The 285,924-nt window shown below is 32.3% G+C and overlaps 29 protein-coding genes, 1 long non-coding RNA gene and 1 pseudogene across 46 annotated transcripts in view; 18 read left to right on the top strand and 13 right to left on the bottom strand.

The window, feature by feature from the left end:
• The first annotated feature begins 7,657 nt into the window (after positions 1 to 7,657).
• On the top strand, positions 7,658 to 8,722 carry LOC107906681 (F-box protein At2g27310). Its single transcript, XM_016833750.2, has one exon. The coding sequence runs from the start codon at positions 7,658 to 7,660 to the stop codon at positions 8,720 to 8,722; it is 1,065 nt and encodes a 354-aa protein (XP_016689239.1).
• Positions 8,723 to 12,344: 3,622 nt separating this feature from the next.
• On the top strand, positions 12,345 to 13,856 carry LOC107906680 (photosystem I subunit O). Its single transcript, XM_016833749.2, has 4 exons — positions 12,345 to 12,655; positions 12,787 to 12,859; positions 12,936 to 13,115; positions 13,608 to 13,856. The coding sequence occupies exons 1-4, from the start codon at positions 12,559 to 12,561 to the stop codon at positions 13,702 to 13,704; spliced, it is 447 nt and encodes a 148-aa protein (XP_016689238.1). The 5' UTR covers positions 12,345 to 12,558; the 3' UTR covers positions 13,705 to 13,856.
• Positions 13,857 to 18,374: 4,518 nt separating this feature from the next.
• On the top strand, positions 18,375 to 21,426 carry LOC107906679 (probable DNA double-strand break repair Rad50 ATPase). Of its 2 annotated transcripts, XM_016833747.2 has the most exons (3): positions 18,375 to 19,391; positions 19,479 to 19,586; positions 19,947 to 21,426. In XM_016833747.2, exons 1-3 carry the CDS (start codon positions 18,948 to 18,950, stop codon positions 21,279 to 21,281), a joined length of 1,887 nt encoding a protein of 628 aa, XP_016689236.1. In that variant the 5' UTR covers positions 18,375 to 18,947; the 3' UTR covers positions 21,282 to 21,426. The 2 variants fall into 2 exon arrangements, with proteins under 2 accessions (XP_016689236.1, XP_016689237.1); XM_016833748.2 differs by lacking the exon at positions 19,479 to 19,586 and having other exon boundaries at positions 18,403 to 19,391.
• Positions 21,427 to 23,955: 2,529 nt separating this feature from the next.
• Positions 23,956 to 27,219, top strand: LOC107906677 (NAC domain-containing protein 89). Its single transcript, NM_001326980.1, is given in 4 exon segments — positions 23,956 to 24,184; positions 25,419 to 25,672; positions 26,240 to 26,530; positions 26,649 to 27,219. Coding segments are annotated over 4 exon segments (1,233 nt in total). The 5' UTR covers positions 23,956 to 23,988; the 3' UTR covers positions 27,141 to 27,219.
• A 2,479-nt stretch (positions 27,220 to 29,698) lies between these two features.
• Positions 29,699 to 31,940, top strand: LOC107906678 (uncharacterized). The gene is made up of 3 exons (XM_041093403.1): positions 29,699 to 29,851; positions 30,432 to 30,610; positions 31,469 to 31,940. Exons 2-3 carry the CDS (start codon positions 30,449 to 30,451, stop codon positions 31,610 to 31,612), a joined length of 306 nt encoding a protein of 101 aa, XP_040949337.1. The 5' UTR covers positions 29,699 to 29,851; positions 30,432 to 30,448; the 3' UTR covers positions 31,613 to 31,940.
• A 1,949-nt stretch (positions 31,941 to 33,889) lies between these two features.
• On the top strand, positions 33,890 to 34,866 carry LOC121217650 (uncharacterized). Its single transcript, XR_005913791.1, has 2 exons — positions 33,890 to 34,222; positions 34,359 to 34,866. It is a non-coding gene; the product is annotated as an uncharacterized lncRNA (long non-coding RNA).
• A 4,452-nt stretch (positions 34,867 to 39,318) lies between these two features.
• On the top strand, positions 39,319 to 42,604 carry LOC107902778 (nuclear speckle splicing regulatory protein 1; the record flags this gene model as incomplete). The annotated part of the gene is given in 6 exon segments (XM_016828901.2): positions 39,319 to 39,441; positions 39,535 to 39,595; positions 39,598 to 39,656; positions 39,855 to 40,028; positions 41,768 to 41,818; positions 41,820 to 42,604. Coding segments are annotated over 6 exon segments (849 nt in total), but the record flags the coding sequence as incomplete, so codon positions are not given.
• A 96-nt stretch (positions 42,605 to 42,700) lies between these two features.
• LOC107906676 (probable aspartyl protease At4g16563) lies at positions 42,701 to 44,796 on the top strand. Its single transcript, XM_016833744.2, has one exon. The coding sequence runs from the start codon at positions 43,079 to 43,081 to the stop codon at positions 44,495 to 44,497; it is 1,419 nt and encodes a 472-aa protein (XP_016689233.1). The 5' UTR covers positions 42,701 to 43,078; the 3' UTR covers positions 44,498 to 44,796.
• Positions 44,797 to 52,125: 7,329 nt separating this feature from the next.
• LOC107906675 (uncharacterized) lies at positions 52,126 to 54,160 on the top strand. The gene is made up of 2 exons (XM_016833743.2): positions 52,126 to 53,579; positions 53,743 to 54,160. The coding sequence occupies exons 1-2, from the start codon at positions 53,334 to 53,336 to the stop codon at positions 53,917 to 53,919; spliced, it is 423 nt and encodes a 140-aa protein (XP_016689232.1). The 5' UTR covers positions 52,126 to 53,333; the 3' UTR covers positions 53,920 to 54,160.
• Positions 54,161 to 56,134: 1,974 nt separating this feature from the next.
• On the bottom strand, positions 56,135 to 57,116 carry LOC107906673 (NDR1/HIN1-like protein 12). Its single transcript, XM_016833742.2, has one exon. The coding sequence runs from the start codon at positions 56,908 to 56,910 to the stop codon at positions 56,278 to 56,280; it is 633 nt and encodes a 210-aa protein (XP_016689231.1). The 5' UTR covers positions 56,911 to 57,116; the 3' UTR covers positions 56,135 to 56,277.
• Positions 57,117 to 64,525: 7,409 nt separating this feature from the next.
• Positions 64,526 to 71,326, bottom strand: LOC107906670 (serine/threonine-protein kinase Nek3). Of its 2 annotated transcripts, XM_016833739.2 has the most exons (15): positions 70,808 to 71,248; positions 70,671 to 70,737; positions 70,513 to 70,578; positions 70,335 to 70,381; positions 70,178 to 70,223; positions 70,007 to 70,087; positions 69,888 to 69,930; positions 69,702 to 69,751; positions 68,460 to 68,541; positions 68,338 to 68,387; positions 67,768 to 67,841; positions 67,502 to 67,553; positions 66,724 to 67,389; positions 65,324 to 66,641; positions 64,526 to 65,215 (listed from the first exon to the last, which is right to left on the bottom strand). In XM_016833739.2, exons 1-15 carry the CDS (start codon positions 70,903 to 70,905, stop codon positions 64,899 to 64,901), a joined length of 3,057 nt encoding a protein of 1,018 aa, XP_016689228.1. In that variant the 5' UTR covers positions 70,906 to 71,248; the 3' UTR covers positions 64,526 to 64,898. The 2 variants fall into 2 exon arrangements, with proteins under 2 accessions (XP_016689228.1, XP_016689227.1); XM_016833738.2 differs by having other exon boundaries at positions 64,526 to 66,641; positions 70,808 to 71,326.
• A 5,641-nt stretch (positions 71,327 to 76,967) lies between these two features.
• Positions 76,968 to 82,531, bottom strand: LOC107906671 (transcription factor LHW). Its single transcript, XM_016833740.2, has 10 exons — positions 81,799 to 82,531; positions 80,662 to 80,853; positions 80,478 to 80,559; positions 80,239 to 80,280; positions 80,103 to 80,162; positions 78,512 to 80,017; positions 78,308 to 78,409; positions 77,964 to 78,077; positions 77,745 to 77,870; positions 76,968 to 77,527 (listed from the first exon to the last, which is right to left on the bottom strand). The coding sequence occupies exons 1-10, from the start codon at positions 81,891 to 81,893 to the stop codon at positions 77,348 to 77,350; spliced, it is 2,499 nt and encodes an 832-aa protein (XP_016689229.2). The 5' UTR covers positions 81,894 to 82,531; the 3' UTR covers positions 76,968 to 77,347.
• Positions 82,532 to 102,681: 20,150 nt separating this feature from the next.
• On the top strand, positions 102,682 to 106,839 carry LOC107906669 (BEL1-like homeodomain protein 1). Of its 2 annotated transcripts, none has more exons than XM_016833736.2 (5): positions 102,682 to 103,000; positions 103,420 to 104,520; positions 105,015 to 105,391; positions 105,487 to 105,547; positions 105,648 to 106,839. In XM_016833736.2, exons 2-5 carry the CDS (start codon positions 103,600 to 103,602, stop codon positions 106,452 to 106,454), a joined length of 2,166 nt encoding a protein of 721 aa, XP_016689225.1. In that variant the 5' UTR covers positions 102,682 to 103,000; positions 103,420 to 103,599; the 3' UTR covers positions 106,455 to 106,839. The 2 variants fall into 2 exon arrangements, with proteins under 2 accessions (XP_016689225.1, XP_016689226.1); XM_016833737.2 differs by having other exon boundaries at positions 102,720 to 103,050.
• Positions 106,840 to 108,459: 1,620 nt separating this feature from the next.
• Positions 108,460 to 110,332, bottom strand: LOC107906668 (E3 ubiquitin-protein ligase PUB23). Its single transcript, XM_016833735.2, has 2 exons — positions 110,122 to 110,332; positions 108,460 to 110,028 (listed from the first exon to the last, which is right to left on the bottom strand). The coding sequence occupies exon 2, from the start codon at positions 110,009 to 110,011 to the stop codon at positions 108,770 to 108,772; it is 1,242 nt and encodes a 413-aa protein (XP_016689224.1). The 5' UTR covers positions 110,012 to 110,028; positions 110,122 to 110,332; the 3' UTR covers positions 108,460 to 108,769.
• A 16,938-nt stretch (positions 110,333 to 127,270) lies between these two features.
• On the top strand, positions 127,271 to 129,191 carry LOC107906667 (protein FAF-like, chloroplastic). The gene is made up of 2 exons (XM_016833734.2): positions 127,271 to 127,385; positions 127,467 to 129,191. The coding sequence occupies exon 2, from the start codon at positions 127,501 to 127,503 to the stop codon at positions 128,956 to 128,958; it is 1,458 nt and encodes a 485-aa protein (XP_016689223.1). The 5' UTR covers positions 127,271 to 127,385; positions 127,467 to 127,500; the 3' UTR covers positions 128,959 to 129,191.
• Positions 129,192 to 130,578: 1,387 nt separating this feature from the next.
• On the top strand, positions 130,579 to 135,257 carry LOC107906666 (J domain-containing protein spf31). The gene is made up of 9 exons (XM_041093402.1): positions 130,579 to 130,960; positions 132,440 to 132,530; positions 132,619 to 132,679; positions 133,588 to 133,665; positions 134,049 to 134,122; positions 134,422 to 134,535; positions 134,640 to 134,747; positions 134,896 to 134,934; positions 135,033 to 135,257. Exons 1-9 carry the CDS (start codon positions 130,866 to 130,868, stop codon positions 135,117 to 135,119), a joined length of 747 nt encoding a protein of 248 aa, XP_040949336.1. The 5' UTR covers positions 130,579 to 130,865; the 3' UTR covers positions 135,120 to 135,257.
• Positions 135,258 to 136,335: 1,078 nt separating this feature from the next.
• Positions 136,336 to 147,130, bottom strand: LOC107906665 (serine/threonine-protein phosphatase BSL3). 5 transcript variants are annotated; one of them, XM_041093400.1, is made up of 23 exons: positions 146,870 to 147,026; positions 146,366 to 146,619; positions 145,828 to 146,297; positions 144,793 to 144,853; positions 144,633 to 144,711; positions 144,437 to 144,516; positions 144,258 to 144,352; positions 144,068 to 144,167; positions 143,608 to 143,677; positions 143,063 to 143,164; positions 142,885 to 142,966; positions 142,125 to 142,304; positions 140,785 to 141,049; positions 140,445 to 140,685; positions 140,206 to 140,376; positions 138,780 to 139,018; positions 138,498 to 138,582; positions 138,293 to 138,391; positions 138,010 to 138,209; positions 137,840 to 137,915; positions 137,353 to 137,488; positions 137,116 to 137,255; positions 136,336 to 137,000 (listed from the first exon to the last, which is right to left on the bottom strand). In XM_041093400.1, exons 3-23 carry the CDS (start codon positions 146,291 to 146,293, stop codon positions 136,917 to 136,919), a joined length of 3,051 nt encoding a protein of 1,016 aa, XP_040949334.1. In that variant the 5' UTR covers positions 146,294 to 146,297; positions 146,366 to 146,619; positions 146,870 to 147,026; the 3' UTR covers positions 136,336 to 136,916. The 5 variants fall into 5 exon arrangements, with proteins under 5 accessions (XP_040949334.1, XP_040949335.1, XP_016689221.1 ...); XM_041093401.1 differs by lacking the exon at positions 146,870 to 147,026 and adding an exon at positions 146,734 to 146,826; XM_016833732.2 differs by lacking the exon at positions 146,870 to 147,026 and adding an exon at positions 147,036 to 147,130 and having other exon boundaries at positions 145,828 to 146,619.
• Positions 147,131 to 152,684: 5,554 nt separating this feature from the next.
• LOC107906664 (glycosyltransferase BC10) lies at positions 152,685 to 155,713 on the bottom strand. The gene is made up of 2 exons (XM_016833729.2): positions 154,084 to 155,713; positions 152,685 to 152,980 (listed from the first exon to the last, which is right to left on the bottom strand). Exon 1 carries the CDS (start codon positions 155,166 to 155,168, stop codon positions 154,095 to 154,097), a length of 1,074 nt encoding a protein of 357 aa, XP_016689218.1. The 5' UTR covers positions 155,169 to 155,713; the 3' UTR covers positions 152,685 to 152,980; positions 154,084 to 154,094.
• LOC107906663 (protein IQ-DOMAIN 1) lies at positions 152,685 to 163,641 on the bottom strand. Of its 2 annotated transcripts, XR_005913790.1 has the most exons (9): positions 163,396 to 163,641; positions 162,930 to 163,042; positions 161,882 to 162,003; positions 160,793 to 161,035; positions 160,156 to 160,383; positions 158,911 to 159,024; positions 157,242 to 157,731; positions 156,568 to 156,928; positions 152,685 to 152,980 (listed from the first exon to the last, which is right to left on the bottom strand). XR_005913790.1 is itself a non-coding variant. In XM_016833728.2 (8 exons), exons 3-8 carry the CDS (start codon positions 161,963 to 161,965, stop codon positions 156,780 to 156,782), a joined length of 1,308 nt encoding a protein of 435 aa, XP_016689217.1. In that variant the 5' UTR covers positions 161,966 to 162,003; positions 162,930 to 163,042; positions 163,396 to 163,641; the 3' UTR covers positions 156,306 to 156,779. The 2 variants fall into 2 exon arrangements, 1 of the variants encoding a protein (XP_016689217.1); XM_016833728.2 differs by lacking the exon at positions 152,685 to 152,980 and having other exon boundaries at positions 156,306 to 156,928.
• Positions 163,642 to 170,940: 7,299 nt separating this feature from the next.
• LOC107906662 (putative phosphatidylglycerol/phosphatidylinositol transfer protein DDB_G0282179) lies at positions 170,941 to 174,423 on the top strand. Its single transcript, XM_016833727.2, has 4 exons — positions 170,941 to 171,243; positions 171,415 to 171,516; positions 172,313 to 172,473; positions 174,088 to 174,423. The coding sequence occupies exons 1-4, from the start codon at positions 171,141 to 171,143 to the stop codon at positions 174,202 to 174,204; spliced, it is 483 nt and encodes a 160-aa protein (XP_016689216.1). The 5' UTR covers positions 170,941 to 171,140; the 3' UTR covers positions 174,205 to 174,423.
• Positions 174,424 to 175,537: 1,114 nt separating this feature from the next.
• Positions 175,538 to 184,872, top strand: LOC107906661 (kinesin-like protein KIN-12E). The gene is given in 23 exon segments (XM_016833726.2): positions 175,538 to 176,102; positions 176,712 to 176,867; positions 176,951 to 177,034; positions 177,183 to 177,302; positions 177,757 to 177,870; positions 177,971 to 178,063; positions 178,262 to 178,351; positions 178,461 to 178,531; positions 178,618 to 178,692; positions 178,793 to 178,880; positions 179,028 to 179,086; positions 179,265 to 179,328; positions 179,701 to 179,766; positions 180,143 to 180,301; positions 180,396 to 180,500; positions 180,939 to 181,174; positions 181,638 to 181,707; positions 181,807 to 181,863; positions 181,958 to 182,017; positions 182,448 to 182,507; positions 182,596 to 182,675; positions 182,773 to 184,466; positions 184,469 to 184,872. Coding segments are annotated over 23 exon segments (4,110 nt in total). The 5' UTR covers positions 175,538 to 175,814; the 3' UTR covers positions 184,690 to 184,872.
• Positions 184,873 to 185,996: 1,124 nt separating this feature from the next.
• Positions 185,997 to 190,410, top strand: LOC107903252 (outer envelope protein 61-like; annotated as a pseudogene).
• Positions 190,411 to 191,912: 1,502 nt separating this feature from the next.
• LOC107902777 (uncharacterized) lies at positions 191,913 to 193,459 on the top strand. The gene has a single exon (XM_041093399.1). The coding sequence runs from the start codon at positions 192,224 to 192,226 to the stop codon at positions 192,704 to 192,706; it is 483 nt and encodes a 160-aa protein (XP_040949333.1). The 5' UTR covers positions 191,913 to 192,223; the 3' UTR covers positions 192,707 to 193,459.
• Positions 193,460 to 195,822: 2,363 nt separating this feature from the next.
• LOC107906660 (E3 ubiquitin-protein ligase RHF2A) lies at positions 195,823 to 200,592 on the top strand. The gene is made up of 9 exons (XM_016833725.2): positions 195,823 to 196,109; positions 196,543 to 196,674; positions 196,756 to 196,802; positions 198,240 to 198,302; positions 198,416 to 198,524; positions 198,639 to 199,033; positions 199,137 to 199,238; positions 199,338 to 199,693; positions 200,241 to 200,592. The coding sequence occupies exons 1-8, from the start codon at positions 196,104 to 196,106 to the stop codon at positions 199,645 to 199,647; spliced, it is 1,164 nt and encodes a 387-aa protein (XP_016689214.1). The 5' UTR covers positions 195,823 to 196,103; the 3' UTR covers positions 199,648 to 199,693; positions 200,241 to 200,592.
• A 576-nt stretch (positions 200,593 to 201,168) lies between these two features.
• Positions 201,169 to 205,604, bottom strand: LOC107906659 (uncharacterized). 5 transcript variants are annotated; one of them, XM_041093397.1, is made up of 5 exons: positions 205,329 to 205,604; positions 204,443 to 204,715; positions 202,520 to 202,764; positions 201,549 to 201,964; positions 201,169 to 201,445 (listed from the first exon to the last, which is right to left on the bottom strand). In XM_041093397.1, the coding sequence occupies exons 2-4, from the start codon at positions 204,678 to 204,680 to the stop codon at positions 201,587 to 201,589; spliced, it is 861 nt and encodes a 286-aa protein (XP_040949331.1). In that variant the 5' UTR covers positions 204,681 to 204,715; positions 205,329 to 205,604; the 3' UTR covers positions 201,169 to 201,445; positions 201,549 to 201,586. The 5 variants fall into 5 exon arrangements, with proteins under 5 accessions (XP_040949331.1, XP_016689211.1, XP_016689210.1 ...); XM_016833722.2 differs by having other exon boundaries at positions 201,169 to 201,477; positions 202,520 to 202,729; positions 204,405 to 204,715; positions 205,329 to 205,531; XM_016833721.2 differs by having other exon boundaries at positions 202,520 to 202,729; positions 204,405 to 204,715; positions 205,329 to 205,531.
• Positions 205,605 to 210,142: 4,538 nt separating this feature from the next.
• On the bottom strand, positions 210,143 to 229,572 carry LOC107906657 (ubiquitin C-terminal hydrolase 13). 2 transcript variants are annotated; one of them, XM_016833718.2, is made up of 32 exons: positions 229,353 to 229,572; positions 229,105 to 229,171; positions 228,788 to 228,938; positions 228,520 to 228,677; positions 226,927 to 227,192; positions 226,627 to 226,845; positions 226,432 to 226,540; positions 226,236 to 226,351; positions 225,798 to 225,896; positions 219,023 to 219,132; positions 218,672 to 218,746; positions 218,108 to 218,183; positions 217,849 to 217,995; positions 217,342 to 217,422; positions 217,143 to 217,262; positions 216,767 to 216,889; positions 216,358 to 216,435; positions 215,835 to 215,923; positions 215,641 to 215,749; positions 214,739 to 214,807; positions 214,554 to 214,664; positions 213,132 to 213,187; positions 212,811 to 212,988; positions 212,615 to 212,716; positions 212,457 to 212,528; positions 212,281 to 212,346; positions 211,851 to 211,916; positions 211,606 to 211,692; positions 211,386 to 211,502; positions 211,065 to 211,139; positions 210,891 to 210,977; positions 210,143 to 210,672 (listed from the first exon to the last, which is right to left on the bottom strand). In XM_016833718.2, the coding sequence occupies exons 1-32, from the start codon at positions 229,380 to 229,382 to the stop codon at positions 210,631 to 210,633; spliced, it is 3,351 nt and encodes a 1,116-aa protein (XP_016689207.1). In that variant the 5' UTR covers positions 229,383 to 229,572; the 3' UTR covers positions 210,143 to 210,630. The 2 variants fall into 2 exon arrangements, with proteins under 2 accessions (XP_016689207.1, XP_016689208.1); XM_016833719.2 differs by lacking the exon at positions 218,672 to 218,746.
• A 4,412-nt stretch (positions 229,573 to 233,984) lies between these two features.
• On the top strand, positions 233,985 to 252,438 carry LOC107902776 (structural maintenance of chromosomes protein 3). 2 transcript variants are annotated; one of them, XM_041093396.1, is made up of 30 exons: positions 234,100 to 234,227; positions 234,800 to 234,883; positions 235,148 to 235,187; positions 235,293 to 235,368; positions 236,030 to 236,068; positions 236,155 to 236,222; positions 236,301 to 236,372; positions 237,286 to 237,365; positions 237,479 to 237,557; positions 237,642 to 237,759; positions 237,876 to 238,051; positions 239,678 to 239,923; positions 240,012 to 240,133; positions 240,573 to 240,717; positions 241,503 to 241,669; positions 241,760 to 241,859; positions 245,713 to 245,849; positions 245,940 to 246,141; positions 247,260 to 247,347; positions 247,434 to 247,583; positions 248,685 to 248,836; positions 248,952 to 249,143; positions 249,230 to 249,413; positions 249,490 to 249,560; positions 249,640 to 249,791; positions 250,110 to 250,278; positions 250,382 to 250,528; positions 251,369 to 251,458; positions 251,905 to 252,079; positions 252,247 to 252,438. In XM_041093396.1, exons 3-30 carry the CDS (start codon positions 235,173 to 235,175, stop codon positions 252,435 to 252,437), a joined length of 3,603 nt encoding a protein of 1,200 aa, XP_040949330.1. In that variant the 5' UTR covers positions 234,100 to 234,227; positions 234,800 to 234,883; positions 235,148 to 235,172; the 3' UTR covers position 252,438. The 2 variants fall into 2 exon arrangements, with proteins under 2 accessions (XP_040949329.1, XP_040949330.1); XM_041093395.1 differs by lacking the exon at positions 234,800 to 234,883 and having other exon boundaries at positions 233,985 to 234,227.
• Positions 252,439 to 255,095: 2,657 nt separating this feature from the next.
• LOC121217647 (lysosomal beta glucosidase) lies at positions 255,096 to 258,146 on the bottom strand. The gene is made up of 9 exons (XM_041093394.1): positions 258,014 to 258,146; positions 257,425 to 257,875; positions 257,221 to 257,311; positions 256,990 to 257,135; positions 256,654 to 256,897; positions 256,449 to 256,553; positions 256,175 to 256,357; positions 255,889 to 256,093; positions 255,096 to 255,799 (listed from the first exon to the last, which is right to left on the bottom strand). The coding sequence occupies exons 2-9, from the start codon at positions 257,850 to 257,852 to the stop codon at positions 255,309 to 255,311; spliced, it is 1,893 nt and encodes a 630-aa protein (XP_040949328.1). The 5' UTR covers positions 257,853 to 257,875; positions 258,014 to 258,146; the 3' UTR covers positions 255,096 to 255,308.
• A 1,490-nt stretch (positions 258,147 to 259,636) lies between these two features.
• On the bottom strand, positions 259,637 to 272,884 carry LOC107959240 (indole-3-acetaldehyde oxidase). 2 transcript variants are annotated; one of them, XM_016895246.2, is made up of 10 exons: positions 272,661 to 272,880; positions 263,504 to 265,210; positions 263,161 to 263,414; positions 262,824 to 263,033; positions 262,446 to 262,664; positions 261,241 to 262,206; positions 260,796 to 260,891; positions 260,460 to 260,558; positions 260,096 to 260,285; positions 259,637 to 260,004 (listed from the first exon to the last, which is right to left on the bottom strand). In XM_016895246.2, the coding sequence occupies exons 1-10, from the start codon at positions 272,824 to 272,826 to the stop codon at positions 259,784 to 259,786; spliced, it is 4,128 nt and encodes a 1,375-aa protein (XP_016750735.2). In that variant the 5' UTR covers positions 272,827 to 272,880; the 3' UTR covers positions 259,637 to 259,783. The 2 variants fall into 2 exon arrangements, with proteins under 2 accessions (XP_016750735.2, XP_040949327.1); XM_041093393.1 differs by lacking the exon at positions 259,637 to 260,004 and having other exon boundaries at positions 260,460 to 260,568; positions 272,661 to 272,884.
• An 8,681-nt stretch (positions 272,885 to 281,565) lies between these two features.
• LOC107961380 (protein RADIALIS-like 4) lies at positions 281,566 to 283,025 on the bottom strand. Its single transcript, XM_041093392.1, has 2 exons — positions 282,370 to 283,025; positions 281,566 to 281,933 (listed from the first exon to the last, which is right to left on the bottom strand). Exons 1-2 carry the CDS (start codon positions 282,726 to 282,728, stop codon positions 281,930 to 281,932), a joined length of 363 nt encoding a protein of 120 aa, XP_040949326.1. The 5' UTR covers positions 282,729 to 283,025; the 3' UTR covers positions 281,566 to 281,929.
• Positions 283,026 to 284,432: 1,407 nt separating this feature from the next.
• LOC107944539 (abscisic-aldehyde oxidase) overlaps positions 284,433 to 285,924 on the bottom strand; it is an 8,546-nt gene continuing 7,054 nt past the window's right edge. For both annotated transcript variants that reach the window (XM_016878359.2, XM_041093381.1), the window contains exons 9-10: positions 285,578 to 285,767; positions 284,433 to 285,030 (exon numbers count right to left, since the gene is read on the bottom strand). In XM_016878359.2, coding sequence (XP_016733848.2) covers positions 284,786 to 285,030; positions 285,578 to 285,767 — 435 coding nt within the window. In that variant the 3' untranslated portion in view covers positions 284,433 to 284,785. The remainder of the gene's footprint in view (positions 285,031 to 285,577; positions 285,768 to 285,924) is intronic.

Here is a 285,924-nt window from a genome sequence, read left to right as displayed (position 1 = left end):
TGTTGGATACGGGTAAGGGGTGTTACATTTAGTGGTATCAGAGCTACGGTTTAGTCGGTTCTCGGACCAAACGTAGCATATGTGAGCCTAGCTATACATGCCACGTTATTACTCTTGATGATGTGATATCTCCGGGCTCTAACGAAATTGCTTTGTTAAGACAGAGATGATTTTCAATCGAGCTATTTTCGATAATGCTAAAAATGATATTGAGATAAATGAAATATGCTCACGTTATGTTGGAATTTGGAAAGGTAAGTATAAAAATTTGTGATATGGATGTGTTCATGTATGAAAAGAGATGACTATAAGTTAAAAAAAAAAAGTTTATGTTGTGACAAGCTCATCCAAGTATGTTGGTGATTATATAATGCTATGTGCTCAACATATTTGATTAAGTGAATATGATAAGCAAATTTACTTAAATAGATGGAACGTGTGTATGTACATCTGCTTGAATAAGTGAAATTAGTATGTTCATATGATAGAATCTTATGTTTAATTGTTAAATTAAAGATAATAAGATATTTTGTTTTATGTCTAAGCCATGAATATTATAATAGTATGAAAAATTGAATTGGAAGTCAAATTGAGTAGAACGCAGGAATGAGTACTTTCGTTCAGTGATATGTGATGAATTGACGGAAAAGACCATGGTTTGACCATGGCAACATGTGAACATGTGATTATGTGATTCCGTGTAAGACCATAGCTGGGCTATGGCATCGGTAAGTGATATGTGATTTCGTGTAAGACCATAGTTGGGCTATGGCATCGGTATGTGATTTGTGATTACGTGTAAGACCATAGTTGGACTATGGCATCGAGAAAACGAAGTACACAATTCCGTAAGACGTTCTCTAATTTGGCAAATGTCGGTAAGTAAAATAGAAGCCAAGTATTGGAATTTAAATAGATATTAACATTGAGCTTGAGTAAGTAAATTCGTTGTGTGAAATTGTGAGTGACAGAAAACATTTGTAATAAATAGATGTGTTAATTTGCTTGGAATGAATTACGTGGTTATGATGGTATTACATTGATGATGAATACAAAATCATATATATATATATGTATCTATGAGAGCAAGTTGAAAGATTTATGACTTCACCATCACCCCCTTATCAGTATTGTTCTATGACGAAAATTATCTTGATGAGACAGATATATTTTTCAACTGAGTTAATTCTAATAGTATAGAAATAAATACTAAAATGTTTGAGTGAAAATGTATTGATTATGAGTTGAAACTCATAAAGGTATGGATCAAAGAATAAAACATTTTTTTTATTGATGAATGTTATAATTATACAAGCATATGAGTTATGATATTTGGATTATGATGCTATATAGAAATTTTGATTGTGAATTAGTGATTTGAGTTAGAATTTTGTGTTGAGAACAAAAGTGATTAAAAGCAAATGTTTATTAAATGCTTTGAGAATGTGAACTTAGTAATGAATTGGCTATTTGTGATGGTATGTGTTATGCGCATTTATGTGTAAGATAAATTTGAGGCTTTACTACACTCACCCCCATATTAGTAAAATGTTACAATGAAATTTGTGAGATTTTGGTTGAATAAGCTTACGAGTGTAGTGTTACAGAAGTTCGTGTACGGGAGAATAATAATGTGGTCAGAAAAGTGAATGAATTAGAAATGAGGACAATATAAAAAGAGAGAAATATTTGATAGTTCTGAAAACTACTCAGGTTATCAAAATGGATATCATTCTATATGGATTGTAATTTTCGATACTTTGTGTAGCTTCAGATGCTGAAATATCGCTATCCTGATTTTCTTATGAATCTATGTGATTATCTGTAAAATATATGAAAATCCAAAATCATGTGTGAATTTGAAATATACTGTGGAAGTAAATCATTAACCTACCATCTGGTAAGATTTTCGGGGACGAAAATCCCTAAAGGGGGGAGAGTTGTAATAGCCCGATTTAGGCTTAGTCGGAACAGTGGTTTCGGGACCACAAATCCGACGAAAAAAAAATGTAATGGCTTGAATTTTCAGAGGTGTCGGAAAGGTGATTCGAGATCACTAAATTCGACAAATGGGTAGAAAATATTATTAATTTAGTAAGTATAAGTTAAATATGAAGTTAGGAAAATTTTTGAAATAGTGAATAGTGCACTAGAAATAAATATTAAAATAATTAGAATCGAAATGAGGTATCAAGACCTTGGGGATTTTAAACTGAGCCATAAATATTTTTATAAATATTTATGGAGTGTTAAAAAGTTAGTATTAAAGTTTCGTTAAGAAATTTTAAAGTTCCGATAATTAATTGAACTAAAAGGACTAAATTGTAACAAATGCAAAATTTTGGGAAATGATTAAATAGCTTAAATGATAAAAGGAAGAGGGCTTAAAAGGCAAATAGATCCAAGGTCTGTTTGGGCTGGACGGCAGAGGCATGAAATCAGCAAGAAAGTAAGGAGAATTAAGGGCAAAATTGGAAAATTGCAAAATTTGCTTAATAAAGTTAGGACCCAAGTGGAATTATCTAGATTTCTCTTCATTTTTCTGAATTCTTATCAGCTAAAACACCATGTAAGGGCTTCTTCAAGCTGGTTCTTCATATTTTTATTACAAGTAAGTTCAATTCTTGACTATTTCTTGAAATTTTTGTATTTTTATGACTTTTACAACTAGGCCCACTTGTTAAATCCATTAGTTTTTGATTTTATGAAAGAAGTTGAAAGTTGATATGAATATGTGCTGGAAGTATATGATGATTTAGCATGAAATTAGAGCTTTAAATTGTTCATATGCTGATTTTATTGAAAGAATTGAATAGAAAGTGAATGTTTGGGACCTAATAGTAAAAGAGTTTGAAGATAGAGTTATATGTGGAAATTCTGAATTTCAATAGTTGTGTAACAACTTATAATGTCTAGTAAAGTACTAATTGAGAAAATTAGATTAATTGAGGGGTTAATTGAGAAAGGACCGAATTGTATAAACTGTGAAATTTGGGGCAAAATGGAAGTCAACATTTTGCACTAAAGCAGTTTTGGACAGCAGCAGTAGTGTAACTTTGAAAAATCACCAAAAATTGTAGAGATTGAATTAGAGGATGAATAAAATATGAAACTAAAGCTTATTGAGTCTAGTTTCTTATAAAAGAAATGATGTGAGCAATGGAATTGTAAATCATGAGATATAATAGATTTTGTGAGACAAGGTCAGAATGAATTCGGGTTCCCCTGTTCTGACTTTGGAAAATCATTAAAAATTGTACAAAAATGATTATGAGTTATAGTTTATATGGTTAGAATCCTTAATGAGTCTATTTTTAGAAGAAACAAGCTAAAACATCATCCTAATTCTGTACAATGAGATAATTAATTTTTAGTGAAGAGTGGTCGGAACTGTCAGACAGTGAAACAGGGGAAACTTTAAAGAATAAACTGTACTATTTGGCTGAACCAAAAATTATGAAAATTTTATGGTATGAAGATATGTGAGTCTAGTTTCAGGGAAAATTAACGGATCTTAATTTGGAGCTCTGTAGCTCCGGATAAAAATAATTTAGTGACTCTGACTCGGATAAACAGCTTTGAATATACATGTTAGTGAATATTGAAATTATGGTTAATGTTGTTTAAGTGTGTTATACACATTAAGGATGTGGAATGGAGAGGAGGAGGAGGAAAATTGGGAAATATATGAATGATTCGTGTATAAATGGTCATATGTTTGATTATAACTCATAAACGATGAAATATGAATGATGCTTATTTTTGTGCATTATTGGTCATGGTTTAAGCTCATGTGTGAAAATAAAGTTTCATAGTATGTGTGTATGGTATATTCAATATATGATTTGGCATGAAATAATACCATGAATGGTTTATGAATTAACACATGTTGGTAAGCCTGATATATGAATAAATGATCAAATTGAGCGGAACGCCGGATTTGAGTACTTCTGATCAAGTGACAAAGTGATAAGTGGTAGCTTTAGCTACACTTATCTGATCAAGTGACAAGTGGAAAGTGATAAGTGATAGCTTCGGCTATACTTATCTGATCAAGTGACAAAGTGATAAGTGATAGCTTCGGCTACACTTATCTGATCAAGTGACAAGTGAAAAGTGATAAGTGATAGCTTCGGCTATACTTATCTGATCAAGAGACAAAGTGATAAGTGATAGCTTTAGCTACACTTATCTGATCAAGAGACAAAGTGATAAGTGGCTACACTTATCTGATCAAGAGACAAAGTGATAAGTGGCTACACTTATCTGATCAAGAAACAAAGTGATAAGTGGCTACACTTATCTGATCAAGAAACAAAGTGATAGGTGGCTACACTTATCTGATCAGGGACAAGTGATAAGTGATCATACGTAAGACCATAGTTATACTATGGCAAAGTGAAAGTGAAGTACTCAATTTTCCGTGACCGTTCCCTAATTTGATTAAGGATGGTAAGTGACAAATGGGCCCAAAAGAATTAAAGTAAATGGATAAGCGGTAGTGTATTTATATCAGGACGATGTTGTTATTCAAACTAAAGTGATATTTTCATTGCTAAATTGAGAATTTCATAAATGTGTTATTGAATGGTATAATCAATAAACATTGAGTTAAATGGTAAATACGTATTAGTTTTGAATTGATGTCATTGAATTGTACGTGAATTAAATGGAAATTGCTAGTGATATGATTTAAATTATGAGCATGAGAAATTGCGAATTGAATGAAATGGAAATGAAACATTAAATTGCATGAGTATGTATCGGGTCTCGCAGGCCCTAATTATTATGATTATAATATTTTGAGGATATATTGTGAAAAGTTATAGAAACATGTTAATTATTTTGAAAGTTTTAATTTTGATGAAATTTTATAACTCGGTTAAATACGTTTACAAGTGTATGTGTTTTGGTAATGCCTCGTACCCTATTCTGGTGTTGGATACGGGTAAGGGGTGTTACACTTTTCCCCTGTGTTGTAGTGTTAAGAGCTCGGAGGTTGGATTTGGTCGGAGACGTATCAAACTATCAACCTCAAGATCTCGGTATATAAAGAATTTATTTTGGAAATCAATGGCATGTATAAGCTAGTAAAGTAAATGTGAATGTGAAATGAATGTATGGTTAACCATTGGTATGGCTAACAAATTTTGGTTTTGGTATGTGATGAGGTTATCTTATGAATATGTTAAATCTATCTTGAAAATATGTTGAAATGGATTGGTTGTGTTGGATTGGTCTCGGTTTAAAATTGTAGGGAAGATTAGATATTTATAAAGTGGTTATATTGAATTCAAAAAAAAAACTTTGGGATTTTGCGAAAAATTTCTTATGGTTTCGATTTAATCCCAGTTTGGTCCCGATGTATGTTTTGAGCTTCGAAGGACCATCCAAGGGACGTCATGACATGTTTCGATAAATGAATAGTATTTAACTCGTAATAACGAAAAATTTATTCGGTAAAATCTGGTAATACCTCATATCCTATTTCGGCGACGAATACGAGTAGGGGGAATTACATAATTACTCCTATTAGATAAGTTGTCAATTTTAGTCACTCCCGTTAGACAAGTTGTCAACTTGTGTCACTCTACTGTTAAAATGGGTTTGATCATTAAACAAAATGTGGGCCCAACCTAGTATAACAACAAATTTATCCTTCAATGCTTATCGATTTTATTAATTTAATCATAATTGAAAAACAACAAGTTGAATCCTTAATATTTACATGTTATACCAAATTCTCAAATTGGATTATTTACTCGAATAAAAAAAATAACAATATTTCTAAATTTTTAGAATTTAAAAGGCAATTAATCAGATAATATTGTTAAAGATAAGATCAAATTCCATTGCAAATCACTTAAAACAAATACACATCCAACATTTGTTAAAATGACAAGGATTCAATTTTCCCAATCTAGTTAATAAAAGAATAATACTATCTTCTTTACCTTGCAATCTAACCATCTCACCCCACCATCTTTCTATTGTCATTTCTTGTTTTTACTTCCCATCTTTTCGCTCTGATAGTTCTCTCCAACCTCAAGCTAAACAGTTATAAATTATGGATTAGTTCAAATAAATTAGATAGGATATGAGACTTTATTGATTTTTGAAAATTAAGTAACCAACGCCGTTAGATTAAAATTATATGAAAGATTCAAGAGATAAATCAGTTATTTGAGGAACGAGGAAGAAAAATTAGCCTTGATTGAAGAAGATGAAAATGAAAAGTGTGGATTGAAGGTGCTAAAATATATTAAACTTTAATCATCTTTAAATAGAATTTAGGTTTTTTTTATATTTTATATATTTATAAAATTTAATAAGTTTGAATTTTTATATATTTTTTTTCTTTTTAGATTTTAAATTTTTAAATTTATATTTTCTTAATTTTTAGAATCATGAACAAATTGGTATATTGTGTAAATACTAAGGGTTAATTTTTTTCAAAATTAGGGTTAAACTATTAAAATAGATAAACATTGGAGGCTAAATTTATTATTATACCAGGCCACGTCAGCATTATTTTTGGTGATCAAATCCATTTTTGAGTAACTAAAATTGATAGCTTATCTAGCAGGAGTAACTAAAATAATAAAATTTTGAAATAAATAACCAAAATAAGAATACGAATAAACACGAGTGATTATACGTATAGTTTATCCAAATATTAAAAAAAAAAGATTTTACCTAATTTTTTGCTCGCCTACTATAATCTAATAATAAGTAATAAAAAGTTTTACAAGTGGGCAAATATAGAGCACGCCAATGAGAAATGATTATTTAGGTGGTAAAATTTCAGTAATGTAAGTACACGTTACATAACATGAAAACCATAAATTTTAAGATAAAATAAAAGATGCATTTTTGAAGTGCGGAGACGGAATTGCGTTAGATTCACCAAATTTGAAGTGGCCAATGGTAGATCCGCTAAGGGCATGTGCAAATGTAATACCAGACCATATGGCTAGGCTTGGGCTTGGCATTCATGCCCCAAATATGGTTCAAACTTTTTGCTCATCCCCAACACCTCAAATATATTAAAATTTTTTACTGTTGTCTGTTTTCTTAGCCTGGAAGTTAAATTTTAGGAATCTGTATTTTATATTTTTTTTAAAATACAAAATTTTGTTCTTCAGAAGAGAAGAAAAGAAACCTCCAACTTAGGTTTGTTAGATGTTAACCTCATGCAACTCATTTGTCTAATATTTATACACGTGTCAAATCTGTATTGATTAAGTGAGACAAGGTTGGGCTACTGAAGACTTGGAGTTGCTTGAAAGTTGGAAGTTTATTAAATAATTTTTGTTAGTTTAGGTACAATTTAGGCATTATAAAGGATATTGTTTTTTAATTAATGTAAAAGTAATAAATTTAATATATAACAATGGATTTAGTTGGTTGAAGCATGATTTTGATCCTTTTTATTTAAAGCATGTTAAGAGTGAATCGATTTTTTCTCCAATTTTAAAATGATAATGAATTATATACATATTGTAAAGTATTTTTAAATTAATTTGCTAGTTAGAGTCTACAGTTAGCATTTAGGACAAAGTTCGGCCGTTTGCCCATCTTGGGTCTTTTAAAGCACGGAATGTTTTTCGAAAGATAAGAGACCACAAAAGCTTCGCTCTGAAAGAGACCCAACCCAATGGCTTCGCCTCCGCCTTCATCTTCCATTGCTAAAGGCGGCGATGGAATAATCACCACCCTTCATCCAGATATAATCCGAGCTCTCATCCTCACGCGGCTGGATGGTCCCGACCTGGCTTCCACCGCCTGTGTTTCCTCTTATTTACGTTCCCTATCTACAGAAGAAAATCTCTGGCGTGACATTTGTTGTTCCACGTGGCCTTCTCTCGATCACCCACGTCTGAAACAAGTCATCTCCACGTTCCCTTACGGTCACCGCTCCTTCTTCTCCGAATCATTTCCGTTTCCTAATCCCCAACCACCGAAGCCTAACGTCAGGGGCTCTTTGGCTCTGGCAACAGAATTGATCTCAGCCGTTGATATTTACTATCATGGAAACCCCATTTATTCGAAAGTCGTAGAAATGGAGACGTCCAGCAGCTGGTTCTTGTCTACACCCTTTCGGCTGAATTTGCTCGGCGTGGACAATCCGGCTCCAAGGTCACCGATAAAATACGGTAGTTCTAACGATGACACGTGGCTGAAACATTTGGAGGAGAACTTGAGTTCGAGTTGGATCATTGTGGACCCGACCCGGGAAAAAGCGGTTAATATGTCTAGTAAGAGAGCGGTTTCGGTGGAACGACACTGGCTGACAGGTGATGTACAGGTGCGATATGGGAGGGTGATGGAGGGAGATGAAGGGTGGGGATCGTCGAGAGAGTTGGTGGCGTGTGGGGTAGTGGTCACGTGCGGGGAAAAAGGAGGAGAAGGAGAGAAGATGCACGTGAGGGAAGTGTGTATGAGGATGGAGGATATGGATGGGAAAGGATTGAGTGGGGAGGAGAGTTTGGTAATTTTGGAAAGGGCTATGGGGAGCGGCAGAAGTTGGAAGGGAAAGGGAAAGGGAGAGAAAGAGAAGTACGAAGAGTTCATGGCAAAGAAAAGGGAGAGGAAAGAAAGGAACTCGAAAAAGGATAGAGTTTGGGACTTAATTTGCATCTTCTCGATTTTCGCCGCCTGTGGAGCGTTTTGGTGGTTCGTTTTGCCCATTTTACCCTCACTCTTAATGAAATTTGTGTAAGGGCCAAATGGACATGGGCGGTAATTCCATCATTTTATTTTGATTTAATTTGTAAGTATCATATAAATAAGTAATAAAAATATTTGGAGTCTGATTGAATAGATAATTATTGTTCTGAGTAAGCGGCTGAAATAACCTTAATAAGCTAATCCAGTAGGAGAGTACTGTTACATTGTTCTTTGTGAAGAGCAAAATAACAAACAGTTTCAGGAGGGGCCATTTCGAGAATGCGGGTCTGGAAATTACCATCGAGTCCCATTTTGGCAAAGACATCGGCTGTATTGCTGCTTTCCCTATTAATGTGGAATAAATTGCTTTTATTTGAATTTTACTTGACTCGATCCTCATCAATTATCTTAGGTGGAATTTGACACTATGGTGCAATGGGAGCCTTATTCTTTTATTCCAAGTTTTTTTTTTAAAACAAAAATATTTTAACACTTTAATTATAAGAAAAACCAATGATATCATAAACTTTTTTTTTAAGTAACTACAGCTATCCACATATATGTTAAAAAATAGGATAAATTAATTAGTTGATCACTCAATTTTTTTACATCTTCATTTTAATAATTCAAATAAAAATATTTATAATTTGTTAAAAAAATTCATTTTAATCTCTCAACCGTTAACCCAAAACCAGAGTTTGACTTGGCACACCAAATCCTACTATAAAATAATTTTTTGACCAAGTCAAACTTCTCCACCAATCAAAATTTTCTTTCATTTTTCTTTTTGTTTTATTTTGGGTCATATTTCATCATTCATCTTCTTCTTCCCTAACCAATTCCCCCCTCCCTGCTTCTATCACCCAGAAAATTTCAAATCCCAAAAAATCTAAAACATAAAATTTTCAAATCCCAAAATAAAATACAATCAACATGCTAAATGATATATAATTCATGTGTTAAACAATAACAAGAAGCCTGAGGGAGATGAGTGCTTTCTTAATTCTCTCAAAAGCCGCTTAGGCAATATAAAGGAGAAAAAATAAAAAAGCCTCGAAGAACGGTGAAAGTAAATTTCGCAAACAAACCCCTATAATCGAGGATGTTAACGATGACGGTTCAAACGAGATGGATCAGACAATGAGAGTTACGGTGATAGCCTTAACGGTTTTATTGTTGAGGACTCCGACACTATCGATTCTGACGATAGTTGTAGCGAGTTGCAAGAACATTCCGATTGCAAAGATGCTCATAGCGGACAAGAAGATGTCTCAAGTGACTCAAATGACGAAGTGGACTTCGCAACTCAAAGGGAAAAGCAATCTTAAGTCGAATTGGAAATTGGAGGGGGAGCTGCTCGCGGCCTTCGGCAAATATCTGAAACTTTGCATGAAAGATGTATTTGCTCCCCACTGGCAGCAAACATCAGGGGAGAAACTGTCCAAGGCAGCCTTGTGCCAAAACCAACGAGGTTTTAATAAAATCGACACCTGCAGGTATGACTTCAAATGCTTATGATTTAGACAGCCATTGTTGTTGTACTTTGCGCAATAGCTGATATCTATATGTTAGAACCTATATTGTGTCTTATAAAAATAAAATAAAAAAGAAAATATCGATTCATAGAGAAGTTTGACTTGGTAAAAGAAGTATTTTATAGTGGGATTAGGTGTGCTAAGACTCTGTTTAATGGTTAAGTGACAAAAATGAAATAAAATTTTAAGATAGTGATGAAATTGTAAATATTTTTATTTAAATGACCAACATGAAAGTACTCAAAAAGTTGAGTGACCAATAAAATAATTTATCCTAAAAGATATGAAAATAAGTCCTTATATTTTAGTTTAATGTGTTTTGGGTAACTGAGAAATACGAGATAAGAGAGAAACATTTTATGCAATAGAAATTGAAATATTTCATAATAGAGTAAAATAATTATTAGGTTTGTCTCGAAAAAGTAATATTGAAAGAGTTCTAAATATATTTAATATTCATAATTGTTCAACAATAATTATTATTGTACAAAACATGGATAAATTTAATCTCATGCATTGTCCAAAAATATTTATTTACTTTTAAAATCAAAATTTATGAATTTAATTAAGTCTAAAATTTAATTTACTAAGTCCAACCATTAGTGTCTAGATTCGATTCATATGGGAAAAAATGTTTTAGTTTTGATTTTGCTTTTAAATGGTGCCTATAGAAGATTAGAATGTGTATTTACGAGTACTGATCAATTTAGTATCCATCCTCCATTTACCTAACCCATTTTAATTTTAAACAATTATCATAACTTCAATTTCATAATTATAAACTAAAATTTTCGTTACATTTAAAAGTAAAACTTTTAAGCAATTAATTATTATTTAACAAATTTAATTCAATATTGATATTATATATTTAATTAATTAAAACTTAATTGAAAGAAATTAGACACGGGGTTTTAAAGCTAGTGACTATTAATTGTATGTAATTATAAGTCGGCCTTCCTTACACCCCAAAAAAGAGTCGGCCGAATTAATTAGTTTTCTGCCCGCTATTTTGCCTGTGTTAGTCTACCTTCGCTGTTGCCATTCCCCAACCTTACACGGAATTATTTACCTTTATTTTTGTGTTGTTATTATAAATGGGCATTTGAATCATATATATTTTTTATTTATTTCGGTATCTAAATTTTTTTTTTGTCATATATGATACTTAAATTGTTTTTCTTTAAACTCATATTTCCGTTAGTCAAATAGTTAAGTCTATTTTTTTTCTATTTTAGTACCTAAATATTTTTTTTATCACAAGTAGTACTTAAACGATTGTTTTGTTATTCATTTTATTAAATTGGTTGAGATACTGATCTAGAGATAGTTGTTGAACCAGTTGACCCATAAATTGATACTGACTGACTGAACTAAGCTAAAAAAAGTAATTGAACTAATTTTTCTATTTTTAAATATATATTTTTTATTTTTATAAAATTTTAATGATTTATTTGATTGAATCGGAAGAACCATGGGTTCAAATGAGCTCTATTTAATAAGTTGACCTCTATGAAATGTTTTGCACGTAATAGTCACGAGTTTTAATCCACGGCCCGTGACACAAGCACGTTGAAATACATTTATCTTTCTGTTTAATGATTGAAAAAGGGTTATGAGTAGTCCTATATCTCATGTATCAAACTTTAATCCATAATAAAATTATATATGTAATTAAAACTAATAAATTACAATTTTTTAAGTTGAAAATTTAAATTTATTAAATAATAATTCTAGAAGAAAAAATAAACTAACATTTAGTTTTTAAATTTAGTAATTTTTTCACTTTAATTTTTAAATTTTTTGTGTTTTTTTTTTAAAAATTGGTCTTCGAATCTAGATTTCTAAAGGTAACATTTTGAAATTGTGTTGTATCATCACTGAAAAGGTTTAAAATTTTAAATGATTTATTGGTTTTTAAGATTTTATATATATTAAAAAAATTTCTGGTAATAACTTAAATGATTTTGGTGACACTTTTGAGGTAAAAAAATAAAAACTCTCAAATTTTAAAACTACTATAGACAAATTTAGAAATCAGAAAAAGCAGTAAAATCAATGAGTGAATGATAGATTATAGAAAAAAGAAAAGAAAAATCCGAAAGTCAATATATGGCATAAGAAAATTGATAGGAATATCAAAGCGAAATCCATTTCATGGTATTATCATGAGCCAACAAAGCAATGGCAGACCCCACTTTATCCACTCAACTCCAACGTGTCTCTAAACTATTGACCATTATCTCATCCACGCGATCTTCTTGCTTTCCATAAAGAAAAATCTCGCCTCTCATTTCAAGCACACAAGTCTAGCCACCCACCATTCTGTCATTAGCCCTCAACCATACGCCAAAATATGGCAGCCACTTTTGCAAGCCCATCAACCGTCGTTGGCCTCGGTGGCACCGCCACCTCTATGTCATCCCCGCCGATGAAAACCCGCCTCTCTTCAGGTTCGTACCCACCTTCGCTTAGGCTGTAAAACGCACATTACGAGTTAGCATGTTGAAATTAATTAACATTTTAACACTAAACATGCATATTTAGAGAAACCGTTTTGATTTAGTGAATAAGTACTTTGCAGGGTTTTTGAAATCTGGGGTGACGGCTAGGAACCCTTTGAGGCTGGCTGGTGCTTGTGGGGGCAAGTTTACTTGGTAAGTAATTTTGGTTAGTTTTGGATTATTTAATTAAAATTAATTGTGGTCATTTGATGTTTAAACATGGGGGAAGCTTCGAGAGAGACTGGCTACGAAGGGACTTTAACGTGATAGGATTTGGACTGATTGGGTGGATAGCACCATCTAGCATACCGGCCATCGATGGGAAGAGCTTGACTGGCCTTTTCTTTGAAAGCATTGGAACTGAGCTCGCTCACTTCCCTACACCTCCGCCTCTTACCTCTCAATTCTGGTAACCATCACTAATTACTTTATTATTATTTTATCTCCCTCACCTCGATAATATTAGACACGAAAAGAAATATAGTATAAAAATGACTAAAATGCCATATAACATTGCAAAAATATGTTAATATATATAAATTATTAGCTTGTAAAAGATTATATAAATAAGTGAATTCTTGCTACAAAATATTTTAATGGGCTTTCTACGGATGGGTTTCTATTAATAGTTAGATCTTATGTACGCCCAATTCTAACCCATAAGTAAAATGGTTAATACCCAAATGCATGCTGTTGGGTCCAATTTTGTCGAATTTTAAAGCCCAACCTGGTAGCTCAGTGTAGCAATATTATAAAATAAAATAAGTTTTGTTGGCACACGGATATGAACTTGGGTCACCAGGTTCAATACGCAATGATCTGTTTTTATATAATAATATGTTTTTACGAGTAAAAATTAACAAATGTTTTTTTGTTGTTGGGGTTTTGATAAAATGAGCAGGTTGTGGTTGGTATTATGGCACCTAGGACTGTTCATCACTCTTACTTTTGGACAAATTGGGTTCAAAGGAAGGAATGAGGATTACTTCAAATACTAATCTCCTTCTTCTTTATCTTTATTTGTAATATTTTCTTAAACCATATTTTGTGGGTTCCTTTTTCCTTTTGAATCTCCCCTTCCCCTCTCTTTCTTTAAAACAATTGTTCTCTTTGCCTTCCTTTCCATTATGTAAAATTATTTTAATCTCAACCCAAGTCTTAACTACCTTTCTTTTTTCCTTTTATGGTTGGATTTGATTTTACTTCCATCCTCCAAAACACATTTTAATGTCAATTTCGATATGATTTATTTTTTCATGTTCATCATTTTATTTCATCATCCACTGTTGCCTTTTGAAATTGATATTAAAATGTATTAATTAAGCAAGTGTTCTTTATAATATATATATATATATAAATTTTATTAATAGATATGTTTCTAAAATTATTTCGCATAATATACATTTATATCCAAAGTATTATTTAAAAGAAATAAAAACTTATCAATGATTTTATTTAATCTACTATTGTTGTTAGTATGATATTGGAATAAATATCAAATTTATACATCAATTTTATTTTATATGCAATTTGATTTATAAATTTTGATTTGGAGTAATTATACACATGATGCTTTAATTGTGGTTCATATATTGGTTTTGATCTAATTCTACACATTCAAATAAATAGATACATACATTTATTTTCATACTGGATTAATACAATAGTTTGTGTATGCAAAATGGTACTAATTTAATAATGCTGTTAATGATTCTTAAAAATTGAATCAAATAATAATTTTATATATATAATTGTATAAAATCAAAGTTCATATATAATCTTAATTTGTTGGTGATTTCAATTTATAGTCTTGATCTGACTACCCATCTACCAATTCACTAAGAAGATTTATTGTTAGTATGAAAATATTGTGACACTCGCTACAACTTTTTTAGTAGATATCAAAAATAGGTGGGTAGCTTTTTTTTTAGAGCACCTTCGAATAAGCCATCAATCTATACTTGAATAAAAGTTAACTAGATTTATTTTTATACCATTTAATGGAACACAAATTCAATTTAAAATATTTATTTTTAAAAAAATAAAACTATAAGAATATTTTTATTTTTAAATAAAAAACCATATAATAAATGTGTTTAAAAAATGATAATAATATTTAGCACGGCATCACAAGTCCATTAGAATTTGTTACACCACACCTTGGGTGGAAAAATAATATTTTTATATTTTGAAAATTAATAGAGCATTGAAAAATAGAAATGAATAAGGTGAACCTGTTTTTAATTACGAAAAGTTGTATAAGTAGCTTAATTAAAACTTTTAAATGGGTATTTTTTTAAAATATTTTTAGGTAGATTTTTTAGAAATTTATTTATAAAAATTAAGTTAGTTTATAAAAAGATAGATTAAAATTAAACGAAATTTTAGTTGAAGTGGTAAAATTAAATATTAGAAATATTATATTTTAAATTTAAATCTAGTAGATATTTTATATAAAAATGATTGTTACTAAAAAAAAAATTGGAGAACTGGATTGATGAATCATCAAAGCATATAAAGAAATAGATAAATAGCGCAGAATTGAAAAGGCTGGTTGTGATGTTATAAGGGTAGGCAAAATAATAAAGTTTCAGTTAAAAGTAGCCGTTGAATAGCCGATCCTGGAAACGTATCAGAGCAGACCTCGAGAACAGCGATGCTTGCGTCAAAAATAAACAGACACAACACAACGCCATCTTTCCTCCTTACCCACTTTGGATGGCATCCATACTCAACCCTCACTTTGTCTTTTACGCCATTATGGTTGTTCCATGAAAAGTTACTACCAACAAAAAAGAAAATAAAAGAAATCAAACGCAAAACATTTATTTCATTTCATGCAATTTAGTATTAAATTATCGGTCCAAAAGAGGTTTTGTTCCTTACTGAAAACCTTAATAAGAATTTAAACTCAAATTATATTTAAAACCATAAAGAGTTTCATATGTTCTTTGTTTCTGTGTTAGGAGAAAGAAAACTAAAATTAGAAACAATTTGAGCCGTTAGTAGGGTCCCTGCGGCCTCAGTCATGGCCCATACCTCTCCTTCCAATACATTTCACAGTTTTCATTTTTATTGACTCATTGATTGACTGGTAAAGGTAGGGATGTGTGGTCCACAATTATTACTCTCAAATTTTCTCTATTTCCAAACAGCCCCTTCTTCTATTTTATACTTTTCCAATGAACCCATTTATCCCAATTCTTTTCTCCTCAATGCCTCCAATTGCTTTCAAAAAAATTCCCTCCAATTGTTTCACTTTCCATTTTAGCATTTACCATTTGGGTTGTTTTAAATCTCCATTTTATACATATCAATGTAATTTAATACGAAATTTCACCTAATTTCATGTTTTTTTCCTTAAAATCCATTCTCACTCTTTTTTATATTGGGACAAACCTCAAAATTACACAAAATCTTGTTCCAATATAGAATTTTAGATACCAACTTTTATTTTAACACAAATATCAATATAGTATTATTTTAAGTTTACATATTTTATAGATAAATAATTGTATTTATCTAATATGATATAAATTGGTATATTTATTTTTTATAATTTATACAATTGAATCGAAATTAAAATATCATGTACATATTTGAAATATAATAAAAATTTTATATTAATAATTACACCAAAACTAAGTTTAAATATTAAATTATATATTAAATCAAAATTTAAATTTATCCTAAATTTAAACATTTTAGGAATGCAGTATATACTTGACAAGCATTACTACTTGATGCATACTAAAAAATCAAAATTTCAACATTCAACGCATACTTTGATCTTTATTTTTTTTGGGGGGGGGGATTAACATAGGTTAGTAGGCAGAATTGCAAAACGCACCCCCAATGTTTTAGGGTTTTTTCATATCAGCTCTTAATGTTTTTTTTGGATTTGGCAGTCAATTGAAGCTCAACATTTTCTCTGACATGGCATGACATGTCAATGTTGGTGTGGCTTTTTTGTTGTAATATTTTTAAATTTTCTTTTTATAAATTTAAGCTTTTTTTTAAATTTTGTAAATTTTATATAAGATTTTTAAAATTTTTTATTTTTTTAAATTTAATTTTTTGAATTTATATAAATATTTGTTGCTTTTTTAAAGTTTCTGTTTATTTTGATTTTTTTTAAATTTAACCTAAAATGCCACATAAACCTTTTGCAACGTTGCAGGTGACATTGCAGCAAAAAAAAAAATTAAGGGCTAATGTGAAAAAACCCCCGAAACATTGAGAGTGATTTTGCAATTATGCCTCTTAATTATAAAGAATTCTGCAAAAACTAACGACATTATTGTGAATTTGTGGTTGTTATAAATTCATACAACATTATTATTAATAAATGGGGTACTTTTAAATCATATTTTTAATTTGAAATACATTTACTCAAATAATTGAAAATTTGAATGTCTTCAAAAAATATAAATAAAAACTCATTTAAATTTCAAAAATCATGCATTGTGTAAAAAAAAAAATCAAAAATCATTTTGAAAACCACATGTTATCAGAAAAGAAACATGAAAATAAAATTATTTTTTAATTTTAATTTCCTTTTAAATAATATATTTTTTTATTCTATAAATAATCTTAAAAAATTGTCACGTGTCTTTTTAAATATTTATTTTTAAAATATTTTAAACACTTGTAAACCTCTAACCATATTTATGAAATCTAAAAACTCATATGATAGTATATCAAATATTCTCTCATAAATACAAGCTCACACAATTCAAAATTTCATTTCCCCTATCCATAGTGATCTTCGCTATATCTTTTTCCCGTTAGATATTATTTGATAAATTAAAAAATTAAACATTAAGTACTAAATTAAGTGTAAAATATAATTATATTATTTGATAAATCTTGAATTTTTTTTAAATTAATCGTGAAAAATATTCAAAATGATGTTGTAATGAACTTAAATTTAATAAAATAAATTTAATAGCCTTAACAATTGGACCTAAAATTTAAAATTTGAAAAGTAGATAGATCAAATTCCTAAAAATAAAAGTAAAGAGATTAAATTTCAATTTTGTTAAGAGTATAGGGACCTATCACATGATTTTCCTAATAAAAATTAAGGCTTAGTTAAGTTTGACACTTTTTTCTAATGCAATACATGTGTTATTTTTGGTCAAATGTGATACATGCATATGACAAAAGTTATACATATTGGTACCACCTCAAGCAAATAATATTAACTTTTTAGTGTTTAATTTGTGTTTTAAAGTTGAATTGGTGAAAAATTTATAATTAGCTAACAATATTCATTAAATTGACCCTAAAACTTAAATTCAAATAATTTCATCTAACTATAGTTGACAAATTAAATGAAAAATTAAATAAATTCACAATTAACACTAAAGTTATTATTTTAACAAAGTCATGAAAAAATCAAATATAATAATATCAACAATAACTTTCGTGAAATCAACTTTAAAATTTGAATTAAATGTTAAAAAATTAACACAATTACTTTGAAGTATTAAAATATATAACATTATCAAATACATCCGACCAAATAACAATTATTAAGCTAAAAATAATAATACTTAATAAAAAACATAAAAAAATGGAAAATAAATCGATAATAATGAATGAGCAAAAAGAAAAATTGGGGGTGATATTAAGGGAGTCGAAAATAAATAGAAAAAGTTGAGATTTTCAACGTTTATTTACTCAATGCACCCAACCCTTTCTCACCACGTCCTCCTTTTCTCACTATTTTCTCTTTCTTCCTTTCCCTCGTAAGTTTTCTGAACGAAAGCCAAAAAGACAAAAACAAATTTACTTGAAAAGCAAAGTCTTTCTCTCATTCAAATCTTTCAACAATCGCATTTTGTTTTTGTTCTTTTTTTCCCTGATGTTTGTGTCTTTTGATCTGTAAAAATCCTCAAGGAGAAGAAGAATCTTTGATTGTCCGCTTTCTTTGCTTTCTTTGATGAATTCAAGGCAATAAGCTGAGGACTTGCCACTAAAGCAAACCATGCTCATTGCTTTCTTTCATCATCTTTTTTCGCTCCCTCATACTTGTCATGTTTAAAACTTTCCATCGTTTTAAAAATCAAAACAAAGATCCTCAAATCTTTATTCTTTGCTCAAAATTCCTATGAGATCCTCTGCCATTATTTCTAGTATATTTGGTTTGCAAATACTTTAAAGTCTTTACATTGGGTCATCAAGTTTGAGATTTTGAGGCGAAATTCTTGCGAGAATCATATATATATAACTTACAATGTCATGGCAACCACACCACAACGTGGAGGGGAAAGGTAAAAGGGTGTGTAAGATTAGGAAACGAGGTTGCTCATCATCTTCATCGTCATCGTTGATCCAAAAATACAGATTCAAGCGTGCAATTTTGGTGCAAAAAAGAGCTGGATCAACCACCCCTGTTCCTACATGGATAACGGCTACAACCAAGTCACCGTCTTTAGCAATCCCAAGTGTTGAATTTCCCTCCAAAGGTTCACCAAAGAATGTTTCTAAAACCAAAGAAGGCTCAGTTTCCGCTAGAAAACTTGCCGCCACTTTGTGGGAGAGTAATAAAATCCCTTCCCCACAAGCTATGGAAGATTTGGAGAAGAAAGATAGGAGGAGAAAACCGCCCATAGTTGCCAAAATGCCTCATAGTTTGCCGCCCAGTTTGTCTGATCCCTCTTATACTCCTATTTCAGAGGTGGGATTCTTTTGCTTTTTCTAAATTTCAAGATTTCGATGACCTTTGCCCCCTAAAAATCCTTACTGAAAGTTTTGAATTTTACAGAAAATGGACCGACCCAGAATCAAAGCTCATAAGAGAAGATCTTCAGTTGTTTCTCCAAAGCTTCAATTAACTGATTTGGACTCTGTTGGCAATGCCAGTCTAATGGAGGTGATGGAACAATTTTGAAAATCTTTTTCCTTTGCTCTTAATTTTCAGTCCCCCTTTTCTCTTTCAGTAAGGGATTCTTAGGTGTCATTTTCAGCAACTACATGTCCTTTTTTTATTTTTCTTCCCCTCTAAATTGGTCTTTCTTCAATATTTGTTGCTGGGAATTCATATTTTAGAACTGGGTAAAATTTTAATAAAACCTTGATAATGACATCTGCAAAGAAATACCCACCATTTCATTTTCAATAAGGTATTTGTATTAGATGTGGTTCTTAAGGTTTTTGAATTGCTAACCAACAGTCAGTTTTTCACTTGAGAACTTACTGCTTTAAACGTGGAGTCGAATCCTTAATGTTGCAGATTGAAGCTCATTCTAGAGGTAATGATCATGACGGATGCATAACTGGGATCGGAAATCGTTTAAAGGATGTTCGAAATAGCCTTGCCACTTCGAAAGAACTCTTGAAAGTTTTGAATCATGTATGCGGACTCGAAGAGCGAAATTCATCCAGCGTGTCCCTTATATCTGCCCTACGTGTTGAACTTGATCGAGCTCGCGTCGAAGTTGATCAGTTGATCCGTGAGCGACGATCTAATTTTGATGAAACAGAGTACCTAATGAGGTGTTTTGCAGAAGAAAAAGCAGCCTGGAAGAGAAAGGAGCGCGAGAGAACCCGTGATGCCATAGCATGCGTAGCGGAAGAGCTCGAGGTGGAGAAGAAACTCCGGAGGCAAACAGAGAGATTGAACAAGAAGCTCGGAAAAGAATTGGCAGATACAAATGCATCTCTGTCAAAGGCAACGAAAGAGCTCAAGAGTGAGAAGAGGGCAAAGGAAATATTGGAGCAAGTCTGTGATGAGTTAGCTAAAGGTATGGGAGAAGATCGAGCCACAGCTGAAGAACTCAAAAGAGAGACAGCTAAAGTGAGGGAAGAAGTGGAGAAGGAACGGGAAATGCTTCATTTTGCCGATGTTTTACGAGAGGAACGAGTTCAGATGAAGCTTTCGGAGGCTAAACATCATTTCGAGGAGAAGAATGCTGTTGTCGAGAAGTTGAGAAATGAACTCGAGACATACCTAGGAACCAAAATCGATGGAGAAAACGGCAATGGTTCCCCGAATCTGCAGAGGATAAAAGAGCTCGAAGCTTATTTGAAGAACATCAATTTTGGGAACTGTCAAGCAGCCAAGAAAGATGTGGATAAAGGTGAAGTTATGGCGAATGGAGAAGAGTGTGAAGCTGATGATTCAGCTGATAGTGATCTTCACTCCATTGAATTAAACATGGACAACAATGACAAGAGCTACAACTGGAGTTATGCTAGCGGAAATCGTGTTGAAGGTGAATCAAAGAGGATTCCTACCATCAGAAAAGAAAATAAGGGTACGAAATCTCGATCAGAAAAACTTTCATGGGGAAGTATTTGCTTAGAAAGAGGAAGTTCAGACTCTGCAGACTGGGATTATGAAGATGAAATAAAAAGATATAAATCAGTGAAGAGTCTTAGAGATCACATATTATCTAGCAACAAAATAGCACCCATTGGAGGCTTTTCGAGTCCGACCCGGCAATGGAGCCAATCCATGCATTTCCAGGAGCCTTGCAGCAATGGTTTACCGGTGTTGAAGGGTGATGATTTGAAGCAACCTAAGGTAGTAAGCACCCGAGGTGAAGGCCGAACTTCAATAAGCTAAGAAAAGAGGCAGCTTTGTTATTATTATGCTTTGTTAACTACTTTGTTTATGTTCATCAATTGCCAAGCTTCCAGAAAACCAGACTGTAGATAGACTTTTAAGACTCTATGAATTTGATATAATTTATGGATACAAATTAGTGCTACGAGTTCACAGTTTGGCAAAATCTTAATTTTAATTTTGGTTCAAATTCCGACTCTCAAAGTCCAACAACGATGACCAAGCCACGACTCAATTATGAAATAATGACGACTCAAATGAGAACTTATTTAGACAGAATAAGTTAATGATTGAGACAGGATTAAGACTAACCATTATATAATACTCCAAGAAATTGACAGAAAAAGAAAAGAAAAGAAAGAATACTGTATGTTTTATTTGTCAATTATTTCCAACATGTTAGTTGGTATTCTATATAAAATACATACCAAGTCGACATCATCCATGTGAGTTAATCCCCATCAAATAGTGTTGATTTGAATGTCTTTTCAACATACATTTTGACAAGAAATCCAACAGCTCACATGGGTTGTATCATAACTCAAACATTGTCCTCTTCTTTCTCCAGGCCGGCCTCAGGGATGTTACTCTTGCAAGTCTCATCTTGAATTATTAGAACAACATGCATTTGCTGAACATCATTGAAGTGATGTTCATTCCATGCTAACCCATCCAAAGGTTGTTTAATAAACAAGGCTCAATTCTTGTATAACTATAACAGTCCATTGGTTGGAACTTAAAAAAAATGGTGCTTTTAATAAACAAATTTCTCAACGTTTCTCACTCCTCTCTTTCATCCACCATAACTCTTTTTTCATCTTTTTTTTCTTCGTTGACAACCGTACTGTTTCGTGTTCATTTCATTGTTGCCTGCCATTTGTTCGCTGCCATTCCTAACCCTTCACTTACGCTCCTGGGAACCAACATCTTTCGCATAATATGCAACATTACGATTTCTCATATCTAATTAGAACTTGTCTCACATTTTAATTAGTAAAACAGTTCAAAACCATAAATTCCAAGAACATCCTTCCTGGCAGTATATGGAAATTTAGCCTTAAAAGGTGCACTTTTTTTTCAGGGAAGGCAAATCTTCTCTCTCTTTTCAATTAATGACGGGCTCTAATCCGATGGAGGAAATTATCTCTTTTCTATCTTCCAATAACGACCATTGATTTAAATTGGATTCCATTAAAAAAAATTCATATTAATATATGAATAAAATAAAATCAATCAAATTACATATTTCTAAAATTAAGGAAAAAAGCATTATTATGTCCATTATTGTTTTAAAGGGAAATGTTGAAAATTTTAACTATGTAAATATTGACTTTGTTTTTTTTAGGAAATCTTTTACTTTCTTTATGCATTAAGAAGAATATGTAATATTTAAACTCATTTGACCAAATGTTATATGAATTCTAAATTATATTATTTATTTAAAATTTTAAAAATAAAATTAATATTACAATTTAATCCATACAAGTCACAAACCTATGGCACTAAAATTTCTAGACCCTCTAACTTTTTCATTTCAATCAAAATAAAAATTAAGACAACACCATCAATCTTGAAATTTCTTTTATTAATTTAGTTTAAGTTATTCAATAAAAATTAATAAAATTGATATTGAATAAAGTCACGTTTTACGAGGGTGGCAAGTAGGCAGGTTTTAGGAACCGAAATGTGACAGTTGACTAAATCAATGGCGAGTAATTTCTGCAAAACTGTTTTTGGGGACAGCTTGGATCCTGCCGATATCCAGCCTACGCACCCATTTCTAATTGTTGTTTTGCAAATGACTCCACTTTAGATATAACATCTGCTTCTTGCTTTCCCCAGTTTGAACCAACCCTTCTTAACTTACACTACGTTACGAAGAATCTTTTAACTTCGGGTATATAAAAAATACTTCAATCCTTTTCATCACACTACTTGCTACTTAATTGTTAAGGATTGTGTGAGCAGTAAAAAGAATCTCATTTACTGCTTTATTTCCTGTTATCCTTATTTTATATATATATTATTATTTAAAATTCGTAAATATTCTTTTCTTTAAATTTTTATATAAAAATTTCAATATATTATCTATTTTTTCCCATATAATTTCGTAACTTATATATATGATTCTTATATTAAAAATAATGGAATTTAGTAAAAATTAATCTTTTTTTATGGAGATTTAAAATAAAAGACATTATATAAAGGCGGAAAAAGTAATGGAAATTGAATGAGTCCAAAACCACGTGGGATGTCATGTGACGACCGCCGTCCGTACCAACTGTCGAACGTGGCTTTCACTTCGGCCCCAAGTTTCACATTTGCTACAATCAGACATCTCTCTCACTTCCATCCCACCACACTCAGACAGACCCTTAAACCCTCCAAACCCCGCAAAAAGGCAAAGGCAAAGGCAAAGCACAGACAGCACACCACCTCTCCGAACTTACCCTTTATTTTTCATTCAAAGCCGAAAGTTATCCAAACCAAAAGCAAAAATAAAAAAAAAAAGGCAAAAGAAACCCAAAAACAACAACGTCCTACTCAACTCAACAGGACTTACAAGAACAAGTCCAAGAAACAAGACCTTTTTAAAAAAAAAAATTGCTCCATTTAATGTTTTAACGTAAACGCCAAACACAGAAGTAAAAAAAGAAAGAACAAAAAAAGAAAGGGAGGAGAAGGATAAGTTAGTATAGGTAGGGTGATGGCAGGTGAAGGTGTTTCAAGAGAAACCCAGATGTCTATAGAAGCTTCTTCAATGTTTCCAGGGTTTAGATTTTCACCAACTGATGTTGAATTGATTTCTTACTACTTGACAAAGAAGCTGGAGGGCTATGAGAAGTGTGTTGAGGTCATTCCTGAGATTGAAATTTGTAGATATGAGCCTTGGGACTTACCAGGTTTGCTTCCTTACTTCACACAACTTTAGAATCACACACATATTGCAGTCTTACAGATTCCTGCTCTTCTTTGCCCCTTGCGGTGAAGCTTGTATGTCGATGAAGATGTTTGAAAACTGCAGTACTCTAATACTGTTAATTTTGCTTTTTAAAGCTATTTCCTTCTGTAGAAACCCAGACATGACTTGAGCTGATACTGAAAAAGTTATGCGGTTGTCATTTTGCTGCTTTTCTCTTTCTTTTAAAACATAATGCAAAACAAGGAAAAGTGTAGACCTATAATTTGTAGTTGAGTTAATTTGTCTTTTCAATTAGGAACAGAATAAAAACAAAAGAGAGACAGAGGGAGAGGTAGTGATGAATAGGAAATTGAACATTGATGCCAAATTAGCAATGCTACTGTTTCTGGTTTTTAAGTTTTTAGTTCTTTAGAAAATATGGCTTTGCATAAGTTTAATGAAACCTATAGGGTAGAAAGTAGTGTGGAAACAATTTAGCCCAGGCATTGAAACCTGTGTTTTGACTTTTGAGAGGTTTACCTAATGAATTGAGTGCTTTCCGTGACTATCACCTTATCTTCCTAGCAGTTGAAAATCACTGTTTCCAAAATTAGAATTCAAGGTGGCCCAAGTTGTCATCTAATTTAGATCATGTGTGGCCGTAAAATTTGAGAGAGTTTTATTGATGCCTCACCAATATTATGATGTATGAGTCTGTTGTAAACTTGTATTGTTTCTCATATCCTGTTTTACTTCACGTAGAGAAGTTCAAACTTTCCCTTTTAGTTATGCACAGTCTACTTTTTTTCTTCGTTAATGTTTGGATTGATTGATGTACTGAAATTTCTCAAATTACTTCCATTAATTGATTAAAACACAAATAAAATTGATGTAGCAGGAAGAATGGAACCTTAATTTGCGCTTCGATATAGAGATTGGTTAATTGCAAAGAAGGCTAGCAGCTGTTAAGTGTAGGATGTTTTCTACTTTTGCCTGGAGAATGGTATCTTAATTACCTAATTTTAGGTAAAATGTCTTCATTGGGTTACGTATTTGGATATCTAAGATGCCCACTATCCGGCTGTGTTTCTGTTGTGCAATTACACAATTAGCATCTGGATTGTCTTTTGCATGCTGCAGATAATTGTTTACATTCCGGTAGAGTTCTTTTATTTCCAGATTTCTTTTTTCCTTAGGTTGTTGTCACTAATTTCTGGTAGTTTTTCTCTATCCAGACAAATCTGTCATAAAGTCGGATAACGAGTGGTTCTTCTTCTGTGCTCGTGGGAGGAAGTATCCAAACGGTTCACAAAGTAGACGGGCAACCGAACAGGGTTACTGGAAAGCCACAGGGAAAGAACGTAATGTCAAGTCGGGTTCTAACGTGATTGGTACGAAAAGAACTCTAGTGTTCCACACAGGTCGTGCACCAAAAGGGGAAAGAACAGAATGGATCATGCATGAATATTGCATGAATGGGAAGTCCCAGGTGATTTGTCTTCATAATTATTAGATGTATGATGGTTCCAATCTAAGGGTATTTACTCAAGATGTTGCATTTTTGTTCTATCTTTTCATATATTTGAAAGACCGTACCTCTATGCTCATGTTTGGATTTGTCAGACATAGATGTGAGTACTTAAGAGAAAATGACGAGTTAAATGAACAAACATAGTTAGAAGGCATGAACAAAAATTGCTAGCATATGTTTTAGAAGCTGTAGAACCTATCCTACTGAAGCATTTTTTTCTTCCCGAATACAGCAAAATTTACTAGCTGTTTCGAATTGGAAACTGTGCGAATAGACTAGTCGGATAATCTAATAACAAGACAAGAAAGGGTAATTAACTCGAAGACAATGGTTGGCACTAGTATCAGGGAGAAATATGTCGCAAGTTCATATTTGTAGTCAAGCAATATGCTTATATCTACGCAGTTAATGATGCATGCAGTTCTTGGTTGATTTCGATTGCTATTATGGGGTTTTTGATGGGAAGATATTTAGTCAACAATTGATCTTGAAATTATTTGTGACATTTGCTTTGTGAATTTGTAGGATTCCCTAGTTGTTTGCCGCCTCAGGAAGAATAGTGAGTTTCGTCTGAATAACACATCAAGCCGGGCTCCTCGGAATGCACCGCAGTTGTCACCTATACATGACAGCAACTGTGCTACCTCAAATGGTGGTGCTGACCAGACTGGCACTTACAAAGGGGACAAAGCCTATTTGAAGAAGGGTACTAGTAGTTACGATTCTCATTCTATTGAGCAATTCGATTCTGCATCCGAATCCGAGCAAAAACTTTCCAATGAAGTCGGAGCAACAGACTCTTCTACACCTCAGAAGGTTTGTTCATAAGAAGTTATCCTGGTACCACATAGTATTCATGCATATGAACTCAATTTCGTACTTCTGATTGTGGAAACCCCCCGGGATTCTGATATGTTTTTGCTTAAAATTCCAGGATTCCGATGCTGAAGAAGATTACTTTGCTGAGATACTGAAAGATGATATAATCAAGCTTGATGAAACACCCTTGTCAGCTAGACCAGGTATCTCGCCTAGGATTGCGAGCAGTTCAGACGCGGATCAGAGGAGACGTGAGCAGCCAAGGAAAGAGAATGAACCCCATGTAGCCCATTTACAGGGCACGGCAAACCGGAGAATCAAATTGAGGAAGCCTAAAGCAGCAGACTATGTGGTGGCTGCAAAAGCATCGACAGAGTTAGAACGGGGTGTTGGGGAGATGTCAATTGACAAACTAACATCTCCCAAGTCTGGGGACTCACCAAAATGGTTGTTATCTTTGTTTGCGCCGTCGACTGCCAATCTCCGCTTCATTTATGCAACGTTTGTCATCCTTACTTTGGTGGCTTTGTTTCTTACAGTTTTATTAGGAGGGTTCCAAGCCTGTAAAAAGCTTCAGATATATGCCACTTTGTTGAACAACTTGTGACATTGAATCTTATGCATCATCTAATATTTCCTCCATCTTTTATGTTCTAAAAGGTTCAATTTTGACACATAATTCGATTACGGAGATTTAATTTTGCAGATACATATTTTTTTTTAAATATATATATATATAAACTGGAGAAAAATCCCCTGCCCCTATGTGTGCCCCTCCAATCATGATTCGACATGTGGATTATATTAATATTTTATTATAAGTTGCCTACAAATTTGAAGAGCAAAAGAGGATGGTGCGATTTCTTTCTCTTCGCCAAAAAAATTATTTTCAAACTTCTTTTTCTGGGTTTGATTCGTCATCCAAAAATCAAGAATCACTGTTCCCAACAATGTTCAAGTTTTGGTATTTTTCTTTTTTCTGTAATCTGATCTGTTTTGATAGAGAAATAATTGACTTGTTTTGGTATTGCTCATTTGAAAGCTCACCATGTTTGTTCATAGTTCAAAAAGATGGAGAACTGATTGACTTTTTAATTCATACTTGAAATTCATCAAGGCCTAAAAATAAAAAGGAAGACTATTCTCTATACGCAGATAGCTTCATTCTCAAATATTTCCAACAGTGTAGACAGAGTTATTGAGAGTAATACTCTGGACTTGTCCATCAATTTATACCACTATGTTTTAAGCATCTTCAGGATTTTGTAATATGAGATATTTATGAGCTCAAACAACAATGAGTTCTAGGTATGGTTGAAAGGAGAGCTCATGGCTTATTGAGGTGTTGAATGAAATGGATGGGGTGAGAAAGGTTTTTTGATTTGATGGTTGTAAACCTAATGTATTTAGTTACAATGGATTTTTACAAAAATTTATAGGACAAATGAAGTACTAAAACTCTAATGAAATGACTCAAAAAGGGACTCGTTCCTGACTCTCGAATGTACAACAACTCTTTGTTGTGGTCAAATTACAAATTCAACAATTTACTCAATTTTGTTAGATGGCTTACGCACACAGAGCTGGTATCCTGTCAAGATAAAGTTTACATTTTGCTTGTAGTAAATGTTATCTGCTATGATAGCAGAAAAACTCGGACACTTTTGTGAAGAACCTTGGGAAACGTTATTAGAGATGATGAACAAAGACAGGAAAAGCAAAGAATCAATGTAACAGAAACAGGTCTACTCATATTATTGAAAATAGAGTCATAAAAAGATGAGTCTGGTATTCATACAAGAAGACTTGTCAATCCTATTCGAAGCTCCAACAAACTCATGGTTTTATTTGCACCAAGAATCATTAATCTGCTTGACAGCCACCTTCAAATAAAATGGCATCATCAGCAAAACAGGAAGCAAGATACCAAAAGAAACTTTTATATTGAAGATCAATGCATTTCAAATATGTCTATTAGTTCTCCATCTTCTTGAAATATGAACAAACATCTGGAGCCTACAAATCAGTAATCCAAAAATTTAATGAAAAGAGATTTATACCTAACTATCTAAACAGTAATCAAAAGAGATCAGATTAAATATAAAAAAATACCCAAACTTGAACATAATGGGCAACAATGATGATTTTCTTAATCAATGAATTCAACCAATGAAACCTAAAAACTTTTTTGCCTACTAAATATTAATATAATCCACATGTAAAACCATGATTGGAGCGGCACACACAATGGCACAAATAAGGGGCAATGGATTTTCATCCAATATAGACATACTTCAATGGAATTCTTTTATATGATTTTTTTAAATAAAGTAATAAAAAATTAAATATCTATGGATTGATTTTGAATTTGAGACTTAATGAAAGTTTATTTATGTGTAGCTTGTAAATTCAATTGTTAGATTTTCTTCTATAAATATTATTTTGATATTAAAATTTTCTTTTCACCTCCATAATTAGTTTGCCGAAATCTAATAATTAATTAAAAGTATGTAAAGGTGGGCCTGAGAGATTTGGCCCAAATTTAGTGTTTTCTATTAGGTTAAAATTTGCTATTAGTCCTTATACTTTGACAAAATTAGAGATTTAGTCTTTATACTTAAAAAAGGTTAAAAATTAAGTTCAATTTTTAATTAAAAAATCTCATTTCAATTATTAAAATCATAAGTGTTTTTTGACAAAATTTTCCAACTTAGAATTTTGATTAAACTGTTCTCATATGGCGTAGCATAATATTGATAGAAAATAAAGATGTTAAATTAACAAATTGTAATAGAAACTACCACTACTAACACGATAATAATTGAACTAGGATTTTTAAATTAAAAATTTAACAGAATTAATTTTTTTAACTCTTTTTGAAGTATAGGACCAAATCTCAAATTCTTACAAGTACAGGGACTAACATTATATATTAACCTTTCTATTATTTTGTTTTGACTTTTGTATGGGTAAATCATATCATATTTCAGTTAAAGTTTTTAATCGGAGTAACAAAAAAACAACGAATTATGTAATTCAAGTGCTAAAATTACAAAAAAAAATTATTTTAAGTGCTTAAAATAAAATTTTGATAGTTGAATGGTTATATGTGTAGTTTACCCAATTTATCTTAATATAACACTAAAATTAACGGAAACTTTTTTCGTTCTTTATGGAACTCTAATTTTGCGCCATTAACAGTTGCTTTATTCTTTACTAGGAAAAAGGAAAATCAAACTCAAAAAGAAGGAAAAAAAAAACAAACAAAATATGTGTTGATCCTTCATATATCACTTAAACTTCCACAGGAGGAATCGGGTATGTGCTGATCCATCATGGATTTAGGGTTTTCTTATCCTCTTTAATTTGTAAGTTGTTCTCACTTCTTTTTTCTTTTTCAATTAGTCGCGTATTTTCATCGACGATACTAAAATTAGGTTTCTCTTTTTGTTGTTAAGGAAATTCAGGAAAAGCGAAATGCCGTTTACTGAGAAGGTTTCTTTTTTTATGCTACTTGGAGTTTCTTATAAATGATTAATTTTCACTTCCCTTAGCTAATATGGATGATAGAAAAAGTAGAAGTGGAATTTCTTCTTTTGCTTGAGTTGTCCTGTCCTTAAATTTCTCAGCAACCAAGCAGAAAGTTGAGGTTTTGAGCTGAAATTGACCGTTAAGAGTTGCTTTTAGGTAATTTTTAGGTGTTAGGGTTTAGTTTATTATGAAATTACTGCGTATTCTATATGAATATCCATCTCATGATTTATCAAGTGCTTAGATTGAACAAACTATAGATCGTTGAATTTTCGGTATTCCCACTGTCACTTAATTGAAGGGGTGTTTATGATATGGTTTTAACGAAATCTGAATGTGAGTTTTTCTTCTCCTTTAATTATTACAGGTTTTATAGGGAGTTACATGGCGATTTCAAGACCCATGTTACTTGTTTTCCTATTGCTTATACTCATAATGACCTCCCAGTTTGAGTGGAGACATCAAATTGTCGACTTTGACATTACCCCTAGTGTTACTCCGAAGCAGCAACAAATTTCCAGAAGGGAAGAAGCTGTGAAGGAAAAGGTAACAAGTTCTTACATTTTTCTGGTTCGTAAGTGAAATTTTGAACTTTGTGTTGTTGATAGAAAACAGTTGAATAATGACATTAGTTGCTTTCAAACGTACACATTTTATATTGGTGTAATATATGTGTAGTTTTTACTATATGCTTAATTCCAAAACCTTTTTTCTGTATTCATTTTCTTATCAGCTTGCTGATGTTGGTTTATTCTTGTGTAGGAGGTTAGTTCTTGTAAAATATAAAGTTTTTCCATCCCTATTTAGCAATTTCTTTTCTACAACATTGCACTTTGTTTCTTTGAGTTTTATCTTTATATTCAGGATTTATGTTCAAGATCATATGATCCATTATATCCAGACAGTTTACCGATACTTCTTGTTAATGGGCTTTAGCAGCTATTATAGTAAATAAATTGTTGGAAATATTGCTGATGCTTCTTGTTTTCCTGCTGAGGTTTACATCTTTTCCTCAAGAGAACCTGTTATGTTTAGTGATTAACCTGGCATTTTACACAGGTTTTACCTTCAAAGCTCGACATAGTTGTCGTGGGAAGCTTTTCATTGAGGAAAAGCCATAAATGTGATATAGCACGTTCCATTTCTGTTGATAAAATGATTCTTGCTTTTATCTGTTGTCGCATCTGTTGGATAGTCTTGATTTCATTTTGAAACTAATTATGGTGCCACATATTCACTTATCCATGAATGAGCATTGCTATTTCCTTTACAATATGCTACTGGGAAAAGGCAAATTATAATGAAGTTATGTTTTTGGTATGATACATATCTTTTGCCGGCTATTCTACTTGTGATTAACTTCTAATCTTTCATTTGTTGCTGATCATCTTATCACAAGAGAAGAACATTCAGAGACTTCAGGAACTTGTGCGGAGCCTTCAGCAGCAACTTTTGCAGTGCAAGGGCAATAACAAGACAAATGACACTATAAGCCATTTAACTGAACATGTTCTTGAGCTCGAGAGGCAGCAAATCTTGGAGGACTAGGCTATGATATCTCAAAAGATATGTTGCGATTGCGGTGTGTTGGTGTTCGTAAAATGCTTGTTTACTCATGCAAGTGCAAGTTTGAAGTTGTAAGTTATATGGCTTCTTTCAACCCCTCTTATCCTATCCACCTCTTTTAAAATGAAGCAGTGAAGCTTTGAACAATATAGATTGTCCATCATAATTTTTAAATGACTTAGCTGCTTTGACGCTAACTAATCATCTGGTGTTATTACATGTTGGAAATTAGGGGAATTTGCATAAGATGTAGTTCCAAACTTAGAACTCTGAACTTAACAGAGAATGGATGTGATTCTTTATGATGCTATGAGCAATTTTCTCATAAACTCTCATTCACCTACGTAACAATCTGGATGAAGATTAAGAGGACCAAAAATGGTGCATTAATTGAGTTCTCTATTGTCTACTTTAGGTCATTTTATTTTATTATATAAACGAAATAGATTAACAATGATGACCGGATTGCTATTGGTGTGAGTATGTTAGTGCATGATAGTAATGCTTGTGACTTTGTTAGCTAAAATTTAATACATTCACATGGAATTTAAACACTGTTTCTTCGTCATATTCAAATGGGGAGGCTTTCAAACACTGCTTATATTGGTAGACTAATCAACCCGTGGAAGGATAGCTATATATCAATTCATGATAGCAACTTATCTCAAACAAATCATCTCACATATCTACCCTCTTTTTTTCTTTTCTTTTTTTAAGAAAGAAAAATTGCATTCAGAGCTCAGGAAAATCATAAGCCACATTTTCATTCAATCAACCTACATTAATGATAATTAATTCCAAGTTTTGAACGTCCGAAGCTAGTCAAAATTCTTCTCTATTGAATAATGATTTAAAATCACATTGATTTTTCAGCTTTCGGATTGGGTTAGACCAAATTTTCTATATAATTTACAACCCTTTTTTTTAAAAAAAAAGGAAAAAGAAAAAGAAAAGAAAGAAAGAACGATGGTATTATTATTATTTAAAAGATCTAATCATGCAAAATTTAAAAGAAATTAAATATTAACATGGAAAATATGAATCTATAGCAGGCAATTGAAAATTAAAAGAATAAAGAAAAAAGAAAAATCCTTCAGATAAATTAATGGTAAGCTTTTTTTTTTTTTTGGATTAATTAAAGGGCTTTACATTGGTACGTAAATATATATAGAGGATCAAGTGTTCCAAAGTTTGAGTTCAATTAAATTTCATCACATTAAATTAATATGTAAAAAAATAAACTATATTTTGCTCTTTTCTATTATTATGAAGAATATTTGTACTTTTTTTTTTGCATATATATATTATTTTGGATAAATGCAAATAATTACAAGTTGAATTGACTTAGTTTGAAAATTAATACTATTTTAAAAGGGATCATCTGTAAAATTAAAGCATGAAATTATAGGAGTAGTAGGTTTGTTTAATCCTGCAGCTGAAATTGAAGTTGGAAATGGTGATATCCGGTCCTTATGTAAGGCAATATTGGGCGTCTCCCCACCAAACATCTCTGCCCTTTTCTATTTTTAAAATGTTTTTTTCTTTATTAATTTAATTCATGGAACCAATTCACAATCTTCGTCACCCAACTATTCTATATTTTTTTCACCTTTCAACTCTGTGTTACTTCGTATAATATTCTTTAGATTTAGTATTTTACTATTCAGTTTGCATTTATTGAAAATTTTTAATATAAAAAATATCTTCATAATAACATTTATTATTTTTTAAATAAATAATAATAATTTCATTGTACCAACTTAATCATAAACTTAAATTGGTATGTGATAAATTAGGACAAATTTTAAAATATTCATTTGAATTTTCTTGTTGCACCATTTAAGTTACAAATTTGTCTCTTAACTATTCAAAAGTTTTCAGTTAAATCATTAAATTATTTAAAATTTTTTATTTAAGCTATTGGATTATCAAGGTTTTTTTTTTCTTTTCTTTTAGCATAGGGTAGCGGACTTCAAGCGACGATTTGATGACAGGTACAATAGATCAATACCAATCAACGAGCAAAAGAACATACCTTAAATTCAAATCAATCTAACAGCAAATGTCAGAAATCAAAGAAGAAAATTGTTTGAGTTTTAATTTGTATATTCGTAAAATTCAAAGCTTTTTCATGAAAAAGAAAAAAGAGTTGTGGAAGATAAGGAGAAGAACAACTTTTGATTAACAACTCAATAACTTTAAAAAAAAATTAAATAATTCAATTACTTTATAATAAACTTACTTTTTATTTTTTATTTTGTAACATATTCATCTTATATTTAGGTTTTAAACTCTCATACCCACGATGAAAATAAGAAATAAAGAAAATCAAGTCTGATGTCTGGCTATCATCATCCCCGAAAATCATTGCATATGTAAAGGTCTAAACTCTATAACTAAAGAGCGGTCCCGAAATCAATCTGCTCGACAAACCCAAACTTCATTTAAAAAATTGATGTTATATTATTGGACTAGTTTCCAGGAATTCAAACCCCAACCTTCATTTTCTTTCACTTCCCCTATCCCATATTTTTAGCTGAATCCATCCCTGTTTCTAAACCCTTCAATTTGTTATCTACAATTTTCCAAAAGGTGATTTTATATTTATGCTTTGTTCCCTTTTTTCTCCATTTCCTTTTTCTTTCTAATTTTCAGACGACTGTTTCATTGATTTCTCAACTGATAGTGTTTCTTCTTTTTTTTTTGGATGCGAACAATTATCAAACAGGTAAAATTCACGATTATAATTGTAGGAGATTGAAAACATAATGAGTCGAAGAACCAACACTCCAAAAGTGGAATTAAAGCTCAAGTTATCACCAACTAGGTCGGCTAACCAACCAGTTATTGTGTCGCCAAACACATCAGTTTCTTCGTCACCCGGAAGCTCATGTGTGTCTTCGGAGCCGACCGATGACTCGACGACGATGATGCCATATCCCAGTAGCCCTGAAGGAATGTCGATGGTGCTGGTGGGATGTCCTCGATGTCTCATGTATGTTATGCTATCGGAAGTGGATCCTAAGTGCCCCAAATGCAAGAGCACCGTCTTGCTTGATCTTTTTAGCCAACTCAACGCCAAAAAGGCAAGCAACTGAAAGGAAAAAAAAAAAGGTAGGTCTACAATTCCTCTATATTTATCTAGGTTTTTCTTTCTTTCTTGCCATAGAACAGTTTGCTTAGTTTAATTTAAGGTTTTATAATAAAATCATATCTGTATTTTGTTTTGAGGACCATAATTTGTTGCATATTTTATTTTGATTCTGCCTTCCAGTTTTTTAGCCAAATGTCTCTAACTTTTACCATCTGAATTCAAATTCCACCAACAATTCTACTTATCTACTTGAATACTTAAAATTACTTTGACCAATGCAACTTATTAGCCATAAAACGGTGGGCAGTCCAGCTACATTTTACCAATCCTCTTCAAACTCAATGATTCCTTTTCTTCCAGTTTGCACAAGATATTCTCACTGTTATAATCTTAAAAATTACTGTTATTTCCATAGATGCTCATTCACCCCACCTCACTCCATTTCAATCTAATTTTTACTAGTTATTTTTAACTTTTTAATCTTTTTAAAATCAAATAAATATTTAAACATAATCCTTAAAAAAAAATTTAAAAATAAAATATATGATTTTTCTATATTACATTTTTTCCTTTTACTAGTTTATATATATATATAAAGGGATAATTTTATATAGTAGAATGGGGTAAGTCATTACCAAAATCATTCCATACCCAGTGTCCAAAAGAAAAAATCCACCCAACTCTACCTTGTATTTACTTTTCAAATAAAAAATTCGCTCCATCCAGAGTGGATTAGTTTGAAATCCACGGGAGATTTAGATTTTGTTATCCTTACGTGTGATATACATATTTCTTTAATTATGATAATAATATATATATATATCTAAAACATTTCATTCAGATGAGTTTGTGGTATAATGAAAAAAATCCTGTTGAAATGAAGTTTTAAATGACATCTAAAAATGTGAAAGTTTAGTTAAAATTGAATTAATCGATCAAATCAAATCAATTTAGTTAATCATTCGATCATTGAAATTAATTCAATTAGAAATCAATAGAAGAAATTTTAAAATTCCAATTATCAATTGATTTAGCTAAAAATAATTAATTAACTAAATTAGTCACTGAACCAAAATTGTTAATAATAAATATTATATATGTACAGAAGCTCAATGGAACAAAAAAGAAGAAGTTTAAATCCAATTTATATGTGAGAGTGCATATGACACTTAAAACTAAAAAAACCTTAACATTGTTAAATTAGTTTGGTTAAATTGAAAATCGACCCAACCGAACTTAATTCGATTAAGGGAATTATTTTTCTGAAGAAGTTGAATTTAAATACTCATATTAACATTAACCACAATCCCTCTCTTATTCAAAAATATATTTTAATTTAAATTTATATTTTCGTTACCAAGGGTTAAAAAAGTAAAATTATTTATTTTTAAATTTTAATTAAATAACTATTTTTATATTTCCCTCATCCTCTTTTTTTCTCTTGCAATTACTAACCTTCCTTATGTTTCTCTCTTAATTTCATCAATTAATCTGAGGAAATTCCTTTTAATTGCTCTATGTTGTTATTTAATATATTTAATGATTAGATTATTAATCGGGACTGTATTTTTTTATTTTAGTTATTTTATTTATAGTAAATAAATTCATATATTAGAGAAATAATAAATTATTTGAATGATTGTTTATTTGTATGTTAATTATCCATTTATTGTTTTATTACTTTTTATGTTAATTATTTGTACATTAGTATTTTAAATTTAACAAAAGTTGACGCTGCTACAATTTAACTATAAGAGCCACTATTGAAAATTGAAAACCAAAAGACATTAAAATTGGTGAATGACTACTCCCACAATCATGACCGTGGTATCATTTATCATTTTTAAGTCCATGTGTGAAGAAAGATGATATATTTTTTTGTTGAATAGCTTGAACAAGGAAGAAAACATCGTATGGGCATTCAAAACTGGTTCCACTAAAACAAAATTGTGCCTCAAATATTGAAGTACAAACAAAATCACGTTAGAGTGCCTCTAAAATATTTTGCTACAGTTGAGTGGCATGGCTGAATATATCGAATTGTGGGACCATAATATTTTTATACCTAGACGCTGTCTCCTCAGAAAGAATACAGCAGATTGCTGGTCCTAGGTAAAACATCCACTCATAAATAATAAAAAATCTGCAGCGAATGCATTTATCAACACCATGCCCGAATGCAAGGCCTACCATGGCGTACCCAATAAATATAAGCCACCTATTTCACTTTAAAATATTATTCACAATGTGATAAGAAAACAAAGCAATGGACCTCTGGTTCCAAGGTATCTCATATATTAACTATTTCTTGGTGTATGATTCTCTTTTAATTTAGAAAATACATTGAAATTTACTCCACTCGAGTTTTTAATATCTTGAAAGCAATTTTTGTTATCTTTAAAGGAAAATTTTCTGATAAAATCCAAACAACATCCATAACTTTTTATATTGATATATTGGAAAATCTGACATCACTACTACCTTATAATCTTCCTATTAAAAAACTTAATCTGAAAAAACACATTATTTACATGCTGAAAATTTAAATGATATTTGAATCTAACCTTCTATTTTCAGCATGAGATTCATCCAAACCAGCAACAATCTTGTTGATTATATTCCTTCTAATAAACCCAAACGAAGCATGGATTTAAGATTTCATCTCATCCCCAATGTGTCAAAAACACCGATGTCCCTTGGAATTTGATTCAAGTGGCTGCAAATAAACTAAAATTTCTTTTATGTTGGTCAACGGAATCTCGGGTGCTTGAACCGTTAATCTTTTTGGGTAAGGGTTGGAATTTTTCAACCGCCGACAACTAAACTCTCTCGACATATTACTCGATGGAATCAATAAATCTTTCAATGATGTGTACGAAACAAGTGGCTTTTTTCTCAGTGGAATCAATAAATCTTCCAACGATGTGTATGACGAAACGGATGGTTTTTTTCTAGATCGAATCAATGAATCTTTTGATAATTTGCATAAAATAAGTGACAACACTAAATCAGAAGGAAGACACATACTGTAATTTGATTTCTTCCTTAAAAAGCTAAGATTTTGCTTCTGTAGCTCTTTACTCCGAATTCTGTGAAACTTGATGATTATTATAGTGATAATTAAGAGAAAATTCAATAAAATCTTTTTATGATTTTAAGTATATTCGTAAGAGATTTTCTAGATGACGTCTATCGGTTAAAGACTTTGAATTCTAGTGTTTCAAATTTCCTTGTAATCTGATAAAATCTTTTAATTTAGGAATATAAAATATTTTAATTCATTCAGTGTATAAAAAAAGTTCAATTAATTAATTATGTATATCTATTGGGAGTACTGCAATTTTATGTAATTTAATTTCTTTAAATAGTAATTATTTATTAATGCTTATATATAAAAATAATTTCTTTTAATAAATTATTTTTCCAAATTACTTCCTCTAACAAATAAAAACGCATTTTACTAAATCGGTTTAACGAAATAAAAAACAGAATTATAGAATTTAACTTTTAAAATAATGTAACAAATTCATTAAAAAAAGCTTAAGTTAATTAACCAATTGGATCTCACTTTGTTAGTTGTAACAGTAAGAATCCAGTTTTTTTTTTCAAAAAGAGAAAAGTAATTACAAAATAATTCTTCATATAAATATATTTATTTTTTGATTAATAATATATTATGGTACAGTCAGCAAATCCCATAGCTTTATAGAAAAATACACTAATCCCTAAAAATACTTATGAGATTAATATTAAAAACAATCATTCCAAAATAATGCTTAAAATTGTCTTCAATTGTTGTAATATTAAATTATATTTTAATAAAATAAAAATTAAATATTTTAATCTTATATTTAATTTGATTATATATTAACTCTGAAGTGAATTTAATTAAGTTGTTTTTATCTAAAATAAAGTAATTCTAAATATTTAAAACTTCAATTAAACATTAAATGATATTTTTTAATGATATTTATTTAAACAATAAATGATAATTCTACTGAAATTTATTCTTATTTTATTTTTTAAAAAATACAAAAAAGATTAAATTGATATATTTAATAGTGAAGCGGTTAATTTAATCCGATAACTATAATAGAGTGACCTTTTAAATAGGTAAGAATATCTTGTCAATCCCTCTCAATTTTGATATCGAAATATTTAGTTTATGTTAAAAAAAATTGAAGCAATTTAATCCCTCTCAAATTAGAAAATGAGCAGCTATAGATAATTAATTACACATTAATGCTTTTTACCAATTGCTTTGATTGATATAATAACAACTTTCCCCTTAATATTTGTATATATTGTGTAAATGTTGCAAACTAAATTTATTAAATTAAAATTAAATTGATAGAATGTGTAAATTTTGAGGGCTAGAGAATAAAAGTTATGTACAATTGATGAAACATATTAACATTGTTGTGATTAATTGTCCTTACTTTCAAAATTGGTATGGATTAAATTGCTCTAACTTTTTTCTAGAGGGACTAATTTAGTCAATATCAGAATTGATAGGAGCAGGTTCTTTTACCCTTTTAAATATTATATAGGTATAGATTAAGAAATAAAACTCCCGCCTAACTTTAGGATCTAAAGTTACCCCGTCGCAGCAGAGAAAGCCGGCGGCAAGGCCGCTGCTCCCCCGCCCTCTCGGTTTCCGGCGACGACGTGGAGAGAGATTTCCCGGCAAGCTAGGAAGAACAAATCACTCAAGGATGTGAGATTCACCTGACTTCCTTTTTCCCCCTATTTCATTAGAGCTGTATCTATAACTTAACTGACTTTTGTATCTTTTACTTTCTCTTCAAAGATTGAGGAGCAACATAAGAAAGCGCTAGAGGAAGACCCGTTGGTGTTTGATTACGATGGAGTTTAAATGAGATGACAAAGAAGGTTGTTCGTCCCCGCATTCAAGATCGCGAGGAGCGAAAGGTAATTTTCCTAACAAATTTGAAATTTCCCTCTAGTTTCTAGGATTATTCTATTGTAATAACCTTAATTATTACTTTTATTTACTTGACTTTTTATGTAAATCTTTATACCAATATAACAGACATAAATTTGTACAAATAATTGCTTAAAATATAATGTAGGATTAATCACTGATGAGAACGCTTACTACTATTGCAGCCAAAATATTTTCATAATTTAGTTAAAAAAGTGGAGCAACGAAAGTGGGAGCAGGAGATAGTGTATGCAGACAAAGATAAGTTTGTGACCAGTGCCTACAAGAAAAAACTTGCTGAGCAGGCTAAATGGATGGAAGAGGAGCGCTTACCTCAACTTCGAGAGGAGAAAGATGATGTAAGTTGAGCCTTTCCTTCAGCTTCATCTAATGTTACTTGTCACTTCTAGGTCTGGGTACTGAATTGTTAACAAATTTGGCGGTGTGAAGCATAACTGTTGTAGTTCTAGATCTGTTGATTCATGTGTATTGCATTAATAAGTTGTTTTAGGTGCTTTTGCTAATTGGCGTATTTCTTTGAAACAGAAGCTTCAGGACTAGTTTTTTTCTTTTTTGGCATCTTATTTTCACAGTAGTTTCGAATGATCTAGAAAAGTTCTACCAGATGATATTTTGACACCAATTGATAAGCTAAATAATTGCTGAAGTGATAAACTGTTCTAAATCTCATTTTCCTCTTGTAAGTGATAAACTGTTTAAATCTCATTTTCCTCTTATAAGTGATAAACTGTTTAAATCTCATTTTCCTCTTATAAGTGATATACTGTTTTACATCCCAGTTTCCTCTCATAAGCATCCTGAGTAAGTGCCCGACTGTTCTGAGAGTTACAGGTTTGAAGCTTATTCCTTACTATGGAGCAGATATAACTTCAATTTGGTTTTTCTTTTCCAGATCATAGAATGGTGTTACTCTGACTTTGCTAGGGTAATATCATTTTTAGGAAATTGTTTTTCTCTTGTAGTTAGTGCAACTTGAATGTTAATTAATCAGACAGGTGTCCTACTGTCCACATGTTTAGTGAGTGTGAATTGCAATATTTACTGGAATTCATGGTTTAGATTCTTTGTTCTTCCTTTATGATCAAGAAAGGTGAATTCAGGTTTCTTTACAGGTCTAGTGTTCTTGAACAATTCTAGCTATGTGATGCTTTCCTTCTACTTCTCTGTCATATTGTTTCTCCATACATCCATGACTACGAAGAAAATAGATTCCCTCATGCCAGCATTTACCTCATTCTATCCTCGCATTTCAACTGTTCCTCTTTCAATGCATGTCAAAATCTGAAACCTTTTATAGTACTTACCACACTTTAGATGTTATTTTGTTTGCCTACGTGTGTGTTTAATTTTATCATTCATATATTTGTTACATCTTGCTAGTATCACTGTTTACCTTGGTTCAACTCCAACCTAACTGTTCTAATCTTCACCTTTTTCCCTCTTACATGCCAGTGCTGGTTTTCTATCATATATTACCATAAATTCATCTGGTAAAATATTAGAGCCTTTATTCATTCAAATTGCTTTCTTTGCTAGGGCCATCGAATTAGTTAGGTTGAAAAACTTTTTCCATTATTGGATATATTTTTATGCTGGTATATTTTATTGTAACATTGAACTCAAAAGGTGAAAACATTAATTGATGGTTAAAGAGTGAATTTCAGGACTTTCTTTAGACACGTTTAACTTATTTTGTTAATCTAGAACAAGCAAAAATGCAGTCAGCATTAGCTTAAAGGGTTAATGTCTTTTTTTTTTCTTTTTTTAATTTTTAACTTGAAGTTCATGAGTGAAAATGTTGTTCATGTGCTATAAAAGATGGATAATAAAGGATAATGAAGTTCGCAGTTTTCACAGTTAACTCAATGAAAGAAATCAAAGCTTGATCCACATGATTTACATTTTGGCCCTTGTGTCTGTGTATAAATAATAATTATTAAAAGAGTGTTTGTTCTTTGGCATCAATGATTTTTGTGATATTCATTTTTCTTGGTTCTAGTTGTGGTTGCTTTGGTACTGCTCCTCGATTACTGATGTTTTAACTTGCCTGATTGATGGTCATTTTGTTGTTTTAAAGGTTACCAGGAAGAGGGACTTGAGTGATTTTTACTTCAACCTTGGTAAAAATGGTTGCATTTGGGGCGAATGAGGCCGTGCAACGGAAACCAGAAATTAATACTGAATTAAGGAAGAGTGAGAAGAAAGATGAGGAGATAGATGTGTACAACAGTGTTGAGCCGTTGCCTGACTCAAATGCTCTGGAGTCTTCTAGGATGACTGATCGGAACCAGGATGAAACAAGTTGTCCACAAAACCATGAGTCCCGCTTCCAAGATTCTAGGCCAAATATTACCATTGATACACTTCCGGACACAGCAGTGCAAGAAAGCCCTTTGGAGAAACAAATATCAGTTGATCAACCCAAGCGTGACCATCATAAAAGAGGTGAACATGCAGTTACTGCAGGTAGAGAACGTTTTCTACCACGCAAGAGGGCTAAACAGCAATGATCTGGTTAGTTACCTCTCTCCAAAGATGGATTTACAAGCAGTCAATTTACATTGGGAAGAGACTAAAATCCCAAGACTTCAATCCTTGTTGCTGCTGTTTGTATATTACATATTTAGAAACAAGTTCAAGAAAACTTCCCATTTTATCTAATTCCTTCTTATACAAAGTGAAAATTGCTTTGTAAACGTCAAAGTTGGGATTTTGGCGTAATTTAAGGTGATTATAACGACTAATTGGGTCGGTGCCATCTTAATTTTAGTTAGGAAAAAAGAAGATTTTAATTTATGACAAGGCTCCAAGTTGAGGCTTATTTGGGGGATAGTGGCTAGATTTTGCGATGTGTGTATTTACAGGTGGTTTGTTAACGATTTAATTATGGTATTTAAAATTTAAAGTAATGGTATATATTATGATAACATAACATGTTCTGCTTAATTATAGTCATATTAGTGTCGTATAAATATTTCGTCTTATATTTAAGGAAGTGACAAATATAAGTTCCCAGTCTGGATTTCATTCTATAACCACGTGCTTGGGTTGAACACAATATGTGTACATGCATTTATATACACAGAGGTCGAGAGTGAATAAAAAGACAGCTAAAGCCAGCGTGACATTCTTCACAAGATTGTTCTGAGCTTTCAATTTCGCTATCACTTGCCGCAGCACATGCACCCATGATATTCAATGCACTGTTCTTCCACGGTTCCTATTTCATCAAACTCTCGCACATAGTTGAGCAAAAATTTAACACCCAAACCTAACGCCATCAAGCTTTCTTATATTATTAAAAGCCATCTCATCTCTCCCTCCAATAAAAGAATCTTCAACAATAATCTCTCTTTTTTGCTGCCAAAAAAGAAAAAACAAGTAAACCATGTCTTCTCGTGTCCTCTGCTTCGTATCTCTTTTGCTCTGTATTTTCCCCGCCATCGCCTTTGCTTTGCATTTACCACTAACGCTCACACATTTCGATGCCAATGGCCCATCTCGAGATCCGTACCAGATCCTCAGCTACCTTGCCTCTTCCTCTTTAGCCAGAGCCCATCACCTCAAAAACCCCCAAATCACCGCCACTGCCACCAGCGACGCCACCACCACCACCCCACTCTTTTCCCACAGCTATGGAGGCTACTCCATTTCTCTCAGCTTTGGCACTCCACCTCAAATCCTCCCTTTCGTCATGGACACCGGCAGTGACTTCGTTTGGTTCCCTTGTACCCATCGCTATGTCTGCAAAAACTGCTCCTTTTCTCCTTCCTCCGACCAAAACGTTACTATCCCCTCCTTCATCCCTAAACTATCTTCATCTTCTAGACTCGTCGGCTGCCGAAACCCCAAGTGTTCATGGGTCCACCACACCAACAAAACCCAATGCGATGAATGCCGAAACAGCTTCACCCCCCAAAACTGCACTCAAGCATGTCCCCCTTACTTCCTCCTCTATGGCCCGGGAACCACTGCCGGGGTTGCATTATCGGAAACCCTGAATCTCGGTGATAGAACTGTGTCCAATTTCTTAGTCGGATGCTCCATTTTCTCTTCCCGACAACCCGCCGGCATTGCCGGCTTCGGCCGTGGCCTTCCTTCTTTGCCCACTCAACTTAAGCTACACAAATTCTCTTACTGTCTCATCTCTCGCCGCTTCGATGACTCTCCTAGTAGCAGCACTTTGATACTTGATAGCACCTCCGATATGGATCGGAAAACCAATGGTTTAATCTACACACCGTTTATTAAAAACCCCATTGTCCGGGGCAAAGAAGCTTTCCAAGTTTATTACTACGTTGGTTTAAGGAAGATAACAGTAGGTGGGCGCCGCGTTAAGGTTCCCCGCAAGTTTCTCTCGCCTGGAAAAAATGGTAATGGTGGCACCATCGTGGATTCTGGTTCGACTTTCACGTTCATGGCTCATGAGATATTCGAGCCCCTAGCTGTAGAATTTGTGAAGCAAGTTAAGAACTACAGTAGAGCTCGTGATGTTGAGGTATTAACAGGGTTGAGGCCTTGTTTCGATGTGAAGGATATGGGGAAACCGGTGGAGTTACCCGAGTTGAGGTTGCATTTTAAAGGCGGCGCTGAGATAGCACTGCCGCTGGAGAATTATTTTGCGGTGGTTGGAGAAGGGGTGGCGTGCTTGACGGTGGTGACAGATGGCGATGTCGGTGGAGGAAAGGCTGTAGTGGGGCATAGCGGACCAGCTGTAGTATTGGGGAGTTTTCAGATGCAGAATTATTACGTGGAATATGATTTGAGGAACCAAAGATTAGGGTTAAAACCACAGTTATGTATATAGTAAAACAAATCATCTATGTGTTCCATATTTGATCTTAAAATGTATTTTCTTTTTCCTTTTTTCAATTTTTGGGAATGGCGGTGGTGGGAAGTAAGACTAAGAGAATAATTGTTTGTTTCTTGGGAAAATGGGGGAAGAAAATTAGAGTTGGGGAATATTTTACATTTCAACTATGTTCTTTTGTCCTTTTTTACTTATCTTCATATCATGATAATGTTGAGAGTGTAGGATACATGATAGCTAATTATTGTAAGTGGTTCATTTTTAAATAAAGGCACTTTGATGTTGAAATGATAAAAGATGGCTCATAGTCTGTGTTGGGTCCGATTCATCATTTTTCATTCATTACTTTTTCTAACATACTAATTATTACGGGTAAAATAAAAAAATTTTATTGGGTTAAGCCGATTTTTAGATAAATTACGGGATTAGACCAAAATAATCAAAAAGTTTCTACTTGAAAACGTTTCAGCGGATTTGCAAGAAAATATTTCCAGCTAGAAGTGTTATTCACAACAGCTTCTCCACTTAATCTCTACTAATGACTACTTTTTTTTCTTAGATAAACCCCTAATTTCATTCATTTTTCCATTCAATCTCAACTCATCTCTCTCTCTCTCATTCTCAAATCTCTTTCAAATTTCTTTCAATTCCCTCTTAATTTTTCACTCAATTTTTATTCCTCTCTCAACTCTTTTTTTTAATTAAAATTGTATTAAGATTTTTTAAATTATTTTTGATTACAAATTATTTCGTATTTATTGAAATTAATAATGACAAAATCTCTAATTCATTTGGATGACAAATACATTTCGGTTGATCAATTGCAAACAATAAGAATTTTTATTACATTTAATTTAATTGAATTTAAATATTTTCTTATTATACTAAAATTTAATATTTTGTTTTATATATATAGTTGGAAGATAAGATTTTAGAGACGTATATTTGTAATCTACCTGCTTCTTCATCGTCCTTAATTGAACCATACTTGAGAGATGCGGGATTTTTGCAGGTGACCTTTATGGGTAGGGGGTGTAAATTGGACCCCACACTTGTAAGCGCGTTGGTGGAAAGGTGAAGACCCGAGACACACATTCCATCTTCTATGTGGCGAGTGTACTATCACACTCGAGAACGTGCAGTTACAACTCGGGTTACCGGTGGATGGGTCTGTAGTGATTGGGTCAGTTGTCGCACCCGATTGGAGTGATGTATGTGAGCAACTTTTAGGGAGGGTTCCAGACACGATTTATGAAGCCAGGATAAATATGAATTGGTTGAAAGAAATTTTGGTGGGCTCAATGCGGAATTGAGTGAAATTGAAAAATAACAACATGCTCGGGCATACATCATTATAATAAATCATGAAATCTTGTCTATTTAAGGTGGTTGCTAAAACTAATCGGGGGTTTCCTTACCAATATTCTAAAAACGCTTCCAATTGGAAGCGCTTTTCTTTTTTCGGCCTAATCTCGTAAATTTTCAAAAAATCAGCCCAATCCTATCATTTTTCTTAAAATCGGTATTTTTGATAATTTTACTCAATTATTACATTGTATAAACATAATCTTAAAATTAATTAATTACAAAAATAACCTTAAAAAATTATATATGAAAATGACTCATTTGCTACTATGGAAGCCAGTGCCTGACCAATCGGTGGCACCACTCCCTTTCCCCTAATCATTACACAATTATCATTTTAAAAAAAAAGATTTTTTGGGTGTCACCTGTATAATTTTTTTAAAAAATCTATTAGTGATAAAAAAAGGAAAAAAACAATTGTGTCGCCGCCATGTCAAGTAGTATCAATGGTTGTCAGGGAATTTTTTTAATGGGTGTTGTTGATGCGTCAGGCGACACCAATGATTTTGTTTAAAAAATATAATTTTCTAGTTGTTACCTCCATGCTATCAAGCGACACAGTGGGAAAAATGTCAAGAAAAAATTAAAGGGTGTGGCGAGTGTGTCGGGCGACACCAGTGTTTTTTTGGGGAAAATAGTTGTGCAGAGACTCGAAAAAATTATTAGCGATGTCGCCGTTGTGTTATGCGGTACCGGTGGTCCCGCCACCCAAAATATATAAACCCACCCCAGCCAAAAGACTATATCTATTGATGTTTTGGATTTTGTTGAAGTTTTTGGTTTTATTTAAGAGAGAGACAAAAAAATGAAGAAGAAGGAAGATATGTGTTTAATAGGAAGGGAAAACACAAAGAAGAAGAAAATTTTGTGCAAGTTTTTTAAAAATCAAATTGGAGTCTATAATGTTAGTTTGTAAGTATTTGTATGTAATTATATTTGTTTTAGTAGGAGCTACTATTTTTAAAAATAAAAGCTATTGATGATAAAGTCGCGGATGAGGTGAAAATGTACACGCCCCTTCGATTGAGAACTCAAGTTGTAGCATTGTCATACGCAATGACCTTGGGACCCATATATTGAGTGTAGATCACGATGCGGCACATCCATCCAAGTTCCTTGAGTACCAAATATAATACCTTCTCATTGGTTGGTTATAGATTCTGAATTGGAAGAGTTGTATGTAGGCCAACAATTCGTGAAGGAGGAGGATTATGTATTTTCTATCAAGCGATATTGTAACACCCCTAACCCGTATCCATCGCCATAATAGGGTTATAGAGCATTACCGAAATTTACAAATTAATTTACAGACGTTTCATTTCTTCAAGCATTCAAATTTATAACCAATCAAAATCAAAACATTAATGAGCTAACGTTGGCCAATTTAACTTAAACATGCCATTATTACCAGAATCAAATCATCCAAAATTACCGATAGAATCAATGGATAGTGTGATATATCTCCAACAAGCCCCCAACCCAATTGAGTTTTCGATAATCATTTCAATGCATCTAATAATTATACATATTACCAATAATAATTCAATTCTAATAATAAAACACATATTTATATAATATTCATCACCAAATAATATTCACTTTAATTAAAATTATACAGAATGTAGTTCATACGAACTTACCAAGGCAAAATTGCAGAAATACCAAAATTTAGGGACATTTTGGTAAATTTCTATTTTCCTCAAATTTTCACCCAATCTTGATCTAAATTAATATTTCATTCAATTTATTAATTTAAATAATAAAACAATTCATTTCATGCAATTTGGTCACTTTTTGACCTTTTTACAAAATTTACCCTTAAAGTTTCACATTTGTTCAATTTAGTCCTTAAACTTAAAACATGCAAATTAGATATTTTTAAAATAATCTCATATTAGCTGAATATTCACATATAGTTTTCCTCTTCCTCCTCTCTATTCCACATCCTTGGTATATACATAATACCACTATTTACTTGTTTACTAACAAGCTGTTCACTTGAGTCATGGTCACTAAATTAATTATATCTTAAGCTACAGAACTTCGAATTGAGATACTTTAATTTTATCTGAAACTAGACTCACATATCTTCTTACCATCAAATTTTCAGAATTTTTGGTTCAGCCAATAAGTACATTTTATTCTTTAAAGTCATCCCTGTTCTGTTGTCTTACAGTTTCGACCCTTCTTCACTAAAAATTAATTATCTCATCGTACGAGATTCGGATGATGTTACTGTTTGTTTCTATTGAAAATGTATTTATTAAGGATTTAAAAATATAAATTTAAGCCCCTAATTATTTTTATCCAATTTTTTATGATTTTCCAAATTCAGAACACGGGAACCCGAAATCATTCTGACCTTGTTTCACAAAATTTATTATATCTCATGATTTACAATTCCATTATTTACACCATTTCTTCTATGAGAAACTATACTAAATAAGACCTAATATAAGAAAACTCTACTATAACATCATTTTCATGCTTTTTCAATAATATCAAACTTAAAAATATATTGAAATCTTGATGTTCTTACCTTTCTATTGGTTTCAAACTTTAACTTGATTTTCTCTCTCCTCCAGCTTCTATTTTTTGAATCTAACTTGATATTTTAGCTCCCCATACTCTCCTTGTTATCTTTCTCTCTTTTTCTCACATTGGTGCATTGGAAAAATGGTGGGATGGTGACTTTTTTTCTTTCTTTCCACATATATATATACTAAATAAAATAATAAAATATCATTAAAAAAATCAAATCAAATATTATAAACTAATATTTATTTATTTATCTAAAATATCTCCAACATCATCATTGCCTTCTAGATTTCTCTCTCCTTCTAATTGACTAATTTTCCCTTCATGATCTTTTAAAAGTCCATCATTGAGTCATCACTTAATTTGGTAAAATTACGATTTAGTCCCTCATAATTCTTCACTTATTCAATTTGGTCCTAATTCATCCATTTTTCTTAGATTTTAGATCATTCCACCTTTAAAATATTTTCACAATTAATCCTTTAACTTTTTCATATTTACACTTTAACCCCTCAAATTTTGAATATTTACTATTGAGCAACAAAACTTTTCTCACTTTTGCGAATTAGTCCTTTCTTGCATTAATATGTCATAATATACTTCCCAATGTTGACATAAATCAAAATTTTGCTTTTTGTCACTTTATTTCCTTATTTTACTATATCAAGTATGCCTACTTTCTTACTATAGTAATTTTCGGGATATTACATTTTGCTTTTTAACATTTATTTCCTTATTTTACTATATCAAATATACCTATTTTCTTACTATAGTAATTTTCGGGATATTACAGATATAGCATAAAGGTGTCGGTGGACTAAAAAGTTATTAAATCTACATCGACATTATATGTTGGAGAGTGTTGAAGGTTTGCAGAAGAGTGCAATTGGCAAGTACGAGCTGCATTTATTCAAAGGTCACAACTGTGGGAAATTCGAAGATTTGAAGGGTTTTATACCTTCACTACTGCACATATGATGCAAGACTATAACAAACTTGATGCGAAAACAATCTATAACTGCATCATGCCGCTGGTAAAAGACATGACAACCATTCCTGTATTGGTCCTCATTGTCGACATGCAAGGTTGGTTTCAGTATAGAGTGTCGTACAAAAAAGCATGATGGGCTAAACCAATGACCAATGAGTAGTTGTACGAAGATTGTGGTGCGTAGTACAATAAATTTTAAGGGTGGTTAGCCGCGATGTAGGATTACGTGCCAGGTACTGTGGTTAACTTGCAAACATTGCCTTCTTCCGGTCTAGACGACGAACTACAACCCGAAAGAAGAATTTTCCACCGTTTGTTGATGTTCCAATGCCTAATGATTGCTGCTAGGTGACACCGGACTGACACCATACTGTCGACGTGACCAAACGGTCACGAGCTCCCCCACCCTTTATTTTTTTTCTTTCAATTTTTTCAGTTCCTTTTTTTCAGTTTTCTTTTTTTTTCCCACTCTCAACGTTTTTCTTAAACCGATTTTTTCCCACCGTGAATACCCGTTAAAATATTTTTCACCTATTAATAAAATTTTAACTTGATAGTAGGGATAGTGTTATTTCACAGGAAAATCAGGACTGGTATTCCATATATTTTTATACGAAAATAATTTTTTTGTGCATAACAACGATCATTCTTTTTTTGAATGATCTGGAAAGTTTTTTTTTATAGTTATCGTAATTATAATTTCATAAATAATGAATCAAAATATGATGATCCCTATTATAATTTTAACTTGTATGATAGTAATACTAATTACACTTGAAATAATTACATAACAAAGTGGCGGCCATGGGCTCCCCATATTTTCTTTTTTCTTTTTTTTTTTAGTTTTTTTTTCTCAGTTTACCCTTCATTTCGTGCACCACTATAATAATTACAACTGTTGCCGCCTCAAGTCGCATTTCAGCTTGTTTCTATCGTCACTGTCATTTCCCTCGGCATCGATCTTCTTGCCCCCACCTCCACATAAGTTTTGGACAATAAGATTAAAAATACTACTTTAATGGAGAAAAAAAACTAATTAAACTCATTTTTTTTGCATGATTATGCTCTCAAGCTTATATGGAGTTTATAAGGCATCATCTTCTGGTGATATTAAACTTGATCACATAACCACTGTCAATTGGTGAGACTTTCCTTGCGCAAGTTTGAGTTGCAATGTGACAAAGTTTGAATACGTGATTGCATAACCACGATCAATTGGGAGTCTGAGTTGCAATGTGACATCTTCTAAGGTGATATGCACTTCCCACGCGGCAAATGAAATGTGTGGGTCTTTAAGCGCTACCACATCACCATGAATTTAAACATATATTAAAACTATCACAATTTCTCCCTAAAACACCAACATAAATAAATCTTTCTCCCTCAATTTTGAACACCAAATACAAAAAAAATCAATTTTTTTCTGTTTTCCCCACTTCTATTGAACACTGATTTTTTTTTTAGTTTTCTCTCCTACTACTAGCCACAAATCTTTCTTCCTTTTTTTTCTCATCTTCAACAAAAAACAACACTTCAAAATATACAGATTTTGCACCGGAGATGGGGTATATATAGTGGGTGGTGACGCTCGACAGCATGGCAACACAAAAAAAAATTATTTTTTCATTGACATAAATTTCTTTTTAAAAAAAAGAAATTTGACCAATGCCGCTTGACAAACCGACGACACCCATTAAAAATATTTTTTTCTTTTTTTTCTCCACCATGAATATCCATATTTTTTTACAGGTATTTAGAAAAATACATATAGGTGTTGTCTGACACAATGTCAACACCAAGAAAATTTAAAAAAAAAATGATGATTGAGTAATGATTAAAGGGAAAAAGGAAATGGTGCCGCCGATTGATCAGATAGTACTAACTTTTACTATAACAAACGAGTCATTTTCATATATAATTCTTTTTCCAAGTCATTTTCATAATTAATTAAAAATTTAAAGTTATTCATATAAAAAAAGGCCTCATTTTACATGGGTAAGATTTAGAGTTTTCATAATATTTTTAAAAAAGATTGAAATGTTGGAAAAAAAAATGATTGAAATTTGATTAAAGAACTCTTTATTGCATATTTGAATAAATAGTTGTCCATTTTGGGGTATTGCATTTTTGTTTTACTAAAAGAAACAAGGCATAAACTTTTATGTTTTATATATTTTGGCAAAATTGGATTCCTTTTTTCTTCAAAAACCTTTCGTTTTTTTGGGTTGTTTCTAAAAGCAAACAAAAACCAAAAAGGGACTTAACGTTCAATAATTGCTGCTGCACTCCAATTTTGCAAATCATAATAATATATTAATAACAATCACTTGTATCATAATTTGTTTCGAAATTTATAAGAGTCCTTGTCAATTTTTTTTAATTTTTAATCACCAAATATTAGTTAAATTAATTTTTTTCGAGAAATTGTTAAAAATTTTAAGGAAATTAGTAATTTGTGCTAAAACTTTAAAAATTCAATCAAATTTTTCATAAAAAAAATAATTGAATAAAATTGATAAAAAAAGAGAAAGAACTAAAGTTAAATTGATAAAAAAAAAACAAACAAAAAGAAGGGATAAAGTTGTGACTGTACCTTTATAATATTTAGAATTGATAGGATTTGTGGTTGTATATAACAAAAATATAAGTAATATTAACATATTATTTTTAAAAAAATTTAAAAACTGGGTCAGATAAAAGAGAAAAAGGATAGGATTCCAAACCTATACAATGTCAAATTTAAGAATGATTAGATTAAGCAAATAAAGTGAAGTTAGCTTAAACTATAAGCAGTTGAGGTGGGAGGAAACGTTAGCCATTGTATCTGTTGTTTGGTCTCCAGCATCCCTAATTATTTATGGTTTCTAGCTCATCACTTTCATATATAAAGGGAAAAGAAGTAGAGGATGAATTAGATTTTACTTCCTTATGATAATTGTTTTTTGGAACATAAGAGGATTAAAAACATGTTAATAGGATTAATAAATGGCATGTTGAAGTTCTTTATTTGCTTGAAACAAGGGTTAAGCAGACTATGCATTGGCTATCTTGGGGAAACATTTCAGTGGCTGGAATTATTTGGATTATTTCAAAGAATCATATTGTTTCCGGATGGATTTGTGACTACTAGTCAAAGTATTTAATGTAGATTGGAGTTTCAAAATTCTGACTTCTTTCTTACTGCTAGTAATGATAGTGTGGAAAGGAGGGTTTACTGCTGTGAATGCTCTTGTTTGGCTGGATAAGCCTTTCAAATTTTTGGGTTAAGCATAGTGATTTTATGAGTATTGTTGCTGAGTCTTGGCATGATGAGGTTGATGGTGATCCTATGATGAAATTATTTCTTAAGCTGAAGAGGTCTTAAAAAGGAGTTTAAAGGCTTTGAATTCTGAGGCTTTTGGAGATATTTCTGATCGGGTGCGAAAAAAGAGGGCTGAGCTTGAAGAGTTACAAATTGCTAGCTTAAGGTATAACCTTGACTGTCAGAGGCAAATTGAAAGAGTGCAAGCTGAGGTGAAAGGGTTGCAGGATGCTAAAGAGAGATTTTATCGGCAAAAGGCAAGAGTCGCTGTTGCAGTTAAAAAGAATAAGCATACTATTCGTGCTTTGGTTGATGATAAGGGCGCCAAGTTGGACACGCCGGAACAAATTGAGGTTGAGACTATTCAGTTTTATCAAAATCTGCTTGGTTGTGCTGATGCTAAGGTTGTGGGTTGTACCGATCTGCTTCTTAGTGATTTGTTCAGAGGAAGCACAAAATGATATGGTTCGGCCTGTTACGAGGGATGAAATTAAACAAGCTATCTTTGATCAAGGTAATGACGGGACCTGATGGTTACACAGGTTTTTTCTTCAAGGCAGCTTGGAATATCGTGGCAGATGATTTTGTTGATGCTGTGAAGTTTTTCTTTATTTCTTCAAAGCTGTTGGGAGCTTTTAATGCAACTACTGTTACCCTTATTCCTAACTGTGCTAATCCTAGCCATATCAAGGAATATAGGCCTATCTCCTGTTGTTCTCTTGTTTATAAATGCATCTCTAAGATTTTGGTTCGGAGGAAGGAACATGGGTTTTCCCGGTCAATTTGTTCAGTGGATTTCAGCTTGTAGTATTACTCCCAGGTTTTCTATTTCCGTAAATGGAGGCATTGTTGGGTTTTTTAGAGGTGCTAGGGGAATAAAACAGGTAGATCCTCTTTCTCCCTACCTTTTTGTTATCGTTATATATATTCTTTCAAAGCTGTTGAATAGGGCAGCGATGCAAGGAGTTTTCAAGTTCCATCCTAAATGTTTTAGAGTTCCATCTTACTCATCTTTAATTTGCTGATGATCTTCTTGTTTTTGCAAAGGGCACAGTTGATTCAGTTATTGGTATTTGGTGCATCCTTCAAGAGTTCTACTATTTTTCTAGTTTGCAACTTAACGTTTCTAAGACTGAGATCTTTGTTGCCGGTATGGCTAAGGATGATCTGGTAACTGTGCAAAGGGTCACTGGTTTTAAGTTGGGAAGGCTGCTCGTAAGGTAGTTGGGTGTGCCCCTGGTTTCTAGGAAGTTGTCTATTAATGATTGTGGTTCTCTTTTGGAGGAAATTCAGGCAAGAGTCAATGGATGGGCTACTCTACATCTTAGCTATGTCCGTCGGTAGCAGCTTATCTAACGGTCTTTGTAAATATATCATCTTACTTATCATTTTCTACTAATTCATCTTTTCAAGTAAGTTTTACTTTTTATATATACAAGAGAACGTAACGAGTAAGAAACTTAAATGGAAAATGAGAAAAATCCAACTATTTCCTGATTAAAGATTTCAACAGCCATCATGAAAGGGCATTATGATCCATTGAACAAAAGAATCATTTAATAATTATACTAAACAAAGGTACCTTGTAGAATATTTTATACCCTGCAGCGAAGGCACATTTGTTGATGATTTGATGGGAATACTACCATTACCATTATGGTAAAAAAGAATAGAATTATTAAATCAAGGGTGATCATATTATTCGAGAGTATATAGGATGTGATCAAGTGGAGGGTTAAATTTCTAATTAGGCCTTTTTAAGTGCTGGTGATGTCAAAATGGTCATAATTGCCAACCCTATACTGACAGATCCTGCAATTGCGCCGTTGCATTTGCTACACTGAAAGTTAAATCCAAAAATTTTATGTTGAAATAGAGGTGCTTAATTAACTTAATAATAAATTAAAAATGTTGGGGGATTTATTTATGGGGACCAGCCCAGCACCCTAGATTCGCCTAAGCCGCTAGGATTAGCTCATTTGTGAAATTGCATCTTTTATGACTCCTTTCTCATCATTTATTATATTTGGAGATTCTGCAAAAAATTCCTGCTTCTAATTTATCTTTTGCACTGCTCATGCCTCTTCTTCACAGTTTTGAACCAAATAATTCATCAAATAACCTCTGATTTATCCATCAATTTGATTCCTCAACGACACTGAAAACAGGCTTTGTTTGGACTGGGCTTTGCTTTGGTTATCATCGGTCAATTGTTTGGGCTTAGCTCAACTATGTCTAGTTTAAAACCAACCCACATCTCCAATTGCAAAACTCACTGCTTTAATTTACTTGTAATTTGGGTTAACCCAAATTCATATGAAAGTATCCAAAGTGGAAGTGGAAAATATAAAAGGATAAAGTGCATTGTGCTGTAGCATGGTGAGATTAAAGGCCATTTACGCTACTCACTTTCCAACCGAATTAGTTATGTCATGCATTTACTATTTCACCAATTTTGTTTTCCTTTTGGGAGGGCTCATTTTGGTTGAAACGTGATATCATACTTTCAAGAACTTACCATCAAACTTTAAAATACCATAATATTATTATTATTACCATTTGTGAGCACTAAACTTGAACAGTCATTTGAGGGAGTCTTACTTATAGCAGAGGTGTAGATGGGTTGGGATACAAGTTTATCTACAATCTACATCACTCTCTGCAAAGCAATTTGAACATAAAACCCATACATTTTCTTGTACATTAGTGCACAACGTAGCATCTGTTATGGGGATTTTCTTATTTTTTGCTACCATAATAGGGATTTGAATACCTAAACAAAGCTAATAATTGATTTATTGTTGGCCCAATTTTGGTGAATCATTCTTATGATATATATATTTTTTGGTCTCAAGAGAATCTTTGTTTCATTTCTAATAGTTTCATTTACGAAAAGAGTTAAATCCCATCATTGTATAAAACTGAACCTATATAAATAATTTTAGTTATTAAAATTTAATTTTGTTGAATTTATATGAAGCAAGGTAGATGTGGTAAAGACTAATTCCAATACCAAACTCCAATAATTCCAAAGACATGTAAGCAGGTGAAGTAATCGATCCCTTTTTTTACAAAGCAAAGCTCAACTTTATTAAAGTGTACGAAAAAGGAAACTACATTTATTTCTCCCTACTCAATCTCTCTTTTTCTCTTTTGTTTTTTTGAGGCTTAGATCTTTCCGGAAAAAACAATTCCCATGGTGACCCATCAGCTTTATTAATTGCATCTAACATGTGCATATATTGACAAAAATTTTACACAATATTTTCATGGAACCTCCAATTGGTCCTCAACTAATTACCCCCAAAGTGATTCTAAGTTACCCAATTCTTACTTGAGTTGATTTATGCGCTTGCATGGAACATGACAATAAAATAGTAATCTTGCAGTTTTTAAATTTTAAAAATGGATTGACATACAAGAATCAAAGAAAAGTAAAAGCACACAAATCTTCTCCTTCATAAATTTTCCAAGAAATTTCGTCTTAGCAAAACTACTGAATATATAATATAATTATTATATTTAAAAAAACCAAGTCATAAAGACACAAGTATTTTTTGGGGATGGAAAAATAATATAAACTTAGTTAAGAGAAACGTCAACAGTGCAGGTTTGCACAAGTTGATACTTCATAGCCGAACCAACTTGGATCGCCTTAGTTCGATCCGTAAAGGAAATATAAGCCGGACAATTGGCGTTGATTTGATACCGACCCGAAATCCAAGTCCCCACCTTCCATTTCAGTTGCCCGTAAACCTTGATGTTCAGCAACACCATGCCGGTATTCATGTCCTGGCTCAACCCTTCCTCCAGAAACGGAGCCACTGGCACTGCATTTCCGTACAAAAATGGGGACCAAACAGTGACGTCGAGATGCCCCTGGTATGTTCTGGGTACCAGTGTGGGTAAAGTTATCTGCTGGTTATGGTAAGATGCGAAGATGTCGAGTTTTTGGTAGTAAATGCCGATCCTGTCGTTGGGGTTTCGGGAAGATAATGTGATTTGCATGTTGGAAGTGAGCATGTTCGGAGTTGTGAGGTTGAAAGCGTAGATGGTGACATCTTGGAGGATGAAGCGAGGCTTGTCGGGGTGGAGAATGGCCCATACGAGGAAAATAATTATGCCCACAACGACGAGTACCCCAACAATGGCTACCGTTATGCGCTTGGCTAGTTGTTCCTCGTCATCATGGTGGCCGCAGTCCTTGGCCGACATGGTGGTGCACAGACGCTGCTTTTGGTGGAGATGACAAGCTCTCTAGCTCAGAAAGTACAAAGAGATGGGAAAGGTTTAGGGGGTGATAGCAAGAGAAAAAAATAATTGATACATGACTTAAGATATATAGAGATATGTACTGGTGTAAGGTTTCGATTTTTAGCTTGTAAATGAAAAATATATATATAAAGTACTAGAAATATTAATGATCATGGTTGACTATAATAACAATTTAATATTTATATGTAAAATCATATAATTGTATTATTAAAAAATAAATGCCAATAACTTTATTTTTATTAAAGTATTATCATCTAATTCATTCGGCACTTAAATTGATGTGGAAATGAAGTTGATGTATGCTTATGATTGGGAATTGGATGGTGCATAATGAGTGTTTGTTTGGTGCAACCTTGTCTTGGGGTGCATTCCTGCTGGGAAATTCCACTTTTTGTAAGCAAAAACAATATTAAATGGGATGCTTATTACATTTATCTTACTACACTATACTTGCATCCCAATTTTGGTCAAGTCTAACTCTTCTTTGAAACCAATAAGTGATGCTAAGAAAAGCAACAGTACAATTATGGAGAACCCACATGTGAAGCAAAGGTTGAGCCTAATTATTACATGAATTCCTTATACAGTTTCTTTTTAAAGAAATTCCCAGCAGACAAAGTTTGAAACCCTGAATTGAATTTCTTTTTCTACGAGGAGAATACAAGTGTCCATGGTTTGTATCATTTCTTTTTTTTCTTTTAAAATTCTTCTCCAAGAATTAGATTCTATTAAAATATATTTTATATATTTTTAATTATTCTCAACTTGAATAGTACTTTTAGTTTCTTTTTAAACTTTTCTTTATTTTATTTTTAGCCTCTAAACTTTCAAAAATTTTATTCTCGCCCCTCAATATCGTATTCTTGACTTCGTCCCTAATTTTTGAGTACGTAATCGTGATGTGTACATCTCCAACCTCACAATATGCACATGCCATGTATAAGTTCTGTCTCGTTCTTTATTTTTTGTGCTTTTGTACTATTTTTTTTTTTATATCTTTCATATTTATTTTACAATTTATGATCATCTTTCCTAACAATGTTGTCTCCTAAGTTCAAACCTACATTCTTTCCTTAGGAATTTGATTTTGTACCGATTATTTTATGTAGTAATTATTCATTTATATTTGTAATATACCGTTGGAGGAGGAAAAAAGCATGATGCACCAAACAGGGTTATCGGATAGGAGCAAATTAAATAAAAAGCTGAGTTTACCATTTACTTTTGTCTGTTACAATCTGAGTAATTAGGCACATGTGGTTGAAGTGAGATTGCAGGAAAAGCCTATTGTAATTGAATTAAATTGTTTGCCCTCTAAGGACTAAAACTGCAGGTGCAGGAATAGCTTGGTTTTTAATACACTCGTAATTGTATATGGACGTACAATAATAAAAATATTGGCTATATATACATCATATGATAAAATATTATTATAATATACATGAATTTATTATGTACTACATTAAAAAAAAAACCAAGACATAAAATATAATATGGACCTGCCATGCTACAGTAATAACATTAAATTCAATGCAATAATTGATAGCAATTTATTCATTATATATTGAATGAAGAAATTATTACGTATAGAGAATTTTAAAAGCTACTTTTAGGATATTCATAAGCAAAATATTGAGCATATGGAGAAAAAAGAAAAACATGAATGTATTTAAACTGTGAAATTTTAATAATAAATATGAAATTATTCTAAAAAAGCCTCTGAATTTATGAATAAATATTAAGGTAGTTTATATACTATAAATGTTAAAAAAGAATAGAGGATTAGGTTCAATTATTATATGTATATTCTTCTATTTTTTTATAAAATATAAAAATAATAAAATCACTCTCAAAATAATATAATTTATTTTGTAAATAAAAATATTTGACTCATGACACTAATCGACACCAACTTAATCAAGTGTTTAATATATAATGTAGATCATTTGATAATTTTATAAAATTAAATTAAGATTAATTATATTTGATGGCATTACTAACCAATTAGATATTATTACTTAGATAAAAAAAATTTAAAAATAAATATAAATAAGTTTAACCTTAAATGAGATTACACTGTTTATTTCATTTTTAATATATATAAATCAATTATTAATATGGGGAAAACCCCAAAATTGTTAGAATATGGTGGTTGAAAAGAAAAAAGAAAAGAAGGATAAATAGTTTTATAAGTTAAAAAAAAAAAGAAAAAAGAAACAAGTGGAAAATCTTTTGTTTTGCCTTGACGTCAAAGGCTAGGGAAACATGTAGGCCAATAGGTAACAATATGAAAATATGGTTCCCAAGTATCCTTTGTGCAAACAATATAATTAATCCATTAATCTTAATATAAATCTCTAACCTACTTGAAAAGCGAAAGTGTTTGGAGAAAATTATAAATTTGAAAATAGATTTGAGTAAAATATCGAGACCCATGTTCTAAATAAGTTCGGTCTTAGCCAAGTTTCTTTTGGTTCAGACTGAATTTGAAAAGAAAAATGTATTGCTTTTTGTTACTTTTTTGTCACTGCTATTATATCACTATTATTTTGTTGTTATTATTTGGATATTATATAACTATTGTTTTATTGTTAATTTTGCTACTATTTTAAATGTATTTACTTGCTATAAATTGCATAAAAAATATTTATTTTAATATTTTTAGTGTATATTCTTTAAATTTATTTTTATATAAAAATAATGTGGACCGAGTCAAGCTCGAATTTTAACATTTTTATTTAAGTTGAATTTAGACAAAATTTTAGAATCATTTTTTAGGTTGAATCGACGTGATGACCACTATCTTAAAATGATTTTCTTTTCCAATGCATTACTTTGCTTTATTCCCATCCGTGAAAAGTAGAAAAGAAAGTGCAATGCAATGCTCTTTCTTAAGCAATAAAATACAAGAATATGCCTTGGGTAGTATGTGTGGCTATCATCTCTTACTACGACAAAAGACTGAAAGTGTAGGTTCTTTCTTTTCCCTTTTGTCATCAATAATTTTATATGCGGATGATTTGCAAGTTTAGATCATAACAGAGAATGGAATCTAATAATAAAATTAACTAATTAATTGACTTAAAAAAGAATAAGCGATCCATGAAACAGAAAGAAAAGGCCGGAAAACTCACTCTAGATAATGGGAACTTAAAATGAAAAAAAGGGAAATAATAATATTAACATATTATATATTAAAAATTTGATAGTTTATTTTATTTAAGTTTTTAGAGGTGTCTTGTTATTTTGTTTGTATTTTATTAATTTTTCGTATAATATCAATAAAAATTGTTAGCATTAATATAAAAAAATGGAATATTAAAACAATGACTATTTGAAGAGGGAATATCAAATAAACAGTGGTTGAACATTATTTTATTTGATAACGAAATAAATATAATTTTATGATAAATGTTTTTATAAATTGCTAATACTATGGTTTTTTTATGTGCTCCTTGTCATGTGCTATTATTATAATTATTGCATATTATTTTACCTTATTTTTTTTATTTTTTTCAAATTAACAATGAACAATAATTAATTAAAAATTGCATGCGCAGAATTACATACAACACACGCAACATTAGAAACTAATAGTAAATAAATTGATCCACAATCCTTTGTAGACAATATTTATTATTTAAAATTTTCAAACTAACTAAAAAGCTATCTATTTAGATTGCTTTTTAACTAATTTAATTTAAAAAATACTTTTAGACATGATTGGTGCCCATGTGAATCTCGACGATCTTGATTGTTGGGTTTCATAGATTGAATTGTAGTCTTGGACTATGCTTGGGCTGCTTCATCGGCAAACCGTCTAGGCCCAATATATATCTTACTCATAATTATTTACCGGCTTTTTAAGTCCTTATACTCTTTATTTTAAGGAATTTAGTCTATTTATTATTCGATTTTAACGATGTAAGTCTAATTATTAACACTGTTAAATTTATTTTATTAAATTCATATTCATTATAATGCCTATTTCTTTATTACATGGTTATCGAATAATAAGTGTAAAGTAGAAGGGTTGAATGTGATTGGAGGTTGAAGGGTTTTATGGGTGATTTCATAACTTGGAATGAGATGTATGTTAAATGAGATTTGGTTGGCTAATAAAAGAGAGGAGAAAGGGTGTTGTAAGAGATGTGGTGAAGGTTAATAGTGATGGGGGCTGGGGACTAAATGAAAGAGCAGGAATTGGGGTTGTTGTGAGGAATGATTGTTGCAGGGTAGGCTGGTTTTAGACAAGTTGATACTCCAATTGAGGCTGAAGCTATTGCTGTGAGAGCAAAATGGTGTTGTTGAAACTGACTCAGAAATGTTGTACAATGGAAAGTGTCAAGGGACAGTTTGACGCAAACTCTTCATCTTTCTATTTTCTTATTCTTTAATTAATGGATATTTCCTTTTGTTTTGTATTAAATATAGTCAATATTGCTGTGTATATTTCAAATATTTTACTCCTTGTGTTGACGCAAATGGATAGTGATTTCGTTTAAATAGATGTTGAACATCAATATATTCAATTTCTTGAGATTTTTTTACTATCCTAATTTAGTACATGTGCTTGACCTTAATGGTCAATTCGAAAAGTACTTAATTTGGGCAATAAGAATTATTTGATAATGAAAAATTAAGGTAATATCGATTTTAAGATAGATTCAAATAAAATAATAGAAAAGAGATGTAGGAGTTGGACGTCGAAGTCGTGAGGAGCTATATTTGATTGAAGTAAACCTCAAACTCAAAAGAGAAATTTTAATTGACTAGAAAAGCATGGAAAGGAATAGGGTATATTAATAGAATGAAATTTGATTCAATTTTTACCAGGACATTTTTATATGTGTTAGGTAATATTCAAACTGAGAGTGATATTAAGTTTAAAAAATTGGTAAACAATAATATTTTTTATTCCAAAAGATAACATTCTATAATGAATAAGATTTGAAAACTGGGTGATTAAAAATGTTGTAGTCAAATGTGTGCGGTGACATGCAAATAGTTTTATGATTTGAGGACATAGGACTTTTGTGTTGAAACTCTGAATTTAGAACTGCCTATAAAATGGGGAGGGAAGAATGTTTTATTTACACAACTAGAGGAAGGAAATTAATGATGTCCAAAATGAAGGCATTTCTTATAGCTTGCATTCTCTTGCTTTTCAGTCTTGCTATTTTCACTGCACCTGCCTCAGCTCGACCACTAGTTGCCCTAAGTAAGATCAAATTGCTTACTAATTAATTTATAGAAAATTTTTATCTTTTTAAAATTGCATCTTCATCCTTGTGTTTTGTGATATTTTGTTAGTGAATTCCCTTAAAATTGCATCTTTAATATATTGCTTATGGTAATCTTTTTATATTAAGTATTTGGTTTTCGTGTTGATGCAAAAGGATATCTAAATATATTCAATCTGTAAGTTGTGGGTAAAGATTATATTTGAATAAGTGATTCATTTAAATGCTAGATTGAGTATTTTGATAGTAAGATATTAATGGTATATGTGTCTGAGTGTTAAAACAAAGTGGGGTTTGAGTGGTGCAGAAAAGGATAGCAGCCCAAAGCCAAGGCCAGGGCCGAGTCCTAAGTGTAGCATTGTAAATGGTAAACGCATATGCGTTTGACATCAATGATGATCCAACTACTCATGGGGAAAAGAAGGGAGTCCTCATCTCGATCGTTTGTCCAATGTATCCACTACATATGCATGGGGTTTTAATGAAATAATATGTTTGGAGTATTTTGTAATTTACAGCGATAATAATATTTGACGATGGGTTGCCTTTATTATTTTAGACATTAAAACAGCCTGGGTTTGATGTCTGATGCAGAAATTATTATTAGACCTAAACAGTGACCAAAAGTGGGGGTGAAATAGCAGAAATTCCCTGCGGCCCCTAAATTCTCCCTCATCCACAAGGAAACTACAACTATAAAAGCAGTCTCTTTCATATTTCTTTCATATTTTTAACAGAAACAGATTACCAATGGAATAAAAAAACATGATTAAATCCAAACTCATGTAGAGCTATACTTGAAGAGACGGCCATCACACGAACATCTTCAACAAAGGTGGGTAGGATGTTTTGCTAAAATCATTATTCTCGATTCTCTTCATTTTTGATATTTATCATAATTGATGTTTTATATTTGATTATAACCTATCTGTTTTTTCTTTTCATTGATGATCAGATTAATCAAATTTATAATTATAGAAGCTTAAAATTAGAATAAAATTTATAAATTCTCAAAATAAAATATTTTATTGTATAATTAAAAAAAATCACACTATCATCCCATTAATGATTTAATAGAGAATTATCAAAATATAACAATGAAATTGAAAGTTTATGTAATTTGATAATCAAAATAAAAACACCCTCGACCTAACTTATCCTACTCCTTGGTCTCTCCTTTCTACCCTTCAATAATGTTTATTTTTTTAAGATTTTTGTTTCAGAATATTACATCTCTTTTTTCTACCGTTGAATAAAATTTTACTGACAGTAATTGCGGATTGCGATCTCGTATCTAAGGGTAAGTATTTAATCGAGTTGAGTTGAATCGAGTCAAAAAATTTTGAGTTAGTCCAGTTGACGAATCATATTTTAACAACCGAACTCAGTTTGAATTTTTTTTAAATTGAGTCAAAAAATTTCGAGTCAAGTCGAATTAACGAATTTTATTATTTATACTTAATGTTCCGTTTACATAGATCGATTATTTTACTAGTAGACAAAGTACAAACTTTTAGATTAATTTTGAATGAAGGAAAAAAGGAGAGTGGGGCAATTCAGGAAGAAAAGTAACACTAATGGGTAAACATTTATCAAAACAACGTAGCTTTGTAACTTGATATTTTTTACTTTTAACTTTAGAAAATGTAAACATTTATCAAAACGACGTAGTTTTTTCTTTTGTTATTTGGATTTTCGGATAACTCGAATTAGGGGTGAGCGTTCGATCAAATCGAGTGAAACCTTTTGAGTTAAATTATAAAAATTAATAATATTAAATTAAAATATTGTACAATATAACTATTTCCATGTTAGAACACATAAATTTGAAATAATATATATTTGAAATTTTTTTAAAGCAAAATAATAATAAAAAATTTTAGTATGATAAACTTGAATAATTAGTCCCTTATTTTGATTTTATAATTATTATTTTATTAAATTTTTGATATATTTTTTTAAAATTTATATTTTTAAAATTTTTATAAATATTTTGAATTTTAAAAATTATTTTCAAATTTTGAAAATTATTTTGATTTTTCGTTAAGAGAGATCAATTTGCTCATTTTTAAAATTGACAAAGATCAAAACGGTATTTATACTAACCTGTTATTCGAATTATTCAAATAGTAAAAATTTAACTTGACTCGAACTCGAAATCCAAAATTTCTTATTCAAGTTGACTCGAATAATTCGAATAACTCGAATAACTTGATTCGATTAACTCGAAATTTAAATTTTTTTTTAATTTGTTCGAATCGAATCGAATCAAATTTTACCCACCCAAATCGTATGGGTTCAGATAACTAATAAAAACCATAACCAACAATTGCACTCTATATAGCATATCCATAACATGTGTCTAGGAAGAAGTTTACTTGGTTCGTATTTTCAACTATGTACAACAACAGCAGCAATAAAATGCACTCAAAGAATTACAGAATTGAAGTGAAAACACAGCATCTGATTTGTTCTTTCAGAAATACATGTGGGGAATGGTGAAAGGAGATATGAATGGTTAATTAAGAAGCCAACACTTACAATTTACGACATCAATGTGAATAAACCAGGCAATAAAAGCTTACCCAGGAACAGTAATTCATGAAACAGGCAATAAATGCGTTTAATTGTAATTGATCCGGCCGCCAACCTTGATATGTAAAAGGAAAAAAAAAAAAGAATGATTCATGAACTCCGTCGACAGTCCTCAATCATCATCCCTTTCATACTCTTGGCCAACCATATGGCTGTCTCCCTTGGGGACACCTTGTCTTTCCCAAATGGCTTCAAAACAACTGACAGCTCTTCCAGTCTTTTATTTTGCAGTAACTCTGCAGACAATTCTAGAAGTCCTTCAAGTGCCTCTGCCCTTTGCCTATCACACTTGACATCCAATGTTTCTTTTTCTGCTGTCTCCTCTTCCTTCACCACCTCTGTTGAACCAGATTCTAGAGATGAGGAATTGGAGTTCCTAATATCTTCTTCTTTAACACCGCCATAACCTGAAACAATTGATTTTGAACTTGGTGACTTAAGGGTCACTGGACTAGTCATGTTTCTCATGTTCAATTCATCTTTCACTACATTTATGAAATTCTCAACATCCACACCTGGTTCCGCTTTTTCCATCCCCGGTTGCTCACTGCCAACACGGAAGCTACTATGCCTTATAACATGTATAACATCATCGAAAACCGGAGGAGAGGTCACTGCTGGTTTTTCAATTGTTGGGTTGTGTTCATTTGTTCTTTTCTCTGGCTGTATGTTCTTTTGGGTAGAAGAAATCGGTTGGGAACTGCAAGGCATATTTCCTGCAACTGATGAGACAAGTTCCATCACAGTGAACTTGTCATCGCTGCTGGATGCAGAAGAAAGATTTGAATGGTGCATCATATCAAGTCTGCTACTAGGTCCGTTTGACACAGTTTCGTCCTTAATACTTGACCTGATAATGGGGAAATCTTCTTCAATAGTTGGCCCCCTTACAGGGGTATCCCTGCTACTTGACCTGCTTATTGGGGTATCATCCCAGCTGCTTAATACGCTTATAGGGGGATCATCACCGCTACTCGGCCTCCTTATTGAGGTGTTACCCCTACTACTTGTGTCGCTTATAAGGAGACCATCCCTTCTATTTACTCCGCTTAAAGGAGCATCGTTGATATAACTTGTCTGAATTAATGAAGCATCATGCCTGCTAATTGTCCAGCTTGAAGTGGAATCATCTTTATGAACATACATTTCTTCTGAAACCGTGCCTGGAAGGTCCACAGGGGCATTCAGACTCACTTTTGCATCAACTGAATTAAAATGAAAAAGATCCTTGGTTGGACCAGACTCTTCAGTTGAAGACATGATTGATTTATGGTCATACCCAAAGCTTTCTCTCAAAAGAACTTCAGGCTTGTCTGATTTCAGAGCAGGTGAGCTGTATGGTGGATATGATTCCAAGCTCTTCATGTCGGTGATTGTCTCGTGATCATGCACCTGTTCTGTCATGTCGATGAAAGGGGCTGTTGCATCATCACATACCTCAAATGCTTGAATTGAGATTGAAGATGAGGCAGAATTGCTGCTATCTGTTTGCGCCCCCTTGGTACCTGCCATTAGAGCTATCTCAGCCTCTGGTTTTACACCCCTAGAAGCATTTGCAATGCGACCATTAAGCATTTGACAAGGAATAACCTCACACTCCTGGTTTATCTCACTACATCCTAACTTTGGTCCGTTCCTTGCCCCATTTGAAACATCACTTTCAGCATGTTTTATTCTTCCAGTAATAGGTGATCTTCTTGCAACATTGGAAGGAGGAGTTGTTTGCCTAGGCTTAGAAGGTAGTCCATCTTCAGCAACATGCGTCCCAGGCGCAGGCTGAGGAATCCCTTCATGTCTAGGTTTGGCCTTTGGGGAGGATTCAATTAAAGGTAACTGGATAGCAGAATCTTGCAAAATAAGCGAGGATATTGATAACATAATAGATTTAAATAGGAACACTTACTGGAAGCCATACCTGGTGCTTCAAATGGTGTGATCCTGGTATCCTTTTTGCAGAATCTAATGGCAATTTTGTTGAAGCAACAGTTGGTGTATCTGCATTAGACTTTGAACTCGGACTGGGAGCAGGGGGTTTGAGAACTTTGGGTGATGCCTCTACATTATTTCTTTGAGTCAACCCACCTGCAGATTTTGTACGGCTGCCTCTCATTGGGGAACCACTTTCTCTTACTTTCCCTTCTTTCAAAGCCATCATTATATTTCTGATGGTTTTTGGTTGCTTTGATTGAACGTTAGATCCCTGTTCCATACAAGAAGGTTTCGTCATTCCTTTTTCATCAAGTTTGCCTGTGGAAACAATGGGGCCATTCTCTTCTTTACTTGGCAGGTGCTGCTCAGTGCTTCCTTCTTCATCATTAGAAATTGAATCTCTGTCAGTGGCCTTACTATTGCTATTTGAAACCATTGTGGCAGTGTTTCTGTCACTTGAAAGTAAACTATCTTTATCACTGCATGAGCTATTACTGCTCTGACTCTCGGCCATATTTTTCCTATTATCACGAGATTCACGACCAGTGGAAATATGCTTATCCAAGGAGCAATTCGTTGAAGGATAGCTGAAGGATGAACGATACTGATCAACATATGGCTGCAAATAAGGGTGCTTCAAAAGCTCTGATGCCTAATCAAGATTGAAATTCAAACTGTTACTTCGAAGTCTTGCAGATGTAGAATTCTTAGACCATTTTTTTTTTTGAAAAAGTATTCTTAGACTTTAAACAAAAAACTCTTACACTTGGTCGGTGCTCTGGATTCTTTCTTAGCATGCCCTTGATAAGTGTTTTCCTGTGTGTGTAACACTAAACAAATTAACTATCATGTACTGAGGATTTAGAGACCTTAACTTTGTCCAAACATGGTATATGAAAGAATAATTAAAAGCAAAAGAAAAACCGACAAGGATATAAGAGCATTAGTAGAGCATAAAAAATTATGCGGAATACTCAGGTCATCATGCACACAAACAATGGTGAGCTCTAAAATGCACATTAAGACTTACAAGGATGGAGAGTAACAAGAAGGCAAAGGGCCAATAGAGGAACGATTTATCTTGCTTATCAACCCTGCCATGTCCTAGAACAAGAAGTTTGATAAAAGTTATTCAAATTAAAATTGTATCATTTACGTGGTTAGTGGAAGCATAAAATTAGCAGTTGCAGAAAACCTCTCAAATGAGAGAAGGACATTACTTTAAACCAGTCAAGCAGACAACCATAAGCACTTTAAAGCGCTGTTTAAAAGAGACGAGCATTGAATTCATGAAAACTGTTTTTTTTTTTTGACTAATTCCTGGAAACTGTTATGAACCTAGAACAGGATTACTGCTTGTTCCTAATTAAGATAAACAACAGATACAAAGTTTTGCTACATTTGTTAATGGTGAATATTCCACAACAAGATAAAAGGGAGAAACTAGAACTCTTACAGTTTTCTTGTTTTAATATAATATCAAATGAAATACACGCTACTTGCCAAAATGGATATAATTACACCTAAAAGAAGGGTTAATGTAAACCCATTCCAGAATACAAGAAACAGATTCGACCAAAAGAAATGTGAGAACTCTTACAAATGCTTTAAAAGCAGGGCGATGAGCAGCCATCTCATACATACAGCACCCTGTTCAACAAGAAGCGGTTAAAAAAGAAAAAGATTTACCCATGTCAAACACATATTTAGGAAAAGACATACCCAGAGACCAAATATCAGACTTGAAACCATAAGGAATATCTGCGAGCAGTTCAGGACACATGTAATAGGGAGTTCCAACTACCTGAGCCATGTATAAAACAACTATTAAATTGCACTGAAACTACAAAGAATTAGCATATTCTTATATAAGGAAAAATAAATAAACAAATGAAAAAAAATGATATCAAAGGTATATAAATTTTGTCTTCACTGAAAATGGTCCAAGTATGGTTGGTCGTCAATAAAAGGGCTTAAGTACGCCTAGTTGTAAACTAGTGGTCATTGTCAAGCCCCCCACAATTGGAGGTTGAAGATGCAAGTTTCAACTCCCTCCTTCCCACTGGCTTTTGTCCAAACGTTCCGAGTATCAGGTATTGGGGGTTGAGGAGTACAAATCTAACTCTAAAGATACTGTTCATCTTCGTACACTTACTAATATGGCATATCCTTTTGCAGTTTTTAGCTTCTTTTTTTTTATGTTAAACTACTAATGCAAGGTGATGTCATCTAAGCTATCGATGTAGTGATGTCAAACCCTAGACATTCCTCCCCAACCCACTATCAATAATAATAATACTTGCCATTCAAAAGTACATCTATCCAACCGTCAGATATAAGCTTGGTAACTGGAAGTTGCATACATGTATGTATTCTCAATTTTTCAGCAACTGAAACATCAATCCCAGAATTAACAATTGATTTTTTTTTAATTTTTTATTTTTTAATAACTCTAAAAAGCAAGTGATTGAAACTCTGAGTTAGCACCTTAAGATCCAAAGTTTGAGACTTAATATTGACATCTCCTCCCCTTAAATTGTAATATAAGCTAAAAAGAATAATCAATTTTTTTTCATTTTAATTCTTTCCTTGAAGAAAAAAGTGATTATCTATGTTCATTTGGTTGTTCTGATTATAATGATCATCTTGCAAGCTGTGGCACACCGGATTATATTAATTTCCGATTCTATCAGTTCCTCAACAATTGGAGCATTTTATGAATTAGATAGTTTATTAGTACCATGGTTCGATGCAAGATTTTTGCTATAGAACGTATGGGAAAATTGAGGTATCAGCAAACAGAAAACAAGTATTAACAAAGCTCTACTTTTAAGCTTAGTAGCATAAGCTTAAATGCTTAATATAGAAAATTGAACCCAAAAATCTGTTCCATCCTTGGAGGTGGATGAAAAAGATTAAAAACAAAAAGCATATAAAAAATTTATTTTATTACATGGTACATACCGAGGAAGCCAAATCATCTGCCTTCAGAGTCTTGGCAAGTCCAAAATCCCCTAAACCAGTACAGACCAGGGATAAAATTGTTGATAACAATATGAAACTATGTAGGATATCTAATATAGCTCAAGGATGAAATGTGAGAGAAGGAACCTGTAAAAAACAATAAGGAAAGGGAAAAGACGAACTCACCAAGGCGGACATCTTGATCTTTGGTAAGAAAAATATTGGAACACTGAAAAATATAGTGCCAAAGTCAGTCCATACATCATTATGATACCAGAAAGGCTAGTCTAAATTTAAAACAATACCTTTAGGTCGCGATGCAAAACAAAATTTGAATGCAGATATTCAACAGCCAGAAGAAGCTGCGCAAACCACTTGCAGAGTTTCTGCACAACGTTTACAGTCATGGGTGTTAACTTGCAAGTCATAACTCACGAAGAAAATAACTTTGTAAAATCAACAAGGCATTAGATTACCTCCTCGGGGAAATAGACCCCATTAGATTTTTTCATCAATTCAGCACTGTTAAAAAGGAACAACAAAAGGAACAATATTGACACATTTCAAAAATTGCTGATGTTGAAGAACAAAAAGCTCTGAACCAAAGTTCACCATACAAGCTAGGAAACTCACATATCTCCACCTTCACAGTATCCAGTAACAATGCAAACATAGCAACCCTGCATTACAGTAAAAAAACTCAAAATCAACATAAAAAGGCCAGTCACAAATTAAAAAAACTATTAAGTAAAAGTAGATTTTGACTCGAGATTCCTAAAAAAAAAAGTAGTATCCTATGATCGTATCTTACTTTCTCAACCCAAGCTTCCTTAAATTCAACAATGTAAGGATGCTGGACCCGTGATATAAGTGCCATCTACATTCCACAAAAGTCAAACAAAGTTATAAACTGGAAAACATAAACTTTCTAACATTACAGATTGAATTAGTTAAACAAATTAAACTAACTTCTTGATGTGCCGATCTCCTGCAACGCTCCGTTTGCCGCGCCAATCTGATCTTCTTCAGTACATACCTGGAAATTATAGAAAAACAAAATTTAACGCATTATTAAAAATCCAGAAAGTGAGAAATTAGAAAATTACTTCTTATTCTCGGATTTGTGGTGAACGAGAATGGCAGCGCCGAAAGCACCACGGCCGATCTGTTCCATGATCTCGTAATGATCCATTCGAGACTCCATTGCTTTTAACTCTTTACTTTTTCTTTTTCTTTTTCCAAATCAAAATAACAAACAAAAAGAGCAATCAAGACGAAATAAAGAAACGAAAATCATGATTCTTCAAAGACATCGAAATCTTCTCCTCCATTTTCCAGTGCTATTTAGTTCTCTGAAGCTTTCTCCTTCACTTCACTTCTATTCTATAGCAGGAAACAAGAGGAGAACAAATTTGAAGCTGTTTTTTTCAGTTAGGAATTTTGTAGAGTAAGAGAAAGGCGGTTAAGTAACTAAGCAAGATAGTTAACCAAAGGAACAGCTTAATTAACTCTCTCATTAGTTAATTATTTATTTTGGGAAAGTGGGCTGAGAGGTGGAGCTTATGGGATTGATTTGGAATCCTTTGAATTTAATAAACATTAAAGTGTTGTAATATACCTAACCTAAATAAAAATAAGATAAACTATACATATACCCATCCAATTATGTTTTATTTTATTTTATTTTAGGCACTTTAAAATAAAAATTTTATAATTTAAGTACCTAGTTACATAATTCAGCTATTTTAGTCATTCCATTAGAATCATAATCATCAAGTTAACGTAACAGTTAAAAATTTTGATATAATAACAATTTTAACCCTTATTCTTTTACATATTATATCAATTTAATCATAATTTTAAAAATTAACTCTCAAAATTTATAAATATTTTCAATTTGATCTTAATTTTTAAAAATTCAAAAAATATATATAAATACATAAATACTTTCAAAAAATATAATAATAAATTTAAATTTTATATTAATATTAATATTAAATATTAAATAAAAATAAGTATATTATTATTAAAAAAAAAAAAAACTCCCCAATCCCTTCCCTCTCCCCCACCCCGGTCCCTCCACACACAGCTATTGCTTTCTCAATACATTCATCAATCTTCGTAGTGAAAGGTCTTCACCCTCAAAGTCATGTGGCGAGGAGTGGGGAAGAGTTTTTTTTGTTTTATTTAATATTAATATTAATTTATTATTATATTTTTTTAAAAAATATTTATGTACTTTTATACATTTCTTTCAATTTTTTAGAATTAGAATCAAATTGAGAATATTTATAAATTTTGAGAGTTAAATTTTTAAAATCATGACTAAATTGATATAATTTATAAAATTTGAGGTCTAAACTATATCGATTTTTTTAATTTTCATGTCAACTTGTCGTTTGTGATTTTAATGGGAGTGACTAAAATGACTATGTAACGTGGATACTTAAATTGAAATTTTTTATTTTGTATGCCTAAAATAAAAGTTTTTTATAGTTGAGTAATTATTTGTGAAATTTACCCATAGAATAACATTTTCTGTTTTGCTTATATATTATATTTATTTTATATTTTTAGTGGATTTTAATGGGAGGCGGGAGCAATTAATGTAGTTGGCAGTGCACAAAGTTTCAATGTTTTCGGCTTTTTCTTTTTTTCCTTACAGACAAAAATGGAAAAAAAAATTGTTGGGATTTCTTAAAGCAAGAAAAATGACGTTTACGTTTTTAAAATTATTTCTATTCAGTTTCATTGTTTTTTTATGGATATATAATTTATATGGCTCATAACAGATAATAGTGGGAAGTTTAAAAATGTGAATAGTGAGAGTTAAAATGAATTTAATTTTTATATTAAAATAAATAGTCTAAAATAAACACCTAATACTTAAATTGATTAATCTTAAAAACCCTAATCTTTTATTTTTCATTTTAATATTTTTTTAAATATATATAAAAGTAAAGATTATAAAAAAAATTATCCTAAGACTTCGACTACATGGTGAAATGAAGGGAAAGATGGAATATTGCTGGTTTTATTTTAATACGATATAAATACAAAATCTAAACTTTAAAACTATTTATTTTTTTATCTAATGATTAAAATCATTTTAATTTTCATGATTCTCATTTTAAAAATTATTACTATAATTGTTATCCCATAATATCGTATTATCAAATTGATGATAAACAATGCATGAAGACCATAAATTTAATTAATAAAGTGTATCATATTACATTTATGTTTACACTATAAAAAATTATCCTGAACTTAAATAATTAATCTTAAAATAAATATAAAAATAATTTAATTAAAAAAATAACAGCAAAAAGTTACATCATCCAAAATAGTTGAGAAATCCAAAGCAATGATTAGTGTATTATATAAGTTAGCAGGAGATAAGAGTGACTTGCAAAACCTTATTTTAAATAAATAAAAGAATAATGGTAAGCTTTTAATGTTATATATCATTATGGAAAGATGGAGCGTTGTTTTGTTTGAGCAGGATGCAGCTTTTCCCCTCCCTCTTTGTAAGAGTACTAACATGCACCGGTTCTTAGAAGAATAAATTTCCTTCCTATGTTAAATAATTCTGACATGGATGTCTTAGATGGCGCCTTGCCATTGGCCTAGTTTGTCTCCCACGCTCCGCTCATGCCAGGTCTGGATTATTCCCCACCTGGCTCTTCGCTAACATGCGCACATGTGCTACGGGAAATGACGCATACATCTTGGGTCGTGTCTTTCCCGTCTGACCCCACCACCTTTCTTTTCTTTTTGGCGACTGTGTGTGGACGATACATATGTTTTCTTTTGAATTCTGATTTAATCTTATACTAATATTTAATTGAAAAAAAAATCTAAAAAGTCATTTTAAAAATTAATAAATATTGCTTGGAAAGTATTTATATATTTTAAAAAATTATTATAACCTTCCTTTTTTAAAAAACTCCCACTAAAACACTACTTTAAAAAAATATTTTTTAAATATAATCTTTAATTTTAAAGATAAATATAATTTTTTTTATAAAAAATATTAATTATATTATAATAAAAATAAATAGGGTCCCAAATGGTTTGTTAAATAATTTTTAAACGATTCACAAATTAGTTTATTTTAAACTAAATAAAAATAAACTTGTTCATAATAATTGATTAGCTTAATTATGCAACATAAATAAATAAATAGAAATCAAATTGTTATAATTGTTTGTTAAAAGCTCTTCTCATTTAATTTCCTATAAATATATATGAATCAAGTAACATATTATTTCTGAATTATGTTACAAAATTACTATACGAATTGTCTTTCATAAAAGGACTCCAATTATAGTGAACAAACTTTTGCTCCCTAATAAAGTGGTTGTCTTTGTTCTTGCCATGATCACATTTTATTATTAACTTAGCCATAAACAAAAGAGAAGCTAAGTACTACACTTTACTGCCAATAATGATTTGTAGACCAAAACTAATGAACGTATTTAGCTGTCTTTGTTCAGTTGATTTATTGTTTTTTACTTCGCTAGTTGTCTTACTAAGTAAGCAACTAATTGCGATTTGCGAGCATTTAAATAATACAAATGATTGGGTCAAAATTAAATGTGATATTGTAAATATAAATTATTTTCGCTCATGAAAATGAAATTATTTTATAGTTATTTGTTTACTTTTTGAAGAACAATGAGAAGATTAGTCACGATTATACTTATAGGTGATGGATACTTGATTATCAGTAGCAAAATCATGTTGAAGGTTGTGGATCAATTGAACTCAAAAAATATAGTACTTATTTTATTATATAATTGTTGTATTAATTTAAAAAAAAAATTGATCCCACCAAATTTTTTGAAAAAAAACATTTTATATAAAAATAAATGATCTCCTCATAAATTCAAAAACCTCCTTTTTTTTTTCTTTAAAACTTGTCATCTTTTTGTCTATTTTTTTTTATTTTCTTACTCTCTAGAATTTTTACAAAATAAATGTTTAATCGTTCAATATTTTCATGTTGGTCTCCCATTTTGGTAACAACTCTTTTTTTTCTTTTCATGATTTATTGAAAATTAGGATTATGACTTCTGTTACAATAGATTAGGATTTTTATGTAAAATTTAGTTTTTTTTTATTGAATGATTTTTGGATGGTTGATTTTGTATTAAATTCCTAACATAGTGATTGGGTAATAATTTTTAGAGGTTAATTAATACAAATCCTCCAATAAATTAGAATTGATTAAAAATTTAATATTTTAATTTTGAAATTATTGTTGCTAGGTGCTTATTATCTCGTGATTAAAAATTTGATACATTAGTGATTTTCTGCTGTAAAAGAAAATTACTCGCATTATGTTGGCTATATGGAACATTTATGTGTTTAAGGTTTAAATATATTTGTTTTAAATGTTCAAAAAAATGTAAAAATATATATATTTTTAAAATCTACTAGCAAAGAACAAAAAAAGAAATTATAAACCTTTTAAAATTTAAAAAAATTCATCCGACAATGTAAATTTATTATAATGAATGTAAATACAATGCAGTATTTACTATATTGCTTTAATATATTTATAAAAAATGTTATATTGGTATCATATTATTTTTAAGAAGATAGGATATTGGATATTTTATCTGAAATTTTCCAATTTACAAATTTAACCGTTGAAATGTCTTCTTGGAGTTGAGATTTATTAGTAAGTGTTATTTTAAAGGGAACAAATTTAACTATGATTTCAAAATCCATATTTCTATTTGATTCGTGTAATGATGGTTATGAGAGTAATTGATTTTAAAGTGAAACTCTTGTTTGGCACTATTGGAGAGACAGGGGGGGGGGAATCTAAAAAGAGGTTAATACAATGCATAAGTTTCAGTTGAGGTCTAATCCTATTGTTAGTCCCACAGATCATATGAAATTGGGATATGTCACCAACAGCAACATAATTAAATTTAAGAAATGGAATTATTGCTGGTAATAAAACAGTAGAAGAGAAAAAGGCCAAAAAGGAAAGGATCTAAGTGGGGAATTAATCTCTTGGATACCCTAACCACACCATTGCCATTGGGGGAAATAAAAGGCTTGCCTAAAAGCAAGGGAAAATACCCCCAAAAAGAAGCCAATGGTTAATATAATATTTACTTCTCCTCATCAATGTACCAAAACTTACCCCTAAACAAATTATTGGTAGTAGGGTCGTCTCTTCAACAAACATCCCAACTATTAAAGTTTGAAGGTTTTCTACTCTCTAAATTGCATTTTATTTTATAATTAATTTTTTATATCTTTCTCAAAATTTTCATCGATTTCTATTATTAAAAATTAATCTCTATACGTTAGTATTAAGTATATGTGACATACCACGTCTGATTATTATATTAACTACGCCAAATAAAATTTTTAATAAACAACACCAATTTACTTTGATTTTTATATTAACAGGCATGTAATCTGTTACTAGTTTTAGTTGCAGTTATCAATGGTAAACTCTAATAATAGTATAAATAAATAAATAATAATAAGAGATTTTGGTTTTCTGTTAGGAAGGATTTGGGGAGTAGAGGGCATTGACAGAGAAAGTGAGGACAGGCAGCCTTAAAAGGCTAAAACCCAAAGGGAAGCATGTTACTGTTAAAGATTGTGTGCGATATTATAAACGTGGGTTGAGTGGTCCAATTTGCCTAAAAATAAATCTGTTTCGCTACTGGCTGGACTCACTTTCACATGCTATTCTTCAACAATTATAACTCCTTGAATTTATTAATCCTACTCTCTTTTTTAAAATGATTTTTCCTTTTAATTTTTTATTCTTTTTTTTAAAAAGACTAAATGATTGTGTTCCCTCAAGAATTACTTTAGAGTGAAACAAAAAAACTCATTTGCAAAAGACAACCATTTATTTTACTAAAATAATAATACACTACTATTCAAAAGAAAACAGAGAAAAAACAGAGTAGGGTTCATTCAAACAACTGGAATTAAATCATATTTAATTTAGAATACACAATTGCAATATTTTTTAAGTGATGTTTTGTGTCATATTTTGATTCATTTAATATTTTATATAATTTATTACAATAATCCCTAAGTAAGTTTCAATGTTTATGTTTATTTGTTTTTAAATAATTTAATTAAAATTAAACTGAATAAGAGATGTTATTGTATAGGGTTGAGTGTATAGTAATAAAAAGGTTTATGACATGATTTTACTTTCTTGGTGGCGCTTGAATTTGTTGGCAAAGTCAAAATGCTTGGGTGATAATTTACAGTTGATACTAGAAGAGCCGATATATTCATATCAAATTCACACTGAAGGTCAGGGGCCAGCATACAATGCCATTAAACAGCAAGGATAATGCAGCAAATTACATAAGATTAGCAGAAAGTAAGAATTTCAGTACTGTCGCAAGTTATAAAACATTTAAAGAAAACCCTCCATGTTCAAAAACAGTGTCATATAAAAGTTGTTTTAAGAAAAATTTCACTCCATTAATGAATCTACCCCCCCCCAGTGGTCGGTCAAGCCGGAGATGAAACATTAAAAGGGTCAGCTTGGAACCACCGAAATCTACAAACTGTATGTTAGTCATGGCGAGCAAAGCTAGGGCTCGCTCTCAACATATCTAAACCCGAAAACCATCCAATAAGCTGGTTCACTGTAAGCTACTGGCTGTTCCGGTTGCAGGTATAGAGGCAGCTTGGGGAAATGATTGCTGAACCATCATATTGTTGCTATCCAAACCATTGGCCAATGATGCACTGCCCTTTACCGTTTGCTCCAAAAGGCGAACAAGCGACATAAATATCTCCACCCTCGTAACATCCCTGTTTGCCTGCACACCAAACTATCTATTTTAAAGAAATATCTTACTGCAAAGTGGAAACAAATCATTATGAAGAAAATACACATCAAAATTCTTCATTATTGGTGCGCGTACAGACTAAACTCTAAATGCATTGTTTTCTTTCCTGATCGACGGCAAATGCATGAACTTAAACTATAGAATAAGATTTTCAACTAATGCCTAAAATTCAGTAGCTTTTGGATACCTCCACCGCAAAACGCGCCCATATCTTGTCATTCCTAGTTTCCATAACTCCCTTCAAGATGGTCAATCCCATTCCCCGGATTAAGTCCGCTATTTCCAGAAAGAAACCCTGTTCCTCACAAAGCATCTGTCACAGGACATAAATGCAGTCACGTGGATGGAGCAAGAAAAGGTACATCATGTGTAAGTCAACTTCAGATACAAGTATAAGACTTGCTACCTCCACAAGCATTTGACGAGGTGGATTCAGATCCTCAACTATAATAGGGCAGATCATTGATCGTGACCCGACCTCAAATGCCCATGTTGTTCCTCCCTTGAAGTTCTCCTTAATCTGCGAACTCAAACAAGAGTAACATCTTAGCATTAAACCGATTATGGTCAACCATTTGCGCAAAATGTCACTGTGATATCTATTCTACTCAACACTTGCTTTGGATAAATGGTCAAACAAGTTTTGCTAATATTTCGACTTTTGCCATAAGCAATCGAACTTGATCTATTGACTACTTAAAGGCTTGGATAATAGAGAAACTAGGCTACAAGCAAAGATAAAATCCATACCTTAGACTCGCCCATGTGTTTTAGCTTGTCTGCATGCTTTGTTACACTTTGCATGAAAAGCATGTGCTTGATTGTCTTTTCTAGCAAAGCATCTATGCTACACTGTTAAATCACATTAAAGGGAGGTCATTAACAAAATTGTTTACTACACTAAAGCATATTAAAGAAGGATGTAGGTATGTCAATAGTTTAAAGATGCACTACTTTGGCTCCATTCGGTACAATTTCTCTCAACTCTTTCACTCGATCTTGTATCATCTGCCGATCTTTGGGCCTCGGTCTAGGGTTTTCTCCAGGTTTTAGCCTTTTGCGATTCGGTTTGCTTGTTTCATCATTCCTCTTTGAATATGCGGTCGAGAGACTGCTATTGTGCCTTGTAGTATGACCCAGCTCAACCAATGAACTGATTTGAGACCCATAAAGAGAAGTAGTTTGAGAACAAGTCCCAGCATCATCCTTGCTACAGCCAGATCGAAAAGAACCGGATGGAGGAGTTCCCCCTTTAAACGACGACTTAGGAAGGCCGCCATGTAACTCCCTTTCCACTTGATTGAAAATATTAACCCGGCCAAAGGTTGGAGAACTGAATTGCACTGAGTTACTGAAATTAGTCAATGTTGTCCTGCACGACTCATCATCATCTAATATCTGCTTTGCAGTGGATTGTGCACTAGAAACCACAGCATCCAAAAGATGATCCGTAACCACCGAAGAATGAGTGCCCCGGTCTGTTATCCCTTCGTTAGCTGTAAAAGTATCAGAATACACATTATGCATATCCCTAAACACCCAAGTATCCTTTTCTAAATTTTGCATCTTAGAATCTGGTCCCTGAGCAAGCGCATTATTCAACATCCCATCGAGTAGTTTACTCTTTAAATCAGCCCCCAACACATCAAACAAGTCATCCCCTGATGGCGGCTTGATACATGCATCTTCGTACTTATAATTCGGTGATCTTGTACTGAAACTTTTAATTGGGAGTTGCTCGCTAAAAGTTAAGCCATCATCAAAGGGAAGCAATGAAATATTAGGTGCTTGAAACAAACCATTATCCTTACTTTCTTTGTTCAAAACCACATCAGCTCGACTACACTTAGAATCCTCAGAATCATGCCCCTGATTAGAAACTCCTGAAGACATGGCAATGCTAGATAATTGATTGGCCGGGATGGATAAAGTAACATCTTCTACTTTCTCCAAGCTTGGGACAATGTCCGGGATTGGTTTTGGTTTATTTTGACTATTTGATGTACTAGTGCTGTTGGTAACATGATTTTGCAGACCAGTATCCGACACAATCAGTTTCTCCATTGATTTTAAGTTGCTATGACTGGCAGCTGATTGACCAATTACAGGCTGACAATTGAACTCGGACTGCGAGTTGCAAAAAGAAACATGAGGGTTCAGCCACAAAGTCTGGTTTTCTTGAATCTGTTTTGTGGGGAAGGATGATTCACCAACAATCCCCGAAGCCTGAGATGAATTGCTCTGTTGGTTGCAGCCTTCAGTAACTAAAATCGAGGAATTCGTTGACCAATAAATTCCTGCTGAATCCATTGAAACGGGCTTTTCCAAAGAAATGGGGATCCCATTATTCTCAACACATTCACTTGTTCCACAACTGTCGGAGAAAAGAGATCCAGGGATGCATCCGAAACACAGAATTAAGCTCTTTATGTCGTTCACAAATCCCATATTCTCCATAATCTGGAAGGACAGGTAAAATTACTTAAACTTAAAGGCGGCTAACATATTTTTGGCTTAATAAAATCAAACATAGATTAGTACTTACAGTTGTGGAAGACCCAAGCTGAAGAACACCATGAGGAAAAACAGGAATAACTGCAACGGTCTGCAACGGAAAAAAGTTCAATAATGAAGCAAGGAGATAATAAGCAAATAACAAGCAAGAGCAGAAGTTATCAAACCTGCATGCCGGCAGAAAACTGGAGATGCAACTCATTTAGAACCTAGAAGCATCCACAAAACTTTAAGTTATGCAAAGTTTGTCAGGTTTAATATTTGGTGCATATGTTAACTAGGATGTTTATTAAACTAGCACATGCAGAATCATGCAGTCGTCACATAAGGCAACAATCCTCATTTCTTCTTAATCAAGATAGAACTTTCTGTTGTGGCCATTTTTCAGAGGCTAAATTTGTAGTACCTCTGGGGGTTGAGAATCTGTCATGTAACTGTTTGCAAGAATCCACTGATGATTCCCGGTAAATGCAGCTCGGCCGACTAACCTGAAAAACAACAGTAAAAAGTGCCTCACATAATTGCATAAAAGGAAATTGACTTTAATATAATATATTAATCTGCAAACTGGAAAATGGAGAGACGTGTACCCTTGGCCGACTATAACAATGCGATTATTCATCATTTTGCTGATCAGCAAACCAACTTTGTCCCATGGTTGGCAACCAAGCTGAGAGGAAGTGTCTGAACCACAGCATTCGCCCCACTCTCGAAATGGCAATTCAGGGTTCTGAAGTCCTGACAGTGTAGATTCATAGTAATATTCCTCCCAAATTAGTAACCTGCAAAAGTGTAAAATACACAATCATCATTAAACTCTTAATACAGACACTCCATTAGGCAAATAATGCCAAAAGTTCAACCATAAACCCCACACCATGCTTTCGGTTGTTGATATTCAAAGGAGATGACAAAAGAAAATAAATGCAGATAGTTCATTAATTTCCGATAAATCTCGTCCTATTGGGGGAAATAAGTAAGTTTCTAGCATTGTTTTTTTCTCACTAAATTTTCTCCAGAAGCCAAACAGACCATGACAAAAAAAAGCAACTAATGGAGATTATAGTCAGGCACTATTAGAAATAGAAATTTTGCCATATTTGAAACAGGTAAAAATATGGCCACAGAATCCAAACAAATGATAGCAAAATATTGAATCATTGGAATTTTCAGCAATAGACAGGTCCAATAAAAAAGGGTTCCTTGTGATCTTGCCAAACTTAATTACAAATCTACTTTTTCATTAAGATTCTTTACGACAAAACAGAAAGACCCAAAGCATGAAGTTCCAAAAACAAAAAAGCAGCTTCCGATTACGAATTAATATATATATTACAAGATGAGTGGAACCAACCAAACTTTAACATGTCTAAAAACAAGTTTGGCACCTCAAGACCAAAAGTACTACCCCAAGATAAGATTTTCATCTATGCTGGATTTCATCTGTTTGGTTGCCAAGAAAATCGTTAAGAAAAAGTTCAGTTTTTTTTAACCCATCATGAGAAAAAAGAAAGTACTTTACAATTGGTTTAAAAAGCTCAGAATAAAGATACAGGCACGAGTCAGATTAAGTAGAACTTCACATAAGTATTAGAGTAATAGGCCAAAGCAAAAACATGCACAGCATTATAGAAAAAAACCAACTTTCTCTTCTTTTTCCTTCATTTTTCTCCACAACCAAACAGACCCAAGAGAAAAAAAAAAGACAAGAAAGAAGGAAAACTTACTTAGTATTCCGGCAGCCGATTTTCCAAAAGACAGCATAAGACCACTGAGTCACCCCACAGAGCGACTTCAAAGCTTCTTTCAACAAACCACTCATATTTTTTTTTCTTACTTCTCAAAATATACAGATATTGCAGGCAATGCGACCAACAAAAAACGAGTGAAGATTCAGTCTTTATAATATCTCACATTCATAAAAAAAGAAAGAAAATAAAGCTAACTTCCTCTGCAAGAGCCTCGCCCAGCTTGCTTGGTTCTCAACCCGCCACTTCTTTTTCTTTCTGGATCCAAATTCCCTGCTATCATCCTCCTGCAACCCCTCCCCATCAACCTTTTGTTTATGTTTAAGAAAAACTAGAAAAGAACAAAGCAAAAAATGAGTAGAGCTTTTTTGTTGTTGGTGTTGGTGTGGTTCCTAGATGATTCCACAAGCTTCAAGCTTGAAGATAGCTAAAATTTGCTCCATTCTTTTACACTGCCGAAAGAAACAACAAAAGAATAGACAGAATCAAAGAAGTAGTTGAAAGAGAATTTGGGATTTCTTTCGTTGTTTTCTTCTTTAATGAAGTAATGTCGCTGTTTTGAGTTGAAACTTGGATGTGCTTTTGGTTTCCCAGTTTTGTGAGTGCTCACTTTCAGGTTTTATTTCTCTTCTCTCCTGATAAAGTGCAGAAGGGGGGATGGTTAATACAAATCGGCTGTGAGTTAGCTGAAATTACTGTACATGCCCAAAAAGGGATAAGTTTTCATTACCTTAGTACTCTTATTTAATAATTTAATTGATACGTTGTGAATTGTACTCTATTTGTCAAAATATTTTGATGTTATTTTTTTATATTTTAATTTTTATATTTATATATATTTGTGATAATATTTAATTAAAATATTATAAACTTAAGATTTTTTTATAGGATAAGTTACCAAAATAGTCGCTTTGACTCTACATTTTAGTTACTTATATTATCATTTTGTTACGAAATGATTATTCTGCCGTTACGATTTGTTACCTTCCAAATGACAATTAGAGGTGCTCATGGGCCGGGTGGCCCAGCCCGACGGCCCGCCCGAAATATAGTAGGATTTGGGTAAAAATATAGGCCCGAATATGGGCTTGGTAAAAAATGAGGCCCGTTTAGAAAACGGGCCGGGCCTCGAGCACAACTTTTTTGGCCTGGGCCCGGCCCGGCCCGATATAATAAATATATTTATTTTTTTAATTTTAAAATATTTTTAAAATATTTTTAAAATACTTTTTTTAATTTTTAAAATAATTTTTTGGTATTTATTAAAAAAAATAGGTCGGGCCGGGCCGGGCCCGAGCTTATGATTTTTTTTCCCGGGCTAGGCCTGGGCAAAATTTTAGGCCCATATTTTGGGCCGAGCCGGGCCCGGGCCTAGGATCTGGGCCAAATTTTTTATGGACTTGGCCCGGCCCATGAGCACCTCTAATGACAATCTAACGTGACAGTTAAAATGAGTTTTAAATGCTAACATGGATGTCCAGCTAATATGAGAAAAGTTAATTTTTTTTTATGAAAATAGAATACAAATTTTTGCCATGAAATTAAATTTTATCCTGTTTAAAAAGAAGCAAAAGTTTGGATTTTTTTTTTGTTACCTTTAGAGAAGAGAAGAGAATAGTATAACCACGTAGAAAAAAAAAAGGAAAAGAAGAAGAAAAAGGAATGAATGTACCAACCTTTATGCATATTTGCTATTGTGGTTGCTCACAATATACAAATAAACAAAGATGAAACATGTCTTTTTTGTTTATCACATATATAAAAAAACATGAAAATATGGACCACTTTTTTGAAAAAAAAATCATAATATCTAAACTCAAAACTCAGGTAAAGAACAAAAAAATTCATTACTTACTATAATTCATGCTTTGACCCTCTATTGAATCGATCATTTGTACATCCATTTTGAATAAAAAATTCAATCGATTGATGAAACACTCAATTTGATTTCTACTACTTCGATTCAACAAAAATGGCTATGAAAATGAATGATTTTTTCAATCAAAATGAAAATGAAAACTAAAAGGAAAAGGAGACCAATGATTATTTCAGGAAGCCAAATTAACATATTCTTTTAATCAATTTAGAAAATTTAATTAATTAATTAATTTTATTTAATTTGTTTGGCTAGACATCCATGTTGGCATTTAAAACTTATTTTAATTGCCACGTCGGACTATTATTTGTGAGATAAGTGATAATTTCATAACAAAACGACAACATATATGACTAAAGCGTAGCATTTCATATATAAATAACTATTTTTATATTAGGTGGAAATGGTAAGAATCAATAGGTAAGGGTAAATAATTATAAGCAATAAGCTTAAAAGATATAATGAAGCGTTGTGTTGAGCCCATAACCATTCACATTAACCTAAAAAATAAAAAATACATAGGGAAACCAAAACCCTTGGCTCCGCTGGATTCAATGGCCTTCACATTCTCTTGAAAATACAACTTATCATTATTATTACACTCAAGGTGGCATCAACGCCTCACATTTTACCCCTCTACTCTCCGAATACTAATCTTTAAAAATATTAAACTTCTGGTTGCTTTGACTGACCGGCATCAGTAATATTTTGAATATTGCTCCCCCATTACTTTTTTATCAAAATAATTCCTCTTTTCCACAGTTTCTTTATTTCATCAAATCAAATATTTTAGAAAATAAATTACAAATTTTCTTTCATAAGATAAGCTTTTATATTACTTTTTGTTCTACTTCTCTCTTTATAAAAAGACCCTTTTGTTTTTTTTAATGTTTTGTTTGCCTGACATGCCAGTTATTGTCGTCACTTTTCCTTTAAAATTTTAAATTTATTTTTTTCAAAAATTTACGCCTTCAGTTGTGTACTTTTAATGCTTCTATTCTATACTGTTGCTTTTTTTTAAACAAATTTGTTATTACATGTTTAATTAAAATATTAAGTACTACTACTTAGTTAATAATCAGAACATTGGTGGGTAGGTAGGTTTGATTGTTGGACCAGTTGGGAAGAAATGCTTGGCCGAACAGGACTTCAATTTCCCCATATCGTGACGATTTCTCAACAACTCAATTTCCTGATCCTAAAGCATCAATGGCTGTGATTGATTATGTTGAAATGGGTGGGGATGGCATAAAAATAAAATAAAGCACTTAGTTGGAAACACGTGAGACTGCTTCTTTTTGTGCTTTCTTATTTTTTTTCATAAATAATAAAGTAAATTATTACTGTAAGTCATTATTTTAGAGTTGTTGTTTTTTTTAATATTCGACACACACACGATACAAATGATCAAAGTATATTGGTGGTTTGATTAATTAATTTCACCTAATCTGTCAGGGTTCTTTTTTTCTTTGTATAGGTTAGTAATTTATGTGGGGAAATGGGTTAAAAAGATTCCAATTCAGAAGGCATAATATTGTTCAGCTTGGTGGCAGTAAAATATACATATATTTTTTTACTCAGAAAACTCCTTGCTTTCTGCTTCTTTAAAGCATTGGTTCATGTTTGAGCAGAGGGAAGAGTGTGATTTACTCAATCAAACATTAAAAAATAAAGAAAGAAAACTCACCCCTACAGTGTGATGATAGCAAGTTAATGGACTCAAATAAAATCAATGAAACTTATCATTCAGTAGGGGCCACTTGCATAATAAAGTTGGGCCTAAAGAAAAACTACGTTTCAAAAAGGAACTTCCCATCACAAGTCGACCAAATATGGGGCTCCAACGTTGCCCAGAGTAAAGAGATTGAAGTCCAGGCCTTGTATTATTGGATTTGGATAGGCAAGACCATATCTTAACCAAATGAAATCAAACTTATATTATATATTACCTTAGTTGGTAGGTATTAGGTAACGTTCTTATTGCAATGACTAAAACATACAGATTCAAGTATGGTTAAGTATGTATTATTCTTCCCATTTTGATAATACAATTTATATACATGACACTTAATCACTCTTTCAAAAACATTATTTTGCTCTTTTTAAATTTCATGTTAAAGATTCAAGCATGTTTAAGTATATATTATTCTTCCAGTTTTGATATTACAAATTATATATATCACACTTAATCACTCTTTCCAAAAATTATTTTACTCTTTTAAATCTCATGTTAATGCCTATGTTAAAGTGCATATAATTTCTACTACATCAATAAAAAAATTAAAATAAAAGCCTACAAGTTAAAATATTCTTACTTTAATATTAGAATCAAGAACTTGCACGAGTAAAAATAGCAGGTTAAGGGCTTATTTAACTACAAAAATAGTTTAATGGTTTGTTTAAATAAAATGTAGTAGTTTAAGGTTCCTTAGTATATTATCCAAATTTATATACACATAAAATATACTAAAAATTCTACCATGTGTGTATGCTTGTGGAAATCACATATCTAGAACATAGGTGCATGTTTAAAAATAACATATAAATTTGGTGAGAGAAAACATTTATGTTAAAAGTTAATATTTTTTAAGTTTACTTAAGAATTATTATTATTGATGTAGTGGTAAAGAAATTGTTTATAAATTCATTAAACATGAACTCAATCTCTAGACATGTTAAATTTCGTTATTTTATTTGAAAACTATATAAAAGTATGAAAAGATAAAAATGTCATCAAAATAATAATAATAATAATAATAATCATTTTCTAATCGATTTGATATCCAGTTAACCTATGGCACCTATTCAATCAAGGGTTTTATTAATAGTATATATACCTATTAAATTTTATATAATATCAATTATTAAATTTTATATAAAGGAAAAACATTTACAAAGCATGAAGATATATGGACATGAGCACAATCCATATAAAATTGGTAATGGAAAACATGACAGCAATTTATAGCACTTAAAAATTACTTAAAACCTAACTTATGTGTGTTTAGATGGTTAGTATAAAAATAACAGTAGTGGTGAGATTAAATATTGTAACGATATTATAGCGAGAAATAAAAAATATGTTAAATACACCGTATCGCATCCAGTCGTCCATCCAAATCCACCTATAGATAAGTAGGATGTAGGTTAATAGTTTTATTTGAAAATTGAGTTAAATCCCCAAAACATTGTTTTTTTAAAAGAAATTGAAGAAGAAGGTAGAGAATTCAAGAATAAAAAGGGAGATGAATAAAGAAGTCCTTGGAGTATAAGGGAGACAATTGAGACAACCGATGGCTTTGTGTCACTTTCATAAACTGGTCCTAAAGAATTTTAGTATCTTGTGGAGCAGTTTTGAGAGCTTTGATCGTATGGAATTAATTAAGTAATGCAGGAGGGAAGAAGATCAAAAGATTTAGGAGAATAAATAAATATATGTTTGTTTATACTTTGCGAAACATCAGCAAACCTCCTAAGCCAATGTAGAAAGTACAAATGCAGCAATCCCAATACTTATTTAACTATCAACTCTTTTTTTTTATTCATCATCATCATCAAAGGTCATCAAATCTAAAAATAAGACAGGGAGCTTAAGATGTACGTTGGCCAAGTGGCCTTTAAAACTTGATTAGTTTATAGATGACATGACATAATTTTCATGCTATTGTCCAGGCCACATCCCTTTCACCCTTTTTGTATTTTTGGGGTCCAATCACCCCTTTCTCTGTTTATGCACAGCCTGGTGGATGGAAGGAATTTCTAAAGCTGCGTTAAGTAGTAAATATTTATGTATTAAATTTTAATTTTAAAATTTTATATATTTATAAATGAAAATTTTTATTTACACGGGTGTAAAATATTTACATTGATGTAAAACTTTACCTTCCTTCTTAATTTTGTTTATGATTGATATTTTAACAATTCAACTATTGATTTTTATGCTTCATTCATGTAAATTATGCATGTTAAGTAATTTAAAGTAAATAAATTTTTATTTATTTGTTTTATGCAAAAAAAAATAAATCATCAAATATATATTAATACAGATAACATTTTAAATCTATTTGACAGATATATTGGATTGATTTGAAATTTTACATGCATAACGAGTATAACTATATTTATACATTCAACGGTTAAAACATTAAAATATCAATCGTAAAAAAAATTATAAAAATTATATTAGTTTTTCATAGATGTAAGTGGTTGATAGATATATTGTTGTTATATATATTAAAAAAAAAGAAAATATATTATTGGTGGTGTTACACATCAATGACCACCAACTCGAGTCCTAGTTAGGATCTGGGTCACCTACCCCTAACTCGAATAGATCCCACCAGATGATTGATTGAGAAGCGAATCGCAAGAGGACAATAAAGGGAGTTTATGGACCTAGCTCGCAAGGCAAGCTCACGGATCTAGCTCACATGAACCAAGGGAAGGCCACGGTATCAGTGCGCATGCGTCCAAGGAGCTCGCAGAAGGGGGACCGCACGCTCCACAGGCAACCTAGGGTGAAACACGTGTCCAGCAGGCTTGAAGTCCACATGGAATGTCAGTGCTAGGAATAAAAAGGATCACGTGCTCCGCAAGTGACTCAAAGTGAAACACGTGTCTAGTAGGCCTGATGCCCGCACAGAATGTGAGTGCTAGGAACAGCGGAATCAGGACAAAACAATAAGATTATATTGTGAATTTACTCAACATGCGGCAAAAATGGGTATAGATGATTTGAAAAAGTTGGGGTAGGGCTTTTCAGTCACAAGACAAAATTGGTACTTCCTTTTTCTCCCATATTAAATATACAAGTTCATGAACCTGTTTCTTAACTAAATCATTACTTGACTTCGTTTTGCCTTTAAAGAAAGTTAGAGAATGCAAGTTGAATAAGGGGCAATGGAAAAGATCTAAAGTGTTCACTATTCAGCATCGACTCCTTTCTTATCTAAATCAGATTCTGGGATTAATATTGCTATATTCTGAAGAACAATACTTTTATGCATGCAGCCCAACTATTATGCTTCAATTCAAGGATTTAATTCGTGTATACTGATTAAACCAATTCAAAAATGGGGATGCTTCCATCAAAGGATTTAATCATTTTAATCTTAATACAAATGTAATTTTCAGCATACAAACTATTTTTGAGAATAGAAATGATGAAAAAGCTTTGATTGAAGCTTTGATGTAAGTTTATTGATTTACCCATTTACCAATAATAACATAGAACATGTCAGTCAAAAATAAATTAACAAATTTCTTCCCTTTCAATCTTTTTCACATACAAAATATCAAAGTTCAAAAGTACTAAGATAAGGGTTTTATTATTATTATCATCATAATCATTTCTGATTAGCAGTATAAAGCAACATGGCTTGGGGAATACTTTCTATTATAGAAAACTATAGGAAATTGTCGGAAAAAAACATGCATAGATACATCGAGAAGGACATCGTAATTACTATGTATATTAGCTATGATGCATTTCTTATTATAATCTCTGCACTAGTTCATCAGTAGGTACCTTTTGACTCCCTTGTATACCTCTTTGTCTCGGTTGAACCCAAATAGTAGTTGCAATTAAACAACATTTTTGTAGTTCAGTTATGTTTGTTGTTGAGTGTGATTGTGACAATTAAATTCCAAGTTTACCCCAAATTCCGACAGTCCAGAAATATGTAAAATAATATCAATTTCTACCCCAAAATATATATACTCACGATAACTAAATGAAAATTTTCCCCTCTAACTTTGAAATTTGAGCCTGATTGTCGCTTAATTTGTTGAAAAGCGACCAAAATATAATAAAAGTCTTCGCTTTTCCAGGGGGCCATTAGAAAAGACTTTGGAACCACAGCAAACATGATTGGGTTTTCAATTTTAATTATTAAATTAAAAAGAACCCACCTTTGCTAATTTAATCACCTACAATAATCTAATTACTATTACCGAACAGTGCAATTTATTGAGTTTGAATTATTCCTACCACTACAAACAAATTAAGAAGTTTGGTATTTATGAATTTTAAAATAGTCAAATTTTTGAAAATTTATTGCAACGATTACAAATTAGTATCTTCTTTATTTATTTATTTATTTATTGGTGCATAGAAATTAAATGTTTTTTTTTCAAGGAGTTGTAAATACAAGTAAAACTACAATTACAAGTTATTGATATACAATATCAATGGAGATAGAAGAGAAGAGAGGGTGGAATCGAAGAAACCGGTTTATCCATTATAGGGTTGAGAATCGGAAAGAGTAGAGGGACTTAGGAAGAGGTGGTAAAAGATTTATAGGAAAATTTATCCATTATAGGTTTATCCATTATAGCGTTTTGAGAAAGGAGCGAAATCCTCCTACTGTGTTGATCATTAGGGTTGAAAATTTATAGGAAAGTGAGGGTTCCTATCCAATTATGCCACTTATTGTGTTCTAAATGATCCAATAAAAGGTTCAACCGGATCTAAATTGAGGTAGGAATACAACACAAACAATACATAATTGAATAATTAAAGCATTATAAAATCATTATTGGATATTGGAATATATTTGGAGACAATGTATATGAAAAGTGAATATATGAATTGAAGACCACAAATGTACCGAAATCTCATTGGATGAAATTAGTATGTTAAATGGTAGTATATTAACCGATTGAAAATTTATATACAATAAAAATACTATGGAAAAAAAGAAGATAAAATTTATACTAATATTAATTTGGTTAGTAATGCGATTTGTTTAGAAAATCGGATAAGATATAATTGGAATCGCACGCAATTATCTTCTACTTTCCTTTTAATCATAAGTGATTTTCAATCCAAACCCATTTGATGAAGTGTGATTTACTATTTGAGTAATAAAAATACATTTTTAATAAAATAAAATTTTCAAACAAATAAACCAGGCCAAATGTAACTATAAATAACCTATCTTTTAGGATGAATTTGGCGTACACGTTTTTCTAATTACAATTGCAGTTATCGTTAATAAATCATACAATTATAATCAAAACTAATTAGTTACATGAATAAATCAAATTATAATTACAATCGGTTAGGTTTGGGTTTATGCATGATACTGATATACTTTATATTTATCTAAGCTCAGTCCGACCCGAAACATGGATCTAAATTTTTGTCTAAACTCATCTATATTTATAAATGGTTAACTCAATCTGATTTTAGACTCACCCATATTTTAAAAAAAATAAAATATACAATTGTAATTTAATATTTAATATTTTTTATTTATTAAAATTTGTTATATAGTCACTTTAATTTTATATACTATTATAGATTTAATTTTATGTGTTATAAATTATATAATATATAAAAATAATATAACATAACATAAATCATTACTAACTTAAAAATAGGTTAGGCTGGGCTCTAGCCATGAATGTTTAAACCCGAGCCTAGCCCATATTATAAACTAGCCTAATTTCTTTTCCTAAACTCATTTTTCGGCTCGAATATTTTTGCCTATATCCTCCCAAATTTCATATGAACATTCGAGTTTGGACAGATAACCTAGTCCATAAACAGGTCTACGATCAATACATTTATATAATTTCAATCAAAATCAGTCATTATAATACACAAATGAACGAATTCGCGGTTAAAATATATTTGTATTTAAACCAAGTATATATATATAAATAATAACTGTATAAACCATATTTAAACGTGTAGAGATTCAAACCTAAAATTGAAATCTTCAAAGTCTCAAACTTTACCATTAAATCATTACCTTAATTACGAATCTAACGTACGCGTTTGCTTCCCATCCCTTGGTACACTTCGACAGATAGGGGGTACATAGTTCCAAAGAAATTTACAAGGTGTCACCATAAAATACTAAAGATTATACCTCCATCATCAAACACCTCATATGTTGCCACGTGTCAGAATAGCGCAGCCGACACGATTCTCTCAAGAATATTATTATTTTATTATAAATCCATCCATCTATGTATCCACAATACAAAAAACTATTGTACTGGGAAGGCCCACAAGTTCCCAATTGGGTAATCCATTAAATTTTTGGACACGTGGAGTCCTCTAAGTGATGGTGCTTTGGACCCCTCTCATTGGGAGAATGCCAGAATCTTTAGCGTGGGTCCGCACTTACGCGAGCGTGCTCTCGATTAGACGCGTGTAAATGACTCTATTTTTTAAGCATTTATCAAAAAGATTGTGGGCTCCATATGTGGAGAAAATGTGATCAGATGCCGACGCCTCTGCAAGACGATTATCGTACGGTGACTGGACCCGCATGTTTTGGCCTATCTTTAGCTTTCGTGTGGAGGAGACTGCCACGTGGGTCCCACTGCTTAGTTTAGATTATTATTATTATTTGCTATATAAATAATAAGTTGGTTTGTATTACGTGGGTGTTTATAGATCATATATCCGTCTATTAGCTCTAATCATTCAAATTAATGTTGATGAATGAGCAAAAAAGTTTTGTTCTTTTAACAAAACCAACCACGCTGCCAAAATGTTATTTATACTAAAAATTATATATTTCCTGTCACACCCGACAAATTATTTATTTTATGGTAAATATTATTTCATTAATTTACAATAATTCACATGACATGTTTAACTAATTTGTTATAAATTAAAAAACTTGAATCTTTATTTTGACATGTAATAAGGATTGTTTCAAATACTAATTTAGTATGAATTTAAATCTATTAGTGTATAAAAAAATAAACTTAAATCGTTGAATTAGATGATGTGAACATATAACTGCATACTTTAAACTAATTCCATCATTTAATATGCTGGTCACAAAAAAATTAACAAGGAGGGGATGAGTTGTGCTGAGGTTGAATCCTGATTTTGAGCGACTAACCTTCAAAATGGTCATTTGACTCTATTATTATATATAAGTAATATATTGGAACATTTCCATTACACTGCCAATCGACGATGAAGCATCTGTGAAAGAAGTTGCCTGCATCAATGAAATCTCAAGATTTAATGTGAAAATTCATATATTACATATTGGTGACTAGAGTTAAGAATTTTTTTTTTCACAGAAATATTTTTATCTTTTCCAGTTTAATGGTTTAAACATAAATTTTGCCTCTATGTCTTTCATTCTATCATTAAATATAATTGTTATTTTCAATTTAACTCTTTAATTGACATGGCGAGTTAAGCTGAACCAATTACTTCAAGTTGCTTGTAGAAAATTTTGTTGCTTCAACATGTTGAATCAATTTATTTGATTAGTCCAATAACACATGAGTCCCCAAAAATAAACATAATTTAGGTATGCAAGAGCGTAAAGACATAAGATAGGGATGTGAATTGAGGGAGACTGTTGGAACAAAAAACATGATAAGAAAATGTTTATTTTTATATTTTATGTTGTAATAGCCCGTTTTCAATGAAATTTGAATAGTAGTTTCGACCCCACAAATTCGAGTCAGAAAGAAAATTTATTTTAATATTATTGCATGGTCTGCATTATGATAGAGAATTCATATGAAAATTTCGTTACGAAAGTTATACCGATTACATGTTTAACTATAGAAAGGATCAAATTGCAATCATATCCCGTTTTTAGTAATTTTTATATTTCCGAGATCGTAATAACTTAATCTAGTTAATTTGGGGATTAATTTGCAAAGTTATCAAAGTATTAAAATTTTACCATGGATAAGTATGCTGAAAATTTGAAATTTATGGTAGAAAATGAAAGGTTGTTGATAGATAAATAACTTTTGTAAAGGAAATTTTCAAGAAATTGTGATTTTAGGACTAAATTGAAAAGATGTAAAATTCATAGGAAATTTTTGAATTTTGTGAAATATAGGGGTTGTAAATTTTATATGAAAATTTTGGTTAGGCTTGGAATCATGATTAAATTGCATGAATTTCATTTTCCGCGCCTAGGGACAAAATTGGAATTAATCAAAAGTATAGGGGAAAAATGTTACTTTTTCCTAATATGTAAATTGGATTGAATTGGATATGAAATGTGTTAAATTCATTTATATATATCCAAAATTATCAAATAAGGAGCTAGATCGAGGAAAATAAAAAGTGTTAGATGAGTAGATTTCTATATACGAGCAAGTGTCAAATTAACTTCGTGCAACTAAATTGTGTATATTTATATGCTTGAATTGAATGTTGTATATGTGAATTGTATAAATGCTTTATGTATCGAATTGATCACATGTCCGATAATGCTCGATAAATAATGAGTTCCGTTTGAATAAATGAAATTTGATGGATACATGATTTTTTGTGTTGGTTGTGGTCCTGCATATGTTGCGGACACACCATAACTTGAAAAAGCATCTTGTTATAAGCGCTCTCGAGCTTCTCGTTATATAGTTACTACGAGCATCCCGATCGGTATTGATCGTGCATATGTTGTGAATATACCGCAGTTCTTTGTGAGCGTCCTGTTATATAATTGGTATTGATCCTGCATATATTGCGGACATACCGCAACTCTTTATGAGCGTCCTGATATATGACTCTTCATGAGCTCCATATTATATGGCTCGCTTGAACTTCCTGATATATGGCTATCCGGAGCTTCCTAATAATTGTAATAGCTCGATTTTTAGTGATGTCAAAAACAGTGGTTCGAGACCACCAAATTTGGCAAATGAGCTCATAATTTTTATTATTTAATATTTACGAGCCAAATTAGGTTTTTAAAAGATATTCGAATTAGTAAATTTGTGGTTATAATGATTTATTAGATTAATTGATGTAGAAAAAGAGGTGTCGAGACCTCAGTGTTATAAATCAAGCCAATAAGGTAGTATTAAAGTTTCGTTGGGAATTTTTAACGTTTTGGTAGTCAATTAATTAAAATGGACTAAATTACAAAAAAGGTGCAAAACTTGCTAAAGTGATTGAATAGTCTAAGTCGTAAATAAACGAGGACCAAAAGGGAAAATAGACCCATGTGAATGGCTGAGGCAGCATAACATGAAAAAAATCAAGGATTTTATGTGAAATAAGGGAAAAATTTACAATTTTTCCAAATTAAAGAGAAATAAATGGGAAATTGAAAATTCAAGACAAATTCATCATCATTTTCAGCTTAAAAACAATCATTGAAGAGGGTTTAAGCTGGTTTTTCATATTTTTGCTTCATATCCGGATAAATCAAATACGGAGATAGATCGAGGTAAAGAAAAAGTGATGGATTAGTAGACGTCAATTCACGAACATTTGTCGAGGTAAGTTCGTGCACCTAAATTGTGTATATTTATATGCTTAAATTTGAATGTTGAATATGTAAATTGTATAAATGTCATGTATGTGAATATAATTTACCTCATATCCGATAATTCATGATAAACGAATAAGTCTCGATAAAATGAATAAAACTCGATTGGATACAGGATTCTGTTTCCCGAAATGATAATGTTCCTGCATATGTTGTGGACGTACCATAGCTCAAAAGAGCGTCTCGTTACAAACCCTCTCAAGCTTCCCGTTATAGTGTTCTTGCGAGGTTCCCGTTAAATGCTCTTCTGAGCATCTAGACTTGTTGTGCTTTGCATATGTTGTAGATATACCCACGCTCTTATGGGCGTTTTGTTTATAGGTTCTTTGTGAACCTCCTGTTAAGGTGCTCTTCGGAGCTTCCCAGTAGTGCTGAACTTCTCGTTATATGGCTATCTGGTGCTCTCTATTAAAGTGCTCTTCGGAGCTACCCGATGTAGGCTCTTTGTGAGCTTCCCGTTATAAAGCTCGGATAAGCTTCCCGTTACATGGCTCAATGAGCTTCCCGTTATAGTGCTTGAGAGAGAGCTTTTTGTTTAAGTGCTCTGATGAGTACTCCCAGACATGAATTGAAGGATTTTTTATTTTTACACTTTATGTGTACTACCCTTGTATCCATCGAGATTTCAAAGGATTCAACAGGTGAAATTTTGACATGAAGACAAGTGAAAATCAAAATGAAATCAATATCTGAAAAATACATAAAATGCATGGAACTTGGTATTTGATGAGCTCATCTTTGGTATTGATATTTACATGAAATGATTAACTAATATATTTGATGAGATTATGTGCTTAGGCTATGACCATGTTGTTTGGAATGCATGAGTATGTTTACTTAGTGTACAAATGAATGGTAAGTTTACTTCCCGTTATACAAACTTACTAAGCACTAAGTGCTTACTCTGTTTTATAGTACTCGAAAGCTTGTTGGGTTGGAAGCTTGGCGGAGATTACTCACACTATCCATCGACTCACTTCGGTATATTTATGACATTATTTTTGGATATAATGGCATGTATAGGTTTGGTTAGCCAAAGTTGACATACAAATATTTTGGTTGTAAATAGCCATTGGAATGGCTTAGAATGAATGTGTTTTGGCATATTAACATATGAGTTAATTGCATGTTTGGTATAAGTGCTTAATTTGGTTTATGAATATTAGTATGATATCAAGTAAATGTGGTCAAATAGATAAATTCACAAACATGGATTATGAAGTGATATGGTAAGTATGAGACTTGAGTTTTATATGTTTCTAAATGTTTTAGATTGGCTTTTGGATGTGTTAAAATGTTTGTGTACGTGAATGATCAAATAGGTGAGAAATAAGGCTTCGAAATGTACTTATTTTGTCCACACGGGGAAAGACACGGGCGTGTGTCTCAGCCATATTTGACACACGGCCTAGCACATGGGCATGTATTTTAGCCGTGTGTCCCATGCATCTTAAAATTTTAAAACAGAGTACTTGAAATTGATCACACGGCCTGGCACACAGGCGTGTGACTTACCCAAGTGACACCTGCATTTAATTAAGTTGCAAGTCAGAGAGTTACACGGGTTAGGGGCACATGTGTGTGCCCTACCTCATATGCCACACGGCCTGAGACATAGGCATGTCACTTGGCCGTGTGAGCCACACGGCCTAACCACACAGGTGTGTAATCCTTGAACCTAGGAAAAATTTTGAAATTTTGTGAAATAGTCTCTGAGTTCCCGATTTAATCCCAACTCCTTTCTAATGTATGATTTGGGCCTGGAGGGCGCATAGAAGGGACGATATGGTTTAATTATAATTAATTTCTGATACAATTGTAACATAACATGAAATATCTGAATATGATCTGTAAATTCTAGTAATGCTCCTAAACCCTATTCTGACGACGAATACGAGTTAGGGGTGTTACAATAATAGCTCTTCGAAGTTACCCGTTAAGCTCACATGAGCTTTCTGTTTCAAACCCTTATAAGTTTCCTGTTATAGCCCGAGTAAGCTTCCTGTTACATGGCTCACATGAGCTTCCTATTATATGGATCGAGAGAGTGCTTCCTGATTATGTACTCTAATGAGTACCCCTGAATATGAATTAACGGATTAGAGTTTTGTACATTTTAAGTGTACTACATTTGTGTCCATTGATATTTCAAATAAATTCAACGGGCAAAGTTCTGACATAGGCTAAACTGAACTTGAGATGATTTGTTATGAAAATGTACATGTTATATGGAAATATTATAAGAAAAGTATATGTATAAGAAAGTTATTACATGATGAGCTCATTCATGTTCCTTGACAATTGTGTGAATTACGATGACTAATATGTTAACTTTAATAGAAATGAATGGTAAGTTAAATTTCCAGTTATACGAACTTACAAAGCATTAATTGCTTACTTTGTTTTTTTTCTCTGTTTTATAGTACTCGAAAGCTCGTAAAGGTTGGAAGTGGGTCGGAGCAAGATCACATTATCTTTCAGCTCATTCCGGTATAATTACTGAAATTACTTTTCATATCATGGCATGTATAAGCTAAGTTATGTCAAATGATAAAGTGTTTTGATTGTAAATAGATATTGCAATAGCTTGTAATGATCATGTTATGATATATATAAGGTATTATCATGATTGAGGTATGAATATGATTATGCATATATGCATTTGGTATCTAGGTAAGTATAAGTTTTGGATTGACATATTAATAAATTGTCTATTGGGAAGCCTAAAGGTACTTTGGTTGTATGTGTAAAATGTCAAGATTAAGACTTGAATATCTTGAATTGGTGGATGAATGTGTTAAAATGTTGATGTGGGTGGAAGATAAGTTTGGTGAGAAGTAAGGCTTGGAAATGATCTTATTTTGTCCACAAGAGTAGAGAAATGGGCGCGTGTCTCAGCCGTGTGTGACACACGGCCTAGCACGTGGGCGTGTGTTTTGGCAGTGTGTCGCCTGCATCTTAAAATTTCAAAACAGAATGCTCAGGTATTTTCACACGGGTAAAGAGACTGGTGTGTGACTTGGCTGTGTGAACGTTGTACCTTAATTATGCAAGTGAGTATGCTCACACGGCCTAGCACACGGGCGTATGGCTCGGCTGTATGAGTCAATATGCAACCTAAATTGGACATGGGCTGAAACATGGCCGTGTGCTCCACATCGAATGCCCACACGGCCTGAGACACGAGTGTGTCACTTGGCTGTGTGAACCACACGGTCTGGCCACACGGGCGTGTGCCCCCTGCACATAAGGAAAATGTTGAATTTTTGTGAAAAATTTCTTAAGTTCTCGGCTTAATCCCGACTTGTTTCTAACGCATAATTTGGACATCGAGGGGCAATTTCAGGGACAATATGATTGAATATGTTTAGTTTCAGATATGAATAGTAAATGATATGAATTAACTGTATTTGTTCTGTAAGTTCTAGTAATGTTCTGTAACCTTATTTTGACGATGGATACGGATTAGGAGTGTTACATATGTACTTAAAATTTTAATATAATATTTTATAATTTGTAGCGTACGTACCAAAATTCAGATATAAATCTATGAAAAAGAAAAAGGGAATGAGATGTTGCAAAATGAGGGGTGGAAGGGAAATGCACAATCAGGGGATTGGATTGATGACTTTGAATATATATATGCGTAAGGGAGGGGTTTAGGTTTAGGGTTTGGGAGGGCAACAGATGGATCAAAACCAGAACTACAGTGGAGAAATTAAAGTATGTATGATGAAATTGTCCAACATGCAAATGCAAATGCAAAAGCAAAAGCATCTCACTGCATTGGATGGATGTCTCTACTTCTCTAATCTTCGTGTCACATCCATTTTTACATTATTATTATTACGCTATGTACTACGAGATTGACATCACTCTTAATTATAATTTTCCAAAAATATAATATCTATTAAATTACTTTTCCTTTAAGTAATAAATTAAAGTGGGAACGTTCTTTATAATATATAGAAACTGATTAAAATTTTGATCTATAAAATAAGATTTTATAATAATGTATTTAAAGGAGGTAGGGCATAAAGTCAAAAGAAATTGTGTGCCATCATAATGGCCATCTAGCATTGACAGTTCCATAAATTAATTGCCCACCAGATTGACTTACTTTAGTTATCTCTCTCTTTTGCGATCAGATGAATCCATTTTATAAAACAATAATATTTGAAAATTTTAGTTGATAAAATTGATAAAAAGCCCCATCACTATCGCTCTTTAATCGAAATGAAAAATCATTGTAACCTTGCTCTTCAATCTATTTTACTTAATCTCTTTTCATTAGTCTGTTGATAAGACATGATTGTTAAATGTTAACTAATGATGGTACTAATGATGATTATTTAAAGTGAAAGCCCACTTGTCGTCCCGGTTTCAATATCAACCCCACTGCCTCTTATCTTCATCCAAAATAGGTCCTTCTCCCATTGCCTTAAATCCTATATTTCTATCCCTCGCATTCTTTTTTTTTTTTTTTATTTCAAGAACAAGTGGATTTGAAATTAAGCTTCATCTCTCTCTTTCTTGAGTTTTATTAAATCCATTTTTTTATTAGTTTTCCTTATTCATTTTCAAATAACTTTTTAGCACATTGGTTGTGAAATTCTTTTGAACTCCACAAATCCTTCAATTTTATTTTGAATTTTTTTTAAAAAATGAATAAGACACATGGAGAATCTCAAATTTTCATCACTTGTGCCTATCAAATAATTACCTTTAAACGCCGATTGAGTCTTAACTTGATTGACATGAGCATTGTTGCCAATACAGGAGTACGTGGGTTCTCGAGTGCGTTGAAATGCATTATCCTTCTATTTATAAGTTGGGGAAGGGCTATAGATAATTCTAGGCATGTAAAAAAACAATTACCTTTTTTCTAACTTCGCTTTTCCTTTTGTTAGTCGAAAATATAAAAATAAAAACCATAGTAATATTTAAACCTAATTCTAAACGACCATGATAAAGACAATGTGGAGTGAATTTAATAGCTAGTTTAGTTATTTAATATATTACATGATGAGTATTAAAAAAATTAGTCATAATATGCTGAAGATTTAGTATAAATCACATAAGTATTAAATTAAGATCTTTTCTAAAAAAGCTTTTTTAAAAAAAATAATATGTGGCTAAAATTTATCAAGAGACTTTAGTTTGTAAAGATCAACTTCGGCTTGCTTGCTTAATTAATCTTATAATCCATATATTTAAAGCATTGTTGTATATTTTTAGATGTTATAAACGTATTTAAAATAAGTAAAATTTTGTTGATTAAAAAAAATCCTAAAATTGCATCCTTAAATAAATTCCAGATTTAGTCAATTTAATTTAATTTAATCCCATATTTTTTCAATCTTAATCAAGTTAAAAAATTTTAATCTTAATCAAATAATAGCCGCTAATTTTGACAAATTAAAAATTTCTATTTCAATAATCTTATATGGAAAACATATTATTTTCACATAAGACTCAAAAAAAATCAAGTTATTAATAATAAATTTTAAAAGAATAAATTTAAATACTATCATTTAGATTACTAAATCTGAAATTTACATAATAGCAAGAATTCTCCTTTAAAATATTATTTTGTAAATCTATAAAAAGTAATACTTAAAAAAATAATATTCATGCAATTAATGAGTTGAGTGTGATGTGAAATGTTGTTTTCATTTTAAGTTTATTTTTCGTTTTCTTTACGTGCTGATTTTTGGTAGCGGTCTTTTCTTAGTGGAAAAACAAGGCAGTGTAGCAGCTGACTTATGATTTATGAAAGATCTGCCTAAATTTTCCTTCACATTAAAGCGTATTCATATTATTACTAACATTTTTAATTAAGTTGGTAACACGAGTTATTTAGACAACAATCTAATTAAGAAAATTACGAGAGTATATTTTCTTAATTAAAATAATATTATTATTCGAGAATATTTTAGTTTATTCACTTTTTAAAAAATCAATTAAAATATGCATACGATGAGATTTAAACTAATACCAATTGCATTAATAAAATATTTAATTGATCATTCAACTAAAGCTTTATTTTAGTATTTTTATACATTTTAGTTTATTATACACACTCTATCACCCGTTAGTGGTATATACTAATAATTTATATTAGTAACATATTTGATTGAGTTTGGTGTCGTAAGTTCGTCACGTTTTAATTTCACATTTATTTTTGTTTAGTAAATTATTAAATTATAAAATAAAAAAGTTATATTTTTATCAAATTATAAAATAAAAAAGCTATATTTACTTTATGGTCCTTAGTTTCAGTATATAAATCAAAATATACTAATTAATTAATATTTTCTAGTGTTATAAAAAATAAAAAATACAGAGGTAAGGTTGGGGCGGTAGACAAAACTTGTAACATCGAAGAGTAACTTGGTCAGCGGAACTATTGACAGAATCGAATGAAAACTAAGTCAAAACCTTGACTCTACCTTGTTCTTAACTATATCTCTCCCAAGGGCCGCTGCCTCTTTTATCTTCACCCACGAAATTAAATTCACAAAGCACTACAATATTCCATCTTTTTCCTCTTTTCGGAAGAAAAGACAATATTTCATCATTAAATTATTTGCTTTCTATTTATAATCATCTATTTAATATGAATTATTGGCATAATATCCACGTGATAATAATGTGTGGGCTCAAGTTTTGGTCACATAGATTTAAGATTTAAGTGTGATAAATTAACAACTGAATTTAATTTATAAAATTTATTGGGTATATTTCTTAAAATTAAATGATTAGATTATTTAATATATTTTTTTTATAATTTTCTTTTTATTTTGAATTACCTAACATACTTAAAAAATTAAAGCAATTAGAATTATCAAACAAATCCTCTCCTACAAGTTGAAGTAGTAAAGAAATTAATTTATCAAAATTTATATAAAATATAAAAGACTTTAAATGCATTGAAAAATGCAGAAACAAAACATGGATATACCTGAATTATCAATAAATTAAACATGGTTACATTTAAGATTACAACATTAAACAATAAATTAAATTTTAGTACATTGATAATTATCAATTCATTGTTAACTAGTGTATTCAATATATACTTTTTGATGTTAACTAATTTCTATTAGATGGGGAATATTATATGTACTCAATACTTTCTTATTGGTGGGTGTTTTGGAGAGTGGATATCATTGTGTGTTTCTCAAGTGCTTTATCTTCTACCTCTTTGCATCCCATTGCTACCACACACACACACACACACACAAAAGAATAAAGAATAAATAAAAGAAAAATATATATCATAAAGGAAAGAAGAAATAAAAAGCAAATGCAAGACAACAAGATATTTGGAAAAAAAACTTTTTTTTAAAGAAAAAGCACCAAAGGTGTTGGTCACTATTATTAAGGGGGGAAAAAACATTCCATCGCAGTTTATGTAATTCGTAAAAGAAAAACACTTGCACGTGATTTTTCAATTATTTTTCTAGTTAAATAAATAAAAATATTTGAGCATAAGGATATGTATACTTTAATTTTTTATTCACTCGCACTTCAAACTTATGATATATTTGAATATTTTAAAATTACAAATAGTTCATCCCCTGTCCTATCAATCGGACATTAACGTTTAAACAGGGTATTAAAGATAAGATTAAGAAAAAAGGGGGGGGACTGTGCAAAAAGCAAAAGCAATTTATCCAACAGTGAATTTATTTTCTTTTCTTATTTAAATCAACGCCAATGAGAAAGCATGAAAATCCCATAGTTTTGAAAGGAAAAAAAAATGGAAAAAGAAATAAAGTGAGCATCATTTTTTCCCTTCAGAGTCGCGAGTGTTGACAGCAATCACATCTCTTTCTCTTCGTTTTTAGTTGTATTATCATATATTTATAATCATTTGAGTTGAGAAAAATTGGAAGGAAAAAGAAAAGCAAAGAATTTGAGTCCGACAAGATGGGCAAAAAACTATTAAAGGATTTTTCTTATACGATAGAGATTCAGACATAACGTGTCCGTATCTGCGGTTAGATGCAGTTGATCATCTCTCGTATGTACTTGGCCTGTCTCTCTGCAAAATTAGATCGGGGAATATATTGTGTACTTGGCCTCTGTCTCTGCAACAATCCATCTCTTTTCATGCCCTTTCTTTTTATTTTATTCTTTATCAGAAATCTGTTCTTTTCTTTGATTTCTTTTTTGTGTCTTCTCAATAATTTTCTTTTGTCTCCCTCTCTCTTTCTCTGTCTAAATATAAACAACTTTCTCCGATATTTTAAACGTTTAGCTTTTGTATTCACATCCTTCCTCCTTGTTCTTCACTTTCTTGAAACATACAACAGTTTTTTTTTTCTTTTTTCTTTAAAAGTAATTGCTATGTTATATTATAGGGTTTGTATTCATGAAATCGATACCGTGTTTGTTTGCTAATATATTTGTTGTGGGTTCTTACCCCCTTTTTTTTTCCAGGTCATGTTCAGAAAAGAAAGAACCATGACCTCATCAGAGTGTAATGAATTGAACATCAAAACTAGTGGTTTCATTTGTTAACCTGAACTGAAGTCAAGCTGTTGTCTTTACGAAGTTCCTATACACTGCAACGAGTGAGGGTTTTTTTAAAAAAAAAATATTTGAGGTTTGAGATCAAGCATGGCGACGTACATTCATGGGAGCTCAGAATTCCAAGCTGCTCCTGCGGCGTCTGATGGGATGCAAACACTCTATCTCATGAACCCAAACTACGTACCTTATTCTGACACACACCAACCAGCGACTGCCACAAACATGTTCTTCTTGAACCCCGCCGGTAACTCGCTAAACCCCATAAGCTTGCCCCACGCGCCACCTTCTAACCACAACCACTTCGTCGGTCTGCCTCTCCCGTCACCAACTCCAACCATCGGACCTTCCAATTCGGATGAACCCAACCGTCCACCACCCCTTTTCTCCGGCGTTCACCATAATTTATGGGGCTCAAGTATTGATAAACAGAATTCATCGCCTGGAAGTAGCAGCCATCCTCAGCTCGTGTCGGCAGTGGCTACGGCAGGTAACTCGAGTGGGCCCCTCGACGTTATTTCGCAGTTGGGGTTACGTCGGTCGGGGGTGTCACCGAGGCAAGGCTTGTCCCTGAGTCTATCATCCCAACAGGTGCCTTACAGGTCAAGTAACGTCGAAACAGTTATCCAAGGACAACCTGAAGTTCCTCTTCCACCAACAACGTCACTAGCTGCAGATGATATGAGGATATCTGGGAGTTCACCGTCGACGGTTTCTGTAGTTTCGAATGGGATTTCCGGGGTTCAAAGTGTAGTTTTGGGATCAAAATACCTGAGAGCAGTACAAGAGCTCCTCGATGAAGTTGTTAATGTGGGGAAAGGGATAAAGACTGACCCGTCTGGAGGGACCAAGGAGAAGACAAAAGCGGCCAAAAAAGAACCGGTGGCTGCTGTGAACGGAGACGGTTCAAGTGCCGCTGAAAATGGGGTTGAACCCGGACCTGAGCTCACCACAGCACAAAGACAGGAACTTCAGATGAAGAAGGCAAAACTTGTGAACATGCTTGATGAGGTTTACTTATATTTAATTTAATTTATACATTTTGAAAGGGAAAAAAATGCATTCTTTAATATCTCAGAATTCATCAGGGAAAGAATTGTCATTCTGCAACAGTATGACCTACCTCTAATGGAAATACATTTACCAAATACCATATTAATTTGATTAGTTCAAAATCTTACCGTGCTTAATATTCAACAGACAAGATATTGTTTGATATAATAAATGTGTATAGAATTTGGTTAGTTTGGGACCCCTCTTAGTCATGATCAAGCAGTCGAAAACATTAAGCCAGTCATCAAAACCGGGGGCCAGTGTTTTCTCTTTTTCTATTGCTTCATTCAGTCTAGGCCTGCATGGTTGGCCTATAGGTCAGCTGACTGCCACTAGACTGGGTCCATTACCTGCAAAATTTAGATTTAGGACAAACTGTGGTACCTCTAGTTGAAAATATTTGGGCACTTTAAAGGTGAATTTTCATGCAAATTTGTACGTTTGTTTTGAAGGTGGAGCAAAGATACAGGCAGTACCATCATCAAATGCAAACGGTGGTCGCTTCATTCGAGCAGGCAGCTAGGTTGGGTGCTGCGAAATCATACACCGCCCTTGCTTTGCAGACAATTTCGAAGCAGTTCCGCTGTCTTAAAGATGCAATATCTTGTCAAACTAAAGCCACAAACAAGAGTTTAGGGGAAGAGGATTGCTTAGGTGTTAAAATGGAGGGTTCAAGACTAAGATATGTCGATAATCAGATTCGACAACAGCGGGCGCTGCAGCAGTTGGGAATGATCCAACACCATAATGCTTGGAGACCCCAAAGAGGATTGCCTGAACGAGCTGTTTGCGTTCTTCGTGCATGGCTTTTCGAGCATTTCCTTCATCCGTACGTTCTTCTTTCTTTTAACCATAAATTCTCTTCTTAGACTATATCTACACTGATATTATCTCATTCGAAATGCGTCAACTTTCTGACTGCAGTTACCCTAAAGATTCAGACAAACACATGCTTGCTAAACAAACAGGGCTTACAAGAAGCCAGGTAAGCTGGCCTCTCTTTCAACTTCAATGCATTGTAGTTTATCTTGTATTCATAGGGAAGAAATGAAAGCTGATGTAGTTGGTACATAATTGGAATATAGGTGTCGAACTGGTTTATAAATGCTCGAGTTCGGCTCTGGAAGCCAATGGTTGAAGAAATGTACATGGAGGAAATCAAGGAACAAGAGAGGAACACTAATGGCAGTGAAGAGATCAATGCTAACAAAAATGAGCAGCAAATGGAGACAGGGTCTAGTTCAGGTGGCCAGACTATGGATCAAGTTAAAGCTCAATCCAAGCCTAGAGCCATCAGCCAGAATAACAATAATAGTATTACTTCCCATGCCGATCAATTTTCCAACTCCACAATCTCCACATCTCCCATGGGAGGGTCCCTTGTGCAACAAACATCATTCAATCTCATTGGGTCATCTGATCTCGACAGGGGGCCGAAAAAGCCAAGGAATGAGTTGCAGAATTCTGCTTTCGGCATCCTTCCAATGGAGATGGAGATGAAGCAAGGTGAAACGAGGGAAATCAACATGAGGTTCGGTGATGAAAGGCTATTCAAAGACCACAGTTACTCCTATTTAAGTGGGACTGTTTACAGTTCCATGCGAGAGGTTGGGAGGTTCAACCATGGGCAACAGTTGCCACCAGGATTTCATGGAAACAGTGGCGTTTCCCTCACCCTTGGCCTTCCCGATTGTGAGAACCTCTCTCTCTCCGGGAACCACCAAAACTTCGTACCAAACCAGACTATTAATGATGTAGAAGGAGCAACCCAATCTGACTTTTGCGCCATCAACACCCAACCACAACCTTCTCATTCCACCACATATGACACCATGGAGATGCAAAGCAGGAAAAGATTTGCGGCGCCTTTGTTGCCTGATTTTGTGGCCTGAATTACAAACTCCATAATCCCATTGCATTTCACTTCTTTTTCCTTCCCCAAAACACTTTGGGTGGAGTTTAAATCATGACTCAACAACATGAATCAACCAAATATCCGTTCCAAGTCCCAGTTTCTATTTATATCATGTTTGCTCTAGTTTTATAGGAAGAAGGAGATCTAGTTAGTTTATATATAGGTAATACACTTATATATATATGAAGGTCATTAATATGTTTTTGCATGGTTTAGGATTAAATTACTTGTAAGATTGCGCATTGTATATCATTATCTTGCTGATACATTTGGAAATTGATATTTGAAAGATTTTATATGTGGATAAACAACTTGGTTAGCGGGTGTGAATATAATCAAATAAAATTTCATTTGTTAGAATATATATTAATTTATAGTGCCTTTGGGGGTTTTCAGTTTTAAAGCAATAACACATGTTTCAATACATGATATTTCATAGGTAGAGTATATATATAAGCATTGACTATATGCATAACAGATACGATGCATCTATATATATAGATTAAGGCATAAAAAGTATGAAATGAGGTTTGCCTTAGATGACATCTTCTTTCTCTTTATCAGTGATGATGGAAGGTATACTTAAACGTAATGAAAGGAAGTCAAACTGGTTTCTCTTTTATACTTGAATAAACTTGTATAAATTAACATGTGATTTTCGTGGTTAGGACACACCAAACTTTGAAAGTTTGAATAAGCACTCTTGTTTTTCATTTATTTATTAAAAAAAAACAGTTCATTTAATATTAAAAAAAATTAGTTCATCTATTTGAAAAATATGGCTTGGGGAAAAAAATTTGTACTGTAATTAAGCTATATCACCTCAGGTAGAATTATTATAGTATAATTTTAACACTGGTTTTATTACGTGGAAGTAAAATAATTCATTGTTTGCTTACTATTAATATTAGGTTAGGCACGTGACTAGTTTTTAGTGTTTAAATATACGTCAGTTTAGTATGGAAAAAATTTGGATACGCAGTTTTGTGTAAAAGAAATACGCCAACTGAAGTAGGCTTAAGCTAATCCTTTAAAATTAAAGCTATTATATGTGAAAGGCATCCAGGGTTTTTGTAATCTAAGAAATGATGAAATGGATCCCTATTCCCTAGTCAACTTTGTCAACTTAACCCAAACCAAATTTACTCTCACTTTTTATTTAATTTATTTCATTGCCTCGTCAATATTTTCTGTTCCGGTCTAACGTCTTATTGACTTGGTTTATTAGTGGATGAGTTTATTCTTTGAATTAAAATGTCCATCACAGATAATAATAATTAATTTTTTCCTACTTTTTTAGGAAAAAAATAATCAATTAGTTATGAAATATACTTGCAAGTAGTCTTAAATGATTGGACTTGATATAGCTGTGCATTTGGGTGGGAAGGAACAGCTTGTGATGTTTGTCTTGTATCTTCTAAGCCACACCTCTGGATATTATAACTTGCTTAGGAATAGATTGCCACTTATGATGGTTGGGATTTTCCAAACCAATGAAGGAGATCAGTTTTAGAAGTTCCTCTTAAAAGAAAATTTTAATTAAACATATTTGAAATCCGAATGACAACCTTAAAAGGTAAATTAACAAAGTTTGATTTTATAAATTTACTACCAACAAGCATCTCAAATATAAAGATTCAAACCATTGTCATCCCTTTAAAACCTACCATATACTTGTGTAAATTTAATATTGTTTTATATATTTCCATAATTTCTTTTATAATTAATGATTTAACAATTCAATCAATAAATTTATTAATATTATTCTACTTGTTATACATATTAAAATGGGTTAATATTTGAAATTTTAGCAGTGTATTTTTTTTTACAAACAACTTTAAAAATTGTCATAAATTTTTTTCTAAATATTTTTTTAATATTTTATTATACCTTATAAAATAATCCTTTTTACCGAATTTAACAAGTCCATTTTCATCCTTTTTTTACCCCAAAAAAGTTCCTTTTTGCAACAAGTCCGGAGGGAAGCAAAGAGTTTGGGTTTATAGCCTTTTACGAAATCAATAGCAGAAACTGGGCTTTGAAACCAGAAGCCTCAGAAAAAATAGTAATAATAAAGCCCATATTTGTGCCCTGTGAAGAAAATACATACCAGTAACTATTGAAACAAGAAGAAGAAAATGAACCGACGAGATATGAAGTGTTGTGATGAAGTAGAGGAAATATATGGTCACAGCCGGAGACACGATGGCCGCAATCGCCTTCCTCGGTAACACCAGTTTTCCGAACTCAAGCCCTCGTCTTATCCATCTTAAAAAAGGGCATCAATCAAACTCAAGATGGATAAGAAGACAACAAATGACAAGGAATACAAGCAGGGTTCCTCCAAACCCTAGAGTGCAATTTCAACATCTCCCTTGCTCTCTCCTTTCTCTTGCTATTGCTATCAACTTTCACCACCAAAATTAGCTTCCTCACCACCCCAACCTCCAACATTTCTTGAAGCACCCTAGATGTTGCTGAAAACTTGCTAATTGAGGATATAATCCTCACTGCCATGTTGCTTGCTCCATGTGAAACCCTAAATATCTTCTTCGACACAATGGCTAGCCCCGCTCCGTGCTTCAAAAGCTCGGCTCTCCCTTCCGCACAACCACAAAGCTGACCCAACACGATCAAGGCGAGCTCCGAAGCCCTCGTTTCGGAGGTTCCGAGAAGAAGCTCAATCAAGACGAACACCGCCCCACCTTCGACGGCTTTAATCCTGTTTCTTCCCCAAGGACAAAGCTCCACAAGGAGTTTCAATGCCGCCTTGGTTGCTTGCTGCGAGACATCGTCGCTCAAAGCACGTACGAGTTGGGCGAATAATTCGGATTTAACGTTGATCAATTGGGTTGGATCCGCCACTTGAAAAAGATCTTTCAATATCATCGTGGCGTATGCTCGAGATTTGTGGTTACCGTTTTCCAGGACTTGCACCAAGTACGTTACAAATACTTCATCGTTGCTAATAATACTCCTCAGACAGCTTCTAGAGACCTTGATATCATAAAAAATACTCAAAGCCTCGTCGCTAGCTTTTATGAATTCCGACCCTTTATTGTTCTCCGCTTGAAGTAACGTAGAATCATCTCTCTTGATGATTGATACCAAGAATTCAACTGCACCAGACGCTTCCAGACAGCTTCTGTTTCTCTCACCTTCTTCGAGGGTGATTGATCTGAGTGTTGCAAGGCATTTGAATCGCGTCTCAGGGAGCTTCGTGGCATCGTTAAGGAGCTTGGCGATCTGGGTGTTATGGATGGGAGGGTTGGGTGCTGGGATTATTTGGATTCCATGGGAAACATTGAGAGTGCACCATGTTTGGATCAAGCGACGCAGAGTGTGATTTGGGGTTAGACCAGAATCGTGCAAGGCTTGTTTGGTAACGGGACATGCCTTGTTCTTGGATGAATAGAGCCATTTCTCTATACTATCACGATCGTATGATATTCCAGTTGAGATCGTAACAGGGTCTCTCATGAGCTGAAGAGAAATTGGACAAAGAAAATGGGTCGGAACCTCAATTTCATCCATCTTTTTTATTCTGCAACCTATTAATTCCAACAAACCCAGGCCAAAAGAAAATCGCAATTGGAATAAAAAAGAAAACTAGAGTAGTATATGAGAAAGGAAAGAAATGTTACCTGGAATCCATCTAATCTAAGACTAGATAAATTAAGTGAGTGGGAGAGATGGTTGATATAGTTGAGTTGAGAGTACACAAAGGTGGGCAACATGCAATGCAACCTGATCAACTTCCAAGTTAATAAATAAAAAGTCAAAACACACAATTGCGAAGAGAAGAAGGAATTAATCAGACCATTTCCGAGGTTTAGAAACAAGAAAGTCAATAAAAAACACAAACTACTCCTAGCCTCCGGCTTAAATGGAAGGAACGAGGTTTGGCATGTCATCCATGGCCATTGGGACAGGCGTCGGTGTTGTGATGGCCACTCCACAACCCATACGACTTTGACTTTCTTTCGCTCTTTATTAATTAGGTAATATGGAAAATGATATATATCATTTTTATTTAATTTATGGTACATAATAATATTTATATATATAAAAAAGTTAATCGCCTATTAATTTAATCATTAATATTTTTTCATTTAAATCAATATTAATAAATATTTCATACTATTATTTCTTAATAAATATATAATTAAGTCCAGTTGATAAACCATCCTCGGAACTTTTACTTTGTAGGGATGAGGGTAGTTGAAAATGATTAAAGCCAAAGGGTGACTCATCATTATTGGTCTTTTGACTAGTCTTGTTGCCTTTAATTTATCAATTTAGAACATTAATATTAGTCCCAACTCCCAATTGCACAAATCGAGGTTAATAAAAATTAATAATAATAATAATAATAATAATAATACTAAAACGAACAAAGCTTTAGTACGAAAATAAATTTAATATCTAATTTTTAGGAAAATTAAATTAAATTAAAAATTTAAAGAGGAATACTACAAATGAGAGAAACTTATGTGCGCTTTAAGATTTAGGAGATAAGAAACCTCATCTTATCAATTGCGTTATTTAGAATCGAAGTAGATCAAATTCAAACTTGAACCATGGTTGATAATTTTAGGTCGTGCTTGTGTTAGTCCCAGACAAGCTCCACCATCACCATTCCAATAAGATAACATTGTTGCCTTTACTCATGACTTCATGCAAGAACCATGACCATGTTTCATTAACTTGAGACAGTAAGAACTCTGACTTTTCCCCTCTATGGTTTAAAGTCTTCTCTGTCGGCTCATATTAATTAAGTCCGGGGGGAGAGATTTAAGAATGGTATTGATAATTTGGATTCTTCCATGTTTGAGTTTCTCCATACACATGTGCATATGTTAAGGATTTGTTTTGTTTTATTTTTTCATCCCTTCTACTTTATATTTGTATTATTTTGGACATTGAAGTTACAAACTCAAGATTTAACTTGGGCCAGTATGTGGGGCAAGGTTGTGCTAGGCCCAATTCTTCATGTTAACCACAACGGGCCTCTTAATGGTCTAATTCGAAATTATGGCTTTCATCTGAAATTAAGCATACAAAAATTTACTATTTAATGATTTTCATCCTGACAATATTCTACCCAAACAATTAATTGCTTTCAATAACAACACATTGAATTTACTTTTATAGGAAAAGTTTCCAGGTATTTTCAAACTTACTCCAATGGTTAATTTTATTAACTAAGTTAATCATTATCTTTATTAATCATTTTATTTTTATTTCACTACCATCACTCGTTAATTTCATGTGTTTCAGTGTTTTTATATATTTATTATTAGTACCCTATAATTACATGTCATCTTTTTAATCCTTGATTGATGATGTATCATATTATTTTATTGATATAATACTTAATCTCACATGTCACCGTTATTTTATTTTTCGAAAAAAAATCTGATTTTCGGCTTGAAGATTGGATTATGAGATTGTTTGGTAAGGTAGAGGCTGCAATTCCAGTTTGGTTTTCTAATTAACTTAATTTGTTTACGAAAATTTAGATTTAAAAGGAGAGGTTGCGGAATACCATAGATGCTTATATAATTCATTTAAGTTAAATATTTATTCAATAAATAACATTAAATTTTTGATAAAAATAATATCTAAATTCAATAAATAACTCCGAATGTATTTTTGGGGGGGGAGAATTAAGATATCTTTGGTATTTTGAAATTTAATGAAATTAATTTCACGAATAAATTGTGGACAAAATTGATCCATTACATCAAAGTTTCCAAACCCAACCCAACATATATTAAGCCATATTATTTTATTTTCAAAACCGAAACAAAAAAGAATCTAAGAACGGAACATGAGGACGTAATTTTTCACCAAGCATGCTTATAATGCAAGCCACAATCCCAACACAACAATAAAAGACCTAGTGACGTCTTGTAACGAATCTCGTCACTGTTGAAATGATCGAGCGGCGGGTGGGCAAGCATCGAACCAATCACTTCGCCTCCGTGCTCGGCTGCCTGTCTCAGCTCCCACCACCACCATTCTCGCCATGTCTTGCGGTTCATTATTTACAAGTTACGTATATTTATGGCCAAAAAAATAAAAATAAAGAACCCTACATTTCGATCATCTTATTCACATGCCATTTGCGAATTTGGATAACGTACGTTCTCATCCAGGCCATGAGTTAGGGATCAGTGTAAAGATTTCTCACAGATTTGACAAAGACATGTTGTCTGGATATATATAAAACAATTCCTTGTTGATATATGGCCATATTAAGAATCCACTATTTATTATTACCAATAGAAAAGAAAAATCCACCATTTATCTCAAAATATGGATAACAGAATTCACTTTATTATTAAGAAAAACTAATATTATTTTTGTGTCCGAATTAAAACCCCAGCATAAATAACTCAATGAATGGAGTAAAAAAGTGGGGGCATGAGAATCACATTAAAGACACGAAAGAAATGGATAGGAATGCACATATTATAATTTGTCACTGATAAAGCTAATAATGCTTAATGTGCAAGAGCTGTTGGAATTTGGACATCAAGTTTCTATAATAAACAGTCAAGTGATTTTGGCTTTTTTCTCTTTTGTGGTAAATCAGGTATTAATATTATTAAATTTGCAATGAATTTTCTAATCATGGATGCTAGACAAAAAGTATTTCATATATAATAATATTCCGCTCATTCTATTCGGTCTGGTCGGCTAATTTAACTATCGCTTAAATTAATTTTGTTTTATTTTATTTTATGATGGCAGCAAAGATTCTTGTCAAAGGCTTTTCACTCGTGCATATTACGCCTCCAAATATTGGGAAATGATTTCATCATAAAGGAGTGATTTTAAGATAGATTTGTTTTAATGGTAACCCTCTTTTAACTTTTTTTTGTTAATCGAATTTTTGTAATAGTAAAATAAACTACTCCAACCAATTCCTATTACCCTTTCTCTCTTGTTTTAATTATGAGAGAATCAATATGCTTGTATTCACCAAAAGCAAACGTAAAATCTAATGAAAGTAGGAAACAGACTGGCGGATAAACCTTTTTAACCACTTTGATCATCATAATAATACCCTTTTATTATTAAACAAGAATATTCCACTTCGATTAAGCTCATGCATGACCAAATCCAAAAGTACGTAACCTAAATTTGACACATCTACCCAATATCTGAAAAGGAAACCACCACTCACAACACTACAACCCATCGCTCCAATCCTAGTTTTATATTTCTTTCACATCCTATTACCATTTTCTAACTTTATTAATATTTGGTTATATCCCCCTACCATTAAAATATTATATTAATAATTAATATTGTTAATTATTCCCTCTAACAAACAGACTTTTTAGCAAAACAGAATATCCATATCAACATAAAACTACAAAAGGACTAATTTTTAAGAAAAATTTATGCCATTTTAATTAAAATTGTCATCATCATTACTTGTGTATTTGAAAGTGCAATGACTAATTTAAGTAGAATTTGATGTTAAATTTAACAATATCATAGCTTCTGTGATTTAGTTTTTGTTTTCTGTTGTGTTTTAGAAGTGTTTTTAGGATCTAAAGTAACATAAGACGATTGAGGTTAAAAGTGTTTTTGACCTCAAATGTAAAAATTTAAATTTGTAACTTTTGTGTTGGGAAATTCACTTTGGGAGTCAAATGATGTTTTTAACCCTTATTTACCGCCCAATATATTTTATATAATGTTTATATTATGTATACAATTATTTTCATATTAAAATTTATTCTAAATGTATAAAATTATATATTTAAATTTGTAATAGTTATATTTTAATATCCAAAACATAGCTTATATATTTAAATTAAACTTTACAAACAATTTATATTAATTGTTTAATAAGTATTTAAAAATTATATTGCACATATCAAAATATTAATATTGCGTTACAATAAATTATTTTTTATATTTTTATTAAAATATCATAACATTAATGAATTTAAATATTATTTAAAAATTTTTTTTACAACATCATATTTAAAATCAATATTTTATTTTTTTTATTTTACAGCCGTATTGAATACTTATATTTTAAATTAAAATATTTAAAAAAACTTGTACAAATAATTTTCATTGACATAATTCAAATACCAATAATAAACTAGCATTTATTTGATTTTCTTTTATTTTTTAAATAAGTGAGATATATTTGGAAGGGGTAGGGTTGGGAATACACGGAGAATCTGCTAGGCTGGCCACCAATTACTCAAGTGGTTGGCTTCCCATGGCAAAGCCATAGGCACCGCTGATCTCACCATCAAACCATGGGAGGAAGGGATGGGCACAGTCACAGCAAAAAGTGAGCCTAAAAGGGGGCTGGGAATTGGACCACGAACCAAGTGATCGGAAACCCCTGGCTCAAGCCATCCGAAACTAAACAGAACCTAGCCATTTACGTGCCCCTCTGGATTTTGAAAACGTGGCTGTTTCTCATTCGCAGAATTGGCTTTCCCAATATCATTGCTAGATGTGGAAAGCCATGCATGCAATGCAAAGCCAAAAAGCCAAATTTATTCTTTTTGGCATACTTTTTCCTTTCTCCTTTGCCCTTTCTCTTTTTGTTTCTGTGGCTAATTAATGCCAAAATCTTCTCTCTTTTTTTCATAATGATAAATAATAATGAGAGAAGGTTAGATGTCAGAATCTTTATCCTACCTCCCTTATTTTATACTTTTCCAATCATGTCAAAATGAATATTTATATATGTATTAAATATAGGACAAATTATATCATTATTCACTCAAATTATAAATCATTTTTATTTTGATCCTCCTAATTTTTTTTTAATTTGGTCACCTCAAAATAAAAACTAATTAAATAGATCATTTCACTTGTTAAATGGTAAGGGAAGCCTAATGATGCATTCTTATAAAAAAAATTTAGGTGATTAAAATTGGAACAACCCTTATTAATTTGTCTTAATTTTAGAGTGGCTAACGTAAAAATACACCATTAGTCTTCTGTTACTATTTAAGAATGAAGTGACCAATTTGATTAATTTCTATTTTGGGATAGCCAAATTAGCAAAAAAGAATTTGGAATAACCAAAATAAGAACTATAACTAATTAATGGGTAGTTTACCCTAATTAATATGTTGAGTTTGAAATATATATTTTTCATAATGCCTAAAATGATATTTTTGTGCTTTTAATTTTTGCTTTTTCGTTTCCTTCTTCATCACACCGTTCCCGCTTTGTTTTTCATGGAAAAGAAATTACTTTTTATTTTCTAGATAATTCGGGAATGAGGGGGTTTGCTTATGCTTACACCATCCCAATAATAGCATTGAAATGTCATATTTATTGTCCTGGTTTTGGATAAATATGAAGCTTTTGTACAAAATTTTAGGGGTTCCTTTTCTTTTTTTTTTTTCAGGATAATAAATCTTGTCATCCCATTGTAAGTCAATGGACATTTTCCTTATTGATTATACTAGACCTTAAACATGAAGCAATTTGCCATGTATTTTTTTTAATTCACTAATTTTATATGTCATCAAGATCATCTCATTAGATATGGCAAAAGATTAGAATAAACTTTAACAAGATTCTTAAAAGTTAGTATTATATTTTTATTAATAATTTGTATTTAATTTTAATTGTGAAATTATTTAAAATTATAAAACAATAATATTAAAAATGAGTTTCACAAGTTCAACAGATTGAATTAGCTTTTAGGTAGATAAGATTTTAGTCATTCGAATTTGACCTCCATTTACTCCTTATCTTTGGGTTATGATTATTACTAAAGATGATCGTAAGAAGATTTTACAATGTATTAATATATAGATGGCAACCTCTTAATATATATTCTTTGTAGGTCTAATATGGTACTATAATTAAGTGAAGGCACACAGTGTAAATTAAATTGAACTCACCATTTGATCTCTATAACTTTTTCAGCATTTTTTTAATATTTATATTCAAAATTTATAATTATTTTTTTAATAACATCATTTATAAAATTCAAAATCGTTGTACTTTTCTATTTCAACGTAAATATTACACCTAACCATTCATATATGTTGATGTGTAATGTAATCATATTTAGATATTTCACAAATTTTAATAATATATAATTTGTGTTGTCCATAACTTATTAATGATAGCATTTGTTGGGAAACACTAATTATAAGGTTGTGATGTATTTTTATTTTCAAGGGTTTCCCTTTATTTCTTTGTCCTCTCCTTTTTTTTTTTGTCTCTGCCTTTGTGACCAAATCTGTTTAGTCTTTTTGTGGTAGGGTAGGAAAGATTTTCATCCATGGCCGATGGACTTTCAAGAAACACACATATGGTATAATCCTCGAATGACTGAGATGGAATTTGTGATTTAAGGTCCATCCAACATTATTGCATTAGCTGCATAAATATATTTACATACAATATCTTTGTTATATTTTCGTATTCAACTCATAATAAATTTTAAAAAATTACAAATACAAAGTTAAATTCGCAAATTTCAACTCAAACAACCTAATTTGGATCACGATGATGCAACTACATAATTATCGTGTCTGATAATTTTTTCTCTTAAAACTTTAATAACCCTAGTTCTAGTGCCTCCATTTTAAGACCCACACTATCTAAAAAGTATCTTATAAAAACTCATCAATCCATCGCATTCAATAGCTCCATCATCAGTTCCATTCAAATCAAATTCTATAACACTCTAAGTGGACACTCAGCCATCCCACTATGACGCTTAAACTCGAGGGATAGGGGCCATGACTAACCTTCCTTTCCTTTCCTCTATAAATACGCATTAGACGACGAGTAAAGGCAGACTCAAATATTTGACCTTATTCTGCCTAAGTTCTATCAACTTTCTTATCTTTCCACAAGCAATTGCTCTTCGCACCTTATTTTGTGTAAACCACCCTTACTAATCATCCTCTACTTTTGTGTTGTAATCATATTCATATATAATAAATTAATATTACTTATTTTTTTGATTTATAAGTTGGATTAAAATTTGACCCATATTTTTAATATACTCGACAAGATTTGTATTTTCCTAATGATATTGCTTATGGAATCTTAAAAAAATTAAATATTTTTTTATGTACAATCACGCTGAAATTTCAAATTAGATATGTTTGTTTCACAAACTAAATTGTAGAAGATGTTTTTTTTTTTTTGCATTTTTTATATTTTTTATAGAAATTAATTTAATGGCTTACTAGTCGAGAAAATAAGCCATTTTTAAATTGTATTCCCTTTTAAAAGCATAAGACAATTTTCGAAAAAAATATTTTTATGAGCAACATGAATTTTAAATAAAAATTAACTCTAATAAAGCTAAATTGAATTATAGTAATAATTTTTAATTTTAATACTTAAAAATATTAAAATATTGATCTCAAATATTATAATTTTTAGTATTAGAACATGAATATTTATATTTAATAATATATAATAAGTTATTAATATAATTTATTAATTTGATAAAAAATTAATACTACAATTTTATTTTAATAAATAAATTTTGATATTTATAATTATTTTTAATTTTAAATAGTATTATTAATATTTTGTTGAAATACTTTATATATATTTTAATAGTATAAATATGAGCATTTTAAGACACTTGTTAAGATTTCTAAAATCATTATTCTATTAATATTAAACTCACGAAAATACTCTAATCTTACAAAGTCAATAGTATTATTTTGAGAGTGTTTTTATAATTGTATATAAAAAAAATAGAAATATAAATGTACATAATAGGATTTGAACCTAAATCTCTATAGCTTTTAGCAGTTATGCTTTACCATTAAACTCAAGTTAAATTTATTATTTATATTAATTTTTTATAAATATTACTATTACATAAAAAATTTTCACCCATATAGTATGTGCCGTAATCTAGTTTATATCAATGTTATATATTAAATGTAGTATTTGTATATATGAAGAATTTTTAATTTTTAATTGTCCTTGTTCATTTACGGCTCCTTTTAATAATGTCATTTTCAAAATTCAAACATGCTTTCATTGAAAGTATAATACGTCTTACATTTACAATGAATGTTTATAGGTATTTAGATGAAGAATAGTTATGAATTAAAAACAATATTTTTACATAATAATTTCGCATTTTAAAAAAATGAAAATAGAAGACACGGAACCGGCTATCTTCATTTTGTCCATTTATTTAGTTATTTATTTATATTTCTCTCAGTGCAGCGAAGTGGGAACCGGAAAGAGCAAATGTTTGGTCCTTATTGCTCTAAGAATAGGATAGGGGGAAATTATTGGAATAAAAACCAAAAGAAATAGGAAAATTAAATACGTATATTACGATAGGCTAGCTAGGGGCGGACAGAACCTTATGCCCATCCTTTCAATAAAGTTTGCCTGGTCTCCCTTTTTATAACATTTAATTTATTTACGCGGGAAAGGCATGTAATGATGTGGCAGCATGTGATTTGTTGAACTGTTAGGACTTTGCCCCCTGAATATATTTAAGCCTCTAAAATTTGCTGTACCACCAAGCAAGCCTACGTCTCGTAGGGAGGTAAAAGGAATAGATTCATGGAATTTTGTTAATCAAAATTCGGCATCTTCTTTTCCCTTTTCTCCTATTTTAAGTTTACTCGTTGGAGATTAATCACCACATTTATAAATACACAAGTTAAACTAATGGGTGAAATTTTAAGTTTAAGATTTTTTAATAATTTTTAAACATGTTCTTCAACAAATATAATTATATTTAAATATTAGAGAAAATTATTCAAACTAATAAAGTTGGATAAAAATTCACTTACTTCTCTGGTTTGAAAAACATTAACTTACTCCTCTAAAGTTTGGTTAAAAATACATTAATACTCCAAAGTTTACTTATTAAATGAATTAAAAAAAAAAAGTGAACTGTACCCTGATCACTTTAAAATAAAATTTGTTCTATTTTAGTCATTCTAATTTTATAATTGTTAAAATTAATTATTGCTACTATAATTTTGGTTAATCCTTTGATAGATTGTTGACGTAACACATTACTCCATTAAGTGATTGACAAGTGATATTTTTTTACTTTTGGCTAAAAGTTAATGACCTCTTTATAATTAGCCCATTAAGAATATTCTCTCTTCCACCATCGCCCACAATTTTGTAAGATGAGTTTGGCCGATCTTTGCAGTCTTTAGATGACTTACATGATCTTTTTAATGGATTGATTATAGAGAGGTCCTGTAACACCGCTTTCTCAATAAACTCGAGTAATGAATGCTACATTTAGCACTAAACTTTCTTTGTCATATCAATTACTCATAATTTGGGCCATTATCAAGGTCACATTACCCTTTCTAGAACTTAACTAGACTAACAATAAAGTTTAATTCCATCTCAATTTCGTTTTAAGTCTCTTTTGGTCCAATTAAAAATTTTCAATTTTAGGCCTATATGTCCCAAAACAATGTCATGTTACTATAGAACTTTAGCTTCGAAGTTATCTGGTCTTGAGATAAAGTCCAATATGTCTCGGACATGACCTTGATACTGTAGCTTTTTAGCTATGAAGCTATTGTGTCTCGAGACACATTTCATGTCTCTCGAGACCTAGGATAGAGGACCCAAAAATTTTATTTTCAAACACCTCCAAACCATACCAAAGTTGTCTATTCCAATCAATAATCAAAGCTCATAAATTATGTAATACCTCATATTTACCATTCAAAACACATTAAACTCAAATATTAGAATAACTAGACACTTTCTTTCTTACTTCATTAATTCACCTTTGTACATGCCATACTCTATATTAGGAAATTTATTTCATACTTTTGTTCTCCCATGCCTTGATGATGTGATGAAATGTGTCAAGGTTGTTACTTCGAAAGAGAACTTCAATATAATCTTTCACCTACGCATTAATTTCATGAAATCTTTGTAAGTATCCGTGAATTCAGACCTTACCATTTCTTTGATCTTTATTTATGATAAACATTGTTACTATTATCATTCATGAGTATATCTTAATAATCAATAGGTTATTTCATATTTACAAAATTCATTAATACTTTGATTCACTAATTTTATCATTCACGGATTAACATGAACACAACTTTTATTAGAAATCACTTATCATGACTTTTTAGCCCATGATAGACACGTTTGAACTAGATGGATACACGAAACATATCACGATATATGGAGCACATAAGTGCTAAAAACATGGGCACCAAAGCATATTAACAGAACAAGAGGCACCGAAGTGCAATATCATGAAAAACGCAATTATCACAGGAGTGCTCTGGTTCCTATGGCATGTCAACTATATCCACGGTCTACATGGACATTTCACGATATCAGATTTACAATAATTAATCATGTATGTTTTATTTCACGATTATCACAATTTCATTACATTTTCTCATTCCTTTCATTCGAGTTTACTATTTAACATTACACGAACATACAATTTCAAACATTAAGAGTTTCGAAGGCATTACCTTTTCATTTCCATTTCAGGACTAACCACGATCTTTAAATTATTCTACCCATATTCTAAAATAAAAATAATAAGTACTTCATACAAATACATGTGTTAAATTAAATTTGTAGTTGAGAAAAAAATAAAACTAGGAAAAAAAACTTATTTGCAAATAATTGGTTAAGTAATAAAGAAAATCAAGTAGGAGGAATGAGGTAATAGTTTTTTATTTTTTACATTTATTAATAGACTAATACCATAAATCAATATAAAATAGGTTAAAGTTGTCTTAATGTTTTTTTAACTTTCCAATTTACATGGAAAAATAACATTCTCACCTTTTATCATGGGAATCACATTGCCATGTTTATGGGAAAGTAACTCCTAAGGGGAAGTTATATTCTGAGGAAAGTAAATAAAATTTGACATATCAAATGTTGGAATCACTTTCCAATTGACTAAATTATCAGGAAAGTGACTACTTTTCATAGTACCAAGCGCTACCTAAGGAGATTTAATTCATGGAATGTAATATATTACATATGGTATATAGGATTATCAAAATGTAAGATTATTTAACATATTACTAAGTATTAGGAGTGAGATCGGTTCAATCCAATTGTTTTTTTAGATTTTTCGAGCCATTTATCATAATTTGGTTCAGGTCTCAATTATTTTCATATGAATTTTTAGTTTTGATTTTTGGTTTTGTTTTGGAAAAAAATGAGTTTTATTTTATGTCCTTTTAGATATTATTTAAGATTCCACACGGAAGGTAAAATTATTTAAGGAAGAGATGACATTAAAATTACCCCTTATATTATGGAATCTTGGCACTATTGAGAATGTGAGATTATTTTCTCAAAATGATGTTTGAAATCTAAACACGAAATTCACGTTATGGAAATTTACTTTATCATTGAGAATATAAAATTTCACAAACCAAATACCTCTTAAGAGATGAATATATTTTAAACCAAACTTGAATAATAAGTTAAAATATTTAGATTAATAAATTATCATAAAATTAGAAATATGCATTTATTTTGATAATTTTATCTTTAATAACTCAACTCTTTTAAATATATATTGATTCTAAACCGGCCATTGAAACTCTGCCATTCCAATTTTAAATAACGGAGTTAAAGGCTATAGCTAGGTCAAACACCAGCACTTTTCATATATGGTCAAAAAGAAATTATTTTACACGGTCAACATTGTTTAATCAGCTACCTTTACTTTCTCTAATTTCCCACTTTTTTCCTCACTAACACAAAGATTAATTGATTTAATAGTGTAATGTGGAATCATAAGTCATGAAGCATTGATTAACGAATAATTAATTATACTTAATCAGGACAGTGAATGCCTCTCGCGGAGTGATGGTATAGCGTTTTTGTTTTGGGTATTGTTAGGATTGTGTTGTACCACCTTAATTAATCTGCATTTTAAACAACAGAGATTTTATTTTAAAGTGGAAATCGGATTCTTGGTGTCATCAAAATTTTAATCTGCCGAGTCAACTCCGAATTTATTCATCCACTATGTATTTTCGGTACATTATTTTTAATTGTTTATTCATGTAATATATTTTCAGTATACCCCAATTAGAAGTTTATCTCACCATCTTTATCACATTTTTATATTACACCAAAATAACTTACTTTCTCATTAAGTCAAAACCTTTGCATGATTTTAAGAAATGAGATTGGAATTATTGTTTTTTATTAGCTAATATTTTTTTAAAGTTACAAATCATTATATTATAGAGTATAATTTTATTCCGGTTTTCTATTGGATTAATTATTTATTTTCTCATTTACCCAGACTTTTCGTATATTTGAAATTTAATTTCATTACTTTTTATTTTTAATAATTTAGTATATTTATTTTTCGAATTTAAAATATTTAGGTTCATTTGTTAACACTTTAATAATTCTTTTGTTAAATTTGCTAGCCTGACATTTTGAAATTAAAAAGGTACCCACTTAATACCCATGTAAAATAATGACACCGTAATAGACTTAAATTTAATAAAGAATTTTAACAGTGTTAATAATCCTTAAAACTTCACATCAACATATTAATCAAAATAATGTATTTAAACTAACTAACGACATTATATAAAAAAGACAGTTGTCCTCCATGTAAATGTTGTATAGGTATTAATAGCCTCAACCATATAATCTATTATTATAAATATTGAATTGAATATTTTAATTTAATTTAATTCAATTCAAATTATTTAACATAAAGAATTGTAATTTTATTTATTTTTTATAGAAATGGCCGAAGGTCACTACCTCAATTAAAATGAATCAAAAATTACACAATTATGGATATTGCTTGAATACTTCATACCGAAAGATAAGTTATACTGGTTATTTAAGGCAAGATTACAAAGGTTATCTGCCACTTTATTGCTGTCACGTCCAATTTACTTAACATCGGCTTCAACGAAGAGCTCAAACATGCCTCTAACTTCTTTGATCCAATGGCCCAATATTTTAATGTCCTCACAGTGTTTCCAAAAATAGTTGACTAGGCTCGCACAATCCAACTCAAAAATGATCTTATCGAAGTTAAACGAGCGGGCCAAAGTGATGCCTTTAATCAACGCACTTAATTCCACTCACTCAGTGTTCATATGATCTCCTTATAACTCGCCACAGAAAACGAAACCATCACTATCATGAATAATAAGTACTCAATTCCTGTTTTGTTGTCAACCATGGGGACATCAAAGAATTGTAATCTATTAATTGAACGTTTGGAGTCTCAAATCTTCCACCTTTGCTACATCTTAAGACTTCATTAGTTGAATAGGATATAATAATTACATGAGCACAAAAAAATATTAACGTTATATAAATACACTAAACACCAACAACTATTGATATTTTAAAATTGATATAAATATAAAATTGTAACGTGATTAAATAAATAACTGTAAATACGAATGCAGTCATGCACCACATTTGCTCCCTTTTCTGAAAGCCCTTAATAATTAAATTATAGTTTTGTTTTTATTTGCAAAAAGAAGAAGATAAATAGTACGAATTTTATTAAAACATTTATTTTGTGTTTATTTTACATTATTTTTATTTTAGACTCTAATAATCATTATATAAAACATTTATTTAAAATAATAAACTAATATATTTTAAGTTTATTTTTAATTAAAAATTCCAAGTGAATTAAATTGAAAAATTATCAACTTAAAATACTTAACTATTTGTTTCAAATTTCTCTTATAATATATAATACGAGCGTGTTTAATAAACTAAAAAATTAAGTGTTGAAAAATTAAGGATTGAATTTTATAGTTACTAAATTTATATTATAAAATTGTTTGATATAATAGTAAAAATTAAGCATTGAGTATAATTGTTTTATTTGATAATAGGAAATCTATTTTTGAAAATTCATTATTTCATAATTTTAGTCTTGTTAATATGATGTTATTTATTTAAGTTTTACAAAATAGGGAGCAAAGTGCAATTCTAACTTTACTAATTTAAAATTTTAAAAAATTTAATAAGTTTAAATAAAAAAATTTCCATTTTAAGAGAGGCTCGAGCCTGGCCTGTGCTGGCTACGTCCTTGCTGATAGAGTAACTATTACGTATAATAATATTTTTATTTAGCATATTAAAAATCATAAATGAAGTAATCAAATTAGTACATATGTTTTGATAGAACATTTAAAAAAAAAGATATTTGTATAAATGATATATCGATTAAATTTAAGAAATGTGGATAAAAAATTCCTAATAACATCATCCATAAATTTTATATGTGCTTTAATTGACACTTATTGTCAACATCATCAACTTTTGGCGTCTATAGAATTATATATGATCGCTGATGCTTCGTATTGGCCACTTCTTTCATATACGTATAATCTTCATGACTTTGTCAAAATAAAAATAAAAATGAATAATAACAAAGAGGAAAAAGGACAAATTAAGCAAAGCAAAAATAAAAAAAAGGGTCCCAAAATCCAGACGTGACACCTTAAGTTGTTTCCACATACATTATTCTTCATTATTTGTTTATTTAGTATTTATTTAAAAAAAATATGTGAATATAAAGCTTAAAGATATTCTTTATAAAAACGATAATTTAAAAAATAATAATAAGATGATGGATGGATAGAATCTCTATCACTTAGGGTTTATGAGAAGGATGAGTTTATGGCCGCCCAATCGTGTTGGCCTATGAAAGTGATTCCTCCGCTTCTTTTTAAGCCATTTTCACCCCCACCCCAACCCAATCACACGGATTTAGTACGATAGTGGATATTTTTATCATCTCTTTTTTCTTTCTTTTCTTTTTATAAATAATAATATGTTTAATAAAAATTCATATTTTTTAATGGTGAAATTTATTAATTCATTTTATGAATAGGATATACAGTTCGGAAAAAAGAAATAAATAACAAACACTAGTCACCAATGATTAGCTCCATCAACACGATAAAGACTTCAGCCTCAACACTAATAGAACATTACGACATGTTGACAACTGACACTGTCACAACTCAAACGTGACATATTTAGAGTGATTGTAAGCACTTAACATAATAAGAAAATTAGCCCTAAATGGTCTCAAGCAGTGGGCAAAATTGACAACATAACCGAGCATCCACCAATTTATAGAGGATGATGACAAAACCGTCCCTAAAATCACTTCCAAAAGTAAAACTGCATGTATAAATAAAAGTAAGAAACTTGTACTAACCAAGACAAAAACTTTCAAAAGTAAAAACTTATTAAGCAAAGAAAAAAAACATATAACACTTAAGATGACATGGGTCCAAAGTGACTCGCAAAATTATTTATTACTTTGAAATACTCTTAAAATAGAAATAAAAACATATTAAGAAGCTGATGAAGAGCCACCATTCAAGTATCTATGATCAACCCACTTTTCAAGAGATATTGTTGTGATCAATGGAGGTTTAATGACGACAAACACCATCATCTGTTCATTACAACTTGTGAAAACAGTGAAAATACTCATAACAAATTTGCAAATTGAAAAGATGAAGTGAATAAAGAAAACAAAAAAGTGAGAGTTGATGGGAGGAGAAAAAGGCGGGTGGTAATCAATTTATAGGCTACACCGCTGGACAAATTTAGGAAAAACAATGAAGAGGAAACAAATGACTTGAAAAAAAATCTTTAAAAAATTAATACAATTAATTAAAAATTTATATTTAATGCATTGATAATTCATACGTAATTATTATATTTTTAATAATGGTAAGTAAATTTATTTTAAAAAAATTTAAATGATATATTATGGTCTGATTGGATATGTACATGGTGCATAAAATATTCAACCATATAATAAATATTATCTTTCAATATTGTGTTGTTACATTTCCGAAACCAGTAAAAGAAAGGGGCTTTGGGTGTATATCAATGTTTCATAGAAAATGGTGATCTAATTTCATGTATTGAATATTTGGACTGCTTGAAAATTTTGAGTTTTGTGAAACAATTAAACCATCCAACTGTTTGGCATTTTGAAAGAAGTAGCCATATATGAATTATTCTGACATGTATTGAGCCTTGAAGTAAGTAAAAAAAAAGGAGAGAGGTTCATGATCTGGAAAACACAGCTATCAAGCCCAGGATTAATGGTGTCCAGCTCTCCTTCCATTGTATTCTTGCTCCATTTTTTGTCACTATTTGCCTTCCAATTTCTGCCACGTTCAGCGGAAGAAAGGCATCGATACCAATACGCTATTGCGTTTCTTTACTCTAAGATTGACACTTCAATGTGACAATCTCATTTCACGGTATATGTGATCACTGCTAATTCAATACAATTTACCGTTACATTTTATGTTATGTTACTGAGTTAAAATATGTAGTTTCTGTACTTATTTGTTTCTTTGAGAATTAAAAGGATTTATATTCGATTTAAACAAAAATATATCATAGTTTCCCAGAAACCCCGTCGAATCAATGGAGTTGATTTTACTAGTATTAATCATATAAATATTCACTGGTAGATATTTTCAGAGGATGAAGGGTCAATTAATTGGGCAAAAATCTAAGCAGACTACTTGTGTAGTTGTGTGAGCATGAGTGCTTGTTTTTTCTGTATACCGGATCTTAACATAAAATTCTATAAATGGAATAATGCCATTAATATTTTGTTTAAGCGTAATGAGTAATGATCGGCTCTGCTTTATTTTATTTTAAATTTCTTTAAATCATAAACTTTTCTGAGCCCAAAGGAAGAGTCACTTCAATTTTCATGGTGGCGTAAGGCCGGTCCCATTGGACACGATTCCAAAGGCTTTTTGCCTTCCTATAAATACCCCTCACAATTCCTCTCCTCTCATTTCCATCAAACCACCCCTCACCCATTTCCTTCTGTGTAGACCACGGTTGAACGCTGTTGCTGTTGTTTGATCTCTTCACAAAGGTAGTTACTTATCTAAATTCTAGCTATCTTCTAAGTTTTGGTTTTAGAATATTTCTCTCATTTTTTTTCTAATATATGCAGATACAATTTTAGTACAATTAATCTGCCTAGTACGATGATGTCTGGTCCACTTAGCAAGAGCATAGGCTTATCTTCAGCTTTGAACATCACTGAAGAAGCAACTACTGTCACTAAGAAGCAAGGCATAGTATCTATTCTTGGATCGGATACTGATCAGAGACCAACCAAAGGTTCTTCACTTAGAAGAACTTTATCAGCTGATATGTCTTCCAAGAAATGGCTCACTCAACTGAGCAATATTGCATCTTCCGATGAACTCCCTGTTTCCATTGCAGACTCATCCTCAGAGGAAGCAGAAGAAGAGGATTATCAAGAAAAGAAGGCACTCGAAAAGCCTGCCCAGTTCGATATATGGACCTCAATCATTTCAAGCAAACCTCAAGACGACTCCAAATCGCTCCCCCCGCCTTACATTCACCCTCTTGTAAAAAGATCGGGGAGCTGTTTAAGCGAGAAAAGCCTCGAAATATGCACTGAGAGCCTTGGTTCCGAGACTGGCTCCGATGGGTTTTCTTCCTATCCTCCGTCGGAAACCGGTGACGTGGAGGAAGATCGTAAAGAGGAAGGTCAACGACTCCGACAGCAAAAACTCGCTTCTTACGATGATGAAGATGATCAGCCAAGGATTCTGAAATATAACAATGATGTGGTTGCCAAGAAAGCGCCACACCATGGATCATTTCCTCCACCAATCCCTTCCCTTTCTCGCAAAGATGGAGCATCAGTTCGCATGGAGACTCATCGTGATAATGGCAGGTTGGTTCTTGAAGCTGTTTCAGTGCCTTCGAAGAAAAACTTCCTCGCTCAACGCCAAGATGGTCGCCTAGTCCTCACTCTTGCCATGAATGAAGTGATGATGATCGAAGAAGCAGAGGAAGTGGAAGAGTTTGAAAGCTTTGGAGATGAAGAGAAAGGAACTGATCAAATGGACATCATCGATGAAGAAGAAGAAGGAGATCGAGGTTGCGAGATGGAGAAGGCTAATAAACTTTCGAGCGGAGCAATGAATGTCCATAGGTTAGCTGTAATGATGAACAAGCCCATATGGTTAGCAAACAGGAACCCGACATGGCCTGAAACTTTTGATGAAATAGTTAAATTTGGAGAAGAAGAAGAGGAGAAAGTTGAGCCAAGCACTCCGCCGCCACTACAGTCACCGTCACCGTGGCCTCGAATGGCTAGGCTGATACCATCACCACCGCCACCACCATCATCATCAACAACAACAGCGGCGTCATTCAATTCATATGAGTACTATTGGAATCGACCCAATCAACCCATGTCGCCAAAGGCAGCCATCCTTGCGCCACTAGCACTCAATGACAATAGCGACAGCCATCTTATTCTCTCCCAGAATCAAACAGCTAAGGATCAACAACAATTGCTGGTTTTGAGGGGCAACAATGGTGATTACTTTGTTCCTTTGCTAAAAGGATGCAGAGAAACAAGGTCTCTTCTACTCTGGGATACCTATTGCATTGCCACCTCCTGATGCCAATCATCAAAATACCATCCCCAAAAACATCAAATTCCTTGAAATTTGTGCTTATATTTATTGTCATTGCTTACTATTATTAACCTATCTGTTTTTTTTTTCTCTCCTTCCTAGTTTTTCCACTTTCACTCCTTGAGGGTGATTGTGATTGTGTAGTCAAATTTCCAATAAAAAATCGAGAAAAGGGAAAGAGAAAATGATGAAATATTGTTATATAATTTGTATTTATTTACTATCAGTGTTCTTTTATGTTTTATTTTATAACTTTTGCACGATAACTTTAAATAAGATTAGAATTTGTAAACATTTCTTTAGGATTAAAATTTCAGCAATAGATTATTTATAAAAAGATCATGTTTCTTAATCCACATAATATGATCATAAGACCAATTAAAATTAAATAAAAATTTACTAATAATCAATTCATAAAAAAAATTAATTAAAAATTTTACATGCACAACAACAATCAATTTATTTAAATGTCAGTCAAATTAGAAAAACATATAAAATTATTTACATTTATACTCGTCATTGATATACTAAAAGTAAATTTGTACGGTTTTCTTTATCTTTTTTTTATAAAAAAATGAGTAAATCATCTAATTTTAAGTTGTACGATCTAATAGTATGTATGCCTATCTGAGTTTAGGATATGATAGTTATTTATAAATTGTTTTTGATTTAATAAAATAAATAAAATAATTAAATATGTTTTAATCATCAATTCAGCAAACCCATATACATGAGCTTGTTGAGTTTGATGGATATTTTTTAATTAATAAAATGTACATATTTGGTAGCACTAATTTAATTGTTTAAAACTTTATTTTTTGTGGGTATCAAAACATGGACAATCAACCGAAAGAAGCCCTTTCATTTGTATTTAATTTCCATAATAAACTTTAATAATATTAAATTGATAAATTGTTTTTTTAAACTTGATCAAAATTCTTATCCATACTCATTTGATACAGTTTCAAATCTTGTGATCTCTATTCTCTATCCTAATATTGTATAAAAAGATACCAATTAATCTTTATTCTAATTAAGACCAAGTTTATAAGAATAATTTATCACATCTGTATTTGTATTGAATGAATTGTGAAGCTTTAGCACGTCGGTAAAAATAAAATTCTAGATATTTGAGTACTGAGTTTCAAGTTCTACCATAGATGATTGTTATGTGTGAACTGAGTTTCAAGTTCTACCATAGATGATTGTTATGTGTGAATTTTTAATTCTACCAAGTGTTGTTCGGATTACCATTCTTAATCCGTTTGTACTTTATACTGGTTTGATTCTATTTTGTAACAAGTTAGACATGCACTTATCCTATGATTGCATTACATTCATACTTGTAAAGTCTAAAAAAAAAAATCATTAACTGCGTTCTGCATGTCATGTCATATATATTTATATATTCTATATTAATTGTATGATGTAAATAATTATAATTATTATTTATATAAATCCTAAATTACATATAACTCAAAAATTTAAAACAAAAAATAATGTATGTTTCGTTGTTACAATAATTCAATCGATATAATTATAATTATTAAATCAAATATAATATGTATTATAGATGCCATATTGGAGATATATTCTATTATATTTAATTCATGGAGAAGGTGGAGTCGAAATTTTAAGAAAATTTGGGTTGAATCTTTGGACATATTATATCACCAACCTGATCTGGTAGCCCAGTCAATGGACTTTTGAACCGACTTGGATCCATGGCCCGAAGTGAGAGATAGACTAGAACAAACAAGTCGGCCCGATTCCGTGCTATTGCTTCTTCTTCGCCTCTGGAACGCGAAGGCAGAAGAAGGCAGGCCTGCGAAATTAGCCGTCGAATAGAGAATCAATCTGTGGAAAATACACAAAGAAACAAGAAATCAGCGATGGGAGAGAGCAACAGCAGCGTTGATGAGGATTTGCTTCTCAAAGAATTCTTCGCCGAAGTCAGCGAAGTCGAAAGAGACAACGAAGTCGTCAGGTTTTCTATCTTCTTTATTCTTCTTTCCTTTGATTTTAATAATTTATCCTTTTTTTTCTCCCGTTAATTTGTTCTTATGCATGGGATTGTGGCTTTTCTTTTTTTGTTTAGTTATTTTAGTTTTATTGGAGTCTCAGCTATTAGGGTTCATTCTGTTATATATGCATCAAATATGAATTCGGTGAAGGTTTTCAATTTTTTTTATATAATTTCTACTGTTGCTTTCTTTCTGTAAAATTTGAGCTCAAATAACGTACTTCACCATTCGATGAATTGGGTAGCTTTTTAAGTTTGATTTTTATAGCTGTAACAGTATGATTAGTTAAGAAATATTTGTGTAAAACTTGTAGCTCAATTATTCGTTTAATTTTATGGGTATTCTTCGTAGCTGTTTATTAATTCTAGATTACATTTTTCTTTTTGCTGTTTTGTATGAGAACTTGATATTGATAAATGTCTTCAAGATCATAGTCATGCAAGTAATATCTAAGATGGTGAAACCCCTAAATACAATAATATTCTATAAGAGTGCATTGGTGCATTCAGTACGAGTATAACCGGTCTACTATTAGCATAAGCGCAAGAGCATCAAGCTGTAGGGAATTTGGACGCACTTACAATAATTTAAGCTGTCTAGTAACATGAAATTGGGGCACTTTGACATAAGTTTAGATGTTTAGTGTTTTAGTCAAATGTAAAGCACTAATTTTCTTCTAATCCCCTTGTACCTTTGGTGTGATAACCAGAGATGCGATAGATACATCATTCTCTCCTTCCATATACATATAGGCATGCAAGTTGAATATAGGCCAGAGCCGAGCTGCTTTCAGTTTTGCCAAGGCTTGTTGCTATGTTTGAAGGGTCATTTCCCGTATCCAGACCCAGTTTGAGGTGTCAGATATGTGGCCAAAATGGATCTTTTTGGGAAAAAAAGAAAAAATAAGATAGAGTTGTAGCAATATAGCTGCTCCCTCTGACCCTCTCCCTCTTTCTGAATTAGTGATCTTTGATTTAGCTTTTGCTTCAAATATAGTGATTGATTTGGATCATTGAGGCAACTGCTATAACTTTTTGTCTGTTATGCATAGATGGATGCTTGGTTATATTCATTGCTGCATAAACCCCAGAATTTGGGAAGTTCTTGTATTAATGATTTACATTTTTACTTCATGACTTTATTGTATGACATTATTTGGATGCCTTTTTTATTTGAAAGAACTATCTTAATCCATGAGAGATGCTATTTTTTCTGATCCTTTTTCCAATACCGAAGTGATGTTAGTGTACATGAGAAAGCTACCTGGCCATCAATTATTAATTTATCCTTGTTATGCCTTTCCTTTTGTTTTATGTTGTGCTCCGACTAATTTGATTTGCTTCTAGCAAACAGTGACGTTTCTGTTCATTGTTGATGAGCTATTTTCTTCATAATGTCTTGATTAACTTTTGGCACATTTAAATGCTCTCTGGAAATTGTAGGATCCTTTCATGCTTCAAGTTAAATCCGTTTGAGTTTTTGAAGCTGCCATTTGATTCATCACTAGATGATGTCAAAAAACAGTATCGTAAGGTGATCTTCTTCCATGGCCATTTCCTCAGCTGTTGGTGATTCTTTAACTTGGATAGTTATTGATATATTTCATGCTAAATGTATGTAGTTATCATTAATGGTCCACCCTGATAAATGCAAGCATCCACAAGCAAAAGAGGCTTTTGGAGGTTAGTAGATAATGTTTTTCTCACATCTGGAAAGGCTTCCTTGTTAGGTTAACTTTAAATAGAACATTATCAGATTAATTAAATTTTATTATTGTTGCTGTTGTTGTTGTCTATTCCTTATTAGGTTAGTAGATAATGTTTTTCTCACATCTGGAAAGGCTTCCTTATTAGGTTAACTTTAAATAGAACATTATCAGATTAATTAAATTTTACTATTGTTGCTGTTGTTGTTGTCTATTCCTTGTGCTGATTAAATATCTAATGTTTTCTGACTGCATCTGCCCTTTTGATGGTCCCTCAACTATAAGAACCTATAATGATAAGCAGCATCAAATGTGCAAGTCATCTTGATGAATTTTAAATTGGTTGAGTTATTGCGCCTTGAGCTAGGCACCGACTATTATGTTGTTTGTTTAAAATGATATGAAATTTAGGATGAATGATTGATGGAAGAAGGAAAACAATGATGATGTGTGTTTGTGTTGAATATGAAAAAAAACAGCATAAAACTAGATAAAGAATTGAGAAGATTCAGAATTCTTCTCTCTATTTTAGCTCTGTAGTCCTACTTTCCATCTAATTTTATCACCATATTCATTTGCAAAAAGTTGAAACCATTTCAGCCCTAATAACACCAGATGTCAGCATTTAATAACACTAGAATTGCAACTTAGTTGCAGTAAGATTAATAATGACTTTGCACCACTACTTTCACATAAAATGTTAGGATGTAATGCCCTGCTTCTACATACTTATATTTCTTGTCTGTTTATCCATGGCGTGAGTGGAGAAATATTAAGGATAAGTTGTTTTCATCATTCTGTGATGCATCTGTATTTATTTTACAATTACTGGAAATGTTTATGTTAGATTGTCTTAACTACACTGGGTTTTTTACTTGTGAGCAGCACTAGCAAAAGCCCAACAACAATTGCTTGATCAACAAGAAAGGGATTATATTCTTAGCCAAGTTACTGCTGCAAAAGGTAATCCATAAATTTTATTAACTTTCTGAGGAGGCCTTATCTATTTGCATAGCATTGTTACTTGAAATTTTATTCAAAAATCAGAAACTTTTGTTTGGAATCTTATTCCCAATGGCATGTAGTTTTCACTTTTCTTTAGTTGACTTCTCTGTTTTTGTTATGTTCAGTTCGTTCGATGAATAACTAGTAAACTTGTCAGTTTATAGATCAGTATGATTATAATTGGCGATGTGCTATCATAATGTGCGTCTGTTTGATTTGATCTTTTTAAATTGAGCTTTGTCTCTTTTTCTTTTTTCCTCTCTTGCATGAATAAACAAAATAAATCTAAAACCTTCGGTAACTGAAATAAGTTCTCATGTTTCATTTGGTGCAATGTGCAGAAGAACTTAGAGCTAAGAGGAAGAAGCAGTTAAAGAAAGACACAGCTTCCAAACTAAAGTCATTAGTTGACGAGGTATGGCCTTAGTATATTTTCCTTATAAGTTTCACATAGACCGATTTGGTGTAATTAGAGTTTTAGCTTTCATGCTTAGAGGAAGTAATGGAGGCTCAATTTTCTGTCAATATGCAGCCTTGATTGAATATCTGTTTTTGTATGCTTTAAAATAATATTTGTGATAAACATTCTTGTTGCTTTTCTATGTCTGATATTACCTTCCTATGAAATTTGATGTTTAATGCTGACCTGTCCCATCCAATTCCTCTAGATTTTTATGGCAAGCAAAGAGACTAAGCTAGTCTGTTTATTTGCAGGGAAAATCTGAACTAGAATATGAACAATCAGGGGAGTTCCAGCAGGAGTTGAAATTGAAGGTTAAAGAGTTATTGACCGAGCAGGAATGGCGGCGGAGAAAAATGGCAATGAGGGTATGTTGGGTTCTGTTAATATCCTTTGCATTCTTTAGTTGTTCTTGCTCAGGCTTTACTATTACTATGATGAGTTAAATCATCTGTTCTTATTTCATCTTCAGATATCTGAAGAAGAAGGTCGACTAAAGAAGGATGAAGAAGAGCAAAAGGAGATGTGGAAACGGAAGCGTGAACATGAGGAGCAGTGGGAAGGAACAAGGGAACAGCGAGTATGTTTTTTCCGGCTTTATTTTTATAAGTTGACTACCTTAGCTGATGACTTTACACTTACGGTTCTTGGATAGTTGAACAGCTTTTGTGATATGATATCTTGCAGTCCAGTCTTTTAAATTATGGGTTTTTTCATGTATTGGTCAGGTTTCAAGTTGGAGGGATTTTATGAAGTCAGGGAAAAAGGTAAAGGTTATATAATATTGGTGAAGTCAGGGATTTTGTGGAGTCATTGCTAATTTAAAAAAGGAAAAAGATTGATGGGTTTGTATGTATGTTTACAGTCGAAGAAAGGAGAACTTCGTCCCCCGAAACTGAAGACAGAGGATCCCAACAAATCGTATGTTCAGAGGCCCGTAAAGCGGGGTTAATTGCTGCCTACTGCTACTTAACTTCCCTTTCTCTGTATTATTAGTTTACAATGTAGCTTTCAACCAACCTACTCAGTGTTATTCCAATATTTGATATGTATTCGTATCACCCTCTTTTAATGAACCCCTCTGAATTTACCTGTTTCGTGTTTTTTAGTATCTTTTCAAGTATATGCAATATATAGTTCATTTTCAGGTTTCATAACATATGATATGTATTTTAGGACTAATATACTATTTTGTTTTTTCATACTTTAAATAAAATAATTAAGGATGAGGCGTGTTTAAAAGATTTATATACATCCCACCTATATTTATTGTTAAATTAATTTTAAAAACATTTTTTTATATAAAATGTTTTTTTCACTCACGTGTAACATGATATACATTTTTCTTAATATATGATATAACACAATCTCATTGTATGTATTTCTACATGTTAAACTTTCAATATGAAGCGTGGCATTTTTGTTTCTGAATGATATGGGGAAATAATATAAACTGATCGCAAGATAAAAATGGTACTTGTCGGTGGTGTGGATCCATACAGATCGATATGAGTATGGTTGATGTGAAGTATTGACGTTATTTTGTGATGGGTGACAATATGGTGCGACGTTGCTTTGATGTGAATAAATTTTTACGGAACACTAGTCCTGACCTCCATACAGTATTAATAATTACTACCATTATTATAAAAAGCAAAAATGAAGGATGTTTTCATTTCCTCCCCTTATATTTGTGTTTAATTTACGTACCTTAAAATGTCAACAAGATCTTAAAAATGGAAATAAATTACAAAATACTTATTTGAAGATTATACTTTCAAAATTAACATGAAACAAGTCAAATTCTTATTTCGATCGGAATGTTTTAAAACGAATTTTATAGATCAACAGTATAAAGAACAGTAATTAATACTCCTTGTCAGGATTTAAACTTCACTGATATAATTTCACTTATAACTTAATTATATAGCAGCAATTTCAATCAAATGGGTACTTCATAAAATTAACAATATATTACATTAGTTATTATTTGTAATAAAAAAAATAGAATCAAACACTTGAACCGTGGTTGACATAACCTAAAATCAGATCAGAACAAGGATGTAAATGTAAACTAAAATAATTGCATAAAAATAGCAGCAACCAAAAGCTAACCCCACCAAAAATAAAAATAAAAAACGATGATCACACCTTCCTAAACTTTCTCGTGTTGTTTACTATGGTTTCTTTTATCTTCACACAAAAAACATTACACCATTGTACACAGACATAGTATGAAAATTACACCAATCTATGCCCTCTATATGATACACATATATTTATTATATTTATCTCTCATCATCATCACATTAATGGACCTCAAAGGAGGACCGAAAAATATTTAATCCTAAAATGATGAATATACATATATAAATATATAAACTAAATGTGAAAATTACTACCAACCCATTTGAAGAATCCACCCAATTGCCATCTTTCCACCTGCCTGTGGCTCAATTTACAGAAGAAGCCCGAACTGCAACTTTCAGTACATTACAAAAAGCTAACTTACACCGTATGCAATCTGGTTCCGGAACTTGGTATCATTTTCATGATCTCAATGCCTATAGTCTGCTGAAAACCGCGAAAAACCAAAATCTTGTAAACCCTTCTAACTTCTAATGGGAGAGATTACAAGTTCGGAAAATGCCTGTATATGGCAGCATGCTCTATCCAGAAAACCAGAATCCCCATGTGGTATAGCATGAGCCTGAATGAGTATGTATATAGAAACAATTGGAAGGATCTACTATATCCAAGCAAGAGAGCCTCCATCATTTGCTACTTGAGGACGACCTCTAGTTGGTGTTGGAGGTCTGTTAGCATTCAGCTCCTGATCCCATAAACACAAAAATTAACATCATTAAAGCAGTCCATGTAGTACAAGTAAAAATCATGCAGAGATAGCAGAAGTTCAATTACTGCTAACAAAGAGAAAGAGGAAGCACCTGCATCCATGTATCTTCTATATGACGTTCTGGGGATGCTTCTGGTGATGACATTGCTGGGGGTAAAGGATGAATGAGTTTAGGAACTACCACAAGATCTCTACCCAAAACTAAGATTGCACCAGCATTATTAGCAGTACCTACAAAGACAAGCATGATGCAAAATTTAAAGGCTAAATTGTTTGTGGACCTGATAGACAAAAGGTATGTAAATTAAAACATGAGTCAGGGACACACCACAATAATTGGTAGCAGAGAAAAGGGTAATTAAATGTCCCTGGGCAAACCGCTCGAAACCATCCATAACACACTCATGAGCACGAACAATCAACTGGAGATCATTGTTATTGCAGAATTCCATAACACGATCAGGCTGCATTAGGAAAAACCATTTACAAAACATTAGCAAAATTGGCACTTGAGATATCAACAAAGACTGTTTTACTTAGATATAGACATGCATAAGCAAGGAGGAAAAGGAACACAGAAGCAATTTAAACAAGAATCCCAAGTCAAAAGCATTTAACTTTCAAGGGTTTTAAGGGTAGCACCATTCCATATAAAGCTGTTGAAGGGAGAGAGATACAATTTTACGGGTAGAATAAGGAGATAACCAGCCAGCGACAATCAAATTCCCATCTAAGTACTTCTCAAATATTCAAATCAATGCAACATGTAGCTATAAAGGACTTGAACTGCTGTAGTTTTAAAGTAGCATGCTCACCCCAAAAGTAACCAACCCTGGACCTCTAGCATTTGGTCGCAACCCTTCTACACTATCATTTTCTGTTGGATCAGACCTGGAGTAAGAAAATGGATGTAGAATGCATCAGCAAATTAAAGCAATGAATACCATATATTTCATGACCAAAACAAACAATAACATGCTCTAACCATAATAAATCCATGAGAACAATCGAGCCTGCTTCCATTGTAATTGGGCGCTGTAAATTCTCAATCTGTTCCACATGATTTATAGACCGACCAATGCCACCATGCATACAAATGATTTTCTTTTCAATTAGAGCTGCCAAAGGAAGCCAATTGAATAAACGGTTTATGCGGTGCCACACCCATATTCCATCTCTCTCACCCTGTTACACAAGCCATCAGATTTGCAACTTAAACGTTATTATACAAAGCAGGACCAACATTTTTCTAATGCATGAAACAATACCATGCGCTCAATACACTCAATCCGGAAGCCAAAAAGTGCATTGATATCCGCAGCTTCATGATTCCCTCGAATTAAATGTACATTATTGGGATACTCAACCTGCAACATTAACATAATTATATGAAAATCATGGTTTGTCTCAACTTCAATAGGAAGTAAAAGTGAGCATGAGAAGATAGTAAAAGTACCGAACTTCTATAATTACCTTCAATGCAAGCAGAAGAGTAATGGTCTCCAAGCTGTGTTGGCCCCGGTCCACATAATCCCCTAAGAAGAGATAATCGATATACCTGATAGTAATTTACACAAAATTAGTATCAAATAAATAAAATGTAAGATTTAAGATACAATACAGGGCATGCAGATTACACACGAGAGGAGAATAGTATTTATAGATATTAAGAGGTCAGTTGAAACCCTTAGTATGCTGAAACATCGCTCTGATAAAGTGCCCTCAGAAAACAAGATATTTTGACCAAACACTTACGCAATGTCCCCAGCTGTTGAAGGTGCACCATATTCATCGAAAAGACGCATAAGATCCCCAAATTGACCATGTAGATCACCAAAAGTCTTAATAGGAGCTTTCAGCTGTAGAACAGTTGGTTCAACAGCAAATATTCGTTCAGCACTTTCACAGAGATCTGCTATTTCGTTGCAGTCTAAGAAAAACTGTCGACAAACTGGTGGTTTCCAACCACGAGGCTTCAGAAGATGTGCAATGACCTGGGAAAGTGAAATATAAACCATTATAGTAGAACAAATGGATCTCTTAAAGGTGCTTGAGTGAAGCATTTGAAATATCTAATAGGAGCATAACTAAATTGAATTCTTAAGAGAAACTTCTATCAGCTGTAACACTCACTAGTATCTCAGGGACCAATTGTAAATGACAACTGAGGTTCATCGTACAAGAATTAATTACATTATAAAACTGGCATATTGAAGAAAAAATTGGATTTTTATGTCCTGTAATCCAATTGTAGTAAGAGAAATCTCAAGGATGAATTCCGTCCAAGCAACATAGAACTAATAACAGAAGAAATTTATCAGAAATTCAACAATAACATGTTAATGTGCATTGCTATAGATTGAAAAGCAAAGAGAAGATTTATAATGCATTGAGAGTATGGTGATGAAATCTGGCCTTCAAATAATCATATGCAAAATAATCTGTAGCTTTTCGAATGTTTTTTTTTCACTGCTATGAGATGTATTCAGCTGGAAAATCCAAAAATATATAGCCACTCAAGCTTTTTACTCTTTGCCCCTCTCCATGTTGCATCAAGGGAAGTAACCACCTCAGGAATAGTACAGAACATTTAGGCTCAGCTTGGCATGAAGGATGAGGAGTGAGGATTTTAACGGTCAAGCTATAAAGTAGGAAGCTGTTATGAATCTTGCCATATTTCTTATCCTCACTCCTTTATAGATTAAAAATTTTACATCCTCACTCCTTCCATCCTTCATACCAAGCAAAGCCTTATGGAGGATAATTGTTCTCCCTAGGATAAAAAGATGGGAGAAACCTGTCATCTTCACTTGAAAGTTTAAAAAAAAAACAACTCTATTTGAAAGTTAAAAAGATACCCTCATCCTAAATTTATTAAGTACCACGTCTATAAAAATAAAAAAGATTCACCTTAAGAAACCTCAAAGACTAAAACTATAATCAATCACATTGCAATAAAGATAAATGCTATAACAATATCTTACTCCATGAAGTAAACCGTTCATATAGAGAGAAATCATTCTTAAGGGTTAGTCTTCGAAGTTTGGGGCAACACCCTTGCAGATCCTGGTATTACTATTCAAATCTTTCACTTGGAGACACATTCAACAATTACCCCCAAAATGCGAAGGAGCTATGCACACACACCAAATTAAATAAAACAAAGGCTATTAATTAGTACCTTTTTGGGGACACTATTGATTGACATCTGTCTATCTAATAGTTTCCTAGCTGCAGTTGCATTCTCAGGAGTCCCATAGCTAACCCGTCTGCCCTCATTTTCAAATTGGTCAATAGAAAGCTGTCTGACCATCCCCCCTAAAGCTCCACCAGTCTCTGCAGCTATAACAACCTGTTGGCATAAAGAAAACATCAGACAAAGTCATGGGTAAGAAACAATGCCAATAGTCTGATACTGACAGCTCTATGGTGAAGCCGAACTCCAGCAGGTGCAACACTATTTGATCCAGTAGAATCTGGCATCTTAATCAAGGTAGACATATGTTTTCCACTAGGTGTAGCCTCAGCCCCTCGATCCCTATCAGGAAGTTCAACTTCTCCATTAACTTGTCGCGCCTTGGCCGCGGCAAGTGTGGCACTTATAGCCTCAGCTTCAGCAGCTGATGCCTCAACCAAATAGTTAACACCTTTGTTCATTCTCCTGCAAGATATACCACATTATATAGCTCCTTGAATTAAACGAGGAGGCTTAACCATTCAAGAGCCAAGTAACAACAATAAGCATACAGTGGTAGCTTACCGGGATCCTTGAAGCATGACATTCTCAGTGCTTATGTCAGCATACATATCCCCATTTACAGGGGGAGCAACAGGATTTCCAAGCACAACTGATCCATCAGATACTGCTTCAGCCATTGTTTGCCTTGCCCTTTCATCAACAAATCCATACCTTCCGGGTAATCGTGCATTAGAAGTAGCAGTTGCCGCAGCAGCATGTGAAGCTGCTGCAGTTGTCTCAGCGGCTGCCAGGTCTTCAGCAACAAGTAGGTCATCAAGTAACACCCCTACAGCATAAATACAACATATTACCACACTACAAAATTTATGAAATATTGATTCTCAAACGGATTTGCACTAACTAACAAAAAATAGCAGCAGCTTAAACTCTATGATAAATGAAAAGAAATTAAAATTTCCGTGAAAACAGAGATGTTAAAGAAATAAACTTCTCTAATTTTCAACCCACAAGATGAATTAAAACTTTTGTAGTCTCTCTTACGACTAAATGACAATATAAGTAAAGAGGAACATTTTCAGTTAGGACCATGCACAGAGAACAAAACAAAATCCTTCTTCACCAATTTTAGCCAACAGTGCAACTTCAACATGAAGTGGGGAAGAACCAAGGCCACAGAGCTATCCCTGGTATCAATCCTTGGTCCTTACAACCAGCTTATGAAATTACAAATTCTGCAATGTCCTTGTGTCGTATTTAAATGTATAACAACAAAAGCAAGGATTAAACTTTCACAGCTCATACCAGCCCATTTAATACCATATTGCTATCCCAAGAGGGTTTTCCTAATACACCCCATCCAGTCCAAGCCATATCAAAACCAAGCTTCCTCTTCCCATTAAATGCCTTTCTTCTCCTACATGCTATCATCTATCACAGCCCAAATATAAATGACCTTTTACCTGGAAGCGAGGAACTACATAACCTAGCCATTAAACTTCCATAAAAGAGTCTGTTACTTCTATCTTAACAATCTTAAAGCACAAGGCATCAGCCAGAAAACTTGCATTTGCTAAAGAGCTAAAAGGATGAGAACTAGGAGGATCATTCAATAAAACCAATGCAATGATCAATCCTAAATAACCAGATGAGAATCTCATAATGCGTCAATTATCACATGTACAAATACTAATTGACAAATTCAACACAAAATTATGTGTAGAGAGAAACACCATTATTCCTCAAAATATATACACTGACAAGCCTTGGGGTGATATGTCATTCTAGATTAAGCATGCAATACACAACGTAAAGGCATATGCATCTAATCGGTAACTGATAACTCAATGCTGAGGCTAGAAAACAATTGGGTGCACATATTATAGAATAAAAGGATATCTTACCACCACGTAAACCACCGTAAATGAATATTAGGTCACCAACAGCTGCAGCCGCATGTCTGCAACGCCTTGTCAACTCAACTGAAGCATCTCCACCAGCGGCATCAGCACTGTATCTACCTGTCCTTGGGCTAGTAACAACAGATTTTGTATCACACCAAACTCCCGCGGCAGTATCCAACACTACAAGAAATGTGAAAAAGTTGGGAACTATTAGATGTACAAAAACAGTGTTTCCACGAAAATAAATGGCTGAATGATCATTGATACAACATTATCAGTTAACATTTCCTATTCTAAAATAATAAATTTAGAAATTAAACATGTCCTGCTTTTTTGTGAAAGTTTAACAAATTTCCAGAAATAAGTTTTGAAACTTCCTAGTAAAATACCATTCAGATATCAAATGGCAATAATAATTTTAGTTTGTTGTTACAAGCGGGAAGATCTTAATGAACTTGAATATGACTTCTCACAAGATGTGGGGAGAGAGAGAGAGCAAAAGGAACCAACCGGAAAACTTCAAGAGGGTGGACAACTTTCAGATCTAAGAAAAGTTGTTCCCTAAAGTCTACACTACCATTGCATCTTTTTTCCAGAAAAATGAACAACCTACATTTGGGAATTTTATAACAGATTTCACCTGAAAAACTACTTTTAAACCTTAAGCTTTTACAAACCCATATTTGATAGTATACCAGTAAAATGGCTAGCACAGCACATCACTAGAAGTCGAGACATTAAAAAGAACAATATCAAGTACCTGCAATGCTTGATGAGTCTTCAACCATGCGTCCGCCACCAAGTGCCCCACCAGAAACATGAAGCCTAGCGTTGACAAAGACCTAGAAACATAGTATGTTCATGTGATTCATATAACTAGAAGAATTCATAGACTGAATTATTTAAAAATGAGTGAAGGGAATAAAAGAAAAACTCACAGCAGCATGTTGGTATCTAGGTGATGGTGAAACACCAGGAGCAATTGCCCATTCCCAACGGCCATCCCTGTGTTTTGCAAGTCCATATGCACTTGCCAATGGCTGAGAAAAGAATCAAAGAGAGAAGAAACCACAGGCAAAGAACAGATTGAGCAAATCTAAGGGTAAAAAGGGATCTAAACATTTTAAAAGAACAAAAGGACAAAATTAAGACACCATTTACGTGCATCTCAGCTCAATCTTTTAAAATATCTTCATTGCTATTATTTTCAAATTCTTCAGAATTCATTAGAATGCCTCTTTCTTCCTATCAACATAGATAAAATGTATATTGAAATTAGTGCCAAAATTTATTCAGATGAATTTAAGTTTTACCCAACTAAATAAGGAAAAGCTTCCCTAAAGCAATAAGAAATGCCACGATAAAACTATAGGTCATGAAATCTTATGCTATATTGTTCAGAAAACCAAAATTCAAAAACATATATACATTATGCCATACATTTACCAACTCTAGACAACAGAATGGGGACTTTGCAACTCACCACACTGTTCGCATCTCTCCCTCCACAGAGCAGAAGAAGGCCATCCGATCGTGCACTTGCAGTAGCATACCTAGTCAAATAAAAATTGTCAACAAGGAGCTAATCTACAATCACCAAATAAATCATCAAATAAATAAAAATAAAGAACAATAATCATATAGGATGCTTCACACCAATGTCTTTGAGAACATAAGCAAGACTACAAGCTTTAACAATGTTACAAAGGAGGAAGTACATAGAAATACATTAATATCAATCATGTGCAACCACATCCATGATAAGATGGGCATACCAATAAATATGATATCAGAGAAGGGACAGTCATTTTGGTTCATATCTTGCATATTGCACTTTCTAAGAGACCAGGAACCATAAAAATAGAACCATCTATCCTAAGATTGGCCCACAAAAACCACTTCTGTGTGTGTGTGTGAGGAGGAAAGAGAGAGAGAGGGTGTACATGCAAGGAGGTGGACCTTCCCCTTCAGGTTCCAATTTACGCCACTCATAAGGCTTGGCAGCAGTGTCCAAGGCCCATACATCTGCCAAAGGTCGTTTTCCTAGAAAAGATACACAAAAATGTTCAACAAAAAATTAATTAGAAAATCATATCGTACATGAAAATAAAATCAGAATAACAGATTATTTACCATCATTTCCACCAATTGCCATGAGATACCTTTGCCCTACCAAAGCCATCACATGGCCATAGCGTGGCCCTGGTCCAGGGCCTTGAACAACAACCCTGAAATACAATTGAAATTCATATCAAATAACCCATTGTCATGTATAAATAAGGTGCATGCACATGCAACCTTCAAGGCCCAACCTATGCCACCGTGGTCGTTGCTGTGTGAGGTCAAGAACATGAAGATCCTCAGCAGACAAACCAGCTGGGCCAATTCCACCCTGAGTCAAATTAAAAACCTCCCATGAAGAACTACTTCTTGCAGCAGAAAGAAGTTAACCAAATAATATGTAAACAGAAAAAAGAAATACTATAAAATTCCACAGTGTGTACTAACCTGAATAACAACCATAGTTCCCACAGCAGTTGCCACATGTGCTGCCCTTGGTGTAGGTGGCTCTCCAAAGGGTGTGATTCTATGAGATAAATCATTGTACAAGTCAAGACGAATTTAGGAAAGTAAAACAGCAGTTATAAAGCCTTAGTCCTAGGCATACCTAGACCATTTATTAGTTAACACATCATAACAGTGCACATCGGCAGTAGCACCTGCTAGTCCTGCAATTTAATTGAAAAAAAACAAGTTTAAAGCATGAAATCATCCCCAACAAAGAGAAGTTTTCTTAAGAGACAGTTAAAAGGGGGAAAGAGGACAACAACAATTAGCCTTGACATACTATATGTTGCAAAGATTTGTAGAGGGCACTGAATTTAAATAAAGCTAAAGAAGGTCCTATTTATACATTATTACTTGAAATCACTCAAACATCATTGACTTTTGCACTAGATATATAAAACCAACATGAGGCATGATGTGTTGACTCTAAATAATTCATGGTGCTATCATAATGAATGCCACTATATCATGAGTATCTCAAAAGAACTAAGAGGTTTTCTATTTTTCGAGCATTAGGAGCATGAATATTTCAAAATAACAAATAATGAAATATTACAACAAGAGAATATAGGCATATTATTTTTGGAATCAAAGCAGGTTTTATTTGCAGTGTGAGTCAAAACCAAGAATATTTAAAATTTTAAGCACTCCAGAATACAAAACTGAATTCTTGAATCTTACCACCATGATAAATACTGAATCGTAAATTAACACAAGATTCAATAAGGGGCTATACTTCTAGTATTCTACTACTATTTAAGATAGAAGGGGAAAAAGTTCATTTAACATAGTAGCATTCAACAAAGAAGAACCTAAGAGAATTCATCTTTTGTTCCATAAATTAGAAGCCTTCTGCTTACCTTGGCACATCTTTACCTCATTAGAATTATTCTTTATTTAGATATAGCCCATTTACTCTTTGGTGTAGTAGTTCTTCATCAACCCAATAATATGAACCTTAATACAAATCCACAACGAAATATGAACCTCGGGAGCTAAAATTGCAGGGTTTAAAGAACACGCATCTTAAATCCACCGAAGTGCTCACACGTACATCGATATGAATAGCCAATTTTCATTAAGGGCTTCTTACAGAAACATCAAATAAAAAAGAAAGGAAATAAAACCAACTTACTAATGCCTGCACTTCCAGCCGAGGATGGAGTCCCGGCAGAAGCAGAATTCCCTTCCAGTGCCGTGGCACCACCGAACAGAATCAACCTGGGCCCAATATAGCTCGGCGTCCCTTCTTCCCCCACAGCTGCCACAGCCGTTAGAGTATGCCCGCACCTAGGGCCAGGCCCGTCTTCTTTCTTCTCTATAATCGCATTCACCACCGAATAAGTGGGAGCGCACCTCGGCCCCGCCACTGGTGCTTGCGGCTGTCCTTGAGCAGCAGGCGCGGCTGCTGCAGCCTGTTGTTGCGCCGAAGAAGGCGGAGATCCACCAGGTCCCGGTGTCGAAGCCTGGTTCTCTACTTGTTGGTTTTGTTGTTGTGGTTGTTGCTGTTGTTCCCTCTCCATTGGTGCCGGGGATTGCATAGCTCCGTGGTGATTCTGATCGTGATCGGTCTCTGACACCATCGACGAATCCACATCCATTCCTCTAAATTTCCAAATTAATTCCTATCTTCAACAAATCGTAAATAAAGAGGCAGCTTGTCTTTCCTTTACCTAATGCTCTTCCATTGCCGGTGTAAGCTTGAGCTTTGGCTTATACCGCTTACTTATTTACTGCGTCTTAATGGAAGAATACCTATGAAGTAGGATGCGGAAGACATGCAATTGTCAGCCGAAGATTCTTCGCCAATGGCTTTCGCTCGCGAAACAAGTCACCACGCGGGCAAGACCGCCGCCGCTTCCCTAGTAAGGCGGAAGGTCTTCACCGGATGGATTGATAAGTAGTGGTGAAAGGTGAAGATAAAGAGCTGAAACAAAAATCAAAATAAAAAGCCTTAATTGAGATAAATCAAGATCTGCTACCTAAAATGAAAGCTAATTCGACTTTTTGAAAACCCTAACTCTGATCATGAATTTATCACCTCGAAAGAAAAAAAAATCCACAACACTTTCCAGAAAAAAAGATTATATATTTACTTTTCCGGGAAAAAGAAACGAAAATTTAGGGGGAAAATTTGAAAAAAAAAACTCCTTTTTCAGTTTTTTTTCCGTTCGAACCTTTTCTTTTTCCTTTTTATCTCCCTCTATAATCCTCGAAGCTGTCGGAAAATTAGAAAGGAAAGAAAACGGAACGGAGACAATTTCAAAGCTTTCTAACAACAACAAAACCCAAAAAAAAAAAAAGAAAAATATCTTTAACTTGTTGTGATAAATGAAATTTAACTTGTTTAATTGCTTTTTAATTTTTACTGGGAGCAGCCGGTATACGGAAGGAGGACTTGGGCGCCGTCTTGGTCCTCTTGGAGACGTGAATAATGCGGGGAAGGGTGACCGGAAGGACGCATAATGGGGTTAAAATATTAACGGTGATTACCGGTTCCTATTTGCAAGGAGTTTTTTCCTTTTTGCCACCTATTAAGGAGGAATCCAAAATTTCACGCGCGAGATCATGTTTTGTTAATCACGCTCGAATGTGCAAGACGATACGTGGAAGTGCCATTTTCCACTCTGTAAATAGGAAATTAGGAGCATTTTTATTTTAAGGATTAGTTTGCCATTTTGTATGGTGAAAATAGAAAAAGAGAACAAATTTCTGTGAGAAAAAAGTGCAATGTGATTTGATTTCTTTTATACTTTTTTGAAGAACTAATATTTTAATGTTTGGTGCGAAAAATGTGATATAAAAAATTAAAATATTTAAAAACATATATGATGTTAAAATATAGGATTACGAGGCATTAGGATGTGACTATAAATAATTACGTAATAAATTTATTTAAATTTATGTAAAATTAAATATGATTTTCATTCAAATGGTAAAGTTAGAAAAAAAATTATAGTAATTTAGGTTGAAATCTCAATATATATAATTTTTTCTATATTTTATATTAAATGGTAAAAATATCTTTAAAATAATGTTTATTGCTTTGTTAATCTATATTTAATATAAAAAAGATAAAAATATCCTCAAAATAATATTTATTATTTTTTTGAAATTTGTTAAATTGAGACCATATGATTAGGGGTGTATTCGGTTTGGTTTAGTTCGACTTTTGGGAAAAAAAAATCAAACCATTCCATCCAGTTTTTCACTCTTGAAACTAAAACTGAAAACATATAAAATAAAAATCGATATCGATAATTGCAGTTTAGTTCAACGATTTTTACTAAATTTGGGCTTTGAAAAAAAATCAATTATCACTTTATTTTGGCCTAAAAAATCATTTATATATTTATAAAGTGAATTGAATAATTAAATTAATATCATAACCATCAATAAAACTACTTAAAAAATTATTTTAAGTGTATAAGTCATTCAAAGTTGTTAAAAGGAGCACTAACACATAAATCATCAGTATACTTGATATTTTTCTGTCTTTTTTTTATTAGTTTAATTAATTATAACTGAGTGATTACAATATGTCATATAATTAATTGAATTCATAACTATCAAACATATGTAATTGTGAAAAGCTATTTCTTTTATAAATAAAATATTATAAAGTTTAATAAACTATTTTCCTAATATAAAATTACAATGTTATAATTTTTTTACGAAATATTTTCATAACTTTATCTTTTTGTATAATTATATCTAGTTGTTAATAATAATAATAATAATAATAATAATAATAATAATAGTAATAGTAGTAGTAGGGTTAAATGAATTAGTCCATATAAATATTGGAATGGTGAATTTATTATTCTATTAGGACTATTGCTTTAAACATCATTTTTTTTCATTCGATTTGATTTTGATAAAATAAGTTCCATGTACTAAATTGAACAATAAAAAATCTGAACCGAACCAAATACATCTATTCAAAATAGTTTTTCAATATTATCTGTTTCTTTGCTCAGCCCTATATTTGATGGGTGGTATCAACTCAGTCAATATCTTAAATATAATATAGACTATAGATATATTGTTACAAAAATAAAACAATAAATATTAAATTTTAGTTTTATGTCAAAACCTCTAACAATCGTTCTGATGTGATAGTTAAAAAATGAAAATGCATTGTTTTGAAATGAAAAATGAGGGTGTAACAGCTTAGCTATTAATTTTAACTATTTTACAATGACTTAGTTAATTCTTTTAATTATTTCATGAAAAAAAATTGGCATTTAAGCTTAACAATTATTATGAAAATTTAGAAAACGACAATTATTTTATATAATGGTCTAGAATTATTTATAATCTCTCTCTAATCCTTAAATAGGATATTAAACAAGTTTTAACACGCTTAAACCTTTGTCTTCTTACACTAATAGTAATATTGATGTCAATTGAGATAATTCTCAATAAAAAAATTATATAAAACTATAAAAGCAATATATTTTGACCATTGACATAGTTATTTTTTTATGCGTTTTGCATTTCTAATTTAATAAATATATATTTAATGCTTTACTTTTATTAAGGATTTAATGCTTCACTATAAACTTATTAATTTAGCTAAGTCATTATAACATTTTCCTCCTGCATCCTGTCCTCCAACATTTTAAGTAAGATGTGAAATAAATTGAATGATCCATCAAGCATAAAAAGGAAGAAAAGAATGTATCCTCTTATAGTTGATTGTCTTTTAACTTACTTTCAAATCAATGACCAAAAAAAAAAGGTCATCGTTCATTGTCATGTGAAGAGATGAAAAAAATCATACGGTGGAAAGTCATACAACCAAACAATGAGTTTTTAGATTTTTTTTTTTACAAATTTTTATCTATCGATGTAAATTTTAAAAGTGTCAAATTGATAGTTTAATCATAACTCCATGACAAAATAGCTATTGAACCTACGAGTTAATGTGCTATAATAAATTTACTAGTAATCATTTTGTAATATTTCATAATTGAGTGATTAAAATGAAAATTTACTAATAATTGGATGATTAATGGTGTAGCTTACCAAAATATTTTTGGAGAATGGTGACTTTACGATACATATTGATGTCTTTTAGCAAGTTAACGAAAGAACGACTAAAATGATTAATTTTGGATATTTAAGTTATTAAAATCAAACTTTTTTATAATTAAATTATCAAAATATAAACTAATTAATAATTGAGTCAATCTATTTTACAAAAATATTAGGTACCAGTTAATAAAGAAACATGAACTTTATTTTACAATAGTATTAAACATTGACTATTTTTTGAACTTTTAGATATGACCTATAATAAGATTTAAGTCAAAATAAATTTGAATAAAATCCATACTAAGTGAAATTTAATGACTTATGATCTCAACCAAGACCTCGACCTTATCAACCCAACCAAAGTTTTTTTATTATTATTTAAACATAGACAGATATAATATTCCTATAAATTGGTAATAAAGCCAAGGGGGATTTTTCAGACTTTGGGTTAAGAAAAATAAAAAGTGAGATGTAGTTTGAGGCTTTGAGCCTAACTTTTCCATAAGGTTTGTTAAGCCCATACATAATCTCAAATGGGCTGCTGATGTATGAGTTTGGCCTACTCATTTGACTTGATCAGATCAACTCGTGTGAATTAAGTACTGTATAGAGAATAAAGGAAAATATTAAAATATTTACAATGCAATTTATTAATTTATAAATTATAAAAATTTAAAATAGTTTAAGTGCGGTTATGATTAAGGAAAATATGATGTTAACTCATGTAAATAATACACTTATGTGATCAGATGATTACTTAAACTTGGATTTACATTTAACAAATTGATGGTCATATGGATTTTTGTTTGTAGCAAGTTAATGGAATCAAATCTTAACGGTTCATTTCAAACTTCTTGCAATGGTGTATTAATGACACGATTAAATCTTTTAATATGATAGTAGGTTGAAATTCTCGTTTCTGAGTTTTTTTCTCACTACATAATAAATGCTAAACTACCACTTACATCACTTCATAAAACCCAAAAAAATTAAATTAAATTAAATTTTGTGATACTAAGTTGATTGAATCTTAATTCGATTGGTATGGACATTGTTGTCAGTGTAAGAGGATGTGGGTTCGAGTGCACTAAAGTGCATTATCCTCTTATTTATGAGTTGAGAGCAGTTATAGATAACTCTAGATATTATGTAAAAAAAACAAATATAATCAGGCCTATAATAATATTATTAAAAAAAATTATGATACAACTACTATTTACATTCTTTTAACAATATATTATTATTATTATTATTATCTGGGAAGGCTTGCTTGATTACTACATCAAAAGGGAATTTCTTTTTGGAGAAATGGTCTTTGTTCTTAATTGTTAGAATATTTTTACTGATGTAACTCGTCGACATGCTTGTGTATCATAATTGTTATATTCATTTGTTAGGAGGATACATGTCAGTTCAAAGGGTATTGTTGATTTTGTATTAATTTTTCGAGTACGATCATTCGTCTCATGTTAAATGGAATCAATCATTCAGGTTTAAGGGTGAATATTATTATAATGTGAATGTTTATCTAGTCATGTCATACTAATGGATAAAGGGACCTCTCCTATAAATACATTAGAAAACTATGAATAGGGGATCGACCTATTAAGACCCTAAGATTACTCTGAATTCTTGTTTTCTCAATTACTTTGTTCTCTTGTCTTTGTTCCGACTCTCAACTTTTACAGGGCTACAATTTCCCCAACTTGATATCTTCATTGTCATTCTTCCTTATTGTACCATGTATCAACAATAATTATATTTAAAACATTATATATTTATATAAACATAAATATACTAATAATTAATATTACAAATTTAGTATCTTATTTCATTTCAAATTTTATTTTGAGCAAACTACACCATTAATCACTAACCTATGGAAAAGTTTTAGTTTTCATCACCGAATAATTCGAAAATTTTCATTTAAGTCGTTGGATTGTTAAAATTGATGCTATATGGCTTTCTTTATTCACATTACTTGCACTAATCGAAAGTTCACTTTCCATTTCTATTTTATAGTTCAATTTTTTTTCACAAAACAATTCACGTATCAACAAACCAAAATTTAAATAAAATTTTTTCTCTGATCCCGATATTGTTTGTTAGATCGACTTGGATCTAAGGTATATTCTTCTATTCATTGATGGGTACTGATTTATTGTATCAATTATCAAATAATCACTTGAAGCTCACTGGTGAAATAAAAAAAAAAACTTAATTACCCAATCACTTAAATAAAAACTTTTGAATAATTCAATAACTTAAATAAAAACTTTTAAATAATTTAATAATAAAATTATAATGATCAAAATAAAATCTTACTTATAATTTAATAACTAGTTTAATAACTAATAGTGTAATTTACCATTTAATTTTTATATTAAATTATCGGATTTAATCATGCTTATACCAGTCTGTGGTTGTTGAGCAACATATTAAACTTTATTGTTTATTTAATTAACATTTTGTTCACGTGATGTAAGAAAGAATGTAAGATTTTTTTTAAAATGATTTTTTTTTCTGATGATATATTTAAGAAAGAATCTAAGAATTGCACATATGTTTACGAAGTCCATGAAATTGTCGGCAGAAGCCATTCATAGACAATGTCATAAATTGTCATCTAACCTTTTCTTCCATAAATTCAACCAGAAGATGAACGCATTTCGTATTTTAAGGAAATATTTTCCATGTCCAATGATACTAATTAAGATGATATTAATAAAATTTTAAGTTCAAAAAATTATTAAATATTAAATAAGGTCTTAAACTAGTAATTAAATAATCTTTTAAGTTTTAACCAATATCTAGAGAACAAAACATTACCCCTTCTACAAATATAGTAGAAGTTTGAAAAGAAAGGTGAGTGCATAATTTGTCGCTGAGCTTCTTTTCAATCCCGTCACTTCCTTTTTCCCCTAAATTGCTGTAGCTTTTGTTTTCATGGGATTCTTGCAAAGAGGTAGAATTTGATTGTATTTCACACATTCATATGTACAAATCACACAACGAAATGACAAAAAACTTTTAACTGCTAAAGGCTACTGTTATACCATTACAGCTTTGGCAAACGCATAAGAATCCCCCCCTTCTCTTAATGGGGGTATTAAAATTTTGCTCTCTAAAGTTGGAGTATTAGGGGTTTGGTTGGTTGTGGGTAGATTAACCTCTCCTTAAAACCGTAATTCTCATATTCCCCAGCAAATTCTGCTCCAAGCTAGGTCCTCAACAATCTCCATTTTCACCTGTGAAATGAAATTAGGACGAAAGTCAGTACATGAATGAAACAATCATAGAATCTGCGTGAACGAAACCATAAAAAACTAGGAACCTAACACCCAAGAGATTCAGGAAAAACCCAACAGCAAATCGATCTCCCGATCCCCACATTTGCTTTTGCTTTTTGTTATTGGCTTTCTGTCGTTGCTAACCCATTACAACAAGATTTCGTTCTCTATGGATGTAGTAGAAACTAACAAGCATATTGAAATCATTGCACGGTAGCATTTGTAACAAACCCCCATATTGCAAAAGCATTAAACAAGCGGGGAACGAAGGGGCTTTGATCTTTGATCTAAGTGTTAAGCGCTCAAACTCGACAAAAACTCACTTGTTCCATATGTTCCAGGAAAAAAAAAAAACTCTTCCTACTAAAATGGTTGATATCTGGATCTCAATCTTTACGAAGTTTCCACAAAATATTTAACTCTCTGCATCCTGTTATTATACACATCTAAACGCACTTCGGTTCTAAAGCTAAAATTGCAGTCTTCTATGAATTTCTCCTTGTATAAACTGGTCAAAACTTCTAACCAAAAAATTGGTTACAAACCATTCTTTAAGATTATCATCTTGTTGAAAAGACTAGTTTGTTAAAAGTTAGGCAGTCAAACACAATGACATCAATGGTGAACATTGCACGATGTGGTGTTTCAGATTTTGCAAGGAAATGGCTAATGGGATTAGAACTACTTTCAAAACTTAAAAGATCTACTACCAGAGTCCTAAATTGCAGTTGTGGGCAGTAATTTCATATATACGTACTACAACGGAATATGAACAGTTCCTTTGAGAACGGGTTTGATTGAAAAAATCTACGTTAAAAGATTCTAATTTCCAAATTCAAAATCTGAAAAAAAGCCAAGCCAAGCCAATCCAATAACATTTCAAATTGACTCAAATTCTTCTACTAACTAAATCAAAGTTCGCAACTTTCCAAGGTTAGCTAGAACTAATAACCAACCCAACTACTCCACCCATCTCCATCATCCAACTCGCTGAGTAAACTCACCCAACACCTATTCAACTCACCAAAAAAAGAAAATAAAAAAGAAGGATTTTTACTCACCAGGAAAAAGCTCAATCTCGAAGAATGACCGAATCAGCAATACCCATCAAGGGTTTCAAACAATCTGGTGAGAATTTCCTAGCAAACAAGTATGAACTCGAGTAATTTGACTTCCTCAACTCATTAATCAACTTGGCCGACACTTCTTTCGGCTTATACATGTAGGGGTGACCCGCAACCGTTCCGGTCCAATTAACCCGAGTTAAAGTATAGCGAGTCACCGCATCTGGGTCTTGCATTGACAACAATGTCGGAAAATAATGTTCTTCCGGGTAGCACTCGCTGGCACGATAACACGGTAACTTGAATTTCCTCCAAAGAGTCCGATCTTTGACTACCAGTAACGCGTGTTTCCGAGTCAACACAAAAAACTGAGATCCAACTCGGAAATCCTCGAATGGCACCTCCGGCATCATCACAAATCGGCCACGTGCTACATACCGTTTCCACAGCCTGGGTTCCTTGGAAATAATCTCGATGAAAGATTTGTACTTGACTCGAACACCGTACTGAGTCAAATCAGAGGAGTTGGAGGTGAGATCGAAGGTTTTGGCAGTGAAGAGGGAGCGGTAGATGTAATTGAAGGAATGGAGAGGGATGCAGTACTGGGAGAGGACGGCGAAGTAAGCATTGGCGGGATCGTCGAGGATGGCAGTGGCGAGGAGGCGTCGGGTGGCGGAGATCAGCGTGGCGGAAGCCCTGAAAGTGCGTTTGGCGTTGGGAATGAAACGGTCATCGAAAACGGATTTGGTGGGGCGAGTAATGTTGATGGTGGGATCAGCGTGGACATAGATGTTGTAGCGTGAAGTTTTAGCGGTTCGGAAGAAACGGTTCCAAAGAGGAAGGAAATGGAGGTCGGAGTTGGTTAAGAAAAGGAAAGCAATTTTGGGGGAGGAAGAGGAGGAGAGATGGGATGAAGATAAGGAAGGGGTGGTGGCGCGGTGGAAGAGACGGAGGTCGTCGAGTTCGTCGGGGACGGAGATGGGGGGAAGAGGGTGGGGATGGAAAGTAGGGGCTAAGAAGAAGAAGAGGATAGGGAGGGAAAGGAGGAGGGAAAAGGAGAGAATGAAAGGGGTGGAATACATTGAACAAAGGTGGAAACGGGAGGAATTGGGAGGGAATGGTGGGTGTCTTATACAACTTCGCAGTGAGAGTGGAATTGTGAACAAATGGGAAGAAGAAAAAATGTTCAAAGCTTGAAGCTTTGGAAAAGCTACAGTAACAATGTACGCAATTTTCAAGGTGATGATAGGATAAAATCGGAGGGTTTTTTTTCTTTGTTGTTTTAGGGTGGTTTGGTCGTGTAGGGGTTTATCTTGAATGGAATTCTGGGTTTTGGGGGAATTTACTAGGGTTTGATTTTTTTTCTTTTGGGGGTTTTTAGGGTTAAAAACTCTCAAGAAATTGCTTTCCCCTTTTCGAGAGCAAACTGAGGGGTAGGGTAGAGTGGGACTTGGGAGCGATAAAGGAGAGATTGTCGAGGGGAAGAAGCTTGAGGGAAAAGGGAGGGCGGAAGGAGGGGGATGAAAGTGTAGTTCTGATGGAGTTTAAAGGGTATTTAAGAGATTTTCAATTGAAGAAGGATGGAACGCCACCATTTATATTTATCTGTTTACATTTTGTAAAGGAGACGGAGGATACTGCACTATGTTGTCCATTTACACAGATAGACAAGCCCTAGGGCATTTACTCAATATTATAATATTTATTTTGTTTAAGAACTTGAAAATTGATCATTTATCTTAGAACAAAACAGTTAGTAAATAATATTTGAAAACGCCGATAAACATTGAAACAATACATCCAAACTCGATTGTTGATATGTTCCATAAATCAAACAAAATGAATACAAATACAACTGTGAATACACTTGATCCTATTCCATCACTAATATATACAATTTTAAATTTATAATGAATAAAAGATGTATTTTACAATAACATATTCAAATACGTTTAAATACGGTTTTTTTTATAATTTAAAAGTTGAAGAGTAACGGATAGAAATAGACTTTTGTACCAAAAAATTACCAATAAACTTGCAACAATACATCGAACTGACAGAAAATTTAATATCTTAATCACGAATAAGTAATTTTCTATCTGAATTCTAAAATTATTCAATCAATAATATAATCCATTTTTAAAAAAAATCAAACATTTAATATTTTACCATCCGTTACTATATTTAAACTGTAAAATAAATACTTACTTTCATACAGGTGGACAAATGAAATCTCTCGGTAATCTGGTTATTGGTTAATTTACAAACACAATGCAAAATTAATATTAAAAGAGCAAAAATTAAATCTCACACGCACAAAACAAGTCTTTGATCAACAGCAACCGAGCCAAGAGGTTTAATAAAAAAAACTCAAAAAAGAGCAATTCAAAGGGCATCTTCTATGGAAATCATACACTTGAAAATAAATACAATGTGATCACATAATTGACAAACATTAATCACAAGCTGATTAAATCTTACCAATGTTATTCTCGTAACAAGCCACCGAATCAGTCTCCTTGAATCTGCCACGGAGTAACTACTCCCACCACGGCAAAGCCAATCCTTGATTATATGAAAGGAGAACAAACAATGCCATTATAACATGTCGAACCAACTGTAATTTGATATATACATACTAAAGCAACAGGATGGATGGCAGCCCGAACAGGTTTGTCTTCACAAATACTTCCTTACAGATCAACAGCTTGTGCTACAGCTTTTGTGGGATTTGAGTCTCGTCCGTTTAACTTGAACCTATCCCTTATAGGTTTGTGGGGGCCAGGGTTCGGTTTTGCAGCAGTTTTGCTCAGCTTAGTTGTTTGTGACACAATACCCCCACCTACTCAAATCAAACCATTGAAACAAACTAAAATGTTCAGTAAAACGTGTAACAAACAAATGCCAGAGGGACCCGATCATTGTGCACTGTCAAACATTCTTTGAGCTTTGGGGAATGATATATCAGACCAAATTTACTACATAATTACTTTTGACAACAACCAACTTGAACCAGAAAAGGCAATGTTAATGTTCAAAATTCAGATGCCTGAAAGTTGATGCGTATTCCATAGGCAATGGACTAGCATGACCCAGGAGAAGGGATACAATCAACGTAAGGATATGTATACACTTTAGGACCAACAGAGGCTTACCAGTGTTTGGCATAGACAATCGCCTCTTGGCCTGTTTATCAGACTGTGTGAGCCTCTCTTTGGGATTGCTATGAGATCTTGAACTAATAACAGGTCTTGAGTCAGCTTCTTCAACAGAATCTTCATGATTTGGTTTGGATTTCGGCTTGGAAGATGGCGCATTCACTGCTTCAAGCACACATGCTAACTTACCAGGTGGGGAATCGCTCCCATCAAAGTGGGATGGACCTGTTTTTTTATTTGAAAGGTTAGCATGAAGACTTGATGCAGCTGGTTTCCTCATAGCAGGTTTTATCTGAGAACTGGCACCGTTCTTTCCCTCTGCAGGACTATCCTCGCGTATCTTTACTCCATCTCGAAGATTAATGTCAAGGAAACGATTCTCCCATGGACGTACAGCCATCCATCTCTCCAACCAGTTCCAACCCCAGCTGCTTTTATCTGGTTCAAATCCAGCAGGCACTGACTGCTGTCTTGATCCTGCTTGCCACTGCATGAATATATGCACACATTAACTTTTAAAAATAAAGCCTAGCTCAAAAGGGACCCCTCATTGAAATGATTCTACCGAAACTGTACAATCGAGCAACACAAAATCAGGTGACTAGCATGACTTCAGCAGTTTTATGCGAAGATTTTATCCTACAATATATGCAAAAGTTTATTTTCCTTTTGTTGGAAAATATGCATGATTTTCCCATGTTTGTTGGTGAATACTCAACAAGTAGAGAGTTCAATATTTGTCCCCTTTTTTACCATTAAGGATACAATTAATGGAAAAAATAAATTAAAGAAAATTTTCATCATGCATTTTTGTTTTGCTGTGCCTCTTGTCTTACAAAAAATGGTGCTGAGGTGCACCTAGTGTGCACTTGATAAAATGTGCCTCATCTGAAAGCATCTAAAACGCTTTTGCTATTTGGCACCTCGGCGCATGCTTTAACGACACTGATAATAAGGTTCCTGAGTAAGGAGATATTGACCAGCCAACAAATTTACCAAGAGCCAACTGAACCTTTGACAATCAACACTCCATAACATTAAGAAAAAAAGAAACTGCATAAGAATGCAAGAATGAAATAGTGCAAAGTATTTGTACAGTTTTTGTTAATGCCACGTGAAACTAGAGGACAAGATACAGAAGGGATTATCAACAGGCAAGGATCAAATAATACCGACCAACCAAAAATTAAAAATTTAGTAATTATATATAACAAAATGCATGATTTACTTCAATATGGATTTTGAACTGCCAATCACTTTTTTAGCCATTTGCTCATATTGAATCAAACATAATTGTCTTTTTCATATTTTCTTTTATTTTCTATCAAACTTTGAGGATGCCAAAGTAAAAAATAAAATAAAAAATAGCAAAAGCACCAAATAAAGACAGCCTGCTTATCCATAAAACTATATATTCTCTTTTTATATATGAGAAAATATACTATTTGAACTGAGTTGCCTTTTTATCATTCCAGGACCTATACTTAAAATGAGTTCTTGAATAAATGATAAATCCACAAAAGTGGAGAGACAAATGGCATGCTATTATTGAATACAAGCAAACCAAGGATATACTAGTAATAGAACATTTTCAGGTCACCAAATTTGGAAAGAGGGGAAGGAAGTCACTTCAATAGTATATTACAATTGTATTATCATTTCTTACCTGATGAGCCAGAGCATATGCCATGGCCCTCTCACGTTTAGCTGCAGCTTCCTGCCTTTTCAGTAACTTTGCTTGAATTTCTTCAACGGATCCTATACTATCACACCACCCTTCCTGCATCAATGTCATAAGTCATTTGAATCACTCAGCAAAGATACCAATATCTATGCTTCAATTATATGAGGAAAGGGTTCAAATTTCCGTAATCAGTATTTGTTAGTGCAACCAGAAAACGAGCAAAAAGTTATTGATGTTCAATAAACACTATCAGGCAAAGGATTATCAAATTCTGTGCATATGATGTTGGTAAATATATGTTGGATGGCATAGAAAATTATATGTAAATCTAGTGGTTGATAGGGAAAAAGTCATGGTAGAAGTAAGCAACATCAGCCATTTGCAAAGTATGGTATGGTAGCGAAACTCAACACATGCAGATGTTAAGGCATCGTACCTAAAACATTTTTGAATATATGGCCACAAAACCTAACTTATGTGATGCCAAATGTAACACCACTTTAACAAGGGGCATGATAAATCACCTCCATCCACCAAAAAAAAAAGAACCTAGTTCTACCTACAGATAACTGGTTCCACTCACATCACCACTCTCAATCATTTAACCTTAGCATCACAACAACCAAGAAATCAGTTATTATGATAAAATCATTACTAAAAGGATCCCCGAATCTTGGGGCCATTACACACAAAAGAAAGTGTTAAAAGGAATCTCCAGGCTAGATTTTATCCACCATATGGATCTTATTCCACCAAGAATTCTTGAAACATTTGGATTGTGCGTAATATTCATAAACAGAAAACTTTAAGCATTCTCCGAACAGACTTTTCTACTTAGGAGATAAATTCTAGATCTCCTGATTTGGATCCCAAATGCATCTGAATCCATACACCAAACTTAGAGATTGTCCAAGAGAGAGTTGCATCATTGCCAACCACAATCTAAAGTCTCAACTAAGTGATCAAATGTAGAACCTCTGGTTTGTCATTTTATTATCACTTAAGAGCTATTTTAAATGTTGCAGATCACTTCTGCTGTCGATTACATTCCAAAGGCAAATTTATACTTACTCGACCAAGTGTAAGTACAAGTACAGACGCACAACAATCATGCCTAAATGCATGCATGAAGTCACCTCTATGTCATGTGTGTGTGAGAGTGCAGACATGCACAAGAGCATACATTTGTGTCAATCTATATGAATTGAAGAATTTGATATTTCTCACCTCTATTTCTTTAACGTGTGCCTCATTTGCAAGTTGTTGCTGAAGTTTCTGTTGTGCAGTTTGATTTTCTAATGCCAGTCGAACACGCCTTGCTCTTACACGAGCCTGAACTCTAACCAAAGCTTGCATGCAGCGAAGAGTTATAGCAGCTTGTTTTCTTACAGCATGACCCCTGACAAGGGCCTGCAGTCTTACCAATCCTTTTAATGCTCGCAGTGCTCTTCTGGCCTAATGTTTAAATAAAACATATTTCAATTCCAATCCGTTGCATCAGTACTTACCACCTTATACATATAAGCATGGAGAAAATATGAACATAGAGATATGCAAGATGCATAAAGTACACATGTATTCTCAGAAAAGCTACTCCAACCCAAAATTTCACCCCTTTTTCTTCCAGGGCTTATCCTTTTTCCAAAATAAAATCATGAATTTCTTTTGACTTTTCAATACATTCTTTTCACTTACTCCTAGAATTAGGTCTAATATATTTCAAGATAAGGAAGGTCAAGTAGAAACTACAAGTTTTACCTCAAACTTTGTACAAGTCAAACAATCCCAAACAACTTGGGACAGAAGAGTATTTCAAGTTCTCAATTTTCATAGATTATATATATATATATAAAGGAATCACTACCAGAAATCCTCGGAAAGCAGTTTGTATCCTCGTGGCAGCCCATTCTTCCCTAGCATGTTCATTAAGAGGTGCATCATGCACTTCAAAGGCATCAGAAGGAGAGCCAGCAGCATCTATAGTTGCACGAGTAGTAGCATTTTCAGCTAGTGAAGCAGCATTCTCATCCAACTCTTCTTGAAGTTCATTAGTATCAAACTCAACCAACTGCTTTCTTCGGTGACGAAATTTGCTACCAGTTGCTCTCTGTCACAACCAAAGACCAAATCGTTGAACCAAAAACATGATGTAACGGTATTCTACTTTGGAAGTCAATCCTTTTTGAGCTTGCTAACTTTAATGTTCCAAAATAAAATATAAAACAACAAAGGAAAGATCAAATAAACCAAAGCATATTCTAAAATACACAAGTTTTGAGAACTTTACATGATGGACATAATGAGAATTGCTTTTCATGACAATAAAATAGCAAATGGGAACATTTTATTATGTAAGGGCCCGGCTAATTTTTTTCCGACTGTTGTCAAGTTTTTGGCATTGGGTCTTTGACATTGAAATTATAAAAGCAAAGTAAAAAAAGAACCCATATTTTAATCACTATCAATAAAACTACACAGCTTAATAAGGTTTGAAGGAAAAATTCCAGCTCTGAGCCAGCTATCAACTCACATCTGCTTTCTATATGCTAGCAAGCTACAGCATACCATAAGACTGGTAAATGAAAATAAGCATCATCAAGTGCGCAAATAACCACAATTGCATCATCAACTAGTATGGATGAAGAGAGTAGAAATCACAATTTGATTAGGCTAACAAGGAAAGCTACTGCATGTAAGTTACTACATAATACTCCTTGTATGTACCACATTAGTCAACAACTCAACTAAGCCCTAAGTCAATGAAAAATGCATTACTCCAAAAACATGATCATCTAACTACAAGTGTGCATAGAAGATGCTTTCTGACATTTGATAATACTTCAGCATTTTGAAGAGGCACACATGCCATGATGTACATGTCACAGGCCTGGATATTGTGTGTGGGTTGTGACACAAGCATGAAGCCAAAAAAAACCGCAACATTCAAACTAACATTTTCTACTTTCTCTGAAGATTGAGACTTTTCTGATTTCTTCAAGCCCACTAGTGCTTTGATCCATTTTCCTGAGACACCCATGGCACCAACAATGACAAATCAACTTAATATGGGGGGACCTGCAAGAGAAAATTCTTGCTAAATCAATCTTAAAGCTGCACTCAAAGATACTGTACTTCTCAAACTCCAGGGAAAAAGAAATCATAAAAGAGAGCTACGCAAGAGGACAAAAAATTTGCCTGATAATACTTCCTACCTATCTGATTATATATGAAAGTATTTAGCTGATACGATATGAATCGAAGAATCAAAATAACAAGTGTTGAGTATCTTTTTATAATATAAATAATACATTTCACAATATTACCGAAAGATCTACAATAGTAGTAAAAATGGATATTACTTTCAAGAGAATTCAATTATTACCACAAAAAGAAAGGGTATTATTGGGCAAAATTTGATCATAACCAGCACCAGAAGAAAAGGAAATATCTTTTCATGAGCTATTTACATGAAAAATTCCACACACCAAACATCATTGTCTGTCAAAAATAATGAGTTATGAATTCTAGAGTACATTTCAATGGGTCAATAAACATTCTCTGAATATTGAAATAAACCACATCATCAGTAGTCAACAAATTATGAACTACATAAATCACAAAACCAGCAACAACAACATGGCTAGCCCATCGTTGTCAGAATAAGATCCAATCAATTACTTTTTACAGTACACTGGTACTAACAATCACATATGAAGGACCCGCTAATTAATTGTGAAAGTCATACTTGTGAATGGTGATTGACCTGGTGACTAGTGAGCTCAGGGCACGAGGCACACTCGAGTTCTTAATTTTGATATGAGTTGAGTAAAATTAACAAATCTATTTGCCTCAGTTTTGTACTGCCCACATTCATGGCATGCCTAAATTCCATGGTAACAGTAAACTTAAAACCTAATTTTGACAACCCTTAAATTCCGCATCAGACAAGTAGATGAAGAACTAAAACAAAATGATACTATCCAAAGACACCAATAACCAACCTTTCAATCTTGGCTTCGGAATCAAGGAACTAGGATACTTTATAAGAGTCACTTTGTTGATGACTAGTTAAGCACCCATGAATTCTCCATCAAGCTTCTCATTCTCACATTCCCTGCAAATCATCACCTCGTCAACAAGACCACAAAAAAAAAAAGCAGAATTTAAATTGTCCGTGTAAAATGTTCAAAAAAAAAAAGAAAGGAAATTTTGGAAATTATTTCCATTTTCATCTATGAATTAACCAATAACTCCTCCCATTTGATCAACTAGTCTTCCTCATCAAAGTCTACTGGTTATAGATCTTGCAGATTTCAGTGCGGAGCTTGAAAAACGTTAAAAAACACTCACTATTTTAAAAATAAAGCCGTAAATTCACCCTCTAAAACAAGTGAAGAACCAAAAAAAAAAAAACAGAACTCAGTTGAATTAACGTTGGATAAAAAAAGTTCTAAAAAGAAGTAGTACCTTTTCCAACCGTTTGATTGATTATGATCTATCAACAATCAATCAAAAATCAATCAACAAAGTCAAACCTCAGTCGACCTTAAGACCTCAGTTCTTCACTCTACTTAAGACCTCTTATACTCTCTCTCTCTAGATTTTTTTTTTCAATTTTTTCTCTCTCTAGAATTTGTGAGGACCGTAATCGGTTAAAGTACGCCGAGGAGGGGGGATTGGGATTGGGTTGAACTACTGTAAACGAACGTCGTCGTTTACCGCTTCTTGGTTTAGTCGTTCTCAAGCGTGCGACCAAGAGAGAGGTACATCGTGGGACCATCTGTCCCCCCTTTTCACCAAATCAATTACCATTTTCAACTTGCCTTTTTGTGTCCCTGCTTACGTTAACATCAACGGTTATTTTACTTCATTTATTTTATTTAATAAATTTTGACATTTATATGTTTGTCTCTAAAGTTTTATAATTCGACTTTTTATAAAATTCGTATTTTTATATAATATATTTGATAATAATTTTTTAGTTCAAATTTTATTAATTTTATTACTTTAATATACTTATTAGCATTTTAATTAATTATATGCATATATTTTTACTAAATTAGTATGGTTGTTAGTAATACTTAGGCGTTTAACGTTGAGTTAATTTTTTATTTTTGACTAAATTATAGGGTAAAAATTTAAATATTACAATATACTTAAATTTTTTATATTTTTTATATTTAAATTTTAATATTCATGCTTTTGTTTTAAAAAGTTTAGTTTTTTTTACTTTTTCAAAATTTTTAGATCTATTTATTAAACCATTAAATCTTTTTAGTTAAATTTTGCCAATATGACATTTTGAAAAAAAAATTTATTTGATATTCATGTAACAAAAAATAACATTGTAATAGACCTTAATTTAATAAAGAATTTTAATAGTTTTAACAATTATTAAAAATTCAAATTAGTATTTTAATAAGAATAAAATATATAGACTAACTAATGACATTATAAAGATTAAGGTACCAAATTATGTCAAAATTAAAGTATAAAAAAATTTGAGCAAAAATATAGAGATCAAAACTAAAATGTAAACCATTCTTATATAATCTCAAAAAATTCAAAGGATTAAAACTGAAATTTAACCATTATCTTCTCATATAAAAAAAAAGAGAAAAAAACCAAAGACATGTGTCATGTAAATGTAAGAAAGGCTTTGAGGTCTTCTTTATATATATATATATATATAATCGAGGGTAATGGTGAAATTGCTAAGTATTGAACCTAATTTTTTATACCATAACACAAATATTCTTGTTATCAACTTAAAAAGTTATTGGCAAGGTCTTCTTTTCACATATAGTAGTGTAGATTATAAAAATATATAATATATATTTATAACATATTTGTTTATCAGTTAAATGATGAGAGATTGTTTACAATCTTTACTAATCTCGATTTCGATATCTAAACATTAAATTTATTTTAAGTAAAAGTTTTTAAATGAATGTCTTCTTTATTTCCTTTAACAATACTCATAAATTCATTTCTGTCAATGAAATCTAATAAATTGAATGAAACATTAAGTTTATTTTCATTATTTTTTTGTTTAAAATTTTTTTGGTACATAAATACACACAACTTTATGTTAGTATAAATCTCCGGTGAGGAAAATCACGAACACATTAACGAAACTTGAACAGAAAAAGAAAAAATAGGATAAGCCTCCAATGCGTGTATCAAACCATTATCTTTAAGGTTATATTCGCTCTCACATATTTTCAGTGTGCAAATGAGTTCCAAGCAAATTAACTTCGATGATACAATGAAGCCAATGACTATTTGCTTTTTACACTAACGAGAATAGTGCACTACGCACTAAGTAATATATAACAAGAAACTCAATTTCTACAAAGAATTTCTGCAGTAATACTTTATAGAATAATCTAATAATATTAGAAAATGAAGGAAGGAAAGAAAGAATATTATAATTTGTTGGTGTGATTTCCAAATGAAATTTCATTCCTATTTATAGGAATTTTCATGTCTCTTCATAGAGACATATTTCAATAGGTGTCTTTCTGAATAATAATGTCTTTATAATAAACACATAATTATTCATTTAATATTATAACTATTCAAATAATATTATTTAAACAGTTATAATTCTTTTTCAAAAATCAAACAATATAACTTTTGATTAATTACACCCATTCATTTATAGTTATTGGAATACTATAAATATTTGAAAATGTTCCAACAATCTCCCCCCATTTTCAAAATATTTTAGATTTTGATATTATTGGAAATCAATTTGCATAAATGAAGGTACCTTACGATTGAACCTTCACTTAATGAAAACATGTTAAAGTTAATCGAAATTGCATGGTAGGCTAATCTTTGAACCAACTATTCCATATGATTAACTGAACACATCTCACACAATGATTTCAACATCGACCAATGCATAGTATCTAGGGACACTATTATGGCCATGTGTTTGTGTCTCTTTTCATGAATGTTGCTAGAGCCAAGCCTTTGAGCTCCTAAAAGCGACCACACTTTCGCTAACATAGGTAGATCCCATCAAGAGTGTTCCCGTAATTATAACACTTTAACATATTTATGTTATGGGTCCATTAAAAGTACTTTACTCATCCTTCCCTTATCATTACGGGTACCTAGCACTTTAATCTTAAGATGGATTTATATATAGTGCTAACAGTCACATACTAATGATGTATTTTGTCTCATTAAACTCAAGACTTAACTTTATACCAAGCGTCAAGTCGAGTTTCCATCATGGGTGACTCTAATTAATGGGCTTGTCGGACATAACTATGTCTTAATCCAATGTGTCTAGACTTTCCATTATATACTTGGCTACATGCCTTTGCTAAAGTAACCTCACTATCGCAGCGGATAAAAATAGGTGAATTGGCTTAGGCCATAAATGTACATCATAAAGCAAAATTTTTAACCATTCTGCTTCTTTAGATGCAGCGGCTAATGCAATAAATCCTGCTATCATGATGGAATCAGTAATACATGTTTATTTCTTGGAACCCCATGAAATGGCTCCTCCACCAAGAATGAATATCCATCCACTAGTAGATGCATGATCTTCCAAACTTTTCATCCGAATACCCTTCTAAAACTGGAGGATATCCATTATAACACAATCCATAGTTAATAGTTTTCTTTAAGTATTTAAGTACTCTACCAATGCAAACTACTTAGATTACTTGTGTACCTACTCAATTTCCCAACAACATATGCAATATCTGGTCTTGTACAAGTCATTATGTACATAAGACAACCAATTAGACTTGCATATTTCAATTGATCAATTTTTCTACCAGCATTAGATATTAATTTTATTTGAGGATCTATGGGTGTAGATGTTAGTATACAGTTGAAAATATCAAACTTTTTAAGCACATTTTCAATGTAATGTGATTGTGCTAAAGCTATAGTGCTTTCATCTTGGGTTATTTTAATCCCAAGAATAACCATAGCAAAGTTGTTTGACAAGAATTTCTTTGTGTTTTCTATTTGTTCCAAATCTTTGCAAAAAATGAGCATGTCATCTACATATATGCAAATTATGACACATTTTCCATTTTCAAATTTGCTATTTATGCACTTATCGGTTCATTTATTTTATAGCCATTAGCTAAAACAACCTTGTCAAACTTTTGCTGACATTGTTTTGGTGCTTGTTTAAGTTCATATAAAGATTTAATAAGCTTACATACCTTATACTCTTATCCTGGAACAACAAATCCTTCTAATTGTTCCATATACACTTCCTCTTCCAATTCACCATTTAAAAATGCAGTTTTAGCATCCATTTGGTGAACAACCAAATTATATATAGAGGTAAGTGGTATTAAGAGTCTAATTGTAGCAATTCTTGCTACTAGAGCATAGGTATCAAAGTAATCTATACCTTGTTTTTGTGTAAAACCTTTGGCTATCAACCTTGCTTTAAATTTATCAATGGTTCCATTGACCTTCATTTTCTTTTTGAAGATCCATTTACAACCTATTGGTTTGGAACCCGGTGGAAGATCAATTAAGATTCAAATTTGATTTCCCATTATTCAATCCATCTCATCATTTATTGCTTCTTTCCAAAAAGCAGAGTCTTGAGATTTCATTGTCTCTTCAAATGTAATAGGATCAGATTGGTATTATAACAATAATGTATCTTATTGTATATACTTTCACCTTTTCCTTCTACAAGAAACATAATGAAATCTGGTCTAAAATCTTTGACCTTTTTAATCTTCTTACTTCTTCTTAATTCTTGACAAGATTCATTATTATTATCAAATTGTTCCAATGAAATCTCATTCTCATTTGAATAATGAATCAATCGTTGTGGCTGTAATTGGCTTGATATAGAATTAAATCTATTTTCATCAAAAATAGCATCTCTTGGTTCAATAACAGTATTAATTAAAATTGAATCATTTAGTTCAATTACTATGAACCTATATGCCTTGTTATTATGTGCATATCCTATAAATATGCATTCAATTCCTATTTCACCTAACTTTTTACTTTTAGGTGTTGGAACTTTGGCAATAGTTTTACAACCCCAAACCTTCAAATAATTAAAGCTTGGTTTCCTTTTCTTCCATTGTTCATAGGGGGTTATTTTAGTTTCCTTATTAAGAACTCTATTCAATATATGACAAGTTGTTAGAACAGCTTCTCCCCAGAAACCTTGTCTAAGACTTGAATATGATAACATTGAATTTACCATTTCAGTCAATACTCTATTTTTTTCTTTCAGCTACACCATTTTGTTGTGGTGTATAAGGGGCTGAAACTTGATGGACAATTTCAATGGATTCAAAATAACTTGGATTATAGTATTCATCTTTTGAATGTAATAAATATAAATAGTAATATCTAGAACAATCATCAATAAAAGTAACAAAATATTTATTTCCACATAAAGTAGGAGTATTATACATGTCACATAAATCACTATGTATCAAATCAAGCAATTTTGTTTTCTTTTTAACCTTAGGGAAAGGGTTTCTTGTAATTTTAGTCAACATATATGTATTGCATTTTTCAATATTATTAAAAACAAGAATTAAATCTAACTTATACACGTCATTCAATTTTCTATAATTCAAATGACCTAATCTATAATGTCATAAACGAAAAGATTCAACCATATAAGCAGAAATAGTATTATTATTATTATTATTATTCAATTTGAACATACTCTCATACATATACCCTTTCCCTACAAAAATTTCTCCTTCAAACAAAATAAGCTTATTTATCTCGAAAATAAGTTTGAAACCAAACTTATTCAACAAACTTCCAAACACTAAATTCTTTCTAACTTCTGGTATATAATATACATCATTTAAGGTTAAAATCTTTCCAGAAGTGAATTGTAGTTCAACAGACCCTTTGTCTTTGATTGCTGTGGTGGAAGAATTTCCGATGTACAAGACATTGTCATTTTCACATTGTGTGAACTTTGTGAACATGCTTTTGTCTTTGCACACATGTTTGGTTGCTCTGGTATCAATCCACCATGTATTATCATCTTGTGCCATATTAATTTCTTATATCATTACAACGAACTTTTCGTTGTTATCAACCTTAAAAGATAATTTATTCTTTAAAATCGACATTCATTCTTGAAATGTCCCGGCTTACCACAATAATAGCATGAGCCATTTTGTTTCTTTTTAAATTTAGGTGTTCTATCAATCTGTTTGAATTTTCTTTTGAATGGTTTAGTAGTCTGTACTTCATCCGTAACATGCACTTTGACATTTTCAAAATTTAGGTTATGGTCTTGCTTTCGATATTCTTCTTCAATACGAAGATGATTTGCCAAAGTCTCAAGAGATATTTTCTCTTTTTTATGTTTTAGACTTCTTTTAAAGTCTTTCCAAAATGGAGGAAATTTGTCTATTATGGAGGATATAACAATTATTTCATCCATTTTCATATCATATTGCTTGAATTGATTCAACATCTTTTCAATATCACGAAATTGTTCCATAACAGAATGACCATCAACCTTTTGATAATTATTGAAACGACTGACAATAAATTTCTTACTTGTAACATCTTCGGTCATATATCTTGTCTCCAATTTATCCTATAATTTTATAGCGGTGACCTCGTTTTGGTAGGTGTCAAACAAACTATCAGATAAACCATTCAATATGTGGCTCATGCACATGTAATCAACATTGTCCCATTTTTGTCTTCTCGGGCTGCAACAACAGATTCGTTTTCATTCTCTTCAGGTCTTGGAGTATCCAAAACATAAGCAATCTTCAAAGTTGATAATAAGAAGTGCATCTTTTTCTGCAACGTCGAAAATTGCCACCATCAAACCGATCAAGTTTGACATAGTTGGAAGTCAACTCCCTTAGTGTTCCACTTTCATGTGTTGTAGTAGACATCATGAATTATAACCTTAAAATTGTTAGTACAAATATCCGGTGAGGAAAATCTTGAATAGATGAACGAAACTCGAACAAAAAAAAAGAAATAGGACAAGGCTTCAAGGCGTGTATCAAGCCACTATCTTTAAGGTTATATTCGCCCCCACCTATATTCGGTGTGCAAATGAGTTCCAAGCAAATTAATCTCGAGGATACAATGAAGCCAATGACTATTTGCGTATTGCACTGACGAGAATAGTCCACTACGCACTGAGCAATGTATAACAAGAAACTCAATTTCGACAAAGGATTTTTGCAGTAATACTTTATAGAATAATCTAATAATATTAGAAAATGAAAGAAAGAAAGAAAGAAAGAATATTAGAAATTGTTAGTGTGATTTCCAAATGAAATTTCATTCCTATTTATAGGAAATTTCATGTCTCTTCATAGAGACATATTTCAATAGGTGTCTTTCTGAATAATAGTGTCTTTAAAATAAACACATAATTATTCATTTAATATTATAACTATTCAAATGATATTATTTAAATAGTTATAATTCTTTTTCAAAAAATCAAATAATATAACTTTTGATTAATTACACAAATTCATTTATAGTTATTAGAACACTATAAATATTTAAAAATGTTCCAACACTTAATCCTAATAAAAACTAACTGACTCTTTTGGTGACCTCATAGATCACCTTTATTCGAATCCATCTTTGCAAAGTTTTGACGTCTAACAAAACAAAAATGGAAAGGTTTCAATCAATTGGTATCTACCTTTGCTGCCTTCATGATTTAGCTACCAAAATTAATATCTTATCCTCAGGTTAACATGCGAAATCAAATATGTTTTTAAAAGCTATTATTTTATTAATCTAACATGTGGTGGTTTAGCATTGATTAATCCGTTAGGGTTTAATTTGCTAGACGAAAATAAGGTTTAGTTACCATCCAAAATGTGGTTGGTTTACGTTAGAAATGAATGGGGTTTTGAACACTTTGTACAGCATAAGGCCGGGCTTCAATGGAGTGATCCACACTAAACAGGTCCAAGCCTAGTGGTGTGGTGGTCCGCATCCCCAGGTCCATATCAGAGCAAGATTTTTCGAACACGAAGGTAAGCATATCCTCAGCTGCGGGACCTAGTGACAACGAAGCCGATGTTGACGATTATTCATTGTTTGATAAAATCCTTGGTTTTGGTCTCTTTCCCATAAATAAATGTTCATACTCAGAAGTCAGAACAATAATCAGCAAAGACAAAACAGTTACTTGGATATAATTTCCCCTTGTCAAACCGACCCTCTGTAAGCAATCCGCCATGGACACATTAGCAGCTCGATTCAAGCTCATTGTTTTGCCCTTTCTATCCATTTCTTTGCTTTTCTTACCTTTTCTCCAGGCCACTGATTTCGATTACTGCGGTCAGTTCATCTTTCATTTTGCTAGATTTTTGTTGTTTTTTCTCTCCCCCTTTTCCTGAATATCTGCTCTAAAAAGGAACTGTACACGTGTTACTCCATAGAATCTTAATCGCTTTTCAGTTCTTTTTGTGTGTTCAATATGCCTGAGTTCCTAGATTGAAATCAATGCAGATAATAAAGGTAATTACGTTGTAAAAGTCGATGGAGTCGACATATCACCTAATCCTGTGATTAGCGGGAAACCGGCCACCTTCACGATCTCAGCTTCTACTGGTAACTTTCAGCTTTTGCAATTTCTAAATGGTTTTTGATTTTTTTTGGTGAGCTTTAGGGTTTGTTTAGTTCTCCGGATCATAAACTAAAGATAATAAAATCTTTTTCTAAGTTTGTTGTGGGTAAGATTAGAAGTGTGTAAGGATAATTTTTATCTATGTTACTTAAACTGGAGTGTGAATACAATTTTTTCTTCAGTTTATCATGTATTTAAAGGGTCTTTGAAGATCATATATCATACCATGTTCAAATCTCAGGGACATCAAGCAGGAAGGTTAAGCAAATCTAGGTTAAAAGCTTCAGGTTTTCTTTTAATTAAGAATCTAACCTTCAATGTATTGACTTGTATGAAACAGTGGTTAAAGCTCTTGTCAAACTTAACCCTAAAACCCCTAAATAACGGTCTCAGTACTGTTCAAATTGCAGCACAACCCCAAAACCCATATCATTAATTTATGAATTCTTTTGAAACCCTCTTGATGAAAGTTAATTCTTCCTAGTATTCTTTATGATTTACAATACCCTACATTATTATCCAATTTATCTAGTAAATACATTTCTAATCTTAGTGGACTATGCTCTTGCATGTAAAGTTAATTCCTACTTGCTCGAATTGTGCTGTCTTTTACTGGCAAAGCCATTTCTTGGCATTGAGAACCTTCTTCATTTGTGCCACTGAGTGCCTTTTTTTATGTGGTACACTTGGTGTATATTTATATGAGAATTGCCTTTTGTTTTCACATCCACGGTTCATAGAGGGGGCCTTCTTTGGCATCTTATGAATACATTTTTGCAGGTCAAGCTATCACTGGTGGCAAAGCGGTGATTGACGTTTACTTCTTCGGGTTTCATATCCATCAAGAAACTCATGACCTTTGTGAGGAAACATCTTGCCCTATTACTGTTGGCAACTTTGTGCTCTCTCACAATCAAGTTTTACCTGGTTTTACTCCACCTGTAAGTTTCACTTAACTGGGACACACTTTTTGTTTTCGAAGCTATGTTCAAATTATAACACTTGTGAGGTTCCCTTATAACTTGAACTTTTGAGATATTCAACTAACCTATTCTTTTATATATTCATGATTGTTAAAGAAACCACCAGTTGTTTGCAATGCTTCATGATTGATCTTAGTATCTCTCTTTTCTAAGCCTCACTTCAATATATTTGTATGTGCATTTGTATTATATAAACGACAATATCCTCAAGTCTTGCTAGGCTCAGTAAGAAAATCTCATAAACACCTTTCATATGTGACATCCTTTGCTAATACCAATCTGAACTTTCTAATAAACACCAATCTGAACTCAATATCTGAACTTTCATATATCTATATCGTGTTGTACTTACTTCCTTGCACAGGATATTCTTTGAGGTTCAAGTAAGAATAAGAAGACTGTAACTTGTTTTGATTTCAGATTATGCTACCCTGGCTTTATTCTGTTAAATCCTTGCCTGTTTGATATGCACTTCTTTAGTGAACGATGAGCTTAGAGACCTTAAATCAATGATATCCTGTTTCCTGAGGTCTCATTTCTCTTTTGGGCAGTATCCTCTCTGAGAAGCCTTAAACTGATAGCTTATGAGTTGTTTTCCACTTGGCCTTTTATGATGCCGTCTTCCTGCTCCTGATCTGTTAACCTGACATGCATTGTATTTCAAAACATTAACGTGGGATCAGAAATCTGAAACTCATCCATGCCTGATGTGCTTTTTGATCTTTCCAATTTATCATTCATAGTAAGATGTTCAGTGTTACTTTCATGCCACTCTTGGTTAATCAATAAATGTGATGTGCTCCAACCATTAGCAAAGCTTTAGGAAGCAATATAAAGAGTAATCTGAACAAAAGTAAACAATCTGGAGTTAGTGGGAAAATTTCTCAAGGAAGAAGTAACTTGAACTTGTATTTTTAAAATTTTTAGTGATCTGTTTCACGTTTTAAGTATTAGTGTAATGAATATTTCAAGGGATTTTTGTATTCCACCTACTGGCTGTCGTTTCTCTTTAAAAGTAGAACTCCAACGCCTTTGTTCAAGCCAAGGACCTTGTCTTGCACACAAGCTGATGAACTTATAACCAAGTCCGTCTCTCACTGCAGTTATGAATGGACTGTTTCAGCTCCTTTTTTCTTGTATTCTGCAAACTGGTTTGCTATCATTCCATTGATTAATCTTTCTTAATTGGTTTTCTTTAGAGCTTGTTTTCACCTGGGATTTTTGTTAGATTTCAGAATGTAGTGAATTTGATAATTTCTCCCTCTATCTAGTTTTCATATGGAAGATGTACTCCACTTGGTTGATTACTTTTTTATTATTATACTTGGTTACATACTTAAACTGTCAATAGAGACCAGAATCCAGAGGTTTATCCTTTGTAGCACTTATGTATTAGCTCCATTTAGCTGCCTTTGTGGTTCTATCCCAAAAGAACTCCGGTGGGAAGTGAAAACAGATCATATGGGTTTCAAACTTCTGAGATCCTAATTAGATTCTTTTAGGCTTTGTTCACCAACCTGTTATATTACAATTGACATAAATAGGTAATTATCTTTCCTTTTTATTTTGCAGGGTTCCTACAAACTTAAGATGACATTATCAGGTGCGGGAATTAAACAGTTAACTTGCATTTCCTTCGATTTCAAAATCAGTTTTGGTGCTTCTGAATCTTCAGTCTCTGATAGCTGATCAGCCCACCAAGTATTTATATGAAATATGGACTGCAGTAGGATGTTATATCTTGTTTATTGCGAACAGATCTCACATTCTGCAATATTTTGTACTTGTATTCCGTATTATCGTTCTTGTGAAGATGTCATGAGACAAACTACGTTTACATGGAAGTCACTCCAATCTGCTGAATCATGTTAACAATGTTAATTTCCCTTAATATCAAATCATTTTACATGCTTGTATATTCTTTATGATACAAAAGGAGCCTGTAAACAAGGGATGGGGGGTTAGAGAATGAGCTATATGACTCTGGGGCTTGAGATGTTGATATTCAGCTCAAAATAATAAGGCTTATTTATAAGCTTTCGAATTTTTTTCAAAATAATCAATTAAGTCCTTCTGAACTTTTTACATCCAACTGAGTTTTTGAATTAACAATAGTTCCTTTGACTAACATTGACTGTTAATATTTAATGACAATACTTATGTGGCCGTTAACTGTGTCACATCATTGTCAAAAACTAATGTGGTAGTGTCACGTCACTAAGAAATAATTTTTTTTTCAAAAACTAAAAATTATTTGATAAAAAAATTCAAAAATTCAAATTTATTTTATATTTTAGGAGAGTAAATTAATTAATTTTAATTTTATAATAACAAATTGGAGACCCTATAAAAGGATAAAAGGTTTTCAATTTAATTGATTTTGATGTTTTGGAATTAAAATTTTTAATATAGGAAAAAAAAATTAAACTTTCAGCAATAAGGTCAACAAGTACAATGTGACATTTTTAATGCATTATTTTAGATTCTACTGTCATTTTACTTTAATATTTAATTTTTTTTACTTAGATCAATATTTACAAAAAAAAAATTTGGTGACTAAAATGATATTGTAAATATTATATGGCTTATATTTGACTTACTAAAATGAAAATGCCTTAAAAGTTGGTCATGAAATTATAATGATTTTATTTTAGGTAGCCAAATAAAAGTATCTTAGAAGTTGAATGATAAACTAGGTAATTTATTTAAAAAATAAAGAAAATTAAAAATAAAATAAATAATCAAAATGAAAACTTACTAAAAATTAACTATTAAAATGAATGTATGTAATAATAACTTAACAGTAAGTGAATATTGCAAAATTTTTATTTTCCATGCTCAATTTGGGTGATGACTTACCCGTTTTTAAATAATCAATCAGTCTGACTCTGCACCTACATACATGATAACCTTAATATTTTATTGTATTTTTCCAAAGCAGCACTTTGAAGAAATAAAAAAATCACGCGCTGATGAAATAAAATAAAAAAGTGGCTCCAGAAATCGCAGTTCAAAAATTTCAACCATTCCCCCAACGGTTCATAATTTCAAAAAGCATATCCTCATCTTCACCGTCCATTCCAACCTCTATCCACCATCCGATCAGAAATTCTCCTTCTATTCGTTTTTCCTCAACAAAAATCATTTCAAAATCTCACTTTATTTACTCTCTCTCCAACGTTCTTCCTCAACACCCTCAGATCTCTCTCACTCTCTCCCCCAAACCCTAAACACTTTCAGCCAAAAAGAAAACAAATAAACACTTCACTTTCACTTGAAAACGAAGCTTCCCTTTCAAAATGCCGTTCATTTCTGACACGGCGAGCGCGATCAAGAGCCGTTTCGGCTTCCATAACCGGACCTCTTCCTCCGAGTCGGCCTCCTTGTTGTCGGTACGTAGCCCGCCGGATCTTCTAGTGAAATCGGCGGTGAGGGATAATTCCAGCAATTTCACTGCCTCCACCTCTGCAATTCGGAGCATCCGTGAGTGGGAAGATGGTTTGACTGAAAGTACTGAACCAGCACCGCAGTCACAGAGCTTTGAGTTCCGTGAAGACCCTTCTTTTTGGAAGGACCACAATGTGCAGGTGTGTTGAAATGTTTAAATCTTACCTTTAATTTTCTTAACAAAAGTAAAAAAGAAAGAAAAAAGAATAGCCAAAACATAATTTTCCGCTCTTTTTAACTATTGCTAGTCTGTGGTTTGTGAAAGAAGATTGCAATTCTGGAGTACTCTTCAATTGTTAAAACGTATTTTTATTTTCCATTCTTTTAAACTTATTTAGTTGGACTTGGTTCTTAGTGTGTAGTGGATCAATCAGGCTAGAGAGCGCAAGGAGTGACCAGCCTTGAATAGGGTGTGCCTTTTTTTCCCTGTACGTTTCTTATGAGGACTGCTTTTCAACCTACTACTATACAGTAGGTTCTCAGTGCCCTTAGATCCCAATCCCAGATCAAGTTCCAATCACCGAATTGTTCTCAAGTGAATGGCTTTCACTCAACCTCAATTCATTCAGTTAGGACCTCCCTTTATGTCATTTTTTCCCTTATCTAACAGGGATTTATGTTCTTGGATTAAAAAAAAAAAAGTTGGCAAGTAGCTAAATAGATACCCAAACAATGGCACAGGCTAGTGAAAATAAATAGAAGTTAAGCTAATTGGACCAAATTTTTGTTTTTTTTGAAAAATAAATTAGGTTATCATCAGAATTCGTCCCCTTAGTAGTTCTGAAATTTCACTACAAGGCAACAGCAAGTGTGTTAGGCAAGAAAGTTGTCAGACAATTACTTGGACGGGGCATCCAGAATCTCGTTTTACATTTGATCTTGTTGCTGATGAACATGTTAGCCAGGTATGCCTTTTCTTAAAAAAAATTAGTCTTTTATGTTTAGACCTATGTTATTGCTAAATTATGACATTTAAGTGATTTTAAAGGAGGGTCTGTTCAAAGTAGCTGGATTGCCCATGGTGGAAAATTGCATGGGAGGTTACAACAGTTGCATGTTTGCATATGGCCAAGTGAGCTTCCAAGTTTTAATCACTTTGAGTAAAATTTTTTCTATTATTTCCATGAATTGGTTAATTTTCCACTTATTGACGTCTGGATTTATTTATTTTATTCGGTTCTTGTTTTGGTACTGGCTCCAACTTAAACTTTCTATTATAGACTGGAAGTGGGAAGACTCACACAATGCTCGGAGACATCGAAGGAGGCACTCGTAGGCATAGTGTCAATTGTGGGATGACACCTAGGGTGTTTGAATACTTATTTACAAGAATACAAAAGGTATGGTGTACTTTGGCAAGCTGTGATTGGATTGATGTAATTTTACTTGTGCAAAATAAATTCTCTTTTATGATCATTTAGACAATTAGACGGTCTGCGCATTTATGATTGAGGGATGGAGATAAGGATTAGTTTTGCATGTTGAGTGTTGGAAATCATTGTTGATTAAATATTGTGGCTTTATTGACTAGTTTTAATTATATATTTAAATGTTTAATATTGTAATATCTGAACTGCATTTTTGTGCCAAATGATGGAATGAATTAGAATACTTTCTTTGGATAGAATGAATTTGTGTAAGCAAAGCAACTACTGAAGTTTCTATGAAAAACTAATACATAGTTGCTTCTCTCAGCTAGGAGTTTACAGTCTTCTATACCATGTTTCATTATTTTATAAATCACTTGCTTTTTGTTATCAAGTTATCTCATACCATACTTCTGTGATATATCAGGAGAAAGACACTCGTAAAGATGAGAAATTAAGATTTACTTGTAAATGCTCGTTTCTGGAAATCTATAATGAACAAATCCTTGATCTTTTAGATCCATCATCAACCAATTTACAGGTAAAATTACCTACATAATGTCTATTACAACTCAGTTTGAAATACAAGTTTTTCCCTCTAAACTGAAGAAATTGACTCCTCTTCGGTGTTTACGTTGCAGATAAGAGAAGATATGAAAAAAGGTGTTCATGTTGAGAATCTTAAGGAGATAGAAGTTACAAGTGCACGGGATGTGATTCAACAGCTCATTCAAGTACTGACTCTTAAAAGTTACTTGTACCATAAGCACATCTAGGTTTAGACGTTCACGTTTAAAAAATTCTTAGCTAGAGTTAATAAGGTGTTTCTAGAGTTTATTTTGAATGTATAAGAATTCTTTTTATTTTTTAAATAGTCTTTTTATGTTTTCTCTTTACTTATTATTCACCTAAAGCTTTATAAAATATTTCAGGGTGCAGCAAATAGAAAGGTGGCTACCACTAACATGAATCGTGCAAGTAGTCGTTCTCACAGTGTATTTACATGCATAATTGAAAGTAAGGTGTGTGACCTTTTAATTGAAGAGTTTCTATAAAATCATTAGTTCTTTCTCTTTCATGGGTTGTCTTTACCTTGAAACTAGAATATTCTAACTAAGTGTTTAATATCAGTGGGAGTCTCAAGGTGTAACTCACCACCGTTTTGCCCGACTTAATCTTGTTGATTTAGCAGGCTCAGAAAGGTACAGAACATGTCTAAGTGTGAAAAACATAACACTTCTTCTCGTAGTTTCTTTTGAATATATCATTTATAAGTTGCTCATGACAGGCAGAAGAGTTCTGGGGCCGAAGGTGAACGCCTCAAGGAGGCTACTAATATTAACAAGTCTCTTTCAACATTGGGGTAACTTATCGTAGCTCTAAAGTGTAAAATTTATAATATCAGATTATGGTTATTTGTTTTTCATTCTACCAGTCTATAACAAACAATTTTACATTTGCAGACTTGTGATAATGAACCTTGTAAATATTTCCAATGGGAAGTCTCTTCATGTTCCTTATAGAGATTCAAAGCTCACTTTTTTGCTTCAGGTATTTTTATGAACTTTTTGAAGCAGGGCAGCTATTATACATTTAATCTATAAACAGTTTTTGTTGTATGTATGCTTCTATTGAGAATGTTTAGTGTTCTGGATCTGCTATGCAACTGAAAATAATGTCTTGCTATTTTCTTTCCAGGATTCTCTAGGAGGGAATGCAAAAACAACCATAATTGCAAATATTAGTCCAGCTAATTGGTTAGTGGAATATATTTTTTGTGTTTTTGCACTAGTTAGTTGATTTAAACTTCAATTTTAAATTCCATTTACGTGTGTGAATCCAATTTTTTTCTACAGTTTTCACAATGAGCTGAATCTTAAATGCATAATAGTAAATGACAAATTTTCCGTTTCTTCTTTTGGGCATTTTCTGCAGTTGTTCTTTGGAGACACTAAGTACATTGAAGTTTGCACAGAGGGCTAAATTTATTAAGAACAATGTATGAGATCTTTGCTTAGCTACTTTTAATACAATGCATGGCTTACTCGTCATTCATGTGATTTCCTGAAATCCTCTGTTTTATTTTCTGTTCCCAACAGGAACTGATGCTAGCCTTTGAGCCTGTTTAGACTACATAATCTGTACTTGTATACTAATAATGAGAGTTTTGTGTTGTGGAACCCATTTAGTTAAAAAAGGTCGAGTGATACCAAGTTTTTTTCATGTATATATATATTGAAAAATACAACTTTTTGTTAAAAAAATTATTTCTTTTAGCCTCTTAATCAGTTAGCCAAATTCTAGTTAATGTATATAGTTTTTAAATTTTGGATGTCATATTTATTGAAAGATTTGAACTAATGTATTGTAGGCAGTGGTAAATGAAGATGCATCTGGAGATGTTGTTGCTATGAGACTGCAAATTCAACAGCTGAAGGTATAATATTGTTAAACTTACGATCATATTTGAAAGTACCTTTAAAGTTATTGTAATACTGTAATAGTAGGCGGTTCGCTCAGTTTCTATTTATCAATATGAGTTTCACTATACTTCTCTGCTGAATCTCCTTTTTATTGAGCAAGCAGTAATTGTATTGTGAGTATTATGTTTTGCTTTATCTTAACTGAAAAATAAAGGTAGAAATAATAAATGTTAATTTACAAAATTTCAAGCAGCAAGCAGAATCTTCTGTTTTTGTGAGCTGAAGTCATGCCAAAGTTTAAATGATTCATTTTATTTATTTCATTTGCATGGTTCTCATATTCTTTCAGGTTTCTAGTTATCCTTATTATCCAAAATTCTGTTTTTTCAGAAAGAAGTATCTCGTCTACGAGCTTTTGTTAATGGCAAAAGTGAAAATCTGGATAATGATAACTTGGCATCAAGCATTCCAGCATCACCTGGGCCCTTTAAATGGGAATGCCCTCCTGGATCATTCAGTCCACTTACATCTGATAAAAGGATGTCTCAGGTATGCAGAAATCTTGCTTTGTTGAGGAAACACCCAATCTAGAGCTGTTGTTAAACTATTTTCTTTTTCTGCTTATTATGATTTTGTAATCCAGAAAAAAGATTATGAAGTTGCTCTTGTTGGGGCCTTCAAGAGGGAAAGGGAGAAAGAAGCCGCTTTACAAGCACTGACTGCTGAAAACCAGGCAGCTATGCAGTTGGTATGTCCTATGCCTTGAAAGAAGTACCTTTTCTTTATTTTATATGTTTCAGTCTTTGGGGCTGCAAAGTTTAAGTTAACAATAATTTTTGAAAGTTTGGGAGTTAACTTAAGGAATAGGACATGCTTAAAATTTTGATTATATAAATTATAAAGGAATTCTGTGAGATTTGTTCTTAGCATCTAAGTCTGGAGTATTGCGTAATGTGATAAGTTATTAGAAGTAAAATTTGTTACTTTGTGTTGGACTTTTGATAGGCAAAATAAAGAGAAGAGATCCAAAGTTAACAATATTTTTTGAGGTTTGGTTCTTAAATCTTAAGAAATATGACATGCTTAAAATTTTAGTATATAAAGGGATTCCGTGAGATTTGAACTCTAGAGTATTACGTAAAACTAGAAGTAAATTTTGTTTACTTTGTGCTGTCTTTGTTGATAGGCAAAACAAAGAGAAGATGAGATCCAAAGTTTGAAAATGAGGTTAAGGTTTCGAGAAGCAGGAATTAAGAGGCTGGAGGCTGTTGCTTCTGGAAAGATATCTGCTGAGGCACACCTACTAAAAGAGAAGGAAGAATATTTGAAGGAAATTGAGGTTTTACGAGCTCAAGTTGATCGCAACCAAGAAGTCACTAGATTTGCACTGGAGAATTTGCGACTGAAGGAAGAGATTAGGAGGTATGTTTGCACCTGGTCCTCGGGGTTCTCCATTTCACTCTTTAATCGTTATCCATTTGCCTTTTTTTTTTACTTGCTATAAGTTTGAGAACTATATTCAGTTGTAAATACTAAACTAGTTGTTGTCATGAATCAGTGCTTTGAGCCTGGTGCTTAATTGGTTCATGCAACCATCTTAAGAGTACTGCATTCAGTAAGGTCTAGTTTAAATCTTAGCATTTACTTATTTTCAAGCTGCAGTATCTTTCCTACCAAAAAGTCAATGCTTCAAGCCAGGATAAATTGGTAAATGCTGAAAGAACCAATTCTCTAAAGTGTTTATAAAAAACTTCTTACATAATTGCATTTAATTTTCAGTGTTTGCTTCTTTTGGCTTATTTACATGTTATTTTTCTTCTTTGCATGAGCAGGAATAAACAAACACTAATATTATTATGTCTCTGATGTTTGTTGCTACTCACAGATTGAAGTCCGTTTGTGATGAAGGCCAAGTGGAGATGATGAATGAACAGATCAAGGCATTACACAATAAGGTGCAAAAAGAAATTCTTTGAATATTCTTCTAGTGTCTAAATTCATGGTTGATATTGTCTTTAGTGCAAACGTTGCTTACTCCAGTCACTATTATGCAGTTGCTAGAGGCACTAGATTGGAAACTTATGCATGAGTCAGACTCCTTAATGAATGAGGTTCTTTCTAAGCTTTGTCATGACCTAAATTTTGATGATTTTAAATTTTGTGAAGAAAATCTTCTAAATCTTGGTTAATGTTTGTGCAATGCAGAAAACAAAATCTAAAGGGTCAGGAGTTAATGATGATCTTAATGAACTGATCTCTAGTCAGGTTGGTTAAGTCTTCCAGGATCTTAGTGTGGTTATTCTCTTATGCATAAACTACAAAAGATATGTTTGCATTATGTGTCTTGTAATCTTGGAAACTGTTTGCAATTCACTATAACCTGAATGAATACAACTGTGAGCTAGATTCTTAACTTTTAAATAATCCTACATCTTTTGACAAATTTTTTTGTCCACTTGGAGTAAAGATTCTTAACTTTACATATTTCTAAGTAATGTAATCTTTGAAATTGCCAATAATCTCTTGACCTAGTGGCAAGAGGCTTGTGAGACATAAGATTATGGCAGCAAATAGGATGTCTGAATTTGAACAGAAAAAAAAAACCTATTATCTTCTGCAATGGGTCTTCTTCCACAAAATATCTATTATTACATATTTCTTGCCTGAAAAAGAAATTTTGATATACTGAAAACAGGAGCAGGATTCAGCTTGGGGCTCTAACCTTAAGGAGGAAAACGAATTCCTTAGAATGCAGGTAGCTATACCTGGATGAACTATTTCTTTGAAGCTGTTCTTTTGGTAAAAGATGGATTTCATGTGATCGATAAATGTTTGTTTAACAGGCAATTCACAACAAGGCGGAAATGGATGTACTCCAGAAAAAACTTGAATTTTGTCTTGATGAGAAGGAAGAGTTAGAGAGGTATGTCATAGCTTAAGAGATGTACAATTCGAAGAAACAGTCATGCAGTATCATATATTGATATGCTTTACCATCAAAATAATTATCAATATTGCAGGTATGTCAGTGAGCTACTTAACAAGCTTGAAGAAGAACGGTCTTCAAGATTGGAGAAAGAAGCAGTACAGCAAACAGTGGTTCGTTCATCACCAGCAGATGTGCCAACTATCAAACTTAATGACCAACTGGAGCTTAAAACAATGGTTGATGCCATAGCAGCTGCAAGTCAGAGAGAAGCTGAAGCTCATGAGAGAGCATTTAAGTTATCTCAAGAGAACGAAGAATTACGATCAAAGCTTAAGAGCTATGTTGAGGATAACAAGCAGCTCCTTGAATTATATGAACAGAATGCTGCTGAAAGAAATTATAAAGGTTCAAATGAAGGTGAAATTAATGAAAATGACACTACGGACCACACTGATGCTGCTTTACATGAAAATTGTGAAGAAAAACAGGTCGAGTTGAAGAAAGTTGTTGATAACCTCGAGCAACAGCTAACGGAAATGCATGAAGAAAATGAAAAATTGATGGGTTTGTATGAAAGGGCAATGCAGGAGAGAGATGAGTTCAAAAGAATGTTTTCTTCTTCAGGAACTCCAAACAGAATGGAGCCTAGAGAATTCGAATGCCCTGAAAAGCTAGTTGAATTTGATGGAGGGGAAGACAGCTTGGATAAACCTCATGTCCAATTTGACTCAAAGGATTTAGAGGGTGGAACTGCTCCCCTTTGCTCACTTAAGCAGGATGCAGGTGAAAGTCTAGAGTTGAATATGCTTGGTGCTATTGAAGTGATCTCAAGTGTCAAAGATGTGCATTCCGATCTTCAATCAGAAGCAGGGAATTACATGGAAATAGACCAAGATACTACTGCTGCAAAGTTGTCAGAAGATTTAAATTCTGCAAGAGCAATTCTGAAACAGGCACTTGAAAAGCTTTCATATTCCGCCAAGACAGTTAACGAATTTTGTTCCCTTGAGAAATCATTCTGTGAGATTGATAACCTTTCCAGAGAAATAGAAGTAACAGAAAGTGGGATAGAGGAGAAACAACGACACCTTGAATCTGTTGCAATCATTTCTTCAGAAACAAAAGAAAGAAAAGCTTTAACTGACAGCAAGTTATCAGCACTCAAATACTCTCTTTCAAACTTTTCTTCTTCGGTTGCTTACTTCGAACAGCGAGAAGCTCGAGCAAGGATGAGATTAAATGCCTCATTGTCATACTTGGATAACAAGAAAGACGAACTAGCCAATCTTAAGAAGTCAAAGGCGGAAATCGAGGTGTTGTTGAGTAAGATACGGGAATCTGAATCCGCAACAAGGAGCAACATTGTGTTGTTGAAATCAAAACTTGAGGAAGAAAGTAATAGACAAGAGAATGACAAGGTTTTATTTGCCATTGATAACTTGGATAAAGTTGACCCCTCCCAGAGAAACTTATGTTTAGGTGGCAAAGCTACTGAGTTACTGAAGACTGAAGAAGAGAAAAGCAAGCTCCAAAATGAGATCAAGTCATCACGTGAAAGCTTGGCAGCCATTAAAATGAGATTCCAGGATTTGAACAAGAAACTGATGAAGGTAGAAAAAGACATGGAAGGTGTTTCAATGGAAATACAGAAAGGATCAAAGTCAGTGGAGGAATTGAAGTTTGCCATGGAAAGTGCAATCCAAGAGAAAAATACCCTCCTCGAAATTGCAGAGAATGGGAAAGCTGAAATCGATAACTTGATCTTGGAATACCAGCAGAGTATTTTTATGTGGATCTGACAGAAGCGGAGATGAAGGCCATTGATGAAGAATTGAAGCTTGAGTCAAGGAGATTAGAACAGCTACAAATAATGAGAGCCACATCTGGCAAGAAGGTAGAGCAATGGTTGTCTCATTCAGGTTTGTTATCCGAAAAACTGGGAGCAGAATTACAAAGTGTTTGGGCAACTTTCGAGGAGGCTAAGAGTTTGTTAGAATCGGAACATTGAAGTGTCTGTTAAATCCTTGTTTTTAACAGGCTCCTGATATTTTCCACATTAATTCACAACTCAAAATCCTGTGAAATATGCGTGCAATTTCTGGTGTAATTAACTATTCCATCTCGTTGATGTACTTGTTTGTATTTTAATTATATACTAATTGCTATTCCCTTTCTAAGGGTATTCTGAAGACATTGATGGTTCTTATAGAACAAAAGAAAAACCAAAATAAAAGATGGCTAGGACATCTTAAAATTGAAGAACTACAGGATTTGAAATTATGCTGCCATCTATGAGCTTCACCGTAATGTGTGCTTGGTTAGATTAAAAAATGAATGGATGAAAGGAGGGAGTGAAAGTGGAAAGAAAATAAATTTTAAAATATGCTTTATTGGAAAGAAAATGTGTGAGAAAAGAAAATAAGAGGAATGATTATTTTTTATTTTAATGTATAAAATTAATCTTGTTAAAATAGGATGAGGAGGAAGACGTATATATTAATTTAAAATTATGTATTTTTTAAATATTTTATTTTCTTTCTTTTCATTTTCCTTTTTTTTTTCTCTCTAGAAACAAAATTTATGTTATCCATAGTTTTTAATTTTTTATACTTTCAATTTTTTATCCTTCCAATTTCCTTTCACTCTACCATTATCCAATTAATCTTTTCCTTTTTTGCTCCAAAAGCTTTATATGGTCTTTCCATGTTATCCTATAACGAAGAGAATTAATAAATAGAATACGAGAAAATATAACTATATCAAAATATTAATAAAATAAACTTTATAAAAAATATAACTTATTGGAATATAAATATATAAAATTTCCAATATTATTATAAATAATATCAAAATTCATATTATATTAAAATTTCTTAATAAAATAATTTTTTTTTAAAATACAACTATATCAACCGTTAAATTTATACAATTAACAACTATATCAACCGTTAAATTTATACAATTAACTATAACTAAACTCATATACAAGGTGTCAGATACGGGTTTAATTGAGGCGGATTGAGGCCTGAATAAATTTAATGCCTTTTGCAGTTGCGAATTGTTGTGTTTTTTTTAGAATTTACTAAACCCGTGTAGGATTTTTATTTTTTTTTTACGTTAGTGACCCTTTTTTCATGGAAATAGTTTTTCTTTCTTTCTTTTCTGGTGCACAATTAGTGTGGTAATATATCTGAATTTCTTATGACTTTGAAATAAATTTAATTTATCCATAATTTGCTAGGTTTAGTTGTGAGTAGTAGGTTTTAGCTGAACTGGTTCACTCGTTGAAATAACTGAAATTGAAAGTTCTTGAGTATTTTTTTAACAACCAACATTAAACATTAGTAGTTGTTTTATTGTGGATTTAATGGCGTTGGCGCAATGCAGATGATGTCTAATCCTAATCTGATGAGAATGGCCTCAGAAAGCATGAAGACCATGAGACTTGCTGCAGAACAGTTAAAGCACACTCGACCAGAGGAGATGGCGGAAATTGGTGAGAAAATGACTATGCATTGCCTGAAGAGATAGCTCCCATGCGTACCCATGCTGTTGCTCAGATCAGTTATGAATTAAGTGCAGCTCAGATGTTGAAGAACCAGGTGTTTTATTACCATCTAAAATCACATCATTGCTGTTGATTTTCAATCGCTCAGATAAAATATATGTCCATCATGAAAGAGATTTTTTCTCCACATTCTTAAACAAAGAGAGAACGCAGTAGGAGCCTTGATGCTGAAAGAAGTTGCGATACTCTTTCTTTTAGAAGTTTTACAGAACTGGATACATTGTAAAACCTTTGATGAGATAATATCATACTGTCGGGTTTACATGATCATTGGGTTGCATTTGCATAACTTAAATATGTTAGTCAAATATATGAATGTGAGGTGTATGTGAAGAAACCAGACATCATTTGTGTATGGATACTATTCAATTATGACTCAAATGTGGAGGCAATTCAGTGCTAGGGGTGCAACTTGTGATCGAATAAAATATGATTTCCTCAATTGCTGCTTGAGTGCATGGCTTTCGTTCTGTTAATCAGTTTCCAAAAACTAATGGTATTATTATTACTAACTTTACACATTGAATCTTGAGAAGACTTTTTCACCATGGAATTATTTTCAAATAACAGAAGAACGGAAACAATGTCTTATAACTTTAATTTATGGTTCACCCTGTCATATTTCTGGTTTATTTACTCTTTTCTCTTATTAACTAGCATCAGACATGCGAGTATATCTATATGTTTTCTAGGGGAATGAGCTTCATAAGCAGGGGAGGTTTGATGATGCCTCTGAGAAATATTTGCTTGTAAGCCAGCGATTTATATTTCATTTTTTTCTTAAAATTTATCTCAGCTTATTTGTATTTTATTGTCATTAATTAAAATCTTCATTTCCTCTTCCACAATATTAGGCAAAGAAAAACCTTAAAGGAATTCCTTCCTCCCATGGAAGAACACTTTTATTGGCATGCTCTCTTAATCTGATGTCCTGATACTTGAAAACAAGGCAATATGATAAATGTATGAAAGAAGGCTCTGAGGTACGAAGATTCCAGTTTTTCCTTTATTTCATGGTACAGTACTATAGGTTTTATCATAAATTATATTCTCAAGTTATTATCCTCATCCCAATATAATATGAAAAAAAAACACTCTTTAATGTCACTAGACTAGGCTACTAATTAAATAAACAGATAGATGTTCTTTGTATATTTAGTATATAATAGTTTGCGTCTTCCATCTTCTATCTAGCTGAACTTACCAATTTTTATTTCTGGTTTTGTCAGATGATGGAAAGAATGTCAAAGCTCTTTACCGAAGAGGTCAAGCATACAAAGAACTGGGCCAACTAGAAGTGGGTTTTATATGCATATAGGTCAAGCATGCATTTTCAAATTCTGGAATAATCTGCACATGTGTTTGCTTTATAACTTTCTGCAATTTATTAGGATGCCATCTCGGATTTGAGCAAGGCACATGAAGTTTACCCTGGTGATGAAACAGTTGCTGATGTATTGAGGTATGATTTATTTGAGTTAAGATTGTGGAAACACGGGATAAGTTGTAGTCAGGTGCATTCACCTTTGAAGTAGTTATGCACCAACACATGTCATGATTATTATTGGCTGGGACACGTTAGGTGCATTTTGTAATTGTCGTTTATTTTTCTCTTTTCTTTTATGGTATGTAGTTTAGTTATTAACCATTATTCATAAAATTGCTGATAAGTCACTTTTTGTTTGAATGCGCCGTGGTAGTTAGTGATGTCAATTGTTAATGTAGGGATGCTGAGGAAAGATTGGCTAGAGAAGGCAGTCATCAGGCACCTCAAGGTAAATTTAACATCCTATATTTTGCATTTTCTTATGGATATTCTCTCTCACATATATATAATATGTATATGTATGTGTCTGTGTCTGTGTCTGTGTCTTTAATGCTTACACTTCTATTTGCTCGTTATTTCACAGGTGTGGCAATTGAAGAAATAACTGAAGAAGCTGCAAGCACCTCTTCAGCTAATCGCCAAACTTCATTTACCAAGTATTCATCGAAACAACCACGAGAAAGTACTGGATTATCTAAAGAATGAGAGTGGGAAAAACGTTTGGGACATTGACAGCCAATTCTGTGTGCCTGGAGGCTCTAAAAAATGATCCAGAAGCCCTTCGGTTTGTTATGATTTTGACAATTGTTTGTTTGGTGGTCAATTACTTAATCTGGTAATGCCATATTATGTCATCTATGCTGTCGAATATATAAAAAATGATGTGAACTTTGATACTTGAAGATCCTTTACGGTTTCTGCTCTCTTTATTTCTCGTTGTTTTAGCTTTAAATCTTAGCGGCATTAATTTATATTATCACCTTATAGTATGCAAATAATTACAATTCGCTTTGATGCATGTCCATGGTGGATAATGAGATTATGAACTTAAAAAGGTTACTGTTGCTAGAAGTAGAACTTGTAGAACTAAAAGTTTGTGGTCTGTGCTGAATCAATTTTTTGTGCTCTATTATTAATTTAGTAGGTCCCAAAATTGACAATTCTCCCGTTTCCCCTTGTATTAGCTGATCGTTTTAGAAATTCATTTCTAATGCTGATCCTTATACCCTTTCTGCTTTGAGTGGCGGTAAAGTTGGAGAGGTGTCACCAGACTTGTTTAAGACTGCTACAAATATGATCGGCAAAATGTCACCTGAACAGCTACAAAAAATGGTTCAATTGGATTTGGACCTGGATCAGTTCATCCCAATGTAACACCTGACATGCTTAATTCTGCAACTGATATGATGACCAAGATGCCTCCAGAGGAGCTTCAGAAAATGTTTGAAGCAGCAGCCTCTTTGGAAGGGAATGACTCTATTTCCACATCAACAGCTGTAAAGAGTAGCAGACTGGATTCAGATGCTGAGGTAAAATATCCAGAATTTCAGACGGCATCTGTCTCCAATGGGAATAATGGTTTTGGTGAAACCAGTTCTTCTAGTCGTTTTCCGAATCCAATGTTCTCAGTCGAATTTGCCTACATCAACTGCTGATTTACAAGAACAGATGAGAAACCAAATGAAAGATCCAGCGATGCTGCAGGTATGACGAAGAATGTTGTCCTTCTCAATTGCAAGTGTCTCTTCATGATTAGAGCTTAAGTTGCCCCAAGTTCGTGGCTTTTAAGGTTTTGTTATAAATTGGCAGATGTTTGCATCAATGATGAAAAACATGAGCCCAGACATAATGGAAAACATGGGTGAACAATTTGGATTGAAGCTTTCTCGTGAAGATGCCAATGCACAACAAGCTATGGCATCTTTATCACCCGAGGAATTGGATAGAAAGGTACTTGTTTCGGTACCCTGTTTTAAAATTTTTGGCTATTTAGAACATGGTTTATATAATTGTTAAACCATTTATCAGTATAAATGTTTCAATCTTTATCTCAAATTATTATAGTTGAATAGTGTGGTTTTGTCTACACATTGCTTCAACTTCATCCTTACCATTTATCCTCCTCCTCTAAGTTGTCTCTTATTGAGCCAGTTGTGGTGGGCGTTTCTTTATCAGAATGTTAACCGCTTTTGCCACTAAATTATAACATTCCCCCTTCACTATCTTGTTCCAGATGCGCTGGGCAGATAGGATCCAGAAAGGAGTAGAAGGTGCAAAGAAGGCAAAGAACTGGTTGCTTGGAAAACCCGGTATGATCCTAGCACTATGCATGCTCATCTTAGCAGTGGTTCTTCACCGGTTGGGTTTTATCGGTAGATTGAATTATCTCAATCTCCATTTTGAACGTGAATCGCCATGGAAGTTCAACTTTAGAGACTATATCATGCTTCTCGGGTTGCAAGGTGGTAAGGGCAGTAATTTGGAGCAACACGTTCTCACGATTAAAAAACGGTGTTTTGTGTTGTATCGATGAAAGGGGTGGTCGAGATTTCTTTCAAATGTGAACGCTCAGTGGATTCCGTGTTGTATCGATGAAAGAGTGGTCAGTGTTTCTCTCAGAGGAGATTGAAAGCCACGATCCTGATTCCTGATATCAAACTGGCTTCCATTTCTCTGCAAAAATATCACTATATCAGCATTCTGAGGACATATTTCTGATCCTTATCTGTTTCAGGTTTTTCTCTGTAACAATACAGCATTCTGATGACATATGTCTTCTGATCCTTCTGTTTTCGGGTTCGGCTAACGAATATCTATTGGCTTCTCGTCATTCATTTGCGTCTCTTTCATTTTCTTCTCTCCTATTCAAAATTTATTTTCCACCTTTTCACCCCTTCCCATTTTTTCTCTTTAAAAAAAGTCAATATTAAAGAGAATATGAAAAGGGTACGCATTCACAATAATGAAGAAAATAAAAAGTCAACCGGGAAATTTTTTTTTGACTGAAAATTAATATAATTAATATTGAAAATGACATGACAACTAAACTACTCCAATCTACACTCATTCCGTCCATCTTCTAGACGTCCCAGAAGCTAACACGTGGATGCCATCAGCCCTTTTAAAAAAAATAAAATCCTTGGACTCGGTTTTCCAGCCTTTCAGGTGAAAGAAAAAAAAAATCCCAGTTTTAGCACGACGGGTTTGAAGACATTTTCAAACTTCAAAATTCTAGCTCTCACGTAAATGGGGAAAATGACAATCTTTTATTGAGATCTTATAATATACGAAAACCTTTCTATTTGCTGTCTATCTATAATAACATATATGAATTGCCATTTTTTTACGTTAATAACGTATATATCAATGTGAATTTTTTTTACGTTAATAAAAATAATTATATTAATTGCCATTATAAATTTATTTTTAGTAGGTTTATTCAATTTATAAGGAAGAATTTTAATTTCATTAAAAATATTTCATTAAATATATAATAATTAAAAAGAGTTGTATTTTTGTTAATTTTTTATTTTTGAGTTATATTTAATCATTAAAGTTAAAACATTCAATTTTATATTGTTGGTTTATTTTAATAAATTTAACTTTATATTAAAACTAAAATCATTTAAATGGAACAAACCGAATATATTAATACATTTGTTAAGTGGTTGTGAATGTTTTGATACGTCCTTTGGATGATGTATCTGAGTTAGGAACGTTGGTTAATGATTGTTTAATGCTTAAGGAACAGTTTAAGCACTAGTCGTTTTATTGGATACGTAGAAATTATAATCATGTCGCTCATTCTTTTGCTCGGTGGTTTATTGTATGCAAATTACTCTGAAAGAAATATTCTTTTCATCTCTCTTTCTCATGATTTTGCATTGTGGATTTTACTAATTTATTGTATATATGCAAATCATTCTGAAAGGGTTCTATCCTTGTTAAATTTGACTATATTTTTTATTTTGTTATTTTCCTTAAAAAATTATATGTTGAATGCATTTCATATCTAAACATAAATACTAACACTATCAAAATTAAAACCTTAAATGTTAAAATAGCTTCTGAGTTTTGATACTGTTAAAATGAATTTAACATATTGATTTTTTAAATTAAAAAATAAGCACACTTTTTGAAAATTTTTCAAAAATAAATTATTAGTATTTTTCATTTTATCTTATAATTTCAATTTCAATTTCAATTTCAATTGTATATTTAAAGGAAATTAAATTTGCATTATTAACTCATAATGGTAAAACTTTGTTTTGGCCATAGATAATGGTTAAACCTATAGCTATAGTAACGGAAATAATATAGTCAATAACAAAATAATTTCGTTGTAACAAAAAGAAAAAAAGGGTTCCTATCAAATCAAACGTCCACTTTGCTTAATTAAGCGGTATGCTTTGTTTAAAGAAAATATTCTCTTCAATTTTCTTGTTGGATTTTCCTTTTCTCTACCATATGCCCCGCGATTTTCCTCTGTGTTTTCTTCGTTGATCTGGAAACCCGTTTCAAAATGAATCAACAATTAGGTTCTCGCATAGTTTCTTGTCTTTCAAACTCACGCTTGTCTCTCTCTCTCTTCGTTCTTTTTGGTTGAGTAAAAGGACATAGGGATAATTACATACCTTTTGGTCAACGATGACTCGTCTCTTGACGAAAGCACCGCCGGTGAAACGGAGGACAGCAGCGCTTTCGATATCGAAGGACTCGAAGATGGCCAAGAAAGGGAAGAAATGCGGGGAAGTAATGGGTGTCACCGCCGCGGAGTGCACGGCGGTGTGTTGCTGTTGTCCATGTAGTATCATAGAGCTGCTTGTTTTGGCCTTTTATAAGATTCCCGCTAGGCTTTGCAAGAAGGTTTTGAGATGGAAGAAGCGACATCTGATGAAGAAGAAGAATCAACAAGATATGTTGGGCCCGACTAAATGCAGGCCCACAGGGGAGGAATTGGAAGCTGAACTCGACCACATGATGGGGAAAGGTGAGCCATGTGACTGTGGCGTTGATAATCATGATGATTCCTGCGCCAGAGCCGTTGACTTTGAACAGAAAATGTGGGACCGGTTTCGTGGGGCTGGATTTTGGAGGAGTCCTTCGCAAAGAGAAGAAACACCAAACTAAAACGGCACTCCTATTTTATTAAATCAAAAGGTTTTCATTTTATTTTTTTCCCTATTTCCCTAATTGTTTTAGTGATTTAATTAAATTGCAAATTGCGTATATGCGCATTTATTTGTTAGGGTTAATTGCACCAGACACTTTCAAATTATGAACTAAATTTTACATTGATCCTTAAATTTTAAAAAATTTCAATTGGATCCTTAAATTAAAGTATTCCTCTAATTAAATCTTTAGACCCAGATTGGTATTTAACACCAAAATTGACAATTATATTAATAAAAATACCTGATTTTAATGATACTTCAGTTTTAGGATTCATTAAAATTTTTTAAAGTTTACACACCAATTTAAAAGTTTATCAATAATTTGGAATTGTCTGGTGCAGTTAAGTCTATTTTTATGTCATTAACACAAATATATAAATATATATTAAATATTCTAAAACTTTAAATGGGAATATAGTGTATGTTTATTAATATTTTATTCTAATATTTTCATATTTATTAATTATATCATGTTTGTATTGACTATTGAGTTCAATTTGTTATAGTAGCTACTGTAGATATGGGATATAGTTGAGTGGAATTTATAAGCTTTATTTTTTGCTTTTAACTTGAATTAAAGTGAATTGAAAATTTGTTTAAATATTTATATCGATTAGGTTTATGATGAGTTCAACTTGCTCCAACTTGACAACCCCGTTGAAATTTTTTTTTCCAATCAATTTTAAGGAACCGTGAATACTAGATTATGTTTTTTTTTTTTGAGTGAGAAAAAAATGATTGGGTGTCTTAGATTACTTCCGGTTCATGAGAGGTAAAGAAAAATATTATATGATATTGTTTTATTAATATGATGTAAGATTATATTGGAATATAACATTATTTGATTCATTTGCTTTATGTAAATTTACGTTAAAATGTAAGATTTCAATATAAAATTATTTTAAATATATATTTTATAAATTGTCTTTGATTATAAATAGTGATAAAAATCAAATTATTAATTTTGTCTCAACTAATAAATAATTAATCATGTAAAATTTATTTATAATAATTAGTTAATTTAAAAACAAGATAATATAATGAACAATCTGTAATACAATGGTCAAATATTAAGGTTGTGTTATTGTGTGAAATTAGATCATAAAGAAAATGTGTTCATATATTAAATATAGATCAATTATGACTTTGTCTTGATTATTATTATTTTTATATAATTCATATTCGTCAATACATGATAAAATCAAATTTGAATTTTATGATTTTTTTTAATATTAATCTCGTTATATATTTTTGTCATATTTGTTTGTTCTAAAATAATGTTTAAAATTATCCATAGTTCTTCTCTAATTTTTAAATAAGAAGATAATAGGTTTAAGTACACTTAAATTCACGTCTTCTTGTACTGGTAACAATATCGATACTAATAGAACTAAGACTTGGCTTATGATTAAAATAAAATATTTAAAAAGTTGCATACAACATATGATAACAATACGTAATAAGTTATTTTTTTCTTTCACAAAACAACAATTTAGTTATTAATTTTTAATTTGGTTAAAATTTTAAAAAGAAAAAGAACGATAATGAGTAAATTAATTTCGTTGGACAAATAATGGGATGAGTTGCATTTTTTTAATCCCAATCCTGAATAATTACATTGCATATTTTAATTAAAGAGATAAACTTTAAAAATAACTATATGGCATGCATGATTATGGGGATGAATTTCAGGGTAAAATTTTAAATTTTGAAGGGTATAATTAATATTAAAGAAAAATTCCTCCAAGAATTTTAAATTATCTAACTAAGAGATGATATTGAAATTATCTTAATTTTAATTTGGTTTAAGGGTAAGATTAATATAAGATTATTAAAATAACATTTAAAATCTAAATGAAAAAATATTATTCTAAAATTTTAAAGTACCTCTAGAAATATACGAGATTCTTTAAAGCAAACTCCTTTAGAAGTAACTAGATTATTAAATATAAAATTTCAAAAACACACTTATAATTATATTTATTACTTTTAAAAAAATATCATTTTTTAACTAATTTGATATTCTGTTAAATTATGATATCAATTTAATCAAAATATTAAATATAACTCGACTAAAGTATAGCACACCTACGATGTGGGTGAAAAAAACTATGTAACAAATTGATACAAAAACCAAATGAGGTATTGACTAAAATGATAATATTATTATGATGTCTTAGGTATTTCGTATTTGGACTCAAATTTATTGTTTATATTTGTTAGGAGATTCAAGAGGCATGCAAACATTGCCATTTTTTAAGGGAAAAAATTTCTCACAACAACCCTTCTTTCTTGAGTCTGATCAACCGTCGAACCATTTATGAAATGGAACCCTCTACCCCTTAAAAGTCACTTTAAATATTAACTATGATGTAGCCTTTTTTTTCTTTGATATCAAGAGTTGATATTGCTACATTTATTCGAGACAACTAAATATGTGTAGTTATTGGGGGTAATACGCTAATTTGAAGCCTCTGGTTTAAGGCTTGAGACTACTGCACTTTTACCAATGACAAGATGCCATTTTGAATTGAGATTCAAATCATCCCTAAAAATCTTTTAGTAATTTTGGCCTTAATTTGTGATGTTTGTAATATTTATTTTTAATTCACCTCTCGAAATAAGAATTTAACCTGTGATTGGATCATTAAATAAACATTGTATCGAGTTGAGTTCATAATTAATAATCCACTAATTGAATTTCAAGCTCTCCTATTAGTATGTTGAATAAAATATGTACATTTTTATAAACTTTTAATATAAAATATAAAATAACAAAAATATTTTTAAAATAGTATTTATGATTTTGTAAAAGTAATATTTTTTTATAATTTATCAATTAACAGATAAATATAGATGGATAAATATAAATATTTTCTCTCAAAGCAAACGATACCAAATTAATTTACAATACCTCCACGAATTACTAGTATCGTCTTCTTTTTTATCAATTAAAAAAGTTTTAGTTAACCTAAATTTAATTAGGTGGGAGTGACAGAATGATTAAAGAACGAAAAGAAGCGTCAAAATCTCAAAGATAGTACAGTGATGATGCCGCGTGGCGAAACCACAGACTCCAGAGGACCCAGCTTTAGGCAATTTGTTTGCTTTTGCCTAGCCCAAAGTCTTCTCTTACTCCACTCTCTTCAGTCTTCACTTTCACACTATAATAAAAGTCTTTCCTTACTTCCACTGATTCTTTCTTGAAGAACAACAACAAAACCCCAAGTTCAAAGTATTGCGTTTTGCCAATCTACAAACAGAGAAAAGCAAACTTATTTTTTCAGAACTCCTGTTTTATCAATCGATCTACTTGGTTTATAATCAAGTGATTTTCTTTTGAACTCTCAAAAATGGAGGTAAAGTAAATTCTGAGTGTTCCTTTCATTTTGTTTCCGGCTTCTTCTGGAAGTGTTTCGTTCGTGAGAAATTGGAGTTAAAGTTTAAGATTTTTTGGAAAAAAGTTGTTTTTGTATGGATTTTTTTTATCTATTCTGAATTTTGGAGGTTCTGTTTTAGTAGTTTTCTTTCCTAGAAGTTTCTAGGACTTAATATTGTTGATCTTATGTTATAATAACTGGCATTTACATCTGATCTGTGTGGCGTCTATATCCTTGCTGTTGATCATATGTGGACTATTTTGATGGTTATCAAGTTGTGGAAATTATTTGTTGGTCAGCGTGGGTTTGGTTCCACTTTTGTACCTAAGACTTGCGTTAGTTTCGTTTTTAAAAAAAAAATGAAATTGAGATTGAGATTGAAAATATATGCTTTGGTGTTTGGCATTTGTAGGGCATGGAAGATACCAAGTCTGAGGCGCATTTAACCTCTGCTGCGGCATTTGTGGAAGGTGGAATCCAGGATGCTTGTGATGATGCCTGTAGCATATGCCTTGAAGCATTTTGTGAAAGCAATCCATTCACTGTATGTATGCCCCGAAATTTATTTTGGCTTCGATACGTGGATGTGCAATCTTTTGATCCTTGTTTGTTGTGTCACTTACAGGTGACTAGCTGCAAGCACGAGTTTCATCTGCAGTGCGTTCTTGAATGGTAGTGGGAATCTCTTATCTATTTTATAAGTTCATGTTGAATCAGCACATATAATTAGTAATGGCTCGATGATTTAGTTTTGATTTTGAATGCAGTATCTGCTTACTTTATAAAACAGTCTGGAAATGACTTAGGTTTGTAGAACTCTCTAATTCTTCAGTAAAATTGGGAAAGGTTTAATTTAGTTGACACTCTTGCATTATGGTTTTTATATTTACATATTGTTCTGCATTGCAAGTTCTTTTTTGATTTATGTTATGTTAATCGAACTCTTCATTTTCCCTAAGGTATCTGTATCTGGCACATATTTGGACATTGATATGGGGGCATCATCCTCCAAATATATGGAAAAGAAAAATAGAAAAAGATTGAGCATGGCATGTTGAAAATATATCCATATCCAACACTCTCCCTTGAATCTATGTAACATAGTTTTTATGTTCTGCATTGCAAGTTATTTAGTGTCATAAAAGCAGGAAGGTTTGTAATAACAAGATTAGATAATCCAATTATGATGCTAAAGTAAAATAAATTTGCATTCTAGTTGGCTAGGTCTAGTGCATTGATGTGTCGAAAGAAGCATTAAGGACTTTTAAGTATGTAAGCACATTGTCGATTTCATTTTTTGATCACCATAAAAGAGATAATATCCTTTAATATTGTTGATTATGCCTGATGTGTCCCTTTGCTTGTCCAAGAAAGCAAAAATTACTTGAGAGTAACCTATTATTTTTGTAGATGTCAGTAATGTGGGTTCAGTGAAGCTTGAGTACTTGCTGAGAGTGTATAAATTTTTTGTAGATGCCAGCTATTGTTATTTGTTGAAACTGCTTCTCTCACCTCTTCTGTTACCACTATCAAAGGATCTTATTAAGGAACAGAAATTTGAGTGTGATGATGAAATAGAGGTGTTTAGTGGTACATTAGTTGTATATTGTGTTAATGGAGGTTTTCTCACTGGGGTTTGCAGAGATGAATATTTCTGAAACTTTGTTTATTCTAATACTTGAAAAATTATAGAATATTGGAATGATAGGCAGTATTAGAGAGGATTGTTTTGGATGTCACATGCAAGTGAAATCTCCAGTTTAAAATGACAGCTTTTGTACTGCCATTCCATTTCAGAACTAGTCTAGAACAGCTATCTATAATTCTAACATAGATTGTTAAAAGGAAAGCTTCACATCTGAAGTCTGGGTTCCATTAGTTGGGATGCTTTAGTAGAATCTGTCAAAGAATATCATTGACAACTTCGTGCCCCCCTTTATTTGCAATCATTTCACTTGATAAAAGGATTTGTCATTAATTTCTGAGCCATGTCTATCAAGTTCATTGCATTACATGAGATACGAAATGCCTTCATTCTTATCATAAAGGGAAAGAAACAGAAAAAGATAATTTATCTTAATTTGTCATTTAACTATTTTAATCATGCAGGTGTCAAAGGAGTTCTCAATGCCCCATGTGTTGGCAGCCAATTAGCCTGAAAGATCCAACTAGGTGGTGCTTGTTTAATGTTTATTTCCTTTTGTAAATTTTTTTATTTACTTGTTCTAGATTCTTCTAGCCTATATGTGTATTAGACATGCTAATCATTTCTCTTGCTTTGGCAGCCAGGAGTTGCTTGAGGCTGTTGAACATGAAAGGAGTTTTAGGTTCAATCCATCTAGAAATGCAACCATATTCCATCATCCGACTTTGGGGGAATTTGACCTACAACATGTATGTATTTCTCGTCTTCAAGTTAGATGCGTATCATCCTCATTTTTATGATCATCAAATTGAACCTAAAAAGCCCAAAGAGCCACATACTCTTATGGTTTGCTTTCAATGCAGCTGCCTGTGGGGGCAAATGAAACCGAGCTTGAGGACCGCATAATCCAGCACTTGGCTGCTGCTGCTGCGATGGGGCGAGTGCATCATATTGCAAGGAGGGAAGGTCCGAGGAATAGGTCATCTGGTCAAGCTCGGCCCCAGTTCTTGGTATTTTCAGCTAATCCAAATGCTCTCTCTACTGGCCCTTTCTCTTCATCATCACCAACTCAGAGAGAAGGTTCGCCAGCCCCTGCAATCACCATCAACACTCCATCCTCTCCTGTGAGAACTGTGGGGGAAGAATCCTCACCATCAATTACTCCTATACCTTCTGCTGAAGCTGATCAACAGTCCACCTTGGCATCTGGCTCCAGTGTTCTTTTGGTCGACAATCAGGGGAATTCCTTGAACAGTAGGTACTTGCTGTTCTCTAACTCAATTGTCCTTACTAGAACACTCTTTTCTGCCTTGCTTTATGTCAATCGCAATAATATCCTATATATTGTTCTCTTGCTGGAGGTCTCCCAATCAATCTCCTAATAGTCAAGATAGAGCAGGACCTTCAGAATTCCAGTCGTTTTCAGAATCATTAAAATCAAAGTTTAATGCTGCTTCAATGAGGTAACATTTTGAGATCTTATTTGGGTTTGTATTTCAATGATTCTTTTACATGATATATTATAGATTTGCTATTATATTTTGATTTATGGATCTTTTTAGATACAAGGAGTCAATTTCAAAGAGTACAAGGGGGTGGACAGAGAGGTTTTTCTCTCGCAACACTTCCATGTCAGATCTTGGTTCTCAAGTTAGCAGAGAGGTTAATGCAGGCATTGCAACAGTCTCGCGTATGATGGAGCGTTTAGAAACCAGAGATGATAGAACAAGCACGGCTACTGTATCAAACAGTTCGGAAGACGGCTCTAATCTAGAATCAAATAATCACCAGATTTCTGATGCTGGTGGAGGAACTCCCTCAATTGAAACCAGTGCACAAGCTTCATGTGCTACAAGTTCTGCTCCCAAATAAGTATCATCTCTGTAACTGCATCACCGAAAATGCTTTAGCAGCAAAGGTAAGCTTTGAGGTGTTGAAATATTGCTTGATTATCTCATAATTCATTCTTCCTAAGTTACACTTATATTACATGTATATATTTCACTCGATCTCTAGTGCTTAACATTTTAGATGTCTGAGTGCCCCATCATAATTCAGTCTTGAATTCTCTTAATTGCAAACATAAACTCCCAAGAGTCGAGTTGAATTGGCTAAACATTTAAATATATTAGCATACTAATTTATTTTAGCAGTTAATGTCTACGTAGTTGATATAAGATTGCAGATACGCAAGTTTGGGATTCTGAATGTTGTTCCGACTCTTCTTTTTTTATTGAAGTATTTATGTCTAATATATTTGTGGGCGTGGATCATAGAAATGTGTATTTTGCACACACCTGAATTCAAATAACATAGGATGCTCTACACTTAGATTTTTCACCACCAAGTTATTGCCACACTGTTCTTAATATCATTGTTCTTTTGCCTCGCATTATCTTTGAAATGTCGTCCTTCCTTAATGGGCATGTCTTCTTCTGATTGGGAATCAAATGTTCTATTTCCAGATATATGGATGTTTGGCATACATTTTAAGGGACCAGGTGACTGAGAACTGCTCCAGAAAAAAAGATATTCGGAACTAGGGACGAGCAGAGCAGGAACATATTATGTAAATTAGTTTAATAATCTTCACTTTAGTTATGATTATATAATTTATCGGCTCTCAGAGCGTTGAAGATGTGAAAAGTTCTAGCTTGATAAGCGTCAAGATCAAGTGGATCATACACATTTCAAAACACACGAATTTTATGTTCCCGCTTAACAATTATTTCAGGAACTTTGTTATTCAGGTTTTCAACATAATTTTGTACTACGCTACAACTTACTAATATATAAATGCTACTGAGTCTTAATGAACTTCAATAGAAATAAATGTTCTTTTGGTTAATGTTTTTTTTTTCGAGGGGGGGGGCTACAATCAAACCAAAATTATTTGTTAAATACTGCCATTAATCCTTGTACTTTATAAAAATTTTAAATTTAATCCTTATGCTTTAATTTAGTTATTTCAAAATTTAAAATTACAATGGTCACCAAACAATAAAATATTAAAATTAAAATTAAGCTCTGTTATTTTAAAAATATTATGCAACAAACATATCATCACAAATTCAATATTGAAATTTGTGTCAAAATTAAAATTTCAAATTTTGAAAAATACAAAAATTTAGAAGGAACCATTGAAGAATTTGAACTAAATTTATAACTATATACATAGTACATGATTAGTAATTGTTTAACCAAACAAAGTTAATTACTATTGTATGATCAAGACTGAAATTTCAAAATTCAAAAAGTATTAAGACTAAAATTGTTCAAATTAAAGGACAGTTAAATCCTCAACTTTCATTCACAAAGTATAAAGACTAATACCATTCAACCTAGTTTCTTTATCTAAATCGGTTCAATATATCGCACGAATTGGATAAGGAATTGAAGTTTCAACCAATTTGGTGTTTGATATGCTTTTTTTCAGATTTGTCTCCAACGTATTCAAGCAGAGGTATGCATATAATATTATCTTCAAATGTATACAACTAAAACATTTTGATCATACCCATGTCAGTCGCACATTCGACATTCATTCTCAACTTCGGGAAACCAAGATTTCAACTCTGACTACCCATTTATGCTCCATTTACGAACGAATAACAAGGTGACCCTCGCCAGTCATCCAAATGGAGAATCAGTTACATAAAAACTGTAAAAACTGCAGAAAGAAGAAACCAACAGATGGGAGAACTGCAGAAAATATAACGTAAACTTCAGGATATAGCATGCCAGAATCCATGGGGTAAATATCAGAACTGTACCTGGAGGATGTGGCTAAGGGAAGTTAAACTAAGCAAATTCAGTTATAACGTGAACTGTTGTCATAGGCACGCCCCCCCTGGTATGAACCTCTAGGTTCAAACCCCTGATCTCTAGCAGCCCCAAGATATCGAGGCCTCTCTCTGTAGGAGTCAAAGTTATCAGAATTATACCCTCGATGTCCATCTCCAACAGCAGCGGAACCCGCAACACTACCGTAACCATGAGGATTATTACCGGTTGGCAAGCTATCAGCTGGAGCCATGTTGCTATGAGGATAATAGTCCATCATTGCCTGCTGGTATTGTTGTTGGCGTACAAGAGATTCCTTACGTAGGAACTCATCTCTGCGATTGGCATGCCGTGCTCTAAGTGCTGTTAGCTGTTCCTGATACTGAGCATTGATTGCATTTATTTTCTGAAAATTTAAAAACAGAACTGTTATCACTATGCAAAACTTGTGCAACATTGTTGAAAACAAGGTTAACCAAGGGATATCTCAGAAGAGGAAAGGACATATGAGAAGAATGCACATGCCAGTTTACTTCATTCACATAATTAAGCTTACTAAGAAGGTGTTGCACACAATCATTTACTTTTGATGAGTTGCCTTGCCAACATAGATTGGAAGCAAATGCAAGAGACTAGAGAATACATGAAGAACAGCCCTTCTTAAATATACCCTATTATATAAAGCCAATCCTTTAGACAAAGGTGGAAACTGGCAACTATAAATGACAGGTTGGTACGTATAAACTACATTCCTGAATAACAGCAAGTACAGACCATAAAATTTCATATTCTAATACCTGCAACTGCCAAGCATAGGAGAAAATACCGACTCTAAATCAGACAAACTTGGAATGGAAAAGGTTTCCTTGTTGCTATAAATTTGTTTTGCAAATAACACAATGATACATAAGAGGCTAACATTGAGAATATGAAGCAAAATGACCTCTCTCTATATACTAACCTCTCTATGTCTACTATTTTCGGCATCTTCAGCATCGTTCTGTTCTTTAGCAAGCTTCATTATGTCATCATGGAATTTCTTCTCAAGACCTTCCAAAGTTGGTGGCAAAAGATTGTGCTCATAGCCAACTTCCATATTTTCATCATGGGGTCGAGATCTGATATCAGCATTTTGTTTTTCTAAAGATAGGTTGGGATCTGGCCTCTGGCCCTGGAAATAAGTTCTTGATCCATCAGTCCCTTGGCCTATGCCACATTAAACAGCTCTAATAAGAACAGTGGTCCAATACAAATTTTAAGTGTGAAATTAAAAGCTTATTTTTAAGTATAAAAAGAAAAGAAATCAAACATGTCATAATAAAGCGAGGCAATTCACAGTTGATCTTAACATTATAATAAAGCCATCTCAAATAAGCCCAAGTATTAATTAAGCAAAGGTGTTCAATCTTGTGTCATTTTCCCGCTTCTTTAAGAGTATAACTACAAAGATAATGGAGAAGAGTACTAGAATAACCCCAATCAAACACAGAATTTGTGCGAAAAGGAAGTGCCTCAAGACATTCAATTATCAGCCAAACTGAGTTGCACTTATAAGTTACTTGAACTTAGGCACTTAAACAGCTCTAATAAGAACAGTGGTCCAATACAAATTTTAAGTGTGAAATTAAAAGCTTATTTTTAAGTATAAAAAGAAAAGAAATCAAACATGTCATAATAAAGCGAGGCAATTCACAGTTGATCTTAACATTATAATAAAGCCATCTCAAATAAGCCCAAGTATTAATTAAGCAAAGGTGTTCAATCTTGTGTCATTTTCCCACTTCTTTAAGAGTATAACTACAAAGATAATGGAGAAGAGTACTAGAATAACCCCAATCAAACACAGAATTTGTGCGAAAAGGAAGTGCCTCAAGACATTCAATTATCAGCCAAACTGAGTTGCACTTATAAGTTACTTGAACTTAGGCATGAGTGTCAAACACTGGCATACGTCTAACACGGATTTTTCCACGATTTCCAAGTATTTGGAGGGTCTTAGGAGGATTATATCCTCAAACCTATGTTTGGATATGCATCGGACACCACTACTACATGAAAAATGAAGAGTCAAGGCAACATAAAAAAAACTCCATATCTTTAATTATAACTTTCTGTTCTCTCACCTAGAAGAATTATTAAAATTAAATAGACTATGCTTTAGGAGCAAAAACTGAGTACGAAGAACAGAAATAAAGATTAGAATTACAACTCACTATGGGAAACCAGTCAATGAATCAGAAATAGCAAATACCAACACTCTAAAAGGTAACATGACTTGGCCTGCCACAGGCTCTAAAAGAACAAATTTCACATCAGGTTCTGCATTCAGTGGCACTTCCAAATAAATGTCAATTATTGTTGCAGGATGAGAAAGGTCTTTCTTAAAAGAACATGCACAAGCCAGAAAGTAAAGGACTTATAAGGAACAGTACAAACATTTATCTATCTAAACATAAGTGTTTTACACCTTCAGGGATATATTATCTTTCGTTTTACCACTAGGAGAGCATGAAGTCAATACCATAACATTTCATTTTATGTATGGTTAACAGGCCATAAACCAGATTGCAAAGAAGATTTGGAGAAGCCACTCAGTTTTGGAGTAAACACAAAGAAAAAAGACATTCTAGATTTGTTTCAGTTCTGATTTAGAAAGCATCCCTTACAAGACGTTAAGCAAATGCCATGATGACACACATCCAATATTGGTAGTACAACTGGAATGTCCTTCTCTATAATTTAGGCTTGATGATGGGTTCTCTACATCTTTTCTTTCTACTTTTTTATAGACAACAAACAGAATGGACATACAAAATAATGCAAGGACATCTAGTTAAGAAAAATACATGTAGAGAGAGGAAGAGTGTCCGAAAGACAATCTTGCCTTCATTGAACATTTTGGGTGTTATTTGGTTTGACACTTTTGATCCATCTCTTTCCCACCTCCACTGGCCATCTGATTTTGGAGTTCGATATGGTTGATCCCTTTCAGGAGTAAATGCTTCTAGTTGTCCTTGAAATTGACCAGACTTGATCTCCATCCTTTGTGCAGGCATATGCTGCATCTGAGCAGGTACATATGCATTGCCACCAGAGTCTGCATATTGTCCCTGTCGTCTCATCACTGTTGCTTTGAAACAAGCTTCAAATGTTGATCCTAACAAGCATAACAGCAGCAACCACAATCAAAATCTCATGCCACATTAGTTCACAAGAAAAGGATATAAAACAGTAATAAGTTGTTGCATGAGGAGGGGCTAAGTTTCAAGTAGAAAGGGTTCACTATCCACACATCCATAAATACAGATCTTTACTAATAAGCAAGACCTTTCTTCAGATTTCAGCTAACTACCCGAAGATTGAAACTTCATACTGAAATCCGTGAGCACCCAATACAAAATTTAAGTTCCCACTTTCCACAACAAAGCAATGATACAAGGCGGGTTTCAAATATCGGTGGCGCCTTCCACCACCGCTTAAGACCTCAACAGCTGTGTGAATAAATTTCACATTGATAGAAGCAGATCACGGCCGCAAATAGCTGTGTAACGGAAAATAGCGGCCATAGCGGTCTGCTATTTTCGCTAAATCGATAGCTTTTAAAAGCATTTCTCTTCTCCACAAAGTAAACAGAGAGAGTATTAAGATGGGACAGGGAAACAAGCAGTAGTAGTATCGAAAACAGAAAAAATCAAATACTGAAGAGTGATGGTGCAGATGCAGATAACTCAAAATCTCAAAAAGTTCAAGTTTAGGGTTTCAAAAATTACCTTATTTGATTTCCTGCTCTGTCGGAAACTTGGAGGCAATAGGAAGGAGGAGAGAGGGAAAGGGATAAAATAGAAGGAAGAGAAAGACGAGGCTTGTTTGGCGATGAGAGATGACTGTGGTTCTGCAATTATAAAAATTGAGTTTACAAACTTAAATTTCCATTATTACATCATACTTAAAAATTATGATTTGAATTCACGGTTGAATGTCGTTTTTAATAGTTTAAACCAATATTTAATAATCAAAATAACATAAAATATGGAACCACGGGAGGGTAGACACGAAAACAGTAAAACCACATAAAAATATAAATAAATAAAATAAAATATGAAAATTAATAGTATCCTCGTGAATATATATGAAATTATCTCTAACATTTTCAATTCTTAAAAAAAACATTTTTTAACTATAAAATAACTATACACATAAAAGATAATTAAATTAATTAATTAAGTTTTAATTTAATTATATCTGCCCTTAATTGCAGTCAGATAATCCAATACACACATATCTGGGAGGATATACATGAAGGGGACCAAGTGAAAAAGGACCAAGTGTTTCAAAAGCTCCACTTCCCAAAAGCAATAATAATGATCTGATACCACCAGATGACCTGGAAAGAAGAATTGAAAGGTTGGAACTTAAGTGTTACAGAACCCGTGAAAAGAAAAGACAGAAAATAGAGGAATTCAATATTACCTCTGACATTGACACAGATACAGACGTGTCAATAGTGTAAAAGTAGATAAAGCATATTCCTCCTTATCTGCTTAAAATAACTATGTTTCTAGTTGTGTCTCTTTACTTTTGTAAAATATGCTGAGTCATGTTGTTTGCTTTAATGAGTGATGTAAAAGCAGATTCCTTCTTATCTGCTTATCTCAATCCTCCTCTATATAAAGATGGAGAAGTGTCAGTTGTAAAATAAGAACTATCTCTGAAATAAAAATCCAAACGAGTTTCATAAATCCATGGCTTTCTAAACCTCTCTCATCTCTTCTTACTTAAAAATAGAATTTCTATGAAGGAAATTCTCTTATGAATTTAAGAGTATGCTCTGTACTTGCCATACTTATGGATCCTGCACATCAAAAATTAAACGTGATAGAAGATACTATTAAGTTCAGTTGAGTTTGAAGAAGGAGTTCAGTGATTAAAAAATTTTGACAGCTAAAAGGCAGTGCCTTGTTGATGGCCAAAAAGAGATGAAAGGCCTGTGTTTTGGCATAGCATACCTGCTGTTAACTCGTTCGTTAATTGTTGATCTCTTGCTTCTTACTCACCTGCCCTTAATTATATATTAATCTATGATTTTATATTATATTTTGACTGATTTTTTTGTATTTATTTTTGCCTTTTTATTATATTAGCTTTAATTTTTTTTACTTTAATTGTAATTCATATTTTAGTATTTTATATTTGTTACTGTAAACATAAATAAAACAGTAAGTTTATATTTAATACCTGAAAATAGGGTGATGCACTGATGCTTAATTACTCACACTACCCGGCGCTGCCAAGGTTCGGATTTCGGGTTATGCTTAATCCCCACGTTTGAAAAAAAAACTGAAAATGTTAATCACACTATAAATAACTAAAAAATAGTTAAATAAGTATTTGATAGATAGTTTATATTAATTTATAATTTCATAGGTAAGTCGCGTGTTTTAATTATTTTTAAATATAATTTAAAAACACATGATTATATATTAAATAATTATAAAAATTAATATTATCATTTGATATGTTGATGGTAACTCCACAATTAATATCAAGATGTTGCCATATTTTTTTATACTTTTTTTTTAATTTTAAACAAAATATTTGTCAATCTCTTAATTCTACTTGTATGGTATTAAAAAACTCTACTTTGTATAAAAAATTAGGATAAACTACTTAGTTGGTCACCTAATTTTTAAGACGTTTTTATTTTGGTTCCCTAAAATGAAATCTTTCAATTTCGTCACTTAATTTTTAGAGCGCTTTCATTTTAGTCACTCAACTGTTAAATCTCTAACGGCAGTTAACTTGTACACGTCACATAATGTTCATACTTTCATTTTGGTCACCCAACTTCTGGGTTGTTTCCATTTTGGCCGCCCAAAAAAATCATTTTTTATAATATTGATAGGGTAAAACACATTAAGGATTAAATTGAAAAAAAAGTAGAAACTAAAATAATGCTTTAAAATTTGTCAATTTGTACTTGTATACCCCCTTAGCAAAAGTTATAATTTTTTTTCAATATTGAAATTTTAAATTTCAAAACATCAAAATCAATTAAACATGTTATTGAAATTTTTTATCCATTGATAGTATCAACCGATTTGTTAATGTAATGTTGAAATTAACTAAATTAATTAACTTTTAAATCTTAAAATTTTATTTTATATTTCCAAATTAAAATCAACTCAAATAAATCATCTTTAATTATACATTAAATCTATTTTTTTTTCATAATATGATCATGAGTCTTTCATTCTAAGCTAAAAACATAGAAAATCCCTACAATTAATTAATTTTACACTCCATGCCGAATAAAACCCAAAAAATGTTCATATATTCTTTACTCAAATAAAGAATAAGCAATTAATTTAATTATTTGATTTTTTTTAGCTTAGTATAGAAGACTTGATATTATTTAATAATAAAAAGTTAAATTTTCACAGACAATTATTAAATATGAGTTATCAAGTTAATTTCATTAAGAAAAATATGGAACCATAAAATAAAATTTAGGAGATTAATTTAATTAATTTTAATATTACAATAACAAATCGATTAACATTATCAAGGGATAAAAAAATTTCAACAATTTATTTAATTAATTTTTATGTTTTTAAATTTAAAATTTCAATATTGAAAAAAAAATTTAAAAAATTCAACATTGTGATAAAAAAAGTACAAATTGACAAATTTTTAATACTCTATTTTAGTTTCTACTGTTTTTCACTTTGATCCTTAATTTTTTTTTACCTCAATCATTCAGTACTTTAAGAAATGACATATTTTTGGGTGACCAAAATAAAAACAACCTAGAGATTGTGTGACTAAAATGAAAGTGAAATGATACGTAATAGTTAATCACTATTAGAAATTTTACGATTAAGTGACAACAATAAAAACGCCTTAAAAGTTGAGTGACAAAATTACAAAAATTTCATTTTAAGTGACCAAAATAAAAGAGCCCTAAAAGGTGGGTCAACAAGTAAAGAGTTTACCAAAAAAAAGTATCTACAAAGAATTATTGACAAAATTTTAACCGGTAAAGAAACGCATGCGTCAATAGTGGTAGAATTTAAAAATGGGCGCTTGAGATTTAAACACTCCTATGATTAAGAAAAAATGACAGTTTGTAATTTTTTTTACTTACAGACCATTTTAATGACTAATTTTTCATGGGTAAAAGTGCTTAAATATGTAAATATATATTATTTATAAGAGGTAAAAAAATAAAATATTATTATTGCTACTTTATATTTTATTGTATTGAATTTCTCACATAGCAAGTTCATTTTTCAAATTGTAAAGGAAATTACTAATGTATTTTAAGCATAACAGATTCATAGTAAAGATCTCAGAACAAATAAGTGAATAATTTACAAATATAAATAAAAATATTCTTTTTTTTTTTGGAGATAAACATCAATAAAATTTGATCAATTTACAATACCATAAAGTTCAGAAGAAAAATTTTTAGTTAGATAGAAATTAAATTGCAATTTTTACGATAATAAAAATATAATTTCACAATTTCAGTAGTCAATATCTTTATAATTTGTAAATAATTAAAATAAATTTTTATCATTTTTAGGAAGACCAAAGCACAATTTTACATATACTAATTTAAATTTTTAAAAAGCCTCAATAAAAAAAATTTTATTTTCGGAAAGCTGGGACCCTTGCAACCCATACATAAATTTTAATTTTATACAATTTTATATATGACCATTTTGATTTGATTAAATTTTTATAAATTACTAATAAAGTTATCAAATTAACACCATCTTACATTGATATTTTACATACATAAACAACTATACTAATCCAATATGAAAAAAAATGTTTCTATTCATTTCTTTAAATATATACATTTGAATCAAAATTAAAACTTCGTATATACATATTAACCACAATTCAAATTTAACCTGTATAATTGTACTTGATCAAAATTCATATATCAAATTATAGACCAAATTTCATGTAAAAACATGAAATTTAATATTTATCCTTTTGTTCTCGATTTGCTCAAATATATGTTCTAAGATTGATTTAGTTAAAAGTAGAATGTGAAAGTAATTTTTAAATATATTATTTAAAAGTACGAATTTTGGAAAACTAAGATAAATTGCTTTGATAGAATCAAGAATAAATATACGAATAATTAAAAATATCACTTATTTAAAAGGACAATAAATTTAAAAGGTTAGCTGCAGGATTAAGGATCGTTTTAAATATTGGAATGAAAAACATCCTATTTGTTGTTACTTAAAAGTAGTGAAAACAGAGGGTCGGGGGGGGGGGAGAAAGGGAGTCAAATTGGGACCTTTTTACCAATAAAAGTTGGATCACTTAAATCCTTGTTCTCTATTACATAATATGCAAATCATGCAGGATTGGAGAAATTCAACTAAATTTACTGTAAAGGAAATAGCTAATATGGGTTAGAATTTTGATTAAGGAAGACTGTTTATTCTCAGACCATGAAATTTAACGCAATTGGAAGATTATGTTAAGTGAACGTTGGTTTATAAGATAACAAAAGTCAATAGAGAGATTCCACCAGCACAGGTTTGGGATATACGAGAGAGGCTTGAAAAGAATGACAATCAAATTTCAAAACCATTTGAAAGGCCCAATATTTTTGCTAAATGCATAATCAATCATCTATATTGACAAAATCAAGAAGCAAACAAAGGGAGGGGAATAATGATAATAGCCTCCCACGTCCCGACCATACTCCTCTCTCTATACATATTTCACTACTCCAAAATCTTGTTTATGTACTGTCAACTTACACAGGCAACTTTGACCTTAACCTCGACCTCCATTTAAAGACACGCAAGTAACAAAAGCATCAGCAGATCATAATCTGACATTTCTAGATGGCACACTTTGATTAGGACAAAAGATACCTTCCAATCACCACTACCAAAAGAATTACATATCCAACAAATCGCACGCTAACTAGTTGCCTCACATTGTCATTTGCTAGAAGTGTTCTTCCCACTCTATATAACCCAGGCCCAGAGCCTGATTTTTGTGCTATGTCTTATCAAGGAAGGTAATCTAAAATGCTCCCTAATTGTAGATTTTTACTGGCTTCTCAAAAGTGTGTCGGTTCTGCAACCAAGCAAGGCAAAATATCAAAATACAGTATCAACTATCTTGGCCTTCCAAAGGCTAGTTGTTTTAAAGGACTTGCATAAAAAGCAGCTAGATTAATCATAGCCTCAGAGAAAAAGCATATGCAACCAAAGAATATCCTAATCCCTAATGCTAGATACATACTTAACTGAAATTCTGATGAAACAATAATTTTTTGATAAAAGGCAAATTACCTGATTAATTGCATAAGCTCTTTTAGGAATATTGTCAGAGTGCTCCAACCCAAGATACTGCTCCCAAGCACCGTAAACATCTCTTCTCTGAATTTATGTAAAAAAAAGAAAAGGTAAAATAGTAATAAAACTTGAATAATTTTCAAAAATCTGTATATAAACTACTGCACACACCTGAAAACGACTAGATACAATATCAGAATCTTGAAGGTACTCTGGCCGACCAAGTGAGAGGAATGCAAACTTCCACTGAAGAAAATAGGTTTCAAATAAATTTAAATAAGAAAGGAAATAGAAAAACTAAAACAAAAGTGAAAAGGAAAAGGAAAAGGAAAGGGAAAAATGGCTACTTAAAAATTATATATCAACAGTGTACGTATCCATTGAAGTTCCTAGCATGCATCAATCTATAACTGATTTGCCCCAAATCAAAAAGAGGAGAAAAGAGAGTAGGACTCGAGTAAATCAGTGAGCACAAGCCCAATTGGGACAAACCTTAGCAAACTCCTCATCGGGAACTTGCAGCTTCCTCTGTATACGGACTTTTATTTCGGCCAAAGTCTCACCTTCATGAATCACCAAGAAAAAGGGTTCTCCAAAATTCAGAATTTGCTGTCAAAACAAGAGGCAATAGAAGTGGTAAGGAAAACATAATAGTGACCAGGAAACAGGGCAACAGAAAATCAGATATGTGAAACTATAACAAGCTTGTTACCATCTGGTTCTGAGCTGTTTCCTTAGTAAAGTGGTATACATGAATTAGGCGATCATTTGGACCAAGATTTTTCTCTTCCTCTGGTATCTGTAACATTGAGGAAAAAATTATCAAAACCAGCACTCAATATCATAGAGAAGACCATAAGTACAAAATGATTCCTTATCACAGCATGATGGAGACAGCAGATGGGTGAGTTGCATATGCACAGGCGAGAGAGAAGGGGGAGGGGAAGAGCAACTGACCTCTTCTGCTCGTAGTGTCCAGTATTGGTCATTTATATTCTCAATCTTCTCATTGGGTGGGAAAATCTGCAGAAACATGACAGAAACATAAAATATCATGAAACGAAGGCGAGGAAAAATTAACATGTAACAAAGGATACCCTAAATTAGTATACAAGGAAGAGTAACAAGGCAAGATAGATACAGCAGCATGCAATTCAAGAAATAAAACGGGAAAACTGTCTTTTCAACAAGCAATGTTTAGTTTTAAACCGATAAGAAAACCAATTCCATTGAAGGACTGAGAACAATGATGTTCAACAATACAGCTAATAGGCATCCAGATCAGCTCAAATCAAATGAACATGTACAAAAGTTCCCTTTGCTCATTTCACATTTTTGTCAAACACTGAGATTAGTGTATGTAACCGTTAAAAGATGACGCTCACACCTTGTAGATCTTGTTATAGAAAACTTCAAGCAATCTCAATTCTGCATCAGGATGAGACAACTCCACCTGTTTCAAAATGATGATTCACAGATTTTACTCTCTATTTAGAAATGACCCACAAAAACTTACATTCTTTCAACATGATCATTAAACCAATGAAATGAAAGAAAACTTACTTTTGTCTTAAGATCATTAATCACATCACCAACAGTGCTCTGTTTTGGAAGCCTAATAGTATGGATAACAACCTGGCCTCAGACAGAACAGAGTTTTATTACATTAAAACAAAATTTTAATGTCATTCATTGCAATTCTATAATATGATCATACTCACTTCATCTTTTGCAGCATGATGAAATGCTACCTTCAGCGTTTTCAAACCTTGTAGTTCTGGCAGAGGGATGTCTAATACTTCAAAGTATAAAATATCAGATGTCTGTCAAATAACAAATTCAACAGGTTGGTTAGCTTTTAGCCCTTTCATCCTTTTGGCTTCTCAATATGCATTACTAAGGTCAATTGATTATTACCTGATTGTAGTGGAACAGCATGTCAGACAAATGATCCACTCCACGATACTTAATAGGCTGAGGTTTGGGCTGCTGGGAGTAACAGTTGTTTGATGTAAGCCTGATTTTTGATGGATTATCCAAACCAAGTTGCTGAGCTACTCTTTCAACAACATCATCATAAGTATAAAGCCTTGACCTAAACATTCAAAAGAGAAAGGGGTATAAAGCTTAGATCTTCGTATACACATAATGGCAAAAATTACAACAGAATGAATCTCCATTTACCAGTTAGTTACTAAAGATATGTCAATACAAAAAATAAAGGCAACTGAAACTTACATCTCCAGACAGAAATCATCTTCCTTGGGTTTTTCCAGAGACCGAAAGTGTACAACCTAACATATAAAAGGAATAAGAAGAAATGCTAATATTACTTTAGCTGGTGAAGCAAAAGAGTTTATTAGAGCACATATGAGTATGACTGAAGGCTTGTATCCTCCAAGACAATGTAAGACTATCCATTGACAATAAATATACGTCCAAGATGTTTAGCTGTTGAATTAATGATCTTAAGACAAAATCCAAAGACAGATTACTCTAATCAAACCAGCAATGTAAAGGTAACTGGATCAGTCGGCCATTAGCCTTAAGGAGTGGTGGTGGTAAATGAAAGGAATACCACAAGTCCTGAAAGAATCCTCTTGGTTAAATGATTCTTATGACTATTAAATTGTTACATAGATATATTGGACAAGATTCTAGTCTAAGAATCATGGGCTTCATTGAGGATTAAGAATGCATACAAAATTCAATTGAGATGACCCGGATTTATTTCCTAAAATTTCAATTAAGCTCCTTTTCTTGAATAAATAAATAGAAATGGTTTATTCACAACCAACATATTATGAAGAATGGGCTTAGATATATAAAGCTTTTCTCCTTTCATTTATTAAAGAAAGAAAAGAAATGTTTATGATTAAAAAATAATATTTAACAATGAAAACATGAAATGCTATCTATCCATTCACAGAACCAACTTACAGTAGGCACTCAACTGCAGTGAAAAGTAAATCAGAAGCATTTAGAATAATGGTGATTGTAGAAGCGTGTCCTTTTATAAACAGGCGAACATGCAACAGCTTGGGTAGCATGTAAAAGCAAGCTAAAGTAGTTTCATGACTATAAAGGTAAAAGCAGCACCATTAGTAGATGCAAAATAATGATAGACCTGCATATGATTTGAAAAGGAGCAAAATGTACATGGCAAAGATTATTATGATTTTTTTCCAATTTCTGTTGGAATGAAGATTAATAAAAAGGCTAATAAAAGTGAAAAAGAGGTGCACACATTAATCAACTCAACAAGAGAAACTCCTACCAGCAGTTTCCTTCGCTTGCCTTTAGGTTTATATATATAGTAATTCTCCGCATTTTATGTGTGAAATAAGCATATGGAAATTAATTATGTTCTTATATATAATTTTTATAGTTTCTTTAAATAGAAAATACTGATCCAAATGTGTTTCTACTATTTTCATTCACCAAATGCATTTTTCTAAGATTAGAAAGATTGAATTGTTTTCAGATTAAGAAAATGAAGCGCGAGTAATTTACCTACCACACATTATTCAGTTCAAGCAAAACGTTAAAAAGGCAATCATACAAAAAGCAGCAATATGACAGAGAGTTCAACATTCACAGTTCTCATCCAGTGAAAATTGATTGATAAACTCATTGAATAGAAAACAGTAGAGGATGTACCTGGCGATTATGCACGTATTCCAGAAATGAAGGAACATCTGGATAGCGGTATTGATTAGTACTTTCAACAGGGAGAGGCTTTTGAAAGCAAACAATGTCACCATCCTCAAGCTGCAGTGAAAATGATAGATGAATATCACTTTAAAGATCAATACAACTGCTCCAAAATGAAATGCAAGGCATACCTGGCTAGCACGAAACGTGATTTTCTTGTCAATTGGTTCACACATAACACTGGGCTCAAACTTTATTTCCTGGAAATTAAAGCAGAACCAAGGTATTATTTCACATAAAGATGTCAAAAGTCAACCAGGTTCTGCAACAAATTAACCAGATAGCAAATAACATCGTTTCACAGTCCAACCCACAGAAATACTGTTATACAGGACAGTGGCGGAGCCACATATAAATTGACCCCACAAAGAAATAATTAAAAAATATTACTTATAGTTTAAAAGAATTATATAATTGGTGTATTGACCCCACAAACATTTTGAAAATGGTCTTATAAAAAATATGTTTTTGCAAAAAATTTAGGTAACAACTCTTACTTTCTTTTCAAGCTTTATTGATTGATCTCAAGAAAATTAGGATTGTAGCTTTTCTTGTGATAGATTACGATTGTTATGTAAGATTTATTTATTTTATTTTTAAGGCTTAGGTTTATTTTTTTTAAATGTTTAACAAGAATAAAAAAATATTTAAAAGAAAGTATACAAGTGAAGTAGAGGAAGAAGAACAGGGAAAAAAACATTATGCATTAGTTTATATGACTTTTATAAATGTTTTAATTTTTAAAAAATTGACCCCACGATCCAAATTTCCTGACTCTACCCCTGATACAGGGTCCTATTAAACAAGTTAACCATCAACAGTTCAAGGGAAAACAGTTTAGAACAGGCCAGATTTATTCCACCTAAAACCAGTAAACGGAAAAGATGTCTCAACCATCAGCATAATTAGTATAAATATGTAAAACAGCAAAAGGAAAAAAGAGTAAAATCTTGTGCAGAAAACTCCTCAAATGCATGCATAAAAGAGAGAACTGAAATTGCACTACTGCAAAAAGATATTATTTGATGCGAACCTCGTAAAGATTGATATCTTCATCAGGAGCATACCCTGCCATTTTGTTTAATCTGGACAAAATTTCTATTGGCTTGCCTGCACTTTTCACGAACAGCCTTCCAACATAGCTAATAGAACAGAAAGATAACCCGCATAAGATTTCACATGATTACCTAAAAGACAAGCACAGATAGACAACATGAGACAACCTACCGAAGCTCTTCTTTCTCAGGATCATAGTGCTTGAAGAAAAGTAAAATATCTTCCTTTGTCTTATATGGCGGCGCAATTGGGCGTAAATCCTGAACAATCATGTGTAAGATCATGATGCAAATAAAAGTAGACCCAAAAATTATAAAGCTAAAGGGGCAAAACTTAAACAAAAGGTCAAATGGCTTTGGCAAGATTCATAACTAGAATTTGCCTAAAGAATCTAGTATACAGGCAGTTTCAAACCTCACTAACATGCATTTTCAAGGGCAGATAAGTGATTCTACTGTGTATTGCTTAAAACCTCAAGGTCTAGGCCTAACTTCTATTTCTTTCTACTCTAACAAAAGAATTTTTTGCACTTGGAAGTTTTTAGAACACCAAATTAGGCCTAGCTGTCTGGATCTCTTAATTTTAGTTTTGGGGCTAGAATTAGCATCCTGAATGAGGTCAATAACACCACTAGACGGAGAGTTTAAGCATCAAAGAAGAAACATGTTGCTTAAGAAAAGCCAAACCAGATTACCAGTCCAAGCTCAACTTCCAGGAACAACTTTAGTTCTGCGTTGTGAACCTTATTTGATACCTCCTTCAAGGCTCCAACCTACAGTGAGGAAAGAGACAATTAGGCACATCATTAGATCCTTGTCAAACTAAAGAAAAAGAGCACATCTTCCTTGATCATTCTGTGTTTTTTAAAGGAAACTTACTGATATATAAGTACATCTGTGTCTGTACATATATATTCATTCAACACACGCACGCATGCACAATGTGAGAGAAAGGCATGCAAAGCAAAGCAGGACAAATGAAGACAGCCAATTAATTAAATCCAATACTACGCTGAACAATGACTGAAGCTAAATCTAGAAACCAATACTCCTCAAACAAGACTTTTGAACCAGGGTATAACAATTTATGTTGAGGAATATTACAGATTGTGTTTCCTCCAAAGGTGTCAATGGTCGGTTTGGACGGTAGGTATGGTTTTGACGCTTGGCCCACAACCAGAATCGCTGAAATTGCACTGGTATGCCAAACTCTCTAGCAACCTCTTCCTGCATATGGAAACATGGTAAATCATGAACAAAATCATAACATGGACAACCAATGTATCATAAAAAACAAGAACGAGAAGATAACTTAGAGATTTAACTTGAAATGGTTAATGAAACACCATTAAAAAGGTAGAAATCAAGAGGAAAACAGGAAAAGGAGAGTACCAATTTAGTGAAGAAACCAATAATTCCCCGAAAAAACTATAACCATTAAACACACAAGAAGACAATATTTTTGTCTCTTCTGTCATACCTTAAACACATTGAAAGGCATCTGCTTCTGAATATGAAAACTCCTGACTTTATCATGATCCACAAGATCAAAACATATACCTTTCCCAATCTGCTCTGCAAGATCATCATCTCGAGCAACCTAGAACAATCATATAGCTGTAAGAAATATAGTCAATAATGACCAAACCATTATCTAAATTAATGACTCAAATAACAACCTTTATAATAGTGTAAAGGTGTGCCTCTGCCTTCTCCTTCTTTTTATGCTCTTTCTCTTCTTGTTCTTTCTTCAATCTCTCCTGGGGAAAGTTATCAGAAATTTCATATTAGATTGTTAGGAAGTGATCTCAAATAATGAATCTGAGATACAAGTATTATTCTAAGGCAAAATAGACAACTCAAGCTTGCTTGAGATCAGCTTGGTAAGAGGCTCATATGCGATTGCTCTTGACAAAAAAAATCCAAGACAGTCATATTGAAGCACATTGATTTCCTCAAGCCAAGCTTGAGAAGAAAGCAATTCTTTCAATACGTTGATCTACTCTTAGTTGACAAACTACTTGAAATTGGATTACTTGATGACCTTTAGGACCATTGCTGCCATAAAACTGATGCTCAACCGTAGTTGGGAGCTTGCTAATTTTTCAATCCTAGCTCCCTGCCTACCTCAATCATTTGATTCAGCCTCATTAGGAGCAGTAAATAGATAAACAGTAGCATCTTACCCTAAGATGTTCTGCGATATCCTTCTCATCTACATTACATATTATCTTGTCTTTGTCGCTTTCACGTATATACACCAGCATGTATGCATTTGAATATTTGGTAAATTTAAAAGGAGTATTATTGAACCCTGGGTTTGTCTGCGGTAACTGTCACATCATAAGGAAATATTATTAAAATCATAACCTTGAAGATACATATAACTTGAAGCAGAAAGGCTGAATACAAAAAATTCTAAAGAAACTGTTCAACAAAAAGTACCTCTTCCCCACCATACTGCTCCTCTAATGCCTTTTTCATATCTTCTTTGGTTACTCTTTCATCATCAAATTTATACCTGAAAATTACACAAGTTGAATAAAGTAACTATATGAAAGAAGTAATACTATCAACACTCCAGGTGCCTAAATGTACCTGGCATATGCAAGCTGTAAATACAGTACCCTCAATACAATCAGCATTGGCTAATTTAATAAGCATCCAGCAGCCTAAAGATTTAACAGTTCATTCTTTTCTTTTTTTCAACAATAACTTATTAAAAATCTATTTGGGACCTTTTTCTGTGGCTTAGAAGAAACTTTATGCATCTTGACTGAAGCAATTGGTATGTGATTTGCACCAAATCTATCAATTGTTCATCCACCAAAAAGACTTAAAAACATTATAAAAAATTGGCCAGGTGTAGGCTTTGCCAATCAAGGCTACATGTATATTTTTGGTCATTTATTAAACTTCAAAAGGAAAAATCCTGCTAAAATCATCTTAAAACTCTCGATGAACAAGCATACAAACACACCCTGAGATGCTTCAGAGGATGATCCATACCACTGATCAGAAAGAGTCGGCCTGATATATGCATAATAATGTCCACCATGCACTCCACCACTATGAACAAGGACACTGTAAGCAAACTCATAGATGTGAGTACCAGACACTAATATAAGCGTCGAAGAACCTTAAAGTAGTATTTTCTGCCCATTAAATTGTGCATCAGCAACTTCAAACAGTGTCCATATGCTATCTTAATATCACTATAGAACCCCAATAAAAGGTTTGTTAAGTAATATCACTACAGAGTCCATATACCATCTTTCTTAATATCGCAATCTAGCTAATGATTATCAGAACATTGAAAGGAAGAACGGGGGCAGGATACATGCTTAATGTTGTAGGTACCTGTGAAGTGTGTAAAGATTCCGAACACTCCTATCAGCTTCTGGTGATAAGTATTTTCCATCATCTCGATCAAGATCAAGTTGCAAAGGGAACTCATAACGGTCATTAATCTGCAAAATTAGTAGAATTAGTGGAAAGTTTCAGTTTTTACTGTTAGAATCCCTATAATTAAGGATAGAAACCTTACCTTATTACTAGTAGTTCCCTTGTAAATAGAAACTAATCTCAATAAACTGTAAACTAAAGCAGTAGAAATATAACAGAATATTTTTCCTCTGAGTTTTTTCTTAGGAAATTAGGAATTGTTTCCTTTAAAATGATTATTCCTCTCTTTATAATCTGCAAACTAAAGCAGTAGAAATATAACAGAATATTTTTCCTCTGAGTTTTTTCTTGGCATCAGAGCTTTAGGATTCATTCGATCCTATTTTTCTTCTCTAATTTTCCTTCCTAAAAATTCCTTCGGTTTAGTCCTCCAATGGGTGATATCAATGAAAATTTCTCTGAAACTGAGACATCACAAATAACTCAGAATATCAATCAGGGAATCACTCAAGGTGAAATTAATTCCTCCCTTATAATCACCAATTATCGGCTAAATGGGAAGAACTTCCTGCAATGGTCTCAATCAGTTCTTATGGTGATTCGTGGTCGTGGCAAATTAGGGTACATCAATGGAGAAATTCCACGACCAACCATAGTTGATCCTACTTATACCACTTGGGAACTCAACAATTCAATTGTAATGCCTTGGCTAATCAATTTGATGGAAGGCCATATAAGCTGCACCTATCATTTTTTCAAAACTGCAAAAGACATGTGGGATGCAGTCAAAGAAAACTACTCAGATCTTGGAAACGCCTCCCAAGTATTCGAGATCAAGCTTAAGTTAAAGGATATCCGACAAGGAACACTCGAGGTAACTCACTACTACAACAATCTGAAAATTTTGTGGCAAGAACTTGATATGTACTATGAGGCAAATTGGGGTGAAGGCTTAGAACACAACAGGTTTATAACCCATCTCAACAATGAACGTCTTTATGAGTTTTTAGTAGGACTGAACCGTGAGTTAGATGAGGTCCGTGGCCGAATTCTGGGCAGATCACCTCTCCCAACGATCGGTGAAGCATTTGCAGAAGTTAGAAGAGAAGAAAAGTGTCGTCTTGTCATGATGGGAGATTCAAAGGAACCTAAACCTATGACCCTGATTTCTAACCGTCCTACTGAATCCTCTGCTCTCATCTCCAAAGGTCCACAGCCACAAAAACAACGTGCTGGAAATGATTCTAGATCAACAAGACCATGGTGTAGTCACTGCAATCGTGTTGGTCATACAAAAGAAAAATGCTTCAAACTCCATGGCTATCCTGAAAAAACACAGAAGGATAATAAGACTCTCATGTTATCCTCTACTACTGCAGATGATGTTCTTGATGTTCGCTTAACCAAAACACAGCTTGAGACTCTCCATAAGGTACTTGGTACTCCCACTACTCATGGATCTCTAGCCACTCAAGGTACTACCCTCAACATTGCTTTTGAATCTAATAATCAATCTCCTTGGATACTCGATTCGGGTGCCTCCGATCACATGACAGGTGACTCCACATTGTTTCACACCTACACTCCTTGTCATAACAAATCCCGAATCTGCATAGCTGACAGTTCTTACTCACCTGTGGCTGGAATAGGAGAAGTACAAATGACAGAGAGTTTTTCTCTCGATAAAGTCCTACATGTCCCAAACATGTCCTGTAATTTACTTTCAATTAGTAAACTTACTAAGGATGAAAAATTTCTTGCTGAGTTTTCTGCAATTGGTTGTGTGATACAGGAACAGAAATCGGGGAGGATGATTGGCACTGCTAAAGTTGATGATGGACTATATGTTTGGAATAAAAACAGTACACAAAGGGAATTGGCTATCCACTTCAAAAGAGGACACTATTATGTTATGGCACCGTTAGGACATCCAAACTTTGTGTATTTGAAAAAACATTTTCCGCTGTTATTTCGAAATAAAAGTATTAATTCCTTAAAGTGTGAAATTAGTCAATTATCTAAACATACCCGTGTGCCATACCCATTAAAACCACATATTCAGTCCTAACCTTTTTCATTAATCCACAGTGACCTATGGGGAGCCAGCCGAGTGAAAAATATTACAGGGGCTAGATGGTTTATAACATTCATTGATGATCATACTAGGGTCTGTTGGGTCTATCTACTCAAAGAAAAATCTGAAACACCCAAAGTATTCCAAAATTTTCACTCAATGGTTCGAACCCAATTCAACTCTACCATACATACCTTCCGTACTGACAATAGGAGAGAATACTTTAACTCTGTCTTAAGTCCATACCTTTCTGACCAAGGCATTATACACCAAAACTCTTGTCCTGATACTCCTCAACAAAACGGGATCTCTGAGAGAAAAAATCGTCATCTCCTTGATGTGGGTCGAGCCATAATGTTCACCATGAATGTTCCAAAATACTTGTGGGGAGAAGCTGTCCTCACTGCCTGTTATCTCATAAACCGAATGCCATCAAAGATCCTCAATTTCCAAACAACTCTAAATACTCTTTTAAAGGCCTTCCCTCTATTTCATGTTCCTAATCTTCCAGCCAAAATATTCGGCTGTAAAGCTTTTGTCCATAACCATCAACCAAATCAATCCAAACTTGATCCTCGAGCCCACACCTGCATCTTCATTGGATATTCCCTACATAAAAAGGCTATAAATGTTACTCACCAACATTGCGCCGAATGTTTGTCTCTCGAGATGTTACCTTCTTTGAATATGAACCATACTTTGCATCATCTCATCTTCAGGGGGAGATTTTTAATGAAGATGAGACCCTTAATACTCTCCTCATTATACCTCCTGATCCTACTACTACTATCACAAACAAACCTATCCCAGATTTAGTTGCTATTCATGAGACCCTTAATACTCTCCTCATTATACCTCCTGATCCTACTACTATTATCACAAACAAACCTATCCCAGATTTAGTTGTTTCCCCTGTGCAGCAAGAATTTCACACCGTCCTTCCTAATAACAATACCTCCACCGAAGTACAACAGCCACCTGATCAAGGAAAACAGCAAATACAGGTTTACTCCCGACGGAATCGTTCTCCTGAAACTGATACAGCAGTGCCAATTACATCTCTAACCGAGGACTGTTCTGAAACAGAAGTCCCACCTCCGTCACCATTCATCTATCTTCCAATTGCAGTTCGAAAGGGTATAGGGAGTTGCACTCAACATCCTATTTCTCGGTTTGTATCCTATGGAAATTTATCTAAGTCTTACAAAGCTTTTGTGACTAATGTTGATTCTGTAAAAACTCCAAAAAATATAGAAGAGGCTCTTGAATCATTTGAGTGGAGACAAGCCGTGATGGAAGAAATGAAGGCCTTCAAAAACAATGAAACATGGGAAGTCTCGGATCTACCTAAAGGGAAAAAAATCGTAGGGTGCAAATGGATTTTCACTACGAAATTTAAACCCGACGGCCATATTGACCAATACAAAGCTCGACTTGTGGCTAAGGGATTCACCCAAACTTATGGTCTCGACTACAACAAGACGTTTGCACCGGTTGCCAAGCTAAACACCGTTCGGGTCCTGCTATCTCTTGCTGCCAACCTTGATTGGCACTTGACTCAATTGGATGTAAAAAATGCTTTTCTCAACGGGGAATTAAATGAGGAGGTGTACATGGATTTCCCACCCGGGTTTGAAGAAAACAAGGACCAAGTGTGTAAGTTGAAGAAGTCCTTGTATGGGCTGAAACAATCTCCACGAGCATGGTTCAGCCGATTTGCAAAAGCTATGACTAGCAGAAATTACATTCAAGGACAGGCAGACCACACCATGTTCTACAAGCACTTGGAAGAGGATAAATGTTGCATCCTTATCGTTTATGTCGACGATATAATATTAACAGGAAATGACTCGAACGAAATTTTGAGATTGAAAGAATTTCTTGGTACAGAGTTTGAACTTAAAGACTTGGGGAGTCTTAAATATTTTCTTGTTATGGAGGTAGCAAGGTCGAAAAAAGGTATCTTCATTTCCCAAAGGAAATATGTTCTTGATTTACTGTCGGAAGTTGGTTTGATGGGCAGCAAACCAACCGAAACTCCTATGGAGTTTAACCTTAAATTGGGAACTAATGAGGATGGAGAAGAAATCGACAGGGGGAGATATCAACGTCTAGTAGGAAGGCTCATCTACTTATCTCACACTAGAGGTGCTCATGGGTCGGGCGGCCCGGCCCGGCCCGGCCCGACGGCCCGCCCGAAATATGGGAGGGTTTGGGTAAAAATATAGGCCCGAAATATGGGCTTGGGCAAAAAAAACGAGGCCCGATTAAAAAACGGGCCGGGCCTCGGGCACCACTTTTTTGGCCCGGGCCCGGCCTGGCCCAGCCCGAATACAATAATTTTTTTATTTTTTTAAATTTGAAAATACTTTTAAAATACTTTTTTTAAATTTTTTTAATTTTAAAGTATTTTAATTTTAAAATACTTTTAATTTTTTTTTTAATTTTAAAATATTTTTAAAATAAATTTTTTATTTTTGTTTTAATTTTTAAAATAATTTTTTGGTATTTATTTAAAAAAAGGGCCGGGATTATGAATTTTTTCCCGGGCCGGGCCTGGGCAAAATTCTAGGCCCATATTTCGGGCCGGGCCGGGCCCAGGACCCGGGCCAAAATTTTTTCCCGGCCCGGCCCATGAGCACCTCTATCTCACACCCGTCCAGACATAGCCTTCAGCGTGAGTGTTGTTAGTCAGTATATGCATGCCCCGAGGAAGAAGCACCTGGAAGCTGCATTAAGAATACTAAGATATCTAAAAGGAACTCCTAGTAAAGGCCTGTACTTCAAGAAGACTGTCAACCGAAGCGTGGAAGTCTACACTGATGCAGACTGGGCAGGTTCTGTTAATGATAGACGCTCTACAAGCGGCTATTGTAGTTATGTTTGGGGTAATCTTGTGACGTGGAGGAGCAAAAAACAGCCTGTGGTAGCACGCAGCAGTGCAGAGGCAAAGTATCGAGCACTATCTCATGGTATATGCGAAGGAGTTTGGATACAAAGACTTATGGGAGAACTAAAAGTGCCTTATACCAGACCTATGAAGATGTACTGTGACAACCAGGCTGTTGTCAGCATAGCACATAATCCTGTGCATCATGATCAGACCAAACATGTGGAAATAGATTGTCACTCAATAAAAGAAAAAATACACTCAGGAGAAGTATGCACCACCTACCTACCTACTAGACAACAAGTTGCAGATATGTTAACTAAAAGTTTGAACAGAAACATATTTGAAGAACTTATTGGCAAGCTGGGTTTGATTAACATCTACACTCCAGCTTGAGGGGGAGTATTAGAATCCCCATAATTAAGGATAGAAACCTTACCTTATTACTAGTAGTTCCCTTGTAAATAGAAACTAATCTCAGTTACTGATTCTTAGGAAATTAGGAATTGTTTCCTTTAAAATGATTATTCCTCTCTTTATAATCTGTAAACTAAAGCAGTAGAAATATAACAGAATATTTTTCCTCTGAGTTTTTCATTTACCATTTGAAAACACACACAGCCACACACTTAATAACCATTAGCACAAATATACAAAAAATGATACCTTCAGATTACAGAACTTGCAAGTATGTCACATCAAGATCAGAAATGTAACCATAGGTTGACCAAGACATCAAAAAAGTCATGAATGATGGTACCAAATCACTACCAGCCATATGATTTACGGTAAACTAAAACAATGTTAGCATCGTACCGTTTCAGTTTTGTACAGGTTTAGACCAGTCATACCAGCCCGTATTAATCTGTACAAGATTTTTTTTTTTCTTTTAATTTCACTTATTAGATTTATCTCAACCAAATTCTTCTTTTTGTTAAGTTTATTCAAAAAATTTCATAATTAAATTTAGAAATAGAATATGTTTGTTGGAATAGGCATTGTCCTAGTTAACAATAATTTACTATATTTTGTAATAATATATATTTATTTGATGCTTAAACATTTTGGATATAAAAAATTTTACATGTATATATAAGTGCATGTAATGGAGGTAATTTGCATGTGTATATAATGTATTTCATTAAGGAACTTGAGAATAGGTTATTAATACTTCAAAATTTACTTGAAAAATGTCAATAAACCCAAAACAATAAGTTGAAATACAGCAATAGCGCTATGTACCAATATCAGTCAAAAAAGTATGCCCAATAGTAAGGTACTGATTATCTCGATCCACAAATAAAAATAACATATAAAAAAAGAAAAAAGAAGAAGAAGAAGCAAACTACTTGATCTGTTATTGTTTACTGTACCAACCTATAGGCAGGTATGACTAGTAAGACCAGTATAGAAATGGAAACTGCATGATCCTGGTATCATTTTGATTCACCATAAAACCAGAACGATACCAATTACACTGGTTTGGACACCCCCACCCTCACCAAAAGTAATTCACTTCAAAGTTAAAACTATATCCTAACATGAAAAATAATTTTAGAGCTCAAGATATCAGTTATTATTAGCAACAGTCGTTTAGGTATAGTAAAACTAGAACATAGAACTAATGGATTTTATACTTCTGCAAAAAGGAAATGATCTAAATGTATCTGAAAATGCATTAAGCACTGATAATAGAGGCTCCTGGACTACAGATGAAGCATAGATTAAATAGAATCATGTAAATCTAAGGGGTTATAACTACTGACCTTGACCATAGTATCTCGCATAAAATCATATTCAAAACGTTTAAGCTGAAGTTGAAGGACTGGAGGGAAATCAATGAACAACACACCCTTCTTAGCATCCTGAAATAACATCATCCAAAATCAAAATGTAGTCATTTAAAAGGGAAAAGATGTAACATGTAATCAGATATAATGCACGAACACCATACCAAAAACAAATTAATGCTTGAGCCAACCAACACTGCTAAAGCCATTTAGATATTGCAAAACACAACATTTTGTTACAATAAACAACTAAACATTTTGTCCATGCTGGCCAAATAACAGCCTCTGATGCAGCTCTTGCACTAATGAACACTGCTCTAACTGACGGCAAAGTTGCTAGTAATCAAGTTATTTCTAGTGTATGCACAAACCATTCAACGGGTATTCTTTTAGAAGCTTACAATAGAAGATTACCTGCAATCCATATTGCTCAGCCTGATACTTATTATCACCTTCAAGCCGTTCAACTTCAACATACTTGTCAAAAGAAGCATATACATCTCGACAGCCTTTAACATCAAGCTGTAGGTCTGGTATAGGCAAAAATAAATTAGCATCATTTGGTGAACGAGACCCATCAAACCCAACCAGTCATTTCAGAAACAAATACCATAAAATGACTCCTTCCTTGTAGATTTATAATCCACATTAATGCACTCAATGTAGTTCATATGATGCCCTTCAAACAACTGCTGTATGGTGCCCTCCACAACAGTTCCCTGGTGGCATAAGAGAAGTAATCAAAACTTTGACTTTGGTTTCACATTAGAATAAGCTTGGAATGAAAAATTATTGAAGCTTTCACCTTCATTTTATCTTCGAGTTTTTCACATAGAACTCTATTAAGTTCTTGAACATCATGCTGCATGAAAGAATCGTATGTGTCCCATCCAAAAGATTTGGTCAGCTCTTTTGTTGCAACACTACTGTCACTGTACTGGAGTTTGTAAAATAAACTCTGCAGAGCAAGAGGGATACTTCCAGATGGCATATCGTTTTCAGTTGTAGGCATATGATAAACTGCCTGAAATGTAACATCCAAGGCATTAGCAATACAAAATTAAAAACATGTCAGTTCAACAAAATATAGAGCATGAGTCCTTACCTTCCTGAAGTAAGGAATATGATACAGGGTTTGGAGCAGAGAGTTCATGTAACATGTTGCTCCTTGATTCTTAAGTCCAACATAACCAGTTTCCTTCTTTGAGTCATATGCCCAGTAATCCACAATTTTGCGGACAACGACCTCTGCTTCAACAACAAAAGTGTCATTCACAAGATACCCTCTGCAAGGATCATATAGCTCACCAAGGGGCATAAAGGATGTAAAACCCCAATCACTTTCTCTTGCATTAAACTGGTGTTGTGTGTCTGCAAGATGAAAATCAGATATGTGCAAATTTAATAAGCTTAACATTATTCCATACAATGTTATGACAAAATCTGCAACAGAGTAATTGTGAAAAGTGAGTCCACATCACCAGCAACCACACCTAGTGAGCCACATATAGATTTTAAAATTAAAAAATAACAAGTATTGAACATTGTCAGCAGCTATACATACAAAGAAAGCATTGTGCTCACAATGACAAAAAGGGACTTTTACCAAAGATCAAGATCCAAATACACCATGCTCAGATTATCTTCTAAATTTAAAAAACAACTTACAACCAGCCAAAAGTAATCATCAGTGATGTCAAGGCGAGCGCTAGGCACTAAGGTGCAGCGCAAAAAGCCATTACAGCTTCAGGCACCTCAAAGTGAGGCGACTTCAATCAGGCGGGGGCCAGATGAGCTTTTCGGGCACCTTTGTTGCAAAGCCAAGCACAAAAAAAGCGCACTTCACTAAAGAGCCATTCCATTCTCCTCTTTATTGTTTTCTTTTTATTATTTTGACTTTTAAAAGAAAAATATAATACATGACTTTTTTTCATTAATTATTGACCTAATTATATTATATAAAAGCCTAGTTAACTCTTGAAACTTTTCAATACAACCTTGCAAACAAACAAATCGTTATTACGGTGTCTTATTTTACAATACATTAAGTAAATTATTAAACCTAAACTATTGAACAATGTTTTGAATTTATAAATTGAACTATATTAAAATTTATCTTTTTTTACTTATTAATTATATGTATTAGTTACATATGTTTTTATATGCATTTTACATATATTTATATTTATATGCTTGCACTTTGGTTTACTCAGGCTGTTTTTACGCCTTGCGAGTCCGGCTATATAGAGGTCCTAGTGCCTCGAGTGAGCTTGGCGCCCTTGACAACATTGGTAATTATGTCTCTTAATCATTGAAACTGATAATGATATCAAGAAATCCAGGTTGATACATAGAGAATCATAAACGGTTCATATGGCCATGTTTCTTTCTCGTAAAATGAGTAATCAGATATGACCTGCCTTTAATTGCATCAAACCCGTATTAATCTGTGCAAAGGGTGAAAAAAGCATACACTTCGACATGGTAGAACAAAATCACCAATAAGTAATGTTCTTGTATTGATCAAATCAAAAACAAAACTGACGCTCATGCAACTTCCTATACAATATCAAATCATCATTTTTCTCCAACCATGTTACAAGCTATCTAAACCCAGCAGCAAACTTTGTATCCACTTTAACACCCAAAAAGATTTCTAAACAGTAAGTGTATAGATGGTATGCTCAAAAGGAAATACCTTTTCTGATTGAATATTTACTATGAATTTGATTAACTACTGCCAAGCTGAACTGCGCATATCTACTCCACCCATAGGGTAAACTTGCTGAGTCAGCAACATCCAGATACATGGACAAATGATCCACATTGTTACCCTTTGGAAATATCAGTATTCGCCTACGCAATTCAAACCAAAAAATATCAATCCTCAGCTAATATAGCCAATAAAAGAAAATCATGAAAGAAAAAATGAAAGTAAGTACTATCAGCAAGAGTAAGCAATATACCATTTATAACCACCAACTACAAAAACATCTGAATAATGCTTCTTGGTGTTTAATCTAGAGAAATTATCAATCTTCCAAGTGAATCTTGACGGAGGAGGATCCTCCACCGGTTGATTTTCCACGGTATTTGTGTTCTCAGCTTGTGATACAACTAAAAATTGAGACATAAAATCACAAGAATCACAACCAAATCAAACTTTTTTTTGTCAGTGATACCCCTGAGAAACAAGTACAACCTTTTTGGGAACTAACATTGACGTAAGCTATATTCAAATAAGTAAAATTCTGAATTTATTTTATTTTCTAAAAAAAGGTACCTCCCATGGGCTGATGATTGTCGGTCAAATCAGAGTGTGGCACGAGCATTTCCTCGTCTTCCTGTTGCTGGAAAAAAGAGAAACACGGAAATTTCCAAAAATAACTAAATTGGAAGAAGTCGAGTCCATAAGAAATCAAAATTTAAGATAAAACCAAAACAAACAAAAAGAACTAAGAAAAACTCCAAAGGCATCAATTGTTCAACGAAAAAAGATTCAAAAGAATACAAATGAAATGAAGAGAGTACATCGATGGGTGAAGGAGTCATGACAGTCATGGCTATGAAATCGAGAGGTAAATTAGAAAGTTGGGAAAATAAGATAAGATTTTCTTTGTCTTTTGGGGGTTCAATTTTATTAGGTGATTTTATTACTGTGAAGAAAAGCTATCAGAGAGAGATCACCAGAAGGTGGTCGAGACGAAGAAAGAAAGGTCTGTCGATGGTCTTTATTTGGGAAATGTGGTATTTTCGGGATTTTATTAATTTTCTGTACTTTCCAGTGTTTAGTTTTTTTATTATAAATTTACTTACTAAAATTTTAGAATTTGTTTGATAACTTTTTCAGGTATTTAACTCTTTCCACGGTTATAAATTACTTTATTTATTAGTAAAGTTATCTGGTATTAAGTGAGTATTTCATGTTTTACGAATCGTTTCTTTTTTTAGAGAGATTTTCATGTTTTAAGTATTGCTTTTATATATCAACAATTATTTAATTTCTTGTAATACTTTTTATGTTTTAGGTGAGCATTCATGTATTAAGTCATTTTTTAGATAACCTTTATGGTTTATATAACACAATCATGTGTCAAGTAATTCTTTTCATATTTCATAAATTATTTAAATAACATTTTTAATGTAATTCTTTTGTGTTTTAAGAATTATTTATTATTGAAAAAATATTTTCACATTTTAGTATATATGAGTAACTATTTCATGTCTTAAGAATTGTTTTCTTGGATGTGATTTCATGTTTTAAATAATATTTTGTCTGTTAATTGATTCTTCCATGTTTTATGAATTACATTATCTTTTCAATTTTTTATATTTTATGTTATTAATCTCGATTTAATTTCTTTGAATTTTTTCACCTTTTATGAATATTACGTAATACTTAGAAACTTTTTTATATTTTAAGTAATTTTTTTATGTATTACAAAATCCTTTATTTCCTAGAAACAAATTTCAATTAATGTTTTCATATTTTACCAATTACTTTATTATTTAAAAAAAAACATGAAAATGTTTTAAGTAACAATTTCATATACAACAATTTAACTTCTTATAATTTTTTTATATTCTACAGATTACTTAATATTTTAAACACACTTTTTTTATTTTTTTACACTCTCAATGGCTTAGATATTTGGAGTCATTATATTGATCCTTCCTTAGAGAACTTTTCCAACGACTATTTATCATAAACCAACTCGTCAACTAATAACTCTTTATTATAAATCTCTAATTTAACAATTTATGCAAAAAATGACACCGCTCATTAGCTAGCACAATAAAAAATGATGATACTATGATAAGACAATTTAGGATAAATGTAGGACCAAACAAAATGTATCATAACAACAACCAACTTACACTAACAATACCTATTCAATGTTTAACCTCCAACTTATCGATATGACTCGGCATGTAATGGTATAAAACAATGAATCAACGACCATATAAGCACAAAAGCACAAGGGAGAAGGGGGTTGAGTCATTAACCTTCACTCCTCGCCTTTCTCCTCCTTCACCTTAGCATTATTTCTTGATTGCTTTTTGCCCTTGCTCACTCCAACTAACTCTCATCTCTTGTTAATACTTGGTATCAACAATATTATTTTTTATCAAGTGGTTTTTTAATTGATGGTAATCTCATTGAAGGAGGCCTTTTGTAGAAATTTTTATTTCTTTCATTGACATTTGCACATAATTATTCGATTAATACATTTGATTATTATTATTTAAAATTGAATATTAATTTTTATAACATTGATAAATGTTATCGAATTTTATAACTAAAAGATTTAATTTTATCGAAATATTCAGTTGATGGAAGAAAAGTTAAAATATTATGAAGTTTAGTAATGTTAATAAATTTAAATTGTTTATTTTTATTAAAACAAATTAACAATGAATTAATTTAAATAAATAAAGAATGATTTAAATTTCCCATAGCATATTAGCCATTGTTATTACATTGGTCCTTGAAATACTTTGATTTTCAAATTGGTCATTAAAGTACGTTTATAGTAAAAATAGTACCATATATTTGTTGCCATTACATGTTTTAGCCCCAAATGTATGTTATACGAAAATTGATAGAAATTTTGTTTAGTTTTGTGTTAATTTTTTTAGAATCAAGACAAGTTTACCGTAACATATAAATGTTGATGGCTAAATTTATTATTATGTTGTATTTAAAACATCCATGTCAACTAAGGTATCCTCCGTGTTTGTTTTATGATTTATGGAGACTAATCATTTCGGGTTTTATGGTTACAGCTTCCAATAATGTCGTCTTCATAACTTGAACCTGAACTCTCCCTTTGGGGTGCAACGAGACCTACTATTATACCTAACACTTGTTGGTCTTATTGTCACAAAGTTAAAGACACTCCACAAAATTGGGCAAAAAAAAAAACAAATACTATCAGTTGGGTGAACATTTTATAGTTAAATAACCATAAAAGAAACTTAAACATAGTTGGATGGTATGTGATGTAGTTTATTCTATCTTTTATCATTTTATTTTTTTTAGAATTAAAATATTATATCAATCGTCAAAAGGGAGGATGTGATTGAGTATCGAGGAGTCAAAAAGGTTAAGCCAAAATACCAAATGAAAGTAGATCGATCTTTTTTCATTCTCGAGGAAGTGCATATTTTATTCCAATCTTCTTCGATAATGGTACGAAACAATAGTATCATTGGAGTAGATACCCAAATCACTTTAAATACAAGAAGCCAAGTGGGCGGATTGGTCCGAGTGGAAAGAAAAAAAAAAGATTGAACTGAAATTTTTTTCGGGTAATATCTATTTTTCTGGAGAAAGAGATAAGATATCTCGACACAGTGGCATCTTGATACCACCAGGAACGGGCAAAACAAACTCTAAGGAATCAAAAAATTTGAAAATTTGGATCTATGTCCAACGGATCACACCTACCAAGAAAAAATATTTTACATAAAATTTATAGGTAAAAGTATCAAGGAAATCCCTATACTTAGAGGCAGATTGCATTTTTGGTCCCTCTATTAAAAGAATGAGTAAATTAGCCATTCCGTGAAATTTTATCTATTAAATAATGACATAGAACGTTAATTTAAATGATTAATTATTAATTTAGTCCCTAAATTACAACTAAAATATCATTTTTATTTTTTAAACTTTTTCTTAACAAAATTCTATTTTTTAAAAATATTTAAAAATATATAAATGATTAAGAATATATTTAAAATATTAAAAATTATGGTAAAACAAAATCAATCTCAATTTTATTAAAGCCAAAACTTAAAGCTTCAAAACCCATAATGTTATATACAAAAACATAGAAAATGTGAAAACAAGTATTCACTAAAGTAGAAAAAAGTAAACATTAAATATATTTTTTATGTACATTTTAGTTGGAAACATGAACGATAAAAGATGAAATTGAACATTAACGAAAGCATGAGAAATTTGAAAGTGAGTAATTAAAATATTTAGTTGATTTTTTTTGAACATTAAGTTTTTTTTTGAAATGTTGTCAAGAAAAAAATTAAAAAATAGAAATGATATTTTAGCTATAATTTAGGAACAAAATTAGTAATTAACCATTTAAATTAATGTTCCACGTCATCATTTAATAGGTTGGCTAATTTGCAGGTTTTGAAATGTTAAGGGTTAATTTACCAATTTTTTCAATATAAAGGCCAAAATGCATTACTTCCCTGAATACAGGGACTTCTTTGATAGTATTACCAAATTTATACTATTATCAAAATCATTGATGGAATTAGTGTTGGCCGTAAGCCAAGTCCAAACTCAGCTAGTAACTTAAAAAACTCATTTATACAAAGTAAGAACTATTAGCATGAGGGTTATTTATTTATTATTTTTATTTATATATATATATAAATTTTATGGTTCTACCTAATATATATATAATACCTTAAAACACGATAGCCAAATTCTTATTTATTTTTTAGTATCATATTTTTATAAATATATTTATTCCATAAAAAAATTAACGTGTCATAAATTGGTATATAAATGCATAAGTTTAGTGAAACATTTGAACTAAATAATATATCCTTCACTATTAATTATATCACTAATTTTATAAATTAAAATAAAAAATTCATTACTATAAATAGCTACGAGTTTATTAAAATATTTGGTTAACTGATTTTTTATGATAAGAAAAATATATTATACTTATAAATAAAACTATAATTATGTTAAAACACTTTTATCAAATAAATTTACATCATGACACATAAGAATATTGAAATTTATTTAGAATAAAATTATTTTATTTAGTAAATTATAAGACTTAGGTATATTAAATCATACAGTAGGTAGCATAAGAAATTAGTAAATAAAAATGGATAAATAAATATTAGTTAACGGTTAATACGGAAACTATTAACCAAAGAGTTTAGTTGATATAATTTATTTTTTGGGAGTAATTGACACAATCTGTTTAATAGCTTAATTAAATGCGCTTACAATAAAAGATTAACTTCTTAAAGAAATTGTGAGACTCTTTTAACGGATTTTACATTTGGCCACGCCCTTAATTCTTTCCGGTGATCACAAAACCTCATAAACAAACGGCTAAACAATCGTGCACATTCCATTTAAAGGCGCACCGTAGCCAAACTCGAAAACAATTCAGTTTTTGCCGCTCATATTTTTGCATTTTTTGCCTCTCTCACTAAACATCACGATGTGCACACACCCCTTAACCTACGCACTATAAAGCTACTTTAAATTCGGAGCAACAAAAACAACGGGAAAAATTCTAAACGAATCTCGACTGCCTATTTTTAGTCTTCCTCTTCCATTTACTGCAAGTCAAATTCCTTTCACGATTGTCTTCTTTGAAACAGATGAGCTCGTATTAGCTACTCTTACTGGTTAGTTCTCTCTTATACATTAATTTGTACTAAATTTCTTAAATTTTTTAACCTCCGATTTTTAAATGATTGAAGTTGTTATTTTGAATCCTGGAGTAAAATTTCAGTAGATAGTATGTATTATTTTCGCTCAATTCGCAGGTTATTTTTTTGTTTAGCTAGGGTTTTGTTTTCTTGCTTGATTTGGATATTTTAATGCGCTCGAAACCCTAGCTTCTGCTCATGGATTTCAATGCCATTTTTCATGCTCGTAAATCTTTTCTTTTAGGAGCTTTCTCGTTTTTTAGCTCGCTACCGAGGCTTCAGTGTTTTTCATTTTTTTTTACTAAGGAATTTATAAATTGTACGAGTTTTGAAATTAAAATGAAAATTAAAAATTAAAGTACATTGATTAAATTTCAAATTTCAAAATAATACATCATTTATTACACCCTAATTTTTTGTTGATTTATTTGAAAGGTCTTTTTTCTTTCTTCTATCATCATCTTCCTCCTACCATCGTCCATCTCCTCTCTCTCTCTTGTCTCCGTAAATCAGTTTTATTTGTTCTTTTTCTTCTCCTCTCATCTCAGTTCTCAACCACAACCGTTGCTGCTGGTTTTTGCCGGATCTGACCTGTATCCCCTGTCAGAATCAGTGTCGGATGTGTTGACACGGTACTGCACCCCAAATTGCCGAGTCCTGTACTTTAGTTTTGTGTCAAAACACACTTATTGTTTAGGTTATAACCAAATGCTACTTTAAAAGTTGCTAATTATGTAGGCATAGTGTTTAGCATGTGGTATTGCTGCTTGAGATGCGTACAGTCTTTATTTCTTTCTCTTACTTGGGAACATACTCTCAAATTTTAGGTAATGTATCACTATCTATCGTTTCTTCCAATTGCTACTGAATATCTTTTCTTCTTAATTCTCTTACAGACGCTTGCTGGTTTGGTAGTTCATCATGTTTATAAAACAGGTGACCATTAGATTTTTGTGGTATTGTTGACTTATTAGTTTGGAATTTCTGCATCCAGTTCACTTTTTTGATGATTTTTTCCCATCATCTTCTATACGAATTTAGATCATTATCGAAGGGTTCAAAAGCTACAGGGAGCAGATTGCTACCGAGCCTTTCAGCCCAAAAGTTAATTGTGTTGGTAATGTTAAATTTGCTTAAAAATTACCAGTTCCTATTTTTCCCTTTGCTTGTTGAAAGCAACTATAGGGGCATTGCACGAATTTCCTTTCATTTGTTGCAATTTCATACTCATTTAATCTTTTTGTGATTTTAGAAGTACGCTGATTTATGGAGAAGTGGTTAATATTTTTTTGCAAGTACTTTTTGTGGACCCTGAAAGATATTAACTAATCGGATAATTACCTGAATTTTATATAGATGGGGTATTTTGGTTTAGAACCTGCATGGACATCACTGTTCTCCCGCTTTCAGTTGGAAGAATACCCTCAATTTATCATGTGTATGGCAATTTCCCATTATCAAAGAAAGTGAATTCTAATATTACAATTTTAGCATGACAATCATGGAGAACTTATATATCTTTATCTGTCACCAAGGTTACCCATATGGTTTTTAAGGTGGCATATTACACCATGAAGTAAATATATGGTTGCACTTTGCTTTTACGAACATGTAGATATTTATTTTCTTTTGCGCTTGTATTTTTGTATTTAGTAAAATCTTTTAGTCTAACTTGAATTCTGAGTTATATAATCTGCCATCGCTTTTGACAGTGACTACTGAAATTAGGTAATTTAACATCTAACATTTGGTATTTATTTCAATGATGGCTTCTGCAGTTGGTGCTAATGGTTCTGGCAAAACAAATTTTTTCCATGGTAACTGTACTTTGATTATATTATTTCACTTCTATTTGTTGATTGGCATTTCTTGGATCAAGTTTGAACTTGTTTACTTTTTGTAGCAATTCGTTTTGTTTTGAGCGACCTCTTCCAGAATCTGCGCAGTGAAGATAGGCATGCACTACTACATGTATGTTTCACAATTAATTTCTTCAGTTTGAACTTGTTTTGATTTGCTTTTTAATTTGATCACATGTCTATCAAACAGGAAGGTGCAGGACACCAGGTTTTGTCTGCATTTGTGGAGATTGTTTTTGATAATTCTGACAATCGTATCCCGGTAATTCTTACTTCCCACTTTGTCACTTTTCTTTTCTTTGGCAGGCGGAAGTTGTTTGGAACCAGATTTTTTGCCTTTTTATATTCGTGATTTTCTTTTCTTTTTTCCTTTTTTTATTTAAAATGTTGTTAAATGTTTATTTTGGTTGTTAGAAAATTTATTGATTAATTTTCTTTTTGGTATCTTATAGAAAAGTTCGGCTAAGTTGAATCATTCTGATATGAATGTTCTTTTGCTTTTCTCTGAATGGTGTGACCATTTTATTCATTTTTTGCCATCATTCATTCGAATAAGAATGATCTGTTATTTGGACATGGAGGTAAGGTTGACATTCCCTAAATGCTTCATTTCACTACAAGTTAACAATTTCAACATTCTTCCTATCAAAATCACTATTATTTTAATGTCGGAGAAATGGTTAGATGATTACCATGGTTGACTTTCTCTAAAACCATCAAGCCTTTTTCCATTAACAAACTCAATTTGAATATTGTTATTTTTCTCAGAATTTAGTTTCTTTCCATTCTGCTGTTAGATTCTGGTTTAGCTGGGGGGTTCTCCTTGACTTTGTTACCATAGCAAGTTTATGATTGTTCTTTAGCTTGGTAGCACCATGAAGATTGTAGACTGTCTTTGGTGTAGTAATTTAAAAAAAAAACTTTTCTGTATCATGTCACAGAAACTATACATGGGATATGATTGTTTGATTTTATATGAATCATATCTGAGCACACTTGTTGGGACCAAGAACAAGGGCTGTGATATGGTTATCCTTGTCGGAATTGGGTCTTTTTCTTCTTTGATGATTTATCTTGAATCATAGTGGTACAATAATACAAATTGGTTATGACTAGATAATAAATTGTTAGGTATTGTACTAAAATGTTTAGCATGCTTTTTCTCTTTTGAGCAGGTTGACAAGGAGGAGGTACGCCTACGTCGAACAATTGGGTTGAAGAAGGATGAGTATTTCTTGGATGGAAAGCATATTACGTGAGCTTCTTCATCTAGTGGTTAAAAGTAGTTGATGCTCTATATTTTGAATGTGCCCTATGACCTTTACCACTGTTGATCTTTGTTGAATAAAACTAAAAGTTAATGTGTAGGAAAACTGAAGTTATGAATTTACTGGAAAGCGCTGGGTTCTCTCGTTCTAATCCTTATTATGTTGTGCAACAAGGCAAGGTATGGGGCCTCTGCTATTTAATCTCATGTCTGCTACTTCATTTTCTAGGTTAGTTTGTAAAATAATTGTTGTTTGATCTACAGATAGCATCATTAACATTGATGAAAGATTCTGAGAGGCTGGACTTGCTGAAAGAAATTGGTGGTACTCGAGTTTATGAAGAGAGACGCCGTGAAAGCTTGAAAATCATGCAGGAAACTGGCAAGTCGCTGTTGAATTCTCTCTTTGATTTCACTTTTTGTTTCTGATTACTTATTTATCCTGGTATCTGCCTTTGCTTCTTTTTTCGCTACATTATTATTTTTTCTGTTAAGCAGGCAATAAAAGGAAGCAAATAATACAAGTTGTTCAGTACTTAGATGAGAGATTAAAAGAACTGGATGAAGAGAAAGAAGAGCTTAGAAAATATCAGCAGCTTGACAAGCAGAGAAAGTCTCTAGAATACACCATTTATGATAAAGAACTTCAAGATGCTCGGCGTAAATTGGAAGAGGTTAGTTTAGCATTAGGTGCTTGGACAAAGTTACTGATATTTAGAGTGGTAACTATTGCACATTTTTGGTGAAAGATGTACTGTTTAAGAACTGATGTGCGTGAATACTTCTGTGTGAACTTCTGTTAAACAGATGCATAATCATATCTAGCTGTTACTGTTGGAAGAAATCACCATGAAAATGATTAGTTTGTTTTCTGATGAAATTTTAAGCATCCTAAAGTTTTCTTTTCTTTATAGTGATGAGTTATCTTACATATACCTGGAGGCACTTTGCTGGAGCCATGCGTGTCTATTTTCATCTTAGTTAACCATAAAAAAACCTACTTTTCTCTGTATGTAATATTTACTTACTGCTAGCATAGATGCTTTGAATTGTTTATGAGAGTAGATGCTTTATTTATTTATTTTTAGATTCTATTGTAACTCAGCATGATCCATAAGTAATTTTAGTATCATTGCCAACTCAAAATGTACTGATCTTAACTATAAGATTTTATTAGACTTGGAAACTAGGAAGTCTGAGTTTTTACTTATTTTTGTTCTAAACTTTTAAGAACATACAGAGCCATAGATGCATGCTTTTTCAGTATACTCTTATAGATTCCTTTCTTTAATGTTCCTTCAACTTTTGTTACCTTTCCTCTCTGTCCCTGTCTCTTTTCCCATCTGTAGTACACTCTTATCTTTTTGTGTGCAAGCACATACTCATGTGTCAGTTTGTCCTCTGTCTTGGTCGCTCACTCTTAATGCAGAAATAGGAAATTATATTATGACATATACATTTTTTTTGTAGACTTATCACATGTATTAACTATCTAACCCTTATTATAGTTTATAGCATTTTTATCCTAACACTGACATGGTACTAGATGGATCTGACTAGCTTCTCTACGGTTCAATACAATTGCATGTAGTGTTAAAATAGTTTATGCATTTGGAGCAGTCAGTTGATGTTATAACATGATGAAAATAAAACAGTATATGGGAGACTGTCAGGATTTGCAGCATTTATATTGCTTTTCTGATTGTGCCATCTCCTCAGTCAAAAAAGTGCTAAAGAAGAAAAATATGCTATTTAACTATGCTGTTAGGATAAACTCAAAACACCCATGTGTTTCCCATTGAACATTGTGTTGTGTATCTATACCTACTTGTTATTAGTCTCTTCAAATTGGAAAAGTTGTTTTTCATAGATATTTAGGTTAATGAGGCTTATGAGCTGTTGTGTAAGGCTTTGCTTTACTAATTTTGGGATAGTTGAAGGTGCTGCCATGATATATAGAGATTTAGTGCAGTTGCCATTCATAAATGCAGAGAAATGCTTGTTTTAGGTTATTTAGGAGGCAGACAGCACTCATTTGTTATAATTTAAACAATTTGAATAATCTTATTGTGCATATGTGAGAGGGGTGAGATTAATTTAAGTGCCCCTTTTTTCTTATCTTAGTCTCCTTCTCAGGTCCTTGTAAGAGCCTCTTGTGCTTGAAAACATGAAGGTTATCTTTTCAGATTTGTTTGCACAGATTTTGTGCAATCATACCCACTAAATTTTTAGTGAACAGTGGTTTATTCAATATGCTTACTTTTTTTTTTTCAGTTTCTCTGACCTCTGTTTTCATTTAGGTAGAAGAAGCTCGAACCAAGGTTTCTGAAAAATCATCTGAGATGTATAATGCTGTGCTGGATTCCCATGAAAGGTTCAAGGACTTAGACAAGAAGTCTAAAGATCTAATGAAGGAGCTTCAAGGTTTAAACAAAGATAAAGAAGCCTTAGAAACTAAACAAGCGGAAGCTATAAAGAAGCAGACTGCGCTAGAGCTTGATGTAAAAGATTTAGAAGAGAGGATGTCTGGGAACATGCAAGCTAAAGTATTATTATCTTAAAGGATTCCTCATTAGTTCAGTTTTTGCAAAGGGAAAATGTTAAATGTTTTTGGTATGCTATGTTGACTTTCAGGAGGATGCAGTCAAACAGCTTCGAATGCTGCAGAAGGAGATACAGGAGTCAACAGAGGAGCTTAACAGGATTAAACCACTCTATGACAACCAATTAAAAAAGGAGGAGAATATAACAAAAGGGTATGTCTGTGCAAAAATTTAATGATTGTTGCTAATAATGGTGGGCTATCATTTATTAACATGTCTAAGATCTCCAGATGCTGAGTGCACATATGTTTTTCTATTTTTTGAAGTTGGTTTTATTAGCATGAAACTTAAAGATTAGCGCTTTATGTTAAGCTGAATGCTTTTCTTATTCACAACTGTGGGAGGATCAGCCTAGTTTACACTTTAGACTTTGCTCCATAAGCAATCATCTGGTTTTAAGTATAAAATATATTAGCTTCTTTTGTTGAACTTCGTCTGTGTAGCTCATTTTTAGCAGTGATTTTATGCAGTTCCTTTTGTTGTTTATTGGAATTGTTTTTGCATGTAAAATAATGGAATGGTTCTGACCTCCAAACATTATTCTTTATGGATGATGTTCTTCCTTTTTCATTACTGTTTCTGATAATTATAGGATTATGGAGCGTGAAAAGCAGCTTAGCATTCTTTATCAGAAACAAGGTCGTGCTACTCAGTTTTCCAGTAAAGCTGCTCGTGATAAATGGCTTCAAAAGGAAATTGATGATTTGGAACAAGTGCTTTATTCAAATTCATCACAGGTTGTTTCAACGTTGGTTTTGAGATCTTCTATTGGTTGCTTTTAGGAAATTCTCTTTTGTATAGTGTGTGGACAGATTACCTTGTCAATGTAATTGGAAAAATGCAACTAAATGGAGAAGAAACATTAGAGCGAATGACCAAAGACTTGAATAAAATGACCATTTAAAAATTTAGTGACTTTTTTTTATAGTTCCAAGTATTCTATATAATGATGCCATTTCTATTAATAGTGTTCTGTCACATGCAATGGTATATAGCCTAAATAATGCATGCTGCAATAATTAATGGTTTGGTAATACTTAATTGGCTTGATTATGCAACCTGATTAATGGATAGCATATTTCACTTATATTATCTGATTCAATACGGCAATATCTTACAAGGAAAGTCATTTCGTAAACAGAACTGATGCTCTTTATGCAAATACAGTAGGGCTTCCTAGATTCTATTACTCGCTTAGTGGAAAGACATGTTTGACTGGGTTATGGGTTGTAAACAATTATTACTGGGATAACAGGTTTAAACGATGTGAATTTTTTATCAGCACATGTTTAACAGCTTCGTTCCACTTTGATATACCTTTTTGTCAAGTTTATGCTTCCAACTTTTGGAGGAATTAAATCTATATACTGTTCATTTGACCATATCCCTTCTTTCTTGCTTTTCCTTGTACACTTTGTGCATGAGTTGCTTATTCTTTTATTGGGCAAAAATATGGTATTCTGCTTTATAACTTCCTTTCTTTTTTTTTTTTGATAGCAATTGACTGCTTTTGTATTTTCAGGAGCAAAAACTCCAGGAGGAAATTTTTGGGCTTAATGAGGAATTGGAGCGATTGGATGAATCCATTGTAAGACGCAAAACTGAAATCAAAGAGTTGGAATCTTCAATTGCCAAGTCCCGGTTTAATTCTCAGAAAACTGAAAGAGATAAGCTGCAGGATGAAAGGAAGTATGTCCTTCAAAACTTTTAGTAATTTGTCTAGCTGATATTCAAATATTCAAGTACTTAAATGATTCAGTTCCTTTTTTCTCTGGTTAGGTCCTTATGGGAAAAAGAAAGTAAACTTTCCGCTGAAATTGATAAGCTGAAAGCAGAGGTTGAGAAAGCAGAAAAGAGCCTTGATCATGCAACTCCTGGAGTAAGTGATTGGTTTCCCTTTGCTTCTCTCTCTCTCTCTCTCTCTTCTGCTTGCTTGTGTGATTTTTATGACTTTCTGATATTACTTCGGCGGTGGTGGCTTATATTTGGAGACTAAAACTCCAATATTACTCAATAGATTCTAAAACTCCATTAACAAAGTCAAGCAGGCTAGTTACGCCATCTTTCTACCAGATAATAGATATGCTGCAATGCTGGAGGCTCTTCTTGGAAAAAAGAATCTACTCTTCCTGCCTCTAGCAGGATGGTGTACCCAATGCCTAATCAACTACCAACAGAATACTATTCTTCAAAGATATACTAGCCCATTCTTCTCAATAATCTAATTTTCAGGAACTGACCCTTCCAAATTTAGAATGATTACATGTTGATCCTTTTCAACTTTTTCCGTGGAATTGCCTATCCCAAAGTCAGACAAAAACTGTTGGAATCCCTATGATTAAGGACAAAAAACTTACCTTATTACTAGGAGTTCCCTTGTAAATAGAAACTAATCTCAGTCACTGATTCTTAAGAAGTTAGGGATTGTTTCCTTGATTGTGTTATTTCTCTCTTTATAACTGTAAACTAATTAGTAGGAAAATAAGATATAGAGTATTTTTTCTCGAAGTCTGTTCATGGCATCAGAGCTCTAGGATTCATTCGATCCTACTCATTCGTCTCTAATCTCCCTTCCTAAAAATCCCTTTGGTTTAGTTCTCCCATGGGTGATGTCAATGAAACTCTGTCTGAAACTGAGATGTCACAAATAACTCAGAATGTCAATCAGGGAATCACTCAAGGTGAACTTAATTCCTCCCTTATAATCACCAATCATCGGCTAGATGGGAAGAACTTCTTGCAATGGTCTCAATCGGTCCTTATGGTGATTCGTGGTCGTGGAAAATTAAGGTACATCAATGGAGAAATTCCACGACCAACCACAGCTGACCCTACTTATGCCACTTGGGAACTCAACAACTCAATTGTAATGGCTTGGCTAATTAATTCGGTGGAAGGCCATATAAGCCGCACCTATCTTTTTTTCAAAACTGCAAAAGACATGTGGGATGCAGTCAAAGAAAACTACTCGGATCTTGGAAACGCCTCCCAAGGATTTGAGATCAAGCTTAAGTTAAAGGATATTCGACAAGGGATACTCGAAGTAACTCACTACTACAGCAATCTAAAAATTTTGTGGTAGGAACTGGATATGTACTATGAGGCAGATTGGGGTGAAGGCTTAGAACACAACAAGTTTATGACCCATCTCAACAATGAACGTCTTTATGAGTTTCTAGCAGGATTGAACCGTGAGTTAGATGAGGTCCGTGGCCGAATTCTGGGCAGATCACCTCTCCCAATGATCGGTGAAGCATTTGCAGAAGTTTGAACAGAAGAAAAGCGCCGATTTGTCGTGATGGGAGATTCAAAGGAACCTAAACCTATTACACCGATTGGCAACCGTCCTACTGAGACCTCTGCCCTCATCTTCAAAGGTCCACAGCCACAAAAACTACGTGCTGGAAATGATTCTGGATCAACCAGACCATGGTGTAGCCACTGCAACCGTGTTGGTCATACAAAAGAAAAGTGTTTCAAACTCCATGGCTATCTTGAAAAAAAGGAGAAGGATAATAAGACTGCCCTGTTATCCTCCATTGCTGCAGATGATGTTCTCGATGTTCGCCTAACCAAAACCCAACTTGAGACTCTCCATAAGATACTTGGTACTTCCACTACTCATGGATCTCTAGCCACTCAAGGTACTGCCCTCAACATTGCCTTTGAATCTAATAATCAATCTCCTTGGATACTCGATTCGAGTGCCTCCGATCACATGACAGGTGACTCCACGTTATTTCACACCTACACTCCTTGTCATAACAAATCCCGAATCTGCATAGCTGACGGTTCTTACTCACATGTGGTTGGAGTAGAAGTACAAATAACAGAAAATTTTTCTCTCGATAAAGTCCTACATGTCCCAAAGTTGTCCTCTAATTTACTTTCAATCAATAAACTTACTAAGGATGAAAAAGTTCTTGCTGATTTTTCTGCAATTGGTTGTGTGATACAGGAATAGAAATCGGGGAGAATGATTGGCACTGCCAAAGTTGATGATGGACTATATGTTTGGAATAAAGACAGCACACAAGGGGGATTGGCTCTATCCACTTCGAAAGAGGACACTATTATGTTATGGCACCGTAGGTTAAAGCATCCAAATTTTTTGTATTTGAAAAAACATCTTCCTCTGTTATTTCGAAATAAAAGTATTAATTCCCTGAAGTGTGAAATTTGCCAATTATCCAAACATACCCCTGTGCCATACCCATTAAAACCATATATTCAGTCCCAACCATTTTCATTAATCCACAGTGACCTATGGGGAGCCAGCCGAGTGAAAAATATTACAGGGGCTAGGTGGTTTATAACATTCATTGATGATCACACTAGGGTTTGTTGGGTCTATCTCCTCAGAAAAATCTAAAACACCCAAAGTATTCCAAAATTTTCATCAATGGTTCGAACCCAGTTCAACTCTACCATACATACTCTCCGCACTGATAATGGGAGAGAATACTTTAACTTTGTCCTAAGCCCATACCTTTCTGACCAAGGCATTATACGCCAAAGCTCTTGTCCTGACACTCCTCAACAAAACGGGATCTCTGAGAGAAAAAATTGACATCTCCTTGATGTGGCTCGAGCCATAATGTTCACCATGAATATTCCAAAATACTTGTGGGGAGAGGCTGTCCTCACTGCCTGTTATCTCATAAACCGAATGCCATCAAAGGTCATCAACTACTATACACCTCTAAATACCCTTCTAAAGGCCTTTCCTCTATTTCGTGTTCCTAATCTTCCAGCCAAAATATTCGGCTGTAAAGCTTTTGTCCATAACCATCAACCAAATCAATCCAAACTTGATCCTCGAGCCCGCACCTGCATCTTCATTGGATATTCCCCTACACAAAAAGGCTATAAGTGTTGCTCACCAACCTTGCGCCGAATGTTTGTCTCTTGGGATGTTACCTTCTTTGAAAATGAACTATACTTTGCAGCATCTCATCTTCAGGGGAGACTTTCAATGAAGATGAGACCCTTAATACTCTCCTCATTATACCTCCTGATCCTACCACTACTATCATAAACAAGCCTAACAACCAAGGTGCTATCCCAAAGTTAGATACTGTTTTCCCTGTACAGCAAGAAGTTAGCACGGTCCTTCCCAATTACAATACCTCCACCGAAGTGCAACATCCTCCTGATCAAGTAAAACAGCAAAAACAGGTTCCCGAAATACAGGTTTACTCCCGACGGAATCGTTCTCCTGAAACTGATACAGCAGTGCCAATTGCATCCCCAACCGAGGACTGTTCTGAAACAGAAGTCTCACCACCGTCGCCATCCATCCATCCATCTTCCAATTGCAGTTCGAAAGGGCACAAGGAGCTGCACTCAACACCCTATTTCTTGGTTTGTATCCTATGGAAATTTATCTAAGTCTTACAAAGTTTTTGTGACTAATGTTGATTCTGTAAAAATTAAAGAAAATAACCCAAAGCCTCCCAAGAACTGCAGCATCTTAAGGGTAAATCCATCTATTCATCTAGGTGAGCTTGTTGAAGTCTCTTGAAATCTCTTATCAGTTTCTTCATGTCGGTGCTTGTTTAGAGAAACAAATTTTGTTGAAACTTTAAGGATGTCATTCTTTGTTGAAGTCTATTCCCCTCTACTCCCTGGCGGTTTGTGTAGCAGACTAGTCTTTGCTTGGTTTTTGGATGGCAGTTTGATGTTTATGACCTTAACTGTTTCTTCTTCTTTGTCTCTTCATTTGTCATCAGGATGTAAGAAGAGGGCTGAATTCTATTAGGAAGATATGCAGAGAATATAATATTGGTGGAGTGTTTGGTCCAATTATTGAGCTGCTTAATTGTGATGAGAAGTTTTTTACTGCAGTTGAAGTAACTGCTGGAAACAGGTATAATCTTCCTGATGTCTTCATGTTTTTCAATAAGTACTTGATTTCCTTTTGTGCATGCTGGACTTAACATGTTTTTTCTGTTGACAGTTTGTTTCACGTGGTTGTTGAAAAGGATGAGATATCAACCCAGATAATTCGACATCTTAATTCACTGAAAGGAGGACGTGTTACTTTTATACCACTAAACCGCGTGAAGGCTCCACATGTTACATATCCACAAAGTTCTGACGTGATACCTCTGTTAAAGAAATTGAACTTTTCTTCCAAATATGCTCCAGCATTTGCACAGGTTAGTTCTTCCTGAATCCGTGCCTTGATGAATGGGCATGAGCATTAATGCCTGCTAGAACCCAGATGAAATTTGCATAAATTTAATTTTAGCTTTAGGATTTTCTTTTCTCTCCCAGTATCTGCATATTTGGTTCTTGATTCTACTCAATGAGTAAATTAATGGCTATTTTGCTAATTTTGTCGTTAACTGTTGTATGTTGCTTTTGCATCTTTAATCATTCTGACCTTGATCAAAATGTTTTGCCTTCATGTTTTACATCCCGAGTGATTCAGAAAGAGGATTTGATTTGACCATTGGCACTGGTTAAATGAAGCATAGTTTATTTTTTCAATATGAAAAACTTTGAATCTCTTTATCCAATTGAGAAAGTGGAAGCCCAGATGAAATTTGCATAAATTTAATTTTAGCTTTAGGATTTTCTTTTCTCTCCCAGTATCTGCATATTTGGTTCTGGATTCTACTCAATGAGTAAATTAATGGCTATTTTGCTAATTTTGTCGTAAAATGTTGTATGTTGCTTTTGCATCTTTAATCATTCTGACCTTGATCGAAATGTTTTGCCTTCATGTTTTACATCCAGAGTGATTCAGAAAAAGGATTTGATTTGACCATTGGCACTGGTTAAATGAAGCATAGTTTATTTTTTCAATATGAAAAACTTTGAATCTCTTTATCCAATTGAGAAAGTGGAAGATTTTTCTTGTTAGAGAGAATGATTTATATAATATTTGCTCAGCGATAAAATTGTCTTTGCTATTGCACCTGGGTAAATAGGTGTAATATGATTGTTGTTTTCACCATGTTCTTATATAGGTACAAAATTTGGCCTTACTGCTTTAGTTCAGAAAGTGGATGGGGGAGTTTGGGGATTGCTGTTTTATTTGTTTAAAAAACTTGCTTTCTAATATTAAAAACCAATGGAAGTTGGAGATGAACTAATAAGATGTGAAGTTTGCCTAAGAGGAAATAAAATCCTGGTTGGGGGTTGGGTTCATAATTTGTTGGGAAAAGAATACGAAGTCTAAGTGGAGGTTATAATTTTATCCTAACTGCTAAAATTGTGCGAATGTTTTCTCATCATTCTCTTCATCTTCCTGTATTCTATTTCTTGTCAGGTGTTTGGTAGAACAGTAATCTGCCGAGATATAGATGTGGCTACAAGAGTTGCTCGAACTGATGGTCTGGATTGCATAACTTTGGAAGGTTGGGAATGGGTTTCTTTGATTTTTTGGTTTGGCTTGGGCTGGCGTCTTTAATGCTATAACAACTTCCTGTTCATTTGATAACAGGTGATCAAGTTAGCAAGAAGGGTGGTATGACTGGGGGATTTTATGATTATAGGCGCTCAAAATTAAAGTTCATGAATATAATCAGGCAAAACACGATGTCTATTAATAAGAAGGAAGAAGAACTGAAAGGAATCGGCTTAGAGCTTCAAAATATCCTTTTTCTGTAGTTTAAAGTTTTAACACTTCACTTTTTGCTGCATTTTCTCAGTTTTACATGCACTAATGTGCTAACTTCTTTGTTTGAGTTTGGGTTTTGGTGTGTTTTCTTAACAGTAGCAAGTTTCTGTGGGAGTCAGGAAAAGGAAAATTGTAGACATTTAGCTTTGCGCCCTTTTAAATTTTTTTTAACTGGGTGTTATTGTGAATTTTGTATGTGTTCATGGATAAATCATCTTAATTTTATTTACATCAAACATCTGCTTATGACTATACTATTTTAAATTTTTTTTTTTTGGATCTGCTATGGCTAGTTAAAGAGGTTGAAGTTGAATGTGAATGTGGATTTTTCAGAGTTCTCTGTGCTGTTATGCATTAGTTTTCCATCCACCTGCATAATCCACTTTTGTCAATGAATAGCATGGTAGGCTCTTTTCATAATGATTTGAGTCTCCTTTGCCCTTCATCTCATCTTAAATGAACTGAAGTCAAGTAATTCACATACTGATCATCACATCCAACTAAGAGTAGTCAGATACTAATATAGGTCTCTATCTGTGGATTCTGGTAGAATATTTGTCAGCTCCTATTTCCAGACCCCTATGTATAAATAAGGTGGGAAGACAAGTATGTTTTCTCTGTAGCTTCCTTTTTTATATAAGCATGGTGTCCATGTCACCTCTATGTTGGTAGTATCTTTTCCTTAATTATTGATGGAGATTTTATTCTGTCATTTCTCCGGCTGTGAAGTTCAAATATAAGGAAACCTGAAAGGGATTGGTTAATTCATTTATCTATACTTTCTCTGCCTATAAAGTCAAGGCTTTTGTATCTTCATGCCAACCATGGTTAGATGGTCTTTTCTGATTTCTTGGCTGATGGTTGGTTAACTGTTTCGTTTAACTCCTGGGTTTTTTAGATGAGCTTTTCCTTTGAAACGTCTTATAAAACCAAAGCCATCAATTTTGTAGGACTGATAAAATAAAAATCTGACAACTAAATTACCGAGCAAGTCATATGATGTCTTCATTCTTTGTAATCCTGAATTGTTTTCAATCAAGCCTTCTGCTTTGTTTTGAACTTAATTTAGATTACAGTTAGAGCAGAAAATCACAGCTTTTGTCACTGAACAGCAGCAACTTGATGCTAAGCGGGTTCTTGACAAATCAGTGCTGGAGCAGCATAAGCAGGACATTGCTAATGCTAATAAGCAAAAACAGTATACATCTAAAGCTCTTGAAAATAAGGTATTTAATAAACTTTTAATTGTCTTCCTGTGCCTTATGGGGATTATTCCTTTTTAGCTATTTGTAATTATTTTATCTAGTTCAATCTGCACTGACTCTTGTTATTTGTTCATAGAGAAAATCACTTGCAGATGTGCAGATGCAAATTGATCAGCTTAGAGCTAGTATGGCAATGAAACGTGCTGAAATGGGCACAGATCTTATTGATCACTTAACACCAGAAGAGAAGGACCTTTTGTCGAGATTGAACCCTGAGATAACAGATCTTAAAGAGCAACTTATCAATTGCAGGAGTGATCGTATTGAGGTTGACACACTGAACCTTTTTTGATTTCTTTTGCTATGACATGCATGCATTTTCATGTTTTCCCCATGTACAAATTGGATTGTCAGACTGAATCAAGAAAAGCAGAACTTGAGACGAATCTCACAACAAACCTTAAGAGGCAAAAGCAAGAGTTGGAAGCAATAATATCTGCGGCAGAGGCTGATGCATTGCTTGATGAAGCTGAATCAAAGAGGCAGGAATTAATGGATGCTAATTTGTTGGTTGACGATGCTACACAGCAACTTAAAAGTAAGAGCCTTGAATAGTTACCGCACTATGGATTTAAGATCTAATGTTCACTGTTGTTGTTGCTTTTACCCTGCAGGAGTTTCTGATAGAATTGATGAGCTAACAAAGCAACTTAGGGGAATCAAGGATGAAAAGAACAATCTGAAGGTAACTAATTTTCTGATAACATCCAGCACAAATCCTTGGTGCTTATTGTTACTGCTAAGAACATCATGTGCTGGTGCAGGGATTGGAAGATGCCTATGAGAGGACACTTCAGGATGAAGCAAAAGAGTTGGAGCAATTGCTAAGTAAAAGGAGTAATCTTCTTGCTAAGCAGGAGGAGTACTCCAAGAAAATAAGGGAGTTGGGCCCTTTGTCATCTGACGCTTTTGAAACGTATAATTTCTACCTGAGATTCTAGTTTTTATCCTTTGTTTCACCTCTCATCAATAGTATCTGGGCTTCATAAAAGTTGTCAGATACTTGTCTCAGTGAACATATTTATTTTGAGGGTTTCTTATGTCCTTTGGTTTTTGTTTTGAGTATTTTAATCAATGTGCATTATTTATTTCAATATTTTATTTGATATGATGCGTAATGAAAGTTGGTTAGTTGTGATAGTATCTGCTTATCTTGGTGATATTCTACATTGCATCCAAATTCATATTTTGTTATTTTAAAATTTTTAATTCTTTTCCATGTTGAAAATGATAGGTACAAGCGAAAGCAGATCAAAGAGTTGCAGAAAATGCTTCATAGGTGCAATGAGCAGCTGCAACAGTTCAGCCATGTAAACAAGAAAGCACTTGACCAGTATGTAAATTTCACTGAGCAAAGAGAAGAACTGCAGAAAAGGCAGGCAGAGCTGGATTCAGGTGATGAGGTAAATACAAACCTTAACTTCCTTGCAAATGGCACTGTCAAATTGAATTTTGCTAAGCTTAACCTTTTTGTATACTTAATTATATATATATATGCTTTTACAGAAAATTAAAGAACTTATAGAAGTTCTAGATCAGCGCAAGGATGAGTCAATAGAACGAACTTTCAAAGGTGTTGCCCGGCACTTTAGAGAAGTATTCTCAGAACTTGTACAAGGTGGTCATGGTCATTTGGTGATGATGAAGAAAAAGGTGTGTTTGGGCTTCTCATTTTTGTTGTCTACTTGTGTTTGATTTGTTTCTGTCCAATTCATAGTTCTCTAGACTAGTGAGTTGTCATTTCTGATTTATGGTTTTGGAGTATCAATTTTTTCTCTTCTCAGTACATTCACCACTTTGCCTATGCCTTCTAGAGCATCAATAGTCCCTTTTTGATGAATTTTATTTAGACAATATGTTAGGTGCTATTCTTTTCCTGGTTCAGTGTATATGCTGACCCCTGCCCTTGGGGAGAGTACTCCCCCCTAAGGCAGCTGGGTGAAACATTGAGACCAAACCTCATGTTCAATAGGTCCTTTTAGCCATTTTGCTTTAGTCTAACTTATGTCTTATGTTTATGGGAGTAGTCATGAGAGGATTTAGCTCTAACCTTTACATTAATTTCAAGTTCTCAATTTGTTCTTGTCTACACCCTTATCTCTCCAAAGATCCAGTTGTTAACTTCATTCGATTGTGTGCCAAGGTATAATTTCTTCTAGTGAACGGTTCTAGCTCTAACCTATACATGTTTGACTTACATTAATCTTGGAATAAAAAATCTTGATTAATCATAATAGGATTTCATCAAACATTCTGTATTTGACCCTTGTTTCTCACTTCTATGTTGTGTAGCATATTGGGTATTAAAAAAATGAAATGAAAGCTCATAAATAGTGCATGGGCTATGTTGCTTTATTGGCAGAGTTATAATTCTGTGCTTAGCTGCGTGCTTTTCTCAATTAGTCTATTCATATTATCATACGTTAAGAATTAGCTTGTTCATTCGGCTCATAGCATTTTCATTATAATTGTGCTGCATTTTTCTCCCTACAGGATGGTGATGATGATGATGATGATGATGATGGACCTCGAGAGGCAGATTTGGAGGGAAGAGTTGAGAAATACATTGGTGTGAAAGTGAAGGTATGTCTATTTTATACTGTATCATTTATTTTCTTTGATAAAAGCGATTGAAGTTTGTTAGTTGCCTGACCTTGCTGGTTATGATGGGGCACGAGTTGAATCATATAACTCAATAGAAATCTAAGTTACTTGGGTTGAATGTCTGATATGGGCATGCTCAATGTTTTTCTTTCTTTTTTGAAGTTTTTTCATATATTTAGAAGTTCCTACCATCATATTCATATCTGTCCTGGAAACTGATGTCAGACATAGTTCTTCGGGGAAATGAAAAGTCAGACTAACACAAGTAGAAATATCATTGGTTTAGTTCTTTGCCAATTTTTATGCGGTATGTATCTGGAAAGGTGTTGGAAGTTTTAACCTGGAAGTTAAGCTTGAAGATAGGCATACAGCTCCCAACTCCTCAATTTTCCAGTGTAATGTTTCTAAGCTTTGTTTCATGGTAGGTTTCCTTTACCGGGCAAGGTGAGACACAATCAATGAAGCAATTATCAGGAGGACAGAAAACTGTTGTAGCCCTTACATTAATTTTCGCGATTCAACGATGTGATCCGGCTCCATTTTATCTTTTTGATGAGATAGATGCAGCTCTGGATCCTCAGTACCGGACTGCAGTTGGAAGTATCCTATGTCTCATATATTCAGCTCTGTTGACGATTAGTTTTTTATTGATGGTTCCAGTTTTAATTTCATCTCTATCTGAAACAATTATGCTCTTTTCCCCGCCCTTCATTTTCTGTGTCTTAAGTGGAAATTGTTGGTGGATCCTTAATTACTTATTTTTTTAGATATGATTCGTCGACTGGCAGACATGGCAAATACACAATTCATAACTACCACATTTCGGCCAGAGCTTGTCAAAGTTGCTGATCATATATATGGTGTGACACATAAAAACAGGGTGAGCCGTGTTAATGTTGTCTCCAAGGAAGATGCGTTAGATTTTATTGAGCACGATCAGTCTCACAATGCTGAATAAGGTCGGAACTTGTTATTTATTTGTTTACTCAAGTTTGCTTTGTTTAATACCCGTTTACCTTTCTTTCTCCTCCTTTATGGTTTTAACTGTCCATTGATTGTTGGCATGTACAGAAAAACCCCATGAAAAGAACACAAGCTGTTCAGATGTTGTGCAATGTTTACTTCTCAGTTGCCGTGTAAAGAGTAGGTGCTATACAGAGTGGACATGAGTGATGTCGTTTCATGTATTTTCCAGACTGATGTCTGGATTCACATAATATTAGGTATTCCTGTGAAACTATAGGGCTATACTGTGCTAAAAAAAAATCTTAATTGTTTTACCCTTATTTGCTGGTAGCTTATATGTGATTGATGATACATGGAGCCTTAGGTACTAATCTTGGTGGCTATGAAAACACCCTAGCGGTCAGTGTTATTTTATTTATGGCTGCGGGCTGTGGACTTGAGGCAAGAATTTCTGATTTTTAACTTGTTAGACAAATATAAATATTTAGGGGCTCTTTTTGGTAGTAAAATTTTCGATTTTTTTTCACCTTAAAATTAGAAGTCATTGGAAAATTGGAGGGTGGCATGCCCAAACTTTTTGGATTTTATAACGTAATAACATCTGGGAATTCCTCAATCCATTAATAATTTTTTAAGAGAAACATCGAGATATGATAGCTTGATGGATATAAGGCGTGAATTCCTCAATCCAAACAAATTACAATCAGTATTTAGTCTAATTTAGCAAGTTCATGACCAGCTTGGTTTTCGAAATGGTACAGTGTTGGAATCTGGTAAGAGATTTCGCTCTAATAAGCCCAATCTCAATCTCAATCCCAATCCCACGGTTCTTGAGTCTCTTTAATCTTTATGACTCCCAAATCATCTCCGTCAAGGATGAATTTCGGTTGCCCTATTTTTAGACTGCAGTTTCGAAAGCTGAAACGACAGTCTACACCTGTGTCAATTTCGGATTCGCTGTTCTGTTGATTTTTTCGTAACAAATCCTTCAACATCTCTGATGATTGTACCGCCCCCTTCTCTCTTATTGATAGCGTCGAAACTGGCATAAAAGTTAACCGCTGTTAGCGGTGGTGTGTCCATTTAGTGCAGATCTCCTTTTTCCTTGCTTCCACAACAATCCACTTCGTTTTAGAAGTTCTTACCTTTCTCGTTTCTGATACTTCCTCTTATTGTATTCGTTTCTTGAAGCCACACATTCCAAATCAAAACTAGGAGGAAGTCAAATGATGGATAGTTTAGGTCGCTTGTAGCTTTTTCAATCTAATCCGCTCCACTTTCAACACCATTGATGCTTATTCAACTGGGGAGTCCAATTTTTATCAGCGTGTTTCTGGCTTTTAGGACAGCCTTTAAGGGCTCGGAAGCATATCCTATTAACTTGGACAAAATTTGAAGTCTAAAATATGGGTTTGCAAAAAACATTGTCTATAAAAATTATGGATCATATTTTGATTAAAAATATTGTAATATTTGCTGACAGGCATTAGTCAAAAACGATTTATTTAAGAAGTAGGACCTCATTTCTTACGGGACACCCATAAAATCAAGATGCATGGCAAGCACTGTAGGTGCGCCTACTTATGTATTCAACAAGTATCCTTCAAACGAAAATGAAAGGATAAGATGGAGACAAAAGAAATAAAACAAAAAGAACGGAAATAATTTTCCTTCTTTCCTTTCTGTGTTTACTGTTAAAGACTTATTATATTACTATTAAAGATTTATTATAATTTTATATGATTGTTTTTTTTATCGATAATTTACCTTATTCTTTATTTAAAATTTTAAAAATGTGTTTTTAAATTTGTTTTAAAAGATGCATATGAAGTATATGTTTTTAAATAAATTAATTTATAGGTTGAGTTAGGTATGGTAGGATTTCAAAATATTTTTCGTATCTATTTCAAGCAAACGGAAATAGTTATATCCATCTAAGTTCTTAAAACTATTCATAATCCTTCAATCTTTAAATTAGAGGATAAACGCTTTTCATATTTATATACTGACAATAATGTTAATGTCAATTGAATTAAAACTCAATTATAAGTTCTATATTAATTTTTATATCTTGGCAATTTTAAAAATCTTTTAAAAATTAAATTTTTATGTCCTGATTTTGTAGTATTATATTTTCAATTTCTTTAATATATGTAGAATTTATATAGATGATTGTGTCCTTGCTCTGCATCTATTTTCCAATGATCATTTGTCATTACTGTAAACATTTTAAAAATATATGATTATGGCAGCTAAATTAGGAGATTTCACAAATTGATAAGATGACACATGCTTTTTAAGAAATTAAATCATTTCACTTGTAAAATTTGTAAACTTTTTTTTCTACTTTTTTAATAAACTAATTTGTAATAACTAAATAAACTAAAATAATCATTTTCAAATTGGTGTAAACAGAAAATTAAAAAAAGAAGCATGTTTATAATTTATAAATTACTACTCAAAAGTTTAAAGTTTGAACCGGATAAATTTATGTCAATTCTAATTTATGTGTAAATTGAATTATTGTAATTTCAGGATCAACATAAAAATTAAAATAAATAATAAACAATGTTACCTCAATCCATGTTATCCTACAAAATTTAATTTCACTTCAATATCTTATAAACCCCATTTATCAAAAACTAAATTCTTTTCTTCAAAAGCACCACATTTTTATTTTCAACAAACAAAATTACACCAAATAGGCAGCTCAAGAAGTTTGGATCCTATTTACGAAACTCTAACACAAGATTACTGCTACCATTATTTTGCTAATAATTCCATAAAAAGACAGCTAAATCTTCAAAAAGAACCAAAAAAACTACTTAGCATTAAGACAAAAAGGCAACTCGACTCCCTGAAACTAACTTGTGGCGTTGAGAGGTTGAGTAGTGAGCCCATAACCAAAGGGATACAAAGGGTCGTAGTTCAAATCCCCAACATTCATCGGCAGCTGCTCAGCCGTCTTGAACCAAGTCCGAGGCAGTTTCCCACTGAAACCATAGTCTCCAAATAGAACATCAGCCACACCTTGGCCTTCTGTGCCCGGTAGCCATGCAGCAACCAGTGCATCAACTTGTTCTAAATGAGGCATTATAACAAGTGGTCTTCCAGAGATTAAAACCACCACACACTTGATGTTGGCGCAGACATTGTAAAGAGTATATTGACCTTGTAATGGGATCGTCAAGTTCAAATTATCACCGTTTGTTTCAGCATATGGAAGCTCACCAACAACGACAATACCGTAGGAGAAGTTGTTGGATTTGACATAATCAAATTCTGGGTTTTCTTCATACACAATCTCTGTGCTTGGATCAACGGCTTCTGCTATTCCTTTCAGGATGGTGGTTCCTGTTGATTTGAAAGGCGTTAATATGTGTAGTCTGATGATTGTAACTTTGTTAAAAGCTATGTTTTAAGAGACAACAATGGTTTATTACCAGAAGTTAAATTGTTTCCGCTACCGCCTTGCCAGTTGATGGTCCAACCGCCGCATTGATTGCCCAAGTCATCAGCATGGCTGCCGGCAACCAGGATCTTGGATGACTTCTTGGGAAGAGGTAGCATTGGCTCATTAGCATTTTCTCCATTCTTCAACAAAACAAGCGATTTTCTTACAGCTTCCCTTGCCAAATCTCTGTGAGCCTGTAACAGAAACCAAACAGGTAAATCTTGGTATACTTGGAAGCTTGCCTTAAATGTTAAAAGAACATGTTGGTCAATAACCTGATGTCCTAGCTGATCAATAAAGCTTTCATCAGATAAGGGGTTTTCGAATAAACCAAGTTGGAATTTGACTCTCAAAATTCTTCTAACAGCATCATCAATACGACTCATGGGGATGAATTTGTTCTTCACAAGTCCAGTCAAAGTATCAATAAACTCAGTATAATTGTAAGGAACCATAATCTGCAAAACAAGTGGAAGTCAAGTTTCAAATTAGATGACAATTAATCCAAAGTCGAGATTGGTTGGACTCTAAATCATCAAAACCACTCACCATGTCAAGACCTGCTTGAACACCAGTAAGAACTGAATATGTATAGTTGGCATGCACAGGATATGTCATCCTATCAATTGCCTGCCAATCGGAGATGACAAATCCCTGCAAATTTGAACATATTTAAATGCAAAGGTCATAAACAATGTTTATATATTTCTCTTGCAGGTTTCTTTTTAATTTAAAGAGTTGCAGTCAAATTTACCCTGAACCTAAGGGCGCCCTTGAGGAAATTGGTGACAAGATCATGATTAGCATGCATTTTCACTCCATTCCAACTAGAGTAAGAAACCATAACTGTCCCAACTCCCTTAATGATGGCTGCGTTATAACCTGGCATGTGAATGCTAAGCAATCCATGCTTATCGATCACCGTGTTGTTTTCATTGATGCCCCTTGTTGTCCCACCATCTCCAACAAAGTGCTTGGCACATGCCACCACCTTATCCCTTTTTCCATACAACAAAAACCAAAAACTGGTTTCAGTTCCTTGAAACTGATCAATAAACCATATTTGTGTATTTCCTGTTAACGAACTTACTTTCCACCAACATAAGGAACACCCTTACGCGAATCCTTTGGAATTTCCCCTTGCAATCCATTAATGATTTCTGTCATTTCCTTGACGATGTCAGGATCTTCGCTGTAGCTCTCAAAACATCGACCCCATCTCGGGTCTCGGCAAACCTTCAATTTTGTAGACATGGAGTTATTGGAATACATTTCTCTATAAAAACAATTAAATCGGACTGATGATCGAATACTTCATTACCGCAATGCAGGGTGCGAAAACGTAGTTTATGCCAGTAGCTCTAACTTCACGAGCTGTTGCAGACCCAATCCTCTTTACAAGCTCAGGATCCCTATAACATCGGAGATTTAATCACATAGTCACAAAACACAGTGTAATTTTCTTTCAAAACTTTTAAGAAAGCTTAACTCCCAGTGGAAGAAACTGAAAAAAAACCGGTCTTACCTTGTAGCACCAAGGCCAATGTTATGAGGAAATATGGTGGCCTTATAGACATTGTTATGTCCATGGACAGCATCAATGCCATAAATCATTGGAATCCCAAGCCTGGTTGAGAGTGAACCATTTTGGAAACCATTAACCATGTTGAGCCACTCCTGTGGGGTGGCTTGCAGATGCGGTACGCTTCCTCCTCCACTTAAAATGCTGCCTATTTTGTAGTCCCTCATGACCTCCGGAGTGGCTACTTTACGATCAATTTGCACCATCTGACCAATCTTTTCATCGAGACTCATCCGTCGCATGAGGTCCCGAATCCGCTTGTTGATCGGCAGACTGGGGTCATTGTATTTCTTGTACTTATCTCCTGCTTGTACCGTGGCGACCAAGAAACTGAAAAGAAATCCCACTAAAAGGACTGATGTTTTTCCCATGTTTTTGTTGATCAAATCGATCCCTGCAAAATCAAAGCCAAAGTACAAGGGGAAAAGAAAAGTTAATGAATACTTGAATGAATAAAGTTTCATTTCTAAACTAAAAGAATAAAAAATATAAAACAGTAGAAGCAAACGGGAAAATGAAGAGAAAAATAAACCTTAGTCTATAGGTTGCTAGAAAATTTGTGTGGAGTATGTTTAAGAGTTGGTAAATTTATAAGAGAAATATGATGAGTGTAATTCATGGAATATTTCTAATTTTAGAAGTTTTAATTTTTATCTAAACTCTTTAGGATAGTTTGTTTAGATTTATTTTGATGTAGTAAAATTACGTATCAATTTGTTTGTTTAGATTTCTTTTGATATGTTAAAATTATGTATTAACAGCAAACCAAATTCTCAGAATTACAGTTAGTGTTTGATTTCTAATAAAACATATTTTATTTTAACTTCAAATTAATAACATACATGTTTGTTTTGGAAAGATGATTTGTATATAAAATTTAATCTAAATAAAACATATTCAAAGTAGTGTCCCCGGATTTTAATTTTGTATAGTGAGATTTATTCAAAAAATGGTATATTTTAGAGAGAAAAAAAGGGCAAAATTAATGAAATTAGCCTCTATATTTTTTTCTCACTTCGACCGACAGTCCAATTGACCCACAACAAGAAAAACTCTTTATAGTAATATTTAAAATAAATTAGATATTCTTTAAACAAAAAAAGATAATTGACCCTCGACAGTCGACAGTTATCTTCCACGATATACTTCTCACAATTCAAGGTGGCATAATAAATAGACCAGCTACATTTCAAAATTTATATTATTATTTTTTAAAAATCATTTCCTTTAAATTATTTTTTCATATTTTAATCTTTAAAATTGAAGAGAGATTCATTTAAATTAAATATTAACAAATTTAATGATGAGATTGGAAATAATATACATGTATCTCCTTTCAAGTTTTATCTTCCTTTCACCTTTTTTGGCGAGTCTTCTTCTTTATTTTCTGTTTGGAACCGTTTCTTATCTTCAAACTTTCTTGTATACTTTTACAACTCTAAATCACAATCTTGATGACAACCAGTCAAATCTTAATATTCTCTTTAATCTTTAAACTCAAAATTTCCGAACACTCTCTAGTTTTATCTTGTTGCATTCAAAGGGTTGAATGTGCAACGAATAAAGAGTGAACAAAGACAATGATAAAAACAAATCTCAAAAATCAATAAATTTAGACAGTTCAAAGGTTTAAAAGAAACCAGCGAAGGCCAAAGAAATTAGAAAGCTATTGCATTTTGTTTTGGTCCAGGGGTACACTGCCGACACACCAAGGGCTGCCTTTGTTTTATTTTTTGGGGTAGGGTTGGATTTAGTAAATTTGAAGGGTTTGGACCAGTTTTTAAGGGATTTTGGCCCTATTTTTTTCTGGTTCATTTGATTTGCAATTTACCCATAATTCATAATTTCTTGTTCAATTGATTTTTCTTTTTACTCAACTGAAATATCAATTAATCCGATCTGACCGCAACATGCATGCTATTCATATCTAAGAGTACGAAGACTTCCTTTTGATGGTTTGCATCTCATTTTCCTTGCGATATTTGGCCTTCAATACGCTTCGTTTATCAACTTTATCCATCTTATTCCTAAGCCATATGTAGTTTCCTTTCTCCCACCTCGTAGCCCCATCAAAAAGTTCTTATCTTTTGGTCAATTTACATAAATAGGTTGGATCTTTGAAGCAAGACAACATGTACAAACCTCACAAGTTATATTTGTATCCTAATTACCTTTGATCTGTCATATTTTTGTAATTATTTTCGTGTTTATAGAGTAGTTGTACGTCTTGTCTTGAACATAAACTTGTATAAATTTAAACAGTGCGAAGCTAAAATTTATACATGCAGCACGTAGGATGGCCTCACTTTGTGCCCATTGTCCATCGCAAGAACTTCTCAACGCTGTCAAGCCCGCTCCGCTCTTTCACAACTGGCATGGTGGCCGGAACCTCCAACTGGAATATCTCCGAGTTAGACTCGTCGAAGCCACTCCATGAAGCAAGTTGCCGCCTGGCTTCAACTATGGCCGCCCTTGTAGCGCAGTGAACTGAAACCGCTAGCGTTAATGGCGGCTCACCAGATGCTGCAAAACAAGAATGAATGCTGTTGATTTGCCATATTCGTTTCACAAAGCAAGATGGGCATGAATATTGATGGGAATTTTAGAAGCTTGCCTTTTGAAGAAAGCACACGTTTTTCATGATGTCCACTGTTGAGGATTTCGACATTGAATTGTTTAGGAATGGTGTCCAGTGTAGGGATCTTATAACTCCATGTTCCATTTGCTGTCACTAATCCATCCGAGTTTGTGGGGTATTCTTCAAGCATAAAGAATCCAATTCCTTGAACATAAGCTCCTTCAATCTGCAAAACGCATTTGTTTCCTTTGTTAACCCGACTCAGATGTGTCCAAGATATGTCTTCAAGGGTATGCTCAATATATATTTGTCATAACCATGTTCGAATATGTGTTAAGAGCAAATGTAGAAGACAAAATATTTAAGAAAAGTGAAAAGTCTCGATTGTAAAGAGGTTAACCTGTCCTAAATCCACAGCAGGATTCAAGCTTTGGCCACAGTCATAAATAATATCTGTGCGCAAAGTTGTGGTTTCCCCAGTTAAAAGGTTCACTTGCACCTGCAATGAGCTATACCTTCAGAATTAGTAAATAGGAAAGTCAAGAAGGCAATATGATTTGTTATGCAAATGACGAATGGCGAAGACACATGAAGGTTATTAGAGCAACGAGTGTGCTATATTTCTACGGACGAGTTCAGGTGCGAGATATGGATATATGTTCAACAAAATCATGTTAATATTTTTCCAAGCTGTTCATGCATTTGAAATCACTAGAGGGGCTATAGAGAAACTTGCCTCACTCACTGCTGCACCATAGTTTAGGTAATTGCTGGAAGTAGAATCCGGTAAAAAAAGTGTACTTGCCGATAAGTCCACAGAAGCGACATATGCCTGCATTTTATGTTAGTTTGAAAAAAGTGACTATAGATAATATTTTTGCAATTGGACTGGAGATTGAACCAGTAAATTGTTATTTGCTAAAATCTGGTTCTATATAACTTACTAGACCTGACATATTTCTGAATCAAGTGAATCAACTGATTCGACTGACTATTCTGATTTTTAATCGCTAACTATAGGTGCTCAAGAACATATTAAGAACTCACGCTGCAGTAGAACTTTAACAATATGTAAAACTAACAAAAGGGTTTAGAATAATTGTAAATTATAAAGATGAGGATAACTTCTTCAATGCCTCTAGTTTCTGAGTGGAAAACCTAAATAAATTCCTAGTTCATACCTGAAGAATCAGTGTCTCCCATCGAAGAGATCCCATTTGTTCCACCAACTTTTCCTTAAGAGCTGTAAGTCTCTCAACCAAGACATTGCAGCAAAGCCTAACTGCTTCACAGCTCGATTCTGATGTCGTGCTGCCACCAGTGAAACCCCCTTGAATTAAACTCAATGTATCGGCTTGAATGACTCTTACTTTATCCAAAAGCTCTTCACTGCCATCACATTTTATCAAACTAAGACCATATGCAGCCGTTTGTTTGGCTTTGGTCCATAGACCCTGGCCCATCTCAATCCCTCCAACTTCAACAACAATGGATCCATCATTTAAGATGCTTACTTTCGCACGAGTTGGCTTCACAATCACTTCTTGCACGATCGGCACACGCGAAATCCCTCGTTTCCTCCATTTATTAAATCTGTTGAATTCTTTTATCATTTCAGTCCTCTGGTGAAAGCTTGAAGAAACGGCCAACTTATCCCATATTGCAGGTAAAGTATACTGTGATGGCTCACCTGCAGTGCTCTTGTAAAACAAGCCGAGGCTGTCGTATGTGTGGAGATTGATACTTCGGACGGTGTCCACCTCAATGGAAAGACTGGATGCTACATGTTCGATTATGGTTTCAGCAATGAAAGATGCCTGAACCTCCCCTGGGGCTCTCATTGCAGATCTGCTAGGCAGGTTTGTTTTGCATATTTTTACATCAAAATTCAAAGCACCCCAGTCATATCTTTTAAGTGTCTCGACTACCGTATATGCCATCATTATACTGATATCTAGGAATACCCCTGCATCGATTAATATCTCAAGTTTTAGGGCTGTAATCTTCCCACTATCTTTGAATCCTACAGTGTATGTTACTTTCATTGGATGCCTTCCTCCTGCCATTATCATATCAGTCTTGCGATTCAGATATGTCCGAACTGGTCGCTGTAATTTGTAAGCTGCAACAGCGCAGGCTGCAGCAACCTATATGGAGGAAATAAATTTCAGTGATACATATAATAGACTAGAGATCAGAGACTGGTTAGCATGATGCTACGCATTTAACTGCAGTTAATTTCATGCAAAGTACTTCATCAAAGCAAACATGAATGGCTCTGATTACACTTTCTTCTTTGTAACTAAATAATGTCCACAAACTCAAATATTTAGCTTTTACAGTGAAACAAGAGGAATAATAAATTAAAAAAGATAATGATACTCACAGAGACGGCTTTTATGGTCTTTCCACCAAAACCTCCTCCAATCCTTCTTGTAATAACACGAATGTTGTTTGCGGGAAGACCAAGACATTGAGCTAATGTTTCATGTGCAATTTGAGGGCATTGAATAGAGCTGTACACCACCATACTGTCATCTTCATCTGGAACAGCTAGAGTAGTTTGTGTCTCCATATAGAAATAGTACTGTGACCCAAGTTTGATCTACGTGTAACAATTCAAAAACAACTATTTGAAAATATCCATGATCGAAGTTAATGGCTCTACAAAGCAATCAGTCTGTGCGATCGGTAGCAGCATCAGATAATAAAAAAAAACAATGCAGAATAATAGTAGTAAGTAGTAACAGACTGTGGAAGTTACCTCAGCAGAGAGAATTTGGTGGTCTGCTTCAGCCATTCCTTTCGAAAAATCACCTACCTGTTCAGGGTCAAGGAAAGGAGGGATCTCAAGAAAGCTACCTCTCTTGACAGCCTCTTCGACGGATAGAATTGGAGGATTTAGATTCTCCTTGTCGTAATCAATCACTGCAAGGTTTGCTGCCAAGTCTGCATGTCTCTGTGTATCTGCAACCTGAAAGAATCATTTCAATGATCAAGTTCTTGAAAGTGAAAATTCCGTTCGGTTAATGAAACTAAGCATTAAAAGCTTATATAGCAAGCATAATTAGCTTTCAATAATGATGAAATCAATGAATTACCACTAAGGCAATCCGATCTCCTGCACATTGTACGAGCTCATCTGCATATAGAGGTTCATCACCAAATACTGATCTACAACCTAAATTTTTCCCAGGAATGTCTTTGGCGGAAATAACTGCAGTGACTCCAACTGGTGGTGATCCAGATTTAAATGATACGCTCTTCACCCGTGCTAGAGGCTCTGTGCTGTAAATAAATGCTCCATACAGGCAATTACTCGGAGCTGGAATGTCATCCACAAAAACAGCCTCACCTACATGGTTAGCTGAGTGAGTCAGAAACGCAGTCTGGTTTTATAGAGCAAATTGAGATTAAAAGAATTTAGCATTGAATATGACATACCGGATGCTTGAATGGCAGCTCCAGCTTTTGTAACTGGCTGTCCAACTGGATGATACTCTTTACTTGACTGAATGATCTGCTTTGAAGATGACAGCAATGTTGAAATTTTGGTTCCATTTAACTCATCACAGTTCTCTTTCAGTTCATTATTGTAGTCCACATGTAACAAAGCACTATTATATCCATTGAACTGATCACCGGGGATTTCATCAGGGGTGCGAACTAAGGGGCTCAGGAACTCGTAGAGAAAACCAACAGCCAAACTCGACTTGTAAGCAGGACTACAGATGCCATCTTCTGGTATTATAGTGGTTCCAAGTAATTTAATAGCCTCATACAGGACACTGACACTTAGAACCTTTCCAATCAGAAACTTCTCAACGGTCCTTGCTCTAATGGAATGTTTGGCAGCATAAGCGCCAAAAGCTAATCGACAGTTATTTAGAGTAGCTCCTGTAGAATTTCTGGAAAAGGAAACCTCAGCTAAGAAAGCAGCATTTAAATAGGGCAGCGCATTTCCAAGAGGACGCGGTGCAGCACGATAAGTTTCAAATAGCAACTTAGTATCAGTTTCAGATGAAATATCCTTTGTCGGCTCCCAGCTCGGAATTTTAATGCTTAAAAGAATGGCTTTGGAATCCAAAGGAGGCCTTCCAAGGAACTCTTCCAGTGTAAGCTTTTCAAGTTTCTGGCCTATCATTATATTCACTATTGCTTCCACAGGAAGTAATATGGTAGCAATGTCAGATGGAAACTGTTTCCTTTGAGCCATCATCAAGTTTCCTCCCACACTACCTGAATTCCTTACGAACCCTGATGCTATCTTCTCCATATGGTCAGAAATTTTCTTAAACACAGTTTTACTATCTAGGGGAAAATCACCCATCTTATTTTGCTTCAGCGCTTCAATAGCCTTTGAAATTGTCACAGCTGCTCCGATTTCTATACCTGTCTGGTCTTGCACGATGATTGAGAGCTCGGGAATATGCTTTAAATCAATATATTTGTCATAGTGTTCTTGTTCCTTGTAATATCCCGTTCCGGTGTTACCAACAACAATCTTCATTGAGGTTCTATCCTCGGCCTCATTCTTTTGCAGTAAACTTTGAAGTTGCTCAATACTAGTAGGACTATACCAGTGATATAGTTTAGAACCCAGATTGGCACCTGCCTTGATTTCCTTCTTGAGAAACTCGGGAAACTTAGAACTTGCATGATTATGATTGTATGCAGGTAACCTACTCATCTTTACTTCATCACTTTCTCCCTTTTTCCAAAAGGAATTATATCCCAAGTCTTCCATATCAACATCAGAAGAAAAACTTTTACAAGCATCAGCAATCGGTCGATAACCGGTACAGCGACAAAGATTGCCCGCAATGGCCTTTTCTGCTTCAGTAACTGTCAGCTTGGAGAATCCGGGACAGGGTTTGGGCCTATTAGTCTTATTAGCATTGACAAGAGCTGAATAGAGAGAAACACACATTCCAGGAGTGCAAAAACCGCATTGAGAAGCATGAAATCCGACGAACCTTTCTTGAATAGGATGGAAACCATCCTTGCTATTCCCAACTCCCTCGGCTGTTGTAATTGAACATCCATTTAAACTACAAAGCAGTGTGAGGCATGAGCTCACAGTTGAATCCTCAACCTGATCGAGCACCGGATCAAACTTGGACAGTAGGACAACACAGGCCCCGCAGCCTCCTGTTACACAGGGAAAAAACACCAGCAATGATGAATCCAAATTTCTTAAGACAAAACTGTTAAAGCATGAGCAACTGTTATAACAGAAAACTGTAAAAAGTATCCCCAGATATGAAGCATGCATTGAACTCTTTCAGGACATTAAACTAACAGATGGCAACATGATATCATATGCCAAACAGGCTTCTTTTGCTATGCAGTTTTATAGAACTAAGAATTCTGAACTGAAAGGCTAATTAGTACTTGCAGTGCTGAACTCACATAATAAAAACTTGATCACTATAACTTTAAAACCTTCCAGAACTGAAGTACATAGATTTGGAACATCAAACATTAATATTTTGAAGCACCATTGTAATTTGTACCCAGAAAAAAAGAAAAGAAAAAAGAAACCAGTCTATTTTCTACTCTTTTTTCTTGGTTCCAACTCTATTCCATCTTAAAATGTTCAGAATATGGGCCCTTACTAATAACAAACATAGTTTAATGCAAAATTTAAGATATACATTATTATTTAGTGTATTAAACATGAATAATCGAGAATCTTTTCGAGTTGGGTTAACAGCTGTTCATCCGTCGGGTTAGGTAAGCTACAAGCATGCCATTGTATGGTATTTAATATAATTTATACTTAAAACTTTGCTCAAGTTTGCTTAGAATTATAAATGATTAATACAAACTCAAAGTATGGATTTCAAACCTTATTCGTATTTATTAATTTTTTTTTGTTTAATATCATTTTTTAAATTTAATAGTTTTATTTAAAATCTCTCAACCATCACATCAATCTTCAAATTTACACTAATAACTCAAATCTCAAACATATTTTTTTAAATCATGCTAAAGGGTACTTTTTTTTGACAGATAAAGAGTACCTTTTTCTTCTTTTGGTTGAGGGGGTGATATTAACCGTTTAAGGGAGAGCTGATAAAACAATATGGAAGTTTATACCGTTAGGATGATTGTTAATATGTATATATTTAAATTTTGATATATTTGAATATCTATATTGTAACACCCCTTATCCCTATTCGACACCAGAATAGGGTACGAGGCATTACCAGAACACATACACTTGTAAACGTATTTAACCGAGTTATAAAACTTCATCTAAATTAAAACTTTCAAATTATTAACATGATTTTATAATTCTTCATAATATATCCTCAAAATATTATATTCATAATAAATAGGACCTACGATATCCGATACATATTCATGCAATTTACAAGTCTTAATAATTCAATGCTTCATTTCCATTTCATTCAATTCACAAATTTCTCATGTTCACAATTCAAATCATTAAGTTCAATACTAATACGTATTTATCATTTAACTCAACGTTTATTAATTATACCATTCATTAACACATTTACGAAATTCTCAATTTTTGCAATGAAAATATCACTTTAGCTTATATAACAATATCAATTCAACTCATCATCCTGGTATAAATTCACTACCACTTATCCACTTACTATAATTCTTTTGGGCCCATTTGTAATTTACCATCCTTAATCAAATTAGGGAACGGTTACGGAAAATTAAGTACTTCACTTCCACTTTGCCATAGTATAACTATGTCTTACGTATGATCACTTAGCACTTTCTGAAGCCATAGCCCTACCATGGTCTTACACGGATCACATTTATCACTTGTCACTTGTACCTAATCATATAAGTGTAGCTAAAGCTACCACTCATTACTTGTCACTGATCAGATAAGTGTAGCTAAAGCTATCACTTATCACTTGTCACTGATTAGATAAGTCACTTGTCATTGATCAGATAAGTGTAGCTGAAGCTATCACTTATCACTTGCCACTTGTCACTGATCAGATAAGTGTAGCTGAAGCTACTACTTATCACTTGTCACTGAGAAGTACTCAAATCCGACGTTCCGCTCAATTTGATCATTTATTCGATTTTTGTATTGTTATTTTATTCTCAATTCATTAACAAATATATCTCATCATGCATTATATAATTCATGAAATTAACATGTAATCATTAAATTTCAGTCATATGAACCTACTATTTCATTATCTTTCCACACTCCTTTTCTATGCACATCACACAAGATATAAACATATCATTCAACCATAGTCGCAAGCTAGAGTATTTAAACATAACTCTTTTTGGAACTAACCACATGATAAACCATTTCACTAGAGATTACATGATCACAACTAAATATGTTACCATTTCAACCACTACTTGGCCAAAGCCTAAGCATGTACGCCAAATATGTTAGCCAAATACACATATAGCATAAACATTATAAGCATGGATGAGCACAACATTTATTCATGTATCACACTTACCAACATGTGTTAATTCATAAACCATCATGACATTACTTCATGCCAAATCATATACCGAATATACCATACACATATTCTATGAAACTTTATTTTCACACATGAGCTTAGACCATGACCAATAATGCGCAAATACAAGCATCATTTCTATTTCATCGTTTATCAATTATAATCAAGCATATGACTAATTATACACAAATCATTCATATATTTCTCAATTTTCCTCCTCCTCCTTTCCATTCCACATCCTTAATGTGTATAACACATTTAAACAACATTATCTATACTATCACTATTTTTTCCTATATGTAAATTCAAGTTGTTTGTCTGAGTCAGAGTAACTAATTTATTTATATCTCGAGCTACAGAGCTCCAAATTAAGATCCGTTAATTTTTCCTAAAACTAGACTCACATGTCTTCTTACCATAAAATTTTCAGAATTTTTGTTTCAGCCAATAAGTACAGTTTATTCTTTAAAGTTTCCCCTATTTTGCTGTCTGATAGTTCCGACCCCTCTTCACTAAAAATTAATTATCTCTTTGTATAGAATTCAGATGATGTTCCCGTTTATTATTATATTGAAAATAGACTCATTAAGAATTTTAAATATATAAATTATAACCCATAATTATTTTTATACAATTTTTAATGATTTTTCCAAGTCAGAATAGGGGAACCCAAATTCATTCTGATATTATCTAACAAAATTCATTATATCTCATGATTTACAATTCTATTACTTACAGTGTTTCTTCTATGAGAAACTAGACTCAATAAGCTTTAATTCCATATTTTTTTTATCCTCTAATTTAATTTTCATGATTTATGGTGATTTTTCAAAGTTAACCTACTGTTACTGTCCAAAACTGTTTTAGTGCAAGATGTTGATAATCAAATTTATAACACCCTCCTTTCCTTTCTTTACAATATTTTCTATCAATTCCTCTTGTTTCCCTTCACTAACATATCAAGAACATAGAACCTTATATAATAAAACCCTACATTAACATCAATTTCATACTTTTTCAATAATATCAAACTTAAAAATATATTGAAACCTTGATGTTCTTACCTTGCTCTATTGATTTCAATCTTTAACTTGATTTTCTCTCTCCTCCACCTTCTATTTCTCGAATCTAACTTGATATTCTAGCTCTCCATAGTCTCCTTAACATTTTTCTCTCTTGGTAGCTATGGAAATTCTTTTGATTTCTAGGTGAAAATAGTAAATTTTTGGTGGAAGGACCAAATTGTAAAAAAAGCAAAATTTTCTTTCTTCTCTTCTCTTCTAATGTGAAATGCATGGGAAAGGAAGATGAATCTTCATCTTTTCTTCCACATATATATATACTAAATAAAATAATAATAAAATGATAAAATGTCATTTTAAAATCAAATTAAAATATTAATAAACTAATATTTATTTAATCTAAAATATCTCCAACATCATCATTATTTTCTAGATTTTTATTTCTTCTAATTGACCATTTTGACCTTTAGATCTTTTAAAATTCCATCCTTGAGTCATCACTTAATTTGATAAAATTACGATTTAGTCCCTCATAATTCTTCATCTATTCAATTTGGTCCCAATTCATCCAGTTTCCTTAGTTTCTAGATTATTCCACCCTTAAAATATTTACACCATTGGTCCTTCAATTTTTTTATATTTACACTTTAACCTCTCAAATTTTGAATATTTACTCTTGGATAACAAAACTTTTCTCACTTTTGCAATTTAATCCTTTCTTTAATTAATATGTCATAATATACTTCCCAATGTTATATCAAATATAATATCTTACTGTAAAAATTTTCGGGGTATTACATATATTCTCATATGTATATTAAGATATATGTTGAATATAAATACTAAATATAAATATTTTAATAAATATAAGGTTGGATAATATAAAATTTTGAAAAGTTCAATTTTTTACTTTCAACTAGAAGTTTGAATTTTGGGTTATATTAATTATTGATTTTTTTTAATTTTCTTCTTACCATAAAAAACAGTAAAGATGACAACCCATGACAAAAATAATATATGTAGGGGGAGAGTATCCATTTACTAAACAAAGAAATTTCTTCACATTACAGTCGCAACTTGCAAGGATAGTCAAATTTGTCAGAAATGTTAATCTTTCTTGGAAAATTTGTATTTTATGATATTTAATTGAAGTAATCATGTTTAATATATTTTCATTGTATAAATTTATAAATTATTACATACAATTATTATATATCAACTCATTAGATTCATAAATTATTTGATCTTTTGTTTTTAGACCCAAATCAATAATAGAACCCATATATTATATTTGAAGAATTTTTTGTTATACATCAACAAATAAGAAATTATCTAACACTTCATGTCTTACTTGAAATTGTGTTGCTGTGTCAGGAGAAATGTAACTATACTAATTCAGTATACTCTAAAAATCTTTTTGGTACAATATTTACAATCCCACAAAGATTGTGTTTCGATGATTTCTAATTTACGGAATCAATCCCTATAAAAATACGTGGAGCTCGACATGTCTAGAATTATTGGAGATTGTGTAAATGTATTGTTAACATGTTAAAAAGTTCAGTAGTTCTAATATTCGACTTATTCATTATGTGTTTCCTTTTACTATTCATATTATGTTTTAGTTTATGTTTTTGTTAAAACATAAAATTTGATTTTTTTTAAGTTAAAAACTAAATTTAATTAGAAAAAATAAAGATAAAATTTATAAAAAAAAATATAAACATTAACAACTAAATTTATCATTATATATTTTTAAAAACCAAAATGAAATTTTAGTATTGTTTACAAATTAGCTATTTTAAGGGACAAACCCCTGCCTATGGTAGGCTTAGCTTGTGATTATTCCCAATACAAACTTTAGGCTAAATAAGGTCTATAGGCCGATTAAGAAATTTATTTAGGTCTTTAGGCCAGTTTTAAATTTCTTTAAGGAAATAGGTTAATTTTGAGGGAAAATTCGTCCAGCTAGGTGAGCTTTCTAGAAAGCGCGTCCAGTTGGGCGAGTTTTTCATACACATGTCAGAAAAGTTTGCCTTACTGGACGCATTTTCCCTTTAAGTAGCAATTTTTGACTTTTTTAATTCAATTAATTTCTTTGGTCGAATGATTAAATGCTAGTGGTTTTGACCTTGTGTCTCGGGTTTGATTCTTTTTCTACTCACATTTATATTTTTTATTTCATGTTGTTTTAAGCTTATTCTTTTTAGCTTCCTTAGTTAAATGATTAAATAATAATTATTTCATCATTGAGACGCAATTTCAATTCCCCTTTTCTAAACACATTTGTAATTTTTATTTCATACTATTTCAAAAAAAATTATTTTTAATTAATAAATACATTGTTTTCAATTTTATATTTTAATTTATCGTTTTAATTAATAACTCTTTTATTCATAAAATCAAATAATAAATATTTAATTATATAATAAAAATATATACTTTACATATATCATTATGTTAAAAATATTTGACATTAAAAACTCCTTTATATATAATATAAATATCAACTAATTTTTTATATATTTTTCTTTATATATAATATTTATATGTCAAATATTATTTTCTCCACGTATATTATAGGTATGGTGATTTCTAAAATTATAAAATGAAATAATTATTTTTATATGTAAAATACTTCAAATATCATTGTTTTTTCATCTACATTACGAGTGACATTTCAAATATTTTTATATGTGAACTATTTCAATTAATTATTTGAAATATCATTATGTTTATATGTGAAATATTTTAAATACACATACAAAAATATCTACTAATTTACTAAAAATAATCATATTTGTAATAATTATTTGATTTTATGAATAAAAGAGTTATTAATTAAAAAGATGAATTAAAATAACAAAATTGAAAACAATATATTTATTAATTAAAAATAAAAAACTTGAAACAATATGAAATAAAAATTACAAATGTGTTTAGAAAAAGAAAATTAAGCCTGCATCTCAACTCTCAAGGATGAAATTATTATTATTTAACCATTTAACTAAGGAAGTTAATATGTTAAAAACATTCATTAAAAAAGAAGAAGTTTAAAACAACATGAAACAAAAAATATAAAGATGAGCGGGAAAGGAATCAAACCTAAGACTCAAGAAAAAAACCACAAGCATTTAATCATCCAACCAAAGAAATTAATTATATTAAAAAATTCAAAAATTACAACTTACTGGGAAAGCGTGTCTAGCTAGACGAACTTTCTTGACACGTGTATGAAAAGCTTGTCAAGCTGAATGCGCTTTCCAAAAAGCTCGCCTAGCTGGACGAATTTTCTCTAAATAATTTTAAAACCGGCCTAAAGACTTAAATAAATTTCAAAATAGGACTTATTTAGCCCAAACTTTGAATTCAAATGTGGATAAAATAATATTTCATAGTACTCATTAGAGGTGATCATGGGTCGGACCGAGTTTGAGCTGGGCTTAGACAAAATTTTAGGCCTATTTTTTAGCCCTGGGCCCGGCCCGACCTAAAATATGAGTATAAAATTTTGTCCGAACCCGGCCCGAAAAAATTGCTAAGCTTGAACCTGGCCCGGCCCATATTAAATTTTACAACACCAAAAAAGTATATATTCAATATATATTTGATTAAAAATAAAAATATATATTTAATATATAAATCGAGCCGAGTCCGAGCCGAAAAAGTTTTATCCAAACCCATATTTCGAGTCTATATTTTTATCCGAACCCTCCCATTTTTCGGACGGGCCGTCGGGTCGGGCTCAGTAACCCAACCATGATCACCTCTAGTACTCATTGATACATGAAACTTGGCGAGTATACAGATTCGGGTCAAGATTTCGGTTATTGATTCTTATGATAAAGTTCTCGAGTTTCGTCTTGATTGTTTCTTGTAGTTTCAAATTAGTTCATTAGTTTCAGTCAAAACTAATTATAGTTGGGTAAGATTTTAATCATATTCAATCAAACAAAAACAGGTTCAGCATGAAAAACTCAAGCATATCCTTACTCCTTATTATATGAATATATGTATTTTTTTTAAAATCTTTTTCATCTAATTAAAAGATTGCACTCAAAAAAAAATCCCATAGCAGGCAATAGAAAAAAAAAATACCTTCACCGCATCCGAGCTTGACACTCTTGAAGTGAGTGTGGGAACGCAAGAACTCGAGCAAAGTTGTGGAAGGATGTATATCAGACTCAAATAACTCAAACCTCTTTCCATTAACAGCGAAAACCAAGCTCGATTGTTTTGTTTCTCCGCCGGAGACCTCCCCCATTTCTCCCTTGAAAAGAGCTACTCGTATAAATCTAGGACAGAAACTAACAACTATAAAGGAAAATCATCCTGAAAAAAAATTATTATAATAATAAAAGCCTCGGTTGCTCATTAATTATTATAAATTTATTATAAAATAATAATTTTTAAAATTTTTATTATGAGATCAAGATATACTAGGAAATTTGAAGAAAATGCTGATTTTCAAAAAATTATGTAGGGAAATATACATTTTTTTCGGTATTTAAGGAAATATATTGCTTTCTGATTTTGTTGATATATTAGTTCATTTGGTTAGATGGTTAAATTTAGTGATTTGATTTCTCTCCTATTTACATTTGTATTTTTATTTTATTTTATTTCTAACTTTGCTTTTATTTTTAATTATTGTTTGTAACGCATTAACTTTTTTGATTAGATGGCTAAATAATAATATTTTTATCATTGAGTCCTAAGTTTGATTTATCTTCTAAGCACGTATGTATTTTTTATTTCATATTGTTTCAAGCTTTTTTAATTAATGTGTTTAATTAATAACAATTTTATTTATAAAATAAAATAAAAATGGTCAAATATCATTATTTTTAGTAAATATAATTTTTATATATGTAATATTTATTTTTCTATCCATATCATGATTGTTGTAAATTTTAGTATTATATATTTTGTTGTATGCGTATTTGAAATATTTCACATGTTGATATTTGAAATAATTAATTACAATATTTCACATATAAAAATATTTAAAATATCATACCCATGATGTAGATGAAAAATAATTATATTTGACATATTTTATATATAAAAATAATAATGATATTTGAAACAATTATTTGATTTTATAATATTAGAAATCACCATACCAACAATATAGGTAGAGAAAATAAATATTTGACATATAAATATTATATATAAAGAAAAATATATCAAAAAAATTAGTTGAAGTTTTTAAAAAATAAAATATATTTAATATAATGATAAATATCAATTTTATCAAAAAAAATATTTTTTATTATATAATTTGTAATAATTATTTGATTTTTATAAATAAAAATTTATTAATTAAAAAGACGAATTAAAAATAAAAAAATTGAAAATAATATATTTATTAAATAAAAATACAGTTTAAAAATAAAAATAACAATTTTGAAACAAAATAAAAATGAAAAATACAAATGTGTTTAAAAAAATGATCCAACCACTTTTTTTATTTTTTTTCTCTTCAGAATCAATTTATTTATTTAATATAATGATAAATATCATATATAAAGAAAAATATATCAAAAAATAAATATTTGACATATAAATATTATATATAAAGAAAAATATATCAAAAAAATTAGTTGAAGTTTTTAAAAAATAAAATATATTTAATATAATGATAAATATCAATTTTATCAAAAAATATTTTTTATTATATAATTTGTAATAATTATTTGATTTTTATAAATAAAAATTTATTAATTAAAAAGACGAATTAAAAATAAAAAATTGAAAATAATATATTTATTAAATAAAAATACAATTTAAAAATAAAAATAAAAATTCTGAAACAAAATAAAAATGAAAAATACAAATGTGTTTAAAAAAATGATCCAACCACTTTTTTTTTATTTTTTTCTCTTCAAAATCAATTTATTTATTTATACGTGAAAATCAACTTCTGACGGTAGTGACGTAATGACTTTTTACTTTTTCTACTTCTCAAAAATAACGAAGCACGTTCCCGGTCTTTCTTAGGCCTCTCTTTTAACATTTTCTCGGGCATAATTGTTAAGATAAAATGGAGCATTTTATCGTAAATGATGTAGCCTTTAAGAATTTTGATTTTTGTAATCAAAATTAGGTTTTTCACTTAAATAATATCAAAAATAAAATTAATAACTGAAATGGTATACTCATAAGATTATTTACTAAAATAGTATGATTTTACAGGTGCCGCCTGTCAAATTAACGATATTAGACTGAAATGTAATGATCTAAAGTATTCAAGAACTTGATATGCAATTTTTCTATTTTGAGTGGCTGCTGAAAAAAAGTGAAAGGGTGCCGTATGGGGCGGGAAAACTTAAATGTGGCTAATTTTCTTGTAAGTCCTCATTATTTATTATTTTCTTTTTATTTTCCTTCAACTTACTATATTGTGTTTAAACAAGTCCTTAACCTATTTTTGCAGTTAAATAAGCCATTAACTTATGAATTTTACTCACAAAATCTCTTTATTTCAATATTAAAGTAAATATATTTTACCCAAAGTAAAGTTATTTAAAAAAATATAAATTAATTCGCATTTTATGTTGATGTAAATTTGATGAGAATAATTTATTAAATAAAAAAATAAAATTTTACAATTTATTGAGAGTGCTTATATACATGATACTCTTAACTACTCTTTTGAAATTTTTTATTACTTTTTTAGATTTTATGTTGATGTTAAAGTGTATATAATTTTTATTGCATCAACAAAAAATTAAAATAAGAACTTGAAACTCAAAATATAGTTACTTTAATATTAAAATAAAGGGCTTTTATGAGTAAAAATCATAAGTTAAGGGCTTATTTAACCACAAAAATAGGTTAATGACTTGTTTAAACACAATATAATGAGTTGAAGAGAAATAAAATAATAAATAAAGAGGGCTTACAAGGCAATTAGCCACATTTAAGGTTTGGTGGGCCGCGGCACCCCTTTCACTTTTTTAGCAGCCACTGAAAATGGAAATTTTGCTATTAGGTTCCTGAATACTTTAAATCATTACATTTCAGTTCAATGCCGCCAATTTGACAGGCGGCACCAATAAAACCATACCATTTTGATAAATAATCTAATGGGCATGCCAGTTCAGTTATTAATTTTATTTTTTGTATTATTTAGGTAAAAAAACCTCAAAATTAAAATGTTGCAACTTATTAAGTAAAAGTAGAAAATTTATTTAATATTAATCTTTAAACTTCGCTAAAAAGGTAAATTTTGTTCCACTTGGAATGTGGAAAATATAAAAATTACATATAACAATATTTGAAAATTTAGTGTTACTGATAAATGTTGAAGATTTGGATATTTGAGTATCGATATTTAAAAATTATGTACAAAAATGACTTATTTTGAACAATGAACCTCGATATCATCATTGTCATTGGTGGCATCACCTTTCATAATGGGCCAATCATTGGCTGGTTTTAAAAAAAAAAATTTGGTGTCGTTGTTGCCATTAACAACATCAGATTGAAGTATAATTATATAAAATGTTCAGGACTTGATGAAGAAATTACCCTTTTAGATTGAATGAAAATTAAATGTTTTTAAACTTTTGGTTTATTTGTACATTAGGTCTGTCCCCTTTTAAAATTAAAATTAAAATTAAATAACCCTTAAAAATATAAAAATAACAAAATAAACTCTTTTCATTTTTTTGTATTTTTTAAAAATTAAATTAAAAAATTATATAAAATTCTTATTTAAATTACCCAAATATAACTCTCAATAAATTTTCTCAAGTTTTAAATAAGAAAATAGTTGTATTATACTCATGACTCTAAAATATTACTTCAAATATATATATTTATTATGTTTTAGTTAATCTCAATATCAAATCTTTTTTTTTACAAATTTGTACCATATTTTTAGTGAATTATAAGAAGAGGGCAAAAACCCTAATAACAACATGACTAGCACGACTCAAACCTAAATCACACCTGAAACTATGAACATCCTAATTATCATACCAACACACGAGGTTCATTTGTACCATATTTTTAATTATAACTTTTGGAAGCAGTTCTTTCCTTAACATTGTTGTAAGAAAACGGATGAACAGATCTTTTAATTAATTGTTATAATTATTTTGAATAAACTATCTCTTTTTGTTATAGAATAAATGAATTATATCGTTATCCTGTAGTATTTATATTTTATGAAAATAGATCTTTCAAAAGTGAAAACAAATATTTTGTTTTGAAAAAAAATATCATTTTAACTTGTGATTCAATATGTAAAATTTTTATATTTAATAAGAATATAATTTATGAATTTTGATTTAATATAATTATATTTACGAAATTTTTAATTTTAATTTAATTATATTCATTGAATTTTAATTTTGACTCAATTAAAAATATTTAAAAAATAAATAAGTTAATTTATTTTAATGTTAGATAAAAATAACTATTTTTATTTATAATATATAAACATAATATAATACTATATTAATAATAGTGTTATTGGTTGACCCAACATGTTATGTAATGGCAAATTACTTTCATTAAAACAAAATCCTTGTTGACATTGGATTTTGGGTTCATCCATAAACAACTCCTTCCCAAAAAGAGATTTTTATGTAGTTAATTATCTTCCTACTAAAATTGTAGGGTAAATTATAGTCGATGTTGTTAAATTATTAGTAAATTTATGTTTTGGTCACTTAATTTTAAAAAAAGTTATAAAATAATTATTGAATAATTTAAAAGTTTTTTATTTAAATCACTAGGCTATTAAAATTGTCGTTATATGGCATTCTCTATTTGTCCCGCCTGCATTAATTGAAAGCTCTCCTCCCCCTTTTCTTTTATAGTTCAATTTTTTTTCATGAAACAACTTTGAAAGCTATGAATCAATGAACCAAAATTCAAATATTTTTTTCTCCGACCTTTAGCACTAACCATCAGATTGACTTAGATTTAAGATATGTTCTTTTATTTGTTGAGAGGTATTGATCTACAACATCAATTATCGAATTGTTGCTTGAAGCTCGTTAATCGAACCTTTTTTTTATATAAAAAATTGACAACTCAATGACTTAAATAAAAACTTTTGAATAATTTAATAATTTAAATGAAAAATTTCGAATAGTTAAATAACCATTTTGTAACTTTATAAAATTAAGTGATTGAAACATATACTTACTAATATTTTAATAATATTTTTTCCAAAATTTTACGAAATCTCATACTCATCGAAATCTTTTAACTTGATTCCATTTCACTGTCTGTGCATATCTATAATGATGTAAATCTAAAACAATTTAAAAAGAAATCGGATATAAACCTTTGAAGTTTCATAGCCAAATCTTTTATCAATCAGGGATGGAATGATGACGACGATATGTTTTACCTTTTAAGTAAGGATGTTTGTTTTTTTCCTTGTTATCAATATATGATTGTAGATAATTCCAATGCATTTTATTTATCAATAAATAATAAAAGATATGTCCCACCTCACTAAATACCATTGAGATTTGAGAAAGATCTATTAAAATATACGATTGCCTTTTGTTGAGTGGAAAATTGATAGGAAATAAATGTAGTGCATTTAATAAGAACAAAAATTATTATCTTTTTAAAATGTAAAATTATATCATTTTAAATAGAAGTATAGTGACAAGAGGAAACAAAAATAGTTCAAGTAATTGAGTTGTTTCATTGATGATATTTTTAGGTACTCTATATATGTTTATTTGTGCACTTAAACGACGGTGAATTATTTCTCTAAAGCAACAATTAAATATATCAATGTGATGAGATATTCATATATTTGTGTTATGATATTTTTAACTTTTTAAATTTTAAAATTTTTATTTTTATTTTTAGAAAAGCTAGAATCTTTTGGCATTTTTATTTAGAATTTTTTTATAATTTTAAAAGTCTTTTATATAAATTTTTTATAAACTTTGTAAAATTTTCAAATGATAAAAATATATTGTAAAATAATTAAAAATCAATCAAGTCTTCAATTAAAAGCCATACTCATATGCCATATCATCAGTTTTGTTGATTATTAATTGTTGATTACCACCCAATTAAGAACAATTCTTAATTAGGTTTTAATGATTTTTTTAACTAATCTTATGAAGATTTTTTTAATGCAACAACGAGAACAAGTTAGTGTTGCGAGGATTCAAGAAAGGTTTTTACTAAAACATGTTTGGGCAAAACCATAATTTCACATAATTATATTTGGTAATCTGTATATTTGTTGTATTTGCCTATTTTTAATTTTTGTAATGTTTAAAATATTTTATATTTTTTCTAAATTTTGATATATTAATAAGGGTGATTATTTTATACACGATTAATAGAGTTTTTTTATATTTCACAAGCGGGTTGACGTTATGATAAATCTCATATTATAATTAATTTTTAATTTTTTTTATTATATCTTATAATACACTTATTCAACCCTCAGTCAATTTGTAAAATCTAAAAACTTCAACCACGATGATATATCAAATAAAATTTCATATTAACAATCTATATTTAAAAAAATTGAGACATTCGTATGTTATTGTTGTATTTTAATTATTTTTATGTCAAATTTTTATTATCTAATTTTAGTATTTGATGGTATCATTTGATTTTTTTTTTCAAGTTAATTTATAAAAATAAGACTTTTGCTTAATAATAAATAACACATTAAGTGGACTTTGACATTTCATTTGGAATCAATCTCACTCCTTTAATAGTTTCAATAAAGCGTTTAAAACATTTGAATTTTATTTTAATTTTTTAAAGAAATAATGATAAATTCCGTTCTCCCTATTATTTTTCAAAATTAAATAAATTATCAAATTGATAGTTTATCAATTTAAGATTCAATCTAAATATTAAATTAATTAAAATTCTGAAAAAATCAAGAATAGATGAAGGGAAGAAAATAGCCTGGCATCCATTATCTTGAGAGAATACTTTTTTAAGAGAAAAATGGTAAATAAATAGGAATAGGGAGTTAGCATTAAACCGAGCATACACAAGGCAAAGTTGGCAACAAAATAATGAAAGAGAAAAAAATGTCCTACCAGATACGCCAAAAGCTTTCTATCTTCTCCCTAGTCCCTAGTCTTTGGACGGTGGCTCTTTTTACCCAATCTGACTTAAAACAACTATTTATTTATGAAAAATACTTGTTTTTCGTAGTGTTTATTGATATCCCTTTGCACTTTCCCCAATAATGATTCAATAATCATCATTTTTTTAAATAATTTTTTAGGTGTCACCACTTTTTAAAGTACTCGTTAAAAATAAAACTATTTAGAAAAAAAATAATTTTTAATAGTTATCACCAGTTTGTGAAGTGACAACTATCAGTAAATTAAAAAATGAAATTTGGTGCTGCTGGTGCATCAAGCAGCACCGGTGAGAATCTTTTACAAAAATCAGGTGAAATAGAAGAAAAAACTGAAAAAAAAACCATTGGAACAGAAAAAAAAAGTAAAATCAAAAAAATAAAATAAAAGGAGAAGCCCGATAATTGCTTCATAGGTGACTATTGTCTTCTTAGATGAGATGGAGAATGGGAAAAAAAGATATATGGGAGAAAGATAGAGGAAATACCTTAAAAAGAAAATAATAAATAATGAAAAGTTTATGAAGTAGTTGTTAGTTGTCTCGTAAAACATATTTGGTGCCGCCACACCCTCAAGCAATACCCTTAAGTTTTTTTTACAGCAGTTAATCTAAAAGGGAAAATTTCATATTAAGCCTCTGAATATTTTGATTTATCATACTTTAATTTGGTGTTGTCATTGTGTTAGGCCACACCAATAAAATTTTCTTTTTTTAAAACTTGATAATTGAATGATGATTGGGAAAAAAATAATGGTGCCACCAACTAGTCAAGTGACACCCAACTTTATTGTAGATAATGACCTATTTTCATAATTAATTTAAAAGCAGTACCATTTCCGTAATTTTTTTTTATTTTTATAAAAAACTCGTTATGGTTTTTTTCTTCTTTCATTTTTTGGTTTTGTGTAGGGTATACCTGAGTGGGGGTTGTTTTTGTTATTATTTTTTTCATTTTATTTCTTTTTGGGTGAATGACTGACTGACTGAGTGAGGCTTGAGTGAGAGAGGGAATTTTCTGGTTTGGGTAGGTTATAGACTTATGTTAGGCTGTTTTTTTTTTGGTTAATATTTTTTTTTTCATTTTTTCTTTTGGGTTGAAATAAATTGGGCCAGATAAAATAAACAGTGGACTTTTTTCGGGTTTGACCCAAACTAATTTAGCCCAAAATATTAATACCAGTTCAATCGATTTTTTATCAGTTTTTTTGGTCGCCAGTTTACGGTTTTTTACCGATTTAGGGTTCAAATGGGTTTTTAGAGTTCTCCAGATTGATGTACCAACCAATTCTCGATCCAACTGGCTTGACCAACTAGTCCGGTTTGATTGAAACATCATTGGTTATATCTGTTATCAATTGAGCCTTTATTTTTTAAAATTAAATTTTATCAATAGTATTTTAAAAAGAGTTAAATTTTTTTAAACAAAAATACTAACTAAAAAAATTAAAATTTCTTTATAGATATAGGCTTGGTTACCCACGTGACTATTCATGTGTACTACATATTGACATGATATCATTTATCTTATATGTCATGATAACAAATAATTTTAAAAATATAAAAATATTTAAAAAAACTAAAAATTTAAATTTTAAAAAAAATTAACATGAAACACATGTAGATAACTATATGAGTTTCGTGTTTAAAAATACGATGTTTTAGTTCATATTTTGTTAAAAAACAATTCAATTTATTTTGAAAAGTTGATATTTAAAAAAAATCAAGATTCAAATTTAATTGAAAAAAGAATTAGAAGAAATTAACAACAAATGAAAATGTTAAGGACTTCATCATTATGCCTTCTTTTAAACGGCTGCCAAACTTTATTAAATGAAATTTAAATGCAATAATGGCATATGAATGATGCAAATTGATTATGAGAATAAATCAGACAATCATATAATTTAATTATATTAAGATGATAATATTATTTATAACATTATTTACATCATTAAATTTATTATTAATCCACTAATATAATAATCCAACCATAATCAAAGTTGAGTCTCCACAGTTCTATATATTTTGTATATATTTTGATACTTTAAGATTCCTTCACCCGAAGGTAATTGGTTCAGAGGAGAGAATTCTTGTAGTGGAGATGCTCGTGGACTTTACTCGTTAACCCAAATTTGCTTGATGGGTGCGTCCACCGTACTATCATCAACTATTTTATTGTTATGGATGGATGCTCATTTTTTTCTCAAACTCTGTTTAAGAAAATATATTTGAAGATTTAGGGTGAGTTTAGATGAGCGGCGTGTTTACCTGCGGTTAATGTAAAAACAGCGGTGGTGGTGAGATTAGATATTGTAACAATACTATAGCGTGAGACAAAAAGTAAACTAAACGAACCGCACCGCACCCAATCGCCCATTCAAACCCACCCTTAATCTGTTTGCTAACAAAGTAATCATTCTTTCAGTTCAACAAAGAAAAACAAGTAGCATAAAAAAATATTTTTCTTTCTTTCTTTTTTTCATTGTTTAGTATGAAATTAATTAAATCCTTTAACAACATAATTTAGATAAATTGTTTTTTTTACAATCTCAAAACTGACTAAATTCAATATAATGCACTTAAAAGACACTTATAATATTTACCTATTCAAACAATCGATGATAAAAATTATTTTCCAGATTTTAGAATCAATTATATAAAAGAATTCAACTCTAAATAAGTTAAAAAGAAAGAGTTAACATACTTGTGCTCCTCTTCTGTCCAAGGACTTCCTTCCTTTCTCTCATTGTCTAGTTGATGTTTAGATTTCGAAGTGAAATATATTTGATTGTTGGAATTCCAATTTGACAATAACATAGACGAATCGTCAGCATATCTAGGAATTTCAATTCGACCTGCCTCAATTTCGTAAACGTCATGCAAAAGCATATCAAAATGCTCTTCCACTTCTTTGGCTGACTTTCCAGAAATCCGGTCAGCGATCTTCTGCCACCGATAAGAGGTTTCTTCCGGAAAGACAAGGAAGGCATGCTCAAAGAGCTTATTCTCGAGAGTACTCCACTCATTTGTGAGGTTATTGTTATTTTGATTCTGCGGATTCATTTTCTTTTTCTTACAGAAATTTTTGTTAAAGGTTTGAAAGGAAAATAATTTTTTTTAAAAATCTGGTTTAAGAAGGAATTAGGATTTTAATTTTCTGGATTTTTGTTTCCTCAGTTTTTCTTCTCGATACAACTTTTATTACAATGGTTTTTTCTTCTCGTTTTTTGTTTTCCATTTATGATAATTATTACTTTCCAAAACTCACCTAGAAAAGGAAAATATCCCGAATACTTTATATTCTTGAAAATAGATATTTACAATAAATTTATTTCCTTTTATATTTTCAATTTGAGTCATCTTTGAGTTAATAAGATATTAATTTTATTCTCATAATTTTTTAATATGATTTTATTATAATTAAATATTTTGCATTTATTTTAAAAATCTAAATTTCTCTAAATATTAATTGATTTGATTTAAATGAAGAAATATTTCTTATTATAAATTTATTTCCTTTTATATTTTCCATTTGACTTATCTTTTTTTAATTAATTAACTTATCTTTTCTTAATTGCGTTAATAAGATATTACATCTATTGTCATAAATTTTTAATGTGATTTGATATGATTAAGTTTTTTGCATTTAATTTAATAAATTAAATCTCTAAATATTAATTGATTTGATTTATTTCTCTTTATATAAAAAAACTCATTAAATTTATAATTATATTATTTTCCTCTTTTAAATATAAGTATATAAAAAATAAGTTTTAATAATGTGATTATTTTTTATTACCTTAAATTATTATAGATAATTTATAATAGTTTTGCCAATTGAGTTTTAGCTCGATTGTTTTGACATTATTACTTAGGAGGTCGTTAGTTCGAGCGCGTTAAAACACATTATCTTCTTATTTAAAAGCTGAAGAGAAATTGTGGATAATTTTAGACATTGTATAAAAAATATATAATAAAAACCTATGATGAAATTAATATTAAAAAGAATAACTGAATTTTTTTAAAAAAAGGAAAATATTGTAGGTGGTAGTTTATATTTCTATTGATACATTTAATTCTATTAATTTAATTTAATTTAAGTTTTGAAATATTCGGTATAATAATTTTTTTTATATTTTGATTTTGTGAAAATGGACATTTTACACTAACAATTAATTTTTTTTAATTGACTATCACCTCCTCAGTTCATGATACCCTATGAAAAAAAAAAAAAACCTTTACGGTATCCTTAAGTTGGTGACAACCAAAATAAAATAAACAGATAGAAAAGAAATAAATCGAAAAATATAAAGAATATAATTAAAACTAAATTGTCACGTGTGGGTGAAAAAAATCTCTTAAAATATTTAAAAAAATATTTAATAATAATTGTGGGTGAAATAATAACAAATTTATATTTTAATATTATTAAACACATATTCAATTATTTGATTTATAATTTTAATTGTTTTATCTTTATTTAAATAAAAATGTAACAATAATATTGATTATAATTGAAAAAAAACTGTAATTTCATTGTTTTATAATATTAAAATTAAAATTTATTTACCTGCTCCGAATAAGCGATAATCTAGTAGTTATGTCCACAATGATAGATAAGGTAGTATGATGTTTCCTCTGGACCATTACCAAAGTTAAACTACTGAGATTTGGTTGTCCCGTGGCATCTCCGTCTGAACCAAACACTTCGTTTTTTTCTCTATATATATTGAACTTGAAAAAGAAATATAAATGCTAAAGCTAAAATTCGAATCCAAAACTTTACGAGAGTTGCATAAACCAAAAATAGTTAAACTCGTGACTCACTTTCTACTCAGCTTTACTTCATCCCTTTCTTCTTTCCCCCCAAAGAATTAAACCGTTCATGTCATTATCTTAGACAACGCTTTTGCAGGCATCATCAAATTACAATGTAATAGGCGAACTTCAGTTTAATGCTACTGTACATGTGAAACTATGATTTTATTTTGAATTACATCTAGATCTTTTAATTAACAGCGATTACATGTTTCCTAATACGGATGAAATGCCTTCAAGAAATGGAAGTTTATGTCTTAACTTACTTGGTGTAGTTTCGTGTGAAGAAACTGAAGTAGAACTTAAACCGTCCCACCTGCGGAATCCAGTTGCTTGCTGCCTATTGTCCACTGTAAGAACCTCTGGACATTTTCATGCCCGCAGAGCTCCTTCACCACTGGCATGGTGGCAGGTACCTGCAATTGAAATGTCGAATAAGACTCATCCAGGCCACCCCATGAATGAAGTTGTTGCCTGGCTTCTTTTATGGCTGCTCTTATCGCACAGTGAACGGAAGCCGCTAGTTTTAATGGCGGCTCTCCAGAAGCTGCAAAGGCATGGTAGAAGTCAATGATAAGTATTCACGTTTACCAGTCACATAACTTCGTGATCTTATCCCGTGTCCAGTGCATGAACTAAAACACTAAAAAGCAGTAGCTTGATCACTTCAAGTACCGACTACGGTACTACCTACTACAGAATATAGATGGAGAACGACAAAGCGGAGAATTATCTAGTCCGTAACAACAACCACCCTATGTTAGCCTTTTTGTCAATGGCTTGCACTTTCAACTAGTATTTGCTGACTACGAAGCGGTTTCTTCAAGGTATGTATTTCTTCCATAATCGAATATAAGGAGTTCTAGGAATTCAAATTTCAGACCAATGTTCCTCGTACTAAAAGTCGAGTGTCTATGCTTAGACTGCAATGGTTTAGCTTCTCAACTCTGTTAATAGTTTTTGATTCAAATTTGTATGAAATAAGGAGAAATGCCCTAATCAACGAATGTGTGAGTGCACAAAAATTGAATGATGATGAGATTAGCATTCATGCAGAAACAAAAAAACTAGGTTCAATAAGAATCTGAACTTGCCTTTTGATGAAAGTACACGGTCTTTATGATGTCCACTGTTCAGGATTTCAACATTAAACTTTTTAGGTACAGTATCCACAGTAGGTATCTTATATGACCAAGTGCCTTCTGCAACCACTAATCCTTTCGAGTTTGTGGGGTATTCTTCAAGCATAAAGAACCCTATTCCTTGAACAAAAGCCCCTTCAATCTGAATAAGAGAAAATCGTTAACTTGAATTTAGTATCATCTTAGATCCCATTCACTGTCTCAACTGCTGCATACCAAGACAGAAAATACTTAGATAACCAATGACTACTGTAGAGCAATGAATTTAACAATGCTAAAAATGTAAAAACTTAAAAAAT

Source organism: Gossypium hirsutum, chromosome D05, assembly GCF_007990345.1.
Source record: "Gossypium hirsutum isolate 1008001.06 chromosome D05, Gossypium_hirsutum_v2.1, whole genome shotgun sequence".
NCBI lineage: Eukaryota > Viridiplantae > Streptophyta > Magnoliopsida > Malvales > Malvaceae > Gossypium > Gossypium hirsutum.
Note: the sequence above shows the minus strand (reverse complement) of the source record. Positions and strands in the feature narration are given on the sequence as shown.

Excerpts from the sequence above, each read along its gene's own strand:
- LOC107906673 (XM_016833742.2), bottom strand. The coding sequence starts at position 56,910 with ATGTCGGCCAAGGACTGCGGCCACCATGATGACGAGGAACAACTAGCC.
- LOC107906675 (XM_016833743.2), top strand. The coding sequence starts at position 53,334 with ATGCAACTACTGTTACCCTTATTCCTAACTGTGCTAATCCTAGCCATA. Across the intron at positions 53,580-53,742 it reads GTGCTAGGGGAATAAAACAG|GGCACAGTTGATTCAGTTAT; the intron begins GTAGATCCTCTT and ends GTTTTTGCAAAG.
- LOC107906678 (XM_041093403.1), top strand. The coding sequence starts at position 30,449 with ATGGCGATTTCAAGACCCATGTTACTTGTTTTCCTATTGCTTATACTC. Across the intron at positions 30,611-31,468 it reads AAGAAGCTGTGAAGGAAAAG|AACATTCAGAGACTTCAGGA; the intron begins GTAACAAGTTCT and ends TCACAAGAGAAG.
- LOC107906662 (XM_016833727.2), top strand. The coding sequence starts at position 171,141 with ATGGACACATTAGCAGCTCGATTCAAGCTCATTGTTTTGCCCTTTCTA. Across the intron at positions 171,244-171,414 it reads CACTGATTTCGATTACTGCG|ATAATAAAGGTAATTACGTT; the intron begins GTCAGTTCATCT and ends AAATCAATGCAG. Across the intron at positions 172,474-174,087 it reads TACCTGGTTTTACTCCACCT|GGTTCCTACAAACTTAAGAT; the intron begins GTAAGTTTCACT and ends TTTATTTTGCAG.
- LOC107906657 (XM_016833718.2), bottom strand. The coding sequence starts at position 229,382 with ATGACTGTCATGACTCCTTCACCCATCGAT. Across the intron at positions 219,133-225,797 it reads TGCGAGATACTATGGTCAAG|ATTAATGACCGTTATGAGTT; the intron begins GTCAGTAGTTAT and ends CTAATTTTGCAG. Across the intron at positions 211,503-211,605 it reads AAACAGCTCAGAACCAGATG|CAAATTCTGAATTTTGGAGA; the intron begins GTAACAAGCTTG and ends TTGTTTTGACAG.
- LOC107906660 (XM_016833725.2), top strand. Across the intron at positions 199,034-199,136 it reads GGGAATTCCTTGAACAGTAG|GTCTCCCAATCAATCTCCTA; the intron begins GTACTTGCTGTT and ends CTCTTGCTGGAG. Across the intron at positions 199,239-199,337 it reads TTTAATGCTGCTTCAATGAG|ATACAAGGAGTCAATTTCAA; the intron begins GTAACATTTTGA and ends GGATCTTTTTAG.
- LOC107959240 (XM_016895246.2), bottom strand. The coding sequence starts at position 272,826 with ATGGGGGAGGTCTCCGGCGGAGAAACAAAACAATCGAGCTTGGTTTTC. Across the intron at positions 263,034-263,160 it reads GAGATCGGATTGCCTTAGTG|GTTGCAGATACACAGAGACA; the intron begins GTAATTCATTGA and ends TGATTCTTTCAG. Across the intron at positions 260,559-260,795 it reads ATGGTGCAGCAGTGAGTGAG|GTGCAAGTGAACCTTTTAAC; the intron begins GCAAGTTTCTCT and ends AGCTCATTGCAG.
- LOC107902777 (XM_041093399.1), top strand. The coding sequence starts at position 192,224 with ATGACTCGTCTCTTGACGAAAGCACCGCCGGTGAAACGGAGGACAGCA.
- LOC107906668 (XM_016833735.2), bottom strand. The coding sequence starts at position 110,011 with ATGGATGAAATTGAGGTTCCGACCCATTTTCTTTGTCCAATTTCTCTT.
- LOC107902776 (XM_041093395.1), top strand. Across the intron at positions 248,837-248,951 it reads CTAAAGCTCTTGAAAATAAG|AGAAAATCACTTGCAGATGT; the intron begins GTATTTAATAAA and ends ATTTGTTCATAG. Across the intron at positions 250,529-251,368 it reads TGGTGATGATGAAGAAAAAG|GATGGTGATGATGATGATGA; the intron begins GTGTGTTTGGGC and ends TTCTCCCTACAG.
- LOC107906669 (XM_016833736.2), top strand. The coding sequence starts at position 103,600 with ATGGCGACGTACATTCATGGGAGCTCAGAATTCCAAGCTGCTCCTGCG. Across the intron at positions 105,392-105,486 it reads TTCGAGCATTTCCTTCATCC|TTACCCTAAAGATTCAGACA; the intron begins GTACGTTCTTCT and ends TTCTGACTGCAG. Across the intron at positions 105,548-105,647 it reads CAGGGCTTACAAGAAGCCAG|GTGTCGAACTGGTTTATAAA; the intron begins GTAAGCTGGCCT and ends ATTGGAATATAG.
- LOC121217647 (XM_041093394.1), bottom strand. The coding sequence starts at position 257,852 with ATGGGAAAAACATCAGTCCTTTTAGTGGGATTTCTTTTCAGTTTCTTG. Across the intron at positions 257,312-257,424 it reads ATTGGCCTTGGTGCTACAAG|GGATCCTGAGCTTGTAAAGA; the intron begins GTAAGACCGGTT and ends CCGATGTTATAG. Across the intron at positions 255,800-255,888 it reads CGGAAACAATTTAACTTCTG|GAACCACCATCCTGAAAGGA; the intron begins GTAATAAACCAT and ends TCAAATCAACAG.
- LOC107906670 (XM_016833738.2), bottom strand. The coding sequence starts at position 70,905 with ATGGAGTCTCGAATGGATCATTACGAGATCATGGAACAGATCGGCCGT. Across the intron at positions 70,224-70,334 it reads TACTGTGAAGGTGGAGATAT|TGCTGAATTGATGAAAAAAT; the intron begins GTGAGTTTCCTA and ends CCTTTTTAACAG. Across the intron at positions 67,842-68,337 it reads GCCCTGCTTTTAAAGCATTT|GACATGGCAGGGTTGATAAG; the intron begins GTAAGAGTTCTC and ends TTCTTGTTCTAG.
- LOC107961380 (XM_041093392.1), bottom strand. The coding sequence starts at position 282,728 with ATGAATCCGCAGAATCAAAATAACAATAACCTCACAAATGAGTGGAGT.
- LOC107906671 (XM_016833740.2), bottom strand. The coding sequence starts at position 81,893 with ATGAGTGGTTTGTTGAAAGAAGCTTTGAAGTCGCTCTGTGGGGTGACT. Across the intron at positions 78,410-78,511 it reads TTGTACCGAATGGAGCCAAA|TGTAGCATAGATGCTTTGCT; the intron begins GTAGTGCATCTT and ends GTGATTTAACAG. Across the intron at positions 77,871-77,963 it reads CTCGTCAAATGCTTGTGGAG|ATGCTTTGTGAGGAACAGGG; the intron begins GTAGCAAGTCTT and ends GTCCTGTGACAG.
- LOC107906665 (XM_016833732.2), bottom strand. The coding sequence starts at position 146,293 with ATGGATGTGGATTCGTCGATGGTGTCAGAGACCGATCACGATCAGAAT. Across the intron at positions 143,165-143,607 it reads GGAGAGATGCGAACAGTGTG|CCATTGGCAAGTGCATATGG; the intron begins GTGAGTTGCAAA and ends TTCTTTTCTCAG. Across the intron at positions 137,256-137,352 it reads CTCTGCTACCAATTATTGTG|GTACTGCTAATAATGCTGGT; the intron begins GTGTGTCCCTGA and ends TTGTCTTTGTAG.
- LOC107906659 (XM_016833720.2), bottom strand. The coding sequence starts at position 204,680 with ATGAGACGACAGGGACAATATGCAGACTCTGGTGGCAATGCATATGTA. Across the intron at positions 202,730-204,404 it reads CACTCTTCCTCTCTCTACAT|GGCCAGAGGCCAGATCCCAA; the intron begins GTATTTTTCTTA and ends ACTTATTTCCAG. Across the intron at positions 201,965-202,519 it reads AAAATAGTAGACATAGAGAG|AAAATAAATGCAATCAATGC; the intron begins GTTAGTATATAG and ends TTAAATTTTCAG.
- LOC107906667 (XM_016833734.2), top strand. The coding sequence starts at position 127,501 with ATGATGTCTGGTCCACTTAGCAAGAGCATAGGCTTATCTTCAGCTTTG.
- LOC107906676 (XM_016833744.2), top strand. The coding sequence starts at position 43,079 with ATGTCTTCTCGTGTCCTCTGCTTCGTATCTCTTTTGCTCTGTATTTTC.
- LOC107906663 (XM_016833728.2), bottom strand. The coding sequence starts at position 161,965 with ATGGGTGTCTCAGGAAAATGGATCAAAGCACTAGTGGGCTTGAAGAAA. Across the intron at positions 160,384-160,792 it reads CTGCTTTCCGAGGATTTCTG|GCCAGAAGAGCACTGCGAGC; the intron begins GTAGTGATTCCT and ends TTTAAACATTAG. Across the intron at positions 157,732-158,910 it reads CATATGCTCTGGCTCATCAG|TGGCAAGCAGGATCAAGACA; the intron begins GTAAGAAATGAT and ends ATATTCATGCAG.
- LOC107906664 (XM_016833729.2), bottom strand. The coding sequence starts at position 155,168 with ATGTATTCCACCCCTTTCATTCTCTCCTTTTCCCTCCTCCTTTCCCTC.
- LOC107906679 (XM_016833747.2), top strand. The coding sequence starts at position 18,948 with ATGTCATGGCAACCACACCACAACGTGGAGGGGAAAGGTAAAAGGGTG. Across the intron at positions 19,392-19,478 it reads CTTATACTCCTATTTCAGAG|AAAATGGACCGACCCAGAAT; the intron begins GTGGGATTCTTT and ends TGAATTTTACAG. Across the intron at positions 19,587-19,946 it reads GCAATGCCAGTCTAATGGAG|ATTGAAGCTCATTCTAGAGG; the intron begins GTGATGGAACAA and ends TTAATGTTGCAG.
- LOC107906680 (XM_016833749.2), top strand. The coding sequence starts at position 12,559 with ATGGCAGCCACTTTTGCAAGCCCATCAACCGTCGTTGGCCTCGGTGGC. Across the intron at positions 12,656-12,786 it reads GAAAACCCGCCTCTCTTCAG|GGTTTTTGAAATCTGGGGTG; the intron begins GTTCGTACCCAC and ends AGTACTTTGCAG. Across the intron at positions 12,860-12,935 it reads TGTGGGGGCAAGTTTACTTG|CTTCGAGAGAGACTGGCTAC; the intron begins GTAAGTAATTTT and ends ACATGGGGGAAG.
- LOC107906666 (XM_041093402.1), top strand. The coding sequence starts at position 130,866 with ATGGGAGAGAGCAACAGCAGCGTTGATGAGGATTTGCTTCTCAAAGAA. Across the intron at positions 132,531-132,618 it reads TCAAAAAACAGTATCGTAAG|TTATCATTAATGGTCCACCC; the intron begins GTGATCTTCTTC and ends AAATGTATGTAG. Across the intron at positions 133,666-134,048 it reads CCAAGTTACTGCTGCAAAAG|AAGAACTTAGAGCTAAGAGG; the intron begins GTAATCCATAAA and ends TGCAATGTGCAG.
- LOC107906681 (XM_016833750.2), top strand. The coding sequence starts at position 7,658 with ATGGCTTCGCCTCCGCCTTCATCTTCCATTGCTAAAGGCGGCGATGGA.